A 280697-nucleotide genomic window follows, 5' to 3' on the forward strand; every position below is an offset into this window, starting at 1 on the left:
TTGAGGCTGTTGCCCCCCTCCCCGCCCCGCTGGGGCCGTTGGGCGCCCCTCGGCGGGTGCCTGCGGCTGCGGGGTCCGGCCGGGCCGAGGCGCCGGACGCGGCACCGGGAGGTCCCGCCGCCCCGCAGGAGACGTGTCCTGGCCGGGCGCTCACCTCCGCCGACCCCGCCGTCCCCCCGCCAGCAGCGGACGTGCGGCCCCGGCGGTTCCCCGAGCGGCGGCCCCTTCCGCCCGCGGCGCCGGGCGGCCCCGCACATGGGCCACACCGGGCTCCTTGGGGTCCCGCAGCGCCCCCCGGGTCCCGCTCAGCCCGCAGCATCTCTGACATCCCACAGCCCCCCTGGGGTCCCACAGCCCCCCTGGGGTCCCACAGCCCCCTGGGGTCCTGCTCGTCCCACAGCCCCCCTGGGGTCCCACAGCCCCCCTGGGGTCCCGCTCGTCCCACAGCCCCCCTGGGGTCCCACAGCCCCCCTGGGGTCCTGCTCGTCCCACAGCCCCCCTGGGGTCCCACAGCCCCCCTGGGTCCCACTCATTTTGCAGCAAGTTTGGAATCCCACAGCCTTCCTGGGATACTGCTCATCCCACAGCATGCCTGGGATTCTGCTCATCCCACAGCATCCTTGGGATCCCATAGCATCCCACAGCATTCCTGGGTTCCCACAGCATCCCTGGGATCTCACAGCACCCTGTAGGGGCTCTTACCTCCACGTGTCTTCATACAGTCGCAACCACTGCAGGAAAGCATCCTGTGGGTGGCTAGGGCTCCGTCCACACTGAGCTACCTGTTGAGCAGGTTGTTCAGGCAAAACACACCATCTCTTGATTACCGGTTGGATAGTCAGTGGCGGGACGTGGCTGAGAGAGATGCAGAGCATCAGAAACGCCTGCAAAACAGCAGGAATCCCCAAAGAGGAAACAATCATAAACAAATAGGCACTAAGGTCCCTGCCCTCCGGAGCCAGCAGTGGGTCTCTGTTCAGCTCCGTGGTCACTCGTGGCTGGGAGGATGTGAAAAGGGTCAGGAGCTGCAGGATTTCAGAGTTACCCATCCCAGGCAAAAATTAGGCTTTGAACACGTTTACCTCTTCTGTTATAGCTGTGCCATGTCTGAATGTTCATATTAAATTTTAATCGTTTAAAGACACACTTGCAATTATGTTAGAGCGTAAGTAACTTGAACAATAGCCAGCTTAAACTAAGAGTAAAGACTGACAGAAATGAGACAGCTGGCTATTCCAAACTGATACTAAAATTTTTCTTAAAACTTCAAACACTGGATTTGTAGTAATGATAAATCAATTGAACAGAGCTAGTTAGTATTCATCAGGACTGTTGTAACAGTGATGTAAAAAGCATGTTACCTGAAATAAGAAATTGGAGGTTTGGCATTACAGGACTGCAATGGTGGGACCCCACGGGGACTTGCACCTTCAAAGCCAGTGAATTCCTCGGTGAGTCCTTACTGAGGAGTACCCAAAAAAAGGCCACAGCTTGCGCTTCTCACTGGGCTGCAGTCAGCTGCCCAACATTGCTTCTGAAAAGTGTTGGTGTAATCCAGGATACAGTCCTGAGCTATTAGTCTAATAAAAGCAATATATGAAGGATTCATAAATAACTACTTAAAAAGCAAATGAAATGTTTGCATACAGTTAAAATGCTCACGCTGGGAAGTAAGTAACTTTACACTTGTGGTTTTCTATTCTGCATTTCTAGGGAAACAAGGCTTACACAGTACCTTCTGCAGTGCTTGTATGTCTGTCAGTCAGCTGCACCTCTGTATTGATAAATTGTGAACTTAACTGGTTTTAATCAAACTTGGATAAAGGTCTTGTATATACTGAGTTTCTTTAAGTTTCCTGACAACAGGTAGTCAGGAATAGGAGAGAGGGCTGAGCAGTGCCCCTGCTAAGGGAAGATGTACAGTGTGAGCTCAGTTTGTATGGACAAGGAGAGTCTCCAAACACAAACCTGTAAGAGACCAGGCTTTACTGCTTTCACTCCACACAGAACTATTTGTTTAAAGAAAAGAAAAAAAAATAAATAGAGTGAAACAAATCTTTGCTCACGTAAGCTGCAGTGGTAATTGTGGTTGCTCACACACTTTACCGTCACTATGTATTGTCTTCTACCCATAACATTTTATTCTTGTAGGGTTGCTGTTAGCTCTCTTGTGTACCCTGTAAATTTAAACATACAATGAGAGAGTCTCCATAAATGTACTGGTCTTAAAAATCCTGTAAAATGCTAACACAAAGGCAAAATACCAATACACAAATACAGAGTGGAGATAATCAGATGGCAGAGCTTTTTCGTCACTCTCTGCTGTGACCCACCCTGGCAAGTCTGGCTCTTCTGATCCACGCGGGGTGCAAGGGAGGGAGCAGCTGCTCCCCGGTGAGAGCAAAGCTGGTCCCTGAGAAAATCCTTGTGACAGGTAACCTTATGAAAATTCTTCTGGGCTACACATGGTATGTGTGCATGTAGTACACATGTAGCATGTGTGGCTCAGGTAGTGCAATCCACCCAAAGAAGAAACAAACGTAAGTCTTAAGAAGGGGGAAAGAGAGAGGTTGGATCCTCACTGGAATCTTAGTGCTTGGCTTGCCTGCCCACCCTGAAATGGCAATTTGCTGAACAAACAGAGTGTGCCAGCACTGGTACAGGATTACGGATAGCATGACTTGGCTTCATTTACAAGGCAAGGTAGCAGTAACAGCTTGCTGAACTCCAAGGTCTTATGTGCCCTCCCTCGCCCTTCCCACAGACTCCTTAAAAACAGTATTTGGTTCAGTTATTATTTATTATGGCATTGAAAGGATATTATTTGATTTACAAACACACATAATCTTATTTATTAAATTTTTACAAAGCTTTTGAACGATACAACTATTTTACATAAATATGACTTTCAGTCCTCTCACCACCTGTTATTTATAAATATTTACTTTTCATATTTTCTGTACTATTTCCCGGGTCTTCATAATACCTCATACTAACATACAGTAGCTGTAGCAGCGGCTTCATCGGAGGAATTGTTTAGTCAACCTTTTCTTCATTTGAGCTACTGGACTAGTTACAGCACTGCAGTCCTACAGTGGTGGTTCTTCTTCCAATTTCTTATGCTCCTGAATTATCATTTTTAGAAAATCATTCTCAGCATAAAGCAATCCACTAGTGAAGATACCTTAAAACTATTCCTGCACGCGTTAGTGGTGAACTCCTTTGATTTTGTGACACCGCGTTGTCCTTTGGGAACACTTCCTGATGTGTCCTGTGTTTTCACTTTTGTGGTGGTTTTTGTTTTGTTTTTTTTTAAATGAAATCGGAGAGCTGTCATCATAATAATAAGAATAAAGTCCATAGTGACTGAGGAATGTACTATGACCAGATCATTAATACTCAGAAACAAAATGAGATCTTCTGCAACAGGTGGGTAGTTACTCGATTTTAGAAGAAAGAAAGAATGATCAAACTTAACAAAATGCCAAAAGCAAACACTATTTTAAGGAACGTGTGATCTTCTTGGCAAGTGGGTCTTGTTTTAAGATAATGATCCACAGAATCAGCGAATGAGAATTTCTTGGGTTTGTAACCAAGTTGATTTCGTGCCTTGTCTATTCGGAAAGTGTGAGTTACAGTAACGTTCCACACCTAAAATCCAAAAGGACAGTTACGGCAGTGACTTGAATATCTGATTTTCTAGAACTTGGATGAAAATCTGTCAACAATGATATTACAATGGAATTAAAAACACGAATAAAGATAGACATGCAAAAATGTATACATTTTGGAGTCAGATTCTGTCCAGAGCTCACAGAATGAGTTGCTGTAGCTCACAGGTAAAAAGCCACAGCTCTGTGGACTGGGTGCAGAAGGAGTTTGAGAGACTGATTTCTCACTTGTGAATGTGAGATAAAGAGCTAAGGAAATCCCATGCAACAGATCAGCATGTTTCCCTTAAACTGGCTCTTCTGTACAGAGAAAAGCACAATAGAACTGATGAATCTATGGGAGGAGAGCAGTGTGACTTCTCAACTTTGCAGAAATGCATATCTAAGGAGTGGGAAACACGCACTTTTGGAGAGTTATATCCTCCGTCTCTGAATGTGGAAGGGCTTAAGTTGCATAGTCTCAATGATTTCTGCTTCACCTGTAGAACTAATGTAGAAGTAAGTATAAAAAAAGACAGATAAATTGTGGAGTAACTGAAGAGCTACAGCAGAAGTTAATGAGGTCCATTCAGTCCCTTCAGTGTCCTATCATGTTACATGCTACAATACAGTAAGAGACTAGATGACAGATTAGTTAAAGCATTTTGGCTTATATTATAAATCATAATATTGTACAAAACCGTAAGTTAGATCAAAATGAATTTGTCCAGAAGTTTGGGGTTTTTTGCAGAAAATTGACTTTTCATTCCAATTTAGAATTACTTCTAGTGGACTTTCTAATTAATATCTAGCCCGTTATTATGGTAACTGCTGCCACTTCGACCTGAGACTCTTGCTCTGTACTCTTGGACCACCTTCCTTTAACAAGGACTTCCACAGCATGGGACAGCTCTCTGGAAATGATGATGTAGTGCCTGTTTTCCTCCATGTCAGTTGCTCTGTCTTGCACCTCTAGAATGTTTCTCCAGATCATCTAATCTTCAAGTAAGGATTAATTTATAAGGGGTGGTCAGGATGGCATGGAAAAATCAGGCTACAAAATGACTCTGCAAGCCCTGAATGGACTACGCCTTGAGCAGAAAAACAATCCTGTCTGCATCCAAAGGGTGTATCATGTACTTCACGAGAATTTTGGTCAGAAATATCTAAACAGAAATATGTAAATAAATATATATTTACCTCATTCCTTGTCAAGAAAGGTGTAAAGCTAAAAATTGGCTTTAGTATCAGGTGCAGATATTCCATCACAGTGGCTGTGAAACAGAAAGTTACTTAATGACACAGCTGGATAACAATAAACTGAGGTAATACTGATATTGCACATCCTATAATTCCAACTGATATCAGAAGATGCAATTAAGGTGAGAGAAGGCAGTGTTTAATTTATAAAGTTCATGATGGACTCAGTTTATGAATAGCCTTTAAACTTTATCTGGTATAATTAATGCCAAATGGCATAAGCAATTATTATTAATTAGAATAATGTTAAGTTATATAATTCCTACAGTTTGGGTCCCTGAATTTCATAAAACCATTACATAACTTTATAGGAATAAGAAAACAAATTAAAAAATAAATAGCACAATAATTAAGTATGTATTTTATTATTTTTACCTGCTATATGAACCAGGAGAACAGGAATATGTATCCAGGGTTTCCTGTAGCCTAATTTTTCAAACTAGAAGGGGTATAAAAGGAAAGAATAACAGAGAATTTGTACCAAATTGAGGGTGTCAATGAAGCATGAAAATGCAAAAATGAATATTGATAAAACATGTACCTAAACCTTTTTCCAGTTAATGTTCCTACCAATACCGGTAGTAAGAAATGCATTTGAAACCCCCTACTCATTCTTTGGTGCCCACCTCCCACCCTTCAAATGCAACCAGATGGTAAAGAGGCAACCGAGCTGTTTCCAAGGGGCAAGTGACCGAGGCTGGAATACTTAACTACATGTAGATACAGGCCCATCGTTCTACTGCAGTCATTTTCCTTAAAGTCTTTTCTGTGTTGGCATTGCAAGATCAAAACTTTAGCATGTTCCTAAAATCCCAGCCTGATGTTTATGAAAATAAAATGTTGCTTCTTTTTAGCTTTTAAGATATGGTTCTAAACAGTCTTCCCTTTTTTTCCGCAGTTGATGGCAGAACAAAGAAATAAGCAATGGCCACAAAAGGCCTGCCGGATGCTAATAGTAGAACTTTTTGTGCACTGTGAGCTTGCCTTACAGAAATGCTACTGCTCTGTAGCAGGTTCTATACCTCTCAGCTAAATTCTCTCAAAAACAATAAGGGCCAAACACAGTTATGCATATCCAAAACTTCTCTTAAAGCCAGTGGAACTTTGGGATATGCAGGGAGAACAGGACTGACTTTAATGTTATATAAGTCAGTAATTAATGTGCACTGAACTTCATTTAGTTAGTATGGTCTTTTAGTTAATGATATAAATAGGGCCCGTACGGTGCATTAGAGATAGATGTGTGTGCAATACATACTAAAGGGACTATCCATTCAGAAAATATGACGTTTTCACCATCATGTATGTAATACGCCTGACCACTCTGTTAAAGAAGCAGAGAAATGCAATTAGAAAAACACTATACATAGGATGTCATTTTCTTTCTCTTCCACACCTACCTATCTTTCTTGATTTTGTGAATAACATGCCAGCATGTATATGGTGAATGTACACAAATCAGCTCAATAAACTACCTTCAATGGACTTCACTGTGATTTCAAACACGTCTCATATTTTTGGGTAACCCCACAGTGGTAGTAAAGCTAATCGTGATAATCATGGTATAATGTAGATCAGAGCTTGATTTCACTATGTAGTAACCCAACTGTTAGAGCATTAAGTTCTTGATGATGTGCAGGGGCCAGAATTCTCTTCATGAGTCCAACAGAGGTGGCAACACTGACAACATTTAATAAACACAGCTTCTTGAGGCTAATTTTCTGATTAAAACAAATTCAGTATATATATTCTGTGGGACATGTCACAGTGCCTGAATCCACTTTTGGCTTCCAGTCTGTCTTCTTCCAGCCTTCTAAATGTGCAGGCAATGATTCCTTGACAGCTGTGCTCTGGGTGAGGAGTCTATCCAACTGTGAGCACCAGGCACATCTGAGCACCCAAGCAGACCCTGGGAGTTTGGGCATGATGTCATTCTAAAACAGCTGCATAACTTCCAAGCACTTAACTAGTTGACAGCACACGGAGAGATGTTCAGACATATCTGTATGTGTTGTCTATATGTTCCTACCAATATAAAGGAAGCTGGAGCCTTCGGGAGCTGTGAATGTAGCAGCTGCTGCAACACTGTCAGTTCTGTAATGCTTCACAGTCCTCAGATTGTTGTGGCAATCGTGACCAGTAGAAGAAAAAGAAAAATCTTTTAAAATTGTCCATTAATTTTGTATATCTCTTTTTGGAATTTTCAACCCTGAAAATTAAACCGGAATGCCTCAGAATGGTTGCTTTAAATTTTATGTTATGCATCTAGAATCAGAATCGATTTTCAAAAGAATAACAATATATAGACTTGTATGATGGTGAATATATTAACCTGGTTAAGAATACCATTTCCTCCAATCAAACAGGCAATTAAATATTTTCAAAACAGAAAAAAACAGCATCAAAATATTAGCAGAATTTATTTGCATTTGCACTGTCCATGCTTGTGGAGACACACACTGTTTTTGAGAATTTAGCACATGACCTTTTGGAGAACCTTTGATCTCAAAACATCAAAAATTAAGCCTATTTGAGAGCTAAAGCTCCTGGGGCACAATGTTTATATTATTTACTTACAGCTACATAACGCTTCTCAGATGTGAGAGCCTCAGCAGCCAGTAAGTGAGCTTGTACTAGATTTCCTATGTGAACCCAGTTCATCTGAACTTTGTGATTCCCAAACTTGAAGTTAAATAGTCTCCGCTGGATATTTACCTGTAGAAACAGAAAACATGAAATAACTACGTTATTCCTTTATTATGCAGTATAACATTCTTTTTGGCTCAGCCCGAATACTTTGAATTTGCTGTATTTGTGTACAATTACAGCACAAGAAACATGTCACGCAAAAAACCCCCCAACTAGTTGGTGGTTTTATAAATCAAGGACTGTTGCGCTAATATGCAGTGGTAAAATATGGTGACATTATAGTGTTTGGCTGAAACTGAGGTGCATATTTAAAAGACAGTATTTCCATTAAACGATCAGGGATGCAAACCTAGTTCTTCTACCATGGCATTTCAGCCTTGCAGTTTTTTCTTTTCACTTAAAAGTACAGCTTGATCCTTGCCATTTCTGCAATGCTTATATCACGCTACCTGTTATCTTGCATCATATGACCTGTCACCAAGCTTTCACAACAGTTTTCCTGGAGGAATTGTTAAGAACTCCTATCAAGATACTTCGACTTGTGTTATGCCCTTACAACTACTTGTAGTGTCCTCCAGAGGTGACTACATAACACATACGGCTACTCGCGGCAGGTGTCGCTGCTCTTCTGGTCCATATATGCCTGGTGGACGAAGCACACAAGTATGGAGCTTATCCCCTCCTTGAAGAGAGAACAAAATGTGATTTTCAGATAGCTTTGATATCACCATATGGCTGACATGTATTGTCTGAATTTTACATAGTGGAAGTAAAGGATCAGTCTGACCATTCTGTGTGATGTGGCTGCCTAGTAACTTGTTTTCATTTCTGTATAAAATTGAATTCAGTAGTGAAAGATCTTTGCTTAGCAGCCTGAAAAACTGAATCCCTCTGACCACAGAAGAGTTTGAATAAGGACAGGATGAATCAAACTTTCCTATAGATATACCTCATGCTTGATTGACTTTTGTTATTTGTTATAAGTTTATAACATACATGTCCATCATTGTAGACACATACAATACTGGAAGAAGATAATTCAATTTTCTGTATTTAGACACTTTGCTTGTTTGCAGGTCAATGGCATCACAAAGGAATGGAAGAGCTCTCTTAAACAGAGGCTTTCAAACGAGAATATTTTAAATCAAAATGAATACTTTAAGCTCTACTTGTGAATCAGTAAGTAGACTCCTCTGACTCCTGAGAATAGGCACAAAATTACTCCTTTTATATGGGCAAGTGTAACAGGTGGTAGACATTTGCTCAGTAGTTAATCAAGGATGCTAAAATTGAATTCCCACCTAATTTATTTTTGCCAGCTTTTCAGTTCAGAGAAATCAGTAGGAATAGCAAAATATGCATGTAAAAGTAAAGACAAATACTTCCCTTGCCATGTACAGATTTTTAGCCACAGCTATTCATGTATGTGTGACTTAGAAGTCAACATGACCCCGACATTGCCAATCTGTTTAAGAAACTGCAATTATTCTTGCCAGACACCTCAAGCCTTTGGGGATTATGAGAATGACCTATTGGACAGTGCTTAGAGATTGGTATTATCAGAGAAGCTGGAAGTGATAGACTGAATGGGGAATAAAAGCACAAATCCTGTTTCTATTGTAAAATCGGTAAACTTTTAAGATGATTTGAAGAAGTAAGGTTAAATTTTCTGAATTCTCCCACCTGTTAATTGCATATAATCTCATCTCTGTCCGGGTATACACATAAAAAAATTAATCATCCACCGAAGGGAGCAGTAGAAAGAAATAAGATAAATCCTTATTTCAGTTAAAGTATACTATTTATTGATAAATGAGTAACCAGAGAATGGAATACCCCCATTAGCCCTACTAACAATAGGAAAACCCCAAATGTTTTATATGTACCTTTGAGTAAAGTTCCATTAGCAGCAAGAACCATTTGGTCTGCAATTGCCTTTGTTCTAGAATAATGATTGAATTGCTATAAAGAAAGGCAGAATATGATCAACATTTTAGTCACATTATTGCATCTGTAAAGGCAAACTTACTGTTTATGTCTGATAACATTTAAATCTAGCCAGCTTGTAGACATAAGCTGAGTAAAACCAAACTAGAAATAACAGCAAGATACAGCAAATATATACTTTGTTTATGACAAAGAAGCTTATCAGACTTACATTTTAGTTGCACAAGTTTAGCTTCAGAGCAAATTTAAGTTCACTAGTATTTACTTAACTCACTTTTTGTGCTGGATGTACTGAAAAAAATGAATATCAAGCCAAATGTTCTGGTGGGTCAGATAATTTTATTTTTAAAAAACATCCATTTTGAATTGGAAAAAGTCTTTTAAAACAGTAAGTTAACTACGAAATGAAAAATTCAGACTTTCCTAAAAATGTTTCCATTTCTTATCAAAGCCATTTGGGAAGTTATAAATAATTCTCTCTCAGCTGTACCTTTTACTATTAACTTTAAAAATTGCACCCAAGTGTATTTAAACAATAGGATTCTGGACATGCTGGTTTAGTGATTACTTATCCACACAAGGTTTTTTATGTATCTATCTGTTGGATTTTGTATTGCTATACTTTATACTGAAAAATACACCTAAAAATCCCACCATGGAAAATACGTCTACTCTCAGGTGGCTTAACCCACCCGCTCCACCTCCCTCCATGCCCCACCTCCCTCTGCTGTTTGCTATTACATGATCACCATTCGACAAAACATATGATTAGAGTTCAGGCACATGCAACTAATTGCAAATTCCTGAAATGCTTTCTCAGAAGTCTGAGGTGCTGCGCAGGCTGTGCACAAACTGACAAACCCAACTAAGTGTCTCAGGAGGCACCAACAGAGTAGTCAGTCCTATTTAGGATTCATGGACACAGGATGTACATTCTAAAATTATAGTCCTTAACTGCAGGCAATGTGCTGGGAGCAAGAAAGAACAAATGGGAAGAGTGGCCAGAATGCATTGAGCTTCAGATTTCAGCTAGAAAATACTTCCTAAATGACCACAGCAAAGAAGGAAATGGTATTTCAGAGCAGCCCTGAGGTGACTGTAACTACCGCCTGGCCTGCAGCAAGAAAGCAAGGTTTGGGAACTGAAAAGAAGCAAAAATGTGTGTGATAAAGATTTAGAATTTGATATTTAACAACATTCTTCAATGCAGAGGTTCACAGGGGCCATAATATTCAGTATTTACATAGTGGATGGTCCCCTGAAAGCCCTTCCTCTTAAAATATTCTTGTTAAAAGTCACATTCCACTTTTCTTCGCCATTTTTAGGTATTCTATCATCTCACATCTGTCTAGGTATGGCAGATTAAAGCCACAATGAGTTGAGCATTTCTTCATTGATCATGGGTCAGTTTTTATTAATGAAAAATAATTTCATGGAATTTGACGTGATCTATGGTAAAACAGCTTCTGCTCTCAGAACAGCCTTCACATAATCTATCCTTTAGAGCACAGTAAGTGCCGTGCGATTACATGAACAAAGTACCTTTTCCAGTGGAAAATATGGCACAGTTTCTTCATCTCCTTCTTCAATAGGATTCCCTCCAAATACCACATTCACTGTACTGGTATATATCAGTCTAGGGACATTTCTTTGTTTGCAGACTATAGTGGTATACAAAATAAATGATTTTAAAACAAAGAGTGAGAAACAACACATGAACTGGCAGCTTCTCTTTTTGAAAACAAACGTTACGTTTATAGAAAAAGTAATATTTTAATTTTAACATTGACTTATCATTTAGTATAATATTATCTGTCATTCAGCTGCAATTTTTCATCCCAAATATCTGCTCTGTAAATATTACATATTGTGGTCACCAAAAGTTTTATGATTAGGTACCTGCAACTATCATATCACCACTGGATTGTAGTTATCAGCTGGATAGAGGAATTATCTTGACAGGGGGAAAAATATTCCACCTTTACTTCAGAAACATTTCTTAAAACATGTTCATTTTGCAAATTGAATAAAAAGGAGATGAGTAAGAACATTTCTTGTGATCAAACAGCACTGCAAACTCCCTGCTTCTTTCTGTAGGGGTGGTACCATAGAGAGCAGCTTGCCTGCAGTTCATTATTTTTGCCCTTATTTCAGCAGTGAGCAGTAAGCAGTACTGCTTCTTGCAACGCAGTTTCATGGATGCCTGTGCAGGTAAGTAAAGTCATAAAAGAAAATGTGCTAGCTCTCTCCGGTGCGTGACAAAACTGCATTTGTCTCAATCTGTTCATAAGTGACAAACGACACGTTAGCAGGAAACATATGCTGTTAGTAGTACCTTAATCAGTAGTACCTTAAATACAAATGAAATTAATATTCTTTACAAAACAAAGTCTTAATTACAGATTCCAGTCAGGTGTTAAGATATTAGGTCTAAATTCTGCTGCATGTATGTCATTGCAAACTTGAATAACATAAATTTCCTTTTGATTCAACAATAGTTCTAAAGTTTAAGTGAATTAATATTCAAAGTCAGGAATTTCTAGAAGCTACTGAGCAGTCCAGCTGGCTCATTGGCTCATTTTGAAAATAATGAATGTAATTACTGTGTTGAAAATATTTGGAACAAACTACAATAATAAAATCTGTTATTAAAATGTAGATTAACAGGTTCATGCTCTTCCCAAACTCTTGCTTTGTTGGGAGCCTATGGAAATTTGACATGACACGTTTCTGTGTGTTCAGAGGTTGGGGTAAGAAGGAGGGAATATGTAGCAACCTCTTCTCTCTAACTCAGAGTTCTACTTGCCTACATTTCACTCTCAATTATTATTGCTTTTTTTCAGTAATAACCCACAGGCAGCATGAAAATGGGTCTAAATTAAAACTGCTTTTGGAATTTTGCTTTTTGATTTTTTTGCCATTTGATTTTTGAGGGAAAAGCAAAGAGAAAGTAGCTTTGGTATTTACAATACACTTTGAAATGTTCTGTATGGAATTGACTATAGAGAAAGAAATCTACTAACATCTTCCAGAGAGTAATTAAAAATCAGTATATAATAAAAAGGGATCCCATTAGACAGATGATCAGAAAGGATAAACGTAGCGAAATAGCAGCTAAATATACTTAGCACATCTATGGCTCCTGTTACCAAACATCTACAACACAACAAAGAGTACAATATCTCTCATGTTATTTCTATGAGGAAAGAGGATAACACGTCTCCATTACATAGTAAAGGGAAAAGATAACCATTACATGGAGGAGAGTTTAAGTTGGTCTGCCAAGGGATGAAGTCCAGATTGAAAACCTATCCCCAGTTCAAACCGGTGGCAAATCTAGCAGTTTTAATGGGACCTGCACACCTAGCTTTACATCATATTTTAAAAGGAGGGAGAGAAGAGCCTCATTTTACTGCCAAATCAACACAGGAAGCATCCAATTAGAAGTTTTTTTAATTCATAGTTTGGATCAGACACAAAGAAAGAAAACCTAGGTACATACCATCAATTATTATTTTTGTGCCTCCGACATTTATGGATTCAATCTGGTCTTTCTTTTGAAGCTAGGAATAGAGTTTGCACAATATCTAATTAATTGAATAAGTCACAGTCACAATGCACTTATTACAATAACCAGATCTAGAACAGCCGTGCCTTTTTGTGATGCATGTGTTACAGTTCTCTGTCCTTCTGACATACAGTGATTCCTAGCAGTTTGCATTTTTATTGTCTTGTTCAGTGTATGAATAAATAAAGTTGAAAAATTAAAGATAAAATGCATCTGAAAGGAAAGTATAATGCTTCAATTTTTGGTTGCACCCCAGATAATCCATGATAGAGAAACAGGAATTACAGGCAGGGGTTATGCTCCCTGAAAGCTTTCACAAATTCTTGTTCCGGTGGCAATCTGTCCTGTTCCCAGAAATAAATCAGTAGTTTAATGACTTTTTTTGATAACACCCTCTGTGAATATCACTGTTATTTAGCATAACTATATTGAGTTGCTAGTCTGTTTCCTTATGACTATGAGTTAACAAGAAGAAAACAGATCCACATTAGTTCTAGAGCAATATTGTCATACTTCTTCAGATTACAGAAAAAGGATACGCCTTCTTATCCAAGATCTTAAATCTATGATCTCATTTTTCTAGAGTATTTTATGTAGTACATTAGGTCCATGCTTTGACATTTATTATTTAAGGAATATCTCCCTTGTTGCCTGTGTGGATGACTTGACCTTTGTAACTAACTCTGTCTGATATAAATATAATATAATTACATTCTTTACTACATGCAGACAAATTTTTGCTTTCACAAGAATAAGGAAAGAAAATGCTAGGAAAATTGTACTTACTTGTTCTAATCCTGACATTCCACATGCAGCCACATGAAAAACACAGTCAACCCCTTCACATGCTTTGAACACTGCATCATAATCCCTCACATCACCCTGTAAAATGAGAAAAGAATGGATTTTTGACTGGTAGAGCTCATTACATTTTCTATAGCATTAGTATTAACTATGGCTATGAAAGAAAATCTAAAGTAATTCTGATATATTTTTCACAATACCTAACTAGCATTAAATAAACCATTATAAACATGGAGAAAAATCCATGACTAAGAATTTTGTCAGTATTTTGTTGCAAAACAAATATGACTCTTGTTGGCTTCAATTATAATGCGTATTTTCACACTTAGTCCTGCAGCCTGCAGGCTGGCAGAACTTGTTTGACTTGAATGGGAGCAGCATATGCTTGAGGGCTGGAGAATCAAGCCCCAAGGACAATAAATCATAGCAGGAAGGGTTCAGCTGTTTGCCATGGAATCACCAAATAAGAGAACCCCTTTTCTGTTAGCACCTTGAGATCTGACTGTGCAATCTGGACAAATGTCTCTTTGCCCATCTAAGCTCTATTTTAGGCCAGTGCATGATAAATTTAATTGCAGTTTTGTACAAAATTAAAACAAAAGAGTACAAACTATAAGCATTTAATATTATATTAGTGTATATATTAGTGTATTATAATCACATTACATGAAATGCTATATACTACTGAACACTGTACTGTATTAAATACACACACACTCTATATCTACTATCAAATGCTACGCTGTGCTTAGAATATTATATTGCATTTTTGTATACCAGGTAGTACTATATGAATAATACTCCACGTACATACAGATGTCAATAAAAATATAATACCTTTCTTTTCAGAATTATGATATTTCAAAATATTAGACATTATTTAATTTACTGTAATGAAATTGATAGAATAATCACAAAAAAATGGCTGGAGGCAATATTAAGAGGTAATCTAATCAGTCTTTAACTCTCAACTTTTTTCTTCTGAGGTTGCTAAAGTATTTCATAAATATGGCTGAGTTACACGTCCTACCTCAATCAAATGCTAAAATAGCTAACCAGCATAAACAAGATTATCAATTGCCGAATCACTCATCAAGGATCTCTGAAGTGTCTTATTACTTTATTTACTACGACTCCGTAGTTCCGTTTTCTAGGTAATTCACCTACACTTTGAAATATATATTCCAAAAAACCCCTGTTCTCAGAAGATCGTTTGTCAGATCTCTTGAGTCTCCTTCAAAAGATGTAAATTGGCATCAATCCACCAATTTAAATCAAGTTATGTGGATTTATATCATTAAAAAAACAAGCTTATGGTTTTTGAATGATTCCTCAGTAATACTTTATCGCTCTTCCATATTCTGTAAAAGCTGTTTATGAAGTTGAACATAAGAACAACCATCCTGGGTCAGACTAAAGGTCTGCTTAGCCCGGTATTCTGCCCACTACACAGCCATGCAGAGCAGTATCATGCATCCCCCTTTGCCTCCCTTACCGCCTGTCCCACGTGGTGATGTAGCCAGAAGGAGAAAATCTGGCATCACCTCGATAGGGCTATAAGTCCCAGCCCCTGGGACAAGGATCCTGCGATCGCTTTCAGCTTTGCCATCAACTTCCTAGTTCTAGTGGTGGTGTCAAAGTGTTCTTACATTAAATGCTCAGACAAGATCTGTTGAATGATACCCTATGTCTAGCCAGAACTTGTGCAAGATGAGCGGAGCATGCACAAACTGCTAGTGCCCCCCTGTGCTGTGCACCCAGGCCCCTAAAGCTGAGAGGGTGAAGCAGCTGCGAGGAGTTGGTACTCCCCACATCAGGGAGTACTGGGGGATGCTGTCCTCCACAGATGGCTGGGAGCCGTTAAATATTTGAGGTCTCTTTCATTCCCCCTCTTTTGCAGACATAGTGAGTTTCTTGAATTGTTAAGAATCAAAAGGAATCAGTGCTCATAAATGGGTGCCCTGGGAAGAGCAGGAACAGGGCAAGCATATGTGAGACTTTCCTCCAGAATAATCTTCCAGTCTCCAAGTATTTTCATTCAGAAGACTTCTTGAGTCTAATTTAGCTTACCTATTTAGTAATCTCCAATGGAAGTAGATTTTTGGAGAGGCTTTGTACACGCCTTTTACCCACTGCATGAAAAAACAACCTATTTTTGTTTGTGTTGAACTCACTCCGCCTCATTTCACTTGATGACCCTTCCTTCTTGTACTGGAAAGGACAGTGAACAGTCAATCCCTATCTGTCTCCATGCTACTCACAGTTTGTAGGGCTCTCCCGCTCCCAAGTCATCTCTTTCCCAGACAGGAAAGTCATAGTTTTCTCAATCATTCTCTGCACAGCGGTCATTCTACATTTGTGATCACTTTTATTGCCCTGTCTTGCTCTTACCCTTTTACTCAAAATAATTTCCCTGACCCGTAAACTTTGTCAATTCACTGTTCACTCCTTCACCTAGGTGAGCTACGAATGTGTTGAATGGCACTCCCAACACAGGACTCTTCAGAACTGACCACTTGGACTCCTATTTGCTACCTCTTAATCAGTTACTTATGCATGTGAGGACCTTTTACCATGACCTCCTATTGTCCTTAAAGGCTTTTCAGTAAATGTTTTTATCAAAAACCCTTAAGAGGAAGCCTTGCTAATGTGCATAAAAGTAGTACAACTTTATTTCACTGCTGTTAAACGTGTAATTTCAACATACCTTGAAAAAATCTGCTCCATTTGGAATTTCCCATTTAGGTTTCCGTACGTCAAACAGAACAACAGCAACTCCTGACCTGACAAGAGCACATCCCAGATTGTATCCCAGGTAGCCTCCTCCTCCTGTCACCATTGTCTTTCTGCTTCTGTTAACCAGGAGCCCAGCATGCTCGTTTAGTTTGCTCTCACGTGGTTGGCTGCTGTGGAGCTCTTCTGTAGATCCTTCTTGCATCACGTCTGTAAGATAGAAGATCGCTTGAAAATTCCTGCATAACAGTCTGAGATCTGGGTAATTTCAGTAAATTTCATGTTTCAATGTTCCTTTCATGATTATATTATTTTTATTTATATATTTTTATTATCTTAACATGTTTAAAATGTATACATTCATAATTTTGGTGATGGATTATCTATGTACAATAATGAGCCTGAATACTTTTATATTCCAAAATTTAGTCTTTTCCTCGTACCCATAAGTTTCATGTTATATAGAAATGAAGAGAAATTACAGGATTTTAGAGACATTATAATTACCTAACCTTAACAGGTATAATTACATTTTTGAATGCTTGGTGTATCAAACATTTTATTCTTGAAAACTCACTAACTTCTGATATATTAATGCCAAATAGATGTTAGCCTACTAGTCAGGGAAAAAAAAGTTAGATAAGGAATGTAAGAAAGGATTGATTCTGCTTTTAAAATCCACTTTATTTCACATTTGGGTCACAGTTCTTTGGTAATAATTAAAATCTGTTACCATTTTAAACTTTTCTGGTTACATACTAAATATATTTAGTTTTCTGTCCTGTTCTTACTAACTTTTGTCTATATTCTCATCACAGCATTCATATACAGCTTAACTGACAAAGAACAGAACGGATAAACCATCTGCCCTGTGGGCTCATCTAGTTGGGAAAACTGATTAGAATATCGTTCTGTGATAAGCAATTCCACAGGAGTTACCCATCTGTACGCTTTGTTCTGTATTAAAAACTAGTTTATTCTACAATAATCACTTCTCTTTAGAAATTTACTCATATTCTGCAATAAAAATGACTGGTATTCCAGATCGCAATATACTCCAAGAAATTACTGCAGTTAATTTTCCCACATAGACAGCCCCTGTTGTCCTGATTCCTTGCATGGCCTTCGCACATGAGGATGTAGGCTCTTATGTCCCCAAATAGAAAACAAGAATAAATACATCTGAAGTCAGTCAAATTAAGTCACTGTAAAATGGGAGCCAAACAGGGTGCCTGCCAGTCTAATATAGGAATATAGACCCAATTCCTGCAGATTATTACGGTTTTCTCGTAGTTGGAGTGGGTTCTCATAGCAACATCCCCACGCATGAGAGTACATGATCTTCCACCAGCTGGGCATAGGTAGTTAAGCATAGTTTGCTCTCAGTCATTTACACCAGGGTTCAGCAGAGATTATGGAGAACCTGGGCATGATTCGTAACTGGCAGCTGCATCACTTCCAGGGTGACAAAAAACACTAGAAAAGCAACAGAAAATGCAGCCCATGGTACACAAAGTTACGGACTACTTTTGCCACTGCCTAGTTAAGAAAAAAAATCACAAACAAAATCATAAAAAATTATTTTATGCGTTATTTTTTAAATTTCAGACACAGGGAAGTAAGTATCAGATTCTCCATGCTGTTATACTGTTCTAACACCAATGTCAGCTCACTAAATTCAATGAACTGAGTGGCATAACACAGTGGGAAATACAAGCTCCTTATGTTGAAAAATATCCTGACATTTCAAAAACAAAAAATAATCCACATTTCCAACCAAAACTTAAATTAGAACTAATATAATAAAACTAAAACAAGTATGCTTCTCCTGGTCAATCAAGGAAATTTAAATTTGCACCTCCAGATTATGTTACATGGTAGTTTTAAGCCATAAAAAATTCTTTTGCCTTGTCTTCTGTGGAAAAGCACCTTTTTATACACTGTAAGGAGAACTAAGGTCAAGCTTGTCACAATATGCCATAAAAAGACATATTTGAAAAATGGCATATATTTGAATACTTGTCATTAATATCACCTTATGTTCTAAGTAAGCTGGAGGTTGTTTCAAAAAATTTGAAGATTTTGCTAGAAACGTCTTCCTTAAAAAGCACTAATAGCATTTAGAAAATACTTATTTCCAGAATCAGTAACTTCCTTGTTTCTCTAAATTTATAGGAGTTATTCTGATTTATTAATGTATTCTGCATGATGAGCATAGTTACATCTTATGCAGTGCATATGGTGCGAGTTGCTCTTAGCCCCCCCGACTTTCATTTCAAATATTAGAAATGCAGAAATTACTTCCCATAAAAAGTTAGAGTCAAACATTTCAGGTTTTTAAAAATAGCTAAAGAAGTAGTAAGTACCCTTGGTAGAATCCTGGATGTCAGCGTTCTCCCAGTCCTTCCTGTCCAAGTAAGATGGTGAGACTTCTCGTTGCTGGACAATTAGTAACACAAGGGCATCAGGTACTCTCAGACAAACAGAGATGTTCACGTGTGCTCTGGCCCTTTTGCTGTTCCTGCTCCTTTGTAGCTGGTGGCTGGGCTAGGAGCCAAAAAAGGGCAGGGCTTAATTTGTACATAATTTACGTTCCTTTTCAGGAAAAAAATGAAATATTTTCTCCACATCAGACTCTTCTAAATAGGATGGTGTCTCTTACTGTTACCTGGTAAAAGTATTGATAAGACACTAGACAACACAAATATACTATTGGTACCGTCATTCTGTAGATAAATTGTACTAGATCACTAAACATCTCACACTTTTTCAAAAGTACAGAGAAAAGGCTTCTTTACTAAAGAAAAACAGGAAAGATATTCTTAACACAAATGTTTAAAAGTGAACCTCTCTCACAGTTGTGTGAAACTTTGGTAGGATACATCTCATCTAGCAGCAGAGTGAATGGAAATACTTTCTCCTTCTACCTACAGTTTTCAATCTAAATTTGGACAAAAAGAAGAAACAAAAAACTTGTTTGGCAGTGGTACTTTCATCCTGACTTTTCTATCGTCATCCCCAACCCAATTATGTATTTGCAAAGAGGCTTAACTGTAGGCACAAGGGTTGTTCTCTGGCTTCCAAGATGAATGAAGTCCAGGCAGCAAACTAACTGGTACACAACAGAACAGGAAAAGGTGATTTACTATTAAACAATGCATTTTAAATGAATAATGAATTAAATGATTAATAATTATAGAAGTTATCTGATCCTAAGATTTTAAAGCACTTTTAAAACACACATCCTTTTGCAAATTAAACAATGAGAAACCAAAGCCAACATTTTTAAATGGGTGTGTCTAAAATTAGGTCTCAAAGCAGTAGTTAAGATGCTAAAGAAACACTCCCAAATCTAAATATAAATGACTACAATTTTTAATGTTGGCATGTTAGAAATATCTCAAGTTCATAGGTGACTTTGCAATTTAAATGTAATTTAATGTTCATGTGCTGACAAGAACTCAAACTGACACCCAGGCAAATACATTTTAGCATAACATATATGTATTTGAGTCCCTGTAGCCTGCATTAGAACTAGAATCTTTGAACCTGTTAAGCTAATCTGCACTTCTCAGATTGCCGGATGAGTGACAAACCCAGCTCAAAGTAAAACCCCCAAGAATACCAAATTCTCTCATTTGAGCTGTCCACAGCACTCATAGCTTTTACCATTTAATCCAAGAAAGAAAGTGGCTATTCTATCCCTGGACTACTACCGAACTCCTCCACAAGTCAAAGCAGCTGGTCAGCTTATTCGTAGCATATCAATCCCTCATTGCCCTGTGAAAATCAACAGAGAGTATTTTAACTTGGCTTTGGGTTCCACCTTAGCCAGAAGGAGACACCTCAGAAGAGCTTTCAGAACTGGTATTTTGTACCTCTCCTGTTACGCTTATTCTCCTATCTTTAATGAAGAAGAGGGGTGGCCATATTTTATTCACTGCATCCTGCTAAGTCTTTTTGAAAGAAACAGAAGCTAAAGTTACAATGAGAAAAGCTGCTGCATTAAGATTTAAGCTTGCTTTTGGTCTTCAATCACAACTCTATACTGCCCTTTTCTACTTTTTTCTCCTATAACCACTCACAGTTCATGTAGGCATACAGAAATAAATAAAACATCCAGTACTTCTAGGAGATGACTGCATAAAATACAACAGGGAGGTGTCAGAAAGTTTGCCTGTTTATTTACACAGAGAAGGTCCACATTTCTGAAATGTTATGATGACTTATCAAAACGTTACTCACATCCAGACTGTTAAGCAATGCTGAAATGTAATAATAGCACTGTTTCATAGAGGAATCTAGTAAGCTTACACAAGCTGATTTCAAATCACATGCTGATAGAGCCACTGATAAATCTGAATTGAGTAAGAGTGAGTAGGACTCAGGCTGTAAGAAAGACAAGACACAACATGTCTCCAGTATACAAAGGAACACTCCTGTCCCCATGCTGGTTCTGTGGGCACCAGCACTGGGCACTGGACCACAGAGAGATATTAGATCATGGCCTAGGAAACAGATGTGTGGAGACTGGGGCTTTGCCCTTTCCATTCAGCAGGTCCCAGTAACTTCACAGGTTTGCATTTTCAGGCCACAGAACAGGAGCAATGCTCCAGCTGTGAGGTAATAGGAACCTGAATGAGGGGTTTTAGTTGTGTGGAAGATACTATGCAGAAAGGCGGCTTTAACAGAGACGTAATCAAAGCATGAAGAGCTAGACAGAGGTCTGAGTTAAAATGACAGCCGGATGTTTGGCCTGAGTCATAGGCAGGATGGGATGTTCTGCAATGCCCAAGGGCAGAAGAATAGCAGAAAAGCTTAAGAGACTAAGCTCTCTCTTAAAGCTATCTCAAGGATAGGATTTTGCTGAAATAACTACAGCATAAAAATATCCTCTCTTCATTTGACTTATTAAAAATTCTGTACCTAAGCCCTAAAGTAGTAGAGTTATCCAGGCTCATCATGTGTTTGAACACCTCCTTGTGCACTTGTTCACATCCAGATGCCCAGTCTGACACAATCATATGAACTCTGAGTGGCGAGACTCATTTGGACAGCGTACCAAATTGTTGATCCTCTCTGCAACCCCAAAGAAGTCTGGACGGGTCTGTTGTAGGGTGCAAGTACTTTTGACTAAAGGTACTTAGCTTTTTGTGACTACAAATCATCCTCATAACAAGGATTGAGTCTAAAACAACAGAGAGCTGACAGAAGTGAAGTGACAATAGTGAGGTATTCACATTTTAAGTGAGAGATGACAGAAAAATGTTAAAAAGCATTTAAATCAGAAGGTCCTGCAATGTTAATGGAAAAGAGGAAAAGAATGGAACGCTCCTCTAAACATCATACACCTTGCTGTGCTTAGAATTTTTGCTTCAAAAAGAGAAATCATGGGATCTGAATTTGGGAAAGGAAACTTAACCATATTTATTTTTCATATAATCAAACGCTAAAGATTGGTACATATAAAATATTTCTAAGGAATGAAGTCGTCCTTAAAAAAGTTTCCCAACACAGTATTAATGCAACAACAGATGTAATTTAATACCCAAAGTATGCATCATTCAAATGCAACATTAAATACTTTATGATAATACAATATTCTTCACATTCCTTGCCAAGTTAGGAAAGTAAGATACAGAGGCAAAGCAACTTACCCATGTCACGCTGTAAGTCCATGCCAGAAGGGAAAAGACGATGCAGATCCTTATTCCTGTTATTAGACAAAAGGCATATTTTCAATGCCTAATACAGCAAAAGAACAACTGTATGCTAGGAGTAAGTTAAGATCCTTTGGGCAGTAAACTCACTCTGATTTTTCATTAGGTGAAGATACTAAGCATTCATCACTATACATTTCAATAGCTTGTCTTTTGTAAAGACGTTTTTTCTGTATAGCAATGTAATTATACGTTTCTGTATAATATAATAATAACAACAAAACAAGGAAGTTACAAATATACATTTAGTAGAGGTGATACTATGCTTTTTCTGATGTCCTGTCATTTGTTAATGGCTTTTTCTTTTTAACACCATCAGATACAGTCTTTCTAAACCCAACAATATCTAGTACTTTAAACATGTTTCTCCTCCTAAAAAAAAGTCTGAAAAATCAAGGTTTTTTACAATATTCTTCAGACAGCTAGCTGCAAAGCTAAGAGATCAGATTCTTCTTAAATCCCTCAGTTCTTCACTAACATACATAAACATTCTCACTCCATTCCTTCCTTTTTCCTGTGACATTGTGTATATATTTGTGTTACGATTCTGCATATTTCATAGTTTCCTTACAGAAGGAATAAAGCACACATAATACGTCAAAGCACAGCCTTGGAACGTGTCATATAAAATGCTTTTCAAGTTATGTTGTTCTCATTTACTTTGCATTCATGGTTGCTTTGCATGCTACACAGATTGATTTACAGGCCAAATGACATGGTAACTGTGAGACTGCATTGCCAAGTCAGGGTGGAATTACAGGAAGAAACAACACAACTTCTAACAGCAACAATGAGCATGCCCTTTATCAGCCTTTAGGTCTTGTTAGAAAAGGAGACAGTTTGTGCAATATTTGAAGGCAAGGAATACAAATGCATCATAAATAAAAATATTGCATTAACTTGTTCTGAATAAAGGCATGTTTTTATATAATGAGCAGGAATGACAGCTTGGCTTCTTACATATAGGAATCACAGAGAAAACAAAAAACCACAGAAGATATATATATGCAGGTTTTAAAAAGATTATTGAAGACCAATCCTAATAGGTTTCATTTTAATTCAAAGGTTTTCTAACAGTCATTGCACTGGAAGAGAGAAGTACAGATCATCATTACTACTGCATGGTTTTGTTTTCATACCCAAAAAGGATTGGAGGAGTTATTAGGGTGGGAGGTGGCTTAGGATGGATGGAAGAGGAGGATCTGTTTTGCACTATGACAGTCAGGTATCATTTAAAATCTTGTTGTAACTTCTACCAAGTTTCATTTACAAAGTTCCATTCACCTCTATTGTTGTTACTTACCCAGAAATAGTAGCATAAGCTGCAGAACTTTCCAAGTAGGAAGGCAAAACCCCTCTAAAAAAGATTTATCTGCTAGTTATTGCTCTATTAAGAGCAAGCTTTGGTACCACATTAAATGTGGCCACGATGACAGAGGCAGCCCATAACACTGAAAGCATGTAAACTTGTGGCTTACAATGTCTACCTAATCTTCCTATCAAACTCTGGGTAGAATTGAAGATTCTAACTGATGAAGTCTCACGTGATACGAGTCGGGGATTATCAATGTCCTCATATGGTAGTTCCACCGATGCATTCAATATAGTTACCTAAAACCTAAATTCTCTTTTTTGTAACAGAGACAGGGAAGGAATAGGGTGTTTTTTTGACACTGGCAGGTTTCTGGAATTAGATTTTCCCTTCTTCCTTTTTTTTTTTTTTTTAAACTATTCAGAAAGCAAACATCTAATAAGCATCTGCTTGAGATGGTTTTACAGAGGACTGAAGTTCAATGGAATGACAAGTATCCTATATACATCCAATTGGTTGAGATGCATTAAAATGATTAAATGAAAATTATTGTGACTTAGTTGTATTAACAAGTTTGGGTGCCTAAAATCTTGGAATTTTTTAGTTACAAATCTAAATACATACTAGATACACAGTAGATAACATGCTTATAAAGCACAGAAATTCTTACCGGACAGAATTCTAAAGGACACAGCACAACACACACATATTGCCATTCACTTCCTTAGAAGCAGCATTAACTTCCTGGGGTTGACTCAAATTGAGGCATATTTAGATGAAGTAATTTGTTACTATCCCAAGCTGCCCCACCCTTCTTCTGAAGGTTGTTGTCCCCTGAAGCAGGTATGGCTGAACCACGGACAGAGTTCCTGAACTGCCATTCCATGCTAAGCTTTTATGAACATCTGTACCAGTTAAATGTAGCACAGCAGCTGGAAGTTGACTGTAAATTATGGCAGTACATGAGCTGTTCCACATGGAAGTTACCCGCTCTTGCTGCAAAAACAGCATTCTTCTGATCGGGGTAGAACACACACTTCAAGGTAACAATTGGTTTAGCTGTTTGTCTTTAAGTCATTGCATGCAAATCAACGTATTCAGTGAGTCACAGCAATGACATGACTTCCAAACAAGCTGGCAGAAAAATACACATCTTTGTCAAATTATAAAACCCCTCTTTTAATATGTCTTGAATACAGTGAATTGCATTCCAGGAAATGTAAACCAGGAAAGTAAATGACATATACGTGACAGATTAACATAGAAAAGTCATTAACAGAGCACTCGATTAATCAGGTCATCACAGATGAACCTTTAGACTGGATATTAGGAAAAACTTCTTCACTGAAAGGGTTGTCAGACATTGGAACAGGCTGCCCAGGGAGGTGGTGGAGTCACCATCCCTGGAGGTATTTAAAAGATGTGTGCATGAGGTGCTTAGGGAGATGGTTTAGGGGTGGACTTGGCAGCATTAGGTTTACGGTTGGACTTGATGATCTTAAAGGTCTCTTCCAACCTAAACGATTCTGTGATTCTATGATCTTCAAATGTTTTCCTGACTAAGTAGCCCTCAGATTGATGGGAGCAGGCAGGACGAGAGTTTCCAGGTAGGTAATAGGCAGGAGACAGAAACTGTATTTTAAAGGAAGGAGCCGCTCTGAGTAGATAGTGGGCCTGACCAGCCTGCAAGACAACAAGGCTTCAGAAGCATGGAGAGAGGCTGCACAGCCTGAAAACACACACAAAAGAAGTGAAGATGGACAGGATGCAATGGCTAAATACTGTAACACCCCACTATTTTATAGCTTCTGTGGTTCACAAATTCTAACATCAACATTTGTTCCTTACTTTTCAGTTGCATTTTTCTTAAACAGGAGACTTAGAAACACTTAGCTCACACCACCAGCAAAGAGAAGACTCCTGAATTCCTAACACCTACTTTAAGTCTGGAAGCATGCTCAAGAGAACCAGAGAAACTTGCTATGCTCTGCCCACAGAAACAAATGACTAGTCTACACCAGAACAAACAACTGAGTGATGAGATGAGTATTAGCGTAGGTTGCAGTGAACTTAGGATTACATAGATCCGTTGGCGATAAGTCTATAGAGACACTGTGTGAATGGAATTGTTTTGAATGAGTAAAATCTCTGAACACCAAATACTATACAGGAAAAAAAAGGCTGTAAGTGAGAGGTGTGACAGATTGCAATCTAACACAACACACTAAAATATTCTGAAGCTTATCCACATTTGCAAAATATGACATGTGCATTACTATCTTATTTCACAAGAAGTCTCTGATACCATTTAACATACCTGCACGAGTGTATTTTCTTTTAAGGTTATTTTAAAGGACCTTTATAAAAACATCAGAATCTATGCTACAGTATTGTGACATTTCTTAAATCCTCCAAGGAATAAATAAGGATTCTTTTTGGCAATACAGAAACCTCATCCTTTCTACCTGGATTTACTGTTTTAACATTTCCATTAGTACAAATCCACTCATTTTATCAGTGACCATCATCTAATATTTAGATACCCCAAATAAAAATGTAACTAATCCTAATAATTTACAATTAACATTTTCCTATCAAAGCTTCTCAGCAGTTACACACATACCAACACATATACTAATAAAATCACAGGAAGTGATGCATACCACAAAGCACCATTTTAACTGCAGTATTCCACAGTAGGCTGGTACTAACATGGAATGTGGGAGTCAGCTGATGCAGAGCATACAACACTGAAAAGAGACTTTTATGATAGAAATAATTTTTAATTCTTTATGGAGACAAAACAGATGGAGGGACAGAGAAGATAACATCTCCCATATCAAAGTATATCCAATCATTCCCATCAGCTGGCACTCAGGAGATGCAAATGGCTCCTGAATAAACTCTGATCAAGTATCTGAATTTTGCGGTCTGAATCCATTTTCATTAAATATTAAATATATTAAACACCGGAGATGAATTCCTAACCCTCTGAAAGACAACAGTAAACACCTACAAAATACTCATGAGCTGTCATTGCAGAGTTTCTCATTAAAAAAATGTGTATTTCATAAATCAATGGGAAAAATATATGCCTCATTACTGCAGTTAGCTTAAACTGGATTTTCTTATATGGTACTGGTAAACCTATTTTTAGTCTTTCTAGGACAGGAAACAGGTAAGAACTTAACAGAATTGCTTAGAAGACTGGCAGTGTCTGGTTATACAAACGTAACCAAGCTTTATCAGCAACAAGATACTACTTATTTGCATGTCTGATTATTTCTGAATCATCACCTCTAAATCTTTCTCTACTGCCAACATATAAAAAGCAAAGAGTCGAAATAATTATTAGCAAACTTCTTTTGGCAAAAACATTCATTCCAAGCTTTGTTTTCTGCACTAAGGTTACTTCTTGGACTTGCTACGCAAAACTGGCATAAAGAATTCTCTTTCTAGTATCACAGCCATCTGCCCCATCTGTTAGGGATAATGAGCACCAGCAAAGAAATCTCAAACCACTGCCAAAAAAGATATCTTGGACATACCACCAACTGATTCATGCAATTATGAGAATGATGCAGTAGAATAGAAGAGAAACAAAAGTTGTAATCCTGTATAACTACTAATTATATTAGGAATACATTACACTTTTAAAATTTGTATTAGCTGTATTGAAAAATATCCTCTACTTATGTTTAAACATCTTTGGAGAATTCAGGGCTTGATTTACTTTGAGTCCTGCAAAGTCTGCAAGTAGAATAAGTCAGCAGCACTTATCATCTGTAACTTCTTCTCCTGACAGAAGTTCAGAGACAACGAAGAATACATCTTCCTCTTTCTGCTTGAAGCTGAAAAGAAGTAGGCTAGTGGTACCACTCCAAACCTCTTCAGCATCTCTTCTTCATCTAAAATTTAATCCTACAAATCAAGCACATGAACTGTTTTTTAAATACAATTAAAAATATATAAACTGCATAGGCTCACCATCACCCTTGACAAAATAGTAATGGAAAACCAATATAAATTAACTTAATTAACTTTCAATTTTCCTTACTTATGTGTTTAATCGTGCTACGATACTACGTACTTTCTGAAGTACATTAACAGGAATGTCTTCCTATACACTTTACAAGCAATACAGTTTACCCTGGAAGGTTGTAAGACAGAGATGGTTGTGGAACACTAGCCTCTGCCTATACAAGCCTGTAACAACCTTCTTGCTACTGGAGGATGATTATGTGTCTGTTTCCTCTCCGAGTAACTCTCTTTAGTGATCATCCCTTATATGCTGAATTCCACGCATACTTAACCAGGCTCCAGGTTCCATTCTCCATGAAGCAAGCATTCTTAACCAGCAGGTCTGACTGGAATTTTTTTTTCCTTCTCTTTGAATGACTGGGCAATGTTTGTAAACCAAAATACAAACTACAGCTATAGAAACAAGGATTTAAAAAAGTCTCACTATATATCTGCCTTACCCAATTCCATGATGAGTATCTTGGCAGGCCTAAGTTCTCTAGTGCAACTCTGTAATTGTCTGCATGTCCACTTTTTCCCTCAAACAGCTCTGTGACAAAAGCTTCTGTCTTCTTTAAGCCTGAGACAGTAATTTCTCTTTTCCTGTATTTTTTCCTTTGCCAATTTTAAAGCGGCACATTGGCTCTGTGAGAGGTTTAGTTTGTCCAGCTGCCTCTCCCACAACTTTGTAACAACAGTCCAGTGTTTGCTGAGGCTGTCTTTACTATTAGCGTGGTCTTTTTTCAGCCAGCTTTGTTCATTTAACTGATAAATCATGCAGCCCATGTAGCAACTGTTATTACAGCCATTACATCTGGTCCTAACCCTCTAATGTGCTTAGCTGTTTGCTCTTAGAAAGAGCTAAACCATTAATAACTAAAAATACACATCTGCCTTGTTCCTTTCACGCCAAACATAGTTCTCTTTGAACTGTTCTTTGTGTATATTAGGTTATACTGTGGACTAGCTCAGCTAAGAACAAAAAATCTTTACAAATGTTTTCAACTTTGGGAAAAGTCACTGCTGGAAATTAATACATTTTACATTAGGATTATGAAACATTATCTTTCTACTGAGATATATGAACTTATATCAACTACGATCTATTTGTGGTGACTATTTACCTGAGCATTTTTTTTAAAGCCTGAATTGTCCTTTTGGTTTATATTCCATTTTTGTAGTAATAACCTGTTTGAAAGAAAAACAAAACCCAAAGAATTACAGCAGCTTTTCACAGAGACATATAGTAGCTTTGTATCTGTGTTTAGCCATGATCTTCTGTGACAGAAAATCTTTTCATTGAGAACGTATAATGCATTTTAAAGCTCTTTGCAAGCACTTTTGCCCATTACTACTATTGAAACAGCACTTTCTGGTTCTGGATTGGCAGTTAGGAAGCATAACAATGCAGAAACATAAGAATCAATAAAATTTAACTGTCCTTCAGTCCAGTTCTAGGCAGGTATCAAAGCTAGTTTTGAATGATACCAGAAGCGGCAGGGAATGGTGTGCCACCTGAGCCAATTCAGTTTACTGAGATACAGATGGCATGCAGTGCCAACAGGGCTATGCTGCTTCCAGGAACTGACTTGGCTCATTTGGAATCCGCTGGGTACCTCTCCCTGGCGTCACATTGTACTGTTATCTGTTACATAACTGTTAACAGAAAAGGGAAGAGAAACTTCATGTTGAGGGAGGATGCTGGGGAGAAGATGAGGAAGAGAAAAGAAAGGGAGACAAACCTGAAGAATGTTGGCAGACCATTCTTACTCTATGGAGAGAAAAAGAAGCTGAAGATTACAGTAAAGAAGGAAAGAGGGGAAGACACAGGACAAATTCTGGTTGGTCCAAGACTTAAAAGGGAAAGGAAAAAGATTAAGAGTCAAATTATTTAGGAAAGCAGAAAAAGACTGAGATTGAGAGGAGAATGGTATTGTCAGATCCTTCAGTAAATCAGGAAATGTAAGAAGAGTGAAGAGGAAGGCTTAGGGAATCTTCCCAGAAAAAGTCTAGTCGAAACTTTACAGGTCTTTAGAGGCAAAAAGAAAGGGAGATTGATGGTAATGTAAAAGTAAATGGGTTGAGATGGGATTGTTTGAGAACAGAAGAAAGACCTCACATTTTTCCATGCAGAAAACACAATTCTAGCAGACAGAATGGATGGCGATGCAGTTAGAGAAGTCAGGATGAGGTAGGATAGAAGGAGCCCATACAGATGTTGGAAAATAGAAGCAATCTGCATTTCTGAGTAAGAAGTCATACTAAAAGAAGAGGTACTAAAAAGAACATTGCATCACATTAACAAAAGTCAATTTTTTAATAATACACACAAAGAGAAACACATTGATTTCACAGATGACAGAACTCAGCAAGGAGAGGAACAACTTAATGTAATTTCTCTTTGACATAAGAAATGGAGGGACAACAACTGAGAGAAAACAACAGCCCTGAAGTTAGAACCTGCTCAGATCCTTTACTACGATGGTAGCTAATTGTGTAAGATCTTAAAATTAAATCCCTCTGAAGCAGAAAGCTTTCTTGCATGTCATTTTCCAAGCCTCAAAAAACCACTAAAATTGACAGTACAAGGAAAGAAACAGCAATTCTTTTTTAAATAGCAGACACTAGAATTCAGATATTCTTGTCTTCCTTTAATGAAATAAAAAAGCAATTATTGAAAGATTCTTGATAATTACTCACCTCAAAGATTTTGCCTGCTTTAAGAAACTTCTACCTTTTGCTACTTCTTGAGTAAGTTTCTTTAAATCATCTCCTTCAAAGTAAGGGAAAACTGGATCCTGAAAACAGAATTAAAATGTTCTACTTTAATTTGCACCTATTTATTATTTTCAATTTCTATCCATTTAATTAACTGAGCCTAACCTCTAAATCTCCCTACTCCTATCTACTTGCAAAGAAGGGGAGAGCAGAGCAACTCTGGATTGAATATGGTTCTGTTCACTAACATATTTTTCTGCGGTGGCAATCCCTGAGGTCTCCTGCTGGAATATTAACATGCTAAACACTGTGTAAGGATTTCACAAGTACATAAATGAAATACAAGATGGTAAGGATAAGAAGGCACAGTAAAAGCTAAAGTTAGTTTAAAAACCATAGTGTCCAGATACAAGGGGGTTTTTGCTTCAAAAGTTTCAAAAACTGTATTGTATTGTATATTTCTTTCATGGGTTTGGTCACCTGACCAAGGCAGCTAGCAGAGACGCAAAGCCAGATATTAAGATTTCTCCTTTCAGTTTCAATGTCAAGTATCTTAGGAGCCTTGTATTAATTTTTCTCATGATTTTTCTTTTTTATAGGTAGTTTGACTACTGATGAAGAACTAAGTTGAAATGAAACAAAATCAAACCCAACAAAACCAATCTATTTAACATACATCTTCATCTTCAAGCCCCTCTGTCAACATTCTGTGTGCTGCTAACTGTCCATCCACATCTCCAAAACTGCAATGATAGCGTCCTCCTGTTTGGGAAGCAAGCTTCTTCAGAAATTCATTAGCTCCTCTGTTAACAACAAAGTAGTAAGTTACTTATGAAAATTATTTCTCTGAAAGCAACAACAATAGAAAAAGAATTTCTAAGAATTCTTCAAAAAATATTACATCAAAGAAATAGTTTGGAGAACATGATTATAAACATCTGTATCGTTTCTGATTGTCAATTGCTAATGAAGATACACACTGCTTAGCTGTCATAAACTCCAAACCCAGGCTATTTTTGCAAAAGAGGTTCAGTGTAGCAATAGAACCAAAAAAAGAAACTAAACCAAGAAATCCAGAAGCTGGACTGGCAGGTAAAGGGCAGTAATATTTTACACAGGAAGAAAACCAAAAGCTGTGGGACTTCATAAAGGGGAAGAACATTTTGTGCATGACCCATATTTTATTCTCTTGCCTAAGCCTCTATTACTTGCCATTGTCCAACAAGAACCATTGGGATAACTGGTACAGTTGTTACTGTATTCTTTTTGCAAGTATGCTAAATCGCACACTATTACTGCCATTTATACATAATTTTAGAATCCTGTCTCCCAGGCACTAGAATTGCGAAGTCAAAAATAGTCATACATCCATTAGTTTCAAGTAAGCTGCAAGGATTGATTCCATTCTAGAACTGGACACTAAAATCTCCACAACTAACTAGGAGATTTCTTTGAAAGGAAGCTGCAGATTTTGTTTCAGAGTAACTTGTAGTCAGAAGTGACAGTTATTGGTTACTGACCAGTTAACCAAATGATATGCAAATAAATTAAATCAAAATATTAATAATTAAAAGACTTTTAATAAATACTTAAAGTTGGCTTTTTCAACTTAGGACTAATAATTCAAAGTTCTTACCAGAAAGGAAGACATATAAAAGCTTAGAAAATAACACTTTCTTCCTGTCAAACTCCACTTCCAAAATCCGAAAGAGCAAAGACTGTGTATCTAGAGGTCTACTACTTCTCCCCTTAATGGCTTGAAAAATGACATCCAAACTAACTGCCATCTTTTGAGGGATTTAGCTTTAAGGTCTATTAGCTACAATAGCAGTATAGGATCTGGTCAATTTAATTTGGAGTGGTAATGGAGTTTTGAAGCAAATCCCCCATTTATTTTTGTCTGCCACGTGTTTGTTTGGCTCTCACACTAACTCTGTTGTGTGAAAACTATACTCCTTCAGTAGGAGACTAATCTAGAAACTCCAGTCCACATATGCTCTCAACATTTTATCAGGTATTAGTGTGGTTGTACTACCACAACATTCTCCAGCGTACACCTAGCAGACATGCCCACAGACGACTCCTGAAACATCCAGAACTCTGAAAACACCCTAAAGCTCTCCAGAATGGTCCAGGCCTTGTGTGTGCCCTATTTTCTCATGACTATCATCTCTCAAACTTCCTTGAGATTCTGCTGGTCCTTCCTCATCCATCCTCACTCCTGCTTTGGAATCTTTTGCCTTTCCTATGACAAAATTTTCTGTTGCATGTTCACCTTCCTGAACCTTTTATTTCTTTTACTTTTTAATATCTTTTTATAGCTCTATTGCATTGCTGTGGCAACATCCATTCCACAGTTCAGCAGGATGCAACCTAGGACCTAATAGAAACAACGCTGCTTGTCATTTTGCAGTATGAGAGGGTCAAAAATTTCTCATGGCAGCTGGATAACCCAATGGCATTATCAGGAAGTTGTTAACCTCATGACTGCCACTGGGACAGGAGGGCTGGCAGGCAATGCTGCATTTAATTCAAGAATACAAAGGCTGAGTTCTTGAAGACCTGGGACAACTACTGCATTTTGACGTGGCAGAGTGGACATGCACCTATTCTAGAAAGCTTGACGAACTGGTGGCCTCTTTGGCTATCTGCTCCCTGTGTCACACAGGCACAGCCATGAATGAGAATCTAGAGGAGGGCATACTTTTTGATATTGTCCCATGGTCCCCAAATCTGGACCGTGCAAAGAGCCCTGAAAAGGGACATCTGGAGATGTATCTTTAACCCACACCCCACCGTGGCTGGCATTAGCACTTTCTTAGTGCTCCTGATTTCAGTCCAGGTCAGTGTATTAACTTTTTATGCCTCTACAGGGATGTGTGCATGATAGACTAGTGATAGAACTACAGGAATGACCTCAGTGCTGCAGACTAGTGATGCATATCACTTCTCTGTGCATGTGAAGGCAACTCTCTCAAGGACATAAGCTGTGGGAGACGCAGGACACGTGGCAATTGCCTGTGTCAGAACAGCCTTCCCAGTTCCCACACGCATGAATGTCTAGCTCAATCCTGGTTTTCAGTGAACTGAGCATGTGGCACATTTTGATAATACAGCCTTTTGACAATAAATAGACTAGTAATTTTAAAGATTTTTTGTTGTTCTTGCAAAGCATCATATACCTGTCCATACAGCTAAAAGAAATGGTATGGATTTTAATATCTTGTTTCTTTCTCAATCTTTCAATTTCTTTCAAAATCAGAGTGCAACTGGTGTCTGGTTTTCCATCAGTCAATACATACAGTGCCTCCATACCTTGGAAACTGAGGGCCTTCTGAAAAGCAGAAAATAAGCTGAAATAATTAGTACATTTTTACGAAAAGTTATACTTAAGAATGAAAACATTATTCCAAAGATTTAAGATCGCTTTATATTTACCACATCATTAATCAAGTTAGTATTGTCTTTTCCTTTTCACTAAGTAGAAAAGGATCAAGGATATAAATTTGAAAAATAAACAAGTAGATAATTTGTAGATAAGGCAATACATTAATAAGCAGGGCATCACCAAAAACTGACTCATTGAAAAAACTGGTTTTGGAGAACTGCTGACAGAAGATTTTTACATCACATTTTGTGGGAGTTAAAGATGCTTAATGTCTGAAAATCAGGCTCACTAGGACTTGGCCTTTTTATATTACAAAAACTTGCTACAGTAATTGACTCAGTGGACATTTTTGTAATAGACATGCCTTATAGTTCTACTGGACTCGATTCACCATGAATTCTGTAAAATTTATAAGGAGATTCTGCAAGGGTGTCTAGAACAAGAATCATTCATTTAAGGCAACATTTCTTTTTTGATTCAAATTTTAAATCTCATGAAATAGCAAGTTCTCTCAGTCTCTGTTTGAAATTATTATTACTAGTTAATTTCTACACTGAGAATTTTTATAGGAGAAAAGTTTCTTCACCTGTTACTAAAGTTCAAGAATTGCACTCAATGCCTATGTGATTCCAACAAACACTGCTTCTTTAAAATCCCTGTTTGGCTCAGAGCAAATATATCACAGACACAGTTGTACCTAAGCATTGTTTTGAGCAACTGGCTATTTTCTCTCTCCAGTATTCTTTGAACACAAATATTAATGCAACTATTGGTATATCACATTTTTCTTAAACTCAGTATGAGCAATGAAGTCTACTATCTACGAGCCCTGGGAACAGGAACAGTGGCTTGATTCCAGATCGGTTCAGTGTTTTGCGTGTAAAAACATTGTATGCTTTGACCAAATAATTTCCCTAAAATATTATCAGTCAGATGGAAGTGTTTCATCACCACAAGACCTGATGTCTTCTCCAAAATGTGGTACACAATTTACTAACCTGTAAAGCCATAAGGATGCATGTATTACCACAAGCGTGGAACTTGGACACCCACTGCACAGCATCATGACATGTTTCATCACTTGCCTCTACAAGACACTCCTTCCAACTCTCTGTATTTTCTGCAAATCTCAGCAGGTTAAACCTAAGAAGAAAGATGGCCCACAACATTTAACCCCAACCAATACTATCAGTCACTTCGGATAAGCCAGTTTTGACATAAATAAAAAAACTAAAACAAGCCAAAACAAACACAAAACCAAACCCAATTAAAAACAAACCAAAAAACCAGAAGACCAAAAAAACAAACCCAAGAGCCTAGTATTGGAGTAAGGTCTTCAGCTTCGGAAGAGTAAGAAAACATATCTCACTCTGCACGAACAGAAAATCTATGGGTATTCTGAGCCCAAAAGGATAAGCAGCATCAGGCTATGGCAAAGGAGGCTCAAATCTTAGAGAGCTGAGAATTAAAAGTTGGTTAAAAAGAAGAACAGAAAAAGCAGTTAATGTCACATCCATATTATGCATTAACATATAATAATTACTTGTATTGTGTTTCAGTACTATATTATTTGTAATTATTAAGTAATCTTATTACATAATAATAATTAGTGAAGATTTCAGTCTTTATCAGTAGTTCATCATACCTGATTTCATTTTTCCTCAGCTGTTCCCAGATAAGGGAGGTAAGTTCTTTTGTAATATGTGGCAAATATGGGTCCATGGAACCAGATGTATCAATCAAAACACAGACATTTGCTTCTAAAATGGTACCAAACAATCTTCGGCTTCCTGGGCCAGAACATTAACACTGATTAAGTGTCATTACATAGGCTTATTTTATTGAACATATGATTTTATTGAGTGTACTGCAAAACCTTCAGTCTTTAGGGGTTATTCCGGGCACATTTCTGCATAATAAATTCTAATCTGTGTGGAAACTAGGTAGTTCAAATGTTAATAATAGAAGTCTTCTGCTATTTCAAATCTAGTACTATCAAGCATTAATTACTAGCCAATTGTAGCAACTTGCATTAAACAATTTGTATCTCATACTTTACAATCCAGAAAAAAATTAAACTGTTTCCCAACAAAGATCTTTATGAGCAACAGAGGGACAAAAATACTTTTCACCACCAGTGATACTGAACTTCTAAATAGGGCACATTCTTAGAAAAAGAATCAGAAAATCTAATTTTGCTTGTATAGGTTATTCTATATATTTTGTTGATGGAAAGCTTCTGACACCAGCAACCTTGTAATCACGAACACAACATGTGTTGTTCTGGAAGAACTTAGATCACAGCAAGCTACATGTTTATCAGCTACACAGATGCTGAATTATCTTGTATTCTTATTTTATTGTCATAAAAATACTTTTTAAAATTTAAAATTAAATACAAAAACGGATGAGCTCCAGCTGGAGGTCCAGATTTATGTTCATATTCATTCTATTAGATATAGTAGACAAGAAGATTTTATGTATGTTTAAGTTGTGCTTTATAGAAAAACAGATGCACTCCAATACCTGACAGAAGCCACTGTATTCTTTGTATATAGCGCTGCAACACTTTCTCCAGTTGTTCAGTGTAGATTTCCAGTTCTTTAGATTGAAACTGCAGATGTTTCACAACCCCCTGGAAAAATTCAGTTTGTACAAGAACACCTTACTTCAGGAGATTTGAGCTCAGCTGCTATATATGCAATGTCTGCATTAGAAATCAGGGAGATTAACTTTTTTGTCTTTACCTCTATGAAATAGTCTAAGAAAATTTTTGCGACTCTATTGCTACTAAATAACTGGTTTACCCAAATTACAAAAGCCTAGTTCTCATCTCAGTGTGTGTGCTGGGCAACAAAATTACGTAATTTGACTTGACAGGTGCATCTGTTGTATTGTTTCTGACAGTTTTATAGATACAATAGAGCAATAATATCCTGGGCTTAACTTTCTGTGCTTTACACAAACCGAAACAATCAAGATCCAACATTTTCCCACTTTCAATTCAGACATGATTTTTAAAAGCTTTACTTAAAATTTTGAAATTATTTTTTACACTGCATGAGCAGAGGAGATGCTATACGTTCTAAAGATTCCATGCAGTTTGCTCTTCAAACATACTAAATATTTTTTGTGGTGAATAAAAGACCTTCTCTAGTTTTCTAATAAAAGGGTGATTTAGAAAGAAGAACAGGGAACAGTGGAGGGTACATTGCACTACCAAGCCACAAATATGTATGGGGCAACATGCATGGTCTTAAACAAATAAAAAGCCTTTCAGTGATGTAGGTATATGACATCTGCAAAAGCTTACATTGATTTCTACACTAGGGAAGATAGTACAGTATTTTGCCGATACTTTCTTGTGCAGAGACTCCACAGTTTTCTTTTGGTGAGTACAGCCTGGACCAAACATCAGTCTGGGCAATTCCAGTTTAAGCTTTTTAATACTGTACTTGGTCAGCCACTTGTAAGACAAACAAATGGAGCAATTGGTTGTTAGCAAGTATTAGAACAGTTTAAATAATAATACTTTGTACGGAAACACAATTAACATGTTCACATTAATTCATATGGGTAATTCTAAAATGGCAAATTATTAGTGAGGAGGAAAATACCTCTTTGCTTGAACAGATTTCCTCTTTTTTTGGCAATGTAACAGAGGGAACAAACTTTCTTATGCACATCGTCTTTGGATACTTTTGGTATATTGTACCTAGTTAAGAAAATGAACAAAGTAATATTGGGAGCCCTAGGTTTAAATCATAGCCCCTTTGAATCACAGATGGCTGTTGATTAAAAACAAACAAACAAAACCAACCCCACAGACTAGCATTTCATACACAATTCCACATTTGAAAAAAATGCCAAGTTTCTATATATCAAAGTACTTAAAAATCACTTATTTTTTTTATTGTCACCTTCAAAAAATATTCCAAACCAAATCTTCTGTAATCATCTAAACCATGATGACAGCATTTTTCCTTAGAGCATCTTTGACCAAAAGATCCCAAAGGACTTTACAAAAACAAAAAACCCAACCCCCCTCCAAAACCCCAACACTCCCAAAAAACAAAACAAAAAGCGCCACCACGATTTGATAAGTGAAACTCACTTCCACTCACTATTTAAAACACATTGATTATCACTGACTTAACATCCTAACAGTTTTATAATAAAAACGCTGATAGTAAAAAGGCTTCACCCATCATATCCTGATAACACATACCCACATTTCTTCCTCTATCAGTATAAAATACTGACACAGAAAACTCTGGCTGCTTCCTTGGTTTACGGTTTCTTTTATTCTCAGTTTGAGGCCATTCTTTTATTGTTTGTGCTACAAATAAACAAAAAATATGTTGACTTACTTCAGCTAGATAAAACTTTAACATGCAACCCTGTTCTTCAGTTCATAGTTTCCTGTTGCCACAATGATAAATACTTAATTTTCTTAGATACTGGTTAAGAAAAATCCGTATTATAGAACTACTTATGCTACTTTCATAGAAATGGAACCAAAACCTTTACAAATTTATAAATCACCATCAGGAAAAATATCACAGGGCATAATTTGAAAAGATTAGGGGTTTAGAATAAGCATAGTATTTGTTGGAAAAGCCAATTAACATTGTACAAAGCACCTCACATGCAAATATGAATCCAGATTTGTAAACACTGCTACATAGCAACAATCTAATTTCAATAAATCAGTAGATTTCAAGACTCAAATTTAATGCAAAAATAAAAAAATCAATGTTGCAGATGTTAGCAAAGATGCAAAGAAAAAACACAGGAAAATTACAAAAATGGAGGAGAAAGGAATTGGAGTTTAAGGGACCAACAGTGACTGGAATCAAGTTCCATATACCGGGAGCAGTTGCAAGAGTCAGCACTTCAGATAACCTGACATTTGTGTTGCAATTTTCTGTCATTATTGGATCATAAATAAATAAAGTGGAACAGCATATTAATAACAATGGGATCTAATAGTATTAGCAGAAATATGTATTTTGAACTAATAACATAATAAATCTCTGAATTGTTGAGCCTTTGGAAAAAAAGAAAAGGAGTATGAATTGAAAACCAAGAGAAGTAAGGTTCTAATTACAGCTTCAGGCATGGGATAAAACGGGGCTCTACTTTCCACCACACACATTTGACATTTCCTGATATAGGATGGGTATTCAATCATATGACCTGGAAATAGTTATACAGCTGTGCAGTGTTCCTTCCTCTCACAAGAAAACTAGATACATTACAGGTAAAACTCATAACGAAGCAATTTCAAAACAATCACAATGTTTCCTATCAGTCTGATTAAAGATTAAATTGCAAGTGTTTCTAAAACGTAAATTTAATCTCAAATTTAATATTTTCTTTTAACCCAAAGAAACTGAAGACAAAAAGCCCCTAATCCATACACACCTGGTGGAATTTCTGCTTTGGCACTAGTAGGACGCCACGCCACTACTCCTACAGAAGCATTTCTCTCTGCACCATGGTTGTCTTTAATATACTACAAGCACATATAATAAAAAAAAAGAATTTCAGTTGGATCAGAACTGCATTATTCCAGCTGGAACTATCCTTCATTATTCTCTAATTCCTGTTTTACTCTGGCTCTTCTAACAAGTCAGCAGATTGCCATGATGACTTGTTAATTTGCGATTTGTTGCTAGGTTAAGTAACTCTTATTGCTCTGTTTTAATTATCTTGCCAATTTCATCTGCTGCCATAAAACTAAAGACTAACATCTACAGGCAGACAAGTTTGGACCATTTTTGCTACTTGAAGGAGCGGTCTAGTATGATAATGGCACTGTTTTATAGAATATAGTATATAGTATTTTCCTCAGAGTTTTATTGAATATTGGAAACCTTATTTTTCCTTTAGGTATGGCTCAACCGTCTAGGGGTTGAGCAGTCTGCTAAACAACATGAACACTTGTTTAACCCTACCGTAGGATCAGACTTTTGCTGTGACACAGAACCTTCAAGTAACTGACATCTAATTTAACATACAGCTCTACTATAAATATCACCAAACATCTACAGACAAACCTGTATCAGTTTTCTACAAGTTTAATCCCTATAAAACTATGCTATATAGTCATATCTCTGAGTGATTACTTTTCTCCTACAATTTTAGACACTACAATGTGGTTCTATTATAATTAATTACTTAGCATGAGTTAGTAAGATGTACTTCTTTGTTCATGTAGCATTTTGAATGCAAATTAAAATGTAAAGTCAGAGTACTATCACAGTGCTGTTTTACTTCCTTCAGATTTTCAGCCTGACCACTTCTCTCACGAAGAGCAGTATCTGAGAGCTGGGTAGGATCTCTAATTAAAACACACAGCATCTTAAAAATGGGACCATGTCAAACCATTCTAGCCAGACTCAGAGCTGTGGGTTTAGGAGATGGCAACTTCTGTGGCCTTCTTTTCCCTTTCTTTGTAAGCACGTTTGAGTCTCCTTCTGGTATAAATGGATTAACAGACTGATTTACTGAACGTTGCTTCAAGGATTCCACTAGGAATGCACACTGAAATGGAAGATCATGTTGTTTGGTAATTTATATACATGACATTTAAGTAGATGACATTTCAAATACAGGCATTCTGTATTTATTACTTCAATAATAAATAAAATTCATACCAAATTTCTTACGCTGGTAACGCTTGACACCTCTAACTGAATAGAAACCCCTTTGTGCTGTGCTTGCTCAAACACATAGGAGGGAAATCCTCCTTGCTCTGAGCAAACATTCTAAAAGAAAAGGCAACAGTGCACATACCAAGACCAGAACAAATTGGAAGATGATGGACCAAGTATATGCAACTATTAAACGATAACAAAATATTTTAAGATCCCATTGAATATCCACCAACTCTTCTTTTTAAAAATACTTTTGTGACTCAGACTTGCATGCAACAAGGTTCTCAGACCTCTGGACATATTTCTCACTGCATATATCTTTCTAATCACACTTTTGTAAGAAGCAACAACCGTACTGCCAGGCTGGCTATATTGCCTCAGTCACTTTGTTAGATATCTTTGGAAAAAGTCACGTGCATGTAATATGGAGTGATACAGTTCTATATCCTTAGTACACTTCAAAAAACAATTGTTTTAGAATTGAACAAATGTATTGCGCCAATGACAACCCCTCCCTCCACTGTGACTTACAGGAACATAATATTACATATTTGTTATAATATATATATAAAACTTTTAAATATGTTTATTTTTTTATATATATAATTATAATGAACAATTAATTCTACTTGAGGAGAATTCATCATAGGATCGGCAACAAAAAGGAGAATCACTTCAATTGTCAACTCCTTGCATTTCATAAGGAATCATGGCCACTTCAACACCAACCACTGCAGTGCTACTGTACAACTGCCTTCTAGTCCATATTTACTCTATGGTGACTATTCTCATAGTCTAGAGCCTTCCTGCCCATCCTACAAGGATTTTCATTTTGTCTAATCTTCTGCATTGTCAGCTAAACAAACACTGTTGAATTTTTTTCTGAAAAAAACCATGATTTAAAAAGATAGATATAATTCATACCTTTTGGGAGTAGTTGTTTGCTTTTTCCATTTCAGACACAATAACAGTGATGTCATCACTTTCAAAAATACCTGATAATCAAATATATGCTGATCAGTGTGGGGTTTTTAAGTGTACAAAATACATTTTTTTTAAAGTGTACAACAATTTGTATAGCATGTCAAATGTCAATGAAAAGAATCAAAAAGCCTTTTTCCCCTGTATGCCAGGCAGTCTGGATGTACCGCATTAGTGACTATGTTTTAAATGCACATCTTTAAAATATCTAGCCGAAAATGTGAATTCAAACAGGAAAAAAAAAAAAAAAAAAATCAAATTCCTGCATTAAGTCTGCATTATAATATTTTGCAATACAACTAAATGCCTTAATCAAACTAGGACCTCTGTTTTTATCTCAGTGCTAGTATAGCATTATCACATCCTAAAAAGTAAACTACTTGATTTGGGGAAAACCCCCCACTAATAAATATTATTTAATTAATGAAAAAGAAGTATGTGCTGACTTTCCTTTTCACATACCTGCTTCTCCAAACCAATGAAATCTCCCATTGGCTGCCTGTACTATTTCTTTAAAAGCAATGGCAGTTTCAGTTGGGTTAGCATAGCGGGCTGGAATAATCCCACTGGAGTCAACATCTTCCATTACACTAAACAGACAGACATGAAGCTGCAAATCAAAACCTCTGCAAACCTCAGCCACATAAGCACTGATAGTGTGCTGCAAGACAGAGAAGAAAAAAAAAAAAAAGAAAAAAATCAGTCATGACCCTCTACCTCAGATGACCTTCCATCTACTCCACTGGTTCCTGAACTGATGTACAAACACTCCAAACCTGAGAAATTCATTACAGGAACATACCCTGAGTAGCTGAATGCCTCCTCAACTCATGCATATACACAACAACTGTCACTGTTACTAGTGACAATGGTAACAGCATTGCTGCAGCCACAAAGTAAGACAGGGTAGCTATGGGAATCAAAGACACAAGGTCATAGACTGCAAGGCAGCCATGCACTGAAACAAAGAAGTAGGGATGGAGCTATTCATTTGCCTTTTTGTACGTATCCTTCATTTTCTTGTTATCCACACAGGCTTTTAACGATTTCTTAGGTTTGCGGAGAATTTCCAAAAGTTTGGTAACAGAAGCAAGAGACACCCTACTGTGCACGCACGGTTATTGCAGCTGGATTACCATATGTTCAGAATCTCTAGGCTGTGCACGTAGCTTGACAGCCACAGAGCACATGCACTACAAACATATATCCAAGCAATGGATTACTGTTATTAAAAATAGGAGCTGTCTCTACATAGTGTACTATGGAGTTCCACCATAAAATTATTTGTGGCTTTGTTCCCATGAGTTTTAAGGAAAGGATATCATAAGCAAAATTGGAGTTGGTTTGTTCAAACCCAGAAATTTGCAGTGAAATGATGGCCAGCGCTGAGGAGGGAAAGGAATCCTAAAAACACCTCTTGAATTTTCTATGATTCACACATTATTAATAATTGCTATCTCCAACACACAAATAGTTATTTTAGAAATGAAAGTTTGAGATCCTGACAGTTGTGCTGGCTTAGATATGTAAAGGGAAAGTATTCTGCCAACAAGCTATGGTGACTAGCCAAAAGAAAAGACAAAAATAAAGTTGAGATTAATTCTGATAGGAACTTAGAGAAGAGTTATAAAACCTGTGATGATACTTACTGTTTCCTGATCAGGTATTCCAGTAGTCAGCAGGTAAAGTCCTTGTGATTTGTGTTTATCTTTGTCTTTGAAGTCTACTTCCACAGCTCTCCTGAGAGCACTCATGAAATTTCTACTCCCTTTGCACTGCAAACTCAACACCCACCTAAAAAAGATGTTTACAGTTCAAAGAAGGGAGCAACAAAAGCTTTTGTTTCTGCTTAAAGCAATAAAGAGAACTAAGAATCTTAAATAACACTGCACTGGAGTCTAAAATTTTTGACAATGACGGACAGCAAAACCAGATTTTATAACGACCCAAATTATTTGTTCTAGTTTCTGTACTGCCACCATGGCAAACTAGTTTTTAAGATAAGATTCAGAGCATAGAGATGAAAGAATTCTCTCTTATTTTTATGTGGAAAATTTGTAATACAGTAGAACTTACAGGAATAAGAAACCACACAAGTATAATGAAACCGCTGAGGGTGTGACTCCACAAACAGAAACCTGGCATTTGTTTCCAGTGTATGTTTTATTTATAGTTTAGATTTCACATTCCAGTTGAATTTGAAGCCGTTTTCAATTCTTCATGTAGCCTGTGCATTTCTTACACAGACACTTCTGTATCTGTGTACATATATATTCTGTATACATATGAAATATGAAGTCTCCAAGACTTATTAAACTTTATAATGCTGTTTTCACAACAAACCTTCACGAACAATCAATGTAGAAAAGTTCATAGCAACATATTTTTGTAATATGATAAACTTACCAATTTTCTAAATTGTTCGCAATGCTGTTTAAATCTGTTTCTCTCTTTTATCTGTTTCTCTCTTTTATCTGTTTCATGGTGCCTATGATCACTTAATTCAGATGTATGGGAAAGGTATTTGATCCTACCTCCAAGCATTTTGTAAGTTTTCTGGTTGGGAAGGAACCAGTTCCAGCTGCCAAGGCACAACGTCACTCCCAAATCTTTGACGGACAGATAACAGCAATTAATTTTCAGATTATGTTGTGGAACAAGCAAAAAGATAGAATAAATTCACTGAAAAAGAAAAATCTCATTTGGGGCATTAGAGAACTAAAATCACCTGATGCTAACTATTTTCTATTTCAAACCATTTAATTATTCATAATTATCCATCACTCAGGCGTTGTCAGATTTTCAAGGTAGTGGGCCAGACTACATTTTTCTTTCCTGAACAGGATCCTAAATGAGCTGGTAAAATCTCAGTGGAAGGATTGTGACAAAAAAAACCCAACCCTCAGATGCTGCCTTTATCTCTCTTGTGAAGTAAGGGCTCTGTTCTCCCACCAGGTTTGGAACTCCATGAGCTGCTGTCTCTTGCTTTTACCTGCCATTCAGAAACCTGCCCAGCTGCTGTGCCATACGTTTCTGACTACCAGTGTTGAGTAAAGAATTTTAGTACTGTTACATATTAAAAAAGTATTGGAGTTACTGTAAAATTTAAAAGGCGTTCTCAGGTACAGTACCTGAGACACCAAAATTGTCTTCCAGTAAAAGTTTCTGACATGTGAATTAATACTGTTATGAACAATATAGCAGGATGAGAATTTGTTACAGGTATGATGCAATCAGTTCCAGTGAGCCTCACCCAAAACAGTGATTTTTAATTACTAATCTGGTCTCCATACATCTGATCCATGCACTTATCCAATAATGACAAATCAGTGCTACTCTTGCAATTACTTCATTATAAAACATAAAACACAATTCAAAAATCTAAAATATGTTCATTAGTAACTACAATCTCTCAGCATACTTCTTTCATTGCAATGCGTTACAATTATTTTAAAAGAATCTTAAATAGTTGCTTACGCTATAATATTGAAGTAATCCTTATTTGACATTTGCTCCTCAAGTAAAAGTCGCAAAGAATGTTGGATATGGATGATGTACTTAGAGTTTGTCACTGATATATCAACAAGTATAACCACCCTATATAAGAAATATGTTATTCATCAAAGAAAAAAAATCTTATTTAATTACATATTCTTATCTTCACTGTACTCTAACTTGCCAGGGAACGTATCTTCTAGCTATGTATCAAAATGTATAAACACTGAATCTATATTTAAAAAAAATAATCTGCAAAACACGAGATTTTAAAAAAATAGTAACAATAACAGAAAATTCTGTCTTTCTTAGGCTATGCAATAATCAGCGTACCGGCACATGTAGTGCCACAACGGCTGTTGAACCCTAAACAGGCTCTTTTTCTTCTCTGTACTTAAATATCCAACACACGCCTGAAATGTCTGGATGTTATCAAACAAGAAGAGTTGTTGGATAGTTCATTGTCCTTTCCCCAGCCATCATTCCAGGAACGTATGTAGTATTATTCCAAAGATAAACGGTAAGTTTCCACCCAGCAAGTCAGTGACAGACCGGTTGCTCAGGTATGGACTGACTGATGTTATCTGGCACATTACCTGCTTTGAGAAAAAGTGTTAATGATGACCTTCTTCAGTATGGTTAGTATTAAGTCTTGATTGTAGAGACAATGCAGGATGGTTACAGTTAATGGACAGGGGATATCTTGGGAACAGCGGTTATGAAAAGAATCACAGATGTGATGGAGAGTCAGTGGGACATGAGTTCCCAACACAATACAGTGGCCAGATGGGCTAATTCAATCCTTGATCAATGAACAAGAAAATCTCTAGTAACAGTGGCATCAGCTATCTTCCTTTTGCCTGAAAATTCATATTCAAGGTTCATAAACAGGACAAAAAGAGCAATTGTACAACTGAGGTTGGGTAAGGCCTCAGACACAATGTAAATAAACATCTTCCTCAAACACATAATCAGATGAAGATCTCAAACCTCATGCAGGGGAAAAAAGTCTTTTTGAGTATATCTACACTGACATTTGTCATCTGGCACTAGAATGCACTTCAACAAGTGATGGAGGCAGAAGGTAGTTGGTGGGCCGAATCTCATCTTCTGATAAGAACCCCTCAGAGGCTGTGCAGAAAAACTCTAGGCATAAATACTAATAGCATGGGTTTGGAAAACTGACTGTAAACACTACCTTTGGCCAGAAACATCAGGTTCTGTTTAAGACAGAACATTCCCCAAAGGCTTACTTGCCAGATAACTCAAATTTAAGAGTCTCATCCTGTCTCAAGGAAATTGCTGGTTTGTATTGACTGATGATCACTGGATTCAGTAAATTCACTGGATCATTAAAAAAGCTGAATATCATTATCTGTTTTCAAAAGTGGATTGCTTACACTGGTCATACCTGCAACTGTTGTCTCTACAGCTATTTTCTGCCCTGTATTCCTTGGTGCTGACTGACACACAAAACAAAGGCTGGCAAACTAGAACCATCACCAATACACAAAAAAGGGCTATCAAAGTACAATACCTCATTTCACAAACACTTCCCCATATTCTTCTGCTAGCAACAGATAGCCAGTCAATTCGTTTCTCATAGATTCTTACCATTTTAGCAAGGAGTTTCTATGGATAAAATATGTAAAATTAAAGTTAAAGTACATCTTTTATTGCCAAATGCTTAATACAGAAGTAACGAAAAAAATTAATGACTTGCATTCATTTTGACAGCAGCATTTCACTCTTAGTAAAGATAAGAGAATACAGTCCATGAGGGAAAAAGCATACAATGATAAAAAAGCAACAAAGGGTCTAAAGGTCTAAACTCTCCTCTTCACGTTTCCCCTTGCTAGCATGTCCCAAAATAGTGGTCAGGCATATTAAAAAAAGAAAAAAGATATTTCAAAAATACAGTTTTTGCAAGCTTACCATTTCTTCAATGGCATTTTTAGGCAGTGTTCATAACAAAACACATCATTTAAAATAAACATATTTTCAAACACGTATCATTCTTTAACACAGTACCAGTTTGAAGACATTAAGGCAATTTGTCCAAACTCTAAAGAACATGACCTTTGCAAGCATATGTATGCATTATATGTATGAGGGCAAATCAAGCTAGAAAAGGACATTGAACTCAGAAAAAAAGCTATAAGATATCATGCTTTTGGAGCACAAAACACAAGCATCTACTGGTGATCAAGGAGCCAGGAGATGCTTTCATGTCAGCCAGTTAAACTTTACACTCTCCTTTGTGGTCTGACTATAGAGTTCTACATATTTCTCATCCCTCCTCCATTTTAAAGAAATATTTGTGCTGACTGGAAACATTTCCATAGCCCTTTGTCAGGACTGCTAGTGGAGTGATATAGAAAAGGGAAAAGAATGAATAGACCACTATATAACACACCGTGGCTGCAAATATCCCCAAGCAGCTTCTATTTCATTAAACTTCTCCCACTGTCTGATGATCTGTATTCTGACCAAGGAGGAAATCCTCAAGAATCACTGTTGTCTGTAAGAATTCCAGCGGCCTTCATTATGTTACCTGCATATTATATATGTATTGCTACTTCCTCCACACTTAAAGAGCGAATGAAGTCCTCAAAGATCCTCAATATCCCATACAGTGTAAATGTTCTCCTGGTGTGCCAGCAGCTTTAAGGTTATCTATATAGTAATATCACCATGGCAACTATCCAAAAATCCTAGCATTGCTGACCTAATAGTGTTCTTAATTCATCCGCAAGCTTGAGGAGAAAACTCTAGTAGCAGCCTTGTTATCCTCTTGGAGAAAATCTGGGAACTATAAGGCTGAAGGCAAACGCAAAGCAGCATAATAACTTTGTGCAGCCAGTTCAAAAACTTAAGGTGAATGTAAGGGATGGCAGAGAGCAGTGTGCAATGTAGCTCGAGGGAGATAGAAGGAAAGGTAAGAAGACTCTATATAGAGTGTTGTCTTAGACACAGATCTTATATCTTCTTTAAATTGAATGGCCAGCCTGTTGTGCTTGACACAATTTCAGTTGTGCTTAACACAAATGAACATGTCTCGGAATAAAAAGCTGCTCTAACTTGAGACATCGCAATCAATACTTAACATAAATCTGTTATCTATAAGGTATTTTACTGTTCTTATTGAATTCATCAGTGATACCATCTACAACATTGTTTGTAAGCTCTATTTTAAAGCTTCCCTTTAGACAGACACTAAAGCCAATGCCACCTGCATAGTGCAAAAATAATTTACTTGCCCAAAGAAAAATTCACATGTATTACCAGAGACTCAGCCACTGAGATATTATCTTGTTCTGCCACTTGATTACAATTTAGAGAGCACCACACATGCCACCCAAAAGAAAGAGTTACCTGGCCTACTTTCCATCTGCCATATTTATCACCAACATCTCCCCCTCTGTCTCAAGGGTGGGCCAGAGTACACAGCTGGATGTTTTTCTACTTTTAGTCTTGTTAAATCATTTTCACCGACCCCTTCAATCTTCTAAGGCAAACTCCACATTGCTTGCTATGGAATTTACTGGGAACTCTCAAGGCCTGAAAGACTATTGACAAACAGCCTTTATACATACAATTACAGACTGGAAGGCATGGAGTAGGCATTTTGTACGTATTGCACAGATTTGTCAAACTAAATGGGGCAATCAGTATCATTGGACAAATCTGCTTTTTTTCTGAACTCTAGCCAGCTTTCTGAGCCTACATAACAGGGTGCGCTCAACCTTCTTGAACCCTTTCATAAAAATAGTTTTCCACTGATGCCTAATAACTAATAGCAAACACGGCTTAAAAGCTTCCATTTTGTGACTGGTACTTTTTGGCCCAGGATGAGAACAGTTCTTGTCTTGCCCCTACTGTAGAATGCGGAGCTCTAGATCTGAAAGCCCTGGGTGCCTCTGTTCATCATACCATGCTGCACAATGACACAATCCTCTTGTTTTTCCCAGGACTCAAATCCCTCCATGGTATTTCACCTTGCATACAGAGCTGCAAAACCAAAACTGCAGCATCCACTGTCCGCACATGCCCAGCTAAACCTGAAGAGTGTAGTTTCCTCATACCGCACTCAATTTGGAAGAAGATAGAGAAAAAAACAAAACCACCTGCATGCAAGCTGTAGATGAAGGGGATAAACTAGTATAATTTAGGAGAATGTGGTTTGCAGCCCTATGCTGGCACAATTTTCAGAATTCACATTAAGTATAAAGAACAGTTGAGCATATCCTAAAACATGAAATACAAATACCCAGCTTCTACTGACATTTTAGAGTAAAGCAAAAGTATGACAACCTTCTATAAAGTAAGCAGAAATAATTTCTGCTTTCTGACTCTTAAAAAAGGTTGGTTATGTTGAAAACACGTTGAACTCATTTGTCCTTGACATGCATATTAGCAAAAATATATTTTGTCTAAATGTATGGCAAGAGCGTTGTAGGAACACTGTCAAAGCTCTTGGTAAGAGTAACTTCAGAGTGAATTACTTCTCATGTGACCACCTGCAGAATATTACTATTACCAATCATGTAGAGCTTACTAGATTTGGATCTCATAATTTTACAATGGAGACTACTACCTACTTCCCATGTGGAAAGGATGAAGGATTCACAATGAAAAGGCTAATGTGATGTCTCTGAAAGTACAGATCAGATGAATCCAGAATATAAACTCTATCTCCAAATCCTACTGGACTCTCCATATGGACTGTACTACATTAGTGGTCTTAAGGTATTATAGCAGGATTTCAAACAAGAGAGTGGGTGCTGGATCCACCCCAAACTACACAGGAGAAAGAAACTCATGTGTATGTACACATTATCCAAACAGAGAATACAGACTAATGCAAGATCATGATCAAGGCAACCTAATTTTATTCCTGTGGCTTTCTTCATAATGCAGGCTTTCATATGCTTCTGCCATCTTCCCCATATGCAGAAATCAACATCACTGATCTGGAATACTGTGTCTTTTTACATCATTCCCTTTAATTTACTATTCTCCCCATCTCCATCAATCCATTCATTCATGGAGTTGAGAGAAGCTCACCTACCAAAGAAACTCATGTCACAGTATATTTTTTAATCCAGTCTTCTGGATTATTTGATAGTTTAAGATCAAACTTTTATTTCAAAATAATCCCTTGCCTTGACTCTCTTTCCTACACATGTGTGGGGCTAGGTTGCTATGATAGGAAGAGGCTCTGGTTTGCTGTTATGTGCCTTTGCACATATTTTCATATCACACAACATCTTTCAAGTCATGCAACAATCATCCAAGCTTGCTCCTGCACTACTTCCTAGAATGTTCTTGTTATGCCTTGAGTCTTTCTTGGTCTAGCCAGTAACAATTAGACATTGTTCTTCACAAAACTTGTTTGACTTTCAAAGAGATAAAACAAAATACAAAACTTTTTTTTATTTTAATGGTTAAACCAAGATGAAATGGGACAGTTCTGTTAAAGCAAGCCAGAATACTCTATTGTATTGTATTCTTTCAATGTACAGGCTAAAGGATTTATACATATGTGTGTAAAATAATGTAAATACATTCTTACACATAGATTGCAAAAGGCACGTTGCTGTACTTATAAACAGCGCTGATGGACTCTCTCTCTTACTTAGCCTCCTTCCTCATTACCATAAGAATCTGTGTCCCAGGTCTGACCAGATCACTGCAGACTTACATGGACAGCTGTCTGCACATGAATCCCTGGCAGTACTTATGTAACAGGCAAATTAATGTGGAATAATTAGATGGTAATCTAGCCCTGACAAGGCCACATCACTATAGACAACTCACCTGATAGTTGTATAATACTGGCAGGTCAACGTGGATATTTTTCACAGTTCCATCATACCATTCAAACCTCATCATTGCTTTCTAGAAGGGTAAATAATACAGTTACGTGTTTACAGAAGCCTATATAAGCTACACTAACATGGAATTCCTTCCTGAATCATTCTTAAGAATGGCGTAAATCTCTGATTTGAATCTACGACTCAAATTTCAGTTAAAGCATGTAGAATTTCACTAATTTATAAAGTACTGATTTTCATTAGAAAAATGTAGCAAGAGAAATAAAAAAAAGATACCCTAAGAAAAAGAAAGGGTCGCCCCATCACTTACCTCATGTAGAGTTGATGATACTGTTTTTTTAAGAATAGGTATAAATTCTTCCACAGGAGAGAAAGCACTGGGAGCCAAAACTTGATAAAGGTTTAACTTTTTAGCTACAGCAAGGAACAAAGAAATGAAATAAAACACATGCTCTGTCTTTAATTCACGTATCATACCCGCTAAGCTTTTCTTTCTGTGCTACCTTTCAATCCATTTGTCTTTAACCAGTTTGTTGAGTTTTTGGCCAGGACGCATGGTACTTGAATAACTAATGGTCCTTCGTGCTTTGGAGGCTTTGGTAAGAAGTTGGAAGGTGCTGTATTTGCAAATTCTGTAGAAACCTAAAACAGATTTTAAGAAAAAGTCTTGCAGGTCTTAGCATAATTTTTTTTACCCTCAATCCAAAATATCCAGCATGGAATATTAGTTTTACTTATATTGGCCAAAGTGCTGCGATTTCAACAAGCAAAATACTTTGAAAATAGCTATCATTGGTCCTCCTAAAAATGGGTTTTGGGGGCCAATGTTCCATTAACTTCACTGTGCTTGCCACAATGCAAAAACCCAGAGGGAAATTAAAACATATGGTTATACATACTGGCATGAAAACAGCCAATCATTTATCTAAGAAAAGTAAACAGGAAAAGGAACTTCGTTACACACAGATCCAATCTCGACTGCTCCATTTTCTACCTGCACTGAGCACAGAGTCAAATGAACCACATTCTACCTTCATTCACACCAATGGAAACAAGTCAACAAAAACACCTATGGGGCACTAGAATTCCTTTATTTCAAAAAGGGGTAAGAGATCTTTGTTTTATGAACGGACAGAAGTTTGTGGAGATGTTTTTTCATACAGGTGGTTTGAATAGTAAGTTTCTGAAATGACATGCTTTTATTTGGGAATATAGGACCTTCTGAGTCATTTCAGGGTGCCTTCTGCTCCATATGTAGTCTACATGGTTCTTAGTAATTATGAGGTTGGAAGAGAGATGAAAGAATTCTGTATATAAAGAATAGGGAAGATGAGGGGAAACGGAATTAGAAATATGTTTCACAAATGATCAGTTTGCCTCCTGTCTGGAATGTCTCAGGCCAGATGACCAGATATGCAAGGATACCCAATGGAAGCTTCCAGTCCCTCTTTCAGATCAGACTTCTCCACCTCACACAACTGCTTACAGTAGTTGTGACAGAGAACAGACTATTCTGTTAGCAAAAAAAATCCTCACAGATTTGTAGAACAGTGCTGCCAAATTTTTAGCATTAAAGTTTAGCAACCATAGGGGAATTCAGCCACTTCCTAAACTTCCAGGCCCCTACAAAGTACAGAGATGAGAATAAGGCAAAAGCGAGATGCTTATTTCCACTTAAGACTATCTGCACAAGGTAAAAGAAAGACATGAGACAAGGCATAAAAACAGAAACATTACCAAGACAATTGTTACAGAACAAATGGTGCCAAATCCTCACGATAAGATAGGACCAACACAGAGACAGATGTGTAACAGACAGACTGTAGCTTCCTAATTTCAACACTAGTAATGAATCTAGACAAGCCCTTACAATTTTGCAACTGATTTAAGTGTCCACCTTAACCAGGCAGGGGTAAGTATCTTGTTACCAATTTAAAGGACTGTTGGAACTTCATTTAAATGATCATGCATACAGTTAAGCTAGCGATTCTCTTGTACTTCCATTATGATCATGGTACATGTTCTTTTCATCGCATTTTGGTTGGTTTATGAAACTTCCTACATCTTGCAAAATGTCTAGCAAAATATCTCCTATACTGGTTTTGGCCTTAATTTGCTCGTACAATGGGTGGCCAATACATAATATTCAAAGTTCACTTATCAAAATACCGGATTAATCATATACATTTTTTTCATATTGTGAACACTAAAAACTTCTACCCCTGATACGTCAAAGTAGATCTGAAAATAAAGAGATATGTACATCTGCTATTCTACTAATAAGTGAGCCACCAATTCTTCTTTGAAAAGTCTGTTTGATGCTGTTGAGTAGGTCCTTAGCCTTCTGGGATTCCTGAAGTAGCAGATGAACATCACTGCTATCAAAATTCTGTACATATAAAAACAAAGGGGGAAAAATAAGTTAACTACTATTCAAATACCAACCAAACACAGCTTTCTCACTTTGATGTGCATATATCTATACAAGACTGCCTGGCATAGCAGAACTGAGTGTAAATTTATCTAATGCACTGCATATGAGTCATTAATTATTTTATAAACAAGGTATTATTTTATTATTTTGAATCAGTCTACAATAAACCACAGCTTTCATCCTATTCATTAGCTTTAACTCAGTGAACAAAATCTGCAAGATGTATTGCGCTTTTAGGAAAGCATTTTCAGTTGCAGAAAGAATTAACCACAGGTTTATTCATAGAATAGAATCATAGAATAGTTTGGGTTGGAAGGGACCTTTAAAGGTCATCTAGTCCAACTTCCCAACACATCCTCAGCACTTCAATGACAGAGACTTTCAGCACCAGGTCTTGCTGATAATTAGTTTACCTTCTAAAAGTGAAGAATCATCAAAAAAGAGAAAAAAAATGCTTTGCCTCTCTAGCTGTCACCTACCTCTCCCTTTGAAGAGTAGCAATGATAACGGCCTCTTACAGCTTCTGCAAGGTTCTTTAGAACTGCCTACATATATGAATAGGAAGAAAAATAGTTACTTTGATTTGGTAGTCTCTTTTGATAACATGGGTTGTTGGTATTCAAGTCTCAATTACAGATAGAGAAAGAATCTTTGAGGTACATGTAGTGAGAAAGCCAAAATATGTTTCCATATATGTTTTCTTACCAGCCTTATTTTAATATGGCTGAAAAAACTAACTCAGTAAAGAAATCTACAAACTACGCAATAAGGGTCAAGTTCAGTCACCTTATGTTAAAATGCCAGTCACCTTCCCTTCCTTTGAAGGCAAGCTTGTGCTAGTCGTATCAAAGGCATATCACCAAAGTATAAATATTAGGCTATCCTTCCCCTGCCTACAACTACCTCTTAAATCCTTTGCTGCTTTTTCTCCTCTCCCATCGCATTCTCTCCTGCCATCTACCACTGCAATCCTTTTCTGGATGACTTCAATACCCTTACTGCATCGAATCTTCTCTTCAAACAAAGATTTCAACCGTGTCCTCCCTGCCACTTAAGTCACTACATGCCTTCAGGATAAGCTTAAATAAGCAATCAACACCTAAAACCAAGTTTCTATTCAGAAGCTAACATGGTCTCACTCCCAAGTCCCTGCCTTTCTCCTATGATCCCTCTCCCTACCCACTTGTCCTTACTGCAATATTGCCTACCTGAAGTCCTCTATTCTTCTGCTTTCACCTGCAAAAGAGCTCTTAGCCCAAAGTCTTCTCTAAACACACAGAATGATTATCTGGAAATAATTGCTTCCCTTCAGCTGCCAAGCCTGTCAACACCACTTGGTTGCCACTTCTGGCTTCAGTATGAACCAAGATGAATGCTCCAAACAATTTTTTTTCATGTGTGCTAATCTGCTCTAAAGAAAGTACCACTCTAGATCAAGAATTCTTTTATGAAAGAAGACATTGCAGCTGAATAGGAAACAAATGACAGGACACTTAAAGAAGTTAAGTATTATCACAATTACTTACAAAAGAAGCAGGATTGCTGCAATCATATGTAACAGCATGAGTCTGCAGTTTTCTCCCCAGCATAGACTGCTGAGCATAGTCAGACAATATTTCCAAAGACTGATCAGGGCTGATACAAATAAGAAAAAAAAAAAAAAGATGTTAACAATGGCAGTAATCAAATGGGGAAAAAAAGGCCATACTGAAGAAGACAGGGAAGAAAACTAAGCAGGAAAGAAATAACAAATCATGGGAATGTAATCTAGTCATTTCGCATAACTTGACCTCCTCTCCCTCCTTCAACAGTTACTGAGGTACCACTACTAGGGTTTCATTCTGTCCTGAAAACCTGAATGATAGTAAGAGCACTAAGATTCTATTCCAGTTCATAACAGCTTCTAGATTAAGTGTTCTGAATTATTCCTTGCTAGCCCTGGAAGCTAACAATCAGGAATTGTAGTTTTGCACCCTGTGACAAACTGACAGAAAAATTTTCAACTCAGATCTTTAACTGTATGTAAGGATGTCCATTGTCTTTCAAAGGCACCAAGAGAGTAAAACTTTGCTTCGTGTTTAGAAATTAGCAACCCGCACAGCTTTCATTCCCTGAGTTTTGATGGTTCTTCATGGCTAGTAAAAACCTTTCCTTCCAGCTACACTTCTGCCAGGGACTGAAATTAAGGAAGTTTTCACTTGCACATAGTAATAACTTTTGCTTTCTCTTCAAAGCAGACCTAAGCAAAACTTGGAACCTTTTAACCAAATACTGTGTATTCAGTAAGTTAGCTGAAATGTAATCTCAATCACCCTAAACGTTAAGCTTGCCAAGCTTACACCGTCCCTTTTTTGCACATTTAAAATAAATACAGTGAATAAATAAGGAGTATAGGAACACTCCCAGAATCCTTACTGTAGTCTTGTTCTTGTAATCCTGACTCCAGTACTGCAAGTTTTCAAATGATGACAGCAGAACTGCAGAATTTAAGTCCATAATTTATCTAATCTCAGGCTGGTTTCATTTATTTAATCACACATTTTAAGTTTTCCATCAGCACCAGTATCACAGAGAGAAGACTATCTTTGAATGCTTAATGCTATTTAACAGCAAAATCTAGCTCATCATCTAACATTCCCAGAGGTGTAGACCCTTTCAGCGACATCCTTAATGATGCTGAAGGATTTTTATTGATGTAACATTAGAGCTAGCAGACTCTCAATGGATTACTGCGATAACTGATCTGCAAAGGAAAAACGTAGCTTCGTACCAGAAAAGAGAAGATTTATAAATAGTAAAAAAGGGAAGAAATAAAGGAATTCAGTGGTATGAACTAAAAATACATAAAACCTGGGTCTTAAATTTTCTATTTATTTTTATATCAAGTTCAGATTCTTGTACCAATTCTGTATCCAAATTAAAGCTGGTTGTTAGGACAGATAACGAATTTACCAGCTTCCTACAATAAGAACCAGAGAATTCAGTTCTTTCATCGTAAGGACATGTTTTAAGGCTTTCAGCAAATTGCAGCCTCGACCAGGCTCCAGCTGTTGTATCCACTGTCTTGCTTCATGTAGCCTAGGTAAAAACAACAACAACAAAAAAAAGGAGTATGTACACTTAACATGCAGGTGCTAAATAAGATAGATCATGAAGATAACTGCAAAGTACAGGAGATGCTAAGGTATTTTATGTATGAACAACCAGCTTGAAATCACTGACTGCACTTAAAATTCATTGCTTTTCTCCCCCTCTAACAAATCACTGGAGGCACAAGATGAAAACCACTATTTATTATCTACAAGAGATTGCTCTAACTAAATGGAGACCTTGTTTGAAACACCTTTATTTTTCAGAGAAATTAACTTACTTACACATGAACGTTGATGTTTTTTGGACTCTCCCAGAGAGGTGAAATTTCTGTACTGAATGAGAGGCAGTACAACTGCTTCTTATAACATAGCTGTTCATCTATTAAGCACTAATAAATAAAGAATTGTTAATGCATTACTATCCATGCTGCTTCTAGTAGGGTTCTCATGTAAAAGAATAAAAATAGTAATTTCCTAAAAATAGTTGACAGCAATATTTTCAGCTACCAGAGAAAAGCTTCCAAGAAAAAGTCACAGAGATTCAAATATTTGGTAAGGAGTACAGAGACAAAACCTGCAAACCTGTGGTAATCCAGCCAATTTGTTAATGGGGCAGGAGGCAGGGAATATTTGCTGTACTGGTATCAGTTTTTCTCCTCAGTTGATGAGCACATGAAACAACATACTGATCTAGAATGGGCATATTCACCCATCAAGCAATTACTAAAAAATGTTTTATACATATTCATGGATAGGGCTAAAAAACAGTACAGGTATTAAGACTAAGCCAACCTGACTATGTGGAACTCGAGTTTTCTTGAAGTAGTTTTGTTTAAAATGCACAAATGAAAAATGCTGATAATAGAAATAAAATTTAAATAATTCCTGAATGCAGGAAATGAAATTGTACAAAGTTTCAAAGTTAGACAGTAAAACAGCCACATTGTATCTTCCTTCCTTTTCACAAAAGTTTTCTAAAAATAAAAAGCACAAAAAAGGACAAGTTTCTTTTGGAGCTTCAGTAAGTGAAAAACTGACCAAGGTTCTGACCGAAATTGTGAAGTGTGCCTTGTTGTGACAAAACATAAAGGCATAAGGAAACTGTATTTACTATAAATAGCTCTATGTAGAACTTGGTTCTGTCTCTTACAGCTGTTTCTGTTAGGCAAGTTTATTCCACAGAGAATGCGGGTACAAGAATTGAGAAGCTTCTGAATATTAATATGAAAAGTATTATTGTTATGGTATATACTGGACTTTGTTTGGATCTAGACATTAACAAAGACTACACTTTCGAAGACATTTAAAACATACTTTTCTAAAACAGAAAACTTCTATTGTGTTGTATATTATGAATTTAAGCAGATTTTTTTTCTACTTAGTTTCTGACTTGTAGTTATAAAAAAGCTTGATTACTATGTTATAATTGCCAAAGTCTGCTTTATTATTACTTACCAAAAGGTCCTTCTGAAAATCCAATAGTCTAGGTCCGTAACTCATATCAGACACATCAACCAGAAGTCCAACTTTGTTTCCTTTTATAAGGCCAAACACCTTAAAAGAGAAAAGTCATTGTAAATACTAAGGTTATCTAAAGTTTAAAAATGTTACTGTTTATTCTGTACAATACCATTTTAACATCAAATATTAGGTATTTGTTTTCACTTTAAGCTTTTTAGCATAAAGATGACACAGTGACAAAGCCAAGAAAAAAAAGAGAGGACTAATGGCTCCCAGTTTATCCTTACCAGTGAGTCATATCTGCTCCTTTCCAAGACAACCTATTCATTATTTGAAAGGATAACAAATAACGTTGTCTACAGCATCTCCTTTGAGTTAAATCAAGCAACTTAGTGGAAGCTAGATTTTGGAATGCTGCTTCTTTCTCTATCCCCTTCAAGAGGAAGTTATGTCCCTTTCCCATTCCTGAGCATTAGCACTGCTAGGCACAATAAGCGATTAACCAGCTGTGCAAGAGAGGGCACAACGGACTACTAGACAGCTCCACTCCAGTCAGAGAGGTTAACCTCAGCATTGTCTGCTCCCATTTAAATTGTGCTGAGAGGTCCTGATGATTAAGATTGCCAAGAGAAAGAAAAAGACTAGATCTAGAAAGCAGAAAACCACATACCAATGGAAGATGAAGAAAAACAGTCCATTGTCAAGATATGTATCACTGCACATGATGTGTAACTCACAGTAAATAATGAAAATACATAAGATTTCTGGAAGCCACTTTTTAACAGTATTCAAAAGTTAATTTATTCTTTAAGGCCATATACAGTTCCATTCTAAAAATATACTGCAAAGTTAAAGTTACCTTTCTGCTGTCCTGCAACAGCCACTGAATTCGCTGCTGATAAAGTTCAATCACTCTGACAAAAGGCATAGCACACATTTAGCTAAGGCATTCTCTGCATTGTGTATCAATGTAACATTCAACCATTTGACTTCATCACAACCTTCTTCTCACAGATGCAAAATCACCTTTTAAAAACACTGTTTTCAGTGTTCTCATACAACTGGTGGTTGCAGAGCTAACCATTTAAATACTTCTTCCCCTAAAGCTGTTTGACTGATAAGGTATGTAGCTGTCTGAAAAACTGGATCACTGAAATGTTTTCTAATCAGTTGCTGGCTTATTCTGTTCAGAGATAGGAAAGGGTTATTCACCATGTGTATGTTTGAACAACAGAAGCTCAGGCAAAACTGAGTTTAGTTCATCACACGTAGGTTATTGTCAAGGGATGTATTTAATACAAACTACACTATTGCTTAAGACACTCACGAAATATAACCTTGCAACTGAAAGGCAGCACACTCACCGAAGTGCCGGACTAACCGCAGCACAACTTTCAACAATTTCATTTCAAAATAGGTATAGTCTGAGGTAAAACAAAGTGCTTGCTGTCCTCCAGAATTGTTTTACTTCAACCAACTTATTTTTTAAAACCATGTGCATAGTTTTTACAATTTGGTGAACAGAAAGTTTAAACGAACATTCCAAAGGGGGAAAAACTTTTTGCTTTTTCAAAACACAAAAGCTACTTCTTTTTTAAGTCAGATCGCAGACAGTTTGCTTAGATGGTGCAGGGCCCAAGTACTAAAGGTGGACCTTCTGAAGATTCTGGATCTTCATGACTGACACAGTGAAGCATGCTGAAGTAGTGGCACTCCTAGGGACAGTCTAACAAGTATTGTGAAGACCAGCAAAAACATTATGATTACTTCACAGCTTATTGAGCCTATTCATTAAATGTTTTCCTCAATATAAGTTTCCTTGATTTTATATATTTAAAATTCACTTAGAAAACTTCTAACTTCCACGTTATCATGACTAGAACCATGACTTGAAACTAATCCAAGTTACAGTAAACATAACGCGCAAATACGCAGTATTACCTGTGAAAACCCAACCATTCACTAGCTGCTATTCTAAAATGAGCCAACTGCTTCAGTTCAAAACCTGGTTGATAGGCATCTTCATTAAAAAAATTTTTAAAACTCAGCTGTAGTGACATATAATTATCACCTACTTCAATTTCAGCAGAAAGGATTTAATGCTGAGATACTCTGAAGTTCCCAGAAATAACAAATTAAGTTTTAAGGCAGTGTAATCATGGGGGATGGGGATATAGAATCAGTTATGCATCAAAATCATAAACAAGATGGATATTTACTCAGAAAGTCTGGACTCAAAATCGGTAACAGTCTCTTCTGCAAACTCTATCTCTTCAACACTGTTTCCTGAATTCCTGGAACACAATGCGTAATTAGCACCAGAGATGCACACAAATTAGGACTGACTAAAGGAAAAGGCAGTGTTACACTTACAAAACAGTATTGCCTTCATTTACCAGATGCTCTAATGTTAATTGCAAGGATTCTAAACTGTAGTTTCTTAGCCATTCCTCTGTGGTTTGCACCTTTTTAGACTGTATTTTCTTCATTTGTACTCTCTATAGACCAAATAAGGAAAAATTAAATGCAGTATGAGAAATGAAATGTGCTGTTCAAATGTGACAAAAATATAAGTCCTAAGGATAGTCACTAGTAGGCAGCGCATATCCAAGAACAACATAATTTTAGGTACTGGCATACTCTTTTGGATGTGGGATGCAAAGGAAAAGAAGGTTTCAGAATACCCCCAGATTGTGAGCTAAAGGAAGGGGAAGGAGAGCTTAGTTTGGAGGAGACAGGAAGAAAGACAAGAAGTAGGAGTTTAGTTAAAGAAATAAAAGAAATACCCCAGCGATTTACCAAAGAGGAAGAAAAATTAAGTATCTCCAAAACCCACCTCACAGCGTTTGAAGGGGTATATACTGTCTTCCGCTTTTCTAAGGAAAAATGCAGTATCAACAGTTGATCTACCTTTATAGTTTTGCCTGATTTATTCAGACTGATTCATCCCTGCAGAAAAACTGTATGTAGTTTCATGACTTTAGTGATTATATCTATCAAATTGTCTGTGTGTGTATGCAAATATATGTAAGGAAACATATCAGTTGTCTATCAGCTTCTTTATTCCCCACTCTGTATTTATAGCTGGTACATGTTACTTTTCTAGTTGCTCCATTTAGCAAGAAAACTCGCCTACCGACAGATCTTGTGTCTTGTTGATATGTGTTACCAGCAATCCGTCATCTGCTCCTAGGTGAGACATAGTAAAATCCTGCCATGGTGGACGATCACCCTGTAGACTGGAATTTGTGGACACCCTATAAGACAATGAATTTTATGGGATGACTTCATTATCCACAATATTCCTGTATTGTCATAAAGTCCTTACAAGTTTTTTCTGTAGGAACTGTTTTATACTTTGTCATCTATTTACACATTCCATTTGATATACGATAACTGTTTTGAATGGACATAGTACATAGTGTATGAGCTACAGTTATTTATTCTATATCTACGTATGAAGTCCCAACAAGATTTTGTAACAGTATCCTCACCCAACTTTTTCCAAAAACTGATCGTTGTCCAACAACTGTGCCATTTTCCTGATGTGTGTATCCATCATATGAATACTTAGCCTTGCTAAAAAAAGCAAAAAGACAAAGTATTAGAGTAAAAAGCTTAAAACCTCAGGAATATACACTATTAAAAAAGTATTAATATTGTCAGCAATTATATGAAAATTACATTGCATGTGGGACAACAGCAAATCAAAAAATAACTGCAAAGAGAAGTTACAATTATCCATCTATGGAAAACACATTTAGGAACTATTCTGCAAGTTGTTTGTTAAGGGATTGTATGCAGTTAATTATATGTATGCACAGCTGCTGGGAGACTAGCTACACAGCTCAACCAGAAAAAAAGATAAGCAAAACCCAGAGCGTTACGGGCGAACGGGAGCAAGGGCGCAGGCAGCTGGAGACGGCCGGGCTGTGAGACGCGGGTACGGAGGCGTGCAGGTGAACTCCCCCTCGGGTTTCGGCAATAAAACCCATCACAAAATCCTGCTTTTCACTTCGCTGGGCTCCTCCGCCTCAATCCGTCCCCAGCTCCCCGTGCCCTTCCGCTCACCAGCGGGTGTCAGAGCAGCCCTCTGCCCCCGCTGTCCCGTCCCCCGAGACTCCCCTCACCTCACCGACAAAAAGGCCCCTCAGCCCCCTGCCCCGCGCCGTCCCGTCCCCGGAGGCTCTCCTCACCTCACGGGGGAAAGACCCCTCAGCTCCCTCGACCCCGCGCCGCGCCGTCCCGTCCCCAGAGACTCGACTCACCTCACGGGGGGAAAGGCTCCCCCGTTCCCTGTCCTGCCTCCCCCCGCCCCCAAGCCTGGGCACGTCCCGAAAGCCCGGGCTGCCACGGCGCCCCCAAGCCCCCTCAGCATCCTCAGGCCAAGGCACCTCCCGCCACTCACCCGACCCTTCCCGCGTGCGGGCCGGGTGCCGACGGCGCGGAGGGCCCCGGGAGCGGCCCGCTCCCACTCCCACGCCCCGCTCGGCGCGGCAGCACCGCCGTGTTTCGGCGTTGCCGGTGGAGACGGGCCGGCCCAGCGGCCGCGCGCGGGGAGAGCCGGCGCCGCTTCCCGCCGCCGGAGGGCGGTGGTGGGCGGGAAGCGCGCGCGCCGCGTCCCCGCGGGGGGGATGAGGAGACACCTGCGCGCGAGGCGGGACGGTAGTCAGCGCAGCCGGGGCCAGTCGCTTTAGTAGACAATTTATTTTGATAAACTTGCTCAATAACAAAAATACAAGTGAAGAAAATTATGTTCATTTTATACAGTTTGTATTAACATTTGTTCGGAAATCATTAATTGAAAAATGTTCTAACCAATTAGAAAACAATCCTCAGTAAAGGCCGGGGGGGGGCGCAGAGGGTCAGGCCTCGAGCGGGGAGCGACGCGACGCCCAGGCAGGACAACCCGCTTGCAGACACCATTTCCTTCATCATTTTCATCCTTCACAAAGGTTTTAAAGGACAGCTTTCGGGCTTTTCCTGTGTGTGTTGGGGCAAACAGTAATCTACAGTTGTGTTCTGAAGTGGTTAAACAACGGCTCCGAAGCACAGGTATGGCAGGAGGGCCCTGATCTGGCGGCTTTACTTCGGCCAGAGGACGGGGCTCAGGTCGCGTTGCACACTACCAGCCTCTTCGGGAAACTGGTATCACTCGCCAGCAAGATTCACAACGGAAAATGATGTTAAATGGTTAGACTGGTGCGTTCAGGGAAGCACACCCTCCCCAGGTCTGAGACAAACAGCTTCCAGGTGATTATTTCAGCTGAGCTCAATAATAAGATTTATACAGACAAATTAACTAGTTTTCCTTCTGAAGGTATTTTAAGTTTCCGATCTTACATTTTGTTAGCCAAATAAACGATAAAGTGTGCATAAATTACATCACGATGGGACATCAAACCTTTGGGGAGTTTTGAAGCAAAAGACTAAATAAGAATCTCTAGTGACGTATGAAATGAGCTGTCCTTCAAAAAGTTAAAAATAATGGCTGGCAGAATCAGAAAAGTTTATGTAAACACTCAACACAAATATGGGATTACCTTTGGAGAAGATTCATATGGAAACATTTGCTTTTCATGAACTGAAAAAGTCTACAGATATTTAGGCATGTTCAATACGAACTTCCTGTAGTTTAAAACAAAACGTTGTGCAAATAAAACCTATAAATAATCTTCAGCAGATTTTACAGTGATGCTCTTAGGTATGAAAAGAATGCACACAACTTTAAAACAAAAGTAACAGACATAAGTTTGACAAATGATTGCACCATAAAACAGTGTTTTATATACAGTTTACAAGATATGATTTTCTGCTATAAATTAATACTGTACTATATAGTACTTAGTGACCTTATTAAAAGCAACTGTTGACAGCTGTCTCTTCAATTACTGGGTGGGTTTTTTTTAAATGCAGATGGCTGCATCTATTTCTGGACTTAAAATGCTCAAATATTTAATCAAACAATCTACTCGTTAAAATCTCTGCTATATCATTTAATAATTCATAGCAATAGCACTGGCAGATCAGATGAATTTCCAGCCAGCCAGCCACAGTCTGGGTATGCTCCAAGATCAGCGCTTGTATTTTTTATTAAATGATGATCCATTTAATCTAAGCCTAAATCCACTGTATACATGATGTTACTATAACTGAAATAAGAAAGCTGGAGGGGGGAGAAATCATAGCAGCTGAGAAACTCTCCCCCCCTCCCTGTGTTCCAGTTACAAAAATCTCCTAGATCTATTTACAAGAGTGACATTTCTGAAAAAGAGGGGGGGGGTTCAACATAATTTATGGTCTAAGTTTTAGTGAACACTTCAGCTTAGGATACAGCAGTGGTAACACCAAAAATTTAGACACATCCAGTAGCTGAACCCTGCATTTTATCTCCACCAACATCACTGGGGACCTCAGACTATGCATGCAGATGAAGGCTTAAATTACGAACAAAATCATATTCAAACTATTACTTCCAAGTAGGTGCCTGACTGTATTTACAGATTAGTATACTTCAGAAAAATTTAGTGATCCATAAACACTCCCTTCTACCTGTGAGTGAGCTGACTGGAAAAAAAGTTGCTTATAGACCATTTCAGTGATAAGTTTGTTCAAAAGTGTCAAAAGAAAAAAATACTTAATTCAGCAAATAACCTTTTCGTATTAAAATACGTTGGGAGAGGGAAAAGGTGGAGGAGGAGGACAGGGACCCTCTAGGGTCTGAATGGCACACAGTTTAAAAGAATTGTGCAAATTGTCTTATTTTCAAACACTTATCTGATAAGTGATTCTTTTGGAAACTGCTGATTATATTCTAACAACCACCTCATTCTAAAATACACTTTCACTAACATTTTAGAAAAACGTCTATTCGGTAATGCAGTTCTAATAAGCTCAATGAAACAGTGCTTGAAACATACAATTTTTTTGTTTTCATAATGAATCTCAGGTAAACAATGTATTAAATGGAAAATAAATACTGATAGCGCAGGCAGCTTTCCTGGGACATTAAATTGTACTTTCTGCAAGGTTAGACTGAGTAGTGAATTAAGACGTCTATGGATTCAAAGGTTTATCCTTGTGTTGAAAAATAAAACTACCTTTAGTGAGGAGTATTTACTCCAAATTTGGGTGGCCCTTAAATCCACATTTAAAATAAAAACTTTAGTAAACAAAGCATATATAATTTAAACAATTATATTGCTCCTTTTTTTTTGTAAAGATGAATTAATACTTAAATGAAAATAAGTTCATCCATCTTTGCAGTGGAATAGTGTTTGCACTACTTTAAACACTGCATTTTACACATGCTAGAGAAATGCTTACCTATGGCAAAATGCTGTGCTTGAACATGTATGAATGGTAATGAAACAATGCAGTAGAAAAAGAGACTTTCTGTACAACAGTTGCTAATAATTTAAATAGTGTCAGTTTCCCAAAATTAGGATTTTAACTTTAAGGTATGACATGATCTCACCTTCTACCCTCATATACAAATAAATTACCATAAAAAGAATTTTAGCTTAACTTAAAATTGCACCTAGAAAGGCATGGGATCGTTTGTACCTATTACAAAAACTGTTAAAATCAAGGGCTGCTACAAAGAATGAGGTAAACTGAAGACTCTCAGCTATGTGGCCTTCAGAGAAATGGCTTTTTTCTATTGAGTTCTAGTTTTGCACACCACAGTGTTTTGCTAGCAAAGCGTTCTGAGTTCTTTTCCAGGAATCATTTGTGTGTATATACATATATATGTATATACACACACACACATACACACACACTGTATACTGCATCAGCAAAATATATATATATTTATATATATATTTATATAAATATAAGGAAGAAACCCCCTCTAAAATGTTCCTTAGTGTTTTTCTAGAGCTTATGGGAGAGGAGGGGATGTATGTCTTCTTGCTGTTACATACATTTAGAGAACATGTTTGATCTATTGGCTTCTTGGTGCAGTAATGCAAGATTGATCCACATTGGTGCCAAAGGCTTTGCTCATCAGAAGGAAGATGTAAAATACTAATCTCCTAAACAGCGAGGCCAGCCTCACTTGAATTCCTCTGCAACCCTCTGGTCTACCACAAAGTTCATAAATACTTTGACTTCCAAATCATTAGACGTTAAAAACAGGAACAGTACAGTAACATGGGGCATTATGCTTCTCAGCGTAAAGCATTCTTCACTAGTTCCTATCACAGTGCAGACCTGACTGCATTAAAATATGCTCAGGAGATTAGTCAATGTTGTCTGTATTTGGTTATGGGAAAGGCTCTCCTTTTTTTCATCCAAAGTGCATAGTGAGAACAAGTCAAAGTATTCCTCTTTTCAGTAAGTGTTTGATAGTCTGATCTAGGCATCCTCCTGAGAATGCAATTCTGATGTCTTGTTCTTTTCCAAAATAAAGTCCTGCAGTTCCGACATTCATCAGCCAGGTAAACAAACTTTGCCAGCAAATAGAAGTCCCACTATTGTAAAGAAAATGGATAAGACAAACAGTACATATGAAGACCCAACCACTGTGTTATTGGGTAATTTATATGGTTGACCTCCAACTTCATTGATGTAAAATCCTATTGGGAATATTAGGGCTGCCATACAGAATAGAATCACTGCAAAGAAAAGAGAAAAGAAAAAAAATGATCACTGCTGTGTTAAAGTCAAAATATTTACCCGTTCACAGAGCAGTCCAGAAAAGCAAGCAAAGTATTCTGACCAAACTGAAAAGCTGAGATATTCCAGCAACTAACTTGCTTGAAATGATTGACTAGGCTTTATCTTGCTTTTAAAACATCCCTCACCTACTCCCAAGAAAGACTAAAAGACCCCAGTTTTGACTGCAATTTCAGTCCTGCTCACTAGATCATGAACTGTATTCACAGACTAAAAATTTGGTGGATGTACTTTTATCACCACCCACAAGTTTAGTCACAGAGTTCATTACTTCTCCAGTTATTTTAGAGTCATTTTTCCCCAAAGTCAAAATAAACTAACATTCAACATTGAAGAAACTCCTTTTCTATTATCAGAGTTGTCTTTTTTCAACTGTAGTTGCCCTCTCCCATTCTTCCACACAAAGTCATTTTCTGTAAAAGTTTTGCTAAAAATAGAAAACACACAGATTGTCATTACAGTTTCTTTTAGATTAAAAGATAACAGTTTCCTAAAGTTATATTAATGTTTCCTTAAGTAATGAAATATCCTTAAGATTTCCCATTGGAATACAAATAAAGTTTTCTGATTCAGTTTAATCTAAGCTTCTTAGTGAAAAACTTCAAATTCAGACTCCCCATGAACAAAAAGAACCAAGCAATCAGGCTTTTCATTCCACCTGAACAGCTAGATTTATGTACATGGTTCATCCTTACAACTGACTCCCTGTGGATGTACAGAAAAGAAACCAGAACTCCTATTAAAGCCATTCATTAGAATTAAGTTATGGATTTCACAGGCCTTCAGGCATCAGTAGTGGCCAACATTCCCCACAGCACATTTCAGTACTCTGATCAAATCCAGGAGAGAACATCCAGTGTTGTAATCTGTCCCAGATGACAACTTCAGTGTGGCTGTAACATGCCTTTGGATAAGTAACCCTGTTTAGTTTGAATGTAGCAATATGCAGGGCTCTACTGCCTGGACCAAGGGAATGACTTCCAAATATGGCTCCTCTAAGAGGCAAGACATTCTTCACAATAAAAAGGATTAGCTTTTGAATTGGTTTGATTGCATATGCAAGAATATACAATTAGGTTTGTTATCAATCTTAGAGTAACACAGAGTTATATCTGATTCTACCAGTTCAGTCAATTATTAGTGCTTTACTCTTATTTCACTTCTATGTATTTCAACTTTGTTTCAAACATTATTCACTGTGAGTGGAACATGGCCTCCCAATACCCATTAGTCAACAAATCTAAAATATATCTGGGGGGAGAGAGGGGCTGAGCCTGCTCTGTTCTCCCACCAACGCTACAAACCCACATACCACCATCTCCTAACATGACGCACAGCTAACACTGAAGCCTCTCCTAGTCCTCAAAGTCTACCGATAAACCTAGCCACATGAAAAAGAAAGTGCAAGCCAAATTGCAATGCTCCTGCCTGAATACAGTGCATTACATGCTAATTTTTTCAGTCTTCTCTCAGTAAACACAGACTGCTGCTTTTTGTTTGTTAGTAAAGGACACAGGTGCTGCCTGTGTCTCCCCTTTCTATTCTCCACCACTAAGACACAGAACAAACTCTGGGGATGCTGTTGAGCTTCCCCACAAGTCAAACAAACAAGACTAAAAACCACTGGCAACAGTAACAGCCGTCACCTTAATCACTGGTCCTGTGCAAGCCAGCAGTGCTGCAGCTGCTTTTGTTTCCAAGGGTACGTAAAACAAATTCAGGACCTTGCCCGTCCCCTTTGGCCCTACCAGGACAAAGTCTGTAGTCTTCCCAAATGAGGAAATGATGGGCTGGAGCAGCCTCAATACTTTTTAATGTAACTTCACTACTGCTCTTCCTGACTAAATACACATGCTCCAGTTTATCCAGCTACAGTGTTACATGCCCATACTTAAAACTTTTTTTTAATGGGCTCCATGTTTATCCAAGACAAATAGTTTATCATATAGTATTTTATATCTTAATGCTCAAAGGTTATGATTTGCATAGCACAGGTCTCAGCTTTGAGGAAAACACACTCATGTTCTATAGAAGAGACTAGTTATGGGCGTGATGACTCCGAATTCAAAAAGTGTCCAAGCGGGACGTGGGCACAAACAAAAAAGGACGGTTTCATAAACCGTGCTCCGCATCAGAACATCAGCTGCTCCTTGCTTGCGAGCCACAGGCGGCAGCGCCCGCGACACCTTGCGCCAAGAGCAGCTACCGCCAGGGTCCGCCCTTCCCGCAGCTGACGATACCGAGCAGGGACAACGGAATGTTCCACTGGGGGGCGCCCGTGCCTCGCGGGTACGCTCACCGCGCCGGCGGATCGCTTTTCAGCGGGGACGCGAAAGAGCGCAAGCAGAAAACATCTGGCAACGGCATAGTTATGCTTTCGCGCTCACTGCTACCTCGTTAGGCCGTCTGCTAAAACAAAACCAAAGAACCAGCACCCAGGCGTTAAACATTAAATAATCTAGAAGGTTTTAACCTAGATGATTATTGGTCCATGTAATTCCACACTACACAATCTAATCCTTAAGGAATGTTTCCAGTTTTTTAATTGGATCTTAACCAACAGCTGGTCCATCTGAGGAGAGAAAGCTTGGGTATGTGTTTCTTGAGCAGATCTGTGCAAGCGTGGAAGAGCTCTATACTTGAGTGGTCCAGAAACCAGTGGTTGATGTGTGATTAGTAACACAACATACAATTAGTAACAGTTTGAACAATATTCTGAGGATGAGTCACATTATCATAACTCAGCACACTTCCTATTACAGCCAGTTTGTCCCTGACAAGCATTCCAGTTATTTACAAAACTTCTGTTATATTTTAACAATAACAGACCTATAGGAAATAGCTTTAGGATTCTGAAAACAACCTGCACTTTCAAGATTAAATCTCCTTTATTATATTCAAGAACTACACAGCTGGAAAAGTTCTGATGGCCTCATGGATATGGCTGAAGAAAAGATCTTTATCGCTCTGCTCTCTACTAAACCACTGTTCTTTGAGGTGTGTTGTACATACATGCACGAGGTCTGAGACCTGCTAGCAGCACTGTACCGCCAAGTGGAGTGTGTGCCCAGGGTCTCCTTGTGTTCTTGCCCCGGGACAGAAGGGTGCAGGTACCTCAACTCTCCCTCTGTTCACAGCAGGAGAAAAAATAAATTCCACATGTGCAGGCAGTGTGCAGAATGCTGATGTGCATACACATTTCAAACATTTACTACAGAAGTAACCAGCCATCTTTTCCCTTCCACTGTGCATACTCACAGTGCACATGTTCTGCTGTGAGGGTGTCCAAGCAATTTCCTTAGTGTGGTCTGAATTTTTAGTCTACTGAAATAGCAAATAAAAAGCAAATTCATCAAAGTCTCTGTCAGATTAGGAAGCCTGGCAAAGTTTCGATAAGTCATTAAGAAAAGACTGCATGAGAAATTTATTTTAAAAAAAAGAAACTAAAGAGAAAAATCCAATATATGAAGTGCTCAGTTAACTTAGTGTGTATTCTTTTAGAAGTAGATTTGTAAGCTAGAGGATAGGAATTTCTTATACAAGCTGTAACCCAAATGTAACCTCCATGTCTGGTAGTATCAACTCAGTTGATTTCCAGCAACATTTCCAGCAACCCATAAAGAACTTCTCCCTCAAGAGTACTTGCTTTTGATTTCAAATTCTTCCTTGGGCAGGAAAATTTGCAGAAAAGACACTTACTGACTACAATTTCTATTAACAAAAGTATTTATGTAACAAAAACCAATCATTTCTAGTCTGCTTCTGAATGGTGGCTGTCAAAAAAAGATCTAGATCCTGTAATTCTTTAGCTTGAAATTGTTTTGAACATCCAATGACAACTTCAAAAAATCCAGGATACAGTGTATTAAAAGAGAGAAAAAGCTATGGCCTAGTCTTCAGAGGGCTCATTGTACTACCTGCTTGCCTCTTTAGAGATACATAACATAGAAAGCAGCACCTGGTACAAATCTTTAATAACTCAAGCAGCACTTCATTCACTGGGGAACACCAGGGACAGACGTTTGCAGGATAGCTACTGTTAGTTAAGAATGTGATTATCCTGCCCCATTTTTACTTGCATTCCAAAAAGCAAGTCCATTATACTAATGAACATTTAAATCCTCAGGCAAAAAGAGTAACAGACTCTCTGGTAACTGCTGGAAAAAAGGCAGAAATACCATTTTTCTGTCCAGCATCTCCTCCCTTGATACATCTCAGAAGCACCCAATTCAGTGGTAGCAGACATAGAATTAATTCCCTTTCTAGTTGTAGCAGATGGTTAAGAGACCTCAATCTGTGTAAGATGTAAACAGATCTTGTGGGAGCTCTGTGAATTCCTGCAATAGCCAAGATTGTTAAAATATACATAAGACCACCTACATGGCCTCTGCAGAGAATAAGCTCTGGACATTGTTTCTAATTATGGAATCTAACCCTATCTGTCCCAAGGACCATGGAAATTATGTTTGAGATTTACCATAGGTTCACCACATCATATCTTCTAAACCAGAAGAATGCATAACGAGCACCCTGAAAAGGCAAGAGGTTTACATAAATTTGAAGTAGGGCTAGCAAAAAAACAGCAGTTTCAGAGATACATAGAACAATACCAAAGCCAGGTTACTTTTTTGCTACCAATTTATGCCACTATGCCACTATTATGGCACAGCTATGAGTTTGGAATACCTCGTTCATTGAAGAAGCACACAAAGACCCGGGCAGTACACAAATGTACTCCAAGAAGGAATCCACTCTCCATTACATTGTATGAATTTGGTACTACAGTTAACAGGACTCAAACACCAGTGATAGTTTTGATAGTATCTATGCCCGAAGTGACAATATCTATCACATCAGTAGGAATACTGTGATTCTTGATAGACTCTTCTCTACAGAAAGTGAAGGAAAACTTTCACATTTGCCTTTAGAAGACTTTTGTCACCCATGCAGTATGACCTGGAGAAGGGAAGTATCTCTCCTCTCCACAAAGCTGTTTTGCAGAGAAGCCAGAAAGACAAGTTTCTGTGCAGTAAAACCACCAATGGCTGGGGAAGGGTACAAACGCCATGCTAGTAAATACTGTCTCAGGTGTATCCCTTTAGAAGTGTATACACGAAAGAGAATTGACAGATCAAACTTTTGTCCTTCGTGTGTCCCTTAGCTAAATAAGATACACAAGACCACTGTCAGCAATAATTCATATTTCTAGGTACACGGTTGAAAAAATCTGGAGTCACCCAAGATGACAAGATTACAAGCAAAAATTCCATGAAAAATACAAGCTATATATTTATATATAAATTCCAGCATGAACTGGGCAAGAGTGACCTTTTACCACGCTCTCCTTGCTGCTGTCAGAGTTGCAAGGAAAGGGCTGAGCAAGAGGATTCCTTTGCCCTTACATGATTTACTCTAGACCCCCTTGTATTTGAAGAGAATGGAGCTGCAAGTCCCAGAGCTGCCCTTGGCAGTCCCAGCAGAATTCCCTGCCTGCCTAGGATAGCATGCCCTATCTTGTGTTCAGAAAGTTCTGTGAGAAGAGTATCTCCTAGCAGCCTGTACTAGGCTGTTAAGTCTTGAAATTGCTTGCAGAAGACATGTAATACAACTATGAAGTTTCACCTACCCCCTTCTAATGAGTTACACGTGTTTTCATCTTACAGCACTGGCTCTTCACAGGAAGGACCTGTTCATGGTATTTGAAGTTGATTCCACATGGCTACATGTTTCCTAATACTAATCTACAAATAGGTTACTAATTTGTGTCTTCATCCAACGAACCACAGAAGTCATTCTCATCAACTTTTTGAAAAATACAGAACTCTTCCTCCCATTCACTTCTTTTTTTCAAAAGCGATTTTTCTTACAAGTGAGTTAAACAATAAAATTTCCTACCATCAAAAATTTCCAACCAGCAAAGGTCACAGAGTCGTATGTATTAGAGACGAATACCAAAGACATTGAATTTTAGCATTTCGGCAACGCAGCAGTGATATCCTAATAGAATTATGAATAATTCTAACTTGCAAAAGAACAAATTAGTACAATTCATTATTAAACATCTCATAATACAAAGGCAAGTGCTGAAATAAGAGAATGTTCTTCCATATTTAGATTTCTAATAATGGACCTGTTGCAAGCCTAGAGAAATCTACAGGAAAAAAAACAGCTTTAGGATATCAGATTTTTTGGCTGAACTAACAATCACAGTTGTAGAAAACTAAAGATGCAGGGATGTGACGATTGGAGATATTTAAAAAAACATTAAAATATGTAAAGCCCAAAATACAAGCTTTGAATTAAGAAAAAAACCTCAGTAAATAAATTGTGGTATCAACTATTAATATCTAGTACTCCAAAACCCCTCTTTACACTAGAGATTTGACTTCAGCTTACTGTAAGCATCTTAATTTTATACGGCATTTTGAATTTAAACCCTCCCTGCATATATTAGATATACATGAAATATGTATAAATAAACAAGGGCACTGGAAAAGTTGGGATGGAATAGTCAGTAATACTCATGTCTGCTATTTTAATCATTCACCAGAAAATAAATAAAAAAGTCAATCACAACGGATACAGCATTTCAATAGCTCCATTGTCTGCAAAAGCTGCACTATTAATTTAATATGCTGTGTTGCAAAGTTGTCAGATGGATGGCTTTGATTGTACAAGTACCTCAGTGAAGTACCTTTGTTGAAGCTGAGTTCTTTTTTATATTATTCCCTTCCCCAAAACAAGGTTAAATCTCATTCATATTAGATATCATTAGATGTCACAGAGTTCCATTAAACCTTATTTACGCCTGTGTAAACCACAAACTTGCATTTTCTAGTTAGTGTTCACACTACCTTTAGTGGTATGTCATAATTCAAGTCAATTTAAAAGCCCTCAGGTTTTGAGTTTTTTCATGCTGTCATCCCCACCATTAAGGCACCATTTCACAGTTGGGCTAAGCCTGTAACACACACCAAGAAAAGGAAGTTTGAAAGTTATTCCCCTTACTCGTTATAACTGTTTCTCTTTTGCACCGAAGTAGCCATAGGATATGTTTCCCTGCGCGGAAACACAAGGCTCCTAGAGGAGTCTCAGCTGTGAGGAGTTATGCTGGTGCTCATATGGAGCAGAATCAAGGGAGGCAGAAAAATATTCGTACTCCTCCTTCCAGCTAAAGCACTGCTGCAGGTCACTTATGGAAGCAAAAGTCTCAGTGCTGTGAAGCGCAGCAGATGCTCTGCAGTGGGCAATCCTCCTGCATAGCCAATTAGGATGCAGATATTCTGAAGAAAATACCTGCTGTGAGCATGAAGCAGAACTGAACCAGCATCAACCCTGAATGAGGTATTCATGAGACACCTGAAGTAGGGATGGATTTCAGACTGTAGTATGTCTCAGATATATCAACTGCCTCCTCTTCCTCGGGGAGGGAATTTTCAGTCATTACATTCTGCTAGGAATAAGCTGGGGATATATGGGAGTGGGGAAGTATGAAAGACTATCAGACACACAACTCAGGACTAACCTCTTCTATCCCTACTCGGTTTTTTAGGTCAATTATGGCACTGCCCAAGAAGGTAAAGGGGTCAGGCCTTCCTTTCTCTCACCTTGGGCCCACAGACTATTATTCCCTCTCAATTATAGTCACTTAAGATACCAACCCCTTGATTTTTGAAGAATTTTATTTTTCCCTCAGACGTGGTATTTAAAGAGAAGGTACGTTTTGTGTAGTAAGAGCCCTAAACACTGCTCCTTGACAACACTATAGTGTTATTTTAGACTCCACCAGTTTATCCTGCATACAGGTCAACTGTGTAGTTGAGGTCACTTACTTCCAGTGAAAGCTATCCAGCGGGCATATTTAGTAGCTTCTCTTCGCCAGTGGGAAGCCACCAGCAAACCACATGTGACAGTTAGTGAAATGATTCCCATAATGATGAAAAATAACGTAGTAACCCACTCAGGAGGCAGCCGTGGAGGAATACAGGTCCTGTCACGTCCATGGATGGTTTGACACTGTCGCACAAGGCCAACTGTGAGAGCACCTGAAAATACATAGCAGAGAGGCAAGTAAACTTTCAAAATCCTCTCTGAGGGGCGCTCAATTGCAAACCAAAACTCAGAATTGTCCAAAAATAAGGGATTCTTTATTTGATGAACCTTAATAAGCCTTTCAAACACAGAGGATGGGGGGGCATGCTTTAAACATCTATCTTCTTGTTCTTTCATCATACGCTTGCACAAGTTGAAGTGAGATGGCTGCAAGCTGTATCTGCTTCTTGAGTGGCAATCAACATCTAATCAAAGGGATAAAGCACTGCTATAAAACCTGCCAGTATCAGCTGAAGTGGTAGCTGAGCTGTACAGAGGATCACTCCCTCATCTGTGCAAGATGAAATACTTTCATAATCTAACAAAATGAGCTGCAGCCCCCTAAAATGCCTTTAATTGTCTAATGCTTTTTTCCCTCATCTGTAAATACAGCTTTAATCCTCAAAGTCTTGCAGCAGAAACTGCATTTAATTCATATAAAGATTTTAAGAACATTTAAAAAAAAAAAAAACTTCTTGACAAATAACTCTTGAAGAGTCCCTCTATGCAAGAGACTGGTCAATCCTTTTGACAGCTAACAAGAGTTACTACACACACAAACTGGGATATTTACACAAAAGATCTATCAAAAAGATCCAAGAAAAAGGACAAGACTGGTACAGGAACCGTAAAGTTTTACACAAAATGAGGTATTTTCTGTTAAATCAAAAAAATCTGATTTAAAATCCAATTCAGTGCTTTAGAGACTCAAAGAAACTTTTAGTAAACTTTAATAGTGAAGTTCTCTTTATTTGGAAAATTATAACCCGAAATTAACATGCAAGATTAAAATCCATTTCTTCCAGTGTCTCTTAAACATTAAATCCTATATTTCTCAATTTTGTCCCTTCTTCTGCACTGTTTTCCTAAATAATCACAACTGTCCTTTATGTAAATTAGGAGCAAAACACAACAGCGGATAATATTAGAGTCAACATCTTCCTCCACAAATTATTGTAAGTAAATATTGTTATAGTTGACCTGTTTAAAATAAAAAGGGGGCAACTTAGAAACAATTACAGTAAGACTTAGAAGCTTAGGTTTAGCCTGTCTTTTGGAGGGAGAAACAACTGTCACACTTTTTAGCTTCTTTTTGGAAATAAAGCATGAAACAAAGAAGTAAGCCAACAGTCAAAAGGGTAACCAGTCCTAGCATGCACCTCCTAGCACCCTGGAGCCAATTCCTACAAGTGTTCAGAGCCTGTCTGCTTACACCTCAGCAATAAGTACCAGCGGAATCAGCTTCTAAGCTTAGAATCATTGGGTTAGGAGGCAGAATATCATATTTTATTAGACGTAACACTTCTGATAGACTCCTAGAGACTGAGAAGAACCAAGAGCAAAAACATTACTGAATTAGTTCTGTTGAAGCATTCCTGTAACCTTTGTTTAGACTATAAATTTTTAGCCCTATTCAAATACAACCTTTCAACGACATATATTCATCAACTGAAAGATTCAGAGATGAATTTTCAGCTAAAAGTTGAAGTAAAATCTTTTTAAAAAGTGTCAGTTACAAAACCAACAAAATTGGCATTTTCTATTCCAGATACACAGCAATCACAGCATTGCTGTGCACCGGGATTACACAAAACTGAGCCAGAATTACACAAGCAATCTTACACAGCTCACATACCTATACAGTGCACAGTTTTACATGAACTGCTTCTCAGTTCCTTTTTCATAGCCTGCAATGTTTTCATTTTACATCAGCTGCTGGGGCAGAGTGGAGATGTGCATGTGTCCTTGGAAGTCAAGCTCCCTGAAACACACACACATTGCAGAACCTCATACAAAACACTAAGTAGTTTCCTGTAGTTTGGGGATAAAGAGGCTATTCACTGAAGCATCATAGAACAGGAAATTAATCCCAATCACTCTGCAAGACTAGGATTTAACAACAATTTTACTATACTTAGAGTAGAAGTCAGTTTTTTCTAAACTGCCATTCTGATCTAAAGAATGACTTCATAAAAATGACATCACACACTCAATAGATGTTTTCCGAATTTAGAGACCTCTCCTGAATTCAGTGGCAATAATTTAGTGCATTTTTAACCCTGGCAAAAGCAACAGTGATAAGAACCACTGTGCTGGACTCCGTTCCATTTTGTGCGTTAAATGAAACTGAAGAACAGTTGCAATAGATGAGCATGTATTAGAAAGAAACAACTAACTCATCCTTCAGGTGCAATTTGCAGTTTACATTGGAGACATTTTTCTATTAACAAGAGCACATTTAACATGTCAGGTTCAGAGAGAACCAAAGCTAAGCCCAGCCGTGCCATATGTAGAGGAAACAGAAGAGAACTCCACTTTGAACTACCGTTTTTCAGTGCAATTTTTTTTCTGTCAGCATCATCTTCTCCAAAGGCTGATTTTCTCAAAAAAAACCCCCACAACAAACCCACAACTGAAAACTAAAAAAAAAGAGAACAATCAGTGAAGGGTAGCATCCCTTTTGAAGACATAAGGATAGTTGCAAGAAACTACTCAGAGCAGGGTTTCCTAAACATCACTTCTGGTGCCCAAGTGTGTTGTTCCATTCTTCTTTTTTTTCCCTTTTTTTTTTTTTTAAAAATCAGAGTTTTAAAGTGTCAGCAAATAAATTTCAGGATCTGCCATTCTGGAGGAAAAATACTGAGCATTACTTTATAGTCAAGCTTTTGCTAACACATACTTAGTATTTTCTCTTAACGCTACTTCATGGATTACAAATTTGAAGTAGATATACTCCATATTCAGGTTTTAAACCTTGAGTCTGCAAACTCTAGGGAGGCAAATGGAGGGCAAGAGAAGGTTTGTGAACTATTTCTAAAGGTTCCACAAAGGTAACTGGGAGAAACAACCTCATGATGTGCTCATAAATTTAGTTAAAAGTTCAAGTTCAAGCTCACTATACAGGCATACCTCACTTGTGTACATAAACTGGGCAGAAGGAAATTAAACCTCATAGCTCACTCCCATAGTGACAAATCTGTTGAATGCACAGTTCAAAAGAAGTCTTTGGTGTGGAAAAAGAGTATTTATTTGCCACAAAATTCAAAAGAAGAGTGGGGTTACATGGTATTTTATTGTCTTGGTCCTGTTCTAAAGCAATCAAGCAAACAGTTGCCAGGAAGCTGCTAAGAAACTAACTTGTTACAGAAAATCTTGTTTAACCTTATCTAGTCTATCGCTGAAAGGAGGGACAGAGATACTGAATCGAACTCTCTCCTCCTGCCTCTGGTTAGAGAATAGCCCAACAGTCCGTCTCAAGCCAGTCACCAAGTTCCACTCTGATCCCTAGGTAAAAGAGGGTTTTAGTCATTCCCTCAGAACAATTCCAGCATAACTGCTGAAAATCAGCACCTAACACAGGTCTAAAACAAACAGCACAGCTAATGCAAGTAGATTAGGCAGCTTAAAGGTGGATACAGCCCCAAAACGTGTGCAGCGGAGCAACCATGCCTGCCCATCCTCCACCTCCCAATACCCGCACTGCACAGCCATCGGGAGCTATAATGACAATCTGGGGATGCAGGGGGCTGCTCCCTTTCTCTCGTATACCTCTCCCTCCATAGCTCCCAAGACTGGCGTTACGCAGGTCAGTACAGCTAGTGCGAGAGGTGATTAAGATATATATTTCTAATTACTAAAAATGAGATTCAGCCTTGAGCAAAACAGAGAATGCTGCACTGAGCAAATGTCAGTGCAGTGGTCCTTCGTCTTTTCCAGTAAATCTGTTCCCTAAAGTACCAGTGCATTTCAAACACATTAAACAACCTTCCAGTAGTGACAGCCTGACTATAACCAGGACTCTAATTTATACCAGTGAAAGATTTCATGATCATATTCCTACACTACCTCACCCAACTCCTCCAGACCAACAGTAATGCTCATTTTCTGACACTGCATATTTTTACTAGAATCACTAATAAAAAGACTCTTTAACAAATACACCGACATTTGGGAGCATCACCTGTTTAACAATTAAGTTTCACAAAACCATTGAGGGAAAGAGCAGAAAAGGCATCAAACCAAAGAAAGGCAAGCCCTAGTTTTTTCCCCTTTGCACAGATGTGCGGCTGCCACAGAGCCGACCCACAAGTCCCACTCCGGCCCCTCTCCTGTTTGTGCTGTGCCATCCCTCTCCCGTTTCCGTGGTAACTACAGAGCCACCAAGGAGGAATCACACGCTAGGGAGAGAAACAAAGATTGCTGCAGCCCTTTCACTCCCCCACCTCTCCATCACTTCTGAATTATTAAAAGTGGCACAGCGATACCACGTCTTGAAAGCAGTAGCATAATAACAGCTATTCAGATGTTCTTTCTGTTCACCTATTATTTGCTTGCCAGAACACACGGGATCAAGTGTGCCAGATGGACACAGGAGAGGTGCCACTGCCGTGAAGAGCTTACCATAGCATAAGTAGTAACTAATACGGCAAAAGCACGATGCAGTGAACGAGGTGGGGCTCAAACGTTAGAAGGTCACAGAGCTCAGCAGCTATGTTGTCACATGGACATACAAAGCACAAATCCTCAGAACTGCTCCTGCTCATACAGCTTGGGGTACCTGCCCTTCCTCTGCCCTCCCCTACTGTCCCCACTTGAAAATGTCCTTACTCTTTCCCATCATTTTAGAGAAAATGCTATTCCTTGGTTTTAAATGCATCTGCAACCCTTTATATTCCTTGACAACAGCTTCCTCACTTTTACCTTCCATACATCAACCACATCCTTAGCAAAATGCTTATTACTAACATTAAATAAGTATTACAGGCCAATATGCCTAGTGAGGAGGTTAAAACATCCAACCGGCTCCCAGACAGCCCACCCACCCACCCTCCCTCACTGTCCTGATGAGACAGCATGGTTCTGCTAGAAACCCCAGCTGTGACTGCCAGACAATTTCTGCTCAAACAAGATACTTTTCTTCAGTGTACTGTGGACTTGTTAAACCATCTTTGCTAAGTGAAGAGCACAGTTTACAGGGTTCCTAATGACATGTTGGTGGCGTAAATCTTAGAGCACCAACAATGTGGCAAGGACACTGGTAAGTTTTATGTTTTAGTAATGAGCACAGTACATGGAACTGTGTTATTTGGGCACACTAAAACATTCATTGCTGCTAGTTAGGTAACAGTCACATGCCAGAGAGCGACACATGTAAAAAAAGGGCAGCTACAGTTTCCTGTAACTCTTACTGGGCCACAGACAAAGACAGGAAGAAATGAAATTTTTCTTAGAAAGCTTCTAAGTTCTATCCAGTTAATAAACTTGAATGGAAAAAGGTCTAGGTCCATCTAAGAGGAGGAACAGGCTGCAGCTGTCTAGTGCATAGCTGTAGCTTGCTACCCAATCCAAGTGGAAGCTTTAAAGGTCTAAAGAGAATTCAGTGATTTGGTCATGGCAGACCAATCCCCTGTACCAATGTTAAGGATAACCATCAAGATGACTTCGGCCACCTTGCCTTTAACATGTCTTCTGCTCCTTGCCTGCAACCAAGCCTCTCTGACAGAAGACCGCTTTCAAAGTGCGCGAAGCATAGCCAAGGAATTCCTGAGAGGAACAGACAACAGAGCACGGTAAGAATAGTTCCAACGCAACTGCCCATAACAGCAAACAAGGAGGAGGTATTTCCAAGAGGAAGTTTTTTCAAAATTATCCAAGGAATTTGTCAGTTTAAGTGAGATGTTTCTGTCTTACATATGGAATTTATTTTCCTGCAATGGGCACTTTAAGTGACATTACTGTACAAAGTGGGAAGAGAGAATGACTTATTTAGGTTTATTTATATGTATTTTGTTTTGGGGAAAATTTCCATTAATTCTATATTGCAGGTATTAGTTCCTCGGAAACAGAGTACTCTCCCTTCTGCCCTTCCCAAAACTGACACTCCTGATCCTTCCCTGCCATAGCCTGGGAGGTTGCTCCAGGGTGCATATAGTTACGTCTGCTTATTCCAGCGCAAAACTCCATCAGAAATCAGGCCCTGTACCCTCTCTTATGAGGAGATTAGTCATGCTTAGGGTAAGCAATGCAGAAGGTTAGGGAAAAAGCTATGCTTTTGCAGGATATGCACCACCTCCCTCTGGTGTAAAGAGGAAAAAGACACAGTACCCTGCTGGTTTGCAAAGCACTTCAAAACCAGGGAGCAAAAAAGGATTAACAACACCGGGGAAGATCTCTTGATTCTAAAAGGCATGGTCCACGTTGTAATAGTTAAACGGAATCGCAGTATTTCTGTATGTAAGGTCGCACTGAATGATGCCCACAGGCACAGCTCATAGAATTTTTTTTGTATCTACAACTGCTTAGAATTATAGCCTTGTAAAAGGAAATGTAGTTAGTCCTCATCTAAATTTTCAGCCATTGACCCATTAAAGCAATTAAAAAATGTTTACAGCCTCAAATAATGTCATATCAGAGCATTTTGTAAAATAGCACATATACATAATTAACCGCAGCTAAGTAACTATAAGCCAGTCGAACACCTTTTCCTCCACTTTTTTGCTTAGGTCATTTTTGTAGGATAATACAATAACTGGATTATACCTAAATAACTATAAATGGATCAAAATATAAGATAGGATCAACTGCCAGTTTCCAATCAAGTATGAGAATACCATCTCTGTTACTGTTCTTATATAAATAATTACTTCTTTTGTGAGGGATGGGGGGTAGTTTGAATAGATGCTCTTTAGTACTCATGCCGCTAAAATAACTTTGAGGTTACCATGCAAGTACAGTATTCAGGATGTGGCATGACAGATTGATTCTTTGACTGCGGATGTTCCAGTATGCTGTTCAGTTAGTAAATTAAGAGGCAACCAAGTTCAGACTTACAAAAATAAGATTTATGAATGTTAAAGGATGATCTAGAGAAAGGCTTAAAAGAATAACAGAGGATTAACTGCAAAGGCACAGAACACAGGAGTCTAAAACAAAGGGATTATAAATTATCTTTCCTGTCCTTTGTATGCCAGATCTTATGGTTTTGGCATTCACTCCGATTTGTCTCTCAAATCATCTAATAGGTTTTGTAACCCTGGAAGAAAAGCTTTGGAGTTTCTCACTTTGAAGCAGACCAGATGCAAGATCAGTTCATATGCCCACTGGGTATTCCTCTACCACCACAAACACCTAAAAAGCATTTATACAATGTTAAAAGATCAGTTTTAATAAAGACCTACATTTACTTGCAAAGTCCTTGCTATATCAAGAGTGCATCTTTTAAGAGCAATTCAAATCAATATTGCAAGATACAGCATGTTGTTATATAAGCTGCTATTTCTCTTCTACTCCATTTATCCTTTTCTCTGAAATCAGAATGTTCTCTCCCTTTCAAACCAACTTTGAAATGCACCTTCCTTCTTACTCTAGAGATGTAAAGGGTGTTTCCTTGTTTCAGGAACTAAGTGACTTTCTTAAAAATACTCATGTTGGCAACAATAGGTGAGGTAACATCCCTAGCTTCAAACCCAGTTTATGCTAGCTATGAGGAACCTGCCAACTGAATTCTATTTAACAATCTAATGTCCAGATAATTCAATTTATTAGGTACCATTTTTGGTCACTCTTTAGAGCTCCAAAGCTTACCGGCTTTTAAACAGAAGAAATCTGATTTTTAAAGTCTAAACTCGACGTTAAAAGAGTTGTGCTATATTAGCAGAAAAGCCTGCCTTGCTGCTGAAGACCATCTGGTGCCTGAGTTGCCTCAAAAGTTTTCAATTCAGTGTTTGTATCATGCTTAATTCAAACCAACCCCCCCCTCCACAAAAACCACAGTCTTCTCTGTCCCTCCTCCCACCCTCAAAGAGAAAAAAAAAAAGGGGCCATCTATCGGGAAAGATCCTTATGACTTACACGTATTAGAAGAGTTTATTACTACAGATGACAACCATTATGACACATGAGTTGTAAGTTATGTTTAAATTGCAGACATTTGGACCAACAAAAAGCAAGTTTATTTCTGAATTCCAACATACAAGTTTCAATGCCATGCTACTTGTGTATTGGAGTGGGGGTTTTAATGTTTGGTTTGCCTGCCTTTTTTTTTTTTTCCCCCCCCAGAAGAGATGGACCACCACACACTGAAAGAGCTGTCTTCAGGCAACAATGCAGGAACTCTCCTGAGGACATAACAAAGGCTCTGTGTGTTCTCACGTATCAGAGCTAAGAAATAATCTGCCCATGCTGAAGGTATTTTTTCCTGCTTCAGAAGACAGCATTAATTAAATGTTGGTAAACAGGATCTCTAAGAAGTTGCATGCTTCTGGTTGTTTATTTTCTGACACTATAAGCATTTTCACAATAGCATAGTGTTGCCAGTGACTAGAATCTTTATGATTTCTGAAGCAGCAAGAGCCTGGAAAAAAGAAAACTTAAAAAAAAAAGAAGAAAACTTAATGTTTTATTTAGCTTAAAAAACATACAAAAAATGCATAGTTATTTCCATTTTTCCCCCAACCAATATAGAGCTACTCAAAGTTGACAAAATTCACTGCCTAAAAAAAGAAAGATCAAAGGCAGTGTCAATATTTAAAAGTGATTCTTCTAGTTAGCTACACCACTTTTATGCCATATGTTCAGTTGAAAGCCAGAAGCTATGACACCTACAGCTGTTCTGCCATTTAGCATCTGATGAGCTTGTGTTCTTTAAGAGTTATATTTGGCTTCAGACAGAGCTGTAAAATGATACCTCTCCATCCAATACACCACACAACCCTACCCCAACCTTCTCAGAAATGGTCTGCTAATCACTTCACAATTGTATGGTTGATGTGCAGGCTCTTCGAGGCTGGCCATCATCTACAGGAGCCAGTGATGTGAAGTGGCCAGGCTGGGTCAGTAATGGCAGCACCAGAGTTTGCCACGTGGTACGAGCACAACACAACCAGCAAGAACATAGGAATTCTGGATCTTCACAGTTTGGTGGATCATCTTCCACATAAATGTCTTATGAAGTGGTCTGTTCAAGGGCTGGCAACAACTGGACTTCAGAGCTCTCAGTTTTTAACTCCCGCATATCTAAAAGCACCATTTCACCAAGTCAAGTGAAGTGCAAACGAAATAGATGTCCAAGCAGATCAGGACACATATACCAAAACCCCCAAATCACAAGAAGTAAAGTAGCCTATTATTCTTTCTCTCTTTATTCATGAGCACAAAACATCTGTCAACCTTCCTGTTCACAATATAAAGCAATTTCTCCGGCCTGGTGACAAGGGCATTCAAGGGTAGGGAGAAAATTCAGCCCTCAAGATTGCTTGTGCATTTTATCAAATGAAATTCATTAGGAATAAGGATCATCTTCCTCTGTCAGCCATAAGTGTTGTGCTTTGCGCTTATCTCAGCTTGCATCAGACATGCTCCAAGGGCACCCACTGATCTGGCTCTTCCATGGCCTTATGAATCACCCAGTGGTGTAAAGTGAAAAGAGAAATGTTGAAAACCCTTTTGGCATTTATATGGTTAGAAACATATTTGCAAATTTTACATGTCTGCTCTGCAAACACTCAGCCTAAATACACCTTATGTGCTTGAATGGTTTCTTACAGCTGAGCCTAACTTTATCTCAGTCCACTGCTGAGAGCAAATTTTAGGCCCAGGTTGCCAGAAAGTACAACAGACCTTGCTAAATAAAGAACAAAATACTCAAAAAGCAAATAAAAATGTACTAACAATTTGGTGGCAATTTCTTTAAATCACATACCTGATGGCAGGATTGTATTTATAGCAATGAGGACATGAGAAGGGCAGTTCGCAGGCAGAAGTAATACCTTTTATTAGTACAACTAGAATAATTGGAAAGATAAAGCACATTTCTGGTACAGCAAGCCCTTCCTCGGACACACGAGTTTCCCCTACTCTACTAACCGGGGATATAAAAGATACTATCTCTGTCTACTAGACTAGCTTCATTCTGTAAGGCACCTTTGTCAATTGAAGAATAGCACCTAAATGTCCCCAGACGTATTTCATTGCAACTAGAGTAGTATTTTAAGTAAAATAAAACCTAACCTTAGTTTTTATTCCTAAAGGCACTTTTTAACTGTTGCCAAATCTGTGTATGACATGCTCGTAACAACTGGCAATACAGGTTAAACTGCACTTTAAATAGGCATTAGGTACAGGGCCAACAAAGCATTTATTCTCTACAAGAAATGCTTCATGTGCTGAAAGACAGGCTGACATACAGCTTAACTACATACAATCTGTCTTCAAGGGCAGCAGGCGCATTGTTTCCTGGCTGATTAACATTTTAAGCCCCCCCCCAGTATAAAAGGTAGCTTTAACTTTTCAGGCAAATTGCAGAACACCCAACCTTCCTGTGCAGTAATGATTCTCAAATTTAGGCATTTACTTCTTGTTCCCATCACAAGAAAAACATTAAAAACAAAGAAGAATAGGAAGGCAGGGAGCATATTCAGGATTTATCCTGAAGTTATATTTTCTTATCCCTTTTGCTAGGGCAAGCCCTTGTTTTAGAAGCCTGCATAATTTAAGCCTGCATTATTTAGGCAGTTAACAGGTGCTGTCTGTGTGGTGATAACATTTTCTCCCTTATCACAAATTGGCATCTACAAAAATAAACTGTTAGAGTCTGGAGACTTTTTTTTGGCTAGAATAAGAGAAGACAGACCACTCCTGAACAGTTAAATTTGCACTATACTGAAATAAAATACAACTTCATCTGAACAGCAGGCTCAGTCCTTTCTGAACAAGTGAGACTATTCTTAAAAAGCAATCAGATGTTATATAGTGCTCCAAAGAACGTATCTGTTAACATATGTTTATGCAGTTGTTACACTGACATTCTGAAACAGAATTCTCTCTAATTTTAGATTCAATATAAACAGGCAAGAAATGCTCTGTCTTTACCATCAACTTCATCTTACTGAACATATACTTACAGAGAGCATTTACTTCAGATTACATCGGGCTTAAGTCAACAGACTTCTGTATGTAAAACAGCAACTACTACTTCTAGCCTTTACTCTCTTTATTTCACCATTTTTCATGTATTAAGCTTCAGGGTGCTTCTTGTAATTGCTGAGTGACCCAATAATATTCCACTGAAAGAATTTATGAGACCACATTAGAAATTCTTGGCCGTTCAATCTTTTCAGGTTTCCTGTACAATCTTGTTGCACAGTTTTTAAATGGAATTAAGTGTTGGTTTAAAACACAAAGTGAAACATGCTTCTTTCCCACATGAGTTTCTACAGTGCAGAACTACATCATTAACACATGAGTTTAGGTGCATGATTAGTTTCAGAATGGAATTCAACCTAAGGAAAAAAAAGTTCTTTCTTCACCCTTGTGACTTCTCTTCCACAACAGCAAGCAATGCCTACAACGCTCCTCACATCAACAGGCACAGAAGCTGCAGTGCATTTTCTCCTCTATGAGAAAGGAGATGAGAATCTTCCACTGTGTCAGTTCTGGAGCTGACACTTCCACTGACTGTGGGAATACCACTGGTCACTGTCTATGCTTAAGAAAAGGTACGTCTTAATACTGCAATTTATAATAGCTCTATTTTGTACAGAGAACACTGAACATTAAAGCAAATTTTCAAGTCAAACAAGTCACCTTCTACACAAAAGTCAACCTTCAGGAAACTTGAGGTCCATGACAACCTCATCGGTTTTCTTCACTTCGCATTGGTATAAAGACATTACAATTTAAGGTTGTGTATATTTGATGCATTAAGCTCATACTAATGAAGTTACAGATAAAACCATTCCTCCTTACTTGTACACTTGCCCCGCCTATCATGGAAGTCAGGATCCATCTCATCTCAGATGTTTACGAAGATTTTATTGCAGAAAGCAAGCAGTTTCACAGAGACATCCTAACAACATTAGTATATACGCCATCAATTTGAGAAGTGTAGAAAGAATGTAGATTCAAAGCAGCTCTTTTGAAGTATTCACAGCAAAGCAGTTCTGATGCACACTGAACAATCAGTCGTCCCATTCTCTCTTATTCTGATCCCATACCTATTCCTTAAAATACAACTAAATTACATTGCTCCCAGTAGCTGGAAGCAGTCAGAGCAAGAGAAGTGGAAACAAGGCAAGAACGACCTGGGCAACAATTGGAGAGCAAGAGAAGAGGAAACCCAGGAGTAAGAACTGCAACACTATAAACTGGGAAGTTGGCTCAATGATGAGCACTACAAAAGTAAACTACTTGACTTTACTGCCCATGAACACTGTCATTTGATTATTAAATTCTTGGATGTAACAAGCTCAGAGACAGCTCAGCCTTACTAATGCAGTGTCCAAAGAACCGCTCATGGTCAAGTTGAAGGCCTAATGTGAACTGCCTTCAACTGGACAAATATTTAAACATCTAAGTGGGTTATTAATCATTACACCTAGAGAGACTGTCATCCTTAATAATCCCAAAGTGCTTTGTAATTTATGGCACAGAACTGCAGCTACCAGGAGGCCCTTGGGTAGCAGCCAACTGTTGCTTATCGCACTACATTGTGTGGATAGGAAATGCTGGCTTCCGATACTGCAGCAAATCCCTGGGAGGCTTTTGACGCCTTCACAAGGGAGCATTTTAGTTCATCACAAGCACCCAGACATAATAGACTGAGTATGTTTTGCTCAAAGAGAGGAACTAGACTCTACATACTCTGTGGAATTTTGAACCTCTAACTCTTAGCAGCTAGTGTTTCATACTCGATCAGCTCATCCTGCAGGCAAACCATCACAATCAGACTACGTTTCCTCGGGTATGCAGGAGAGACCAAACTCTTGTAATCAACTCTATTTACAAAATTTAAAAAACATATACAAGATAACGCATCAAATAGGAAATCAAATATGATATAATAGGAAGAAACCAAGAGCTTCACCTGAGAAAGGATATAACCTATGACTGTTAATTCCATATAGATTCCTACAGAATTAGGCCAATATAAGTGCTTTGCCAGCCAAATGCTCTTGCATCTAGTTTCCCCTCTCCTTAAAATAGACACGTACCCTGCACAGATCCTCTTCTTGGCCATATCTCCAGTTTTTCAGATCTGTGTATATCTCCATCAGTCAGAGGCTTGGGGAAGAAAAGTGAGATTGAGCAAAGCAGCTGGAGCACACATACGGGGATTGCTGCAAAATTACCATAGAACTTTTTTCCTGCATATAGCCCTCAATAAAGACTCTGTCCCTTACTAAATTTGTTGGTGCTGTGAATTACAATAACAACTTATAATTATGTAATAAGAAATTGATTTTTAAATTTAAAATTTTATAAACTATAAATTTATAATTTTCCCAAATTACCTCATACAAGAAATAAAACCAGCCTCCATATTGTATTTGTTCCACCATACTACAAATGTCATTTTGTATTTGATTTTAAAATAGATAGCAGCATTTAACTTCTTCAGAGGTCAATATTCCTCCTCATCCATGAGTCACTCTAGTTATCTTATTCTGAAATACACAGTTATCAACCACTGCTTGGAAAGGATTCAAGAACTAGGTGGAGAACTCCTGTGTAAGAGGAAAATCCTTCATACTGCAGCTGTACTGCAGCAAACAAGAAAAGTTAATTCCCTCTACTTTGTTTCCAGACTAGAAAATAAGTGGGAAAAAGTTGAACTGCTGTGAGGTACCTATAAAAAAGTAGGTCAAGCTTAGAAGTTTGACCTACTGATCTTCTTTGCTTTGGCAAAAGTACAAATGGAGTTTACATAATGCTGCTCACATGTAAGCACTGGCTGGAAACTAACCAATACAAATGTTTTTAATAAGCCCTGGTCATTAACAGGATTCCTTTTTTTTTTATTTCAGACAGTTTTAAATCTGTTTTGCAGTACATACTATTGAATCCTTACTTTTAAGATTCACATATTTAAGTCACTCTTGGGTTAATCTCAGTGTCATATTGTGGCAACAGATGTAATACACACACCTAAAATCAGCTCTAAGTTGATTTAAAAAATCATCACTATTGGTGAAACACAGATAGTTCCTGAAGCCACAAAGCTGATGTCTCAACAAGGCACCTTTCCCACAATTTGTACTGACTATAAAGCAGAGTTACAACTACATACTTCTTGAGTAAAGCATTGTATAGACAGAAAACAAATCTGTATCTGCACATATTGAATATAATTTAGTTCTATAGTAACTGTACATACTGCTCTGAAGTAAATACTTTAAAGAAAAAAGTTATTCCAAATACTTGAAACTCAAGTACCTTAGCAAAGACACCTACTATCAGAAAAGACAAATGAAATACCTGTTATTCCTAGATTTTTTCCTCTGTTTAATAAAGTAAAACTGTGATAGGAAACAAAAGAAAAAAAAAATCAAATTAAAGCTTTGCTGCTAGTGCTAACAGAAGTTTCTGTGATGAAGATATCACCTCTGTTTTACAGAAAAAGAAATTGAGGTACTACCACAATAACTTTCCAACATCCAAAGTCAGTTGTGCCATATGCTAGATTTGAAAGGTAAATACAAGTTACTGGCTCCCAGATCTGTACTCTATAATTTCTTACCTAATTCTTTAACGCTAATTAGAGAATGAGGAATTCAACAGGATTTGGTGGGAGGCAAACTAATAGTTTTGTACCTTCACACACTGAAGAGAAAACAAAACTTTCACCTAACAGAAGCAGTATTAATTTGTACTTGTTAAAAAGTAGATGTAAAACATCAGTTCCTCTATGGACAAAAACAATCAGCTCTCTGATCTCTGCTCTGGCAGGCTCAAATAACCAGGCTGACACAGCTCTCTTTCATGAGATTCTTCCTACACATAAAATAGTTCCATATGTTTAAATGTTGAGTGGTTGAGCAAGCACAAAATTAATTCATTACAACAATGCCTTACTATTAATTTTTCTTGTGCCTTAAGGCCTGGTCAGTTACAGAATCTAAGCACAATTCAAACACTCTGCTTTGTCAGATTTTTACATCCACTTGAAAGACATCTACAGTCACGAAGTGGAAGGGAAATGTTAATTTTAAAGATGGCACTGACACTCCCAGTCCAGGCACACCTATTAACAGACTGCTCTTGTTAGAGTATTCAGACTATATGGGGTTTAGATTCTTCACCAGTCCTTACTAGTTCTTATTTGGGTTTTGTATTGTTGTTTTTAAGGCATTGGCAACATCTTTACAACGCAAGTACTGTTAGCATGCCTGCATCTTACAGCAGGTCCTAATCCCCTCATTGTCCAGATCAGCAACATATCACAAAGCACCACCTTCCCCTCCTTGCTCACGCACCTGCGGGCATCTACCAAAATGGAAGTGTTTTCCTAGCAATTATGTTCCAGAACCTAATTTTAACACTCTGACGTTCAGATGGCTTTGGAGATTGCTTTTCAGCAGTCACTTCTCTCTAGGGCACGATGGCACAGAATTCTTCCTGTCTGTATCATCACGCCCTTTTTTTTTCTTTTGTATTCTCAGCATGCAATCCAAGCAGGTTCACAAAAGGGCAAATAACTTCTCCTGTCACAGTCATTACATGATACAGTACAAAAAACATTAGGAAAAAGTAATTTTCTAGAATTGCTTCCTATCATGTCCCATCATTCTCTACTGAGAAGAACTGGGAGAAGCATGCTGTGTTTTGAGTATATTGCAAGGTGCTTAACAAATGATCACCAGAACCCTTTTACAGACAGTTTTTGAAAAGCCAACTATTTATACATCAAAGAAACAAAACAAAGCAGTATCGACTTCAGGGGACAGCACAGTGATTGCTCTATACCATAATTCCTCCACAGAGGAGCACTGTACTTCAACAGTTTCTCAGCACAGGCCCTAAAGGGCAGATGTAAGTGGTAATATGCCATATCGATTTTTACATACCACTACTTTTTCAGCAGACAACTACATTTAGAACAATAGTGCTAGCTGGAACTCAAGTTTATGCCCTCTTAAGTTGTTGATGCTTTATTCTATTCTATGTATTCTATTTAGGAATACTGCTTCATTCGAGTACCGTCATGTGGTCTTGGGTTTATTCCATGTATAGTCAGTGCTCAAAGTAGAGAAAAGTATTTCAGTAGCAATACGGTCTCAAGCTCAGCAGGAGTTGGGAATCACTGCTTGGTCGTATCACCTGTGATAACTCATTAAGCTGATCCCAACAAAGCTACAACTCCTGTTGGAACTGTGGAGCAAAATTCCTCAGGAAGAGCTATCACATGCAGAGGAATAACAGTGAACAGCAGTAATTTGCCACTTAGTACTAGACAACTTATTTCACAGGAGCAGGGAGTTAACTGCCTCACGAGGAACAGCCTGCTGGGTATAGCTTGCTCTTCTATAAGACCATAGATGCCACTGAATCTGGAATCATACTTCACAAATAAAAAAGCAACTGAGTATGCAAACCCAAGAACTACAGATAACACTCTGGAAGATACAGGGAAAGGCAGCATTTGTAAACAAACCAGACAATTCAAAATAAGTAGCATGTTGTAGATTCACAATTTACTATCATACCATTACTGCACAGCATGGTACAGAAGGCAGTTTAAATGAAAAGTATAATTCCTAACATAAGTGACCTTGATGCTTATGTCACAGATGCAAGATGAAACTGGAAGCTCTGCTGAACACTGGTATCACCCAAGTCAGCACCGTTGCGCATACACTGAGTGGCCTGGCCGTAACATTATACCGTGTGTCCCATTGTGATGTATGTATCAACATAAGAGGATGTGATAAATACTTGCTTTAGAAGTTACCCATCAGAGTTTAGCAGCTGTAAATTCTGACATCCATATTAACTTAATGACTGCTATAAAAAAAGGTACATGTTGTTCCGTAAATTGGAATCAAATGAACAATCATGCTACATAGGAAGGGATGACTAAGTCATATAAACAAACTGATAGCTTAGCTTTCTGAAGGGGGATTTTATTTGATTAAATTCTCCTCTTGAATTATTTAACCTATCCTAAAAGCATTTCAAATTGCCACACCCCCCACGTGCAGCTTTTAACATGTCTAATTTCAACTGTGCATATTATTCATACCCTTTTCCCCACAAAAGGATTGAGAGCTGAAGCTAGAGCAACTTTATCTCCCCTCCTTCCCTACTGAAGACAAAATACCAAAATCATTAAAGACCCTCCCACACAAAAAAGGAACATATGGGGACAAAACTACTAGCTTTTAAAGTTCATTGCAAAAGAAGCATAGAGATACAGTAACAAAACTCATTACTACTGAAATCAGTGGGAGCTTAGGCATTGGCTCAAATTAAAGCCAACTCCGTCCTTATTTCTTGCATGGAATATCAGTTTGATAAGAAAAGGATGTCAGTGCAAGAATATTGAGAAGGCACTGGTTTCCAGATTGGAGTTATCAGTGTTCTGTACTTGCACACCACGAATAACTAAACCCCACTGAGAACTCTCTGAAAGAAAAATCCATTTAATTTTAATCTTTCCTTTATAATCTTAAAGATGTATGAAATACCTGAAACCAAGTTAATGAACAACTCTTACAAAACTACATAAAGAAAAAGCACCCAATGGAGACTTGGGCCCACGTCCAAAGGTGTAGTTCCTCTGGCCTAAAGACAGATAAGCATCTGAAACCTTCAACGACCTCAGTTGCAATCCTTTGCTCATAATTACAATGCTGGAGAGAAATTTTTATAGCCAACATTTTTCAAATGACTGTTAACATTACCTTTAAGAGTAAGATTTAGGAGACTAATCAGCCCTTCCCATATATCGATTTCCCAGAATATAAGCTCCTTTAAAAAAAATATTGAAAACAATCTAGATTTATCAGAAAAGCATTAAAGCCACTGATTTATTTTGCTATCCAATTTAGCAGAAAATCATCATTATCTCCAGACTAAGATGTACTTATTGTTTAGCATTCAAATCAGAACAGATTTTTTTTTTTTTTCCCCCTGAAATGCAAGCCCAGGTTCCCAACCTTAATGGCTGTAAACAGCTCTGAATGAGCCAATGCAGTGCTGCCTTCCCAGGTTTGCAAAGACCTCTGCTCTATGCAATTCTCAAACAGCTGCAGTATTAAGACCAGGCTGTTCCACACTGCCTTTCAGAACCCCGGATACTGCAGCCAAGCAGAGAAACAGTATTTCTACCCTTTCTCCTTAGTACTAGGCTGACTTGTAGAAGCAGAATCTAGAATAATTCCCACAGGAGATGAACTTAAGAACACAGAGGTAAAGCAAAGAAATATTTTCTTTCACCAAACAGTTTCTTTCACCAGCTGAGAGCAGGATGGTTCAAAAAACCCTACTTCTTAGTGGCACATACGGATGTTGGATGGCTTGAATGTGGTCCAAGCATGGTAGTCTGCTGAGAGTGCCTGAATCTCGCTAGCAGCTGGGACGGGGTTTACTATCAGGGCTGTGTCCTCTTATGCCATACTTCTCCACAGCAGTCTCTGGGTAATGAATGGCACTCATAAAAGCATTTATCTCATAATTCAATACTACGGTATTTGCTACAGGAAGTCCTTGATTCAATGGGCATCCTCACACTTCTTTTCTTTACAGTTTGGGCAAAAGGCTCATTTTAGAAGGTCTAAGTACTAGAAAAATACATTTATATTGTTTTTAACTGGAAGTCTTATAATAGAGTGCATCGAATCCCATATCAATAAAAATCTACAAAATAGTCATTAAGGAAGGATTGCAGCTAGTTCTCCTTCATGGTTTTATCAAGTCAACAATTTATTTGGCTTCAAAATATAGCAAAAAAAGGCTTAGGTCTATCAAAACACTACTTGACTAGTGAAGTCCTTCAGAAAAGTCCATACAGACTTCACGTTTGCCAGCCTAATTAAAAGTAAAACTGTTATTCGCACCTCTAAAAGAAGTACAGAACAGAAATTGCAGATGATTAAGTAATCATCAACTAAGAATTAATGATTTCTAGGTATAATATTTCAGGAAATAATTTTTGTATTATAAAGAGATATTCAACATTTTTATTTAATGAAGAATGTAGTGGACTGTGCTTAGTTCCCAAAAGACCTTTCTTTCCATCAGCAATTTCTTCAGAGTAGTTTTTGCTATCTCATTTCTATACAGGCAGGGAGAATCCAACATATTACACATTGCATCTGTTACACATATTACACATTGATCTGTTAACATGAGGCAGGACTTAAGAAAGACATACTTAAATATTTAAAATGAAGATTATTTTATTTGACTGTAAGCCCCTGAAGAAGGGCTCATTACTGCAGCACTGCTGCTAGGTAGAATTGCAAGAGGAAAGAACCAACTATTTTATGTAGCCACAGGCAGGAAGATCATCACAATTAGCTATAGGAGGAATGGTGAAGTCATCTAGGGAGTTCCTGAATGCTGCACTTTGGGAAGGGAAGTGACTTGTTCCTCTCTTCTGGACCATGTAAGAAAGCCTGGGTTCTAGACCAGGTAACTGGAAGCAATTCAAACAAACCATAAGGATAGCCTGGTCAGAGGGAATGTCCAGTCACCAAACCCTAATAGCCAACATTTTTAATACTCTGCTTCATCAGAATAAAGGAAATATGACTGCATTTGAACCAGTTCAGTCCTCTTACATGCACTGAATATTAGGCATAGAATCACAGAATCACTAAGGTTGGAAAAGACCTGTAAGATCATCAAGTCCAACCATCAAGACGCAAGACAGATGAAGAAAACATTTAAATCCTCTGCAAAAATTTATGACAGAAGTCTTTACCCCAAGACTCCTTTTCTCTATTCTATACCTGCGGTTTCCTTAGCAATTGTAAGTTTAGGAAAAGGTGGTTAAGTTACTTTCATCTGTTTGCAGTAAGGATGGCTTCCTTTCCTGACACGGAGATTTGGGTTTCTCTGGGACATGAGATCAAAGAGTAGCCCTCCTCCTCCTATCTCTCCCTGCTCCACTGATCAGAACATGCGGGTCCTTGTCAACAGGCTGAAATAAATTGTTCATACAAACAATTACGTCATTAGTAAAAAGACATGCACAAATTCTTGTCTTTTAACAAAAACAATGACACATTCTACAATAAAAAACACATGGGATCTAGGCTTAAAAGCTGATAAAAATCAGCACGCAGGAAATATTCTGGGGAAAAAAAATGATGAAGGAAAGCAAGATCTTCCCTGCAATAAAGGAAACATCAGTATCGTGCGAAAGATTCAAAACCTGCCACAAACTATGCAAATAGACTGATCTAAATTCCCTGTCCAAGGTGACTGAACCTCAGCGGCACAGGCGGGGATGCCGCCCTGGCCCTCCAGCTTCTCAGACTGCAGAGCGGGTTTAGGAGCTTTTGCAGGACCCCTTGGGAGACGGAGCAGAGCGCGTCCCCTCGCGCGCCCGGGGACAGCAGCCGGAACGCACCGCGGGTCACCCGCGGCTTTGCCCGGGGAGAAGGGTCCCGCCAGCTCCGACGGGGCGCCCCGCCGGGGGTGGGGAGCCGACCCTGAGGGCAGCCCCGAGAGCAACCCGCAGCCCCCCGGGGGCCCGGCCCAGCCGCCCCTCCCGGCCGGCGGCCAACCAGCCCCGCGGGGCTTTCCTCCCGCCGGCACCTCATGCCGGCCCCACCGCGACAGCGCCAGGCCCCGCGGCCCCCGCCTGAGGAGCGGCCCCTCAGGGGCAGCCTCCCCGGCCCCCGCTGCCGCCCCGGGCCGCGCACCCCGCCCGCCCCCGGGCCCCCTGAGCGCTGGCGGAGCCCCCGCCCGGCCACCTGCCGCCCCCCCGGTGGGTCCCCGCCGCCGGCGCCCCTCACCCGCGGACTCGCCGGTGTTGATCCAGTCCGGGTTCGCCAGGCTGGCGATGGCGAAGATGTCGGCGGCCAGGAAGAGGCATCCTGAGATGATGGTCAGTTTGTCCATCTCCTCCGGCTCCGGCGGCTCCCGGCTCCGGCCTCCGCCCGGCTCCCGCAGCGGGCCCGGGCCGGGGGCGCCTCACAGCCGCGGCTCCATGGGCCCCGCGCTCCCCTCGGCAGCGGCGCCAGGAACGGGCCCCCCCGGACGAAGCCGGAAGCGAACCCGGCGGGCGGGGGGGCGGCGGTTACTCCGGAAGGGAAACCCACTCTCCCTGGCGCTCTCCCCCGAGTGGGGCGGGGCTTCCCTCGGGGGGCGGGGCTGCCGCCGCAATGGGGCGGGGGAACCCTCGAGGCCGCGGCGGGCTTTCTCCAGGGAGCGGCGCGCGGCGAGGCGGGGCTTGCCGCTAGTGGGCGGGGCGCAAGGCGGGGCTGGCCCTAAAGGGGCGGGCAGGTGGCTGGGCGCGGAGATGGGTTGTCTGCGCGTGAAGCGCAGCGAGGGGCGGGGCGGAGCGCCGCCGGTGGGTGGGGCCCAGGGGAGGGGGCGGGGCATGCCGCCGCCGCGGGACCTGTAGGGGGCGCTGCCGCCGGCCCGTGCGCGCGGGGCTGCAGGCGGCGGGGAGGGGCGGCCGTCGCCTCAGGGCGGGTCTTCTGTGAGGGGCGGCCGGTACCGCGGGGCCTCGGCAACTCCTCGTCCCCTCCCAGTTTCGCCCGGGGTGGGCCCCGACGCCTGCCCCGCAGCCCGGTACTTCGCTGCCCTCACGCACTCACATCACCACAGGCGTTTTTCAGGCGAGGCAGGCGGGACCCCTGCCTTCTCCCTGCCCCAGCCGGAGCTGCCCCCGCCTCACCGCCCTCTGGCAGGGCCCGCCGGAGCTGCCCCCGCCTCACCGCCCTCTGGCAGGGCCCGCCGGAGCTGCCCCCGCCTCACCGCCCTCTGGCAGGGCCCGCCGGAGCTGCCCCCGCCTCACCGCCCTCTGGCAGGGCCCGCCGTCCCCCGGGGGAAACGGGCACAGAGGGCCGAGAACGAGCAGCTCGGTCAGCACCGTGTGAGGAGGGCTGAGGAACGGTCGTAGATCTGCCTTCACCACAGAAAAACACCTCGTGTTTCACTGGTCACTGTCACCCTCTATCCCTTTGAAATGTTGGGCATTAGATTAAATTTCAGAGTCGCTTCTGTAGCAGCGGTAAAAGCAGGGGAAGTGGAAGAACTGGTTCAAGGAGGTTCCTCCAGACCTCACACCGCTGTGGAGCGCCGCAAAAGCCCTACATTGCGTTGCTGTGGGTTTGGAATAAAATCTAATTAATCTTGACTAGAAAACTCACCCAAAGACAGTGATTTTTGATGACCTGCTTTTCCATGCATTAAGCTATATTGAAGCGTGGGGGAATCTCTCTAGCCAATAAATGAACAATGCACCGAATGTGGGAAATCAGCCCAGTTTTGGCCTCAATAAGTCTGTGCTTTCGATACTGTCACTCTGCCATGGGAATGCAGAACTAAATTAGTCTAGCAGCCCCCAAATCTACAGGTACTTGAAAAACATCTAACTGCTTACATATTTTTTTCCTTCTAACAGCAAACACCAACCTGTTTTTTCCTGAGCAGCATAACTGCTCTATACAGAACGTATCGGGAAGCCAAGCGGGCAATTGTCTGTGCTGTTTATTTTTATGTAAGTCTTTTATGTAGATGGGTGACTATACAAACAAAATTAAGATATTAGTAAAGTAATCTTAAAGTGTTCAACAGCAATCAGTAGGACTTATTATTTGGAGGACAAGAGCTGTACTTAGGTTCTATTGAAATCGCCTGTTCTTGATGGATTTTCTTAAGGGTGGAGAAAATAGTAAGACTTTTGATGAAAAACAGCTGAAATTGTTCCCTTTAAACAGGGAACAATTGGTGCGTGGGAGAAATGGGACAATTGATTTTTTATTTAAAAGATTTAAAAATTATATTGCACTAACAATGGGAAGCCAGCAGCCTTGAAAAGAAGTTATTTCCAAGAATCATGTGCAGCTATCCTATAAACTGGCTTTAAGTGGTATTTAAATAGCTTTTAATGCAAGCATTATGTAAAAGTCTGCCTCAAAATGAGTTTGTCTCCAAATAACAGCTTGAAGGCAAAAGGAATAAAGGAAGGAGGGGTGGAGAGGGTACACAAAGGGAAGATACTGTTTTCATTGGCTTTTGATATGCAGGCAAATATGAAGTCAGAAATAGTGACAGAATCCCGACTTCATACCCTGCAGGCTGTGTGGTCAGTTATTTAATCTTTCTCAGGTTTATTAGGAGACAAGTACATGCCTAAGGATGTCATATGGGAGGACACCGCCAGCTATAGGTTCTCCAGAAAGCTTTGGGGCCTCAGAAAGAGCTGTGGTATTGACGGACGGCAGCCTAAATCGAATTACTCCTCTTGGACTGAAACAATGCATTAGATGCAGACACATCCTTTGCCCGAGGCCAGACTTCCCTATGCCCGTGTTACTGGTGTGGCCAGCCGGCAGACCTGTGGTCTCGGGCCAGGAGAGGATGGGCTGGTCCCTTGGCTGGGAAGCTCAGAACCTGCCTGCCACAGCGTTCTGAACAGTTACTGGAGGTTGAGGTCACCTCCTTGCCTGCTGGAAGACTATTCCTCCACACGCCATCACGGAGCAGCAGGGCATTGCCAAGGAGCTCACCTAGGACACACCTGCCCAGGGGTTTTGGCTCCATAGAAAAAGCTCTTACTCTGGACTCAATGGAACGTACACAGTCTTTGCCAGCGATTGGGGATGAAACTAAGAGTGACTTTCCATCTCTGTCAGTCATTTCTTCCTCTGTTCATTTACATCTCCTCACTGCTGCCCCAGCACTACTCTTCCAGTCCTGTATTTCAGTATCTCAAACTTTTTAAGTCCTTGTGCTACCAGATAGTTTATCTTCTTCACAGAGCCCCCAGTGCCCCAAATTTTCTAATTGAGGCATTTCTGCTCTTGAGGTTGAGTATTTGGAATGCAATCGTAGGCAGATGACAAGAGGAAAAGGAGTTTCTTCAGCAGAAGAGGATTGGATGATATCCTATGCTGCTGCCTGCAGAAAATGCAGAATTTAAGGGTGACCTTGGAGAAAATCAGGACAGTGTTAGGGGAGCTATGATGTAAATTCTGCCGAGTGTCTAACCTTTCTGCAGCACAGAACAAAAAGAAAATTCCCCTTCCTTGGAGACTATATAGACTGATATCAGGTATAGTAAAAAACCCGAGTTTCATCTAAAAGTGTGAATCTTGGCATTCCTCTTAAATATTTTGTAGGCTTTGAATTAGTCACAGCTTTCATGGTTTTAAATTTCTCATGTCCAGCAAAATAACTTCATGCAATAAGAAGCAGCTTAACATCAGGATTCTGGCTTCTAATTAAAGTTAGCTGGATTTGTTATTAGCACTTTTTGTTTGTTGTTTCACTGCTGATCATTTTCTGACCTACAACTGCTCATGAATTTTAATGGAATTTGCTGAATAATTTTGGCTAGAAAATAATATAAAGTAGCCTTACTTCATTACATCGTCTGTTTACATTTATTGGCCCGGGAGTTAAGCACTCATTCTGGAAGTAGGAAACTAGGATTCAGTTCCCCCTTCTGGGTGAAGGAGATTGAAACACACAGTTCTTGAAAAGTGACCAAGAACACCATAGGAAAGGTTTCAATCCCTTCTACTGATTATGTTCCACTTTGCATAAATTCCTGAGCCAGAGAAACAGTAGCAGGTCAGACGTCCAAGCTCTCAGAATTATCAACACATGAAAGTGTGTTCCAGAGTGGGTCTTCCTTTGCTTTTCTTCCATGACCATGAAAATTAAGTATTTCATCCAAATGAAATGTAAAACTCTACTCAACAACAAAAGAATCCTGCATTTTTCATTGGGAGGGGAAAAAAAAATTCAAACCATTCCTGCTTCCTTCTCTGTTTTTCAGTTTAGCAGCCAAACTGACAAATCAAATGTTCACATTGCTATACTTTCAATCCTAATTCTTTTATTGACATTCTGTGCTGTCATTTAGAGCCTGATCCAAAGCTTTACTGAAGCCGACCAAGTTTCCGTATTTTAAAGAGGGGTAAAGTGGTGGGAATTTTCATTAAGTGATTCCAGACTGTGGGAGACTGTCTCAAGCAGTTAAGTTATTGCTACCCTACTGTCAGAAGTTACGTTTAGAGATTAGATCTTAAAACAGAGACAAAAAAGTAATTTTTAACAGAATACAGTTTGTTTTAGGAGTCTCAAGCACTCGTGTGACAGTCTTAACTTTTCCTGGCTCTTGTGACCACAGGCTGAGAGATGGAGGATTTAGTTTATTACCCTATTATATTTCTTGGTGGAGACATAGAGATAATGTCATTTATATTGTATTACTTGTATTATGCATTTTAATGGATAGCGGATGCTCAAGAGTATTTTATTTCTGTAGGTGCTAAATATGGCAAGTACAGTCCCTTCCCTCACGTCAGCAGTAGGGTGTGAAACCAATCTGCTGGAAATTTAGAAATTAATCTCCTCTATAAATACTGATTTGAAAAATCAATTTTTTACAGGAATTCAATCTTTTCTTGAAATCCTTAACAGCTGACAACTCCTCTGTTATGTTATTCTGTACCCTGTTCTCTACCTTCCCTGAATATATCACCATTTGTAATGAAAACTTAACAGCAGTATTGCTTTTTCCTTTGGTAAAATGTGTGACTTTTTAAGAAATAAGTTTGTAAGTAAAAACTACTTTCAGTACATTTATTTGCAGAAAGTTAGTTTATGGAGTACACAAACTTTTTGTAAGTATTGCTATTATGGCTTTTTGGCAGCAACTCAGCAGGCAATGCCTGTCTAGAGAAGTAATTAAGGATGAGGGACTTAACTGTATGGACAATCAAAAATGGGTACAGCACCTGCTTAAATGTCTCCTTAAACATTTTGTTGAAGAATGATATCACACTTTTAACTAGTAAAATTTTCATCTCACTTTTCAAAGGGCAGTTGCTAGCACTGGAAAACGTCTCTCAGCACGCACTGATTGCAGCATTAAAGGCAAATATTAGGATGTGTGAACAAGGGCTGGGTCTCATAATCATACAGAATGGGCCGTATCTCCAGATAACAAGCCTTGTTGAGAAAAGCTCTGCAGCTAACGATGGAAAGCTAAAACCAGGTAAAAAGAAACAACAGTGATATTCAAATTTAATAGCATTGAAAATGTTCTGGATTTATGCTTTGAGTCTGTCTCTGATTTATTTACACTTACACAGATCAAAAGAAACTCAATTTAAAATTACAGAGAAAAGAAACTAGCACAAACTGTATAAAGCTCAGTGCCAGCATTCCATTGTAATGAAATACCTGTGATCTTAAAATAGCTCATATGTGTGACTGTTTCATTATCACAGATTTAAGTCTATATATTGTTCTCCAGCAAAAACAGATTTCCTATTCCTCAACAGGTTTGTCCAAAAATAGTTTGACTATTACCTTTACATAGCAACTAAACTTGAATAATACCATTCTTTGTTCAGTGCATTGTTGTTCAAGTAATTTCACTCTACAAGTAACACAAAACTTCCCGAAGGTTTGACATCAATTTGCCTTATTGTTTGCTTTTTATGTCTCTTTTTTATATAGAATCGTTACAAAGTGGCAATGGACTAATCTCTGTGTTCTAACAATCCATGCAGGTGTTCTTCCGCTAAATGCTTTAAACCTGAAATGTGCCATATCAGTACTAACAGACTATTACTAGTTACTAAGGTTTCTTGTGGAACATCAGACTCCTACATTAAGCTTGTAATTTAAAGCTCTGTAAATTTGACTGCTTCTATGGGTCCCTAGACCAATTACATTAGACTCATGAACTACAGTTTGGGTATGATAGTGTGCTATGTTATTACCATTTATTAAATTGCTCTAACGTAGAAATCTATGAAGCTAAGACTTGACTGTAATGAAGTAATTTAGAAATTTAGTGGCTGTATAGTGAAAATGCATATCTTTAAATTAGAACAATTTTCCCAGGATTGCCTTTATAGTTTGGGCAGTCCTTTCTTCTCTCACCTTTCAGAGAGAATTAGAATTCCAAGCACTAGGAGGAAAGATCTGCTTGTTTGATGCAATAAAAGCCATCAAGTGGAGTTCTTAACCTCTTTTTAGACAAGGCTTTGCACTTTTGATCCAATTATAAAAATCAGTGAAAAAATCCTGAGCATAAAATAGAAAGGATTTGAACTAAGTACCTTTTTTATTATTATTATCTTAGGAGCTGATAGCTTTAATCTAGTCCCTAAAAAAACCCTCAATGGTATACAGAAGTGTATATAAGATTTGCTTGTTGGATTTTTTTTTACATCCATAAGGTAAAAAATACAGAAAATTGATCACTGAAACTAAGTAGTTCTATTTGCAACAATTTGAAAAAGGCAAGCTCCAAAAGCATTTTCAATAAAGGCTACAAGAACAAGGAATCAATTTATTTGTGGCACGTGATGTGTTTGATTTACTGCAGCAAGTATTGAACAGTTTAAAGGGGGTTGAGGCCTGGTAACAAACATTGTCCCTTTGTAGCTGATCTTAGTTTTTGGAGCCAAATGAAACCATTTGAGCATGCATTATGGAGCACCTGGACCTAACTTGGCAGATTCCACACACACACAAAAAGCAAACAGCTGAATTTGTTCAATGCATGTTTAGAGTGAACTTACAAAAACTTTGTATTTAAGACCAAAGCTGTTAAATTTTGCAGAAAAGGTAGTATTTTGTAGAAGCTCCATCTCTTAATGATACCAGAGACAGCACGCTTACTTTGGCACTAATACCAATGTACAGAGCATGGGGCTTGAGAAAAATATGATACACAAATGCACTGCTTAGGAGTTTTTCTTGCAGTGAATTAGGTTTTATCTTTATGGACTTACTTTTTCAGTTAAGTAACCTGAGTATTATCTGTATGATTTCAAACTGGAACCTAAAAGAACAATTTTATTACTGCTTATAGCTTGAAAGAGCTGATGCCATTCTGCTGACTTTAACGGGGAGGAGGTAGAAATTAACAGAGGTGGTGGGAGGCACTAATGTCTTAAAATCTGACAGTTAGACTCACCAAACACATTTGTATGTATGCGTGCCCTATTCTCCATTCCAGCAAGAAGAAACAGGGCTGCTTAGTACATGTGTTTCTTCAAAGTACCTCAAGTGCAAGAGGTTATCTATCTCCACATAATTCTTCAGTGGCCACTGAAGTATATTGATCACAAAACTGCTAGGTGAACTGAAAAGCTGGGTAGTGTTTCAGGCTCTAGATGCTGGAGCAGAGGAGCAAAATTATCTATGTCTGCAGTTCAGAGACAGCTTTGACTTGCCACAACAGTGTTATCAGGACAGTATGGGCAGAAAAAACAGAATTCTGAAAGAATCTATTAAAAACCAAGAGTGTTTGGCAGAGATTTTAAAGTGTAAGTACATTTATGTCTATGCATTTTGAAACACATAATCTGGGTGATTTGCCTTTCTGTTTGAGGCTGAGAACTTACATAAAACTGTTGGCAAAATGTTTTCTGTTGCTTTTTTGGTATCTGCTGTCCTGGTACTTGTTCCAGAACTTGTTTGCACCCCAGTAGAACCAGTATCTTGTGATAAGCTAGAGTGGAGAGAGGGTGTGATGATGATAGAGTAGAAGGAATAGTTAGTGGAAAAAGTAAATGAAAAAATGGTAGTCAGTAGTTCAAGTAAACAGTTTTAAAGCCTGTAAATTTTTGCTACAGGTATTTTTAAACCAAAAGTGTTAAGAAGAAAATAGAGAAGATGGAGAGAGGCTCCTTGCTCTGCCTAATACGGCAGCAGACAGCTGTACTGCTTGTTTAAATCCCCTATGCTGTTCTGTTGCAGTTCAGTACATAATGTTTACTGATACTGCTCCTGTGTGCAACTGTTTCTGCCAGGCGGCTGATAGAGCTGTAGTCTGCTGCAGATGGATTCTGCTTGCCTTTTGCAGTCTCCAAAATTACAGGTTTACCCAGTAATTGCAACTCCCCGCAACTGCTTGAAGCCCGTCTTGTTATATATACCCCATGGTATACATAGGTGCTGGGACTTCTGTACTCTGTTGTTCTTGGATGCAGTACTGCTTTTTGCAAAACTGCAGCTCAATGCTTTCCACCGGCAGCAGGCAATAAGAATATTATTTGCAGCCTTATCCCTTCAAACAAACAAAGTATCACCATTGCTTTCTGCTGGAACTCTTCAGTTAGATTCTGCAGCAGCTCTTGCAGGCGTCTCGTGCGTTTCCCCCAGCCTTGCTTGACAGTGTCTTGCAGTGTGCCCACCCGTTGGTTGTTCTCAGAGCAGAGGGAGAGGCAGCAGCCACCGAGGAGTCAAACCCTGGAATCCTCCAGGGGCCCAGACAAACATAAGGTGACATGGCTGTTATACAGATTCTCTGGCATCCACCTAGGTAAACTTGGCCACTGTGGACGAAGGGGTATACTTGGCTCCGTACCAACAGATAAACAGCAAAGGGTAGGCAGCAGATATGTATAGACAGAGTATTCCAGCTGTGAAAAGGTACAGGGAAGCAGTGGAAAGATGCCAGCAGAAGTGTTTGGAGTGCAGCTATATAACCTCAGCTCAACCTTGCTGGAGTCTGTCTGGTCCAAGTAGTGGTCAAGATGAGAGCATGCACCATTGTACCTTTATCTTGCCCCAAAAGACCCACAGAAATGGAAGGTAGCATTGAATAGGCAATCTAAGGTTCAGCATGTTTGCTCAGAAAAATCCCGAAATGAGTGAGTGAACTGCAGCTTTCTTTAGTGTTGTGAAAAGGTTAGTTCTTAACAGAGCTAAAAGAACTTTCACTAAAAAAGAAAGCAAAAAAAAGTTTGCATCCAGTTGGTTTGGAGTTGCTAAACACATGATTTTACATAAAAATGTGAAAGTATAGTGGTTAAGACTATATATTTTGTAATATGAATATTAAAAAAGTGAAAAAGTATCTTAAACTGATTGCTGTCAATTTTCTCACTTGGCAGGTGATGTTCTCATAAAAATTGGACATGCTAACGTTTTAGGATGGACTCTGCGAGAGCTTAGGCAACTCCTGCACAATATTCCTATAGGAACTACTCTACAAATCAGTTTACAGAGATTTTGTTGAAGTACCTCAACACTGGCAAAGTGCAGTTGAATGAATTCCTGAAGAAAAGCTTCCTATGATGACAGCAGAGTAAGAAGTGAGTATTGTATATAACCAGAATTTCACACCTTGCTTATTATTCTAACAAGAAACAAGAAATAGTGTAATAGCTTTTACATTTTAGGATAACATGTTAGTCTAAAGATTTATTTTCATGTATTTTTCTGAAATAGAAAACTATGATTTGAAATGAACAAATACCAAAAGAAAAGTTCACTTTTCTAGTTAGTGTGAAGACAGGGTCAGGACAAACATTAATTTTAGACATGCCCTTTCCTGCCTCCACAGTAAGCATAAAAGGTCTGGCTGGCAATAATGCCACTGAAGTCAAAGAGGCCATGGCGATTTGTAATAACCAAGGATCTAGACAATTACAAGTAGCTGATGATACCAAGATGGAGGTCTTGCTACAACCATGTTAAAAGCTTATCTGTTTCTTAATCAGTCTAACTACTGACAGTGGTTAATGATTATGACTTTTAAAATTAAACTTCAGGAAAAATGAACTCTACTTGTGAGAGCCACTGCATGCAGAAGCTTTTAAAAATATATTGCTCTCAATCCTAAAGGTGGCTCATATAGTAAGCATAATTAATCTAGATGGGATACAAAGCAGTTACAAGTTTTCCTGAGGCACAAAGTTTTAATAGAAAAGAAACCTCAGAGGTAGGGAAAGCAAGAGAAGTATTAAAAGGAGATAATTAGGCTAGAACAGCAGAAAGGAAGCTCACACAGCAAGGGGCTTTCCAAGAGATTAAACCTCTAAGCTTATGTTTAAATAAATCAAATTATTTGCTATTCTGAAGGAGCAGAAAAAGGATAGCTTGCTTTTCTGTTTTTCTTCTGTTAGAACAAGTATTTGCAAAAAACTTCAAGTCTGTGATTAGTTAACTAAATGGCTATGGAAATTATTGCATGTTAAAGTAATACCATGCTGTGTATTTTCAGCACAAGTGAAGATGCTGAGGACGAAGACAGCAGGTCCAGTAGTGATGATGATGTAGACTTGGAAGCTTTTCAATATAGATCTTTCCAGTCATACTGTTGTAAATTCATTCATAAGTTACCATCAACATCCAAAATTTGGCAGATATCTGATACAGGCCAGACACTACAGAGTAGGCACACACCATGGTTGTGATACTGTACTTCACAATGATGTTGATGCACTGTGCAATCCCAAGTTCGATGCTCGCGGTGTTAGACCTCCTTCATACTGGGCTATGGAAAACAATGAGACCAGTTCTTCTTCCTCCTGCCCTTCTGTATTGGATATGTCCTATCTGTAAGAATTTGCCTTTGTTTCAGAATAGCTCAAAAATTGATTTCTTCAAAACCTTCATTTCTGAAGTTGTATTGTTCTGTTTTCTTTTAATACATGCCTGGACTTAAAAAAATCTAAATGTCCTAAGATATTTGAAATAATACATTAGCTATATAAAGCTGTTTTAGCAATGCCCTCCCTCCCCTCAAAGATGTCTATCAATGCTACTTGTGGAGAAGACATTCAGAAACACTACCTCTGCTAGTCTCAGACAAGTAGCAGTTGCAAGCTCTAAGGAGGTCTAATACATTCATCTTTGTTTGAAGGTAAGTTTCTTCATTTACTTGATATAAGGATGGTGCAGACAGTTTATCAAGAACTTTTCCTGAACATACAAGAATACATGGACAACTAGTGGCAATTACAGTATTTGGCTGCATCACAGTGATCATTTCTGATGTATCTATTTTTTCATCGACACCTTATTTTCTCACTGTAGTTTTACCTTCAATATACAGAGTCAGACTTATCAGTATTAGATACCATTTTCAGTGGAAAAAACTCAACACAAAATGTATGAACTCAGCACTTTATTTGATGAGTGCAAGCCCACAATTACTCCAGATTAATTTTCTGAAAGAACTGAATTCATAAATAACAAGTTAGTAGTAATTTATTTAGAACATAGGTGACTTAGAGCTCAGGTCCATCTTGAATCTGCATCCCAGTTTTGTTTTTACAACTCATCAAGAAAAGGAGTATTTCCCAAATCCCCACTAGCTGCCATTGATTTCTTCCCATTGACAAACTTCTTTGCAGCCTGAAAATAAATCAGAGAGATGTATACAAGGAAATACTCACTACAACAGAGTTTATCTCGCTGCTCATAGCCTTAGCTTCAAGTTATTAAACAAATCCCAACACTAATACAGTACATCATCAAGTAAACAATTTCCCTTTTGCTGTCTATTACTTGCTTCTAATCCAGCTCCTCGTTACTATAATCTAAACAGGAATGGCGGAATGACAGTTGGATGTAAGAGGCATAAACTCTTTGAAAATGGTTATTCCTAGAATAATTACACCACAAGATACAGTGGATCTCTCCTTACTACTAAAGCTATTGCTAGTTGCTACTGCAACACAAATTAGTGGTGACTGTGAAAAAACAAGTTTTCTATCTTAGAATTTCAGTTTCTGATGGACTTCTGTATGAAGTTTGCTTTAAGTATAAGCAACAAGGTAATTTGGAATAGCAATGCAGTTATGTCAATTTATCATTGAAAGCCTAGTTGTTTTAAGCACACCAAATATTCTAGACTCAAGAATCCTAAAAGCCTTGACACAGAGGTGCCTGCACTGGAACTAAGACCAAGTTTTCCGTGAATATTAGTTGGCAGTTTTGGTAAATTTAAGTGAAGTAGATGAGAATTTCACATACTCTCAGCTACACTAGTTTTACAGCATATTGGATTAAAGGGTCTTCTGTTAATAAAGTAAGTAAAGACATCAAAAGATAGCCAGCTGGGATTTGTAAATGAGTTGCCTTTTTTTAAAGATAGTATGTGTGTGTTTGCAAACACACACAAATAAGCACCAGTTTTGTACCAAAAAACCTTACATAGTGATTAAGGAATGCCTGTAGATGCCGACACATACTTACATTCACAACATCAGCAGTGGCTACAGAGTCGATTTTTTGAGCAACAACAGATGGTGATGTGTGTGTGCCAGAAACCAATGACTCAGAGCCAATTTCATTCAGTAACCCTTCTGCAGTCTCCACTGACATCAAATAGGTGGCTTTCAGCTGATTTCTGTCTCAAACAAAGCATTAAGGATGAGTGAGCATGTAAGCCCTGTTATTACCTTCCCCACCGCCCCCATAAATACAATGATTTTTTGATGCTTTTTAAGTTTTCAAATTCCTCTCCATTTTGAAGTGTTTTTCTTTTCAAGTATGGAAGGCTTCTGCAGTTAGGGAAGAGGCACCACAAACAGTCCAAGCATGAAAATGACAGGATGCTTGAACACCTACTGCCTTGGCATGACCAGCCACCCCACACAGTCAGCAGATCTCTAGCTCAGAATTTGTTTTGGTTCAAAGTAACTAATGCAGGTACCCCCCAGGAATTAGACAAACTATCAAGTTTAAAAATTAGGTTTAAAATTGATTCCAGTTTCTCATCAAGAACAGATGTAGGCAGAGCAATTTTGTTGTAAGCAACAAAGAAGCAATGAATGTAAATGGTTAGGCTCCTTGTGCAATAGTTTCATCTTCTGTTAAAAGACAGCAAGTTTATACTGTTTTTTCTGTTTCACGCAGTCTCACTGCTACATATGAAAATCTTATTTTTATAAGCTAGTTCTTCTATTCTTTAAAAGTCAAAATGGTAGAAAATGGTTTATTCCAATAGAACATCATTAAGTAGCTTGGTATTTTTGACTGAATTGCAAGACTCTGAAAATATCACTAACCTTGAATTTGTATTTTGGGGTTTTTTTTTGGTCACTAAAGGAAAAAAAGCAATATAGAAAATATGTGAGGCCATTCCAGAAGAGAAACTTAAAAAAAAAAAAAGCCACAGCATTGTGTAACTCCCTAATACTGGGCAGCTTTGTTACAAAAAAACAACAAAACACCCCACGCCACAAAACAAAACACCCCACAACACGCAAAACTAATAATGCCAAATATAAAGGTCCAGAATTCACCATTTAGTTACTAGTGACTAAGGCACAACCAATCATGTCTAGGTTACCATGTTTTGTGTAATCAAGCTTTAGGTGGAGTCTTGTAAGTATTTTATGTATGCAACTGACAATATTTTAATTTTGCTACTTGAGTGAATCTTTACTATATCCTTGTATTGCACAACTACAGTTTTAGAGGCTCAGTGCAGTTTAACACTACTTGGAGATCAAGCACCAACTAATGTGCACAACCCTCTATAAATTAGAAGCTCTAAAACTTTGTTGGTATTACTGCATCTCTAATAGTAATTTTCCCCCATCTCAAATATTCCTAGGGGCACGTATTTCGAGCACTTGGATGTAACATCACTAATTCAGTGCTTTACACTTGCAGACCCTCATTATTACTATTCTTTGAAGATGCAGAAGATTGCTTAATATAATTGTTTTGGGAATTGCTGCAGTGCGACTGTAAAGGGAATTACCTAAATAATGCAATTTATGGTTCTAATTTAAATACATCTTAATACTACAGAGTATGATTAAAATGACAGCATCTGGTGATACTTGCTAATTTCTTACATTGAAACAGTTTTCAGAAAACATTAACACTTTTCTAACAAGATTTTATTACAAAATACCGCTAGCAGAGAATCAGTATAGCTTTGGGAAAAAAAAAGGAGTATTCACAGTGCTTCAGTTTTAATGCAGGAAAGTGAGCAGTTCCCCATGGAAATAATTACAGGACAATGATAAGCTTTGCTGTACAGAATAGTCTAAGTGTTTGGCAAGTAGCTACATGTTAAAGCAACTTCTCTTTACAACACACAAGACAGTTCTTTATGTACTTACTTTGCCTTTGTGACATCATCATCAGTGACACTGCCCTGAGCAACTGCCTTTATCTGGTTCAAAGCAGCTTTAATGACCTGAGGAAAATTAAATCATCTAAGACTTCTTCTCACATTAAATTTCAACATGTTATTTCTGTTATCTGACATCTTAGAAACTTCAGGGGAGAGCAGCTGACAGTGTTAGGATTGTCTGCCTGAACACAATTCTGAACAGCCTCGTAACAGAACTAAAAACACTGTAATAAATGATCAAGTAACACACAAAACCCAGGGTGGATTTAAATTGCAACACCGCATTAATTTGTATGGTCTCACCATATTTCATGAGAGTGTTCAGTTTTGCCAGCTTCAAGAGCCAGCACGTTCCTCATGATATGCTTAGACTTACACATGTAAATCAGCAATTACAGGCAGCAACTCAAGGTATTTTACTAGCTCTAGTTCGTATTAGGCATTTGTACTTCCACAAAAGTAAGTCTCATTCCCAGCTTATAGAGCTGTCATAACTGAACATGCAGCATTCTTAGACAAGAAACCAGATGAATTGACTTTTTTTAGATGAATCAGTCACTATCTCAAATCAAAACACTAGTTTGAAGGTTATGTTGTTAATACTTAAATTCTAATCAGCAACTCACCTCCCCAGCATTTGGAGCCTGGGATATGGTATAAATCCCAAAGAGCCCAGAATCAGAGTAATTAACATTAAATGCGGAAGCCTGCAAAACAAACATTATCATCAACTGTTTCACGTATCAGAACAACTCAGCATCAAACATAGGAAGATAATTACTATTAGGATCTAAAATACTGTAATTCAGGAAGCTAAACTCCATCTGTGCAAAGGAAAGATCAGATTGGAAGGCCTTCTCTGAAATATTGTAACTTGTGCAAGAATGAACTAATTAAGATTCTAGCTGGAGGTAGTAACCTCTCAAAGAATAATATGCATTTTACTTAAAGTATTAAAGTACAGTAACCCTCTGAACTTACGTCAAATGGCTGGGTAGTTGCTTTAGCAATACCCTGGGACAATTTGCTGGTAACATTGCTGCCCCTCTTGATAAGGGGTCCAGCACCTAAAACATGCTGAAGAACACTGAACGCATTTGCTTCTGCACTTCCAACAGCAGCTCCTTCTGTTACAATAGCAGCATGGACAAGGCTATCACCATTCTGTTCTCTGATTTCTCCTAAAAATACAACAACAGAATAAAAGGTAATGCAGTGTTCAGTTAGAAACTACTGTACGTTCAGAGGGATGGAAAGGAGTTAGTTTCATGAGAGAGAATGTGAAGTTATTGCATGTCCACTCAGTAAGACAGCAAGAAGCTGTTAGTAGGCTCTAGGCTATTTTAGAAGTCCTTTACATTCAAAAATTTTCTTGCAAGCACAAAACCAAGTACCTTACTGTGCCTTAATTGAACCTGACCCTAAACCATATCTAGTATGAGAAGATAAAACTCAGTGAATCTCCAGATAACAAATATCCAGAAAAGTAGCGTACCTTCTGTTCATAGTAATATTTATCCTGTTTTATAGAAACTGAAGTTATTCCAGTCAAATATTAAATGTTGGAAAAATCTTTATTTTTTTCCCCATCTCTTTACAGAGTGATCTGATACTCCAACTAAAGAATAGCTATTGGTATTAGTACAAGATACTGCTCTGAAAGAGCTAAGCATTGCTTTGTCTTTTATGAGAAACTTACGACATTCTAACAGATCTTCCCTAAAAAGAAAGCCTACCACCACTTCTAAAAGACTCCTTAATCTATTCTTAAGAGAATCTTCCCAAAAATGCCAAGAGAAACCATATGCCAGATCGTTTTTCATTTTGTGGAATAAATGATCTTGCAGGTAAAGCTTTGTTGGAGATACGTGTTCCATTTTATCCCAGAACTTTCCATGGTGGGGAATAATCCTTTGCTTATTTAGATGGGAGATGCCTCTGAACTGTCACTTCCCACGTACAACTATGTAGTTTTCAGTTGCAACTTTGAATAACACTACATTTATAATAAACAAAAAATCAGTCATTCAGAACAGATACAAGAAACACACTTACCCCCTCGATAGACAGCCTTCGCACTAGAAATACCTGCTCCACTTCGGATATTTAGAAAGTGCTCTGCAACTTGCTTTAAGTCAGAGTGCTTTACACCTGCAATACAATAGTTCATTCCAAGTAATGTAATGGCACTGAAAAGCTACAGCAGTTACATAGAAATATTTTAAGTGTACTGTAGCATTTTACTTCTGCAGAGAACTCAAATTTCTGCAGTAGTTTTCCCTTACAAATTGCAGTGTCCATTAAAGAACATACATACCTATTCCTACAAGAGCCATTCTTGCACTTGTGAAATTGTTCTGTACAAAATGGTGAAGCTGTAACAGTAAATTCACATTTTAGGGTATTTTATAAACAGAATAAAAATGGCAAGTGTGTTTCTGACACTGTTCAGCCTTATACTTCTAATGCAGCAAACTCCAATGCTTCCAAAAGGAACTGTCTATAGAATAGCATTTTACGCATTCTCCAGTGACAACTACAAAACCCTTTCATACAAGAACATTTGCATTTCATTGACAACCTTCCTATCAACAAACAGCCATCGACATTAACCGCCTCTCTAAATGTGAACATGAGTTCCGTACCCGATACTAAAAGCTGCATGGAAATAAGTTATTTTAACACCAGACTAATGTGATAGTAAATACTGGCTGTATATTTACTAAATTCATTTTCTCTCTCTCATCTATCCTTGATAAAGAAACTGAAACAGATTTATAACACCACAAATAATCCTACCTGCTCAGAAGTAATTTTTCCAATTGTATAATCTGGACAATATAAGGGGTTTGCCAGAGCGTTCTTATAAGCTGCAGCATGCAAGTTTTCCAGCACGCCTAAGAGGGACAAAGTTTCAGTGATGATAATTAACACAAGAGCCACTTTCAATGAAGATTATGAATGAAACTAAATGTCACCCCAGTGAAACAGAGCTGTGGTCCACTTTAAGAACCACAAGATCTGCAAAAGCAGGTCTGGAATAATCCAATACACATTGAGGTTTCATCCAAATCCTTGGGCAACAGAATCTGGTCTGAAGGCTTCTATTTTTTTTTTGCTTATTTAAAAAAAAAAAAAAATATAATAACTTGCACATGCTCAACACTTTTTGGCCTCAACAGCAAGCTATAAATGCAATCAGTGTTTGGGGGATGGGGAGCAGTAGAAAACATCAAACCCCAACATCCTTTTAATTTGCTTCAGGATCATCATCATCATCTTCACTGTAAGCATCCCTTATTCTTGAGCTTGAGAAAGAACAGGCTGTTTATAATACTATTTGCAGCTCTGTCTGATGTCTCATCTATCTCCCTATTCAGATGAAGGATGCTACTGTCTTCAATTCACTTCTCATGAGTTTCTTCTTGCATCCAATAGCACTCTACTCATTCCTGTTTGATATGGTCAAAATATTCTCAAGAGAAAGATGACACTCCTTTCTTCATAGTTCTGATTCTGAACATAACTGTAACTAAAAATATTAAGTTACTATGAAACTAACCTGTAGTTGATACAAGTTTAAAAAACAAAGATTGTTCTTGATTCCAATTTAAAAAAAATAGTAGCATTTCAATATAAGGCAGAGATTTTCCAAAGTCCAACATTGTGTTGTCACCTTTAATGGGTTATGAAGGTGAGCATGCTTCACAGAGTAGTTAAAATGATGTTTATTGTGCAGAACGACTTGGGTGAACTTGGATGACTAGTTAAGTAACACAAGATATATCGGAATACACTTGGTTTGGCTGAGGCTTTGTGTTTGCTTTTTTCCCTTTTTTCCTTTAAAACCATGAGCCTAAATTTATAAACCTAAAACTGGAATCTATTTTCAGTGTAATGAAAATACATATTGTTTTTATACCAAAATAACCATACAAATTCAAGAAGTCTTTTGTAGAATACTGTTTCCACATCAATGAGTAATACCTAAATATTATTTTTCAGAACAGAAGCTTTTTCAACTATACTGTCAACAACAGTCATGACTTGCACATTCTTCGGTTGTACTTAAAAAAATTTAAAAGGTAAAATGGAAGCCATCAAGGAGAATGGTGTAACCTGTCTTCAGCATGTTACTTGCTAAACATTGTTATGCACAGGCTGGAAAAACTTGTGGATTTATAAAAAAAAGTTCCGTAACAACAAAAAGACCATACCTATCAATGGGGAAAAGCTAAAAAATGAAATGGTCATGTGACAGAGCAAAAGGGAAACTCTATTTTTTCTAGTTTTTCAATTTGAAGAAACTCCCATGAAGCCAATGTAGTGGATCAGAAAATACACTTACCCACTTGAGGATTCTGAAATGCGATTGCTTTGTCAACTTTTAATTGTGGCTGAAGATCAGTTACTTCCCATGGTCTGAACTCTGGTGCTGTGGTGACATTAAGAAGGTACTCCATTACTGTATCACTAGATAAAAAGATTTACAAAGGCATTAAACACCATAGAATTAACATGTATTTCTTTTGAAGTTGAAAGCAATTCAAACTGATCTGTAAGCAACACATTAACAACAAAATATATCATTCGAGCCAGAGTAGTTATTTGCACTGCTGTACAAAGTATGAGAATTCAACTTCAGTTCTGTAGCTTTTGTATGCTCAGTAAAGAGGCTGCATATTAATACCGTAATTTATTGATTTATTATAACGACATGAAAATAGGTATTACAATAGGTCTCTACTTCACTACAGAGCAGTTTGTAAAGAACGCAATAATTCAGTTTACAGCACATCAAGATACCTACACATAGTCACGCAGGCATTCAACTGAGTAAGTCATTTTCTCTCTTGTTGAGTACACACTAAATGAGAAAAAAATACAAAATCCATTTCAGCAGAGAACATAGAATTGGATCTTTCACACATTCCCTATTTATTGAATTTGTCAGCAAGATACTGACTAGAATATCTAGTTAACCTTAAATCTGCTTGAGATGACTGTTTAAAGGAGTGATAATACACACACATCAGAAATAGACATAACTAAAACTCGTATCTTAAGTATTCAAGTAATAACAAGTGTCTTGTGACCATCAGCATTTAAGATACCATGATAATTCAAAGTAAAACAACAAATAAGGCTGCATAGCAAAACTTGAAGAAAAATGTGTACACATATTAAACAAGGCAATTTAGAAATTATTCTCTTTGGGCAAAAAACATAGTCCGGTCTTTTCCACTTGCTTCAACACATTTGTAATTAACAGGAACAAAAAATGGTAGAGTCTCAAGTTATATAAAACACTGTTTTTAACCAAATTCTATATAAAACAATCTTACTGGATGATTTCAAGATACACTGCAAGAAAGCAGGCACAGCGAGATCCCTCTTTTGTTTCTCTTAGGCTTGTTTTCTAGGCTTTAAACTCCCAAAGCACGAAAGCCAACTACTGTCTGAATTGTTCCCAAAGTTGCAGTGTGATGAGTGGTATCTATTCACAAAAGATGGAGGGGGAAAAAAAAAAAATAAATCTACTGACTTCAGGAAGTTTAATCTCGAAGCCTGAAAAGGCAGAAAGAACACTAAGCTTTCTGGACAAAGTATATTTCTTCCAGGTACACAAGATTTATATTTTGTTAACTGGAAGGTGTTTTTAAAATAGCAATCATGGGTGCCCTCTTGAACCTTAACAGAACAAGAATAGAATGAGAAGTACAAAAGAGAAGTTCCTTGTCAATGTTCACCATTCAAGTACCTTTATCACACTGAGCTTATATGCCTACATATTGTTATGCTTATTGTTTTAAGTTTCCTCTAGTCATACAGCTTGTTTGCATTTTACCAAGACGGATTATCTTTATATGTGGTTACATACCTTAGGCTACCCCCAACAGCTTCAATGCCACGAGTAATCCGGAAAGAAGATGCTCCTTTAGTAGTCTATTAAAAAAAAAAAAAAGGCAACTTAAAAGATTTGCCTGATGTTGTTCAGTGCTCAAGCAAAGTTGAAACAGTGTCTGTTTATTCATTTATCCAGAAGCCATTTTGAAAAGTTGAGCCAGCTTACTGCATCCCCACTCCAAATAATTTCTATCATCCTCTGTGATTTTCCACCGTAATTTCCACCTATTTGCTCCCCAGCCCCATTCTAGAACAATCCAGGTTTGCTTGAACATTTCAGAGGATTCTCTGAATTACATAAGCTTGACAAAACCAGCGCAAGGAATGCCTACACATACTATTATGCTGACAGCTGTCTGGGGAAAGTAACTTCGGACAGCAGTTGGGAAGGAGGTAATGAGCACCTGGGATGTTATTTTTTGTTCTGCCTGAAACTGATGTGGATTGAGCCCGTGCAACAGCAGTCAAACACATGTCAGTGGTACTGTTTGGTCTAATCATCACAGCCTGGTTGGTGTGTGCGAGAGGCTGTGTTTACATCTGCAGCTAGAGCCAGACAGCAACTGAGATAAACAGGAACAAGGGGAAGGGCCACAGTGGGTCAAGCCCATGGGACATCTAGCCCAACGTTCTGTAGCTAACAGTAGCAACAGACGAGGCTATTTAAATACACCATCCCAGAACCCATTCAATGGCATTCCTGCAGTACCTACAGGAGTTACTCCTGTTCGCAACTGTTTAAGGACCTGCTGTCAATGAATTTGTCCGATTCTTTTTTTTTAACCTGCTGATAACGTGTCTGCCCCCACAGCATCTTGTATAACTGAAGCTAGACATAAAACAGGAAGGGAAAACAAGGAGCTTAAAATATCTTGATGGCAGTAGTAAGAAAAACTATTGAGAAATATTACACACACACAAAACTGAGTTTGTATCAGCCACCCAAATTAACTTTTGCTGCACCTTAAATAAAACTAGTTATGTACATAATTTGATATAGATATTTTTTATGTGTTTATATATATATATATATATATATATATATATATATATATATATATAAAGACACCACCAGGGAGCATAACTCTAAATAAATATCACTGCCTGTCTTTTCCAGGAAGTAATGCCATTTCTCCTGCACTTGAACCAGGTAACCAAGAATCAATGTACATTGTTTTCCACTTTATAAGATCTCTTACATTAAATTATACCATATTGTTTCTCTTTGTGATCACAAACCTTCCACCATTTCATCTACTGCCAGCATAATAACAAAGAGAATAAACACCTACCAAATTAGATGCAAGACGAAGCAAGTGAGCAGTTCCCAAGTTACCAGCAGTTTCGTATCTGCTGCCCGCTTTAATAAACACCCCAATTCTTGAAGCTGGAGAAAAGTTTTCCAGAGATGCAATAATTAAGCCATTTGGTAATTTTGTGATCTGTATTAAAAAGAAAAAAATTGGTTTAGTTATTCACTGGAAGTACTGTCACAGTTCTGCTTTGACTGAGTTCTAAAAGATAAATAAAAAGGAGAGAGTAAAAAATACCAGTATTCATACTGACCTCAAGATCCTCAGACTCTGGAGATAGTTTCAGTCGTTCTGCAGTTGCTGAGGTTGCAACTTTAGGAGCCACCTTAAGCGAGTAAAGTCTCTTCTAGAGGAGAAAGCATAAGAGAATGGATTTCCTGAATTAGTTCATCACAAAAATTGATTACATACTGAAAAAGCAACTAATTTTAAAGTAGAAATACAATGAACGACTTCAAGCCCCTGAGTAAAAACAGTGATTCCCTTGTAATTCCTCTGACTGTGTTTTACAGCCCTGCTGGAACCTGTGCAATGACTTATGCGAGGTCTCTGGAAGTTCAAGAAATAGCACTGTAAGAAAGCTTTCTTTTTTTCTCTTCGCTGTTGCACAGGGGGAATCTCTACTGATACTATAGAGTCTGCAGGACCACTGTAAAGCTATTAACTGAACAAACAGCTACAGCAATCCACATACGCAGAACACAGCTTTGGAGATAACTTTCTAATTTATTAGGTGTAGGCAGTTCAACTCCTAAAGAGTCACCTCTCAGAACACCAACCTATCTACACTGACTGCTGCATACAAAGGGGACATGTATGCAGGTCCGCGAACTGCAGAGTAATAACCAGAAGCAGGCCTTCAAACTGAAGAGGTGAAAATCGCAAGAGCCCTCCCTTCAGTAGCTGGCAACAGAAAAGACACGACTATTGGTTTTGAATCTGAAATTTTATTCCCTTTCACCCTTTTTGGAAGTTCCTTATACTTGTAAAATAAGTTTATTTATTACTCTTATTTTCACATAAAAAACCCCTTCATTCCCATACATCTCAAAGTACAAACCCAGTGACAGAAACATGGCTGCACTCAGTTGTAGGGATACCAATGACATAATTCCTCTTGCTTTGCCACACACTCTGTTCAGTACATGAGTCTAACTCCTTTTTTCTCCCACCACAAAATTTGTTAAGACATCTAATTTTAACCTCTAAGTCTACTTATTTATGAATTATGAGTGCATGTCTAAAATTGACTTACAAACATACTGTGACTCAGAAGATGCCATCCTACTCAAAAGAGCATTTCCAGCAGAGACCCAACACAACTTATATTTCATCTGTCCGCCACTTCAACACCATTTTTTGCAGCAGAACAAGCGCTCTGCCCCCTCCACGCCTCCGGGACAAGTCGAGTCCCACTTGCCAAGGGCACCAGCTTGCCACAAGCAGCTGAAGGTCCCCCAGCGAGAAAGGATCCCCTCGGCGACCGCTCCTTCCGGCCACACAGGCGGCCCTGCCCCGTCGGCCGCGCCCCGGAGAGGCCTCGGGTGAAGCCCCCGGGGAGCCCCTCGCCCTGGCCGGAGCTCCCAGCCACGGAGCTGCGCGCAGGTCGCCCCGGGCCCGGCCCGCGGCCTGTCTGACCTTCAGCTGCACCGCCCCGCTCCGCCATCCGGCCGGCCGGCTCGACCCCGGCCCTGGCTCCCACTCCCGCCCCTCACTGACAGCCCCGCAGACACGAACGCAGCCCGCTCGCTCACCCGCCCGCCCGCTGCCCGCCAGCCCGGCTCGCCGCCCCGGCGCTGGGTGGGGTCAGGCCCACCCGCAGCCGCCTGGGCCCAGACAACCACTGTCGCCACCGTCTACGCCTCTCCCCCACCGCGCACAACGCCTCCAGGTCGCCCTCACCGAGAGGGAACGCGCGGCCGCTGGGAACCCCTTCATCCTTCCGCGCCCCTCAGCTCAGCCCTGGCGAGGAGAACAAGATGGCTGCCCCGGAGGAAGACTCTGCCTTCCCGGCACGCCCTGCGCCGCTTCGACTTTCTAGTGAGCGAATGCCCAACTCTACTGCTCGCGCTTAGACTCACGCCTTGAGGCTAGAGGGCGACGCCTCGCGGGCTTCCGGGGCGGTGCGCACGCGTGCAGGGTGCCACCGCCTCCCGCTCACCGGGGCGGGGGGGCTGTTCCACCGTCGGGGCGCGGGGGTCCCGGTGGTGCCTCTGGGCTGTGGCGAACCGTAAATAAATCACGGTGGACCCACTTCGTGGCGTTCGCAACCGCCTTCCCCACGGCGGTGCCTGAGGAGGGGTGGCGGCGGCGGCGACCGGCGATGCCTGAGGAGGCGGGGCCGTTCCCGGGGCGTCGGAGCTCGCCTCGAGCCGCGGCCCGGCCCTTGGCGGGCGGGGGCGGGGGGATGTCCGCCGTGCCTGTGAGGGGAGCGGGGCGCGGGGGCGCAGCTGGGACCCCGGCGTCCCGCAGCGCGGGCGCGGGGTGGGCCGCGGGGCGGGCGGCAGCGGGGCCGGGCCGGGCCGGGGGGCGGGGGCGCCCCGCCGAGTACTTAGCGGCGGTGCGGGGCGGTACACGGCGCCGCAGCTCCGTCTCGCCCTGCCGGTGCTCGCCATGGACTCGACTCCGCCCGTCTTCATCGGTGCCGGGGAGGTGGAGAAGCACCTGCACCGCGCCAGCCTCCTGCTGCCGGCGCTGGAGGCCGCCCTGGCCGACTTCTCCGCCGGCGCGGAGGGAGGTGTCGTGCAGCCCGTGCGCACCGTGGTGCCGGTGCACCGGCACGGCGGGTGAGGCGGGCGGGCAGCGGGGCTGTCTTCCCGGCGCCGGGGCGGGCGGGGCGGGTGCCGGGAGGGGGCGGCCTGGCGGAGCTCCGGGCGGGGGGGGCGAGGGCATGCGGCCGCCGGCGGGAGCAGGTGCGGGCTCTCCGGAGCGAGGAACGGGGGTAGCGGCACCGGGGGGGCGGGCCTGCGGCGGGGACGGGACGGGGTGGGAGGAAGGAATTGGAGCATCAGAAAAAGTCGTTGGTACCGAGTTACTGGTTAACTGGTCAGTAGCCGTTTGATGTTAACCACCCCGGGGGCTGCAGGCTCCCATGCTAAAGGTACGTAAGTAATGTAAGTCATTCTCTTACAAGGTTCCTAGGAGTCATGCCTGCTTACAGTGCTGCAGACGATGCTCTGACAACCAAGTTGGTGACTTTTTATGAGCACAAGAAGGATTCCTCTGTCCCTTCTCACCAAGCGACTGTCCTCTTGTTTGACCCCAGAAATGGTTCTTTAAAAGCTGTGAGTTTCATGTGTGCTTCTGCATTCTTCTCTGTTGATGCTCGGTCAGTTCTCCCTTCTGATTCTTAGAAGCTGAAACTGGTGTAAATTGGCCTGAGTTTACCTACATCATCAATGAAAATGCGTTTGTGCCAAGTGAGGATTTGGCCTAAAGCCTTATATCTTTCATAGGTGTTAAACTGTACTCTCTGCTCTTTACTGCTACTTGTGATTTGAAGAGAATCTAATGGCTCACGGGGTGACTGGGAGAGAGAAATTATCAGGAAAAGTTTACCTTGCATTTGAAAGGAAAAAAAACTTTGCTGAATAAAGAATTGATCTTGAACCATCTTAAGTTAAATCTAAACAGATTTACAATTGATACAACAGGGAATAGTATTCAGAGTCTGATTTTTTTGTTGTTTGTTTAAAGAATTTAAGAATTTTTTTAAGAATATGGACCATTTTCGCTACACTTTAGTAATAATGATTAGTAAAGGCCGAAACTGGTCAAGAAAACTATATTGGGCTTTTATTCCTAAACTGCATCAGAAAACATGTCAGCTTTTTAATTCATTTGTATGCAGTAGCTAATGCACATTGAGGCACGAGTGCCCCACTGTGTACGATACACATTAAAGGAATTCCGTGGTTCCTTGTCATCCCTTTGTACAGACCAAGATAGTGCAGGACTCGTGAACCACTGCCAGTTTGCACCAGTCCCTGGTCTTACTGGAGTGCAGAGTATTGCAGTTTTGTCTATCTGTTCTCTGCGCTGGGGAGTACAGTGCATGAAGAGCTGTGTGGGGTAGGGATGGCTCAGCTCTGACCAGTTTTCACTCCATTTGTGCTGGTGGAATGACATGGAAGAACTGGAATAGACAGAATCTGTCTAGTTTAAACATGATTTTATATGGTTTCTGGTTGCTATTATAGTAATTACCAACTTTTATATTTTTATCTGTGCCCTGTAATATCACATAATTCACAAATTGGATGAAAATGCTTGGTACTCTTTTTTTTTTTCTTTTTTAAGGTCCTAGATGGCAGTGTGATTACAGCAAAACGAACAGCTGCAGTTTCTGCAATTGCTACCAAGGTATGTCTTCTGTTTCTCAAATTGGGACAGATTTAGTGGTGTTATATATAAAATAACTAGAAGGAATGATGTAAATGGCTTTCGTCAAATACATCTTTAAGTTAGATGTATGATAACGTATGTACCTTCAGGGAAGACTTAAAAGCGGGGTGATTTTCTGTTTTGCATGAGTCATGTCTGGCTTTAACATTTTATGTATGATTGGAGAAGGAATCAGAGCTATGATTCTGTGGCTTGTTCTGCACTCTTTTCTGGGCATTTGCTGAGGCGTCCTCCTCTCTGATTTTTCTTTCTTTTGTGCTTGTTTTAACGTGCTCCTTAATGGCTTTGGGTGATACAGCTGTGATGATAAATTCAGTTTTGTTTAGAGGTATGTTTTCTGCTGTCGGGCCAGGACAGGTGGGTTTTACTGGACCTGGAGAAAGAGGAAAAAGGCACATTTCCAGGGGGCAATATGGGTCCTCTTAAGATAGATGATGCCCAGGATAGATAGATGACATGTCCGGAGGTGGCTGGCTGGCTGTCAGTTTCTCTGTTGTCACTGGAAGATGTCCAGCTGACTTTCCCTGACTACAGCCATAAACTTCAGTCTCTGAAGACAGGTGAGGTGTATCTTGCTGTATGTTGCTTTACAGGATTTCAATTTCAGTTGGAAATAGTTGGTTTTGAATTCTTTTTTAAAACTATATTTGGCTGGCCCGCTAATAGCAGGAGGAGAGCCAGTCACCGTCCATAGCACAGCAGGGTTTTAGTCTTCATCTCAAAGGGCGAGGCAATAAGAAGAGGGACTAAGCTCTGTTTTTCACCCATCAGCTTTGCATCAGACTGAAGGCTGATCTCACCACTTCGTTAGTGGCAGTCTTCATGCCAGTGTGACTCTATCCATGGCAATAGAGCTAAACTGATGTAAAATTGGAGTGAAGAACCTGTCCCTAAGAGCTTCCCCTGGTCCAAGGGACAGAACAATTTACAATGGATTCCTTGGACATGAGGTTATAGGACCTCATTCCTCTCAGCCATTCTATACTCAGGCAGTTCTGACAGTTTTTACACAGTCAAGGCTCTGCTGGCCTCAAAGGAGCTTGGCTGCTGGAGAGACTTCAAGATCAGATCCTTCATTGTCGTCTGCTGTTTTGGGAAACTTTCAGGAGTGTTTGAGTTCAGCTCATAGTTGTCATCTTGTCCTCTTTATGGCATTTGCTTTTCAATCACCCATGCTTTTATACAAGGAACCTTTGAAATCAGTGCTTCAGAGTCTTTGAAAGGAACATTGTAAAGAGTTCTTGCTACCGAAAAATGGAATCAATGAGATTTTTTTCAATTTATTTGCAGCAGAATAAGTGTTGAGAGCCTAGACATTTCTAAAGCTTTTTGTACAGAAGCGAGCGGCCACAGCAAATGCATAAACAAGACACAAGGATGGCTTCAGGCTGCACTCCAGCAGCCCTCTCTTCACCTTTGCCAAGTACTGGTGAATCAGAGGCAGGAACTAAACCAGAAAACCAAAAGCAATCGTAGAACTGAATTTTAATATTTGTTCCTCAGAACCATCCCTATTTTTACAATACCTGATGCATATGTATCATGGCTCTTACAATGCCAAGGTCTGCTTGTGGTATGATTTATGGCTTCAGTGAGTTGAAAAAGAAGGTTTAGTTTGAGTATCCCAAGACCAGTTTACCCATGCATCTATCACTTTCAGTACTGATAGCTTTGGGTATTATGAGCCCGGTTTTCAGCCAGTGCAGAATATCAACATTTTACACTTAATTAGTCACCTAGGTGTAACACATTATACTAATATTAGAGTGTGCCGAGGCCCCAGAATTTGCACTGGCTCATGCTGTTGCATGTTAAGTCTGAATTTCAAGAGTCTGATAATTCAAAACCGGAATCAAGCCAAGATATACTTTGGTGCTATTGACACTAGCTTTTGCATTTAAAAGAAATTATATATATATATGGTGGTAATTGAATATTGGTTTATATTAATATGAATCAATACTAGCTTTTGCATAAAAACATTATTTTTTTGTTTAAAAGGATTAAGGATACTGCTTTCTTTTGTAGTATTTTGATATATATTTGTCATATCTGTTAATATATTGTCCTTACATATTCTTTTTTTGTGTTTTATACTGTTCAGTTGTTAATGCCAGCTTTTGCAGAAGTGCTGTGCATTTTGGGAGCTGGTGTTCAAGCATATAGCCATTATGATATCTTCACGGAGCTGTTCACATTTAAAGAGGTAATGGACACACCTTAACAGGATACATCTATTTGACTCTATTATGTTTCAGGAGCACTTAATATAAATAAACCATGCTATAGCCAATGAAGTTAAAGGATTAATCATATTTTGATTACATTTTTACAGAACCCAAGAATATTCTGAACAGCTGTAGAATTTCTTGCTCAAATGTTGGTCTTAAAAAAAAAAAAGGGGGGGGCGGGGTTGGAGACAAAGTCAAGTTTCGAATGGCTTTTTCTCTCTGAGGAAAATCCTACTGTGTATGGCATACTTGGACGAGCTTTCTGTGACTTTCCCTTACAAATATTTTCAATAAATATATTTATCTTATAAATATAGCTCTACAAGGAGCTGTTATTCTGGTGTTACAAAACAGTCATTCAAATGTAGCTGCACACACATGAAATTTAGTCACTTGTATGATGAGAAAATTAAAGGGGAAAAACCTCACATTTAGGATACATGTAATTTTCCATTGAAAACTGAAACAGTGTTGTGTTTCAGCAAGAAGAAATACTCCAAGCTAATATGTTTGTCTTTTTTTCCTTGAAGGTCAGGATATGGAATCGCACCAAAGAGAAAGCGGTGAAGTTTGCTAATTCAGTTAATGGTCCAGTGCAGGTCTGCTCTTCTGCTCAGGAGGCAGTTACTGGGGCTGATGTGATTGTAACAGTCACTATGGCAACAACACCAATTTTATTTGGAGACTGGGTAAAACCAGGGGCCCATATCAATGGTATGCTATGTTCTCATCGTTTGAAGGATATATTTATTATCACATTGTTTAGCATCAAAAACTGTTGAAAAGCAATACTCTCTGCTTCTCAGAATGAATGTTCTTTTCCATGTTGACTTTTTCCCTTTAGTGAGGACTGCTTTTCCCAGCCCTGTCTTCCTGGATGTCTGGAGCCAGAACTCCTGCATATTCCAGCACTGGATGTTTGCTAGAGCATGGGATGTGCTTTTTTCCCTAGTGGTGCATCATCTTTGCTACCATGTTGTCATTTGATGCTCACCTTGCTCTCCATTTATATAACGTGTACAAACATGTTATTTCTAAAGTGATTGCTGCTCAGTCTACTGTTTCCCTGGTAGTTGTCATCTTTGCTTCACCCAGTTCACCTCTATTTGTTACTTTTTGGGCTGATCACATTGATTTTTTTTTTTTTATTTTTTTTCCCCACTTGAGTTAAAAAACTGTGATAACTGAGTTAAGAACTTCAGAATTTGACCTCTAATTATGGTGAGGTTTGAGGGGTGCTTTTTTTTTTTTTCTGTCTTTATAATAATGTTGCCACACTATTGCTTGGAGTATTTGGACATGCCCCCATTTGCTTATTTTATTAATTGTGGGCCTGGTTCAGATGACCTTGTGCACTTTCCAAATGGCATGGTAATAAGACAAAAACAACTTGTCAGAGGGAACAATTTAAAGGAAGGTCCCACATTCCAGCAGCATTCTACCAATTTTTTTAACTCAGTTTAGTCCTTTGTCATTGAATATTGTTGTCTGTGTTATGTCACAGAATGGAAGCCAGAAGTACAACCAAAATCAATTAAGGTCTACAGTCAGTGAGGCAACACATACACAAAGATCCCTCTCGTTTCTTTGCCTTTTTTTTTTCCCTCCACTGAGGCATTTGTGCTGTTTGAAGAGGCATTCAGGCAATGTGGAATTTATTATTCTGTAGCAGTTGGACAATTTGTAAAAATATTTAACTACAGTATAACTTTTATTTTATCTTTTTTTAGCCCATAACAAGTTGAAAGTGGTCTTTCTGTATTTAAAAAGTTAAACTCCTTGATTTGTTCTCACTTTCTCCAGATAAGTGAAAATCCATAACCGGCTCAACTTGTACTGCTTATAAAGTTAGAAGGAAATAATAGAAGACTATAGGTTTAAAAATCCTAATTAGTAACATTAAACTCTCTGTCTGCATGTGCAAGTCTTTGCTGCACAGTACTTGGATTCTCATCTGTTCAGGATAATAGAGGGATTCTTCAAATCTTATTTTTCTCTATAGACACATAACAAACACAGTCTGGATCAAATGAAAGGTCTATAAAATTAAGGGCATTGGGTAACGATTAATAAAAGACAAGGGTACAAGAGATAATGGACAAAGGGAGATGATTTTCTTATGCCTCAGCTACCCAGAGTCTGCTGATAAGGGTATTCTACTGACAGATCAAATATTGAATGTTTTGGAGCAGCTGTATTAGGTGTTAGTTAACTCGGTTTAAAAAATAAAAAGCATCAAAAACCTGTTAATTCGGCAGTCGCAGAAATGGTTTACTGTTTGTCTGCAGAGGAGTTGTAGTCTGTATAACCTTAAGATCATCTTCTGAGTTGCGTCACCAAATGATCAACGTTTATTCTAACAGTGCCTTCTGTTCTCCGTACAGAGTAATTATGTCATGCTTATTTATCGGTGTAGTTTTCAAGGCTCCTAGCAAAGGCTTGTTTTGTAGCTATATATAGTTACACATACCAACAGAAAAATGTAAAGTTATGAGATGATGAAGGGCTAAGCAGAACTACTTCCTCTTCTCCTCTCTGTCAGCATTATTTGGAAGGAGCAGTTTGACTAGCGTACGAAAGAGGTGGAAACAGTGCCAGCAAAACAACTAGCTTCTGCTTCCTGAAGAGCTGCAGTTTAATGCTTTAGCAGGTTGAAATGCAAAGGCTGATTGATTTCAGTTGTTCTGGCTGTGTTATGAGGAATGTAAGATTTTTGTTGGTAGCAGCATCTGCATGACTAGAGGTCAAGGGTGCTGTACATCTTAATGAGCTATAATTTGGAAGGTTGCACCCAATATCATCCTTCATTGACATCAGTGGAAATCTAGGGGGTTAGCACCCTACAGAAACAGGCCATATATATGTCAGCGTTACAGCTGAGGCCTGGTTGAGAGAAATCCAGGTTTTTTCCCAGTTGCTCAGGCACATCATATTTTTTTTGTTGTTTTATCAATCGGCATGTCTCCAGTGCTAATATCAGTTTGTTTGTATATTACGTTTCCACAATAATGTCTGTTGTTACTTCACACATGTCTTTTGGACAACATGTGGTTTGAATTTTTTTAAACGTTCCTCCCAAGTTCATAAGTTTTGTTGTCTTAGCTGTTGGAGCAAGCAGACCAGACTGGAGAGAACTGGACGATGAACTGATGAAGAATTCTGTTCTGTTTGTGGATTCCAGAGAGGCTGCTCTTACGGAATCGGGAGATGTTATATTATCAGGGGTAAGACTTTCTTAAATTATGGACTTTATTTTTGTGGCAATTGTCTTGCGTTTGAAATGAGTTGATACTGATGATGTGCGGCACTGAAACTTTTTAGAGCATCAGACGTAGTTAACGCTTTCCAGGCACAGGCTGAAAGATCTACTGGTTTCACACCGAGGCTTCTATATGCCTATGCCAAAACCATGCAACCTCTGTATCAACCATTACATGGTACCATATTACATTAGCATGTTTTCAGTGTTGGCCTTTGTGTACAATAACAAAGTATTGGTTTTGAAAGACCTACATTTCCTGCACTGTTTGGTAGTTATGTTAAATATTTTTCAAATCTATTTGTTAAAACTTCTAAGTTTATTCCCATAATATTTCAGTGTGATTGACACACATCAGGCCTCTAGAGAATGGATGACAGAAGCCAAGCAGACAGTGATCTGCAGAAATTTGATGGCAGGCGCTCTTTTAGGTTTAATGGAGGTTTCTTCCTCTTTTAAAGTTTTTGCAGTACAAATATGGTTTCCATTTCTGGGGTTTAATATAAGAGGTCCAGATACAGTAAGGTGTGTGGAACCCCATGTATTTTGTAGGATAAGTAGCAAGCTATCCACTGTAATTTACTGACTGAGGAAAGTCTGTCAGCTGCTTGCCTTATTTTTTTTTTTTTCTGAAAACCATTCCATTCCTCTGATTTCTGTCCAGTTTCTGTATTATTTGTCTGAATACTGACCTGCTTCAGCATGGAAAGGAAATCAGTTCTGGGATAGCAGAACTGGAGGACTTCTTTCTTTTGAAGTCATTCAGAAGAAAGGTTTTTCTCTTAACATATGTATAGATACTATGTTTTTGTATAAATATGTATCTGTTTTACAGGCAGAGATTTTTGCTGAGCTGGGTGAGGTAGTGAAGGGTACGAAACCAGCCCTGCCTGAGAAAACAACAGTGTTTAAATCACTGGGTAAGAACAACCCCTCCTGTGTACAAGTCTGACAGAAAACAATGCCTTGTTATTTATTAGGTCCCCCATGCGTGGGAAAGCTGCTGATAGTCTTCAAAACTGCTGTGGTAATGCACTGTCCAGAAGAAACTAGAATGTGATTTGCATTTTCTCTTTTTATTTCCCTTTTTATTTATCTAGCAGGACTGATGTAATGAAAAGTGATAGGAAGGCAAACAAACAATAGGAAGAAGTACATTTCCCACTTCACAATTGTTCAGCACATGACTGCAGCATTTATTAATACAGCTCCAACCTGAACGTCCTGCTGTTATGCCCCTGAAGTCTGTCTGACCTACAGACAATGTGGCAGTCTATTGTGGGGTTGGAGTTGATGTTTGGGGGAAAGAGGTCTGAAAGGGCCAAGTTGTGATACGAACACTGAAAATTAGATTCATACGATTGCATTAACTTCATATAGCACACCTAACAGTTACGTGATGGCTATAAACTTTGAATGTAACACTGTAGGTGTTTGGGAGGAGGAATGATTTCTGTTCCTGTCCACTTAGATAATTTCCTGAGTCCTTCTGTTCCCTTCTGAAGCTAAATTATTTTGTACGACTGTTTGAAGATGACTTTAATTCTTTTTCAGGGATGGCGGTTGAAGATACAGTAGCAGCAAAATTTGTTTATGACTCATGGTCAGCTGGTAACTAAGAGAAGTCTACAATGCCAATGAGGCCAAGAAAATGATTTGTACTTAGTTTCCTTAGATCTTTTGTTAACAAAAAGGCACCAATCCTATCTGAATGTGGCCCTTCTAGAGTATTCAAGAATGAAAAGTAAAATTTCAGCAATAGACTGATTTCTACAGTTTTCTAATGGCAAGTATTAGATACATTTACTAGTAATACTGCAGGTATCTCATGTAATGGCAAGTATTAGATGTTTGCGGTGATACTAACAAGAGTATTTTTATATAGTCTGGTATAATTCTGGAATCAATACCTTTCCTACCTAATTATTTATGTAGCAGAAGTCTGTGGGTATATTTTGTGTCTTTAGAGAGGTAATTCATACTGGAGTAAAATATATCAGTTTGGAGAGTGGACTCTGGCATCATATTTACCTGTGACGGTGCTTCAAATGCATCTGTGAGTTTCAGTGCTACACTGACAATAACCCAGTCTTGAGTCTTTCCTGGGAACACAGCCCACGCCTGACTCCTGGGCACCCCTTCCCTTCCAGCTCAGAATGGGATCTGGAAGTCACCATCATTGCTTTCACACCCAACAGTCCCCCTTCTCTGCCCTCAGATCCTCCTGAGTAGGAGTTTATATAAATAATGATGCCTCCATACAGTTAGATTTCTGTCTGTTTTTGTAAAAGACCTGGCTCAGGAAGACAGAGTGCAAAAAATCGGAGCTAATATTATGTACATTTTAACTGGGAGTAAACTATACTCAGTACCTCCCTTAGTACTTTCCTGAGAGGGATATTGCTATTTTCATTGCAAGGAGTCACCCAAAATGTGAGTACTAAAAATGTGTTTTGATTTAACTTTTATCTATATTCTGTGGGGAGATTTTTTTATTAATTTATGGTGTTTGTAAGTTCTTTTTCTAAGCTTCTTGAAGATTGGAACTGCACAAATTGATTTCAGTAGGATAAACTTCAAGTATACAACCAAGTATTTTTACCTTGGCTGGACTATGCTTCAATTGGTAATTGTTGTCTTATCCCAGTGGATATTTGCTAGGGCAGGAATTTCCACGAGTGTTTCTTGGCAGAGGAACGCGGTGATGTTCTACATAAGGAAACGTTCCAGTTTTGTGCTGTTATGCAACTGTCTGACAAAAGATTGAGCATCTGCTGGAAAATAGCTATTGCCCTGGAAACAAATTCCTGTCTCAGGCTCGAGTTGTGCCTTACGAAATTTTATTTCTACTTACATATTATTTCATGCAGGGTATTAAGTGTTTCTTCACTCTGCGGAAAGATTAGATGACATGGTCATTCTATATTGATGCCAGTAGAATACAGCAGAGCAACAGGAAGGAGGTTCAGAAGCAGTTAGCATTAAAGCCCTTGACGGTGCGTAAGTAAGTATAGAAGAGGTTAATGAGTACAGTGTAGGTGTGACGTAAATAATACTCCAAGTTATAAGCCTGGTGTAAACTAGTTGGCAAAAAGTAGTAAGTGGCACAGTTTGTAATTTGCAGAGTTTTAGCATGGAAGGGTACCAGACCAGTAAGTGAGCAGGGCCAACGGATGTGTTTGTGTGGATAGAAATCTAACTCCATTTGACCTTGTTTATATCAGCAGAAACAAGAACAGAAATTTCTCTATAAGCTTTGCATTTTTTAATTGTAGTGAAATTACCCTTCTATTTTTCCACATCTCTTTTTTTCTATGTAATTTCTGGCGTGTTCAGAAATGTATGTGTTGACTTCGCCTGTTAATTCAGCAGTGGAGAACTCCACTAGTGTGAGACAAACGTGACAACCATCGATGTTCCGTAACTGAAGAACTGTATGGGAACTTGTACTTACTTTTTATGATAATATTATCCCAGTTCTGTGCCTGTGTAAAACAAGGTTTGTAATTTGAAGTGAGACATAGTGTTTGGGAAGAAGATAAATACAGTTTGTTTTCACATGTACTCTTCTACAGACTATGCACTTTAAAAGTTGATGGAACCAGTCCAAAACCTTGGTTCTGAAAACCCACAGTGTTCTCAGCTTTCATTGGCAATAGGAGGTTCTGGGAGCCTGGCTTCAGCATTGTACCTCTGAATTCATGAAGAGGATTCGATTCGGTTACAATGGGAGTTACTTGGATGCCGTCTTTAGATTTTTTTTTTTTTTGAGGGGAAATAATAGCCTTAATTTCCATGTTTCCTTCTCTTACAAATCAGAGTCTGAGGAAATTGTGTAACTTGCGTTTATGTTAAAATTAAATAGATGCTGCTGTTTTTCTTTGACTTTCATTTTGTTGTCCATTACTTTTGGTGGTTTGGTTTTTTTGAAGATGAGGAAGAAAGTATTCAAGTTGTTGCAGTGACTACTCTCTCAGTTAATATGATCGCTGAATGTAAAGGGGAAAATAAATTGAGACTGCCCCGCTCCACTGTGATACTCAGTTTTGCAGTCATTATCCCATGCTGCACATTCCCTCCTCTTGCTGTCTGTCCAGTGCAGAATATTAAATCCTTAAGGAAGGAGAATCTTGTGCTTGGCAGGGCTGTAATCATGTGAGATCCCATGGTGTTATGATTTGGGTTTGGATTGGGCTGTAAGATTGCACATGTGATACATAAAGTGTCTCTAACTGAACCGTGCTGTACGAATGTTACTAAGGAGTCAGATCTGGGATTCACTAATTCAAATATCTCAAATTATAAAAGAAACAAAGGGGTTGGCGAAAAAATTCGGGGAACAGCAAAGCACATAAGTGGAAAAAACTGAAATGTGAGTGTTCCTGTTTATTACTTTTTTCCCGAGTTGTTCCACATGGTTACTTTATACCAGAGGCCAATTTCCAGGACCACCCTGCAAGAAAAGGACTTAGCACTATTGCACTTTTTACAGTTCATTTTAAAAGGAGATAGATATATCGGAGTTGATTCAGTTGCCTAAAAAATGTGTCATGTGGGGTGCTCTGGGGCTTCTTATTCAGTCTCTAGATGCAGTTCTAGAAGGACAGGGAACTCCTTCCCATAGACCTTTCTGCTAGCTCCATGGGACATACTAAACATGCTGGATACTTGTGACACCTGAGGCAATTAATGTGCAGGTAGTCTCTGCCCGTTATCTCTGGTTGTCAGAGGCTGTAGCAGTCAGGCAGATTTACAGATGGGTGTGCAGAGAGGCAGATTTTCAGTGCAATTTAGAGATACTGGGGGCCTATCACAGAGCTGCTGAAGCTGATCTGTGATAATGGCAGTTATTGGACAGGTCCTCCGTGAGTGAGGCCATTCACTGATGTTTTGATGGTGTGTTGGGGGCAGGTCACAAGCATTTGGGCAGGTAAAGAACCAGCAAATACATCAGTTATGTGCCTGAGAATGACAGGATTTGGCCCTTCAAAATCCACTCATCATATGCCTTCAAATATGTAAGATTCATCATTTCCTTCTTGCTTTGTTAAACAGTTGGGGGTTTCTGAGCCAAAATGGAAACAACCCAGCAGATTAATAACACAGAGTCTGGGGCCATGCTGTCTGATTTAACTACTGTGCTAAGCACAGCAGTCACTTAAGGTTGTGCAGAACAGGACTCTGATGTGACTGCTTAATAAAAGAAAATATCAGCCTGCTTAAGTATAGGAATCCAAGGAGGAAAGAGTGCAGTACGAAGTCCAGCCAGGAAAAGGAATTATAATATACAAATCAAAGTAACAAGAAGATGTGGAAAGAAGGAAGCATGACAAAATAGATTATTAACTAGGATTAGTATAGCCTTAAGGAAAAAACGATAGCTAACTCATGGAAAGCTATAAAAAGAGATTTAAAGGTAAAAGTCCTGCTAATAATTGTGCCTCTAAAATCTGAGATCTTAGGCAGAACAAGACTGCTACAAGCACCTTACTAGGTTCACAAAACTCAACTGGAGTGATTAATTTGTATCAGATTGTGCTGTCTTCCCAAGGGAACAGGCCTAAGAGAGATGAAGGGAACTCTGCTGTGAATGCCTCCAGACAGACTGCAAAGAACAGGAGCTTCCACAGAAGCACAGTCTCATTTTCTTTCTCTTTTCATGAGCTGGGGGTGGGTGTGTTACATGCAGTTTTCAGGCTGGGGCCGACAACAATCAACAGAAAATGCTGGGTGATGAGAGTCCTGGTTTCTGGGACTACATGGCAAATGCACGCTATAGGAACCAAGCTGAGGATATACCAAACCAGATCAAAAATGTTGAAAATAAACCCTCAGCTTCTTGTAGTTAAAAGTACTGCAGTCTTGATGCCATTTAGGGCATGATGGATGCTGGCAACTGGGTCCAGTCTAATGAGACAAGAAAAAGGAATATACAACTCACACCAAACATCTCTTGGCAAGGTACTTCATATATTTTTAAATTAATATCAATACAGTAGCAAAACACTTCACTGACAAGAACATGAAACTGGCTCTAAATTAGTCTTATTTACATTCATTCAGAGGCTATTAGAGTCAATAAGCCATAGCTGAAATCAAGATTCAGATGCTATTTCTAACGTATCATCAGTACTGGGGAGGGTGGTTTGTAGCAACCTAACAGAAGCGAATGGAAAAATCTCAAAGCTCTCAAGCTTTGGGAATGCTCTTTGCATTGTGGTTTTGGAGAAGAAGGGAAGGGCTTTATTAAGGAATGTAGTGTGGCTGGCCTTCACTGATATTTTAAGTTATTCCAATGAGAAGAAACCCAATCCCCAGAAACAGTTTAGGGAGAAAAAGGTTTAAATCTGTAACTTTGGGGTTTTTACCTTCACATTCTTTCTTTTTGGCAGAATATGCTTGAATTAATACCCTGCACACCACAGCCATCTATCCAGAGAAAAAAATCTTTGTCCTTGCTGCACTTTCTAAAGCAATTGGTAACCTCTCTGCCTTTGGCTTTAGCAGACATCTGAAAAGAATTGCATGCTCTCTGGAAAGAGGAAAAGAATGAATCAGTGTGCAGGTTACAGCAACAGGGATGTTAATTTATAGGCAAGTATCTACAGTCTTTCCAGGGTTCTTGAGTGCTTCTTTTCTTTTATTGACGGCATTCAGGACTTTCTTTCTTGGCCCAAGCTCCATCTGAATGCTCTGTAGATCTTCATCAGAACATAGCATCAGGGCATCTAAATCAATTTTTTCCCTCATGAAGACTGGAAGAAACTCATCCAGCATCTGTGATGCCAGAAATACCTCAAGGGGCGTGTTCTCTGCTTCCTCGTCATCCCAAATGACTTCTTCCTCATGCCAAGGGGTATCAGCACCATTTTCACCATCATCTTCCCGGCCGTTCTCAGCATTTTCATACTGAAAGAGCTCACTGGACATTTTAAAGCTTATACCTTCTTTCTCAGAAGACACAGTTCCAGGATTTACATCTGCAGCCAAGTTCCTTCCAAATACAATCTTGCCGAGACCTGGCCGCTTAAAAATGGAGAGCTGGCTGTCACTATCAGAAAAGTTTTTCTCTCCGAGGTCATTCAGTAATTCATCCTCCTCTTTCTCATCAAACAAATGCATCACAGTTCTCCTACCCGTACCACCCTCTTGGTCATTGCTTTGTGTTTCCTGGCTTCTTGTGCTGTCAGCTGTCCTTTTTGCCTTCAGTTTGAAGGTATCTTTTAGATTTTTGGAGAAAGGACTTGTTGTATTTGAAGCAAAGAGACTAGGCAACTTTACTCTGGATTGTGTCCCTCGGGAAGAATTTACTGTGCCAACCTTTTCTTTCATGTAATTCCGGTTCATTTCATGCTGGTGTTTCTCTTGGCGCTTCTCGCATTCCTTGATCTGTTTCTCCACATTCCTCTGGGCCTGCGCTTTGAGTTTGGAGACCTTCTTTGGGTTCAGCATGTTCTGCTCGGTTGCAGCTTTGTCCAGGATTCGGACACATTCGTTGCGGTCTCTGCTGGCAGCCACCTCCAGGGGAGTGCGGAAGTCGTTGTCCAGAGCAAATATGTTGGCACCGAAGTTGATCAAAAAAGAAACACAATGGATATGACCATTGCAAGCGGCGTGGTGGAGAGGGGTGTTCCCCCAGATGTCACATTTGTCCGGATCACCTCTGAGAAGGAAAATAGCACACAGTGAGCTGGACGTATCCAAGCATAGCACTGCAGTGGGATTGAACAGATACTAAATGTTTAGCTCAGCTTTGCTATGAGGAGTACAGCCCAATGCAAATGAGTCAGCTTGGCTCCATCCTCTAGAAGGGCACTGCACCTACTTACACAAGCACTGAGTTTGGCTGCGTGTGTGGCATTAGCTCTAATTCCTGCCTGTCTGTGGGCTCAGGCTTCAACTTACACTCATTGGAATTAATGGCAAAATTGTTTCAATAGGATTTGGGTGGAATATTTTAAAGACTCTTTGGTGAGTCTTCTCTTTTGCGTGTCAAATGCAGGGACAATATTAGGAGGGTTCTTCCCTGCCACAGTGATACATATTTAATGAGCCCATGCAATAACGGGTTTGGTGGGTAATCGGTAAATGATTAGGAGTAAAGCCCTGATTACACATTTGTCTCCATTGCTATTAGCTTAAGCTCAGATAGGCCCGTTGTTTTTCTTCAGCTCTTTTGTTCTCTTTAAGCTGCTTTTGCTCGTGGGGTTTGAAAAACAGAAGCTTATTTGAAAATAAAATACCACATCTTTTCAATTTAATTTAAATCCAGTGAAAAGTACCGCTTTCTTTTTAACTCTTGCACTGACTTCACACTGAACTGCTGCCTGCAGATAAGAATCGGCTTGAATCTTTTAATTCGTATTTGGCAGGATCAGCGTTAGTAATGGTTCAGAACAGAGCTTGAGTCATCGACCAATAACCAAGGCAGCCACAGTAGCCCAAAACCTTTAATAACTTAAGAGCCAGGGGCCAAATTTACAAGGAGGATTTCTGCTTTTGGGAGTTTAAGTATTTCAATGTCTTGGAGATTTGTTCCATGGCAGCTGTACTATGAATTAAATGGCACATCCTATCACAAAATCTCCTTCAGGCATTGATCTCTGGCTTTGAGTATCTCTGAAGAAAATATTTGTTGAGGGCCATATCTGAAAACATCCTTTAGCCTGAAATGCCACAGCCAAGGGAGAGGTTGGGGGTCCCCGCAGGGCTGAGACATGGAGCTGCTCGCACTGAGAAACAATGGCAACTCTGAGCATGCCAGGCTGCGAGAGCGCAGGCGTTTCTACACGGAGGTGGCAGCTGAGGATCAAAGTTTCTCCACTTAGACATATGGAAACCATGTGTACATATTTCTGCTTTTGTGGCTCTGCCCTGGGGAACTGCCTGACTGTGGCCGACCGTGCTAGATCCCTTAATTCCCACATTAGCAAACAGGCTGCGTTATCCTGAGCCTTGGGAGTGCTGGGTCATCCATCCTTCCCAGGTCCCTTCATAGCTGTTTGTGGTCTTTTTTCCCTGTGGAGCCTGCCAGCCTTTGAGCCTCAAACAATTGACAAACTAGAGTGTCTGTTCCCAGCTCAGTGGGACTTTGGATAAGGTTTGACATATACTTTGGATTCTCATACTCCTCTTTTCCCTGCTTTCCCAAGAAAGAGGCTCACACAAAAGAGAGCAGATCTGCTACTTGGTCTTGCCTTTATTCATGTACCTGCAAAGCAAGCAGAGAAAACATCTCTTGATGCCTGGGAAGATAAATTATTTCAAGATGAAAGGGGCTTATTGTTAGTATTGCTACATTTTCCAAGAGCTGAATGTGTTGCAAGCTTCAGAGTTGTAAAATCTGCAACCACTCTAAAGAAAACCATCCTGTATCTCAGTGCCTTTGTCAGGAAACCTCTTCAAGGAAAGGTTGAAATTGTTGAAATGTTGAAAATAATTAAAGTACTTTCTCACAGGAAAACATTAACTGACTGCAGAACAGATTGAATGTCTTCCAAAATTCAGCTTCTCCCAAGAAAACCGGTGAGACTACAGCCATATCTCTGACAGCCCCAGCTTGCTGATCATGTCAAAAAATCTTGGATTAACATAGAACTGAATGCATATGTTTGAAGGTTTTGAGGGCAATACTGTCCCAAAGCTGTCCTCTACCAAGAAAAAGAGTTAGAAATATGTTAAATAGCAAATACATAGAAATTCTGATCTTCGTGTCATCCTCTGTGACTTCTATCAGCTTATATGGTGGAAGACATTTTTCACTCAAATTTTGAAAAAAATTATTTTGTTATTTGTTCCTTAGCTAGTTGCTCTGTCTTCTAGGTGTTCAGGGACAAACCATTATTGACTTTAGATACTTCCTTGGAGCTGCCTTAATTATACGAGTTGAAAAACTGCCAATCTATTTTTGCTTCTCTTGGGGGTACAGCAATAACCATGCAGTCCAAAGGTCTTTTTTACTGTGTTATTACAGCCACACCTGAGCTCAATGAGCTATAAAGCAAATCTATGAAAAACCTATTTTTATTCCATGTTTTCAATTCTATTTTTGATAAAAGAAAACTGAGATACATCCGAATAGTTATTCAACTTTTCCCTCCAATCTCCTTTAAACTATTATGATTGAAAATACAGGTCAACTTAATCTTCATCTCAGCCCAGAAAGAATATTTTATTAACTTATCTCTACATAACAGCAGATTTTCTTTTATCAGATCTTATTACAGAATCACAGTTTAAAAGGTAGGCTCCAAGCAAGACAGTATGGTGGGTGGGGAGGTAATTACCATTTCAATAATACATTTTAAGCATGTAGTACATTTAAATGATAACAAATAGAAATATTACTATTAGAAAATAAACCTGTAGAAAACCTTCCTTTACTTTTTTCTTTTTTTTTCCAGGTTTGCAAGTATTATACTGCAGCTTCTGAAACAGTATTATCATTTTTATCGTGATGGTAGTTGCTAACACTATAAAAAGCAGAGAAATAACAATTTTAGATGTTACTGTCTCAAAACTATCCGTTGTGACTTGCCTCTGGAAAGCATTAAACCTTCACAGGTGTCTACTAACTGCACTTTGGAAGCAAATGGGAGAGATTTTTTGCTAAAAATGTTTCAAACTGCATTTATCTAGAGCCAGTTTCAAAGACATGTTATAATCACAGGTTGTTGGCCAACTTCTCCTCCATTACAGCGAGGCGAGGTCCCAGAGCCCTGCTCCTACTAACCGCTCCCTGCAGACTCCATGTATGAGGCGGTCCCGCCGATGTCGATGCGGCTTCACTGACCGCACATACAGACCTGCTTGCAGGTTCTGGGCCATTGTGAATGAATTTTGGCAATGCATTGAAAGAAATGACTGTGATTTTCAGCCTTTTGGGTCTGAGGTCATCGGGGCATTAGAAAAATGACGCACTCATTACAGATTTAAGGCAGAGGCTTTAAGCAGTGGAGGCTGATTGACTTACCCCCTCCGACATATGACTTCCAGAGCTTCTAGATACCCATGGTATGCTGCCAGCAGGGTGGGCGTCATCCCATCTTCATCTGAAGTATTGAGGTCTTTCCTCGTGGCTTCTTTCAAGAGGTCCAAATTGCCGTCGGCTGCTGCTTTGTGATACCTGCTGGACATTTTCCCTAACTTCTGGTTTCCCAAAGCAGCTCTGAACGATATCCAGACTGTACAGTCACCCTTCCGTAACAGGCATAGTTCATTAATGATTACAAGTTGAGACATCCCCATGAGGATGGAAATGAGGAGGCAAAGTTCATCCTAGCAGACAACTTTCTAGAGCTCTGCATAGGTAATAAGGTGATGGTGTGGTGAATGCTTTCATTTTCTGGAAGGTGGCTCTGCCGTTTACCATTTGTTGCATATTTCACTCTTTAAACGTAGAGGGGATTCATTCATCTTCTCTGTGTCTGTGCCCAGCTGTTCTGCGAAAACTTCAAAAGGGCCTTGAACTTCAAAAAAACCTTCAAAACCTGAAAAAAATCTTCAAAAGGCCGTGAATGTCAGTACGACCAGATTTCACCCTAAGTACTAAGGTATCCCTGAGTTTTGATAGGATGAAATGCATGAGCAGTTAGTTTTACTGGTGAAGTCCTTTGTAACCTATCAGTTACTGGGCTGCTGCCTTTAAAAACAAGCCTCTCCCCCGCCAAACCAGGCACATCCATGAAGCCGTTTCATGCACAGGGATTGATGTGCGGATGGAAACAGGCCTGTCAGGACCAGGGTGGTGGTCGGATAAATCCGCCAGCAGGTCCACAAGTCACAGCAGGCAAAACCACGAACTAGTGTGAGCCTTTTAACTGCAGATTGTACTTCATCAGAGGATCGTAAGGCACTTGGCAAATACGAAGTCATCTAACGGGTATTGTAATCTCTGGTTTAGATGCAAAAAATGTGCAGCATTTCCTCAGGATAGCACAGGGAACTCAAGAGATGGAAACGTGATGGGCCTGAACCCACCGCCCCAGCCTGGGCACTGTGGTCCTGACCTGGGAGCCGATGGGTCCGGTCCCCATCTCACATAACCACTTCTCGCTTTAGAAATCATTTCCCCTGATTTCAGTGGTGTTAAGGGCTACCTCTGTGAGTAGAAGCTTATAGAATTGGTCTGTAATTCTAATTTTTAGGTTCAAGAGATTTACTAAGAGAAACCCATGCAAAAGGTCAGTTTTAAAACGGCAGCTGAGAAGAAATCAGTAAGAGACTGCCTGCTGCTTAATAAAATGCTGCAGGCTGGCTGTTATTCTGGTCACATTCACAACAGCTGCCAGATAAATGTTACTTTTTTGTCAAGCTGTTTTCTATGACTAACTGAATTAACCCGTACCTTAGAGAATCTACCCTCAGCAATTAGCAGTGAGGTTTTGTTGCTTATTATGCCCCATTACAGAAGCAGTAGCAATTCCAAACCAACTCATTGTCCAGAGTTGGTGCAATTACTGAATGGAGTGCCACCTCATTTACTTCCCACAATGCCACCCATGTAATACACCGGGGACCTCTCCAAATGGGCTTTCTCTCTCAATTATTTTCTCAGACAGGGATTGAAGACCTCTTCAGGAGTAAACTTGTACCAACGTTTTCCTCCATGAGCACAAGGAGGGTCAGTCAGATCCCGTGACAGGTTTGAATCTTTGAATAAACAAGTCTAGGTAGGAGCAAACGAAAGCCCTGGTTTTCCTTCATGGCACCCACAGGCACAGTCATCCCCGGCACTCTCCTGCCGTCTCAGGGCAGAGAGGAAGGGCTGTGCTTCACCCAGGCCACCTCCATCCCCGCATTAGAAGACAGTTTTACCCGCAGCCCTTTTTCAAGTTCCCTGCATTGCCATTAATAATTTTCTAATTAAAAATGCAGTCATTTATTCCATTTTCTATTTAACCAGGCTCAAAACTGAGTTAAAATTGCAGCTACTAGAAAAAACTAGCTATTGCAGAACAAAGACAGGTAATACATATACTTTTTTATGTATATATTAGATTAGCTGTTTCTTGATGCCATTCAATTTTATTTCCTTTACTGAGTAGTGTGAGCTCTTTTACTCTCCAGAGTGTAAAATGATCACCAAGGCACATACTGCCTATGCCACTGGTGCCAAGTAGAAGAGAGGAGACAGCAATTTTCTTGTATGTTGACATTTCGCATTGCTAGCTACACCAATGGAAGTGAGTTGGTGGCAAAAGAGACCTTTTCGTTTTTCAAGATTATTGATTTCTACTACAGAAGTACATTAATTTGCTTTTCTGTTAATTAATTCAGCACACAAAGTGTTGATCTCAGGGTGATTTTTATCAGCTAACATCTGAAAATACTGATTTTAAAAGAAATTTACTCTCTATCATGCTAAGTGGGAAACCATTGTTCCAAGTTTTAATTAGAAGTAAAGCAAAACCCCCATCAATTGGAGAGAAGCTTTGGGACTTTGCAAGCTTTATTATTATTTATGTCACAAAAGTGGGCATCACAAAAAAGAAAGAAAAAGAAAAGACCAAACAAAATCTCCATCTGTTTCTAAACTCCTGGTATTTGTTCATCTTTGTCCCATCCAAAAACCTCAACTTAAAATGCGATAAATGATTCAACATCAAATGAGCTAAATTTCTCAGCCCGAATGGAGATTTTTCTTTTGAGACTAAAGCTCAAAATTGTGAACTTTTTCAGCTCCCTGAGTAGTTAGAATGAAGCTTTTCTTTTGGAGCTTGAAAAGAACTTCAAAACCGTTCCACTTCCAATTGAAATGTCTTACCAGGCTCAGGAGAAACTCTGTTGTGATGGTACGTGGTGTTGTAAGCTAATGAATTATTTAACTAGCAGTTTTGATTTGTTACTGGATTTTGCTGTCTCTGATTATTGCTCTAGTTTTTTAAGAACTATCTTAAATAAAATATTACCAGTTAAACAAACTATTTAGATTGAAAGACTACAGCATCATTAGTTACGTTGTTCTAGATAACTCAAAGCCCGGTCTGAACAGCAATTTTGTTGTGCCATCTGTTTTGCATGAGGTATTATCCAGCACATTTCCTCATTGCAACTTTTATAAGCACCAAACATGGTATGATAAAGGCCATACAAGGGGAGGCAAGTAAGGCTCTGCTTGTCTAATGAGATCCTTGGAACTAATGAGCTTAGAGAAGAATGAAATTAGTCACACGGGGTAATTGTGGCTACGCAATTCAGAGATGACAACAACATTTAAACAGCAATAAAAGCTTATTTCTTCACTCCTTAGAGAGGCAAAACTGCGGTGCCTGAGAACACTGCTGCTGGATGTCCTCTTGAGCAGCCCCGTTCCCACAGCGAGGTTGAGTGTGACCCATGCCGGTGCTGCCCGAGACCCATCCTGACATGGTCTTTGTTCAGGTGTAGCCGTGCTCGAGGGGTCCAAGGGCAGCCCTCGCAGTTTGCCTGCAAACGTCATTTCAGGAGCGAGCCCCTAATCAATAGGGAAAGATACGTAAAATTGAAAGGCAATAAAGCCAACTCTACCAAAGCCCTGTCTCTCCTCACCTGCACACCTCAACGCCCGGTCATGCTGGGTATATAAAAGCAGACTGGGGGACTTCCGTAGGGCTAGAAGCAGTGACGCTATCTGTTGTATCACAGTGACATTTGCAATAAGTGTTTTTGCTGCAAATGCCCAAAAGTAGGAGTTCTGACCTGCCATTTGGGCTGTTTGCATTGCTAAAGCCTTTTTCTTGGTTTTGTTTTTTTTCCCCATGATATCATCATCAGTGCTACAAACAGTCCCAGGAAAAACCACGTTGAGCTCATCGGTGTCTCAAATGCCGTCCTGCTGCCAGTGTGTGAGGGACAGGGACAACCAAAGCCCATAGGAAAGTGCGTCTATGCTGAGGTGATCTGTGCTCTCCAGAGACGGTATGAAACGCCCCAATGCTCGGGGGTGTTCAGCACTGCTCTTGGGCAATGCTTTTTTTCCCAACAGTTAGAAAATCAAACAAGTAAAAGAGAAAAGCAGAGGATTGGGAGAGGTTTTTCAGGTTTTTGCAGCAGAAAAAAAAAGAGAAAGCCATGGGGATAGTTTTGTGTTTCGGGGCATGAATTAGCTGTTTACCTGTAACTCAGGCCGTAGTTACTGTTACAGGCTCAACAACTCGGAGAGGTGGAAATGAATTTTTTGAAAGGAGGAATGGCCGTCTTACCTCTGTAGCTTAAGCTGCAAATTCAGACATGTTAAGTGAAGCAACAACTAATTATTTTAGCACATGCTGATGAATTACATCCTACAAACCTCCCTTCTTGAAGATCGGTAACTTGCACCGCAGGGCAAACCCAGTTGTGGTGACTGTGGCAATAGTGTTGCTCTAACTGTTGAACGTTGTCTGGCCCAACATTACCTTTCAGCTACACAAGCCACAACCTGTTACGAGGCATTTGGGAGCTGGCAAACCCCTGAGTTAACTCCAGCAGGCGAGGACAGGCTGTCCTTCTGCGAAGGAACCGTGCGTTGCTGCTGGCCGGGGCTCTGCAGGTTTCCCCCACGCTAGCAGCATCACTCCGTCGTGATGCGAGATGAAGCTTTTACCAGCCCAGGGTCAGCCAAATGCTGGGAACATGATCCAAAGCTCCCTGGGGCTTACAGCTTTTCCACCAACTTAATGAAGCTGGGAATCAGGGGCGGGGAAATGACGAGCAAGTTTGACTTTACATCAGATTTGACTGCCTAAAAGTACCTCATTTGTGTAATTCTTTAAAGGATGTGTACTTGAAACACTTTTTTCCCCCACTGTGTTAGTTAAACCCAAGCTAAATAATAATAGATACATAGTACAATAAACTTGTTTGTGGCTTCAGAGTTTGTTTCCTTAGTTTTCTGTATAATCAGTGCTTTTGAAAACAATGAATCTCATTATAAAAAAAAAGAGAGGAAAAAAAAGGTACGTGATGTATGTTTGTGAATTCAGGAGTCTCTGGGAAGTTAATTTCTTGCCAAAGGTTATCTGCATGCTAATCCTATTGATGGCAAAAGCAGAAGCGCAATTTCTTTTTGTGCTATTAACATCAGGTGCTATTTACTCTGGTGTGGTTACGGATCCAAGCTAGTGCCTGCTTATTGCTGTGACTGGTGTTGTGCACACTTGGTGTCCCCACTTGCCTAATAGCTTTAACTCTGCATTTGCCGTGTTCTCACAAGGATGAGAGTTAAAGAGATGCTTCTAAAGAATGCACGTTTTTAAATTACTCACACTAGTCATCTACTCTGCCTGTATGATAATATTGCTTTGCTACACAGCGCACTGATGGCAATCCCATGCTCTGCAGCTACCTGCCTCCACCCGTGCTGTTGTCCCATCAAGTTCCCAGCAGTTTGGTAGCAGTTGATAGAGAAGCTGTTTCTCACAACTCTAAATCTTTAAGAGAAATGAGGCCACTGTCACTTGGGCTGGGAAACTCTAAAATCTGCTCTAGCCACAGGTCTATAACTGTAAAAAGAAATATAAATTAATACATTTTACATGATTATATAGCACATTAATACAAAATTTATTATTCCCTGAAGCCCAATGTAACATCCCACTCCTAAATTACTATTCCATAATATTAATTTTCCTCTGTTCCTATGATCTATCTTTTTGCTTTCTCACATTTCAAGAATTCAATTACTTTTAAAAATACAAGGTTTGGGGGTTTTTTTACAAGTCTGTCTGAGTTCAAAAGCATTGGGGAAGCTGAAAGATAACATAAATATGAGATTTTTTCTTCCCAGGCCTCTTCCCTACAGCTTTGACCAATGACAGTCCGACCAAAGCCTGCAGAGATCTTCCAGTCTAAAGATCTGATCTAGGACTTCTCTTCCTTAACCTGCCACTCATGTTTTCCTCCTAATTAGATCTATATCAGCATTACATATTTGCTCAAAAGGGAACAAAATATTCTCAGTTACATACAAATCTACTGGTGGAATTGTTTTAAACTATGAGAAAATCAAAGTGGCACAGAAATCTCCTTTTTAAAAAATCATTGCTAAAAGATGTGCATTTTTCTGTGCAACACCTGACAAGGAAATAAAGGGAGTAAACTATCAGAGCAAGAAAAAAATGCCTTAAAAATAGAGGGAAACAACAACCCATGCCAAAGACTCAGTATCACCCTAAGGTCTCCTGCAAGCCCTCCTCTTCACAGCAAGGAGGCTGCAGCTCAGCGGGAGGCAGGTGTGAGCTCCCAGTCCCCCAGGCAGCAGAAAGGCTGCACCTGTGTGGAGTCTGCACCAGGGCCTATATAATCCTCCCCGGGCAGGCGAAGAGCAAGCTTGTGGTGGCAGAGAGAAGATGGGGCTGTTTGTAGAGCAGCTGTGCTTGAGCAGCTCAAGGCTATGGTGAGTGGGGTTTGGGGGAGGGATGGGGAGCTGAGTCCTTGTCTCTCTGCTCTCTCATTTGGTCCTGTTCTTCTTGCAGGTTACTGCTCCTGTTTGGCTTTTTGCTGCCCTTAGTCCCTTGCGCTGATGGCCTGGGGGATCAGGATCTTTTGGGTAATGATGCCTCTCTGGGCTGGTAGTGGTGTGGATGTGGGCTTTAGGTTTGCTTGGAGCTGCTTCCCCTCTGCCTTGGTGCGGAAAGGGTCTCTGGTGCAGGGATGGGTAGCTGGAGGGCTTGCAGGGTGGGTGCCTCCAGGAGGGTGATGGTGGAGCTGACTGTGGTCTTCCCTTGGCAGAGAATGTGACCTGTCACAGGGATGGAATGGAAGTTGAGTTTTCCAGAGAACTTGGTAACTACTCCTGGCACGTGTGTGTTGTGGGTAGGTATTGCTACTGGCCTGGCTTGGTCCTTCCTGCTGTAGCTTGAAAGCAGATGCCTGTCTACAGGGCTAATCTTCCACCTTCTCTCGAGATGTGAGTGGTGAGGTGATGATGTCCTGTGACCACACTGTGGATTATGAGAGGCTGCTGCTCAGTGTCCTGTTTGTCAACTGCACTAGCCTGGAGGTAAGGGGTCTCTGTTCTGGGAAGGTGCTGTGATGGAGTGTGTGGTTTTTTCCTAGTCAGGACCATGTTTAATAGGGTTTCTAGCTTTAACTTTCTTCAAGAGTGGAAATGCTTAAACCATTCTATAAGAGCAGTTCATGCCAAACATAGTTTAAAAAGAAAAAACCCAAACTATTACCTGAAGGATTAAACCCCCCCAGATACTGACATAAAATGTTGTGCTCTCTTGCAAAGGAGTTGAGAGCTATGTTAACATCTTGTGGGGAAGTGAATTGGGTCCAAGAGTTTCATAGCACCACTCAGTCTACATGTATGTATATTGATAGAGCAATTAACAGTGCAGGCTATTCATAGTTATTGAGGTAGAGTAGCCTCTAATAGCCTCAATACCAGAGTATTTGCTGGTATCAGTTGCTTTTAGGCGTTGGAAATACCACAAGAATCTTGATGTTTATAACTTGTTTTTTGAACAGCTGACGCTCTAGCACTAGAGCCTGCTAGTCCTTGAAGGCTTTCTTCTTGACTCCTGCAATTTTCTCATACCTTCTGCTCTTCAACCTAGTCTTATTACCCTATGCTTTCCTAACAAACCTGTCCTTTTCCGTAAGCTTCTAAAATGACAGTTCATAGTGTCCTTGCACTGATACCAACACCTGAAACAACTCTGAAGTTACAGTTTGGTCTCAAGGCTTTTAGTTGTCCTCATCCTGCAGTGAGTAGTCCTGCCTCTTTCTAATTAATGTCTTCTCCATAGCATGGGCAGCACCAGCTGAGGTTGAGGCTGATGGTGAATGACTCAATGGGAGAGGAGAAGAATGTAACCTACAGTGCTGACTGCAATACTGTTCATGCAGATGAAATAGCTACTCCCTTGTTTGCTGCTACAACAAACTGTACAAAAGACTTCATGGCAGTAAGTAGAGGAATGGGAGTGCTATAGATCCTGTTTAGAGGCTTGCGAGGTGGGATGGCTGCCTCCTGGAACTGCATGGCTGGGATCTGCAGGAAGATGGGGAAAGCTCCAGTCAACTTCAGGGAGGTTTGTTGGCTGCATGTCCATCTTGGCATGACCACTAGCTCTTTGAAGAGCTAATTTGCAAATGGTCATTAATGATGCATGTGATCTGGCTCCAGCCCTGTTGCAGGGGAAACTGGGATGCTGGTGCCAGCTGTCTGCTTTGGAAAACTCTAATGGAGATTTTTCTTAGCAAGTTGTAGAGTTGTGACCACTGTCTGTTCCTGTGGTCTAACACTTGTGCTGTGTTCCAGGTTACTTTCCCAAGACTCATTTCAAGCTTCAGCGATAAGCATATGGTATGTGCCTTTTGCCTTGCAAAGGGAGGGTGTGGGAATGCATGGGTTTTGGATCTAAACTGAGTCTGATGTCTCCAGGCTGGAGTAGTTCCCTCTTCTGGGGTAATTGCATCTTGTTGGGAAGCTTAATTCTATACTATCAATATAGGGACCTTGAATATAAAACCTGCAAGGTGGCAGCCCTGGAGGGTGAAGGCTATAATGCCTTGCTGCTTCTGTGTGGCTATGCCTTCCCTTCCTAAGGAAGGCTCTCCTGCTTTGCAGGTTCCAGCAACTCTGATGACCTGGACTCTGTCAGTTGATGATGGAACAAGAATATATCAGCTGAGCCTTGGGCAAGCCATGCAGCAAGGCTATAACTTTCTAGCTGATGGCCACAACCTGATCTTTCAGGTGGCCTTTACTGCCACTGGAGTTGTTTCCTACAAGGTAGGTGAACAAAGAATTGGCACTGAGGAGACAGTGCTGCTTAACAGAGGCTAAGTATATCCCTCCTGTAGAAACCTGTGAACTGGCCTAGCCCTATAAAATGGGGAGGTGCAGTATGTACCTCAGCAGCACAGCTGACAGGCATCTATGTAAGTGGGATTCCAGCTATAGCCTGTCCTGTGAACATCTGACTGGTAGTCCTATGAGCAGATCCTTTTTGAAAGGGTGAGATGGGAAGAAACTGCTGTTGCAAACATGAATAGCAGCAGTCCTGAACCAGACATAGTATGTGGCCCTGCAGGGTTGCTCTTATGATCATGAGCTGAGTACTCTCTAACAGACTTCTGTCTTCTTTGTCAGCACAATGATAAGGTGGTCTACACTGTGGCGCTCAAGCTTGCGTATGGCCCTCCTGAACGTAGACTGACTGTGGAGTCAAGAATGCTTTGTGCACCGGGTAATGCAGGGAGAAAGTCAAACCTGCTCTGCTTCTGCTCTGAGGAACCTGGTGTTATGTTTAACAAGATGTTGTTGCAGGTCCAGCAATCTGTAATGCAACACACATGACTGTTGCCATCCCAGCCTTCCCAGGGATCCTTATGGCTGTGGGTGTAGAGGATAAGACCATCCCTATGGACCAGCTTCAGCAAAATGGGATTGCTCTGGACACGAAGAGTGGGGTCAAGCTACATATTAGCAGGGGAGTCCTGAAGTCCAGGGTGAGTTCTGATCCTCAAGTCACAGGAGTTGGTGTGATGACAACTCCTTGGTGCTTACTGAGAACCGGAGCACAATAGCTTTGGCCTTGACTAAGCACCTGTCAAGTCAGCCATGTGCCCTGTGGCTGGGTGAGGGCAGTTGTGCTTAAGATGAATGCAAACTGACTCTATAATAGATAGGTATAACTCAAAGGTAACTTGGGTTTCATGAAGTCTCTTGGCAAAAAAAACAGCTGGAAGTGGAAATATCCTTCTTGGAGTGGGCTGGTATTTGGCATACCTGGAGCAATGCAAATTAGCAAACTATCTGAGTGTGAAGAGCGTCATGGCCCCAGGGCATGTGAAACACTAACACATGCATGTGTTTAAAATGACTTTTGTAGTTACACTCCAGGAGAGTAATTCTTGTATTTCAGCTATATGGGGAGAGTTGCTCAGGGCTTCAGTCCTACATGTCCTCTCTGAAACTGACTTTTCACCTCCATGGGGAGACTGTGGCAATGGTGATGCATCCAGAGTGCCCCTGTGACTGGCATGCACCAATAGGTAAGTGACTGACTACTGCAATGGACTTGACCCATGTGCTGCTCAGATGGTAATCCTTCAGCATGGCTTGTTCCTGAACTAGTCCTTCACCAGGAAAGCATATCTCTAGCCAGAACACAACAGCTCTTCAACTGAGCTGTCAATGACTGGCGTAACAATTTATGTGAACCTCTCTTACAGCTGCTGTATGCACCCAGGATGGGTACATGGATTTTGAAATCCTTGCTGACCGTACTATACCACCGCTAGACTTGGGTACACTTAAGCTCAGAGATCCTGCATGCCGGCCAGCCTTTAAGTCATCTTTGAATGACAGGGTTTGGTTTCATGTCCCACTGAATGGATGTGGGACCAGGTATTGGGTAAGTGTAGCCAGGATTGATGGGGAGGGCTTCATGCATTGGGAATGCCCTTGCTAATGCTGTTATCTATCCATAGTTTGATGGGGAGAAGATTGTTTATGAGAATGAAGTGAGGGCATTATGGGCAGACCTTCCACTGCGCAGGATCTCAAGGGACAGTGAACTCAGGTGTGTCTGGAAACATCTTTGGGTAATACTTAGTCCTGGATATCCTATATATGAACATAGGACTTACCTGCTCCTTCTTTGTTACAGGCTAACAGTACTGTGCTCCTTCAGCAATGGTGATGCCTCCCTCACTATAAGGGTGGACAACCTTCCTCCTCTGGCTTCTTCAATAAACCAAGGTCCCCTCTCCTTAGTTCTTCTAAGCTACCCAGGTAAAGCTGACTCTGGGCGCAGGTGGCTGGGAAGCAACTGAGCTTGTGGGGGGGGAGGATGTACAAGTGAACTGTTCTGGTGTATGGGCTTCTAATGACCTGATGTGCTTCCTTCCCAACCATACTATTTGAGGCAGATTCCTTAAATCTGTGACTAGGACAACTGCTTCTCATGGACTGGCTGCTGTTGAAGAGCCCTAGACTAGAGTTTCTTCAGGACTCTCCTTGTACACTGACTTATCTAACAAGGCTTTGTTTTTTGCAGAGGACTCATACAGGCAGCCGTACCGTGATGATCAGTACCCAATAGTAAGGTACCTACGGCAGCCCATCTTCCTGGAAGTTCAGGTCCTGAACCGCAATGATCCCAATCTCCAGTTAGTATTGGATGACTGTTGGGCAACAACTTCACAAGATCCAAGCTCATTTCCCCAGTGGAATATTGTTGTCGATGGGTGAGTGTCCTGCCAGAGAAATCAAAGTGCTTCTGGGAGGATTCCTGAATTCCCCCTCCCCCTCCCTTGGGAACAAAGCCCCAGGTACAAGGGTTTCACTTCAGGTGGCCTTCAAGGTACCTTGGTGGTGTTGCCCTGGTATGCTGGAACTTGTAGGAGGATGGCAACACCTCTACCTCAAACTCTAGCTTTTTGGTATGGTGTGTTTTTTAAAAAAAACTACCAAAAATCCCCAGACAAACCACTGACCTCCACCCTGCTGTTCTGACTTGCTGCATCTTACCCATTGGCAGGTGCGAGTATGACCTGGACAGCTACAGGACTGTGTTTCATCCTGTGGGACATGGTGTCAGCTATGCTAACTATCGCCAAAGGCTGGAAGTGAAGACTTTTGCCTTTGTCTCTGGTGGCAAAGCCCTCCCTGGCCTAGTAGGTGACACTTGCCTTCTTGGAGCAGTGAGTTAGAAGCATTATTGTCTCAAAATGAATGGATCTCATTCTCTATCCTAGGTATACTTCCACTGCAGTGTCCTGATCTGTGACCGTTTTCAACCAGACTCCCCTCTGTGTATGACAAGATGCCCTAGGCCATCTAGAAGCAAGCGAGGTAATGTCTAAACAGGTATTAGGTTGTACTGATCCAAGATAACTTGCTGTACTATAGGGTTCACCTCTACTATATTAACTGTTGTAGAGAGTGGGATGCCAGGTGTGAACTCTGCAGTGGTGAGCTTGCAGGGTCCTGTCCTCCTTGTACCAGAAGGATGGTCTGCAACCCAAGGTACTAAGCAAGTGTGGTGCTAATGTATGTTGCTTAGGTGTAGTGAAGAGCTGTCTCCACCAACTATGTCTTTCTGCTTTCCTTGTAGGGAGCACTCTCTTGAGCAAGGAAGCATGGGCTGGCATTACAATGACTGCTGTTGGCATTCTCTCTCTGGTGGCCATAATGCTATTATTTTTGGCTTTTCTTAAATGCCTAAAGAGAAGAGCATTCCTGGTAAATGCAGTGTGTTAATGTATTTTTTACAAATAAACTTGAATTGCAAAAGTCTTCTGGATGAGTTGTGTAGCTTTGGAGTTGTTGCTGTATAGCTTTTGCAGAACTAGACTAGACAAAGATGGATGTCTGCCTTGCTGAGCAGTGGTGCTGCTCTCAATGTCTCTGGGCAGGGTGCTCTAACTGAAACTAAACTGAAGCTTTTAAAAGCGGAACCTTTTTGGGTAAGACCTAAGGGACAACAGCTTCCCCTATACTAGATAGTTTCCTTGCTTCCTTAGTTTGCATTATGGGGTGACTGACAGGTACTGTTTGTTTCTTCTAATACTGTGAGAACTGGCTTCTTATAAGATTCCATAGACTTCTCCTGCCCTTTCCTAGGGTTGTTTAAAAAAGATAATTTAACTGAAGAAAAATATTACTTAAGACAAAGCAGTACCCCTTAACTGTGCAGTTAACCTGCAGTGTTAGGCCTAATGTTGGTAATTCAGCATCATCTACACCCTTTACAGCAGTAACCAAACACTCAGTATAAATTTACTACTAGTTTAGCTGGTGCTGTATGAAAACAAGCAGTGTTTCATGACACTACTCTGCAGAATCAAAGCCCAGCTGTGAATTGCACTTCATGCTAGTCATCTAGATTACAAAAAATCGAGATTCAATTTTGGGTGAACATAAGGCTATATTTGCTAATAGGGGCAAATGGTAGCTGCTCAGTGAATGTTTTGTGGCACTTAAGTAAAAATACACTAAGGGACATGTTCCAGTTATTGCTCTTCAAGGTAAAAGTAAAGTCAGTCATAACTTTGCGTGGTTCTTGCTTGTTATAACCAAGTCTCTGCATGGGTAGGCAGTGCAATGTGTAAGCTATAGCCTGTAACCAGCCTTGATCCTACTGCTGGTGAAGGCAGAAATTAATCAACTAGCTATGAAAGACAAACAAATCTCTTGCTGAGCCTTTTTTCCAAAGACCAAGACAGCTGCCACATTAATGAGGGATGTCAGTTTGTCAAGGTCTCTAGATTTAAACTTTGCATATGCATGGCTCTGCTGTTGCTTTCCTGCTTAAAACATGTTCAGGGAGTGCCTTCTGGCACCGGTGGATGTGCTTGGTCCTACAGAGGCTTGGATACCTTTAGTTGCCTGAAACTCAAGCTCAGTTTCCATGTATAAAATGAACTTACATGTAAAAGACTTGAGGGCAACATTGAAGTGGTTACATAGGACTTGGCAGATAGAGAATCTGCTACATTATCTGTATAGCTTTAGGTGTGCTCTTTCCAAAAATAGCCAAATGTTTTGAAGTAGCGCTATTTTTTATTTGGTTTTATGCCTTACTGCTACAGGCAGGGAGGACTGAATGTGATTGAATAAGCTGTCCCAGAATAATTTAACTTTATGTACTAGTATCTCTAGGACTAAAAGCAACCATGTAAGAGTACCTTCTTAATTTGCTTGTTTTGTGCCTTAAAATTGGTTTCAATGCTCTTTCTCTGTTACTGAGAAGCTAAAGACTGTAATATAGCTTTTAAGTTCATTGGCTGATTTTTAACTACACTTGAGTCAAAGATCGCAAGCTTTTGAGGCTGAGTGAAGCTCAGCAGTGGTATGTTAAACCCCTGTCTGCTCAGCTGTGGTCTGAGGCTGCCCTTCTGCACCTTCAGATTAAAAGCCCTGTTCCCCCTTGCTCTGGCATCAGCGTGCTGCTGTTGAGCACAGCTGCCCTTCCTGCTGGCCATGCCTGCCTTGCCTTAGGCTGCTGTGGCTACAGCAGTTCCCCCTCGGGCAGCCGACAGCTCACCTGTGGCACGGGGGCACGGGCACTCAGAGCAGATGGACTTGTAGCTAGCGATAGCCTGGTCCGGTCCTCTTGTACTGAACATCAGCTTCAGGATTTCTAGTCATAGCGTAACTAGTAGATGTTTAGTATCTGCCTCTCTAATTGGTACTAAGCGCTTGAAAGAAATTATCTTATGCTGCAAGTGTGCCACTGATTGCCACCTCCTCTTTTGTTGCAGTTAGTGGTTTCTGTTTGGCCATCCCTACCTTTGTAGGTCTAGCCCTCATTTTCAGATATACTCTATGCTGTTATTAACGTATTTTAGAAGGTTTTTGATGCCCTATCTGCTTGTTCTGTTCCCTGTAGACCAATTAGTCAATTATTTTGGAGATTCCAGTGGTTGCAAACAAAACTAAGAACACTTTTCTGAAGTAGAAAAATGTCATCCTTTCCAGAACAGATCTTGAGTTCTGTTACTGAAACAGCTTATAAATGAGGTATCTGTATTGTAACTGTCTGGGTAACAAAGTTTTCCCCAATGGCCTGTTAAAGGGAGCGAGAACAGTCCCCAGTATCGCCTTGCTCTCTATCTGTAAGTCTTAAAGCTTCCCTATGAGAAAGGCAATACAATCGCTAGTGTTTTGGGGGAAACAGAGAGGGCTTGTTCATGATAATTGATAAGCAAATAAATGCATTTTAATGCTTAGTGTTTGGGGGTTAAAACTCGGGCTTCTTGAGTCCTTAGCTAATGCTTTTTGTTTTGCTAGATTACACTGTATTGCAGTAGTGGTCAGCCAGGGACAATGGGGTGCTTTGAAAAAACATGGTGTAAAACCAAGTCCCTGTCTAAGAGGATCATGAATAGGTTTGTTACATATTACTAACAAGTTATTTCTGGTTCTACTACTCTTAGCTTCTCTATCTTGCATGATAAATACTTCAGGCCAATTATGGACAGTAGGAAAAAATGGTTTTGTTTACTGGATTTATTTCAGGTTTGTTGCCTTTACTTTTCTTGTGGCTTTCCACTACCTGTCAGGGTAGAGAGCATTCAGTGCAGCACTCTTACTCTGTTAATGATTTGTGTCTATTGTGTATTTTTCTCCTATATCAACTTATGAAACTGAATATTGTTAGTCATCTTAATATCTTCTCACTGAAGATTTGGCTTTAATGATGACTATAATACTGAATTTCCTGAGACTTTTTGTTCTGAAATCTCCTATTGTTGTATTACATTCCTGTTGGGCTTTACAGCCAATTTCATTTTTGAAATGCTTATCAAATGCTTTTGTTCATAATTGCGATTCCATTCAATTAGTTTTTTTTCCAAAAAATCATGTTGTGCCAACATCCACAGTAAGTGAATCTCTTCCAGCTGTTCTTGTAAATGTGAGCTCTGTGCTGCAGCTGGGGATTAAAACCTGGCTTTATTTAAATCTGTTAGCAACACCCAGCATTTGTTTTAAAACATTACTGCAAAAAAAATCCCTCTTCCTCCTTACTATGTGATTCAGATAATTACAAAAGGTTCTTGGAGGAGCATTTATAGTGAAGCTGGAGCCTGCCTTTTCCAAACACAGCAGGCTAAAATGATATTAAGGGAACTCCCACAAAGTGGAATAGACTCTTCCTGCTGCTAGAGCTGATGTGCTGGTGGCCAGAAGTTCTATGGCCATTCAATAAGGGCACCAGGAATATGTAATTTCGGGGTCTCTGAAAAATGAGGAGGGAGTAAGCAGGGTGTTTCTTGAAAGGCAAAAAGGGTTGTGAGTAACAGATAAAGCTATCTTGTCTGTAATGCTTACACACTGAAGCAAAATAGAGTTCTGTTGACACTTGGCAGACAAGCTACTTGCATACCTGTTATTTTTCCTCTCCCCTTGCCTGAGGCACCTAGATTATAAAGAAAGAGGAAGTGTGAACTTCTAATAAGTTTTCTTTATGTGTAAGTCTTCCTAACCTGTATAAAAAATTGGAAAACTTTAATTTATTAGTGTGCCAGAAAAGGCTATAAAGATTTCCCATGTCACATTTTGGTGTTATTTGTACTATTAATAGTCTTTCCTACTAAAAGTCAAACTCTGGGTTTGGTATGTTGCCCTTCCTCTCTCTAAGGAATATTTTTCCAAATTCAATTAAGTTTGAAGGAAATTGTCATGCAACCATATAAACTAAATACCATAAGGTTGCAGGCAGCCACCCAGGATTTAACAGTATGTTTAGCCTGCAGGCAGAGAGAATGGAGAGCATTAATGCTCCCTCTTCATTCATGCCACCTTCTTTGAAGACTGGTTGTAATGCACTAACTTCACCAGACTTCATTTGACCTGTGGGTTCCTTATGTTCTGCTAGGTTACAACAACTGATCTCCGCTCCTCTAGGGCTTGATAATTGGGACAGCTCTGAACTGAATGTTAACTTGCTACACCATTTCCTACTCCTGCTGTCATCACCAGAGTTTCTGTGCTTAGTGCTTTCACTCTATAGTATTGTTTCCTTTGCTTTTGTTTTGTACCAAAATACTAATTTTCAGGGGAGACTCCCCTTCTGTGTTCTTATGTGAAAAATGGGGTTTGTATTAGCAGTCGCTCTTCTGCACTAAACCAGATAGCGATGAAGTCCTAAAGTGCTGGGATTAGCGAGGTTCAGCTTATATTTCCCTTGTAAACCCATAAATGGAATTGCATTTAAAGCAAATACATTAGAAACCCACCATCCTAGAGCTGGTAGTAGAGCAAAAGCACTGAGTCACTGAAGATTTGCTGCGCACTTGAGGCACACAAACACCTTGGATCTTTATTTTTTCTGTCCCATAAATCAAGATTTTTTTTTCTTTATGTAACCTGGCACAAAAGGTGGTAGCACTCAGAACTTCAGCATGGCAAGAAATGTACTAAATGAGTTCTGTTAAAAGGTCACTACGTTTTTAAAATGTCACTGCAGTTGTTCATTGCAGCTTTCAGTATAGACCAGGGCAGCAATATTTGTAATGTAACAGAGTCCATTTGAAGTAAGGCAGTTCCAGTCATGCAATTGTCTTTTATTTTGCATTCTGTACACATTGCTTTACACAGTCAAGGAAATGAGGCATAAAAATACAATTGCATGTGACAGAATGAAAAGGGATGAAAGTGCTATGTTGCACTATGAGTGTAACAGCCTTAGGTTAAATGTTGTCTGGCAACTTGGTGTGAACAAGGAGAGTGATTGTCACAAGTCCAGTTCTCTGCGCATGCAGGGCTTCAGATCAAGTTGGGGACAAACTCTGCTAATGCTAATTGTCAAGCATGCTGTGCATAAATAGCACAGGGCTGGGGGCTCATCTGCCACAGCCCTTCACTTAATGAGCTATTTCTAATACAACAGATTTCAGGGTACATATTCTAAATGTTAATGTAAATTCCATGTAAGGAGAGTATAGAGTACTGAGAACATGATCATTAGGAAGGTTTTATGCTGTTGTTAATCATAGTTGTAGTGTCAATAGAAGTACAATAAAACTATGAATTTCACATTGGAGCCATTTATTTGCAAGTCACTTTTACTATCTGTTATCAGCTTGACAGGGGTTAGGGTTGAAATGATTACTTAGGCTATTGTCCAGCAAACCACCTACTACACTTAAGTCCTGTTGACTTAGCACTTGGATGGAATATGAAGTATTTCTGCAAAAGCTAGAAAAGTGGTGCTTGATGAAGAGGGTTTAGGTACTTGACAGCACATTGTATTTAACTGTATGGGCTTTTAGCTCTTCTGAGCCAAATAAGGCTGATATTCTTCTTATTCCCCCTTCTCAGTCTGTCTCCTTGTTATCAAGTGTGGGAAAAGATAGATGCATGTTCAGGCAGAGAAGCATTTCCTTGTTTCTTATTGCTGGATGGAGTTTGAACCTCCATTTCAGGATGGTTGGAGTTTACTAAATAACACTATATAGGCTGTCATGCGAACGCTCTGTAGAAGAGAAATGCTAGCCAATGTCCTGTTAAATTAAAATATTTCTCACATGGCTTGCATATGAATCTAGAGATTTGCACTAGTGAGGGTGTTTAAAATACCTCACTTACCTTTAAGGGCATAGATAAGAGCTTTACTTCTGCTTTTTGACTTTTATCATTTGTACTAATTCTCACTAGCTAGGGAGGTGAGACAAAGAGGCTGCACACAGTGACAGCCATCCAGGTCGAAGGGCAGGTTGTTCTTGATGGGTTCCCATCCGTGGCTGATACTGTCTGCTTAGGGGAAGACTGTCCTTAGTCTCTGGGAGGATTAACTCTATAGTTCTTCCAGGGTGGTTCAGTTGTGCTCTATTTGTGGACATTGTAGGGGAAGTTTGAACGAAGGCTCATGTTACTTAATTTAAGAAAAACATGGGTTTGGGGGTTTTTCCCACTATTTTGCAAATAAATTACCTTGGAGCTCAGCCACATGCATTCCTTCCCTCTTCCTGTATGAGTGCTAGTGTTTCTCGTCCTGTTGCAGTGTGTTAACCATAGAATTTTTAAGTTCACTTTACAAATATAAGATTCCTTTACTGTATTCAGGCCGGATTTCCCTCTCTTCTGATATGCATTGGAGGGTGAAGTGTGAATGATGGTGCAGCAAGAGGAGGCATGAGAAAAGGCAGTCAATGAACCTGTTGCATGTGGAGGCAGCACTGGGGTCTCTGCAGCTTGAGCTCGAGCAAGGTTGGTTGTTCTAAATCTCCTTAGAAAGACTCAGGATGTTTGGCGTCCCCCAGGATGTAGGGATTAGGGCAGCAGGAGTGGCTGCCCACTGAGGCATACTTATGTCTGAAGCAAGGGCTAGTGAACTAGGTCCTTAAGGTTGGGCAGGTGGAGGACCTGGTTGGGAATGGTGCCACCAGGGTGGGAAAGGCTCCTGCCACTTCCCTGCTAGGCTGGTGCTGTTCTGTAGGAAGCCAAGAGAGTGGCTGAGAAAATGGGACCTCAGTACCATCTCTCCAGCCTCCCTTGCTAAGGACTACTTAGCTCTATTACAGTGTTTAATAATTTTAAAAAAAACAAACCAAAATGCTGAAAACAAACCCCAAACAACTTACACCCTCATTTGAGGGATGGCCTTACTGCCTCCAGTAAAAACACCTGGTCTATGCTGACCTAGTTTTGTTTTTTCAGTATATTCCTATCAAAACCCACACTGATGTGGTGATAGCACAGCACTGAACACAACTCTTATTAGAAGGACATGGTGAGAAGCTTTAAAATGACAGTGACTGATAAACATGCAAAGGTTAGGGCAGCAGGAGTGAAACTGCTCCATGTTTACCTGCTGGTAATTAAGAATTTGCAGCTTTAGCTCCTGATAAGTGCTGGTGATAGAATGAATTACATAATGAAAAATCAATTTAAAATGCAGGAGCAAATGGTTCATGTGAGGCCAGACTCTGAGCTGGAATAAATTCACTTGCTTCAGTGTCTGGGTAGTTTATTAAGCAATGCCTGCTCCCTTTAGCAAAAGATGAGGGTATAAAACAATCCAGGGAAAAAGATTAGATCCCTTCAGCTGTGTATCTGTATATGAGCTGTGGTCTTAAAGCTTTGAGTGTTGCCACTTGAGACAGGTGTAAGGGTTTTATTGCTTTATCTTTGGAAGTGCCTTCTGAAGCTATTGGAGACAGCCTTGCCTCAGGGATTGCTGGCCATGTGGTTTTCTAATAGTTGTTTGCTGAATTCATGTGCCACTAAAATAAAAAAAATAGCTCCTGAAAATCTAAAGAGTTGAAGATAAGGATTCTCCAGGTTACAGAATGCCTATAAGTAACCCTGGGTACATTTCTTTATTTGCAGTGTTGATATTTGGTTACTTTATAGGAGCAGGAATAAATCAAAGTAGTGATGATAACTTCTAATTTATTAAAATTAAAGTAGATTGTGCATTCTAGCAACTGGGCGTTTGTGATAGAATTTTGTCTGGTCTTTATGATCCTTTGAAATACAATAGCACTTCTTAAGCAGCTTTAACTGATCTACCATAAAGAGGGAAATGTTCCTTTAAAACTGAAGTGTGTAGAACCTTGGGTTTTGCCCATTTTTCTGAATGTAGATGTCTGCTATTAGTAGAATAACATTTTAAAACTGAAGCCCAGTGATTTTTTTTTTTGGTTGCCACATGCAGCTAAGTGGTCTGACTGTCAGAGAATGGATGCTCTGTGGTTTTTACTGTCAAGTCCTTTCAAAATTGCTCAAGATGGGCATGTGAAAAGTGAGCCACCTACAATCATGTTGAAAACCTGAGCAATCTGCTTCAAGATGTGTATTTACTAAAGGCTTGTTGCCAGCTGAGGAAATACAATGATACATGTGTGCACATGATACACTGCCAACAGTCAGAAACTATTCTGTTTTCTTTTTTTAACATAAGTAAATCTAATCATTACTTTCTGCTGCAAAGCAACTTGGTGACTTAGCAATAGCTGCTGTTTAACTTGAGTTGCTATTGTCCCTTAACGAGATAGTACAGAACTGTCAGAATGATTGATTTATTCAATCTGGTGACTTTTACATATATTTGAGACTATTTATTAGACTTCTTGATAATTGCTGATTCTGGAAAATGGGTAGTTTTGCTGGCTTTAAAGAGACAGAAAATGATTGATGTCCCACCTGCTGTTAAAGGTGTCAGGGAGCTGGTGTGTTAGGAAGGAGATGAAAATATGATTGTCCTATTGTTTAAAATTTTCATGATGTGTGTTATGCTCTTGAACCGTGTTTTGGGGGGGTAGGGAAATGATCCAGAACAGTCCAAATTCCTTCTCTCCTCAAAGCTTAAAACAAGAAATAAACTTGAAACTCCTCAAGTTTCAAATGGTGGCAGTGTCTCAGCCCTCGGCCGTGGGTGGCTGCTTGTCTGGGGTTTTGCACCAAAATGTTTTTAGTATGTGGGTTAATCTAATAAAATACCTGAAAGCTTTTAATCTTCTGGGGAGAACAAAAGTCATAGCTGTTAGGGAAGATGTAATAAGAACACAAAGCTAGACAAAGCTTCTGCCCAAATGCTGCCACTACTTTGTTTCTAGGCTGGGTACAGATCCATCTCAGAGGAGATGTGGTGCATGGTGCTCTCCTGCCTGCCACTGCCTGTGTTTGGTTGGGAAAGGAGAGTGGCTGGCTTGTGGGGCATACCCTAATTGCTGTAGGTCTTGCTACCTGCCCGAGATGGACACCAAATGTAGCAGTGGCTGCCCTGACTCAGTTGCATCCCCCTGAATGCTTTTGCTCCCATGTGGGGAAGCCTGCCCTGCAGCTGCTGGCCTTACAGGGACCCCAAACCGCCTCTGGAAATTTTGGCCCAGCAAGATGTAGATGAAGGGGTTCAGACAACTGTTGGCATAACCCAGGCTGATAGCCACGTTGTAGGCGTAGTAGAAAGGCAGGGTGGGGCGAGTCATGGCAAGCTGGGCCAGTTGCAGGATGTGGAAAGGTGCCCAGCAAATGAAGAAGGCCACGCAAATAGCAATTGCTGTACGGGTCAGTTTTTTTGTTCGTGCCCTGGTACATCTTTGGCTCATCAGTGCTTCTGAGGACCTGGCCATCTTGAGCAGGATCCTCCTGTAGGCCACTGTGATGAGGGCAAAAGGGATGGCAAAGACCAGGAAGAATTGGTAGAGAGTGTACCAATAAATGTCCCTCTGGGGGTCTGGCAGACAAATTCCGCAGCCTAGTAGACCTCCAGGCAAAGGGATGAGCTGAGCATACATCCACACAGGCGTAATGCTGAGGAAGGAAAGGGCCCAGAGCACACAGATGACGAGGATTGCCACAGGGCGCTTCCTGAAGCGAGTGGAGGTGAAGGGGTAGACGGTGGCCAGGTAGCGGTCGATGGACATAGCAGTGAGGATGTAGGTGCTGGTGAACTGGCTGTTGGCATCCAGGGCGGTGATGATTGTGCACATCGTCTCCCCAAAGTGCCAGGCTCCGTTCCCCAGCAGCTGGTGGATGAGGAAGGGCATGCCCAGGAGGAAGAGCAGGTCCACCATGGAGAGGCTGATGATGAAGATATCTGGGACACTACTGGTAGGGCCAGATTTCTTTAAGACTGTGCAGATAACCAGACTGTTACCAATAATGCCCAACAGGCAGATAATACCAAACAGGGTGGGCATGATGAAGCTGCCATAGCTCATCCTGCTGGGGTCACCTGCAGAGACAAGTGTAGGCAGGAAAAAGTCAGCTGTGCCAGGACCACCAGTGAGGACATGCCTTGTGGATGTTCTGGCTTCTAACAGTGCTAAATGAGTGCTCTGAATGCAAACAATAGTGGATTTCTTAGGCACATGTAAGATGAGGAAGGGCTTTTTGTGTGTGGTTGTGTCTAATCACACACAGGCACTTTCTCAGCAGCTTTCACAAATGTATACATTAAAACATGTGTCTAATCAAATGTACATACACCCACTCTTCCCTGCATATGTACAGACACATATTAACAATAGAATGAAAAAGCACCAGTGTGTATATCATTCCACGTATGTGCATAGAGACCTTTTCAAATGTAAACATATATAATGAATATATGTTTCAATAGATGTATTAATATCTCTGATACATATGTTGCTCAACTGTATAGATATTAATATTCATATTCAGGCTTTCTTCAAAACCATCTCACATAAGTGATTTTTTTCTTCCCCTCTGCCTACACCTATTATAGTTTATATGCTAACATATATTTTCCCTTACCTGTTTATTGCACTTACCAGACAGAGAAAAGTTTTGAATAGCCTTGGAGCTGTTGGGGATGCAGCTGTTCAAGCTCTCGGTGTGATTTGTTTTAAAATCCATCCTTCAGGAAAAATTGGTCCCCATCAGCAGCTTGAAGATGTTAGTTTCATGTTGAAAGAATAAAGATTGCCGATTCCTTGAAGATCTGTAGCGCTGCTCAGAAAACCACCTTCAGCAGAGGCTGTTAATGCAGGTTAAAAAGCAGCTCCTCTGCTCCCTGTACCACCACCAGGCAAAAGTGATACCAAGATGTAATGAGGCAGCGCCTGTCACCAGGCTGGCACCAGAGTGCTGGAAATACACTTGCAAGGAGAGCAGAATTTCATTTTGGTGCTGAAGGCAGTGAATTGGGATCCACTGATCAACTAAGCAATGAACTTGTGCTCTGGAGATGCAAATGGAGCCTGGAAGTAAATAACATCCACTAAAAAAATGATGGTTAAGAGCACTGAGAGCACATTTTGCTTTTAGGGTCTAATTGAGTATAAATATTTCAACACAATTCTGCGAAGACTCACCTTAACCTAAAGTCAAGTTTGCAGCAAGATTTGCAAGCATAGACTGGGTTTAATATCTTTAGATTCTGAAGTGAGATCATCCTGAAGTGCAAAGGCACAAGCTGCATGAGTAAGTATGTGGAAATCTGCTATTTTCTGGCTATGCCTGATAGGTTGCAGCACAGATGATAAACAGCATCGTTACTTTCCTCCTGTGAAGTGCTTCCTCCATTTCAATTCATTTTGAGGTCTCAAGCACAGTAATGAAGAGTTATGTATGTTTCATTTTAGGCAGACTGATAGGAGGTAAACAAGGGATTTATTTTCAGGGTGTGTTTGAAATTACAGCAGTTCAGTATGTAAAGCAGGCAAAATACTGGAAACATTAAATAAATGAGGTGGTGACTGTGTTATGATCAAGTCACACAAATCTCTGCCTTATTTCCCTCAAAACCATTAGTCTGCTCTCAGCAGCCAGTAAACTCCTAGGTTGAAGGCATTACTGTCTAAAAAAAGTAAGATTTGGAAAGTAAGATTAGACTCAAACTGTATCCTGATGATGGGGGGCTAGTAGTCTGGTGAAAGGCAGGAAGGATTCTGTAATGACTAGAATGCTAGCCATAAGGATTTCTAGCACTTAGAAAGTTTTTTCAGTACTGTCACAGATCTTAAAAGCAGTCACCAGTCCATTTGCACAAGGAATAATATATTCCATTTACCAGCCGGTGCAAAACGCCTCTTTCACATCAATACCCTCAGCACACTACCTAGTTGGAGTCTCTTCACTTGCGAACACCACTATCTTTCAGTTTTTTGCAGTCCAGTGAATGCACTGGGGAATTTGCTTTTAGGTCACATTACCTACAGCTGTGGTGTGCATCACCACACAGTTGTTAAGAACAGCATTCTAGTTTTTTCCCCTCCACTGATCATTGCCTGCTGTGAACTGCAGAGCTCTACTGTAATTGGCAGCAGCTGCAGATTTGATCCTGAAGTAGGGAAAACCACCCATGTAAAAAACCCATGTTCATATTAAATCTTTGTCCTATCTTTTAGATGGATTTCTCCAGGTTGTATGTCATGTAAACAGTACCAGAGCACTAGCTTTTCTTACAAGGAATATAGCAAAAGTACTTCTCCTGGCTTGGGTTTTTTTTCCCTTGTACCACTTGTATACTTGTATCAACTGAAGTTATAAAAAAAAAATATATTCTGGTTGGGATAAAGCTTTGAAGCACCTGAAAAAAGCCCACATTTTATCTACTTAGTAAATTATGAATGAAATCTCCTGTAATGGTCTCCATTCTGTAAGTCCTTCACATTTAACTGGAATTTAGTAAATACTAAAGCCCTTTATGAACTGGCATCAGGTCCTGTCTGTCTGCTGCAGACAGTAGCACAGAGTAGGGCTAAGGATGGTTTCACTCTACTACTGAATTGTGGGGCCAGCTTATCACTACAGCTGAAAATGTTACCACTGATACTATGTGGAACACATTAAGGCTCAGACAAACTTTGACTCCATGCTGGCATCAAACAGCATGCTAGTTCATGCAAAACTGGAGTATTACACTAATTTAGTCCTTAGGATTCTGCATTTCCTTTACAGGCATGAGAAAGGGGGTACTCTCACATAATACAAGTTGTCTGCAGTTTGTGGCTCAGCAATATTGGCCAGACAAAATACTTTAACCGAGGAGAAAAATTCAGCTCCAAATGTAGCCTTCCTAGAAGTTGATCTGGAAAACCTCTTTTTAGTGTAGAATAAACAAAATAACAAGACAACCCAGTTAAACAAACAGCACTTTATTAAACTAATATAGTTAGATATTTTCTTAATGCTTAGAAATATTATAGCACTTGCAAAAATGAAAAAAGTTTAAATAACATACAAGAAGTTACAACTGAGAAGCAGAACAGGCCATTTAAATACCTGAACAAGTATGACAAAATGCAAGACCTAACTGCATACCATTGATGTGATGAGGCAATGACAAGGAAAATATCCCTTCAGAATAATGCAACATCTGAAGGTATATAAAAGCGTATACCATAACTTAACATACGATAAACCCCAATGTTCCTCTTATAATAAATACAAAGCATTAGCATGGTGTGCTCATACTAGTTTAACAAAGGCTGTTAAGGCTTAAAAATATTTTTTAACATTCAAAACACATTTCTGGTGTTCTGAACTTTGACACTTATGTATCAAAATGACCAACTGCTGCACACAAATTTCAAAAGCTAGTACATCCAGAACTCCAGTAACAAATGGGAAGTCAAATACCTACCTACTCTTTCTTTCACCTAATTGTCACTGACTTAACAGTAGCTGTTATTATTACATCCTTTTACCAAATTCTGTGGAACATTCCATCATGCACATAGACTTAATATCACAATGCACTGCTGCTTAGTGATTATTCTTAATATTAGCTTTACAGTGACAATTTAAGATGCATCTTGATTTTTTCAGTTCCCATAAGGAGTGCACAAAGGTTGAATGCTCAACGAGTAAACAATTACATTGCAAAGGTCAGAGTAGTACAGTTAAGTGCCTATGAAGGAAGTGGGGAGAAACCCACTTATTCATTCTTTCCATTATCGGTGGAAAGATCCAAGACAGGACTCTTCTGGGGCAAGCTTCCATTAACTTCTTGCTTCCTTATCTGACCCCTGTATACAGGAGAAAAGAATGGTTTTACAGTCTGTTCTTCCATAGGATTACTGCCTTTTAACTTTTTGCTCAAAAAAGCTGAGCAATGCAAAACGTAAACCTGTCTGGGACTCCTGGAACATCCACGGCCGGTCTACCAGAGCTTCTCTCAAAAGACACAGGAACATGTTATCTGTTTTAACATCAAAGCTGTAAGTCAATATGACTGGGTTGTAGGTTGGGTTGCATGTTCGGATATGCTGTGGAAAAAAAAGAAGTCTTTTCTGGAATTGGTGGGCAATGTTATGGACCTGGCAGCATGCCCTGGAGGAGTGGTACAGAGCCCTTGAACAAATGCAGGCATGCTGGGCCTTGCACCATGGTCTTGTCACCTGACAGTATCACGGGCTCCACAGGCAATTTTGTGTGTCCTTGAGAGCTGTGCAAGAAGCACAGCTGTGATGAAGGAGCAAACTGAGAAAGTCTAGGAGGGAACAGCTGTAATTTTTCTTCATGCTCTCCCCTGTGCTTAAGAAGTGATTATCATTATTCATTCCCTGGTAGATGTTCAAGCGGGCAATAGGTGGCACTCCAGCACAACCCGCTACCGCCTCTTACTCCTAGCCAGACGCTTGGTAAAAGCATGGCTAAGGCAATGCTGACTGAAACAGGCCTCCAAGGCTGAAGTACTGGGAGACATGACTGGCAAGCAGCACATGTGCAGCATCCAGCAACACCTCTACTTTCTATTTTGGCCACACTTTCCCCTTTAAGCACCCCTCTGCCTATCCCAAATCTACAACTAATTTTGGTCCATTACTCTACAAATGCAAGTAAGCAGAGATAGCTGGGTCATCATGCAGAAAGAACTGCAAAAGGTTCATCCTCTAGGCAAAGTCCAATTTGGAAGTGTGTTTTAATGACATTTAAAGCAACAAATATTCTGAGTGAGACAAACTTGTATTTTATCACTTGACATCATGTTGTATTAGCACATGCACATTTAAAGACTATTTACATTTCATCTTTCCTAAATAGGAAGGAGGCCATGTATTAACTCTCATTAAAATATATATTGATGACCAGACATTTATATGCTGCACATTAAGCCACCAGAGTAGCCAATGATGATCTAGCATTCAAGAAGCATTTGTTAAACTAAGCAACAGTGGCTCACTTAGAATAAATGAAGTAATGAATGCCATAGTACAGTTGCAGAGTTTGAAATCCAAGCATGGTTCAAGACATCAATACTCACCTTGAAGCATACCAGTAGTTGACCAGAGCTGAAAGAATGACGTAACAAACACTCAGTACTCCAGAAACTCCCAGTGAAAGTGCACCCAGGCCACACAGCACACAAAGGAGGGCTATGCCACCTATGGCTATTACAACACCTATTAAAGAAGATCAGTTTGTTATTTAAACAAGTTTATATACAATAAAACTCACAGAGCTGACATTCTACCACAACCCCAAATTCAAACCATTTGGGAAAACAGTCTGCAATCAACTAGCTAGCTGCTATAAAAGCTACATATGGTCAAGATAACTGGTTTAGCCATATCCTGGTGGCTGAGATTAAAAAGGGAAATAGGACTTCCCCTGTATAAACTACAGTTAATCAGATTACTATTCTTGTATTAACAGTTTCACTACTGCTGAGACCTGAGGACTACATACAGAAATCCTCAATTGCTTGAACTGGAAACTCCAGAAGGAAAAAGAAAAAAAGGAAAAGAAAAGATGTCATGCCTTAAAAGGGAATGAGTAAGTACATGCATGCATGCATACAATACCTTCCATAACTATCACACTGATACAGGCCATTATAGCTGTTGTAACAACAAAAATCAGGAAAAATGCAACAGGAATAGCGGACACTGCAATAAACATCAGGAGTGATAAGGCAACAAAAGGATGGTCATCTAAATATTGGCCAACACGAGAATTCATAAATGCAACAACCTGTGGATGAAAGAAAAACATTTCAGATTTTGGTTTTATTTCTTGTCACAGATAACTTTTAGAGGTCAAGTCTGCAGCTTGAACAGAGGGCAGCTGTTGCCTCTATATTTCAAAAGCATGAGGACTTATTGCAAATTTAGATAACTGCATAGCAAATATAATTCTACCAACAACAAACATGTTTCTCTTGGACTTCCAAGGTCCATTCTTGCACAAATTAAAAAACAAAACCAAAAAACCTAACCCTGAAAACAAGTAAAAAAACAAATCACAGTTTACCTGCACAGATTTCAGTGGGGTCTCAACAGCTATGATTTTGATCGAGAGGACTGTATTTGTTAAGAAACAAAATACTGTAACATTTAAAAATGATGAAGATTTTTCTTTTTTCCATGCCTCAGTAACATCTGCAACCTGCTCATTTATTGAGCATAAGTACAGTGCAGGCATGTCTGTATCACAGAATTGTTAGAAATTTAATAATGTTACTGGTAGAAAAAAAAATTCTTTTAATAGAGGCAGTCATACCTATACAATGGAATTTTACTGTAGTAGAGACATTTCCCTTCCCTTAAGGAAACATGTATTGTAGTTTTAGTTCTTTTTATAGCAGCACAACCATTTTACTAAAATGCCACTCTACTATCTCAAATGGTTATACCAGTAAAACACAGAAGTGCAGAACAGGCTTCCCTTTTTCTTGATTGCTGAAGATGTGGGAGGACAGCCCTTCCCACAGGCTCCTCAGTGTTCACTTAAAAAAGGGAGTGCCAATTTTCTCAAAAAAGTTTTTAAATTGCATTTAAATAAATTGGGGTGTGAATAGTCCAAGAGTTACAAAAGCAGTATCTTTATAATTATACAGAATTATAATCCAGACCCACATTTGAGTTGCTGTGGATGGACTGCACCATGGAGTGCCATTGCTTCTGCAGCTCTTGCATTTCTTTAGACATGTTGTAATCCTCAGCCACGATCGTGAATCTTCTGAACAACCAGTTCTCACTGAGCCATCCAATTTTCCTTAAAATTAAGGTACAATTAGTAACAGATTCATGCAGATGTTTTGTGAAAAGGAAATATTTCTTTTGCAAAAGCAGGCAATGTAGATGTCAGATGTTAATGTGATCCACAGAATGTAAAACATTACTTTTACAAAAGTACATCTAATGTAGGGGGCTCATCCCTGAAAGCTCTTCCGAAACTCCCAAAGCCAAGTATCAAGATACAAGGTGACTCTCACCTCCTTACTTTATAGCATTAACCCCGTATTAAACCCTGAGGGTGTTGATTTACCAGTAAAAAGGTCAATTCCATCCACATGGACAATTTATCGCTATAAGTGCTGGAAACTTGTAACACATTAATGAGACTTGGTTTTCTGAGTAGGCTCATGTTTGGACTTGAAACCATACCCTGTACAGCTTCAAAACTCTGCATATAAAGGCAAAACGCTTTCCAACGCTCTGAACATACTTCGTTGTGACAGTCTAAAGGCAACATCAGCTCAGAAATCTCCCTTCCCCCAACAAAAATGTAATCTGCTGTTGCTAGGGAGACCTTTACCGGGGGAAGATTAGAAGATGCCGTTTCCTGCTTGCAAACCTAAATAGTCACCGTGTCAGTATTACTATTTTATACTCTGCCTACACACACGGCCCCTCCCTTTGTTTACACAGTATTTTTACACAAAAGCGTCCGACTTCTTGCTCCTGGCAGCACCGGCCAGGAGACCGACCGGGGGGTGCTCCCGCCGGAGGACCCACCCCACCGAGCACGCTCGCTCTGAGGCGGGCAGCGCCCCAGCCCCGGGCGTTACCTTCACCGCCACGCCACCACCCGCGGCCTCCACCGGACACTTAAAGTCGAGGTCAGGCGCCGATTAATCACACCCCACCGTGCCGCTGCTGCCATACCGCCAGCGCCGAGACGCGCTGCCGCTGCCCGCCGCCGTTGCCCTGAAAGCGGGTCCGCGGGCAGCAGTAGCTCAAAGGCAGTGACCGGGCCGCAGGCCGCCACCGCGGCCTCCCCCCACCTGCAGCGCTGGGGCATAGCGCGGGTCTCCCCGCTGGGCTCCGCACCAAGCCGCGGTGCGGAGACAAGGGGGGGCGGGCGGAGGCCGCGCAGGGCTGAGGGGGCCTGTGCCGCCCCGCCGCGGGGCTCAGCGCTGGCGGCTGGGAGGCCACGTCGCGGCGGGCTGCGGGGCGCTGCCCGCCCGAGCCAAGGGAGGTAAGGGCGGCACGGCTCCCGCGCCCGCAGGGCTGCGCCGCGCAGCCGTCGCTGAGCCAGGGCGGTCCCTCTCACCTGCGGCTGCTGCCCGCCGGGCCGCAGCCCCTCTCGGCGGCTCCCTCTCCCGCCCTCCGGACGCAGCGCCCGGCGCGGCCCGGGCTGGGCCTGCCGGGGCTGAGGGAAGCGCCGCCGCCCTCCCGCCGCTGTCTCCTCCCCGCGGGGGCCGGCGGCGCGGCGGGCAGGGCCGGGCGCCTGGGGAGGCTGAAGAAGAGCGAGGGCCGGGGCAGGGCCAACCGCGGCGTGGCACAGGCACCGCAGTGGTGTTTTCAGCAGGGAAGTTTCCACAGTCCAGCGGGGTGTTAGAGGCTCTTACTTATTTCCCTTTTGTGCCCTTTAGTGTCTGCCCTCCTGCCCTGCCCTTCAGCCCCCGGGCCCTGCCTCAGCCGCCCGGGTCAGGGCACCCTCAGGGAGCATCCCAGGGTTTTGCGTGGCTTTAGGACACGCAGCCTTGAGCTTTTTCGAATTAAGGGTAGACAATGAGGATATGTGTGGCAGCCGTGCAGTTCCTCCCTGCGGGAAGCGCAGGCGTGCAGAGGCACGCTCAGCCCCGGCAGACGGGCCGCCGCAGGCCGGGGCGGGAGGAGCGGCTCAGGGCGGGTATTCGGTACCACAGAGCTGTGGCGCTGACCGCTGGCTTCTGAGCTGCACCGCACGACTCCGTCTGCCAGGAATTGCTCAGATATTTGTCTATAATCCCACCAGCCCCAGCTAGAAGGGTTGCAGCCATTGGAGTGGGAGGCTACGAAGGCAGTTTTCCATGAATTGTGACTGTTGAGGCGGTCACGCCCTGTGGTGTAGTGGAATGGCAGCTGTGAAACACTTCAGCTGGCATAAACACCTTCCCCCTGTCTCTAATTACTTGTTCCCGCACGTTTCCACCCTGTCCTGCTGCCTCCATGGGTGTTTGGGTGGCCATGTGGCAAACCTGTTTGGGGAGGTGCTCCACGTGAGCAATAACTACTTTAAAAATTCAGCTGGATTTTCAGCAAGATCAGTGTATCCAACGGTGTCCCAGTACTTGTGCTGAGATTAGCAGGGCCTGTGCTGAGCAAGTGGCAGTGGAGTGGCAGGCAGATCACAGAATCACTAAGGTTGGAAAAGACCTGTAAGATCATCAAGACCAACCATCAACCAACCCCACCATGCCCATTAAACCATGTCCCACAATGCCACGTCTACACGTTCCTTGAACACCTCCAGTGATGGTGACTCCACCACTTCCCTGGGCAGCTTATTCCAGTGTTTCACCACTCTCTCAGTAAAGAAATTTTTCCTAATATCCAGCCTGAACCTCTGCTGGCGCAACTTGAGGCCATTTCCTCTTGTCCTGTCGCTAGTTACATGGGAGAAGAGACCAACACCCACCTCTCTGCAATCCCCTTTCAGGTAATTGTAGAGAGCGATAAGGTCTCCCCTCAGCCTCCTCTTCTGCAGACTAAACAACCCCAGCTCCCTCAGCCGCTCCTCATAAGACTTGTTCATCTCCGAAATGATGCTCGGTGAGGTGTGTTTCATGATGGTTTGGCCTAGCTGCTGTCCAGGGCCATCATGATGGTGTTACATGCAAGCATGAAGCTTCAGTGAATTCCCAGCTTTTGCTACATAGAATTTTTCATGTTGTAAATTAAAGTCAGAAATTAGTAAAATATTCGTGTTTCTCAGGACTGCTTTAATCACTCTTTTTGATTGGTGCCACCCATGGGAGTATTGCAAAACTTAACATTAATGGTTTCATGATTATTTTTTTAAAGGCAACAAAATAAATAGCATGATTAATTTGGAGTGTACCGGTCTTACAATGCAAAGAGGGGTTTTATAAAATGTGGGGGTTTTAACGTATCAGACTGTGAGAGCTCTGTGTCTTTGAGGTGCTGATTTCAATGAGCTCTGCAGATACAAGGATCTGTGCAGATGGAGGATGTAAGAGAGATTTGCCTATTAATGCAAATTGGGACCATGGACTCTAAAAGTCCAACACAAGATACCTGCAGGAAGAGGATTGTGAGGGCAAGTTTGTTTTGCTTGAACTGTTGAAGTGTTTATATCTCATATTATTGAAGTGCATAGTGTATTGGTATTCCTAGTAGACTACTGCATGTAAAATTAAATTTCAGTTTGTTGCTTTATATAATTTTTTTTTAAAGTGAGCATAGGGAAAAACTAACTCGTAGAATTATAGTGTGACATAATCCAGTGATAATGACACTATAAAGTTTAATGCGTCCACCGACTTTAGAAGTATATCGGAGATTTTAAATTTCTGGCTGTTTTCGAAATACGCTGTAGCTGTGGTTTTGGAGATAGTCTTGTACATTTTAGTAGATTATTTTCCTGCTATGCATAATTATTTCTTCTGCTAAAAATTCACATATAATCTCTTTCTATGTAAAATAACTTTTTAATGTTTCCCAAGCAGCGCAAGTAATTCATTTAACTTCAAAGGACATGCATATATATGCATCCGAGTTGTTGCGCACAGAGCAACAGTAGTTACTATAACTGTTGCTTAATTGAGCTTGTATTCGTGCCAGCATCAGCTCGAGTTAGCAGGAAAATACTCATGTTGCAAATGAGCACTGAAGCATTTGGAGAGTTACCACACACGCTAGCCGAGGAATTGCCAGCTCCAGCATTAGCAGAGTTCTTCACCAGGGTTCTTTACCCCACACGTTTGGCTTGTGTTTAAAGAGCAGCTTAGTTTGTGGTAGGAACTTTCACGTCTGGCCAGGCAGGAACAATGTTCCTTTTGTATCTGGTATTAGGTCAAGATATAAGGAAAACAGTGCTGTTAAATCAGGGATATCAGCCATTCTCACAGTTTAGAGAAAATAGGATGAAAAACAGCATCCAGAGATGGTGGGAAAATTAAAATGGAAGGCTTGCTGTGTTGGCAGAACGTGTACAAGGCCTCTCTTGAGGGTCAGTGTAAGGAGACTGTGCTAGATTTAATGTCAGATGGTAATAATTCCCGTTTGTGAAGAAATTTGATGGAGGACTCTTTCAGGACATAGTGACGACTGTGGGTGGGCGGCAAATGCATACAAGCAGACTTAGAGGAATTGGGAGTACAAGTATCCCACCTGCTGTCTTTGGATCTTCAGGGAGTTTGATTCTGAATGGTGGAAAAGTGGTGGAGATGTTTGGGTTCAAGATTTTGAATCTTTAATATCTTTTTTTTTCTAGTTCTTCCTAAAAAATTGGGGTTTATATAGCCTTTATTGTTCTGGAAGCTCCCCTGCTGTGCGCAGTGTTTTCATACAAATGTCAGAGTATCTCAGATGTCTTAGGACTATGTTTTTAGTAGCTTTCGGAGGTAAAGTGAACCTGTACAGTTGCTTATTGGTTCCAGAACTGAATCTCCCTGACTACAGCTTGGCTCAACACTGTGCTGAAAGGGGCTGTTTTTTCTCCGCTTGGGGAAGAGAGGGAGGAGGGAATTCCTGTCTCCAAGCACCAGCTATGCTGTAACTGGGGCAACGAAGCTGAGGGCTGAAAGGCAGAGTGTCAGAGAAGTTTACCAAACTGGAACAGGCAGAGGGACTGGTAACAAGGGCGTCTGCAGGTAGTACCTGCTTTTAACCTTGCTCGCTCAGGCACTCTGTGTGTAAGGCATGCTGGACATCTCTCTCTTTCTCTTTTCCCATTCCTTTTGACATGTGCTTATTTCTCATGGCAATTAATGTGTGGCTCCGTCTGCTCTAAACCACAATTAAGGGCCCAGAGTCCCTGGGACCTTAGAAGAAAACAGGCAGTGTGAAGGAAACTGGTTTTGGAGGAAGTGGAAAGAGCAGGGTGGAAAAAGTCTTGCTTGAAAGGTGTCTGGAGAGAGTTAAAAAAGATTAAGGTGAAAAGTGAGCTTGAAGAGGAATGGAGAAAAAGAGTGTGTGGTTTGGAGGGGAAGAAAGCTTAGTGTTGTAAACAAGGAAGAAGGGAGCTGGGGGAGAGATTTTTCTTCTTCCTGGCAGTTGAGATAGGAAGCTGATTGTTTGGACACCTTGTGTAGTACCTGAAATGAGTCTCTCATTCTTTTCCAGTGCATGTAATGACAAGGATGCTTATGTTGAGGGGGAGGACCAAAAACTTCTAAGCAAACAAAAAACAAAGCAAAATGAAGCCAACACAGAGCCCGAGGCTCCTGAGGGTAAGTTCTTTCTGCATTACTGTGAAAGATTTGTAACTTTTTCAAAACTTCAGATTAAATTGGCCATTACTGGTGGCTAGTGGTTTGACATTGGAAGAACTCTTACTTGGAAACACTCATTCTTGTTGAATGTTCTTTGGACCTAAGCATTTATAATATACTTATTAAGAATTCCTTTGCTCAGGTATTTTACTTTTTGAAAGGTTAGGTGGCATATAAATCAAGAGTTTCTTTAGAATGAACAATGGCTTCCTTAATAACTCTTGTACCTTTAAGAATGAACAAATCTCCTAAAAAACTGCATGGTTTATTCATTTTTAAAGTACCCTAAGGCCCAATCCTTTAGTCATTAATCAAGAACAATTCATTCTGTCTTTAGTGAAATATGCCTGGCAGGGATAATGTCTTGATTTCTGTGTGTCTGTGTGCAGGCACGCTGGGGAATACCAAGGAGGTAAATCAGATCAGTCCTTTCTCAAATTTTATTTCTACATGGACTCTACTTTCATACTGAGGAGGGCACAATTTTGTCTGCTAGAAAACTAGGTTTGGGCAGCCTAGTTCTCCAGTTATATATCAGAAAGCAATAACCACTTGCTAAAAATATATTAAAATTTTGTAAAAAATGATTATATTACAACATAATTGTATTGGGTAATAACTTCCTCTTTCATGGTGATTTAATTCACTGGTGTTCAGATACTACATACTTCTACCTCCTTTTTCTGATAGTCACACTATGTATTTGGGAATTTGTTCCTCATGAATCTCCTAAACAAATTTGATTTAGGAAACTCAGAGCAGAGTAGGGGCGAGGTTTTGGACTATACTAAGAAAGTTGCCATTCAAAAACATCTTGTGAGGCTAAATAATTCTGAGAAAATATCCTTAGAGAACTTTGTATGGAGTCCTGGAAGGCCACCTCAAAGTATTGTTGTGTTGAGGAGATGGAACGTAGTCCTAAGTTGTATTAGGTATTCTGACATTTGTCTTAAAACACTTTGCAGAGTCCTTGTGAGCAATCTGTTCTTCCAGTGACATCCTGGCAATATAGCTTCTTCTGGAACTGTGTCATTATAGACATGAAAAAATCTAGTGGTTTTTTTTTCTCGCCAGTGATGCCCTGCATTTCTGTTCTGCAGTTCACACAACTTGGACTGTTTCACTGTCAATTTGGCAGTCTGCTAGCCTTTAATATTTTAATATCCAGTGTTTATACCATTACAAACTCCACACAATGTGTGGAGTTTTTAGTATAACTAAAAATACTTTAAAAAATTTGTATTGTTTTCAGTGATATAAAAATGTTGTTTGGGGTTTTTTTATCTGATATTTATTGGTGATTAGAAGCTTTATCAAATGACTACAAAGAACAGTGCTGAATGTCTGTTTCCTTAGAATTAGAAAAATTGCAATATGTCATTTTCAGTGAAAACTGAAAGTTTCTGTTCTTTCTGAATGAATATTTTTCAAAACAGTGTATTTCAAAAATGTCTTTGAAGTTGTTTGTCATTTTTCTCTAGTCACAAAACGATTCTGTGTATAACACGAGTCATACAAAACAGTTACCGGAGTTACCGCCCCTACCTGCTTCTGCTTCAGCTGCACCTTCAGAATTGTATCAGGTACGTGCTCTCTTCCCTTGTGTCAGGGTATACATTAAATTACATGTGCTAGCATGATTGCAGGCATCATATATTACCATGCATTAGGCAGATGAAGTAAAGTTAGGAAAAACTATTTAAATTACTAAGTTAAAGTACTAAGCAAATTGTCAGGTACCTGATTAGAGCTGCTTTTATTTAGAAAAGTGTTGTTACAACTTCTGTTATGATTTGGCTATTAAACCTTGGCAGTTTAAGTCTGTTCTTTAAATTTATAGTTAATTATTCGCTGTTAAATTTTGGATTAAATATTTTGAGTTTAAGTTTCTGGGGAAGGAAGCAAATAGTAAAAATATTTTTCTTCCAAACAAGTTGAGATTTCCCCCTCTACCCCAATACTTTATGGCAGAGCACCAAAAAAAAAAAAAAAAAAAGTTATACTGCTGTTCCAAAACCAGCTGAGAGCTTGACAGGTGCAGCATTGATCAGAATGGATAGCTTGTACAGCTGCACAACTACAACCTATGCTGTGTGACACAAATAAAAATTACGTGTGACAGCACTTAAGAGGAGGAAGAAGAGAGGGGTGGCTTTCTCTACCATAAGTGCTTCACGGTTGCTCATTTGGCTCATTTGTGTCAGCACTTCAGTTCATCTAAGATGTTTTTCTTTAGAAAGATATTGTTTGTGAAGAAATTGAAGGTAGTTTCTAATTGAAAATGGGTTATTTTGGCCTTTGTTTGAAAACAGAAATTTAAAGTGAAACATATACTCTAAAATAATGGTAAAAAAGTGAATGTGTTAAGGGTTTATATAAGGCATGGGAGCTGATTTAGCCAGTCCTGAAATTTTTGTGTCGCATAAGCAGTAGATTTTTGCCAGGTGACTTTCTTTCTTCTTCTCCAGAAACAGCTGTTCCTCTCTGACCAATGTTTTGCCCAAGGGGTTCCCATGGGCATGGGAAGAAAGAATATAGTTTGCAAACTGGGCTTAATTAAGAGAGGAGATAAGAATTCAGAGTTTATGCTGACTTCAGCTGTTCCTAAAGATACAGAGTGATTTTCTGGGGAAAATCTCCAAATACCTGAATTGTTTTTAATTCTTGCATCAGTTTCTTCCCCAAAACTGTAATGCAGGGACCTACTCACCTGTCTAGTGTGTGCAGTGGAAGAAATTGAACTGAAAAGATCCTATGAACTTTCAGAAGCTAATTTAAGGAGTGTGATTGCAGCAGTAGTGTGAATGCCTTTTTCTTTGCTGATAAGATTAGCCCTGTCAGTCAGAAGAAAAATGCAAGGCAGATGTAATAATCTTGCCTTAACTTGCATTTCAGATTGACAAACTGTATTGTTGTTCTCACTGAAGCTCATGATAGACTAAAAAAATAATAATTCATAGCTGCATCTATAGGTTAAATGAAAAGAAGCTGGTTTATGCTTTAGTATGCTGTCCTCTCAGAGGTTGTAAAATGCTGAGAAGACAAGCTTAACTGCAGCTCCTAAGGGAAAGGCAAGTGAAATGAGGTAACCAAAGATGGGATGTCATGAATGTATTTAGAAGCTTTTTTTAAGAATGATTTAAAACTGACAATGGTAATGCTGCATTGTAAAGAGGAAGAAATGGGTAATAGGGATATGGTTGTGTTTCTCCAATGAAGTAAAAAATAATTAACCAATACAGAATACAGAAACAAGCTAAATATTAATTCAGACTAAGAGCTTTAGGAACCATGGTATGAAGTACATTCATGATTCTATTTTATGTACGCTTTTTCTCTGAGGGTATCTTGATAAAAAACATACATCTCGATCCCACATTCCTTATGCCTGTGAGCTGTCTCATTAAAGCTTAGACATCAGGACTGATGACAAGCCAATCAATAGATACCAAGTCACCTGAGAAAACACGGAATGAACAGACAGAAGAAATCTATTACAAATCCTGTCTTGATGTGGGAGAGAGAGAAAGATGAGAGCTGAATTTGTTAACTTGTATTATTGTTCAACTATTACAAGGATTGAGTGTTAAAAGTAGACAGACAGGTCATTAACAAAGTCTTGAGGAATAAGAATTTTCTAAATTTAAGCAAATGTAAGGAGGAGAAGAAAAAGAAGCAAGATGGAGGTGTGGGGGAGTAGAGAGTACTAGATAATGTACAAATGCCTTGTTTTATTTATAAAAAAGACCTTGATTATGCAAAAGAATGCATGAGTACTCCTACTGAAGCTTTGTGTAAAATTATTCTTATACATGTGTGGAGCATCAGGATCTAAAAATAGATTGGTGGTCAAATGACTGTAAGTCAAACTTATGTATTTAGTCTTTATACTAACTGGTCTTTAACCCTGTTCTAGCTCTAAGAAGACTCTTTAAATTACTGTGCTGTGTAAAACTATTGCTTTTTTTCCCAATTTCAGCTTGTCCTTAAGAGCAGCTGTTATCCTTCTTTGATGCAACGAGCATCATGGACTTTGGCAGCACCATTCAAAGAACAAAGTTACTACCGAAGCCCAAGTGACTCCATAGCTAATAACTATTCTCTTACTGCACGGGATTTAAAATTGAAAAATCTGCACAAATTAAAGTCCTCTTCAATAACAGGGACATCACTGGGTTCAGCAGAGCAGAGAACAGCCTCACTGCGTATCCATATTTGAATGTGTTTATAAGTTTAGCCTTGCTTGTTCTATACATTTTTATCTCTAATCGCTTATCTGTTAAAGCATCATCCCTGGAAAAATCACTTATCCCTAATAAACGCTTACAAGCTTATCACCTCAGGGTCAGTATAGACAAATTTCCAAAAGCATGCATAACTTCTTCAATAGAGGTAAGGTCAGTTTCTGATTAATTAGTTAGGTTCATCCCTCCAAATAATCACATGCAATTTGGAGGGGATTGTTTGCAAAGCAGAAAAGGAACAAAATAGAAGTTAGCTCTTATTACTGCTGAAAGGAAAAGTTAGTACCAACAGGAAACCAGAAACAAATTCAATGTGTGCACCCCTGTTATGCTCATATTAATGAGTCTTGCATAGCAAAACAAGATGGGGGACAGGCATTAAAATGTTTACTTGACAATCAAATCCAAGAAATGTTGCTTAATACTCTGTTTACATCTAAACCATGTAATTGATATATTTGTTAGTAAACTGCATACAGATGTAAATCCTACAATATGAGATATTATATGCCGTTGATTCAACATGACATTGTGATATAAAGCAAATAAGGTTAAGAGTTGTAATACTCTTGCTATTTAAGTTTACCAATATGTATACAACAAACATTTTACAAAAACAAGTTACTCAGGCTTTAAGTATCTTGCCAGTTGCAGGGGTCAAATTAACTCCATTACTTAGTCTGAAAATTCCGAAGTAAGTTATTAATGAGCTTTTTTCCTAATTATCTAGTTAAATGTCCTCTGTATCAAGGTTAAGACATTCACAAACCATAGTTTTTTACAGACTGTCAGTCTGCCCGTGAATGTACTCATCCTGCATTGTTGCTTTTCTTCTCTGAAGTGTTAGAAATGGTTTCATTTCCCTGGGATAGATGAGACATAATAGCTTCAATATCTGCTTAGTCCCCTTGTACGTTATTTAAGGAGGGTTTGGTTTTGTTCGTTGGGTCTCTTTAACAGTTTCTTTATCATACACCTGATTCTTCTACTCCGTGTACTTCTCCAGTACACAGGTGAGATGTGGGAAGAAGGTCATGGTGCTTTTCTTGGTGAAAAGGCATGATGTATTAATTTTGTTAAAAGACCTATTTATTTGTACTCTGAAAATCACATGGTAATAGTTTGTACTTCTCAGATTTTTCATGTGCAGTATATTTGGTGGAAATATGCATCTTCTAGAAGTGCTTTTATATCAAAAGAGAAAGTCCCAGTGCAGAAAATTGGGTTTGTGCGGGGAGGTAAGAAAGCACTGCAGTCTTAAGCATGAGCTGAATGCTTTCCTGAAGCTAGTTTATAGTCCTGGAATCAGCAAGATTATTTAACACATGATTTTAATGTCTTGCTAAATGCTAAGTCAAAACTAAAGGCTTCTTTGTGACATTGTAGTTTTCTCTTATTTCATTATCTGATTAATTGTCTTAGCTCTGTTTTTCACCAGTCTGAAATAATATCTTATTTGAAAAATATTCCTGTATGTGATTTTCTTAACTGATGCTTAAAGCTTCAAAAGAACTTGGTCCTTCTAGGAAAAAGCTCAAACGTACACAAAGAAGTCAATGGAATTCTGATAGGTAATGTACTGTAATGTTATAAAGATACAGATTATTACATAGATATCTGAGTTGTGAGTATTTCTTTTTACTTGGATGCTATGTTAAGCATCCAAGCATGAAATGTTAAGTCTCTACAAAAAAAATGTATATGCATCAAGACTGAAATTCCATGGTATGCTACGCTAGCACCTTTAACTGCTTCTTTGTGTCAGCACAGATTTCAGTCTTAGGTATGCTAAACAAAAGGTCTTCCTTTCGTGATTACTGACTTGAGAACCCAGAGTTTAGTTAATAGCAATGCAGATTGTAGAAATGAAGTCTCTCAGTTTTGCTGTGAGTGTTTAAATGCTCTGTAATGCTCTGAGAGTTGTGTCAAATTGGGTGCTCTGCTGTAGTGAATATTTCTTTTTATTTTCCTTGTGCTTGTGTTCTTCATCTGTAAAACAAGGAAATAGTCCTCTCTGGAAGTGCTATGACAATAACTTTCTTACTCCTTGTAAGATGACATGGTGATAAATACCAACAAAAAGACAAAAGGGATATTTAAATTCTCTTAAACTACGGACTTGATAATGTGAAGTAAATCAAATATGGAGTGACAGCTTATTGGCTGAGTATTGTTCATCCTGAGCAGTGTAGACAAAGGCCCGATAGAAAACAGCATATAATCAGAAAATGAAGTCTGTAGTGTAACATTTACGCAAATGAGCCAATTTGAACTTTCGACTCAGACCATTAAGATTTTGGTAAGAGTCACCTGAAAAGAGGTGGAGATCTTAGGCAACCTAAATAATAGTGCTAGTAGGTCTGGCTCTGATAGAATTGCTTATAAGATACTGCCTGTCTGAGTGATACCGTGTGGTTGTAAGGTTTACATGATTGTATTCTTTCTGTTAAAGTAGTATGCTATGTTATACAATTTTGCTGAGGTTTTTTTATGAGTAATTGAAATACTTCATAGGTCATACTTGTCCTCAGTGCAGTGTAAGTGGTTTATATAATGCTTGTCATTTGTCCATATTGATTTAAGTATTCATTACTGCTTCTTTATTCACTAAACTTGTATACTTTTTATTCAGAAGTACACCAACTTTGTTAAACAGTTTGGATCCCATTTCACTGTGTGCACCTGCTCATATGACAGAATTACATGTTGTACATTATACAGACAACCAACCACTGACCCCAGAAGAACAGTTTGTTGTCATGCACTTACATGAGAAACAGATAAGTAAGCGAGAAAAGCCACCTTCAAGAAATGATATAGAGGTATTTATATAATTTTTTTTTCAGGTAAAAGTAGCAGCAGTAATCATCTGCCATATATGTCTGTAAACTGTTTACTTAAAAGTAGTTGAGAAAAGAAGGCAGTACATGAGGTTTAGAAGATGTAAATATCCCATATAGCAAACTGCTGTTAAATATTGTGGACTCCTTTCCCATTTGTTTCTCTTTCTAGCTACTTAGTCCGATTTTTGTTCTAATGGGTTTGCAAGTAGAAGTATCTTCCCCAAAAAAATCTTCACTAGCCTCTCACATTGTTGGCTAGTACTTCAGAGATCAGTAATTTAATACGCTGCACTTGGTTCTATTGGTATATATGCTTACATCAAAACAGATGGAAGTATTGTAAAAATATCAGGCATTGGCAGTGCTTTAAAAAGAACCAAGAGACAGATAGCCAAAATCCATTATATTCAAACACCTTTCAATTGTGGAAAAGGTTCAAGTGATAGAAAAGCGAAAAGTATTTTGTAGTAATTAATTATCTGTCAGAAAATTCATACAATAAGCATAATATTTTTAACATTATTTTTTAGCGGTACTGTTACTACATATATAATGGAGTGCAGGAAGACATGCTGGCACCTCAGAATAAGGAAATGATGAATGTAATTTTAAAGCATATTCCAACTCACATTCTTACTAATCCAGACCTGGAGAATTTACTTGCAAGTTTAAAAGAAGAGATTAAGGCAGACTATCGTATCAGCCTCATGAAAGCCATTGGTAAGACTCAAAATCTCTTAGCAATACAGAGTGTGTAAACATTTATTGCACTTTGAAAGCAAGTCTGCATTCTATTCTTAGCACCCATGAAGAATTCCTTTGGGGTCAGTAGAACTGCAATAGATATCTGAGAGAATATAATCTGTGATCATGCTACAAGACATTCCAGTTTCAACAAATACCTGTTTACTAAACCATACATCCCATCACTTAAAAATAGTCATTTCCAAGTTCAGTAGCTCTGGGCACATAGAATCGTTTTGTCCATACTTATACAATTTCCCATTCCTAATTCAAATCCAAATTACATTCAAAATGCATAATTCTGCATCATCTCATCAGATGTATAAAGAGGGGGTTGATCAAATGATGATGGACGAGGAGTAATCATCTTAATTTGTAGCAAAAGAAATTAGATAAGAAATTAGAAAGACATTGTGACTATAAAGATTGTGAAGCACTGCAGCAGATAATTCATTGATGAATGTGCTTTGATTCATTGAAGAATGATGATTTGAAGTGCATGATAGACAAGTATCTGTCAACAGCAGTCTAAGTATATTTGATCTTGATGTGGAGAGAGGGTAAACTAGGCTATTTTAACAGATACTTCCCAGACTAACTTTTTTGTTGTTCTGCAGTAAGTCAGTGATACCCATTAATGGCCAAATTCATCTGTCTCATGACTCCAGTAAAGTCAGATGTTACACTGGGTTAATATCACAAGTTCAAAGAATTTAATTTAGACAATACAGGATTAAGGAAAATTAGATGATACATTAATGTGCATGATTACACTGCTCATGTTCAACAAATAGAAGATCATCATATATAAATAAATGCAAAAGAATGTTATAATCCTTTAAATTCAGTAATGCCCATCTGCAAGTGAATGTGAAAGAGACAGTTCTGTAGAACATGAGATTTTTTTATTCGCATTCCAGTAGTCTTTGGTTTTTTGGGTTTTCCACATGTGAAATAATTCCTTTCGATTTTCTTAAATATGTTGACCAGTAAGTAGGTGTGGCCTCTCATTCATGAGATTGATAAAAAGCAGAGATTGAACAGTTTTCACTCTGCCTTCTATAGTCTCTGATATCTTTCAAAGTATCCTTTAATTTGCCTTTTATCGATGTCACAATTTTAGTGTTTGCAGTCCCTTTTTGTGGTAATGCTATTGTCAACAAGGGCTAGTGAGTCTGCTTCCCAGCTTTTGTTAATCTCATATGTAATGGGCCATTGGTTGGAACGAACTGGTAGCACATGAGTTTTGGCATTTAGCAGATCATAGATCAGCCCTTTGAATGTCATATCCTTCCTAGGTGCAAAGATGATTCATAACATTCCTGTATTTCACAAACATTTAAGAAGCCTTCTAAAAATCATCCTTGAAAGGGAGATATTTCCACCCCTGGTGTACGGACGAGGAACTGAAGCATGAAATAAATGTGCTTCAACTGGAAAGATAGGACGAAAAACTGTTTCTCCTGCCTCCCATTTTTAGAACCAGGACCAATTCTTGTTTTCTTTTTCTGAAATAATTTTATAGTCAAATTGGTAATTTGATTATTGTGCTGTATTTCATCCTAAAAACATGCAAGTAACTGTATGACAGTGTATAAGTTTTAAACGTGCAGAATACTATGACTTCCTGAACTATGGAGATACTTTGTTTTCATATGTAGGTTTTGACCATACATGCAGACTCACCATGATATATATAATTTGTTCTAGTTGATTACATCTTGATGGATCCAGCTGAGAGAGAGAGACTGTTTATTGGAAGTACCCCACGCCCTTTTCCCCAGAGAGTTGTCCGTGCACCAGTCCCATGGCACAGCTCTTACAAAGAAGTGAAAAGCTGGAATGAAAGGAATCTATTCATAGTGAATCCATTGATGCCCACTTTGCAGCAGCTCTGGCTTTCTGAGTAAGATATCTTGTTCATAGGTTCTTAATTAAATTGAGAATGTTTTTATTTTATGACTTGGTTAGAGAGTGCATCTGCTGACTTCTCTACATATACTACGGAGATCTTGGGGGAGCCAGTAGAAAGAAAATGGCAAAATCTGTTCTGTTTTCTAATTAATTTTTTTTTTTCTGAGCCTGTAAGAATCTCAACATAAAATGTTGCTTCCTGCAGACTCTGAATGCAAGCATGAACATGTTTTACATGTCCACAGTGAAGAATGGATAACTTCGTGATAGGAAAAGATCATCCCCTTTGTTAAAAGATGTTATCCCTAATATCCGTGATGTGATTTGGAATTCTCATCTTGATTCCTGAAAATAACAAAATTGAGTGTCTTTCAAATGTCTGTAGTTGGAAGTTGTTCTGGGGACTTTTGAAAATGGAGATATGCTTTCTTATGAAGATAAATATGGTGGTTAGTAATCCTAAGAACTGTTTTTGCATTTAAGTAACATTTGCAGGAATTTAAGCTCTTGTATGTTACAGACTGTGATACACGCCATGCTGATGAATATTTTGGCCCCCCCCAGGGTAGACAGCATAGGTGCTTATTATTATTAATATGGAATAGAAGCAGTAGGTGTCATTCTGTATGTTCTTTAATGCCTGGATACACTAATGAAAAAGGAAAAGGGCAAGAAATTATTCCAGCAAATTATTTTAGAAAAAAAATAACACAACTTTAAAAATAATGAATACAAAATGAAATTTGTGAAGCCTTTTATGTTTGCCAATAGCAAAAAAAAAATTGGAAGTGCACTTGTTGGACAGCTTAGCGATGAAGTGATCTGCATCAATGAAATTATATTATTGGTGTTTATAAATACACGAGACCTTCCTGACTATATTTAATGGGTTTTTTTTTAAACAGAATTCTGTAAAATATCTACTATTTGTTTTACTTCCATAGGTATAGTCATCTAAGGTTTGTTCGCACTGAAGAAATGCTTTGTAGAGACCTGCCACTGTTGCCTGTTGAATTTGAGGACGTCATTCAAAGACACTGTGTGGAAGCTCACAATATTCTTCAGAACAAGTCAGTGCCAACTGTAGTAACAGTAGATAAATGCAGTATCTTAGGGTCTGATTTACATGAAGCTCCCTTTTTAAAACAGATCTTAGACTGAGATAACACTAGTCCCAACCACAAGGCTGCCAAAACAAAGGGGAAAATAGCGGAGAGGGATAAACATCTGGATGCTGAAAGAGCTATTGAAACTGCAAGAAACTCTTGCTTGCACCAGAGCAACTGGGAATAAACTGACTATGAATAAATGTAGACTGGAAGTTAAAAGCTTTCTAACCATGAGAGGAGTGGAGTCTAAATCTATAAAAATGGTGACAGAAAACCTAACTTTTTTAATTATGGAAATAGATCAATTTAAGAAAGAGATTAAATGAGGTAATAGCCCATGATATTAGGTGATTGCATTCTGCCACCTGAGATCTCTTCCAAACTCAAGTTTCCCATTTAATGCTTGTCGTGGTTTAACCCCAGCCGGCAACTAAGTACCACACAGCTGCTCGCTCACTCCCCCTGCAATGGGATGGAGGAGAGAATTGGAAGGGTAAAAGTGAGAAAACTCATGGGTTGAGATAAAGGCAGTTTAATAGGTAAAGCAAAAGCTGCACACACAAGCAAAGCAAAACAAGGAATTCATTCACTGCTTCCCATCGTCAGGCAGATGTTCAGCCATCTCCAGGAAAGCAGGGCTCCATCACGTGTAACAGTTACTTGGGAAGACAAACGCCATTACTCCGAATGTCCCCCCCTTCCTTCTTCTTCCCCCGGGTTTATATGCTGAGCATGATGTCATATGGTATGGAATATCCCTTTGGTCAGTTGGGGTCAGCTGTCCCGGCTGTGTCCTGTCCCAGCTTCTTGTGCACCCCCAGCCTACTCACTGGTGGGGTGGTGTGAGAAGCAGAAAAGGCCTTGACTCTGTGTAAGCACTGCTCAGCAATAATGAAAACATCCCTGTATTATCAACACTGTTTCCAGCACAAATTCAAAACATAGCCTCATACTAGCTACTATGAAGAAAATTAACTCAATCCCAGCTGAAACCAGGACAATGCTAAAAATTCAATATTGTCACTAGTATTTTGCCTATTAATATTAATTTAAACTAATAGCAGGAGCCCATTATAACAAGAATCCTTAGCTTAAAAACTCAGGTTTCCTCTGAGTCCTGGTAGGTACAGTTTTGTTTGACATCTAGTTCACAATTCTCTGCTAGCCCTTTGAATTTTGCTCATTCTTTGGGTAATTTCTGAGCTTGGATTTCACTGCAAGGAGCAAAGTAAGACTAATAAGCTTTTAAAAACTTTGTCTCCATATTATTTTGTTGTAGGTGGATCCCAACTTGTGCATCCATTTTCCTTGATCAAAAAAGGAAATGGCTTCATTTTGCTCCTGAAAATGACTGTGATTCCTCTCAGCGAGTTGAAAGCTATTTTCATTCAGTGGCAACTCTAATGTCGTTACAATTACGTGAGATGGTTGTTAACTCCTTAGAAGATCTTCTTGCATTTTTTATGATCCACAAGGTATATGCTGTGAAGTGTATCTGTAGTCTTCAGTGTTACTTAGAGATAGTAATTCATATAGCCATAAAATGTAATGCTCTTTGAAGGCTAAAATATCCCAGATAGCTCTTGACTCCATAAAAAATGGCTGAATCCTTCAAACAGTTGTGCATACTCTGGACTCTTTTTTTAGCATGGTCAAGAGCTGCTCACTTGAATAATCATTTTGCAGGCCTAGGGTTACAACTAGCAGTTTATAGGAGTTTTCAGGTCTGTCTTGAGTGACTGTGCATTTTTTTTTTTCTTCAGTTCTAGTTTTATTTTTCTTGGCCTTAACCAGGCAAAATACTTAAATGTGTTTTTCTGAAAGCACGTGAGTATTCCCATTTAAAGTCAAAAGTGTGTATAGTCATGCATGTAATACTTTGCAGAAGTAATTTATGTATGTGGTGTCCCTATCTATATCAAATGAGTGTCCTGTATTATTTCAAGTAATGCACATAATTATATTAAACATTACACTGTGAGAGTTTTTAACACTATTTTGTCTATGACAAAGTTGCCTCTGAGTGGAAATGAGTTCTTTAAATATCAGATCACCCAGGATCTAGCATGGTAAGACAAAATGAAACGTATTTAAACAGATAAATGTAGCAGATTAAATACTGCATTGCAGCCAGAGGATCACGCTTAACACAATACGCTGTCAAACTTAGGCTAAGCCTTGCATCTGGGTGATGATGGTGTTGCTGATGATTGGGGGTTTTTTTAGGTTTGTTTTGTCTTGTCAGTTGGTTTTGTGTGGTGTGTTTTGGTTTTTGGTGTTTTTTTAAATCATTTTAGCACCTACATTAGGAGTCTGTCATGGGTTAGGACTCCATTACTGTAAAGGCAATTTGGGGGAAGGGAGTTCTTACTAATCATACCGGGCAATTAAAAAATCAGGATCTTGTATTTGATTCTAGATTTTATTTCTGATAGACATTATGGGTATTTTTTTAGAGCTTTTGTTTTGTACAGTAATTAGTGCTTTACTTCTGTTATTTAAGGGAAAATCAAGGCAATTAGGCTTAAATCCAGTTTCCTAATTCCAGCTTCTATAGATTCAGTTAGGAGTTGGCACCTTAAAATCTTGTGTATTGGGGCATCAGTGTTTTGAATAAAAATCAAGGATGAAGATCCCATTGGTGCTGTGTAGTTAAGAGATTTGGGGGAGTTTGAATCTTTTAAAAATCATTATAGTGATAGCTGATTTCCTTGGCATGTACAATTTTTATTCTTTTCCCTAAGGATGGAAGTGATTTTACAGAACCGTATCAAGAAATGCAGTTCTTTGCACCTCAGATATTAACAGTCAAACTCAGTGTGGAAGAACCCAAGATTGTCTTTGAGCCACCTTTGAAAGAATGTTGGGATTTAATCAGTCATTGTTTCAGGGAGATCCTGCACAGTGCTGAGGAACTTCCAAAGGTACTGGTTAAGTTACAGCTGCATACAAAATACAATATGAATAAAAACTGTCTGTGATAGTAAAGGTTATGAATGAGACGGAAAACTGACAAATAGAAGATAAAGATGAGGGGCGTGTATCACGAACTGTGTGAACTTCTGTGATTATAGAAGATAGCACAGAAATTGTTCTTTTTCAGATTCAAGTTATATTAAAGCCCTGGTCTGATTTTCATACAGTTTTCGCAAGCAAACTATGTGTGTAACCAAGTGTTAGTTATGAATCAGAGCCTTTTCACGTTGCAGTGTTTGTACCAAACAATACATTTTTTGAAGTGGTGGGTGCATGGGTAATAGACTACCTTATTTCCTCTATTGTATGTGTTATTACAGTATTTGCAATGGTTCCCTTTAGGTAGAAAGATTTCTATTTCCAGAATTAAAAAGAGATGATCTCACTCTCAGTACAGTCAGACCAGATGAATCATTGTTTTCAGAGTATGTGAACAAACTTGAGAAGATCTTTGAGAGCAACGTACTTGGTCCGCAGAAGTAAGTTTTAGCTCTTCACTCCATTGCCCATCCAAACCCTCAGATTCATAAGACTATCCATTTGACTCAAACAAACAGTTTGAGTTGATTTGTTTCTTGTTATAGCGAATCTTCAGGTTGGAATCTTATGTTTTGTGATTTTCTGTGTTTAAGGTATTTAAACATGTACAGGAAATACAGCAATCTTTTAAACAACAATGCACAGCAAGATGTCACAGAGTTCTTGAAAGAAGGTCATTCTTTAGAAGCTTTAACAGAGGTAATATGTAACTGAGAACTGCTACATGTTCATACAGCAGCTAACATATCAAGTAACTTCCCAACATATTGCCTAAAGAACTCCCATTCAAATCACTTGTTTTTATCCTTGGGAATACTAGGGAAGCCATCTCAATTTACATAGCCCCTTACTATAGGGCTGCTGTACAAATGTAGGAGGTTTCTTTATGGCCGCCTTCTATGGGTTTTGTTGGGTCCTAGTAGAAGTCCAGTGGAAGGCTGCCCTGAGTATTTGGTGAATCTGCATTTTGCTAGTCTTTTGACTGTTTTGTCAAAAGAGTCAGCTCTCTCTACATTTTTCTCTGCATTCCTGAGTTAGCCTCTGGCTGAATACTTTTTTTAGGCAACTGATGGTGTTCCTTAATATGGCATATTACTGTGCAAAGCTTTCAGCCCTGGAATCTGGATAGGAGCTGAGCTCTGGAAAGATAAAAAATTGTTGTTCCTTCTTCTATTTGGAGTCTATTATCCATTGGCTGGATGGGAACTAATTAGTTGTTGTTTAGCATTTTTCATCTATAGGCTTTAAGGAAAAATAACATTTATTATTTTCCATTTGTAGAAGATTGACAGCTTAACAAAACTGAAAAGAGAGATTGCTTCCATGCATGCCACTGTCCCTCTGGCCATGTTCTGTCTGGATGCTGTACAACTGAATGAGGAACTCTGCAATCGAACCCAAAATCTTAAAGATAGATTGATTGAATTTGAAGTGATGGAAAACAGAGAGTTAAATAAAAGGTACATGTTATTAGCATCCATGGTTCTTGCTGTCTGCCTGGACTGATGGTGTATATCTGTGAATGAGATAACTGTATGTGGATGAGATAAACTTGGATATTGATCTGCTGGGTTTTCTAGTGCTGACCAGACATGTGCAAGGATACCAAAGTGGGTATTTAAAATTAACAGGAACAGAAATATTTGTAAATAAATATCTGACTTAGTTTGTATAGGGTGTACATAGAGATTAGACTGGAAATACGCCATCATTCTTTCCTCCTTTACTGACATTCTAGGATTTGGGTTGAGGTCCTTTCTTCCCTTGCTGAAGTCCAGCTAAAGCAACATGAAGAATGTACTATGCAGCTCTGCATTTTTCTTGTCCCTGACTTTTTTTCCCTTTTTTTTCCCCTTCTCTTTTTTTCCCTCTCTTTTTTTTCCTAGGGAAGTAATGGTCCTGATTTCATATCTTGGCAAGTTTAAAGGAAAAAAAAAAAGAAAAAAAAAAGAAAAAAAACCCCTTGAAAATATAATTTGACTCCAATGTAATGGGATAATCCTAGTTCTGCGAATTAAAAACACCCCCACCCCCCTGCAAACACCAAAAATCACCAACAAAAAAACCCCCACCCTGGCAATTAAAGAATACTTCCACAGAGAATGGGGAGAGACAATCATCGTAAAGAAATGATTCAACCCACTTATCTAAAAAGTATCTCCAGGTGGAGATGAACCACAGCCTAGAGGGGCCTCTCTGCCTCCACTTACTGTGGGGGGGGATCTAGACAATGAGCTTATGCTGAACACCTAACATTTGGAAGGCTTGAGTTGGTTTAAATGAACCTATCCTTTGTGTATGGTTGCTGTTTGCATGCCTGCTGCCTGTATAGATATTTGCAGTACTGAACTGGAATCTGGAACAAGAAAATGTATCACTGGGAAGAAGGAAAATAACAGGATTTTTTCCTTTCTGTATTTTCTGTTCCCACATACAATATAAAATAAACTTGATTGTTTAATATTTTTTCTCTTTATAACTTTGTTTCATACCATGCACTTGATTTATTGTTGTGGGGTGATTAAGTGAGCTCTTGCTTACTGCATTCAAACATCTCTTTCTGCAGCAGATTGGGTCTTGAAAGGGAAATTCTAAACCTACAGAAATGAAACTGTTAATATGCTGTTAATTGTCATTTGGAACCAACTTAGCAATCATTCTATTATATATCAATTCTTGTAAACATAGTAGGACAATAGAACTGATTGTACAGAGTAAAATGGCATCCTTTATAAATGCCTATCTGCTATGTGTATTCAATCTGAAGAGTTAATTTATGAAGAAATTTAATATTCTTGTTTAAAAGACAAAACTTCATTAACAAGATCTTGCATCTGACTGCACTTATGATCCCAGTGATATGTCTGTTTTCTTTTTGTTGTAGAATTTGCAATGAATATAACTTAATTGCAAAGAGAATGAGTGAGGTGCCTCTGAACACTGAAGAGCTAGTGGAATTTGATGCATACTTAAAGAAATCCAGTGAAGTTACTGTTTTTAAACTGAGACAGGAGGTCGCTGAAGCAGCACACAGACTGGAATTCCTCATGGACTATGCTAATCTTTCTTGTATGTTTCAATTACAGAATATAAAAGTCTCCATATGAAAATATTTATATATAGATATTGGGCTCTGCATGCATAAATGTTGCATCTTCTAGAATGCTAACGGAAAGCTCCAAAAGAGACAGAAAGGAAATAAAAAGAATTTGGTAGAGGCCAAAATGTACCAATACAGGAAGGAATGGTTAGAGAAATGGCGTATAGCACAGACAGTGCTTTTTTCTGTGTTTTAGAGAATGACTTAGGCATTATCAGATTAATGTAATGTAATCTGGCCAAATGGTGTTACACCCCTATGTTATTCAATAAAAAGTCTTAAGAGAAAAACTATCTAAAAAGCAATGTCTCGAAGGCTCTATGACCACTTTTGGAAAGTGTAAGAACTTGCATCTCTGCAGTTGAGTATTAGATCAGTGGAGGCTTTTTGTCATTTTGCTGTTCTTCATTAATATAAAGGCTGTCTCCAAGATGCAAGAAACTTCTATAGAAGTTGCTTTTAGTTTGCACTTCTTTTCAAAGCGAAAATGTGTCATTCACAGATGCTGTATGTTATTTTCCATACATAAAAGCAAAGAGCAGTTATAGGAACGCATACCCATTTTAGTGGCAGGATGATCCATTCTCCTTAAGCAAAATACACTCTCAATCAGACAGTGATAGAAATAACTAGGATATGCCATGTTTATTAGAATTTATTTCTGATAAAAATTAGGATGCCTATGGAAGCCAGGACATTTTTCTGTTACATTTTGGACTGGAGTGTTTGCATGCACAGTATTTCATAATTACATATTCTTTGTAGGTGGGTTTATAAGCATGTGTCCTGCAGTTACTTATAATGAGCTAAGTGCACTGAACAAATAGACAAATATGAAGGTGGAGATGTCTGCTCATTGTAGTTATTATGCTCTAGCTTTTGTGAATAATTCAGCATTTACACAATGTGGACTAAAAATGATTTAAACTTTAGTTTTATCCACCTTATGTAGGTATATTATATATATGTAGTTAGGAGCGGTCTGTCTCTGTGTGTAGTTGAATGGAATTGATATTCTGGAATAGCTGTCCTTACTAATTTTCTCTGCCTAGCTAAGGTCTTATTCAAAGAATTTCACATTCTTCACTTGATTTTAGAGTTTTGCTATCAGTCTAACTTGGTTTAGGGAACAGTTCTTTTTGCAGTGAAGATAATTCGGCCAGCAGCTTGAAATATGTAGCTTTTTAGACAGCTTATTCCTAAATGTAGTTTTAGCTATTTTGCTTACTCTTCACAATAGCCATTCTATTAGGTCATTGGTTAAAAGGTTTTTTTCTTATATATGTCTATATATTTTTTATTTTAGGTGATGACATATACCTGAATAGCACAGTTTTCCATTGGCCTGATCAGATTGAGATAATCTTTGAAAACAGTAGAGATCAGTTGTGTAACAGGAGGAATCATGCAGAGATGGTTTTGCTTGAAAGGTATGGTGTTAAGACATTTTCTTTCACTGGGTATTTATAAGGAAGAGAAAAATCTGATTATCAGTAAAGGGAGATAATGTCAAAGAAGTAAAACTTGGAAGGGAGCTGAGAAAGTAAGGAAGAATCCTGGTTTACAGTATTATGGAGATTTCAGAAAGATACTGTTGATGAGGGTGAATCAGAATATTCCTATCTTAAATAGGTCTGAAAGAAGGCATGAAGGATTTTGCTAGAATATTCATAATTTTATCTTGTTATATTGCTTAGTACAGCATTACACATAATTTCATTACATTGTTTTCACTCTTCCTTTATTTCGTCTAGGTAGTAAAGGTAGCAAATGTAAGTGAACTAAATCAATTGGGAGGTTTGAAAATGAACCTTGAATTCTAATCTTGTGAACTGCATAGTATTGATATAACTGATTAATGGGTTTTCACTGGCATCTGTATTTACTTTACACTAGTATTGAGATCAGATTTCCTTTGACAGTGCCTATTCTAATTAATAAAATAATTGAAACCTGAAAAGGAATTAAATAGAACATCATATTACCTTAGCTGTCTCTACCTCAGGTGTTCTCAGTTTGAGGAAACTCTTGAAGGTTATAAAAGAGAATTAGAAAGCTACAAAAAGCGGGATGTCATGACCATAGAAGAAATGAAGAACAACGCTGAGAAATTTAAAGAGTTAAATAAGAATCTAAATAATGCACTAACAGAATTTGAGGTTAGTATTTATTAGTCAAGTATGGAGTGGGCTGCAATCTGCTGGATGAGCAAAAGTTTGGTTCCTGTCCCTGTTTTTTTTCAGTGTTCTGGCCATACATTGTCAAGATGGCTTTAAAATTTCCAAATTCACAAACATGTGGCAAATACCTTCTTGTCCCTGTATGGTGAGTTGTCCCTGCTGAGTTGAAGAGCGTATTTTTTGCGGGAAAAAAGTTTAGGGAGTTTTTTTAATTGAAATTCTGAATTTCAGTGTTACCAAGCAGTCAGTAGTAGTAGGATGCTATCCACGCAAAACAGAATTCTTCTGGCAGAGTTGGCAGGAGCAGAATGTTAGGGAGGTGGCATTTTCCCTGAACTGTGGTTTGTGCTGCTGGAGCTGTGTTTTCAGTCCCTCTGCTTGTTCTCTAATTAAAACCAAATGCTTTTCAACTGTTTGTATAATTTCTGGAAGTTGCCTCTAGGCATTAAATATGTGTTATATCACAGAAAGGGAAGTTTCGGATGCTAGAAGGAAACTGAAGACCAAGGTTCCTAGATTGTATTCAGGGCTGTCCATACAGTGTACTGTGTAGTTCTAGGTTGAATAGTTTGTCTTGGCTGTGCCTCTGCTGGGAAGTGAGAATGGTTACCTTTGAGAGGTCTCACAGGCATTGTGAGGCTTAATTAATCTTCTAAATCACAGTGAGACAATGAGATTTCTGCACATAAGGAGCCTTAAGGATCAAGATTTTAATTAAGTCCCACTCAAAAAGTCAATGAGTTTAGGATTTAGATAAATTGCTAGTCCTACATGTCAACACTCTTAATCTGATTTGAAGGCATCTCGTATATTTAATTAGTGTGAGTTAACAGCACTGATATGTTGTTATAGGTAGATCAGAATAAGTAATTAAGTTCAAGTTTCTTAATATATGATCACAATGATGAGTGTATCCACACAATTTAAATGACATGACAGTCAGCTTAGTGAATACATGAAGTTAAAAATTATCTTGGAATGCGGATCTTTAAGTTTCTCTGCCTGCATCTCACACTGAATGATTAAAAGTTTTATGAAAGGTCTGTCGGCATTGTAAAAGCACAGACTTGGAACTCAATCTGAATTCAATGTCTGCATTTCAGACAGCATTTCTCTGTGCTTCACCTCCCTACCTGTAAAATGAAGAAGGCAATACTTTTTTTTTTTAATCTAAATCTTTACACATTGATTTATACTTCAAGGTGTTTTGGACAAAGACAGTATCTTACCATGAATAAGCACAGTAATTAACATCTGTTTTGGTTGGAGCTCCCAAGGTGTTTCTGTAATAGAAAAAAAATAATCACAAGTAAAAAAAATTCCTATAAGCCTATGTGACTGAGGAGCTTACATCCAGGTTTCAAAGTGGGCTGGTGACTTGTGAGCCTTGGTTTCACTGAATGTCATGGTGCGTTATTGATTTCTAAAATACATACAGATCTAAAAAATTATTTGAGTAGTAAAATATACCAACAAATATCTAGGGGAATTTTCAAGAATACGGTTACCTTATTTACCTAAAATCCACAGGCCTAAATCTACAAAGCTGGCTGGCTTTATGACATGTAAAAACATTGTATTCAGTATTACCTATTTAAAAGTTTAAGCAACAGTAGGAATTTTTGATGGAAACAAGATTATTTTTTTCCCCTTAAAGGCTATTAATAAAGAAGAGGAGTTACTTGAGCGGGAGAAGAGTCAATTTCCTCTACTGCAAACTATAATTGCAAACAAACAACCCTTTGAACAACTTTGGATAACAGCATATAATTTCCATACCAAATCTGAGGAATGGATGAATGGTGAGGCTTTGGTGTTCATTTGATGAAACGTGTCATTTTCAGTTAGTTAAATAGAAGCTGAAAGGGTTGATTAGTTGTGAGAAAATAATTTTGAAGAAATAAATGCTGTTAAGCAGTGTGAAATACAGTTGCTGACTTGGATTTTGCATTAAGATAATTTTTTGTAACACAATTGATTTCCAGTTAAAGGAGAGTGATTATAAATATTGGTAAATAAACCACCCTGGCAATCTCCTTGTGCTGATGTGCCTGCTGTGCTTTTTTTATACTGTTGTATTCAGGATCTCTCCAGAATTTGAATGCTGATGAAATTACTGAAGAAATTGGAAATATGTGGAGGACTATGTACAAGCTCAGTAAGAATTTTCCAGATTTGGCTGGGCCTAGACGCTTAGCAGAAACTATGAAATATAAGCTTGATAAATTTAAACAGCATCTTCCTGTCCTGTCAATTGCCTGCAATCGTGGAATGAAGGAGAGACATTGGGAGCAGGTACTTTAAACTCTGCTTTAACTGTGGGAGTATTCTACCACAGAAACTGACAGTTCGATATACTACTCCATATATTCCATACTGTGAAATACAGTAATAGTTCTGTATTTCACAATAAGAAGATCCTTTATCGTGTCACGTGATAGATCCAGTTTTGAAATTTGTAATGGTATGGGCAGGAACTTCTTTGAATTAATAATTTATGGCAGAAAAGCAAATTAGGGGATTGCATTAATACTTCTTTAGCATTTATTTATTGCTGTTTGAGAAGTCTGTTACAAACATGCATCTTAGTAATAGATTTTACTTCTTAATTTATTTTCAGATTAGTGAAATTATAGGATGTAAGATCAGACCTGATGAAACTACTACTCTTAAAAACATGCTGGAATTTGGACTCTCAAAATATACTGATCAGTAAGAAGCTTACTCTATTATCTTTTGTTTTGTTTTGTTTTTTAGACCATCCCTGTATTTCATATGTCAGATACCAAATATTAATTTGTCTGGGGTTTTTTGTGTGCTGTTAGACCCTGCTGTAAAATCGGCTGTATTTTATCAAGCTACAGATGGAACTGTCAGTTGTCCTTGTAGCACAAAGGCACCAAAACCCAGTCATATTCCTAAACCGCTTAATTTGCACATTCAGAATTTTCTATCTGTATTTATCTCCAAATTAATATTAATATCTCCAACTTGGTGAGCCTGAAATTGCAAAAATATTCCCTGAAATTAGAGTCTATGATAATGTTAACAAATTCATATGAAAGGTAGTCTGATATGCAACTCTACCTACAACTGCTTTTTTTACTCTTCAACTGTGTTGCAAAAACATTTCAAATATATGTTTCATTTCAATTTAGGCTGGAACCTATTGGAGCAGCTGCAAGTAAGGAGTATTCCTTAGAGAAATCAATAGAGAAAATGAAATTAGAGTGGGTCAACACGCAGTTCAGTCTGGTGAAATACAGGGATACTGTGAGTAAACACCAAATCAATATATATATTGTTGAAAAGAATTACTCTGGTTCCGAATACCAGTTGAGAATTACTAGAGGGAAGTTACTGCTGATTCATTGTGGCATGATGGAAAGTGCTATCATACCCCAGAGCCTGGGCAAATGTCTCTATTACTATATATCCTTATATTTGGACCTTAGTATCTGCGTAACTTGTGATCTCAACATATTCATCCTAACAAATCTGTAAGCCTGAGAGCTTCTGCAGTGTTGTATGGAAAGCTGGACAGTAGTGCAGTTTTAATTTGCCCAGAAGAAACAAGAAATCACATGCAATCCAAAAGATTGAGTCAGAAGTCACTAGCATCCCTGGCTAGCTTCCCATTCACAAACCAGTCTATCTCTTGACCTTTGAAACAGACATGTACAGCGGGGATGCCATTTCATGTCTTCAAACATGTTGCAGGCTTTCTCAATGCCTTGCTACTTTCGTACCTTCAATCATCATAGACAAGGGGAAAACAGGAAGCTGAATGAGGGTGAGGTTGAAAAGCAGTGAAATAAAGCAATTGCCATTTGCCTTATCAATATATGATGTATTTACAGAACACCAGCATTCTGTCAGGAATTGATGACATCCAGCTTTTGCTGGATGATCACATTGTTAAGACTCAGACAATGTGTGGCTCTCCCTTCATCAAACCAATAGAAGCTGAATGCCGGGTAAGGAAAAGCTGGTTTGACTGAGCTTGCGTTTCTCATAATATGATTTTCCTAAATGCTATAAGGTATTTTGACATGATAAGAAGCTATATAGTTTTTAACTATTTCTAAGAACACATATTCGTATTTTTCTTGAAGAGCTTTGAATTAATGGTTTCCAGACAAAGGTATGCAAAGCTTGCTTTACAGCTAAAGAAATTGTAACTGCATTGCTAATCTAGTCATTACAAGCATGGGTTTTTAGTTGAATGTCTTGGGAATGGGTCAGTTGATTTAAACAAATCCTGCTGCATTGTGTAAGAAGACATAGGTCTGTCAGTTGCGAGAGATAATTTATTTGCAATCCTCCGTATTGGCATGATCCATAAGGGTTTCAAAGTCCTTTTTGCTAGCTGTCCTATTTTGTAAAGATGTGATCTTTGTTAAATATGATGAATTTCTAATAGGAAGATTATGCAGAAAGCAGAGAAATTCTTTCCTATCAGTATTTAATATCACTTTTTCTGGCCTCATAGTGATGATTTGTAAGCAATGCTAAAACCTAAATTCCGTCTTCTCCTGTGGACTTTAGGAAATCGTAGGTAAAGCTGAGTTCTGCTTTCCAGTAGAGCTGGTGAAATGAAAGGGAATGATTAATATAGAGCTATCTTAACAATCTCCATATACCTCTTGCAGAGTAATGAACAATACAGGTTGGCTGTGTTTTCTCCCTGCAATACCTTCCCTTGCATATCCCTTACACTGTAGACTGTCAAAGTCACAAAAGCAATGCCACCTCAAATTCTTTACTCAAAAAGAATCTCTCTCTGGTTTTAAAACCTATTTGTACTGCTAGAGTTGCATGAAACAGCTTTTTTGGGGGGGGCAAAGGTTGAACCCACTGTATATAGGGCCTGTGAATTGACATTTACTCAGTCTGCTGAATACCTCGTTAAGCTTTTATCCTTTCATTGATAATAAGATAGAGAGTACACAAATAGAATTAAAAGAAGAGATTCTGGATTGGGCTGCTAGTCACCTCTCCACTTCTTAAGCAGTTCTCCCAGAACTTGCTCTAAAAAGTGCTAGTGAAAGAATACATCTGTTGTTTATAAGAAATACTCAGATGTTTATTAGTGTTTGGTTTTTTTTAAATAAAGTTTCTCCCTCTTTTAAAATTGTTCAATTGTTTGTGGGTTTGTTCGTGGGTTTTTTTGTGTTTTTTTTTTTTTTCTTTGAAGCCAAGCAACTAGTGTTCCTCAGTTCCTCAGCATAGATTAATTCTTGATGTAATTTTGCTTAAATATTAACTGTTTTCATTACAGGCTTGGGAAGATAAGCTGTGTTTAATGCAAGATATTCTAGATAGTTGGTTAAAATGTCAGGCAACATGGTTGTATTTGGAACCAATTTTTAGTTCAGAAGACATTGTAGCTCAAATGCCTGAAGAGGGCAGAAAGTTTGGGGTTGTGGATACATACTGGAAGGACATTATGGCACAAGTGGTAAGTGCTTGCATTTAATAAATTGTGTATTTTTATGCACATCTGGTAACATGATTATTGCTATCATGAAGATATACTAGCTTTTCTGGAGTTAAGTATTTTGTATTTAAGTCACAAGAAGGTATAATATGGAGTGGAAAATCCTTTACTAAAGCCCACCAAAATCCAGTCTTGCAGTAAAAGTGGTAGATTATGTCATTATTGCTTTGAGATTTCTGTAAAGGCTGGATATTGCAGGATGAATTAGAGCTCAAGTAATATTTTAATTCCAAATTTTCTAGCTTTTTTATGGTTAAATGATCAGAATTAGGTAGAAAGATGAATGATTTGTGCTTTCAGGATCTGCTGCAGAGTTCACTAGCAATCTGTAGAAAGCCTCTGGATACAATTAGATTTTGGATTAGGCTTTTAAGGCTTACACGTTATTAGAGCAACTAAATGGCTTTTTTGGCATATGATTGTTCTCTAATATGTGGTGGCATGGTTATTTAAAACTTTGGTGAATACATACTGAGATGGTAGTGTGTCAGGATAAGATAATGGGGATAGTAAGTGCAATTGGGTATCCTGTTCCGTTCCCTATAACTAAGAAATAGTGTAAGAGGCCAGATACTTAGTGGTAGTGTGAGCTGAGATGTTTGTCAGAAACCTTGGGAGTGTGTGATTGTGTGATAAAGATGTTGAAATAATCAGTGTAACAAAATAGAAGTTGAGACCTGTCTAACATCTTAGACTCTGAATGCTGAAGCCTGTTCTGAAATAGGTGTATCTTTTAAGAGGAATGTTATCAGAAAGAAAAAAATGCAACCTAGATAGCAAGAGCAGAGAATAATTGTCATGTACTGTGGCTCTGTTTGACAGAACTTACTTGTGAATGGAAAAAAAGTAGGAAGCCCAGACACAGGAGCAAGTGCCAAGAATTTTAATTCGTGTGGATATTTCCTTGTTGCATTATTGTCTGTAAAGTTCAAATTGGTAAAACTGACAGGCTGAAAGTGCAGAACTATCAAATAATACATATATATTTAATAACATGAAGGCACAATACAGGGAAGAATATCTAGCTTTTTAGCTTCCTGCAACATATGTGATGGATAATAACAATTTTAAAATACAAACATATTGCAACTTTTAGCAGTTTCTGCTGTGTATTTGTTTTTATAAAGGTGAAGGACACAAAGGTACTTGTAGCAACTGAACAGCCCATGATGTTAGACAGACTTCAGGAAGCGAATACTCTCTTAGAAGACATTCAAAAAGGGTTGAATACTTACTTGGAGAAGAAAAGATTATTTTTCCCAAGGTAAATCAATTAAACAGGCATAAGTTAGAGACAAAAAGCCATAAGCTCTTTCAAACCCTTTTTACTGAACTGAAAAGTCTCATTTTATAAATACATGTGGAACAGTCCCATGCAACAAAAAATGAAAACCTGTTCTTTCTTCCAGACATCACTAATTTTCCTCAGCTCCAGTTAAATTTGCAATGCCAGGGGCAGGCAGAGATGGAGAGGCAAAATCTGTCTAGCACAGTGAACTTACAGTTAGAAACACATTATCACTTACAGGGCATTTTTGACGGAACTTGCTACCTTCCCATGGCTGATATGCAATTATGTCTCTGCCCTACCCTCTTTAATTGTGCAGAGGTGTGTGATACATGGGAGTTATAGAACCATGTTCCTCATAATCATATATGTCTTTACAAGGTCTTTATTGTCCACAAAGATATATCTGGTCTTTCCTGCGTGAGTTTGAGAACCCTTCTTTCTTCCTCTGCATAAAAGGGTGGTCATATTGAAATTCTGAAAAAAACAGGTGTGATGAGTTTTATAATGTTAAAAAATGCTTAAGAAAAGGGATTTGAGATGATAATTTCCTCTCTTACACTAGTGACCTAAGCAACAATAAAATCAATTCAATTTATCTTGCATATAGTAGATTATTAATGACGGTTTTCATGTTTGGGAAGTGCATGTTCATTAATTGTATTTTTCTAACAGATTCTTTTTCCTGTCTAATGATGAGCTGCTTGAAATACTGTCCGAAACAAAGGATCCCCTTCGAGTACAACCGCATTTAAAGAAGTGTTTTGAAGGAATTGCTAAACTGGAGTTCACAGAAGATCTGGAGATCGTAGGCATGATCAGTTCAGAGAAAGAAATTGTTCCCTTTATACATAAAATCTATCCGGCGAATGCAAAAGTAATTTTTTTTTTTTTACTATATGATATTAAATTAATACTTTGCCTAAAGTGTACGTTTTTTGGGGAATGAGTTTTAAAACATTTAGGATCAGATCATGAAAGGTGTTCAGAAACTGAGAGTGCAGACTAGTACTCTAGAACAAAAAGGAATTCCTCCAAAAAGGAGTTCCTCCAAAAAGGAGTAAAACATTCGACTTTTTGGGTAAATTCCTCTAGGCACTTTTGTGCAGCTTTATGCACCTACTACTTTTAGGATGTAGATATATATAGGTATGTATTATCTATCTATACACACACTCACACATATACTATATATATTTATAAAAAAAACCCAAGCTGTCTATATACATATGTATGTAACATTGCACAGCATGGCTGAAACAGAGAGGAATGAGGGAAAAGATGAATGACTGGCAGTGAAGAGTCAGAGCATTAGTTCAAAAGGGGGCTGAGTAGAAATAGTAGCATCTAGGCAAGCAAAGAAATAGTCTGCCTTCTTTGCACACAAGGTCCTACAAGGGCAAGAGTACTGTTTGAATACTGTTTTATTAGGCTTATTAGACCTGCATTGTTCAGTGGCTGTAGAAAGCAAGAGAGGAGCAGGACCAGTGTAGAGAATGGCAGGAAGACAAAGGGAAGGCATGATCGATCTTAAACTACAGGATCTCTGTTACTCTACTCCTATACTACTAATGCCTCCCACTGGTATATGCAACGAGTAACTCACACTGTTTTAGCTGTTGCTAAAACTAGTAGAGATTCACAATGAAAATTGAACTTTAAGGTATAATGGTACACTGTGAATATAAGATAATTACAGTATTGTTTAAATTAAAGTTAGGTCAGCACAATTCCACTGTTATGGTCTTCAAGTTTAAAAGTTTTGAAAAGTATCTCAGTTCCAGCTTTTTCTGCTATTCTGAATGTGAAGGTATGGAGCTGAATTGCTGTATGGTAACCAAAAAGCGATGAAAGGTGGGACATGTTGTGAGTTACAGATACCCTTTTTCCCTTAATCCTCCAGGAAAAAAACATTCCCTGACCATGCAAGCTTTGATATGCATTTTTCGCTTATGCTTGTATGAAACATATCCATCTGTTTCTTCAGCTGGGTTGTCTTTAGTGTTAGCTTGATTTATCTGCCTTCAGACAGTGTTAAACTGCAGTAGTGGCTGTCAGAATTTGGGACATTTCGACCTTTTTTTCCTCCTATATACCACATCTAGATCAGAAGAAAGCATATTTAAGCCTAACACAAAGAATTTGCCTTTTAAGAGGAAGATAATCAGGAAATGTGTATTGACTCCTAACTGTTTTTCTTGTTTGAAGGGCATGGTAGAAAAATGGCTTTTGCAAGTAGAGGAAATGATGCTGGCCAGTGTAAGACAAGTTCTTCAAGATGGCGTAAGAGGATATGTCAAGGTAATTGTTCCTGAATTATAGTATAAAGTAGATTTCACAAGCAACTGTACATGAACAGGTTGCTCAAATTCTTAACCAGGGAAACATGTTTGAAGCTAAGTGGAATCCAGCTCTCCTTGTTCAGTAGTACCACTTTGAAGTTTTAACTCTGAATTTCTTGAAGAAAAAGTATCAAAGCTTTCTGTGCTGATTCTCATTTATTTATAGCATGAGACAATACATTTTGGGAAAGTAATTGTTATCAGTGCCATAATCTAACGTGTTTATGTGACTCCCTGTGTCTGGAATGGATCTTTTTGTTTAAGGTTCCTCGAAAAACGTGGGTACTTCAGTGGCCTGGACAGGTGGTTATTTGCGTTTCATCCATTTACTGGACGGAAGAAGTGTCTGAGGCTATAAGGAAAGGAACTTTACTAGTAAGATTTTCTTCTTCTTTAGTAATGAAAAGCTGCTTCTAGCAAAGATCTTCAGTCAACAACATATTGCAGTTTATTCATGCAGTACGCTTTATTTTCTGTCTATTTCCTTTGTTCTTGTGTCTTAGCAGGGGCTTGTTCTCATTTACTTTGATGTGTATCAGGAGAAGTCCCACTGAAGGGAATTGTATTACTTTTTTTTACAAGTGATACTGGTGTAAATAGAAGTATCAAACAAAAAGTGATAGACTGTTGTTAAACACTATGTATTTTTATTTCTAACTCCTGTCTTTACATGTGAAGCCCCGGGGAAATGTGCAGGCAGAAATCTCTCCTTACAGAATGGCACAGTTATTTTTCTGGTTATTGCTAGATTCTCCTGGTGATGAAGATGGATCAGCCAAGTTTGTTATTTCATACAAGAGACTTTCCTTATGTGTTTGTAGTGCCTCTGTCATCACAACAGTTTTAAGTATCACTTCATTGAGGCTAATCAAATGCATGCTAAAGTAATGGAAATAATATCTGATTAATTCAGTGGGCTTTTGTCTCATCCTAATGGAGCTAGGTGGATGAGGATTTATTTGGGGATAAATTCTGTCAACAGAGTGTTTGGGCTGCTTTTTAAATGTGGACATAGTAAAGTTTATTAAAACTTTACACAAAATACTAGATTTTAATGTTAGCTTTTTGTTTCTGTATCCTTACTGAATATCTTAGATTTAACTTGCCTGTGTTTAATACCAGTTGAAGATCTTGCTCCACAGATCCAGTCAGAACTGAAAATATTTATTGCTTTCAAGGAAAATATCCTGAACAATCTATAGGTTAAGAAAAATGAGAAGGAACAACAGAACAGTGAATCACAAAATATAAGGGACCTCTGGACATCATGTAGTCCAACCCCTGTTTAAAACAGGGCCAACTAAACTAGGTTGTTAATGGACTTGCTGCAGTATGCCCATGCCTGTCTTCTGTGGGGGAGCCAAAAACTGACACAGCACTCCAGGTGTGGTGTCAGCAGTGCTGACTAGAGGGGAAGGATCACCTCCCTTGACCTGCTGGTAATGTCCTTCCTAATGCACCCAAGGATGCTGCTGCTCTTCTTTGCCTCGAGCGCACATTGATGGCTTATGTTCGGCTTGGTGTCCACCAGCATCCAGGTCCTGTTCTGCAGAGCTGCTTTCCAGCTGGTTGGCCATCCGTGTGTACTGGCACATGGGGTTATTCCTTCCCAGATACAGGACTTTCCCCTTTGATGAACTTCACAAGGTTCCTGTCTCCCTGTTTGCTCTGAATGGCAGCACACCCATCTGGTCTAACAACTACTCTTCCCAGTTTTGTGTCATCTGCAGACTTGCTGAGGGTGCACTCTGTCCTGTTGTCTAGGTCATTAATGAAAACTTCATTGATCTTTCGTTTCATTAAACTTTCTCATTTAATAATGAGAAAATAATTTAAAATGTTTATAGCAAAGTTAGGAGAATCTTAGCTTTCTATTTGTCTTATTAATTTACAATTTACTACTAATTTACAGAAGAAATCTAATCCAAATTTACCCAACAGAGAGAATCTACTCATCTCCTATCGTAGAATGTTGTAATTTCTATTAGGAAGAAAGATAAGACTTCTGCTTACACTATTTTCAGGCCATAAAGCTTTTTGAAGTGTTCATAGTAAAATAAAATGCCAGTATATGAAAGTTTGTGTAGTGCCAGGACTTTCATTATTATGTTTTGTTGGAAGGGCTGTCTCCAGTGACTGCACCCTAGGGAGCTTAGGAACTGCTAGCTACAGCATTATGTTAATGCCTGTGTTCTGCTTCTGTGACAGGATTTTTTGGAGAAGAGCAATCTACAAATTGGGGACATCGTTGAGTTAGTGAGAGGAAAGCTGTCCAGTGGAGTCCGGCTGACACTTGGAGCTCTTACTGTCATTGATGTGCATGGTAAATGTGCAGCTGTTGATACTCTTGTTACATCTGGGGCAGTGCTGCTATTGTTTGCTGGGTGAACTGATTGAAAGAGGCAGCTAAAATGCTTTCTCTAACTTTAAACAACCCTTACAGAGTTACTGCACAAGTTAAATTAGGTGGATTCCCTATGCAAAACGGATGCAGATTCCTTTCTAACATGAAAGCCAGCCTACTACTCTAAATGTTTATTTACTCTTACATAGCTATAAGTAAATGTTAGTTTACTTATACATCGTTTTAAGTAAACTAACATAGTAGAAGTGTTTAGGTTTTTCAGATAATTTGTCTTTTACTCTGCAGCTCGTGATGTGGTTGCAAAATTGGTTGAAGACAAAATCACAGATCTGAATGACTTCCAGTGGATTTCTCAGCTGAGATACTACTGGGAAGAGAAGGATGTAATAGTACGAATGATTACAACAGAAGCCAAATATGGTTATGAGTATCTGGGCAATTCTCTACGTCTGGTTATAACCCCACTAACAGATCGATGTTATAGGTAAAGCCATGTTGTCTGTGAATAATGTTTTCATTTTTTTGATTGATCTGTATTTACTTTCATTTACATTTCATAATAATAGCAGGAACCTGAGCAGCTAAGATTTTTCTGTAGGTTTTGGGGGCAAATTTTATGTATCTTCTTTGCCCAAATATGGTAAAATATTTACAATATATAGGTTTCTACACCAGTAGAGTAATAGTCTCTGTCGTATCCACGAATGTGCTTCTGAAAAAAGCTGGTAGCTCATGGTACTGGAACTGTAAAGAACTCTGCGTCAATTAATTTCTTTGAAATAAGACATGCACGTAGGGTATGCCTGCCTGTAAAATAAATGAGGTAATTTTAGAGCCCTTCACAGATATTTGAATGCAGTTAGCTTTCTGTTCACCGCTTGCTTGCAAGAGGTTGAAATGGAAATACTTCATGCCCCAAGGCTGAGGTATTCAAGGGCATTTGGTAATTCACTTCTTGTGAGCCCTGGAGACAGGTCATCTCAGCGGGTAATTTTAGGTCTAAGGTTTAAAGAGCTTTCTTTATAGTATCTCCAGGCAAATATATGGTGAGGATGTAAAGATTTTAATTCAGCACTGAGCTGTCAACTCATCATTGTGTTGAAGGCAGTTGTAGTAAAGTGTCTGTGTTAATGCCTATGTTGGCAAATGCTTAATCTTCTGGCATTCACAGTGGTGGTGAAAGAGCCATGTGGCTGGTGCATTAGCTGTAAACTGGGATTGTTGTCATTAGCATTAGCTCAGTCTAAACTAAGGCTATGCAGTCAACTGGGCCAGATGTAGTTCCAGTGCAAGCAGTGAGCAAGCAGACTCTATTCAGCACAACTTAACAACTGCTTTTGGTGGCAAAGCCTTTGAATGAGGCTTTTGTAAAATAATCATATCACTCCAATATTAACAGGGATCTCATTTTTAGTATGAAAATCACTTGGAGAGCAATGTGATTCCTAGGTTTATGAAACAACCTTTATACTTTCTCAGCCATTTCTAAAGATTGACTTCATTTATAAAGCCAGCTTCAAGTTCTTGTCGTGAGGAGTGCCACTTGATGAAAATGGGTGGTTTTGCAAACTCTGCCATTTTGCTTATGGCACTGTGCATTTGCTTGTGTAATTGAGGATATACAGGGTGGATTAATGGAATAAAAAGCCTTGACATTCCTTGTAGGCCAAGTGGGTGAACGTGAGCTTCCACAGTTGGGAATCAGTTATGAGATAATACTGGTGTTTTAGGGCAAGCCGCAAAGTCAGTAGGGAACAAGTGAATAATTTCCAGGGGAACCTGTATAGGAAAATACTTATCCATTCCTTCAGAAGCAATCTGCCATTAAAGATTACTATTTCTGATGCCTGTGTTCTCATTTATGTAGGACATTAATGGGTGCCTTGAAATTAAATCTTGGTGGTGCTCCAGAAGGACCTGCTGGGACTGGCAAAACAGAAACAACAAAAGATTTAGCAAAAGCACTAGCTAAGCAGGTACCAAAATACAGATTTTTTTTCTTTCCATTGTTTATGTTTGGATATGCAGATATTTCACCCTCCCTGGAGGTATTCAAGGAGCGTGTGGATGTGGCATTGTGGGATGTGGCTTGATGGACATGGTGCTGTGTGGTGTGGGTGGGTTGTTTTGGTGTGGGTTGTGGTGTTTTGTCGTTGTTGGTGGTTTATTTTTGGTGTTTGTTGTTGTTGTTGTTGTTTGTTTTGTTTTGTTTTGGGTTTTTTTTTGTAATGGTTGGACTTGATGATCTTACAGGTCTTTTCCAACCTTAGTGATTCTGTGATTCTGTGATTCTTGAAATGCCATTCTTAAGCAAGTACTGCTTGTTCTGTACCTATTCTTTATTCACAGAAAAAGTTGGTAAGAAGCACATGTTTAGGACTGTGTTTATATGGCATTTTAGTGTTGTAATCCAAAATTAGCAATAATAATTCCTTCCCATTTTAGATGCTAAGAATTTAGTGGACTTTGTGTTAATACTGAGAGATGTTCTCTGTTTTTGTTGTAGTGTGTGGTCTTTAATTGCTCTGATGGTCTCGATTACAAGGCAATGGGCAAGTTCTTTAAGGGGCTGGCACAATCTGGTGCATGGTCCTGCTTTGACGAGTTCAATAGAATTGAGGTAACGTTTTTAAGTCAGACAAATAAAATGATAAAACTTTAATTTAAGACACAAGAAGTTTTATATTTAGACATGACAGCATTATTGCCAATTTTCTACTTTTATTTGTGGTATAGCCTCCTTGTTTTGATAATCACTGACACAGAAATAGGTACTTAGCTGCATGCTGTAGGACCACATGCCTACCTGTGCTGTGTTGCAGAAGTCTTGTGTTCTGGGTTATTTTAGCTGGAAAAATTGTTCCTGTGCAATTTCCTCTTTTGTATGTGACACTTATTTGTTGGGAAAGAACTGTTCTCCTGTTCTCCTTGAGAAATCAAACTACAGCTGTGGGATTGTGTTTATCTATGTTCAGCACAAGGCAGACAAATCCCAGTGGAGAGATTCCTGTGACGACTAGCTGAGTGTCACTAACTGAGTGACCTGGTTAACTAGCTGTGTAACCAGACACATCTAATCCCCTCCTTGGTCTTACTCTGATTATTTTTTTTCTGTTGTTTTTTTTAATTTCATCACTGACTTTGGATAAGTTTTATTGTTATTTTCCTGGAGTTAGATTTAAGTAAATACTAGTAAACGTGGAAATTCCTTGAAGATCTATTTTGTATGTCTTAGTATCCTTAACACCTTAATTTCTCCATTTGTGTGCTGTAACTTGTTTTTACTGAATTCAGGTGTTAGCATTCTCATTTTCCAATATTCTGTTACCTTGATACTTTAAAGCACTGAGGACTGGCCCTAGGCTGCCTTACCCATTCTCTACATTTAACCCTCAATTTGGGGCATTGAGTGAAATCAGTCTTTCTGAAGAGCCTAATTCTTTATCTGAGGTGAAAGGAAAGTGCTTTTGGATGCCTCCAGAGGGAGTTCCTGTCCACCTAACTTGGATGCCTACATTTAGGCAGATGATATTTCCCTTTGGAGGCTCTGTTGATCTGTCTGCGTTGGTTGATTTGGGAATGGTGGCACTAACTTTCAGAGGATCGCTTCAACAGACAGCTAATGTTTAGGCTCAGTTATCAGACACAGGGTGATTTTCACCTGGAGGAATGCAAATATAGCCATTGAAATATATAAACAAAAACATTTTATATCGTCTCCAAGTGTCTTATATTTTCCTATCTGTTCTGTCTGTATTAGGTTGAAGTATTATCTGTAGTTGCCCAACAAATACTTACCATCCAGCAAGCTATTATTTGCAAACTCAAAACATTCATCTTTGAAGGGACAGAGATCTCTCTTAATCCTGCATGTGCTGTGTTTATCACAATGAACCCTGGCTATGCTGGACGGGCAGAGCTGCCTGATAATCTGAAGGTAAATCTGGAATCCTGATTTCTTGTAGAAATTAAACTGAATTTGCAACTTCTGGTCTATTGTAATAAGAAAAGGATGGCAGCAATCAAATAATACACTGATAACCCATTCAAGTGTATTCTGTTGTGCTTTTTGCCAAGCTTTAATAAGTGTTTAGGTTTGTACAAAATGCACAGACGAAAGGTCTCAGTATAATCATACTGACACCAGTTCGCAGCTTTAACTGTGCTCTCTCTAAGTGGAAATTCTCCTCGTTTACAATGGCTTGGTGATCCAAATCCCAGATTAAATTTATTATAACTTTGCAAGTTGCTGAGATACTGCAGAGAGACTGATATGATCCTAGTTCTTTTCCTAGCTTTGCCACAATTTTTTGTGTGATCTTTTACAAGACATTGACCATAACATGTGCTAGTTTGTCTGTTATGAAAATGAGGTGAATGATACCTCCCTTTTCCTCTATTAATAGTTCTTTAGGATTGTGACTCTTTCTAAACATTTGTTCCTACAGTGCTTAGCACAGACCTCTTGAAACTCTTGATAAGATCAGAATAGAATAGAATAGAATAGAATAGAATAGAATAGAATAGAATAGAATGGAATGGAATGGAATGGAATGGAATGGAATTCTAATGCAATCTCATAGATTTCAGATGATTCCTAAAGTCATGAAAATGGAATACAGAGTATTCCATTAGTTGGAATGGAATGGAATGAAATGGAATACAGAGTATTCCATTAGTTATTGGATTATGGAGAGTTAATGAATTTATGGAGAGATACTATTCTTACAAAACAGGCACAGGTTATTACCATATTCCACAGTCCAAGCTTTTATCTTTTTTTTCTTACAGGCACTGTTCCGAACAGTTGCCATGATGGTTCCAGATTATGCTTTGATTGGAGAAATCTCACTTTATTCAATGGGATTTCTGGAGTCTCGGAGGTAAGACATGATGAATTTTCCACCTCAATTGAGTCTGATATACCTCATTCCTCTATAAGGCACATACGTGTGTTTGAGGCATATAATTCTGGAAGGCTGTCTATGTTCTATTTCTCCAGAAAGTACGCTTTAATCTCCTGCTTTATCATCAATTCTCATTTACCGCCTCATTTTGACAGATATGCACCTCTACACAGGATTGTTTGGAAAATGTATCATAATATCAAACAGAATTCCTAAATGGCACACACATTCTCTGGCATGGCATAATCTACAGTTTTGCTTCCTAGGTGTTTTGGGCCATCTTGTCAGGTGATATGTCTGCTAATCACTGCAGTTACTTTGTGTATATAGATACTTAAATTATTTTCCTTGCATGGTGAGATATTTTCATTCTACATGTGATATTTTAATATCCCCAGTCTTGCCCAGAAAATTGTTGCCACTTACCGTTTGTGCTCTGAGCAGCTGTCATCTCAGCATCACTATGATTATGGAATGCGTGCTGTTAAATCTGTCCTGACAGCAGCAGGAAACTTAAAACTGAAGTACCCAACTGAAAATGAAAGCGTATTGTTACTTCGGGCTTTGCTGGATGTTAACTTGGCCAAATTCTTGGCACAGGATGTGCCATTGTTTCAGGTAAGCTATCAGGCTGGTGTGTTTAAGTTTTGTGATAATGAGGTCCACTATAAGAACCTACAGAAGCAGGTCATTACCTTAATTTAGAACAGTTTGATCTAGATGCTGCCATATTAGTGTAGAGTTATTTCAGTCCACTGATCTGGATGCACTCTTGGTTCTGTTAGTATTATTTTGAACAACAAACTTTCAGTGGTGCCTTTTAAGTTATTCTAGAAAATGTTTTATAAGATATCTTGCTAAAAGTCAATTTGTGCTGGTTCATTCGTGGAAACCATTCTTTGAAGTTTGCATCTGGCTTTGTGCCGCAAAAGAAATGTGGACAACTAAATTACGGTCAATTAGAAATTTGAAGTCAGAATGAAAACAATGAAGTTTCTGTTTGCATGCTGCTTTAATAGAAAATGAAGACTATGTTAAGCTACAAAGCAATCAATATTAAAGACCTAAAAGCTAGGGTACAAGCGCACACAGTCACTGCTCTGAAATTTTGGAACATGTACCCTTCTATTTAATCACTGAATTTCTTTCAACCACTTTCACATCCCTTCCTGTAATACTTTTTGGGGCAAATTAGCAGAAGGTTAAGCTTCCTTTTACAGTACCAATGTGTGTATGAAAAGTGCAGGCACTCGTTTCTGTCTCATGCATACAAAATACTTTCATGGCTACTTTTTGCCTAGAAGTTAGTTTTGCCTAGCTGAGGACATTTCCTCTTGAGCTCCTGTTATCTGTGTGAAAATTATTTTACTTGTAGGTTTTTATGCTTTGGGAATTTTCCCTTTTTGTAATCTGTGTTTAAATAGGGTTCTATTGTCTTTCCTTAACAGGGCATCATATCTGACCTGTTTCCTGGAGTGGTTCTTCCTACACCTGACTATGACCTGTTTGTCCAGGCACTAACTGAAAATATAAAAAAAATGGATCTTCAACCAGTTCCGTGGTTCATTGGAAAAATTATTCAGGTTTATTTTCACATACTTTCTTCTGGGGAAGAAAAGTGAGAGCAGAAACATTCTTCATTCACTGTCTCTCTGTCCTGAATGAATAGCTAATAGTTTCCATGATCAATTAATAGAATATTACAAATAGCGTAATTTTACTGAGTGAAAATCATGGATTAAAAGCCTGCTTTGCTCATAGTGATTTTTTAATTCAGCCAGCCTGTGAAGGAGCTAACGTGTGCAGCCACATCTTAGGTCTTATGTTTCAGGATAGAAAATTAAACTGAATCTCTTGCTAGCTGAGGCAGTGTAGCCTAGTGAACAGAACTCTGGACTGGGAGTCAGGCTCTGTTCCCAGTTCTGCTCACAGTGTCCTTGAGAAGTCTTGAAAGGGGTGGCATTTCTCACCCTTGCTTATGCTTGACCTCCAGCTCTGTGTTCCCATTGTCTCCCATTTACTAGTATTAGTGACTTTTTAAAGAATGGTTAAGTTTTTTGGTTGTTTGGGTTTTTTTAAACTTATGGGTAGTGTAGCCTAGTGACAGTGTAATGGCAAGGGCAAAAATGTATGGCCTGAGGCAGGATCATGAGGGGCCCCTCCAACAGCAGTTCAGAACTTATGGCTTATGTTCAGACTTGGCTTATGCTGCTTTGCAAACCGTGCTTTATCTTTCATTTAAATAGGGGTAGTATTAACTGATAAGGAATTTAAGCTAAACCAGAATATATCGGCCTTAACGTGAGATTAAGAAAAACCTTCTTAGGGGCTCTTCTTACAGGTCTATTTGAAGGTGTTCTGTTTGAAGGCTTTGATTTGAGTTCTGACAAGATCTTGTGGGATGACTGAAGAAGTTACCACCTTTGCAGTCCAAAATCAGCCTCTGTGGGACCAGTCATATGACACATCCTCAGAAATGTAGTTTCAATCCCTTTGTGTTAGCTTCATTGGTAACCATTGATTTCAGTTTAGGCTTTTACACTAGGCTGTGTTTTGCAGTGTCTAGTTAGTGCACTCACCCTGTACAATGATGCTGTTACAGCTGAGAGATGACATTTACCAAGGAGAAAGGGAGGATGTCTAGGGGCAAGGAATTCTTAAATTATATCAGTGAGAATTGCCATAATAATATGACTGCCTTCGGATTTGGGTTAATGCTTCGGTCAGCTGAGTGCAGATGTTTGGCTGATATTTTGCACTGTTGCGTATGAGTGCAGGAGAGATACCCCTAGTTTCATACACATAATGCTTGCTTTTGTGCTGTGTTAAAGAGTCAATCTCGTCACTGATACAGATATACGAAATGATGCTGGTGCGCCATGGTTTTATGATTGTTGGAGATCCTTTGAGTGGGAAGACCTGTGCGTACAAAGTGCTAGCTGAAGCCCTTGGCGATTTGTGTGCAGGTAATATTGTTCAGCCACAAACTTCTCATTAAATTAAGTTAATTCTGTGACTAATGTTTTTCCTTTGCAGAGATATGCCCAGGTTAATTGACCTATATTCTGCTTTCTCATCTGGAAAGTTTCTATTCATTGAACTATTTTTGTCTGGTACATTTGTCTGGAAGTATTTTTTGTCTGCATTTACTGGAATAGTGAAACATACTAATGTGTTTATGCTTTTATGAATTTTGTTAAGCATTGTGTTTGTGCATAATACACTTGAAAAAAACTAGCTCTGATAGGGAGATTGTAAGTAGCTCTCATAAACATATAAAATCTACTCTGCTCTGCTTTTTCGTTTTTTTCATGTGCTTTTGCACATAGGACTTTGTACTTTCCTTGCACAAGTAACAGAAGTTTTTATTTACTGCTACCTAACTGCCAAATGTCTGGGGTTTTTTTGCCTTGGGCAGCTAAAGTAGGATCCTCAGGAATCGTCTTGTTCTGTACTTCAGTTCTTGAATGAAACTAACCTATCAAATTCTCAAGCTCGTCTATTTGTCTTTTTACACAGCAAAATCCATGGATGAATTTGCTGTTGAATACAAAGTTATTAATCCCAAAGCAATTACTATGGGACAGTTGTATGGCAGTTTTGATCCTGTAAGCCATGAGTGGACAGATGGAGTCCTTGCAAATGCCTTCAGGGAACAAGCATATTCTACCACAGATGATCGGAAGTGGATTATTTTTGATGGTCCAGTGGATGCAGTTTGGATAGAGAACATGAACACTGTGCTGGATGATAATAAAAAGGTAGCCTAATTTTTGCCAGTAACCGTGTCCTTGAATATACATACTTTATTCTAGTAGTAGCAATATTCTTACCATGGTAGGTAGTCAAAGGAGGTGTGAGACTCAGGAAAACTGATATGCTTAAAAGCATTGCTTTTTTCCCCAATTATATGAGTTGGTTTAGTAGATGATATTAAGCTGTTAGTTCTCCCTAGAAGCCTTGTCTTGCTCCTGCTTTATTAAAATGAGGCTGCTCACTGAGGCTTTTTTATTGACCCTTTTAGGAAACTGAAACACATAAACTCAGGTCTGTAACTGAAAACTGAACTCGCTTAAATTACTTAGTGAATAAATTAACTAAAAAAAAGCTGCAGGTCATAACTGCTTTTCCTTGCAGAGTTATTTAAAGATAGAGCAGCGTTCTCTGTGTCTTTGCAAGCCATTATAGTAACACGTGGAAGAGTTGAGATGAGGTCAGAAAATGTCGTGTGTTATAAGTACACGACTGAGTGAATGAGAAGTGACACTAAGTAGAATGTTCAGTGATTTTTATGACAGGCATTGCTTTGACTGGATAATCAGCACTGACATGACTAGATCATATATACGTGATGCTTTTCTTCTAGCTATGCTTAATGAGTGGTGAAATAATTCAGATGAATTCAAAAATGAGTTTAATATTTGAGCCAGCAGACTTAGAGGAGGCATCTCCAGCAACTGTCAGCAGGTAACATGAAAGCATTCAAACTTGAACTATCCCACCTTGCACATCTATTCCTGTACCATAGTTGTTTGTTCTTCCCAGGTGTGGTATGGTCTATATGGACCCACAGCAGTTAGGTTGGAAGCCACTGAAGGATTCCTACATGAATACACTGCCTCCAAACCTGCAGGAAGAACACCGAGAGCTGGTGCGAGACTTCATTTTTTTACATAGTTCTAATTTAGAAGATTAACTTTAAGGTGATGTTCACAGTTTGCCAACTTGAAGGCAGGCATGCAGAATCAAACTTTTTTAAGTGCTTTCATGATCTAGAGGGTCCTAGATCTCCTAGAGGCTGTTGCAAATTATTTTGTAGTGATGAACGTCAAATCTTGTTGCAAGGAAAGTGCGTGAGAGCTGGACATGCCATGAATACTAGAAATGCAATGTGGGAAATACTGGAAGACTCAAAATGTTTTGATCTCATCCTTCTTCTGTCTAAAACATCTAGAGTTTAGTTTGAGAAATGCTCCATGTCAGAAGCAACTTGTGTTTACTATCAGATAATGATGGTGTGACTTTGTGATTGCTTAAGTACTGCCTCACCCAGGTCCTTTCCTGATATTCCGTCTGCCGACTTGGAGAATTTCTGGTGCCTTATGTTTTATTGAGAGAGAATAGAGGGACAGTGGGAAATGTGGCAACTCCTGCATTGTTTTAAAGCCATTTCCTTTTCTCCTGGCAGGTCAATGACATGTTTAAGTGGCTCGTCCAGCCCTGTTTAGAGTTTATTCACCTTCATTGCAAAGCCATTGTACAAACATCCTCTATTCATCTGAGTTACAGCTTGATGAAACTCTTTACTTGTCTGCTTGGTAAGTGCCCTAAGCCTTATTCTTTTCATTTCAATTTTTCTTTTTTTTCCTGCTGTGTCCCATAACAAGATGCATGTTATCAGATGCAAGGAAATACCAAGGGAATTCCTTTACTGTTGAGATCATAAGACACAAGTCCTTTCTCACTGACCAGTGTTAATAACAGTGCTTTGAGTAGCATACAGAGCTTTCACATTTGGACACTGGTGTCATTACAAAACTGAACATGATCTTGTGAGTGTATTACATATGTTTTGCTTGCTGTTTGCTAGCATCCAAAGAAAAGAATTGTGACCTTTTGTAAATATTTTTTTCTTCTCATTTATTTTTATTTGTAAACAGTGTTTTACACAGACAAGATCCCCACTTTGTAGATTGACTTTCTTCCACTGAAGACAATGCTCTAAGTTTGTCTCAGAATACTTTTGCAAAAATGCATTTTGAATTGGGATTTATGGTTATTACTGCCATTTAACTAAAATTCAAAATATGTGTTTTAGATGAAATAAAGCAATCCAAGGAAGAGGAGAACGAAAGCATGTCTAGTCAGCAGATCATCTTGTGGCTGCAGGGGCTTTTCCTTTTTGCTTTGGTTTGGACAGTTGGTGGGATCATCGATGCAGACAGCAGAAGGAAATTTGATTTGTTTTACCGCAACTTGCTGCTAGGAATGGATGATGAAAACCCACGCCCGAAAAGTGTGAAGCTTACCAGAAACAATATCTTCCCAGAAAAAGGTGCTTCTTCATAACTGTACTTGCCTGGCCTTTTATAAAGCAATAAGAAAACTCAGCACTATAAGGGAGAGTAGAGTGCCTGGCAGATGTTAAGTCTGCAGCAGAGCCACCATCTGCCAAGCCTTGGGCTGCACAGTTGGGTGCTCTTTCCTGGCTCTTTTAACCAAGAGTAGCATATGCCTCATGTTGTACTCAAACCATGTAGCTGAATCTGAACTAAAATAATTTCATTATGATAATGGCAGTGAGGGGAGGATATTTCATGTACTAGAAAGCCTTCATTATCTCACAGTGTTGAATGTCTCACACTGAAATTATTGAAGTTTATTTTTATTCTTTAATCAGTGGGTTTTCCTATGTTGTGTTTTTCAACTAACAGGGAGTGTTTATGACTTCTACTTTTACAAGCATGGCAGTGGGCAGTGGAACATGTGGACGGAGTACATCACAAAAGAAGAGCAAGTTATCTCTCCGGGGGCTAAGGTTCACATTGATATCTTTCATTATAGAAAATAATTATTTGACTAAATGATTTAGAGGTATAAATCAACTACCTTAGCTAGCTCTGATTCTACTATATTAGGCTGTTTAATGTTTGAGCTGCAACATTTCATTAATCTCTGTAGGCTCCTTTTCATGCTTATGTCTTAATTCTGGTACCATCAATATTGAAAGTTCAGCATTGCAGGTGAACATGGAGCTCTGAGGTTGGCTGGTATTTAAAATTTTTGGTTCTTCTTTTGTCTCTGTAATAGCATCTGATGTTGGGGAAATCATGGTAGGAAAAAGCCAAAGCCTGAGTTTCTTTTCCTTCATTTTTGTTTTCTGTGGTTGATACCATTATATTATAGTACGTGTTAATCAGAGAAAGCAAGCAAAGAGACTCACTACTTCGGGATATGGAGGGCAGTACTGAGAGTCCTGGATCCCCTCCATTTCTGAACAGGGGCACTCACCTTTTGATGGCAGCTGTGAACTCAAGGGAAGCGTAGCACAGCAGAGATCTGCAAAAAGTACCTATTCTGCAGATGAAACATCAAGATAACATAAGTGATGTTTGTTCAGCTTTTCATTCCATTGTAGTTGCAATGTCTTGTCTAGTAAGTACACGAGAGATGTAAGATCACATTTCATTCTGCTGTCTAAAATCTTTTCTTGATATCTAGTGCACAGCTGCTAATGGTAAGTGGAAGATGAGGAAGAGAAAAAAATTTCCATAGCACTGTTCCTTTCCCTTTACACAGCAGGGGAGCAGAATTAAGCCATGCTTAACCCTGCAGTTCTCCTTCCAGGCTTTATATAGTGTCTATGAACCATAATATAGATAATGCTAGTTGTGCTATTTACTGTATAAACACTGAACAAGAAGTGGGGCTGTACTATCCACCAGAACCTTGTTATTGCCAAGTTTTTCAGAGAAAAGAATTTTTAAAAAGGCATTTATGCTACAGGCTTCCTGTAGTTGCTTGCAAATATTAATGTTGTTTAAGGTATTATATGTTTGATTTTAATGTGCTGTTTTATTTTCCTGTCTAACAGGCATCTGAGCTGATCATTCCAACAATGGAAACTGCCAGACAAATGTTTTTTCTTAAAATATATGTGGAGCATAATGTCCCTTTGCTTTTTGTGGGTCCCACTGGCACTGGAAAATCAGCTATAACAAACAATTTTCTACTACAACTTCCAAAGCAAAAATACATCCCAAGCTTCATCAACTTCTCTGCAAGAACCTCTGCTAACCAAACCCAGGATATTATTATGTCCAAGCTGGACAGAAGAAGAAAAGGATTATTTGGACCGCCTTCGGGGAAAAAAGCTATAATATTTGTCGGTAAGACAGTTTTGTCAGGGGTTTTATATCATTTTAATTCTGGCTTTAGGCAAAGGAAGTGATTCGCTGAGACTAGTAATTTTGGATTGCCTCAGTGCTCTTTGGCTTTTTTCAGGTGTCGAAAGAAGGATTAGCACTGCCCCCTGCTGAAAGGTTTCTAACTGTTTAAGTGGTGGTTGTCTTCAGAATAGTTCATAGTGTTGCAGTGTGACATGAAATAAAATAAAACAAAATCACCAACCACACTAAGTTAAACCATCACCTCTAAGTATGACTGGGAAGTATAATGTAATTTGATTCTGGTTACTTTAATGGGAAGCAAGAATAACAAGACACAATCTTTTTCTACCTCGAGTTCAGTTATTTTTTCTTAGCTTTGAAAGAAAACTATAATTCCTAAACACTGAGGTTTTTTTATTCAATGTCTGTGTTCTCCACAGATGACCTAAACATGCCTGCAAAGGAAGTGTATGGAGCCCAGCCACCTATTGAGCTTCTCAGACAATGGATTGATCATGGTCACTGGTATGACAAGAAAGATACATCCAGGATTAATATCATAGACGTGCTGCTTGTTTCAGCTATGGGTCCACCTGGGGGAGGCAGGAATGATATCACAGGTAGGAAATACATTACTATGGCAAGTAGTTATCTAATTGAGTGAAGTTAAGAGGCAGGTTCAGTTTTGCTGATGACAAGTTTTACATTAATCTATTACTTGTAAACCCATAGGTCATTCCAAATAGAAGTCTGCATGCTCAAAGTCAAAGCTGTACCTTTTCCAGGGGGAATTTAATCAACATTAGAAACAATGATTTTAATGTTGATTAAACTATGAATGATGAAAATAATTCTAAAATTAGAGAATTGGACACTTTTTCCATTTTCTATTATTTAGTAAAGGGAGGGAATACATCTTCTTGCCAAGTCTTTCTGGCAATTCTCTTCTGAAATTGTGTCTCCTGCTGCTACGATAGGCTGCCTACATTTGCTTACAAGCCTGTTGCCTGCAAGTCCATGATTCCTGTCATATCACCATAAGGGAGGTTATATTTTCTAATGAAAAAGTTATGTCAGTAAAAGCCCTAATGTAGCTACAGCTACACCGTTATAAGGCACTTTATGCTACTTTGCTTCATATAAACACTCTAATACAGGTATAACTGTATGTGCTCTGAGGAGGGTTTATTAAAATAGCTATTCTGGTACAGGTAAATTTGTAAAACTTACTAGTGTATAGACTGAATTTTTTTAGATGCAAGCTGATAACAAGATACTTGATTTTGAAAAGTTTTACTGTATCATATCACAATTTAAATTTGGGCAATAGTGGCCTTGTAATGGAGATTGATGTTTTTCATATTAAAAACAGTTATTCTAAGTGAAATACTGATATAAAATATAAACCAGTTTATATTTCTTTTGTATCACTGCTGGGGCAGAAATTTGCCAGAAACAAAATCATGGAGCTGGAGCCAGATTCAAATGTTGTTTGAGTGACAGTCAATCCTAGAATATGCTAGCTGAAAGGTGGGAAGATGTTTGGACGTTCCTAAATCTCTCTGCATCTTTTTATGTGTATTACAGGACGCTTCACACGGCACTTGAATATTGTATCTATCCATTCTTTTGATGATGACATATTAACCAAGATTTTTACTGCAGTTGCTGATTGGCACTTCAGCAAAGGGTTTGAGCCTATGTTTCTAAGGTGATGTGATATATTTCCTGTAACACCTTTGCCATCTTTTCTCCTGCGATTTATCTGCAGAGGTTAAAACTGTATCTCTTTTCCTTCTTAAGGCTGGGTAAGATGATGGTCCAAGCGACAATGGTGATTTATAAAATGGCGGTTGATAATTTTCTCCCAACTCCTTCAAAATCCCACTATGTCTTTAATCTACGGGATTTTTCTAGGGTTATTAAAGGAGTGCTGCTCTGTCCACACACTCATTTGCAAGTAAGTTGTAGTTTAATTACGTTGCTGTAAGAAAGAGCAATGGAAAAAGTAAATTATTTTTATAATATCAATAAGTAAATATCTCAAAATACAGGAACTGTGATTTCATTAGATTTATGAGGTTTAAAATCAGGATAGTCCCTGAATACCTTGCTATATATTTTCAGTCTCTCTCTGAAGGAGACAGCTGTCATTTTTGTTAACGTTCTTTACATGTATTACAGTTGGGCCCAAAGGTCCAAGGCCCATCTGTTAAGGCCTATACATCAAGTCAGACAGTTCCTTCTCTTGAACTTGCAAACTAAATATACAAAAGAAACAAGACTCAGTATCTCTCTTTTACAAATGGCAAGCTCACCAGTGAACAAGACCGAATAATTTAGCCCTGAGTTTGCCTGTTGTCACAAACTATAAATGAATACTGATAGATGTATATGCTTTTCATCCGTCTACTTTTTCATCCATTTTCAGTAAAATGTCAGGTTAAAGGAGTATTAAAAGTTTTATTTCTGTTGGGGGAATGTTACTGGTGCAGAGACAGAACAAAACAGCTACAAGCTATTCAGGGGAAATCTTAGCCAGCAACAGTTTTGTGCAGGGCTTGGGTTAGAGCCCACGGGCCATATCTTTGAAAGATTTATTCTTTACTTTATGTCATAAGGGTGGGGAGATTTGATACAGTAAAGAAAAATGCTTTGACATAAGAGTCCCAGTTTGTATTGGCAGGAAGGACAAGATGGTAACTAGGTGAGGAAGCCAGTTAAGTTAGCAGATGCTGAGCCATGTGCTGAATGGCTTGGAATGGAAAGATTCCCACTGAGTTTAGTACAAGATATAGCAGGATCCAGATGGACATTTCTATCCTTTTGTTTTTAAACAAATCCTGCCTGAGCTATATTTACTTGCTTTCTTGTATTTAAATTTTCAGGATGAAGCTAAACTGATCAGACTTTGGATTCATGAGGTTTACCGAGTTTTCTATGATCGCTTAGTTGATGAGGAGGACAGGAAGGTATTCTTTCAGATGGTACAAGAGACTACATCAAATAGCTTCAAGCAGAGCTTTAATAAGGTATTTTCGGGTAATGTGTTGGCACCAAGAATGAGACTGATGCATTTTCAGAAACACTTAGACATTGATATTACATTAGTATTGGACATATCTTGAATTATTTCAATCAGTACATTTAAAAAGTATGGATGGTCTTCTATTTAGTATTGAATATTATACATGTTCTTAGTCAAGTTAATACAAATCACTTCATATGAAAATGATTCATAACTTCAAAAGGATTCTGTGTTGGTTCAGAGGACTATCTGGAATAAATGTCTTACACAGTATTTATCTGGGCTTTTGCTTAAGTTAATATTTGGATGAACCAATGGGAGTCGTGGGTACTTTTCTGAGAAGCCTTTTGGGAACTTATTCTGTACCTGACAGCAAAATCTCTCTGTGAAGTATGCATATGTGGAAACTTGCATGTCAGCCTACAGCGTATTCCCCATTTAGGTGGGTTTTTTGTGGTTTTTTTTCCAGACTAAGGTAATAACTAGAATAGCTGGAAAAAAAGTGCTTCCCACAGTATTATTACTATATAGATAAGAATGATTATGACTTTAAGGAAAATAATTCTCTAATAGTTTGAATTATCTGTTGATTCTTGTCTTTTCTCTAGGTACTGAGTCATCTCTCACCTACTGGAAAAATCTCTGATGATAATATTCGCAGCCTGTTCTTTGGAGACTATTTGAAGCCAGACAGTAACGTAAAAGTGTATGATGAAATCACAGACTTAAAGCAACTGACAACCGTGATGGAATACTATCTTGAGGAATACAATAATATCAGCAAAGCACCAATGTCCTTAGTCATGTTCAAGTTTGCTATTGAGCATATCTCAAGGATATGCAGAGTATTGAAACAGGATAATGGACATCTGTTGTTGGTGGGGGTTGGCGGGAGTGGTCGACAAAGTGCTACCAAGCTAGCCACCTATATGAATGCCTTTGAACTCTTTCAAATTGAAATTACAAAGTCTTACGGAATCAGTGAATGGAAAGAAGATGTTAAACAAGTCATGCTGAAAGCAGGTGTTGGTAACAAGAATGTGTCCTTTTTGTTCTGTGATAATCAAATAAAGGATGAAGCATTTGTAGATGACATCAACATGCTTTTAAATACCGGTGATGTGCCTAATATCTTTGCAACAGAGGAGAAAGCTGAAATTGTTGAGAAAATGCAAGGTGCAGCAAGGGTGGAGAACAGGAAAATTGAAGCCACTCCCCTTGCTATGTACAATTTCTTTACTGAAAGGGTGAAGAAAAATTTGCATATCGTCTTAGGTCTGTATACAATGTGTTATTTCTTAGAATGTTTTTTCTTAGGCTTAGTTTTCTGCTTGCTAACTGCAATCAAATTTAGGTAACAATTGTGTTTTTTTAAAAAATTTATTTATTTATTTATTTATTAGCCATGAGTCCTATTGGAGATGCATTTCGGAATCGATTACGGATGTTCCCTTCACTGATAAACTGCTGCACCATTGATTGGTTCCAAACCTGGCCTACAGATGCTTTGGAAATGGTTGCTAACAAGTTTTTGGAGGATGTTGAACTTGAAGATGACATTAGAAAAGAGTATGAGTTTATCTGTCAAGAAACATATGAAGCAAATGTTTGTTCCCCTCCCCCTCGCACCCCCAACATACTTGATCAGGAAACTGTCTTTATAAATGGACAAAGCTAAGCCAACTCTGGGATTTCAGTGCAAGTCAAAGATACCTAGATATACGTATCTGATGTTTCTGAAAATCAGGCCATTCTTTGAAAGGAGTCTAAAGTATTTCTTATAATGGGGAAAAACTGCCTTCACTAACACTAATATAATTTCATAAGCTTACAGTAATTTCCTCATAATTAACATAAAGACAGATTGTGTTTTCTTAGTAATTTGGAAACATTTTCTCTAGGGTTGTGTCAATGTGTAAATATTTCCAAGAAAGTGTGAGAGAGCTCTCCATCAGCTATTACACTACACTGCGAAGACACAACTACGTGACACCAGCTTCATACCTAGAATTGATTCTTACATTTAAGACTCTGCTGAATAGCAAGAGGCAAGAAGTTGACATGATGAAAGCTCGTTATCTTATGGGACTTCAAAAAATTGACTTTGCATCTTCACAAGTAAGTTTCAGATGAAAACACTGAATATGTGCTATATGCATACTTTAGTATGGGGTCTGTATAAGTTGATTAAAACTTATAGAAATAAAACTTACTAAATTCCCTCTTCACTCTATTCATGATGCTATTGATAATTTTCTATAGAAAGACAGCAAGAAAAGTTAGATTACTGCTTAGTTGTTTTAAGAAATTGTGGTATGTAAGTTTGGATTATAGCACTTAATAGCTAAATGAAATCGATGGTACTCATTAAATGTTGAAGGAATAAACCTTACGAATTTCATTATTTCTCAAAACCTTGTATGGAGAATCCATGCCTCAGCATCCTAGTACCTATCACCCTTTTCAAAATAGGGGAGAGGTTGAAGAATGTTGTAAGACAATAATAAACATTAATTCCTGAGTAGATTCCCAGTAGGAAATTGATCAGGTTCCAGGTAAATAACCCCCTTTTTCAGCCCATGTGATCCAGGGATTGATCTTTCCAAGATGTAAAATAAAGGGCCTTCCAGCTACTTGCTGAATGAAGGGGAACATCCAGTTTGCAGCTATTGCTGTCATTAATTCTCTGTTTCCTTCCAAGTTTCGTTTGGATTTTGCTTTCCACCTGTGCAATAAAGGATTATTTGGGGTTCCATAAACTGAAACTGACTGTGAGGAAAAAAAATACAATTAATGAATTTATTTCTCATTATTGAAATTAAGTGGATCATAAAAAAGCAAACGTATTGAGTGGATGATTAAAAAAATCCTTTTTAAAAATCTATTCAATTAAAGAAAACAGCTTTTAGTAAAAATGGGCTAGAGAACTATTTTAATAATTATTTAGATCGAATGTCCCTTTTTAGACTGTATTAATAAAGTGTCTTCTGATCTTTCTTCCTAAGACATCAAGATGTGAAATGCATCCAATGTTTACACAAATGTCTTCTTGATTTCCTGTTATGTTCATCAGGTTGCAGAGATGCAGAAAGAACTGACTGCCCTTCAGCCTGAACTGATTCGAACTTCTGCAGAAACAGACATAATGATGATCCAAATTGAAAAGGAAACAACTGAAGTAGATGCAAAGAAGGAACTAGTGTCAGCAGATGAAAAAGAGGCTAATGAAGCAGCAGCTGTTGCTAAAGCTATTAAGGTAGTGTAAAAGGGCTTGAGCCTGGAGTGTGATGAGTTCTAAGTCTTTCCAAGTAAATGTGAGTTGTGATGATGTGTTAATGGGGTGATCCAAGCTCTTAAAGTAACAAAGTTGCAAGAGATGATGAATGAGATGTTCCTAATATAAACAAGGTAAATTTTGGCCATTTGGAGTATGACTGTATCTCACAGTACTGCATAGCTTCCTTTTCTAGTTCACATCCCAAAAGCTGTATAGCTCTTATTTCTGTGCTAATATATTCTTCTTTTCAACAGATTGAGCGATGAAGGTATACTGTTTCTAGGCCCAAAGACAGTTCGTTTAGAGTTAGCTGAGGTAATTTGGCATAGCACTGCATGGAGCCCTGTTAGGCATAACCTAAGAGATAATTGTCATAGCCAGATGTCTGTAGCAGAGAATTTCCCATGAGAAGCTGCAGAATTCCTCAGTATTTTTTTTTTTTTTGTAACTAGTTGGAAATGTCAGTGATAGATAAGATAGGTATTTAGTGAGATCTGAGTACATGATAAAGAATTTAAGCTACACACTATGTATTTTTACCTGATCAGCACTGTAAGATTTAACTAAGAACAACTGTATCTAATCTGTATTTTAATTCTCCTTGTCAGACCAGAAAGACTTTGATCTTGAAAGCTTGTCTGGCTTTTTCAGCTATCATTTCAGCTTATGGAAGTTACTAATTTCTCTACAAACCTTCCCTCTTTAAACTGCGCAGACAAATTGTGAAAGTAGTTTTCTCTCCAAGAAACACAATGTTGTGAAGAGTCTTTTTGTTAGGTGCTAATAAGCAGAGAAGGTTCTCTGAGGCTGTGCTGGAGTGGGGTAATCAGTTTGCAGACCTAGTGTCGTATGAAGGTTTACAGTCCTCTGCCCAATGTCTTAACAGGACGAATGCGAAGGAGACCTTGCTGAGGCCGTACCAGCTTTGGAGGCAGCACTTGCAGCTCTTGATACCCTGAATCCTTCAGACATCTCTCTTGTGAAATCCATGCAGAATCCACCTGGTCCTGTTAAGCTCGTCATGGAGAGTATTTGTGTCATGAAGGGAATTAAACCAGAGAGAAAGCCTGATCCAAGTGGCAGTGGTAATGATGCGGAATTTGTTATCCCTGCCCTAGGAATGCTTGGGGTACTGCTGTGTTTTACTAGTGAAGTGCTTCTGGTGTGAATGCAGCCATGTGCACTAAAAGTGTATTTTGCTAGCAATGACTTATAACTACACTGAATAACTAAGAGTTGCTTTTGCCATTGTAACATATTGCACTTGCTTAACACTGTTGTACAAGCTTTGTAAATATGATCCCAGTCATTAGCACAAAGTCATCTCTTCAACTTGCTTTGACCCAATCTTGAGATTTGTATTGCTTTGAAGAACTCTGGGAGCTGAAGATGTGCTGTGCACCATCCACCTGTATTTTCCCCTCTAATCCCTGCTACCAAACTCTATCAGTTATACTGGGAGACAGAAATCTAGCTATACCTCTGCCATAGGTGATTACTCTAACAAGCTCTTTCTGTGTGGGTTATGTTGTTATTATGGGATTGCACAGGATTTGTGAGCTAGGAAAGGAAAGAGACCTTTTTCTTTCACTTTTCTTTTACCTTATGCCCTCACAGTTCAACCCTTTATAGTTGAAAATAAGACTTCTATAAATGTCTTCATCTGAAACTGTCTTACCTAGATTAGGAAGGAATACTTTCACATAGTTACTAATTTATCTAATAAACTATGCTAAGAAAGACTGTATAGTGATTTGTTTCCCTTATTTTGCTTGGTTGATTTAGAATTAATATGTAATTAATAAATATGACATAGGTTAGTGATGCTGAAGATCCTGTCTGAATTGCTTTAGGTAATGACTTTCCCAAACTAGTTAACAGTTGTTGCATAGTAAAATCCTGTTGCAAAATCATTGATGTTAATTCCTCATATTACATTGCAAGTATTTTTTTCAGTTTGAACATGCATGTTTTAAGCCTGATTTTAGTATTATTTGCAATATAGGTAAAATGCTGGAAGACTACTGGGGGCCATCTAGAAAAATTCTTGGAGATCTGAAATTCCTTGAGAGCTTAAAGATGTATGACAAGGATAATATTCCTCCTGCTGTAATGAAGAGAGTTAGAGAGAGGTTTGTTGATCATCCAGATTTTCAGCCAGCTGTCATAAAAAATGTCTCATCTGCCTGTGAAGGACTATGCAAGTGGGTGCGAGCTATGGAGGTATATGACCGTGTTGCAAAAGTGGTTGCCCCAAAGCGCGAACGTTTGAGAGCTGCAGAAGGATTACTGGACGTTCAAATGCAGAAGCTAAAAACAAAACAAGCAGAACTTAAGGAGGTAGTTGATCGCCTCCAAGCTTTGAATGATGAGTTTGACAACATGAATGACCGGAAGAGAGAATTAGAAAATAATATTGAACTCTGTTCACAAAAGCTTGTGAGAGCTGAACAGCTAATTAGTGGTCTTGGTGGAGAGAAAGATAGGTGGACAGAAGCTGCACGATTATTAGGAATCCGGTACGTAGACCTTATAGGAGATGTGTTGTTATCATCAGGAACTGTGGCTTATTTGGGAGCCTTTACTGTAGATTACCGCCTAAAATGTCAAAAGCAATGGCAGGCCCTGTGCAATGAAAAGAACATACCGTGCTCCAGTGATTTTAGCTTAAGTAATATTTTAGGGGATCCAGTAAAAATCCGTGCATGGCAGATTGCTGGATTGCCAGTTGATTCTTTTTCCATTGACAATGGCATAATTGTTTCTAACTCAAGAAGATGGGCTTTAATGATAGATCCTCAAAGGCAAGCTAACACGTGGGTAAAAAATATGGAGAAAACTAACAGGCTGTCAGTTATCAAATTATCTGACACACATTATGTGAGGACATTAGAAAATGCTATTCAGCTTGGAACACCAGTCTTGCTAGAAAATATTGGGGAAGAACTAGATGCTTTCATAGAACCCATTTTATTAAAGCTAACGTTCAAACAACAAGGAGTAGAATACATGAAATTAGGGGAAAATATAATTGAATATTCAAGAGATTTCAGGTTTTACATAACAACCCGCTTAAGAAATCCTCATTATCTTCCTGAAGTGGCTGTGAAAGTTTGCCTACTCAACTTCATGATTACACCTTTGGGTCTTCAGGACCAACTTCTTGGAATTGTAGCTGCAGAAGAAAAGCCTGAGCTAGAAGAAAAGAAAAATAAACTGATTCTAGAAAGCGCAGCCAACAAGAAACAACTAAAGGAAGTAGAAGATAAAATCCTGGAGATCCTTTCCAATTCAGAAGGAAACGTCTTAGAAGATGAAACAGCCATTAATATTTTGTCTTCATCCAAAGAGTTATCTGAAGAAATCTCTGAAAAGCAAAAAATTGCCTCTGTAACTGAGATGCAAATAGATTCTACTCGAATAGGGTATAAGCCAGTTGCTATTCATTCAGCTGTTGTCTTCTTCTGCATCTCTGATCTGGCAAACATTGAACCTATGTACCAGTATTCATTGATTTGGTTCATTAACTTGTATGTTCAATCTATTGCTAAAAGCAAGAAGAGTGAAGATCTAGAAGAGAGAATTAAAAATATAACTGAGCATTTCACAATAAGCATCTATAATAATGTCTGTCGTTCACTGTTTGAAAAGGATAAGCTCTTATTCTCCTTCCTTCTGACAGTAGGCATTATGAAGGGAAAAGACCAAATAGATGATGAAGTTTGGCATTTCCTACTGACTGGAGGTGTTGCTTTTGATAATCCTCACCCCAATCCAGCTCCAGATTGGCTATCCGACAAATCATGGGCTGAGCTCATACGTGCATCTAGCCTGACAAACCTCCACGGACTAATGGAACATGTAAGAGAGAATTTTTCAAAGTGGAAACTAATATATGACTCTGTAAGACCCCATGAAGAAGCCTTCCCAGATGTGTGGAGCACACTGACGGGGTTAGATCGCATAGTTATTCTCAGATGTTTGAGACCTGACAAAATTATTCCAGCAGTGCAGGAGTTCATTGTGGAAAATATGGGAAGAATATTTATTGAACCACCTACTTTTGATCTTGGAAGAATTTACAGTGATTCAGATTGTTGTGCCCCTTTGATTTTTGTATTATCACCAGGTGCTGATCCTATGGCAGGTGAGACTGGTATTAAAAAATCTTTCTTTATCCGGTTAAATGTCACTAAGTGTGACTAAACTGATAATAGTGTAGGCCCCTTCATTTGATCTTTAAAGTGTCTTTACAGTACAATACAGCAATGATGGAATATCAAACATTTGCATCTGCCCAAATATATACAGTGATAGTAAAATTGCTGGAGGGTGGAATGAATGTAGTGGTGATGAAATGTCTAGGTCTCTGAGCAGCAATTTAGGGATCTAACAGCTTGTAACATCCAGAGCAGTTTATAATTTATGCTTGTGTTACAATTCTTTCAGTGGGTGTTTGGGACTTGCCCAGTCTTTGTTACAACCTCTCCTCCACAAAGTTTCCTCCCTCTCAGTTACTAATTAAATGGTGTATATGACCACACTTAAAAACACATCTGTTAAATGTCCTTTAAAAAATAACCATCCAGATTATTTTTAAACCTGGTTTTCTGCCAAAAGAATTATAATATGGAGCCATACCGTAAGGATGTATTTCCAGGAGGTGCTGGTTTTCATAGCAAAGCTGGAGGGTTATTTTTAACCAGATCTAAAGATCCAATTTACAGCTCAACCCCCATAAACAATTGTACCCAGACAACAGAGAGAGCAGAGAGCTGTAGTGCGGGCTGGAATTGAGCACTCAGGACTAAAGGAAAGGACAGGCATTTAACCTGGCTAGTATTTTTTTTTTTTTTTTTAGTGTTACTTTATACACCCAAATTTTAGCATATGCCTCAAAAACACAGTGACTGATACAGCATTTTATACTACTTCTGGGTTGTTGGGGTTTTGGTTTTTTTCAATTGAGTAAAGTATGTGTTGACTTTTGCCCCTTTAATTACTTTTTACATTATAAAAATTATGAATATAACATAGATCTACTTTCTAATAGACTTTGTTTGCGTGTGTGAAACTTGCCATCATAGGTTTGCTAAAATTCGCTGATGATGCTGGCATGGGAGGCGCAAGCATTCAAACTATTTCGCTTGGACAGGGACAGGGCCCAATAGCAGCAAAAATGATTTATCAGGCTGTTACTGATGGAACCTGGGTAGTGTTACAAAACTGCCATCTTGCAACTAGCTGGATGCCTGCTTTGGAAAAAATCTGCGAGGAAGTTATAGTGCCCGAGAATACCAATGATAAGTTCAGGTAGGAGTTTTAATACTTTGCTCTTTTTAATGAGAGTACTTCTTGTTTGCTGAAGACACTAGTAAAAAGAAATTAAACTTCTTTTGTGTGAATGGTTGGACTTGATCTTATAGGTCTTTTCCAACCTTAGTGATTCTGGTTCTGTGAACAACTAAGTGTAACATTCCTATTGTTTATGTGCAGTGATAAAATAAACATACCTAATTAGGATGTAATCTTTTCTACCTGTCCAATATAATCTACTTTATGCCTACATTTTAAAACAAATTTAGATGTTATCATTATAGTTAAGCAAGTAATAAAACTCAGTCTTCTGCAGACGAATATTGAGGATTTGTCAATATTGATGATTTTTTGATAATGTGTTTTTTAAAATTCTTTTCAGGTTGTGGTTAACTAGTTATCCATCAGAAAAGTTTCCTGTTAGTATCCTCCAGAATGGCATCAAAATGACGAATGAGCCTCCAAAAGGAGTTAGAGCGAACCTTCTTCGGTCATACCTTAATGACCCCATCTCTGACCCTGTGTTCTTTAGCAGTTGCCAAAAGCCAGAAATATGGCAAAAACTGCTGTTTGGCCTTTGCTTTTTTCATGCTATTGTGCAGGAAAGGAGGAACTTTGGCCCACTGGGTAAGGTTTAGATTGTTTTGCAAGTTGTTTCAAAAAGATTAGTAGTTTTGAAATGCATTATTGGAGCCTTTCTGTAAAAAGGCAGTATTGTTGTTAGCAGTATTACAAGAGTGCAATCCGTATTGCACAGAACATAATAAAATTTAAAAGCTGTTATTTGCAGGGATTCTTATTCAGGCAAAGCTACTTCTGAAGCTACTAAAAGTATTACCCTGGGGGAGGACTAGAAAGTACCAGTTTTCCAAGTAAATATATTATATAGTAGTTACGTTAAATTATAGCTTACTAAATTATTAATTTATTACTGTAGTTCTTACTAACTAACTAAAATCCAGTTCCATTTTAAATTTTCATAATTAAAGATGTGTCTTCTTCAATTCTGCTGTTGTTATTTATGTGTATACTTCATTTTAGCAAAGCTAGTGCATATGTTTACTTGGTGTGAAACATTTATGTAGCTGCAGTGTGTTGTTGATAACACAGCAATGAAAAGATAGGTATTAGTAAGATCTGTGCTTCAGCTTTTTCTGTAATTTTGAAATATTTCAAAAACCATATAGAATTTCTAGATAAAATGTAGAAATATATGGAATTATAGATTCTATTTTTATAACCATATAAAGCTTGCACTCTCCACTAGTGTACATGAAGTTCTCAGCCTTGCATTCCAACTGAGCCTGTCTTTGTCAAAACAGGTTACTGTTACGAAATGTTGTATTTTGACTGAAAGCCACTGCCCTTATTTTAATAGGCAGCTATTTAAATAAACACTAGACTGCCAGTATGAAGATACTAATTTATTGCTCATATATTGCAAAAATATAATTTTTGTAAGTGACAAAGAGGTCATTTTCAAAAGCAACATCTACTGCTTAATGTGACCAGCTGTCTGGGGGAAGAAGAGTAGTTGCAGCGATAGCCCTATTTTTTGGTTTGCACTAGGGGTATAGGTTTTCTGAAGGATTCTCTTATCTGGAGTACGCTCCTGTGTGTTTTTTTTTTTTATTGTACTGTTACTTTGAGTGTCATATACAAACAGCATTAACAGATGGGCAGATTGATTAAAAATTAAAATCAATCAATGAATTAAAACTCCTGTTCTCATCGTCTCCAGATAGCAACAGATTAGCTGAAAGTACCGAGCAGGTCTGTGTTCTACTTCAGGTAAAATACAATTTTTCAGGAGTGTGTGATGCCAAAATGCCTGTGCTTATGTTTTAATTATACAGAATGATGGTAATAGTGCCTTAGGATACAATGTTGTTATGAAGTCCTACTCTCCCTTGTGCAATAAACAGCCTGGTAAATTCCAAGGCTTCATCAAGGTACTCTCTGGCAGCAGTTATCTTCAGCTCTGTAGTAGCAGCATAGTGCCAATACCATCATTTCCTGAGCATGGCTGTCAGTACAGTGCACCATTCCCCTGTATATCTTTTCTGAATCAAACAGGTTGGAATATTCCATATGAGTTCAATGAATCTGACCTCCGAATCAGTATGCGACAGATCCAGATGTTTCTAAATGAGTATGAAGAAATCCCATTTGAAGCTCTGACATACCTAACAGGTATAGGCATTGCACCCTCTAACATGTGTTGACTTTGCTAGGCCCTTTCAGCTGGTACAGTGATAAACTGATGACTTCTTGACAAATTGAGTGGATCCCATTCAGGTTACTTTCTTGGCTTTCCCCATACAGACAAGTTGGATCCCAAACTCTCAGATGTCATTGCTGTCTTGGCTCATATATAGGTAGAAGAATTACTAATGGTCCAGCAAAGTTCCTGGTCTTTGTTTCATATATGTCAAATAAAAATGCCAATGGCCTCTGTTTCACCTTAGCTGATCGATATGATCCTGACACAGTAAGCATTGGCAGTTTACCAGAGGATGTGATAATACTCATCAGTTTAAAGCAGGAGGTGTTGACCTGTGTAAATCACCTGGTTGCTGTGGCTATTCAGTTCTCTTTCTGCTCCAAGAAGCACAGATAGCTGCTTCTTGGCACCTCCTTTGTCAACCTTATAAAAATAATTCCTGATTTTTGCTAATATTATGATTAGCTTCATGAAAAATAATTTCAGGAGTCAGGATTAAATGAATAACTGTGAGCTTTTAGCTGTTTTCTGTACTTTATATCAGTGTAAACCTCTCCTCATTGGTTGCTTATTACTTAAATCTCTCCAACCCCTTCTGCACAGGAGTATTGCATATTTGTGATCCCTTGTTTTCTACTGTATACATAATCAGGTTAAGTTTGCATGAAAGGAACAAGACAAGGATCAGCTATATAGCACTGTTCAGATTTTGACAGTTCTAAAAACTGTTGCTAATGACAATTTCAAGCAAAAGCGCTGACATTTAAAACATGAGATTATTTACTGTGGCATGAGTAGCAGGTTCTCAGACCAGCTCATAGTGTTCCTTAAACCTTTCATCATCAAGACACACAAATTTGGCCCATAGTTCCAAAGGTGTTAAAGTGCCTAATTTCCATTGTTTCCATGGAAATTATAGGGCCTAAAAACTTTGAAGATCTGGAGCTTCAGAACTTCTACTTACTGGAGCTATAAATTATTGCAAAACAATTTTTATTTGTTCATTAACTTTCACTTTTTCATCCTCGTTTTCTTTGTCCTTTCCCAGGGGAATGTAACTATGGAGGTAGAGTAACAGACGATAAAGATAGGCGTCTTCTCCTGTCCCTTCTTTCCATAGTCTATAGCAAGGATATAGAGCAGGACAATTATATGCTTGCACCTGGAGATGACTACTACATACCACCACATGGTCCATATGAGGTGAGAAGATAACAGATGTAAATTCTCTCTGAGTTATTGGGAAAAACCTTATCTAGATTGTACTTTGAAATGCTGAATACAACAAACAGAAAATAAAACACTTAAGATCACAAAGCTATGCCAGAATATATCTTACGTATGAAAAATTAATCTGGTACTTAATATCTAACACACCCCAATGGAGATATAGTGATCATCCAATATTCTGATGTTTGTTGATGCAAAGAGCCACCCCTGTGCAGGTTTCCTTTACAGTTCTAGAAAGCCAATAGGAGTCAGGCTTCAGGAATTTACAGGGTACTTCTGCACCCTGTTGCAACCACTTTTGCCTTGACAACAATGATCAGGATGAGGACGTGGAATGGCAGTTATATACTCAATTTTCATCCCCTTTTTCCTTTCTACCAGCTACATAGAGATAATGAATGTGCTCAAATCCCACTTATTTGTGTAGCTTGCAGTTGTAGGGGTGATACATACAGCATTCTAGCATCTTCTGTGACTCCTACCAGCGTTCCTTGTATATTTCTAATGTACATTCCTTTCTCTTGCTTTCTCTTGCTAATTACATGAGGGTGGTAAGAACAACTCCTCAGTGAGTCTTTGAGCCATTCAAAACTTTTATATTTATCTCTGTGGACGGAGTAAGTCAATTCCTGGGTGCATTTAACTGGCAACTTATGTGTTTGATTGAAAATGGGAACGTTCTGTCCAAGTTGGGTTTACTGATCATTTATGAATATATCATTGCATGATTTCTGGTATATAAATATTTCTTTTACAGTCTTACATTGAATATCTACGAAGTTTACCAATTACGACACACCCTGAAGTGTTTGGACTTCATGAAAATGCAGACATCACCAAGGATAACCAGGAGACTAACCTGCTTTTCAGTGGAGTGCTCCTGACTTTGCCTAGAGAAGCAGGGGGAGGTGGGAAGTCCCCTCAGGTAACTGGGGAAGAAAGATGAACTTGCACGCTGGAAAGGTGGCCTTTCCTGTCATGTCCTAGGTGTCAGAGTAATCCAACACCTCTCATCACATGACTTGTGGCATTGGGACTAGACGTGAATGTCCCTGTAGAGAAGCAGACAGATTTGGCATAGAAGAACCTTTAAAGATGAAAGACACCCTAATGACTTTGAATTCAAATAGGTTAATACCACACAACGCCACCTGGTTGAGTAGAACATGCAGTTTGAATAGGAATGTTTCCTTCATATTTTGTGTTTTAAAATAACAGTGAAGTGCTTCACTTCAGTCATGAATTGTAGTTAGAGCACAGTTAACGATCACAGTTGGTAAAGCACCTCAAATCACATCCATCTCTAAGCAGTTTTAAAGTATGACATTTAATTCCAGTCTACAGATTCCAGTGATGGAGGTTCATGCACTGGCCTGACTTCATCCAGCAGTGGTATGACCATCCCTGCCGTTCTCACTAGGGGACAGACTCCAGAGTGCCAGGAAATTATATCAAGTCATTCAGCCATCAGGCAAGCAATATAAGCCCATTAGATGCAAAAGTTGTCTTCCTGGTGAAGTCTGTGCTATAATGGCACTTCCAGTCTGTTATTACTCATTGAATGCTTGGTTTTGAGATACCGTTTTTTGCTTCCCCTTGGCTGATTCACTTTCTACAGTCCCAAACGTGTAACTGTGTTTGTGACTTGTGTGGCACAAAGAAAGCGGGCAGTCTGGTAGAATGGAATCACTTGGACACAGACCTCACTGTCATCTAGCCCTCCATGGGACCTGGTTGTGAAAATGCTGGGAATTTCTTTCCTTCATCCTGTCCTGGCAGCTTGGGTTATTCAGGCCAAATCCATGCCCCTTTGAGACATAGGTAAATGACCTTTCAAGCCCCTGAGGTTTGACATCCTATATTTTATACACAAGAGGATTCTTGAAAAGTGGAATTGATGGAACCTCATTTCCTGTGAGGTTGTCTAGTGATCGTATTCTCTGATGTCTAATATGCTGTAGGTAAAGCTTCTCTTGTGGCTGCGATATTCATATGGTCTTCCCATCATTTTCCCCATGCTGCATACTATGTCTTTTCCTTGATTGTGGCAGTAGTAGGATTATGCTTGTCTGCCCTGCTGCCTTTTTCCTTAGAAGTTGCCGAAAACCTTAAACAGAAATTACTACCAAATTTTAAATTATTGAGAAGGGAAAAGGAGCAAACAGGCACATGCAGACACAGGATGATGCACAAAGAGAGTAACAGCATGTAAACATTATTTCTTTAGGAAAATGGACTAAAATACCTATGTGGTTTTACAGAAAAAATATAAAATCTATACTGTTTTGTGGAATTTATTGAATAAAAATAGGTGAAAAAAAGGGAAATTCCTTATTCACTGCAAACTTGTAATTTCAGGAAACTGTTGAAGATTTGGCACAGGACATCCTATCCAAATTACCAAGTGGCTTTGATCTTGAAGAGGTTATGAAGGTATACCCAGTACTCTATGAAGAGTCCATGAATACAGTTCTTAGGCAAGAACTAATTCGATTTAACAGGTATGGCTCAGTATTTTCTGTAGCACTACTAATATGGAAGTATGTTTGTGTTCATCAGTGCTAGCCCCTCACAAGCCTTAAACAGTTATAAGCCTCTTACAATACATTGTTCTTAACATGATAGATTCTGCTTTGGATGAACTTTTTAAAAAGACTTGAAAGCTGCAGCTGACTACCTAAATATAGAAATAGTATCTGTATTCTTGGAGTATGAACTTAAATCAGATTTGAGTTTGTTGTGTTGAGGTAGGGCAGCCTACTTTATTCTTTTTAAGTCATACCCAGGCCCCAATATTCACAGCACCCTATGTTAATTAGTGTCACAATCTTCAGAGTTCTTGTCACTTGATTTCCCTTGTCTAGAATGGAAATTTTCACTATCTTTAATTTCTCTGTGTGTGTTTTTTCTTTGTTTGCTTTTCTGAAGTTAAGTAAGAGTTTTGGTAGCTACAAGTGAGATAAGGAATTTCTGATAGGACATTTACCAGCTTTGATCAGCCCTTCATTCAAGTTGGACTCAGAGGTCTTTAGCCAGATAGTAAGAAGTAAATTATGAGATGACAAATTCTTTGTTTTATCTGAAGGCTTACTGAAGTTGTTCGGAGCAGCCTCATTAATTTAGGCAAAGCTATTAAAGGCCAAGTGTTGATGTCATCTGAACTTGAAGATGTTTTCAACAGCATGCTAATGGGAAAAGTACCATCAATGTGGGCTGCCAAATCCTATCCATCACTGAAGCCACTGGGAAGTTATGTGTCCGATCTCCTCTGTCGTTTGGTCTTCTTCCAGGTATGCTAAACTGAGACTGACAGGTCTAAGGACTCGGTAGTTGAAAGCTGAACAGGTAAAATGTGTTTCAGTACTGTCCTCACTCAGCTGTACCCTTATAGCTCCAGACTGTGAACTACATGCACATACTCATGACCAAATATATACTGCATTAACAGCATTGGAATTAGCTGGGCAATTGCTCAGCAGGGTGAGTTGGGAGTATAATCCTTTGGTGCTAATCTAGTGCTGCATTTGGTAGTTTCCATTTTTCTATTTCTAGAAGATGCATTTTACTTTGCATTGATGCTTTAATGAATTCCCTGCTCAAAGGACACTGAACCAGGTGTGAGAATGCTTTAGAAACAGTGCGTAACAGGCACTATTAAATTTTTTATATGTGACTGTAAATTTCTTTCAAGTTTAATAAAAAGTGACACCACTTCCACATACTTTTTGAACAAGCTATTTTATTCTTTACTCACCCTTCCATTATTTCCCTTCTTAGTGCTCTCTTTAAATTACTTAAAATTTCATATGTACCTTAAATGGCTGAGGTACTGAAATGTGGTGGAACCCCGTACAAGTCAGAGGAGGAGAAAGCTAGAAATAAGTGTCGGAAAGATTTGTATAAGCAGCAGAGTTTCTTGTTTGCTAGATCAGAGTACCATATGGGCTTCTTTTGACTCCAAATGGCTTAGAGTAGTGTGGGGACATTCTGCCCTTGCCTTGTTTTTCCTACTGCCTTTGTGATATCCAACAAAGATATTGGCCCAAGATCTCCTTGTCTGGCATCTTTGTACTGGAATGATTTCCTCTACTAGGATCTGATGTGTTGTCTGTAGTGAGTGCCCTCACAGTGATCCGTGAAGATACTATGTAAGAAAATTTGACCTTTTTTCATGTTAGGAGATTGGTGTTTACAAGACTGTAAAAGAGAGTATATTGATAAAAGTGTCCAAATATTTTTTTCTTTTTTTTTTGCTGGCTAGTATCTAGACTTACCAAAATATGCTTATGCTACTTTCTGAAATTTCTTTCTCAGTAGCACTGAGTTCTGGTTGTTTCAGAATGAGTGATTACTTTTGTTGTCATCATAAATAACTGACTTCTGTGATTTGTTGTCTCTGAAAAATATAGAACTAATGGTAATATCCAGAGGGTCCCATCAAGGTTTAGATCTCATTGTGCTGTTTGAGTGTATCTGAAAAGACATCCCTTTTCTGGTGAATTGGTACAGTGAAACTACATAATGTATTTTTTCTTACATTTGTTTTTTCTTTCCATATTCAGGATTGGGTCATCAATGGGCCGCCCACAGTCTTTTGGCTCTCAGGATTCTTCTTCACTCAGTCTTTTTTGACTGGTGTTTTACAAAACTATGCCAGAAAATACACCATCCCAATTGACCATATTGGATTTGAATTTGAGGTAAGAAAATGCAGAGGAATTTTTTTTTCTTGAACAGCTTGAAACATGTTCTGGGGCAGCAAGGAATAGTTTCAAATGAAAAGAAATTTTATTTAAAGGAGTCATTTCAGACTATCACTTATAGGATTTAATATACTCCAGATAAAAATAAAATCAAGCAATGGTTTAATCATTCTAGGTGATGAAACAGGAGCACACGATGGAGAAAATGCCAGAAGATGGGGCTTACGTGAGAGGCCTTTTTTTGGAAGGTGCACGATGGGATAGAGAATCCTTGGTAATTGGAGAATCACTTCCAAAAATCCTTTATGATTCTTTGCCTGTAATTTGGCTGAAACCTGGAGAAAGTTCCAGATTTCTTCACATGAACATCTATTCATGCCCTGTATACAAGACAAGTGCAAGAAGAGGTGTCTTATCCACAACTGGCCACTCAACCAACTATATTCTCTCAATGGAACTCCCTTCAGATAAGCCCCAGAAACACTGGATAAACCGAGGTGTGGCAGCACTATGCCAGTTAGACGACTGAGAGTATGTAAGTCAAAACACTAGCATTTTGTTATTAAAAGACATACTTTACTCCCCAATGGCTGCAATTTTTTTTTTATATCGGGATTTCCTGTTGACTTCAAAGCAGCTCCCAATTTCCTTTGTTTTTTAGCCATTATCAGCCACTGAGCAAGAGTGAATGAAAATAGAACACTGCAAACAGAAACTTATTTCAAAGGCCTGGGCTTTTTTCTTGCAATAGATAAGAAAGAACAGAACTCCCATCAAACTCTGTGCCACCCATGTCATTACAAATGTTGTGAAATCCTAATATTACCACCTAGCTGCTATCATAGGGTTTGGGGTTTTTTTTAAATGAAATTGGGTCCAAAGAGTTTTGCTGCTGATTTTAATGGAAATCTAATCCACAACTCTTACAAATAAGACTCTGTGGATTTGCCTACCACATCTATGTCCAAGGATTATGTAGGTCAAGGAGGGAGGAGGTGAGGATAGTCTGTTGTCAACATGTAAACCCAATCCTTAGCTAGAATGAACTGCCTGAGCTGTATTATAAAACTATAGTAACTGACACTACTTGAAGATGTGCCTCAGAATTTCTATGGAAAACTTCTACACAGCACATGCATTGGGAGCCTGCCATTTCTCAGAGCAGTATGCTTGTCTCATAATTTAACTTTTTTATTTCAGTATTATTTACCTACATATCCCAGGTACCTGATAAATGGACCTGTTTCCCTTCTCCCAAAGTCTCATTTTACTTCCTCGTCCTACCTTCTTGCGTGTTGGACTAATAACCACCTGAAATTTTGTACTTGTTTAAGCCCTTTCATCAGAGAAGCTCAAAGTAGCTTGCAAGCATTAATTAAAAATAAAATAGCCTGAACATCTTCAAAGAGCTGTGCAGTCATTAACTAATCCCCACAGCATGCCAAGAAGGTACTAAAGATGGATCATTAGACTTGTTGTGTACACAGTGCAAGAGAAGCACAAAAATCAAGGCAAACATTTTAAAAAAAACCCCACTGCATAAACATCTACTAATTTGGGGTCTTATATTTTTTTCATTGCCCAAATTGCAGCATTTTAATGTCTTGCTTGAGGCCTCACAAAGTCAGAGATGCAGCTATAATCCAGCAATTCCCAGTATCCTGCTACAATCATTAAGTGATACTGCTACCCTCATTAAAACATGGTTCTTGTCATAGGGATTTAACTGTTGTGTTGTGCTTAGCTCTTATAGGTGAAAACAGTGTTCATTATTGTTTTATTAACTGCTGGTTTGTTTTATATACATATTCATAAAACAGTAACTTTGAAGAATAGTAACATACAGGGAAGAAAGAAGTGTTACAGGTATGTTGTACAGTGCTGCTCAGCACAAAGATATGCATAGATAATTAGTACAGTATCTTCATGTACCATATTTGATGCCTCATAAACAGTACAATAGGCAGGCATTTGGTGCGTCATTATTGTTACATGGTGACTAGGGCAAAGATGTCAGACCCGGACACTTAATGGATATTTGTTTTAATAAAGGGGACAGAGGTGTGCAGGTGTTTCAATTTACTGATAGGAAGAAACTACTCTTAACAATTTAGACTAAATGATATTTGGCACCTATAGCAAAAATAAAACTTGTTTGTGAATGTTACAGGACAGTCACCCAAACTGACAACAATTTTTGAGGAGAGAATCATGTTTCAGAAGATCTATAAATAATTTAATTAAAATTGGTCCTTGCAAAACATAGTCTTTTCTTAGGGTTCATAAGAGTAACACAGATACTTTCTACTTTTCATATCATTAAAATTACCTGAAATTTAGTACATACTTAAAAAGCCATTGTGGAATTACCATATTTTTGAATGTCTGCATCTAATTGTTGTGGTTATCACATCAACAATTCAGATCACTAATTAGGTCACTGTGGCATCAGAGATAACAAACCAGTCATGAGCCTCCTCTTTAGGTGCTTTGTACGCAGGCGAAAGAGGCTGGACCTGGCTGTTGGATCCTTCCCTATGGACTGATCAGTTCAGTCGCTGCTCTCAAAAGGATCTTTCTATTTAGATTTGAGCTTTTGCATGTAGATGACTGGTGACAGCTTACCTGTCAATGCTGAGGCACTGCTGAAAGGGAAGCTGGGACAGTAGAGTAATCATTCTGAAAACACTAAATGTTAATGCCTTTTTGTGAACAAACACTAATGGATAGTTTATTAAATGACACAGTTGTGGTTCTGGTGAATATATAGTGGCTTTGCTACTACATTGTATGCAATGTCCTTGTTACTGTGTTGATTTTCTAAATGCTTCTTCTGTGTTAATGTTTAGATTAGAGATGAAGGCATCTCTTAGAATGTAATTAAAGATGTATTTCAAGTCTATAAAAGAGGGGTCATGCACCTGCCGGTTGCTATGTCCCCCTTTGCCAGGGATCAGGCATGGCTGAGTTGCTTTAGTTGATGATTACTGAAGTATGGGATTTTCTGGGCTGCCCTTACCATTAGAGAAAAAGTAATGGAATTTACTGTTGAGGGATATCTGTCTTAGAGATATTTTTCTGTGGTTCTTTGAAATGAGCTTTCCAACCTTATTTCCTAAGCATTGTCTAGACCTTCCTGAAGAATGATAAGCTGGCTAAACATCAGAATTCACAACCTTTCTTGGCTGAGATGTATTAAAAAAAGAAAAAAGGCAACTCAGCTGTTAGTTGGACATGATAAAAATGTGAAAAATTTTTGGACAAATTAAGTAATATTACTATTAGAATTCTTGGCTTTACATTTCTTAATTAGAAGCTCTCATTAAACAAACCACAAAACCCAGAATCACAGAATCACTAAGGCTGGAAAAGACCTGTAAGATCATCAAGTCCAACCTAAAAAAAAAAAAAAACCAAAAAACCAAAAAAACCCCAAAAAAACCCCAAACAAACAAACAAAAAAAAACCCACAAAAAAACCCCACCACACACCACACACCAACAACAAACCACAACACACCAAAAACCAACCCACCCAACACCACACAGCACCATGCCCATCAAGCTACATCCCACAATGCCACATCCACACGCTCCTTGAATACCTCCAGGGAGGGTGACTCTACCACCTCCCTGGGCAGCCTATTCCAATGTTTCACTAACCCACCTCTAATTACTGCCAATGATAGATTCACAGCCTTGCTAATAACTCAGAGCAGATGTAAAAAAATGCAGTATACAGACATTACGGAGCAAGAGATACTTTTTCGTTGGAAATAGCACAGACAGATTTTCAGCTAGGGATGCTGTAAGACAGATACGGTTAGTATGTTTTCTTAGGAGATGGAAATCTTTCTCTTATCTGTACAAAAATCCATTTCAGAAACAGAAAGTACTAACTCTGTTGATTTTAACACTGTTGGGCTGTTAAAGGGAAAATTATACAATGAAAAAGCAAAAGACAATACAAAGGCCCTGCATTCTTCTACTTATGAGTTCCTATAAGCTAGAATGTTTTGCCTAATAGGCTTAGAAAAATTACTGAAAGGTGCAGATCTCTCTTGTAATTAGCATTCTTGAAAATGAATTTATAGGTATGATCAAGTAAGTGCCCTTTCTGTCTGTGGATAAAAGACAGATATTACTGATATAATTTCTGATGGATACATAGTAGGGCCCCAAGAAAGGGCCTTATTTTCTGCAGATCTAAAAGGTATTAGAGTAACAAACTTGTATTAGTAGGAAGAGAGATCAGATAACCTAATCTGTCTTAACCTGTTTCAGTTCTGTGATACTTCCCTTGGAATATATTGGGTCACTGCTGCAACTTAATGAGCATTTCCTCACTCCTAGGCAACATTGAGGCAGTACATTCAGTAAGCAGGTGCGCAGTCCATCTTCTTAAATGATTGTGTGCTTGCTAATGTTAGTGTTAAATTTGGTTTCATAAGCGCATGGCTTCATAAATTACAACCTTACTAATGATGGAGTTAGGGATAGAATTTCCAGAGAGGAGGTGTTATTTAGATATTCGAGGCCAAGTATAGTGTCAACAAATTACTACTGCATTGCCTACCGGTTAGGTTGCAGGAGAGTTCATGCAATTGACTCAGGATTTTTATTTCTAAAGAATATAAAATTAATGTCATCTTTTTATTCTAAATTATTCTAAAGCATCTCCTGACTAGTGTGATAAATTGGAAAGAGACAGTATTTACTGGAGGGGGAGTAAGAAAAGTTAACGAAGTACACGACAGAGTGTATGCTGACTGATTGAATCCAGTGCATTACAAACTCTCGAGAACTCAGGCATTTTAGGACAACATCTTTTTGCAAGTAAAATTAATGTGTAGGAATGACATACTGCACCATCGTTGGGATACTTCTTGACAGAAGTTATACGGTCCTTGGAATTTAATACACCAAGTACCAGTTGAGACATCTGCCTACCCACTGGACTGAGTTGCAGATGAAATTTTTTTAGGAAACTCCCTCAAAATTGTAGTTTGCCAGTTTGACCTCCAAAAAACAAAGGACTCTATTTAAGGCAGATTTTCTTTTCCATACAGAGTTTAACTTAAACTGTGAAAGAAGGGTTTTGCTCTCCAGCCTTGACAAAAGAGCTGATCTAATCCTTCCTTTAGCTCAACAGCCTGAGGTTTTAACAAATTTCAGTCTTTGCCTTCTGATGCTGGAAAATAATGAGGATCAGGCACTCGTTAATCATTTCTTAAACACTTATTTTGAAAAAATAATGGGTATTTAAAGCATCTCAAACAATGTGATGCTGTTACTGCAGTTGAACTTACTGGCTTTTCAGTTAAGCAAGTGGATACTCATTTGAGTTACTTAAGGCTACTTGAGCCTTTTTTAAATTGCATATTTATATTTCCCTTCAGAAATAAACTCAAACTCATATTGTTATTTCAATTTGGTGTAAATCTTCTGTAATTTTAGGGATGTTCTTTTGAAGTAATCTACATCTTACCGTGTGTGCTCAGGAAAGTGTTGTGACTCTAACACAGTAAATTCAGACTGCTCATTTACATAGCTGTTTATTCACCTGATGAGTCACAGCATCAGTACTTTCATTAGCCACATGAATTTTAACAATTAAAAAGATTCAAATAATAGTTTACTGACAAAGAATGAGCATAAGCTTCCATTCAAAACCCTTGTCTCTACACATTTTGGTTTGGCTCAGTTGACACATCTCTACAGTGGTGTATCAGAATGATAGGAAAAGACTCTATTTGGACTTCTTTCAATGAAGGATTAAGCATTATATATAATCATGTTATTTTTTACTGTCTTTATTCCATCCCCCTTTTCCTAGGCTAAAGGAGTTTTGTTTTGTGTCTTCCTGGCAGCAGTAAATTTGCAAAGCTCCCACTGACAGGCAGAACAATGGCATTTTACATGTTACTTCCCACATGAGGCATTCCCAGGAAATAATTATATGGGAATAGATACCTTTGTGGACTGGAGCCATAAAGGGTAGTGAGAAATTGGGCTAGCCAGTACCTGTCATGCTGACTCGCTCTTCTCATTGTTTCCTTGTACTTTCTCATCTGCTTGTATTTTTTTCACTCTTACAAGCACATTCTTGGGGGAGGAACTGTCATTCTGTTCTGCACAAGACCAGTTTTAACTTATTTTTAAGGTAGACAAGAACATTTCTTTGCCATTGTCTATTAGGGCTTGGAGAGTTTAGGAGGAGTTGAAGAGCTCCAGAAAATGAGATTTCATTGGTTTTGCCCGCTTTAATAGGAAATAATATACACTGCCTTTTTCAAATTTGCTTTTTTGCCATCATTAACTTCCGGCTGGAATAGGTTGCTGCTTGTACCCTCTGTCCTTAAAGCAGCTGTGGGCTGTACTTATTTAGTTTCCCAGTACAGTGTCGCTCTTGTCCACAGCTTGGTTTCATTGGTACTTCTAGCCTGAAGGATAGAAGGCTCCACTAACTTTGCTGAAGAGAATTTGTAAACAGCGTGGTAAAGCCAGAGGACTCAAAAGGAGCCAAAACAATTGGTGGCCAGTGAGGGGGAAATTAATTTCTTTTCACTTCCATTCACAAGGCACCTGTGAAGCAGAAACTGCCCTCAAACTTAAGAGACTGAAGAGATAGTTGTAGATACTTTCTTTTAATAAAGTTGGCCTTCTGTCCATAATGTAAGAGTTAAAACCTAACACTAAAATAATTGACAAAGCCAGTGTGCTGATTATGTTGAAAAGCTAACCATGTAAAAACACACAGTGAAGACACCCAAAGCATCTTAAGCTTGCTCCCGTAGTGATACCCTGAAGGGAGAATTTTCAGTCAGTCCATACATGGGAACCTGAGGAACCCAACACTGGAATGTTTTACTCCGAGTTGTGTAATGGCATTCCAAACTTTGCATTTCACATCCACACCCTCCCCAAAGGAAGGGGAATAAAAAGCTGACATAGAGGCTCTAGGCCACTCCTCTGCAGTTTGCAAAAAGGAAAAAGAAGGAGTGGTGGTTTTTCTGCTGTCTCTTTGCTACTGTCTATTTAGAAACAATAGTTCACCATAAGGATACCATGAAACGGGAACGTTTCTCCAGGGACAACAGGCAGAGCAGGGACAGGAGAGGAAGGAGTGCAACTGCAGGGTGCAGTCACCATATTCCCACTTGCATTTGGAAGCTCTGGAGGCACTGTGTCTGTTAGATTCTCCTGGACTTTGATTTTCGCTGATCCTTACACAAGGCACTGCCTTGAATCACAATTAAGCATGAATAATCCTCAAGCCACAGAGAACCCTGCTATCGATTAACAGAGTTTGAAAACCTGCTGTAATTTGTCCTGATGTCAAAGTAATCTTTGTATCACACCTCACTCCTTAAAAAGTGTTACTTTTATTGATGAGTCAGTGGTTGAAATGCAATAAATACCAGACCAACCTTATCCATCATATGCAATGTATCAATTAGCTTTTTGGCCTCAGAAATGTGTGAGGAAGTGACCAAAACAGCTTCATTCACAGTTGTGCACGCAAATCGCCTGGATTACAATCCACATCTTAAATGATGTGATTACACATCACAGCTTAAATGATGGGTTATGAAACTTCATCATGGGATTTCAAGTATATTGGCTTAGAAATCTTCCTTAACTTTTCCTGGTGTCGCAACGTACGGCCTTGTTTATGGGCAAGACCCATAGGAGGCAGGTGGATCTGGAAAAGAAAATCCTACCAGTTAGGTGCAAAATGAGAAGCTACAAGAAAAAGAAGGCATATATACAAAGTAGGTTTCACTGAGTTTTAAATAATTTCTTCACACTTTTGAGAGGGCAACTGTACTGTCTCAAACCAGGTTATTAGATTTCTAGGAGGAGCGCTTTCTGATAAGTGATTAGTGGTGTAACCTTTAGGCCCTAAATGTTGTGTTTATTAAAATCCTATATATTTTAGGCTTTAGTAACCTTGTTCTGTAGCTTGATATCAGAGTGTAATGATAAAATACTTGTTGAAATAGGACTGCTGACAGTGTGCCAGAACAGTAAGACCTAGAAAACCCTAAAAATTCCTGAGTAGGTGTCTTAAAGCAATGTGTGCTTTATTCATACCTAGCTAACAAGTCACAAAATAACCCCAAACGGTATGTATTGAAAGACTGCCTTCTTATTGTCATGATTATATATATACCATATTAAAATGCACAATCAATGTAATTGACTCCTCAAGCAGAAGGAGCAATAGGTGACAGGCTCTTCCTTTGATTGACAAAGTCTTTATATTTCATAAGACTGTTAGTGGGAGTCATGCAGCTATATCCCCCCCTAAGTAATTGAAAAATGTAGGTGTTAGCAGTCAGGTGTTATTGTTGCTGAGGCTGTCATCCTGTAAGATAGCTGTTTAGGTGCAAATAGTAGTAAAAGCACTGACTAAAGCAGCAATAGAGATTTCTAGAATATGAAAAATAGCGATCATCCAGTTTGTGTGAGAGCATTGATCTAGGACTGATCCTTTGGGATTTTGAAGCCACTGCAGAGCATACATTTTAAGCCCATTTCTAGGAGCATTGCTTGCCAGATGCACATTGTTATTCTGTATACTGGAGAAAAAGAAAAAGCTGTATGTGAAACAGATGCTAACAGTGACCATATTCTAGGCAAGCATCCGATGAAGATATAATTTAATTTTGACCATGATCGACTTGATAAGGAAACTATAGATGTGAAAATGTAAACGGATCAACAGGAGTAGAGAGGACATCGCTGTGGGAGGCAGCATAAACCACTACAGACAGAAGTGACTGGGCAGTGAGGAAACTATATTGAATGGTGCAATAGAAGACATTGCTGCAAATTCCAGCATTTCGGTGATCTTGGATAGTTTTTTCTCTAGGAACAGGGGAAAAGAAGCAGCAGCATAGGCAGGCATTTTAGAAGACCTGATTTATGACCAGGAGAACAGTTACCAGTAATGTAGGATACGAAAATTACTGTATCTATGGCAGATGTAATTAAGTATTTTTATTCTCTCATTCTCTTTTATTATGTGGAAAGATTAACAGATTTGATTCCATTATCATCTTTTTCTACATAATATGATTCATTGGTCAGTCAAGACTGCCTAAATATTCACAGGCCTTGGGAGTTTAGCTCATGCAACTCCACTTAGGCTTTGACTCCTTATTTTGAGAAGAAATTAGCCAATTTACAGTGAAATAAGATGGAAAACATTTCAATATACATTTGGCTTATTTGGCTCTGATTTAGCATAGCGTTTAAATACCATATACCAATATACCATATACCAATACCTTATCTAAAAATGCAGTGCGGTGACAGTGATGTGAACTTATGGTTTTATTGTCCAGTGAGAGCTAAGTGGGTATAGCTGAAGACTTTGTGACTAGATTTATACTCACAGGTCTCGGGTAGGGGATGTTATAGTGAAGTCCAATTTCTATTCTTGCTTCACATTCTTCTATACACTGCTTAATCAACTTCGGATCCGTTACCTAAGATCATACAAATGTTTTGTACAAGTACAGCAATTAGCAATTGGAAGCTCAAGCATAAATGATGCACAGCCACATGACTTTAGCTTTTTTTGGCAATCCCAAGGATACAATGACTGTATTTTTCACATCCATAAAAGGTAACATTAGTATTTCCCTTGACTCAACAGTTCTGGGCTTGACGGCACTGGATATTAAGACCTAGAGGCTGTCACGATTGAGGCTATGGAAGGAGGTTTTTACCCAAACATGGTATTTTCTCTGTAAGAAGACAATACACATGTAAACTACTAATACATCTATGGAAAAACCACACTCACCTATTCATCACTCTGCAGGGTAGCTAGAGGAGAAAGGGAAGAGACTCCTTGGTCTACATTCTGTTATCATCCTATCCAGAAACTCCCTTTGAAGTCAGAAATGCGGTGTAAATTGTGACTTAGATTGATTTTTTTATTTTGCATTACCTCAATTTAGTTGCAGACCAAAATGGGATATAAATAAGTATTGTGATCTTGAATTACAAGAAGAATCTTTGATTACCATGGAGTCTATATTGCCCCTTTCAAAAGGGGTTTGAAATTTCTTTCTTAAGAAGAAAATTGAAGTGCTTCTTTTAAAAGAAGTGTCAATAATTGTTGCTTTGAAAAGAAAAAAAGTACAACAAGCTACTGAGCTCTTTGCCATTACATGGGTAATGATACACTTAGCTAGCTTTCTAAAAGATAAAAAGCTGCTTCAATTACATAGGCAGTATCTTTGGAATGTAATTTTTTCTTGGCATTTTTTTAGTGAAAACTCTAGACCTCTTAGACTTCTACAGTAATTAGTGAAGAGCTGAAATGGTGAGTTTTCTTGTTACTATTTCAGGGGTGAAATTTAAATTATAACCTGAATGTACCAGCATTTAAGGTGAATGAAATTTTGGGAAATCAACTCTTATATTCATATCTTATCATCCAATCACTGAGATAGAGCAAAGAGCAAGAGGAGAATCATTCAGAAATTCAAAACTGTAAGGATACCCACTTACATTTTTGTTTTTTCGGAATAATGTTTTGGCTTCATTTTTAATGTACTCTTTCTCTTTAATAGTTTCTTCTATCTGTCCTGATGCCGATTGCCATTTTTTGGCTATTCGGAATATCTGGCGGTAAAGGCCAAGAACTTCTTGTCGAGTAACTGGTATCATCTAAAAAAACAACACAAAACCCCAAACATACGCATGAATGTTTGAGTTGCTAAAAGGCCAGCAAGCAGTACAGTTTTTCACACAATTGAATTAGTTTAAAAATATTTCCATCATCTAAAGATGTGCTGAGCTATATGAAAAGAACTGAAATAGCTGTAAGCAATAATTAGCTGTTGAAAGCTGAAGACCCAGTCCAGCAAAGTATTTAAACTGATACTTAAACCTATCTCCATTCAAACTTGCTCAAAGTTAAGCACTTTTTTTAGTCCTTTGCTGAATCACAAGCCTGGTACAAGAATGCCCAGGTTGTGTTTCACTGCTATTTTGCAACAGACATTGGGCAAGTCACCGAAACTCTGAGCGTCCCCCTGTGAAATTGTCATACCAATGCTGACCCTATCTTTGCAAAGCATCTTGAAATCTGTGAATAAAATACATGATAAAACCACCACGATATTGCTGAAAACCAGTATATGTCTCAGAGGCTGAGCAGCTTATTTGTGATACCATGACAGTATGTAGTAATGATTCAGCTGGAGTTTGATGTGATGAAAAGGTGATGAAAGCTATTTTATCTAAGCACTGTAGGAGAGGCAGACTAACTTTGGATTTAGGGAAGTCCTGAATGTCTTGATTTTCAGAGTGCTGTGTACTTGCTGAGCCCACTGAATCAGCCCCCAGGTGATTTTTTTGTCAGAAATCAAGGATGAAATCCTATTCTTAATCTATGTAACCGAGTATTTTATGTAAGGGGTGCCACTGTTTTATCCCAGACCACAACTATCCTTGAGACAAATCCACTGCTGGAATAACAGCACTTCTGACATGGATTAGATTCACAGAAACAATGACTTCTGCTTTAGGCACACTGCAACTATCGAAGGTACCTTACTGTCCAAAAGGAAGATGCAGCAGCAGTCCAAAGTAAGTATATGGATGCAATTAGGAGCAAGTGCCAGGGACAGGACATTATCTGACTGTCTCAGGATCCATTTGCCAACTTGGAGCTCCAGTTACTGTGGCTGAATCTACCCTGAAATCAGACCTGTGCATTGAGAATAGCTCTGGGAATAGCTCCTCCGGAGGACAATTTGGAGCAGGGTAATTCAGACAGCCTGAACTGCCTTCTGGAGGGAGCACTCTCTCCCTCTGTCATAGAGGAGAAGCTGCTTCCGCATGCAGGCATCCAAACTACTGTGGAAAGTTTGGCAATGTGGCTATATCACTCCTCTCCTTGCAGTCTGTGGCAATTCCTGTTATTGTGGGTAGTAGAAGAAGGTTTTGAACCAAAACCTTCTCAGGCCATACAGTTCTCAGATGGCTCCCTCCACCGCAGCAGCTGACCTCCACTAATACTTCAGTACGGTCCTCCTGTGGCTTCAGACAGTCACACTGTCTTTTCCTCACCAAAGTCGGAATTACAGATGCTAGCCTGAAGACAGGATTTGGCCCATAGTTCTTTTTGCTAAAAAATCCCCAACTATTAAATCCTAGCCTTTTTTGTCTTAACTGTTGCTATGATCTAAAGACTTTTCGTTGTTTCATGAACTCTGTTAGGGATCTTAAGTAGCACAGACATAACACTGTTTTTCTCTGATTCTTAAGAGAGAACATTTTTGTTATTTGTATTTTAAAATGTTTAACCAATGATGTATTTTTCCCCCAGATATAACAATTATTCTTCCTATCCAGCAGAAAGTATTTCTAGTAAATGTTTATGGTATTTCTAGGAAACAAATATCCACAATAAAATAGCTAGGTAGACTCAGCTCGTCAAACACTTTGGAGTAAATGCTTCACTTTATCCACTCTACAGCTCCATTTCAGGCAATAAAATTAGTCATACACAAAGCTACGCATGTACATGTATCTGAAAAATCATTGCTTCCCTCTGTCAAGTGCATATTTTGTACAGAAAATAAACAGGTCAATTACAAGGGCTGACCTAGCACAAGCCGAGTCCCAAATCATGTCCTCACCTAGAGCTCCTCCTGGCCTCACCCCTCTGCTTTTATTTGAAGGTGTCACGTCTGGTGGAGCTGGTAATACTCTTTGTTCCCTGCTGACAGCTAATAAAAGGTAGTACTGCACTAGAAACTTTCAGTTTAGGTTTTCATGTAATCCATAAAGGAAATAAGAGGAATAATGTCAGGGGGAAAAAATGTTTAAAATACAGGTTTAAATTCTAATCTACGCGTTGGACAATTTCCAAGACCACAACTTGGGACATTGCATGCCCTTTGCTCAGAGCTATAATCACACCTGTCGCTTATGGATTTTAAACATACCAAGAATCTGTTTATAAAGATTTTGTTTAAAAGTTTAGAGCCAATATTTTTTTTTTTCCCCACTAGTTGCTTCCGCTCCCCCACCTAGATCCTGTTTTTTCTTTATTTAATTTCTCGGTGTTGGAATTGATACAGAACTGCGTAGCCCCTCATCTAGGCATGGGCTGCACTTTTGCATTATTGCTCTCCTTCCTACATATGCTAGATGATGTAAAAGACATTACGCAGCTTTTCATGTATACTCAGCAACCAGCTGCTGATTTCTAACGTTACAGACCTGCACATAAACCATTTCTGCAAAGATACATAAATGAAGGTGTGAGGAACCCTTCACAGATAGAGGACCCTGTCTACCACGGGAAAGGAGGAGAGCAAATAGGACAAAATTCAAAGCCTGGGTCAGATTCTGATCTGAGTGGGTGTGTAAATAGGGAATAATTCCACCGAGAGCAGAATTACTTCCAACTTAAAATGTTGTAAATGAGATTGGATTTTTTTCTTTGTATTAAACAGAGCCCACACTGACAGAAATGTAAGTGACTGTACAAGTCATGTATCAGGTGTAATTTCGTCAAGTGACACTACTTGTATTAGTTTTGTGGGTGTGCGAAATGATTCTGAGTGGGACGGAAAGGAAGATAAGGGAGGCTTTCATGTTCTTGTAGTTACTCATCTTGCAGCTTACATATTTGCCATTTAAATGACAATTATATTTCACATCTCTGGAATGCTAAGTGGATGTTACACCACTTTCCCACTAACACTCATCTTGTGGTAGTCACACCCATTGTTTAACTTCTACCGCCCTTCATTTCATTGCAGAATGCAGCCCACAGAGGTTAACCACAGGCGTTTTTGTCAAAAAGTACAGGGCTATTGTATTAGCTGAGCAAATTTCAGGTGTTTACTGCAACAAAACAAACAGGGAGAGGTCAAAGGTAGGTCTGTATGCACAAACGTATCAATGGGAAAAGTGGTAGGTTGCAGACTGGTTTTGAGCTGATTGTTAGAATTAAGCCTTTGGAGGGAAGCCAAGCGTTGCCTTCCAAATAAGCGTTTGCTGGATGCTGTGGCAGAGTTCTGACAATACAGGGTTGTATCGTTCTTTTGATCTACATGCAAACCCCTGTTATCAACATGCAGATCAAGCACATGAAATATCCCATTGTATCTAAACTTGCAAAGGAGGCTTGAGCAGTTAATGAGTTACTGCATGAGGAAGACGCAAACTTTTTTCATTGTTAATTAAAACAAATAATCCTTTAGACTATAAAATGTAGTAACAAGTTTTTCCTTCTGGAAGCAAATACACATTCCTTTGGATTTTTAGATGGTTGACCCAAAAGTTCAATAATCTGAATAATAAGTGAAACACCAGTCATCTTTTGCTATTTGCAGGTTTGTTTAGAATTTAAATTAAAAGTTTATATAAAAATAGGGAAAGGAATCTGTCAACTGCATTGTAAAGTGGCCCCAATAGTGGAATGTCAAAGCAAAGTTAGGACAGAAGGCAAGCTGCATGGAGACCGACTACTTATATACAAGCAGCTAAATTACAGCTGCTTCCCAGCGAGGGATGCTTGGCTAAGGATGTGTGTCCAGCACTCTCCTCCTATCTGCACAGCTCCTTTGCTGAAGCTGTAAGTCTATTTTATTTCATCCTTTCTTTTCAAGTCAAGCATTAGCTACTCACTTTAAACATAAAATCTGCCAGCAGCGAGCACATAGAGGATTTTAGGAAACAAAGTGTGAAAGTAATAGCCCATGGGGAAAAAAAGGATATTTTAAAACAATAGATCTCTTCTTTTACAACCCAGCTAACTAGGGCAGACATTAGTACCACACACTTAGTGCTGATGCTGAAACCATATTTGCTCAGGGGAGGAGATGGTGGGGAACAGAACTTGGTGTAAAATAATTTGAAAAAGCGTCTTTGAACTTCTGAGATGTAAAATGTTTTATTTAGGAGTGACACAACTTCTCTTTGACAGCTGGTTTGCTACTGGCAAGGACTCCTAAAGACACAATGACAAACTGCTGGGCTGACTGCCTTCTGAATCAAGCTATGATCACATTTCTGTTATGGAAATAAATGACATAATTCAAAAGGATAGTGTATCGACATTATAGTATGGAAGATCATCAGCCTGTATGACAATCTATATGTTATATTTTCCAAATGGACTCTTTGGCTAATGTTTATTTAAAGAGATGCAAAAAACTGTGCATATCTGGCTTTTTTTTTTTAAGAGCTAAATTGTACCACTTAGCTAAAGAGTGATCGTCAGTCTCTCTCCTGCTGCTAACGCAACAGATAATCAATCATTCCTTTCACAGCTATCCACAGCAACTACAGGTCAGTAATCCATATTCATCTTTCATGCAAGTCTGCCAAAATGAGTCTGCAGTTCTTAAGGCAGCAATGAATTTGGTCTATCATTTCCTTGAGGGACAACAACTGAAACAATGAGTTCCTGTGGCACAGGGAGAAGAGAAGGGGTCACACATTCCTGTGATAGCTGGGCAGGTCACATGCCTTCCAGTGATAATGAATTTCAAAATCCAGTTTCCACAAAAGTAATTTTATCTTCTTTTACTCAAATCAGTGACTTAGTGGCCTGTGACAGCTAGTACCCTGCAAACATCAACCGCATGTGGCTGCAGTATATACCTAGCAAAGTGAAAACTTCATTTGATTTTCATTCTTGATTGAACATTCATACATTTTTTTTAAGATGTAGCCAAAACCAAATCATAGCAAAACTTCAATCACAGCTAAAATATTCCATCTCCACATGGTGAAAAACAAACGAAAATGAAAGATCATATTCTTCCATCATGGTGTTACATCCTCATTTCTACCAGTAATGCAAGCCTGTAAATTTCAAGACATTTCCATCAAGGATTAATTTGACTCCAAGTATTTCTCACCGTTTCCATCTACAAGCTGCAATCATAAATTGATGCAGGTTTGGTGAAAAAGAACCCGTTACTGAATCAAGTTATTCAGTAACAGTACCTGAAAGCAAGGTGACTTTCACATGCTTTTAGATTTTGTCATGCCAGTATCTTTCTGCTGGCAAACTGAAGTGATTTGAAACCCTGATCTGAAACACTGATCGGCACCTCTGAACCAGCCTCTCTAAGTCTTTGTACTTATACTGCTCATCAGCTGGGATGAGAACTCTGCCATTCTATTCGTGCCTCGGATTTCCAACTGAACTTGGATCTCTTTTAAGCTTTCTCTTACATATGGAGCAGTCTTCTGATCAGAAAAAGGAAACTGCATGCAAAGAGAATATAATTAAATCGTAAAAGCAATTTTAGTGGATTGTTATCACTGGTTTTCCTATGTAATTTCAAATAAGTGAAACTGCAGAAAATGAGGATTCTGCAACACTCTCTTCATTTGAATAAATGGAAGTGGAAACCCTTAACTAGTCCCTTTTGATCAGAGAGTTTTCATTTTCTTAGTCTGAGGTAGTCGAGGCTCTTGCTCTGGGAGTGCCTCCTGTGCCATAGTAGCCGCAGGAAGAACAGAAATGCTGACATAGACTGTGGAGAGGGGGAAGGGAAACAAAAAAAATTGCTTTACATATTTCTTCGCTTTCTCCCAAAAAGCATGTGTCCAGGTAAACTCTAAAGCAATATGAACTTGTCGCTAGTCTTGTGCAACCCTGTCATTCGTGCTTTCATACATTTAGAACCATTTTCTCCTCCTTTGTGTTTAGTTCTCTGTTAGTTACAAGCAGAGAAAGAGGTTTTAATGCAGTGCAACAAATTTAGCAGAAAAAATGAAGTCTCAGCTATCCTTGGATGGCCTTACTTATATAATATAGAAGCATACAGAAATACAACATGGACACAAAACCCAGTATGGATTTATGCACCTTATTCATACCTTAGCTTCAAGCCAAACGCAACTGAATGCATGAATAGAAATATTTCCTAGCATTGGTACTGCTCCCAAACTCAAGAACAGGTATGAATATTAATGCTAGCAGAGAAACAATCCTCCCTACCCCCTTTTTTACTTCATTCTGTGGATCATTTAATAAAACTGTTTTCATGAACCCTCTGCTTCGGTTTCCAAACGCTTCGGTCCCAGGACATTGATAGATACGATTTTTAGTCACTATTTGAGAACTACAGCAGGGCATATATCGAAAAAAGATTTGGTTTTTGGAAATCAAGTGTGTGAATCCCATTCAAATTTGGTAGTTTTGCCAACAAAGCCTCACTCAGTATTTGCACTAGACTCTCGGGAATGGTTATGGATCAGCCTTTGGGGCCTCACAGACAGCACAAGGGCAGAGGAACACAGGGTCAGGGGAAGTGCCACTCTCTCTGTCCCGGAGTCTTCGGGTTTCAGTGGGGAGAGGCCCCTCAGGCCTGGTGGTGACAGGGTGGCAGGGTACCTCCCTGACATGAGCTCCCGGTCAGCAGCAACTGCAGGCCCAGGTGGGAGCTTCAGGACTTACTATGCACAGGACCTTCTCCACACCACCTGGGAGCTGGGCCATCCCACAGCCATTCCTGCAGCCACTGGTGTAATCTGGCAGGCACAGGGACTGCCTGGGCAGCAAGGCCGCCACGTTCCTCGCTCTGGGGGTCAGGCGTACCCTGGCAAAGGCCACAGCCATGCAGCACAGGGCAGGCAGTGAAACTGTGGGTGAGAGCAGGGTGGCTGTGGGGCTTGGCAGTCCTACACATCCTGTCCACCACACAGGGCTGCTGCCAGCTCTAAGATGGCGCTGACGGCCCCCCGCCATTACCCAGCCGCCGGGGGGCGCTGCAGGCGCGGACGCCCTTCTGCCCCCTGGCGGCCGGGGTGGGACTGCCCCCGCAGCCGGGCGGAACCAACCCGTGAAGGGGAGGGGGGTGGCCAACCCCCTAAACCTCCAGCCTCTCTCCTCCCCTCCGTCTTCCCAGCAGGTCGGCTTGCCCGCCCTCCAACCCCTCGCTTTACCTTCGGGAAGAAGCGTGCCGAGGCCCCACTCCCCGCCTTCGCGCGGCGGCTCCGCCCCGCTAGGCCCTGTCCCCCCGCTTCGGTGGGCGAGGGAGGCGGCGACCCGTTGCCCTCCCTGCCCTCACCGTGCGTGCGGCGTCGGGCACGCCGCGTTGCGTCGCGGCGCGCGGCGCCGCCGCCAGCTGACTGCTCACCCCCGGAAGTGATGCAGGGAGGGGGAGGCAGTCTCGCAGGGAGCCGCGGAGGTGAGTGAATTGGACCATGTCTCTTCCCGTCCGCACCGGGCTGCGGGCGCCGCGGGCGGGGGGGACGGCGGCGGTGGGAGCGGCGCGACCGGCGCGCGGCTGAGCTGGGGCGGGCTCGGCTCGGCTCGGCTCGGCTCGGCCCGGCCCGGCCCGGCCGGCGGCGCGGGCTGCGGGGCTCGGCCGGCAGCCTCGGCGGTGGCGGGGGCCGCCGCTCTGCCCCTCAGCCCCTTCAGGGCCGGCTGGGCGCTGGGGGCCCCGCGCCGCCGCCGCGGCCCCCTCACGGCGGGGCCCCCCGGAGCCGCAGCCCAGCCGGCCCCCGGGGCTGGCAGCCGCCGGGACGGCCCGCCGGTACCGGCGTGCCCGGCCGGGAGCCTCCCCCGGTGCCGCGGCGCGGGGCCGTCCCGTCCGGGCGCTTCTCCGGCTGCTGTTGGTTCGGTCTCTCTCCCCGCAGGCCGGTGCCGCGGCTCAGCAGACGCGTAGCGCTGGGAGCCGCCGAGCCGAGCCTGCCCGTCTGCAGCTCCTGTGCCCCGAGTAATGGTGCTGGCTCACTTCGGGGTGGGTTTTTTCCCGTATTTTTTTGTTTTGGTGTGTGCCATCTGCAGGATCCTAAAACGTTTCTTGACAAACCGCCTCTCTGCGTGGAGCACCGCATCCTCTCCAGGGCTGAGGAGATGAGCGGCTTTGTTCAAATACTCTTCGTGCCCAGCCTTTGCCCGTGTAACGCTAGAAGCTGTGTATTCATGGTGTTTTCAGGAAAAAGAGAGATAAAATGTAGAGCAATTTATTTCCAAGATGGTTCTGAACATACCACATTTGCTCAGCCACTTTTCTTCTTGCTTTAGCTTTCACTCCCTCTCCTGAGTATGTTTACCCTCCTGTGAAAGCTGCAATCTGCATAATCACTCTTACTCTTTGGGTCTATGGTGGTAGCTAATAAGCCTCTCATAACAACTTAAATTGTAACTTGCATAATCAGTGTTTCAAGCAAATATTGGTTGAAAGAATATGCCTTTCCTATTAGTGCTGGGGTTGCTGCAAAGAGTCATTGAATATATTTTAAATAGTTACGACTGCTGATATGCTGTCCTTCAAAATGTTACATTGATAACTGAACAGTCTGATGCCAAGTATTGGAATATAACATTGATTCACAGCTGGTAACTTTTTTTTACATGGTGATGTCTGCTGGATAATTTAACGGGGTAATAGGTTAAGTGCTCTGAAAAAGGGGTATAGCTGTACAAACAAAAAGCACTGAACTGCCTTACCTTTCTGAAAATTACAGACAGGCCTCACTGGCAGTTGCAGTTGTGCTGTATGGTCTGTCTGGTTTTGGGAGAACAGTTGATCCAAAGACATCTCTTCTAAACACATTCTTATTATCTATTTAAGAGCCTCTTTGTTAAACAGTTAATGTGTAACTGTGGTATTAGTGTTTTATTTGGGCTAGCAATGGGAAGAGAGAACATCTGACTACTGGTGTTTCTCGAGTGCATCTGAACACCGCTGCATGTTTCCCTGGTAAAAGATAATCCTCACAAAAGGTAACATAGTCCTTTGGTTAAGACTGCATGTGGAAGTGAAGAGATCTGACTTCATGTTTTTGTCAGTTCTGTAGTTTGTCTTTAAAATCTTCCCCACACAGGTGTGTGTTAGTGGTCTGTGGAAAACCTTCATAGCCCTTTACATGAAAGGCAGCACGCAGTCCAAAGCAAAGATTTTCTGCACATCAGCAGAAAAAGGAGAGCTTGTGATCTGTGTTGAATTAGTTCAGATTTGCGAAGTACAACTGGCTTTACAAACTTACTGCAAATATCAGCTCTTCTAATGATTTCTAAAACTCTGATTATTTTCTAATAGCAAGTTATATGTAGGCATGAATAGTTACAGTCCTTAAAAAAAATCATAGAACTATTAATGGGGGAAATTACAGCTTGGATGCTCAATGTGATGCTTTTGAAATTGCTTTCATCTTGAGACTGATAGCTTGCAATATGATCTGTAATCAGCTCCTGGATCTTTAAGGCTGGGTTAGGTGCCTTCTCTGCAGAGTTTCTTGCTTTGTTTTGGAGTTGAACATTGTCATGTTCATAGTAAATTCTAACTGATTTGCATCAGTAGTTCTTATAACTTGTTAGTCTTGGAAACTCTCTCATAATTACATCTTGCTTCCATTTAGTGTGAATTGTATTTAAAAAAAAGGTGATAAGATGAACTGAAGGAGTGGCTTTGAGAGAAAACTAGGAACAGCTCTTTTGGAAGACCGTCACTGAAATTAGTTAAGAAGTATATATTGAACAAGAGGGGCTGCCAGACAGTTTGACAAACTTCTAAGATAAAGGGCCTTGTTCTGACAACTTTGTGTGTGGATGAGGAAGAGGCTTGGTTCTGCTGCTTTCATTTGTTCAGCTTAAGGAACAGGAAGAATCCTGTATGTGGTGTGTATGTGTATTGGGGTAGGGGAATATAAAGTAAATGGAAAAGGGGTGAAAGAATGGGGGGATAGACTTGACTCTTCTGAACTTGCATGACTCTTCTAAACTTGCATTTCTTCATGGCAGAAAAGGATGTAAATGTGGTTTGGATATAAAGAGAGGCACAGCTGCAAGTTGGCAGGAGTATGAGTCCCCCAGTACTGCTCAGAACTGTCCCACACTGTAGCACTCTGTTTGCTTTATTAGTGTTGGGGAAGTGTTGATAAATTTAATTTAGAGCCTTGGAGAACTATAAAATCCATCGGGGTGGGGTTTCAGCAGTTTGTAAGAACTTGCAAAATGCAGAAACAATGTTATTGTTCCGTTGGGCACAGGGGTCTGTAGTAGTGAATGTAACAGGAAAACTGCTCTGAGTAAGAAAAGGCTGTAAAATTAAAGGCATGGGATGTTAGAAAAAACAGTCCTTTCTTTCATCCTCATTCTTAAAAATAAAGAAGGAGCTGAAGATTGGTAGCCAGAATTCTTGAAGACTGAAAGAACAATCTGTAAACACTTGAGGGACTTGGTAGTCACAAGAAGATAAGAGGGAACCCCCTGAACAGCCTTCATCAGAATTCTCCAGCTGGGCTCCTTCTCTCTGGCTGCTTCTCCCTAGGGGTCTGCATCTTATCTCACTGGCTTCCTTTCCTCTATTTGTCTCTGACTAATAGGCTTTGTCTTCTGGTTACTGGAAGTCTAATAATTTCTTTTGTCTCTTCCCCCTTCCTTCTTTTAAATGGCTGTAATGTTTTGCAGATTATCTGCATTGGTGACATGGATTAATTGTATACTTGACTCGAAGTTATTCAGCAGTAATGACATAGTAACTTGACTTGAAACAATGGTAATTTCATGGCAAATGTTCAAGGCAAATGTTGCCTTCTGGTAAAGAGCCACCTGCAATTTACCCCCTGTAAACATTTGACATGAGTAAACTGTGCTAGTTTTCTTGGTGTCTTCTATACAGTAAGTTGTCTCAAGTGTGTCTTTTGAAACAGTCAGCTATCTCTCTCTTCTCTACCCGCTGCCCCCCGTGCCACTCCCCCTCACCCCCCTTTGACTCTAGTTTGAGTCAGGGAATTACAGATCTGGGCTGAAGCCTTCCCAGGGAGTGATCAGAAAAGTCAAGACTTGCAGACGTGCTCCCATCATTCACTTGTACCTTGACTTCACCCTTTCATGAGAAGGTTTTGTGGAACTGCTCAGCTATCGGTAACTGGCTGTTGGTGAGCAAGTCTGAGAGCCCCAGGGGCGATGGTGGCTGGCAAACCAAAGGGGAGCTCTGCTTTCCCTTGCACAAATGCCTGTGTACTTTATGGGGACATAAGGAGGTTCTCCTTGTCACATGTGGCTTTGGTGTGACCGTTTGGTGATGTTTTTACATTCTGATCACAGTATTAACCAGAACAAAACAAATAGGGGAAGAGAAAGTGAATCAAAGCTTCTTGCCTAAAAGATAATCTGAGAACTAACCCTTTAGACTTGTTTTGTGTCCATTTTATCCATGTGTCTTGGGGGTCAGCTCTCCAGTCCGATGATCTGCATGTTGAAGGAAGCAGAAAATCGGGGTTTTTAGGTAAGGGTTGTTTAATTGCAATGTTTTGCTACTAGAAGAGTGATGGTTAGGGGACTACTTAGCTTCTAAGTATTAAAGAACTCCTTCACAGAAGTAGGAATACTGTAAAGAAACCAACAAAACCATAGGTGGTAAGATAGGAATCCAGTAAAGAGATTGAGCTAGTATAATCTTCTGGTGTCTCAGAAAGAATAGTTATAAATGCTGTTCTGTCTGTGACATCTGTTTTGTGAAAGACAAAACTTACTTAGCAAAATGTGAGAATGCTGTTACTGACCTCCTGTCACAGTTTGTTATTCCCAGAAAGTCAGACTGCCAAAGAGAGTGTGACAGTCATAGTTATTTGTTGTCTCACTTTTCCTATTTAGTGAACATAAGTGGTTTTTTTAACCAAAAGGATTATGTGCTCCTGAAAAATACCAGTCTTATTTTTGCATCCATGTAGTAGCAGAAAGTGACAATTTTTAGTTCTTACTCTGAAATTTTTTAGTGTAATACAACTTTTTCTTCTGCAACTTTGAAACATCTAATGCAGTCAGTCTTATCCTTTTGTTTTAAAATTGAAAGGGAGGGAGAAAAATCATCTTAATGCCTGTGATTATGGGAGGTGTGTGTAGCGTATTGATAGACTCACAAACACAAATGTCCTAGAACTTGGTTTTGGTCATATGCTGACTGTTCAATATTTTAATTGCAAATGAGCCTGTACAGAAAGCCTCGAGTACTCTGGATCAGCACATAAATGGGTGGTCTGGAAGTGCCAAAGATCTGATGTATACCAGCTTCAGGCAGGGTTACCTGTGCTTGCAGTTAGTGATTATGTCTCATGAAGCACAGGGTGGATACCTACACACCTTACGTCTCTTGTGAGACACAGGACATCAAGTAAAATCAAGAATGTGTGAAAACTTGTTAATAAAATGTGTGTGTTGGTTGAAGCTGCCACCAGATTTCTCAAGGAGAGCTGAAAGTCTTTGTTGTAACTGGTGACTTAAGTTCAAGTACTCAAAGGAGCTCCTTTGAAGCTGTTGGTACAGTTAACATCTAAATACTGCAGCATCCTTTGTACAGTGTGAAGTGTTAGTATCATTCACGGTAATAGGGAAGTCAGGACTCAAATCAGTAGAGAGAACTGGGGTCTCTGCAGGTGGCTTTGTGTATTTTTGGCTTTAAAAACTGCAGTCAGTTTAAAAATCCAAGCATATGCTCTTAAAGCACTTTCAGATGTCAGTCTTTTCACTTAGAACAATTCTTTGTACATAACTTAAATATGATTCTAGTATTTACGTGGTCAGCTGGTAATGAAGCTCCTACACAACTGCATTAAATGAGTGATTCTTCTGGCTGGTGGCCTGTAAACTATGTTGCACTTACCGAGATGGCTAGCAGGCCTTCTGTAAACTCCGTATGAGCATCTGCTGCCAGAAGTGGTCTTACGAGGTGGTCTGGCTGTTGTCTTCAGACTTGTCCCTTTGCTGCCCTATTAGGAGGCTGTATGGGTCACACAGCTGCTTTGTGCTGGAGATGGGACACTGTTAAACAGAGTTGCTGAAAGGACTTCCCTTTTTTTGTGTGATTGGTGTGTTTTCTTCATTGTTGAGAGCAGTAAGAAATATAAAGTAATTCACTTATTACTATTAGTTTAAAGTATAACTTACTATTACAGGAATCACTTGATATATACCTGAATTATATTCAGCTGAACGTAATGGATGAAGGTGCTTTGGCCACTTCAAGGTGAAGTCTGCTAGCTGAACTCGGTGCAAAAGAAAATCTGTGCACGCTCAGCTCAGTTTAAAAGTAAATGTTTTTTTTCCATTGCAGAGGGGATTGTAGACTAAGGTGGTTTTTCAAAGTTATTCTGATTTGGCTACAGGATAGTTGCAGTTTTCTGTAGATTAATTTATGGAATTGACTGAGACAGAGTAAGGTAAGTATTTGTAGCACAGCTACTTTCAGATGCTTACAGCGGGATGCATGTGTGTCAAGTATCTGAGGGTCATGGTTTCTGTTGGTCCCATAATCTGCACTTTTGCTGTAGAGATGTGAACTGGTTGTGTCTGAGCACAGAGTAGCTCTTCCCCGGCATGTGCTGCTTTAATTATTCATAATACATACCGAGGTGCTAAAGGTCTATCATGCTGTGCAAAAGTTACAGCGTACCCTGGAAAAATACTGAAGGATTATTCTTTTACAACCCTTTGCATGTTAAAGGGTAAAAAACCACAAACCCTCATTAGGTGACGATTTGCTTTTTTTGTAAGTGCTGGACCTTGAGAGTTGTATGGCCTTTGACAAGGATCTCAGGGGAGGGGGGAAGCTTGATAGTTTTTGAAAATGGATGGAAGTGATTTGCTCAGTGACTGAAACTTTGTTTTTTGAAGGTGGTAGATTAAACTCATGCAGGGTTTGAGTTATGTGCAGTGAAATAAACGAGTTTGTTCATGTCCAAGTATGTAGGAGATAGGGAATAGGGTGGAATCTGGTTGGAGTTCTGGTTTTAGCTTTACTGAAAACCGATGGGAGTATCTTGAACAGTTATGTCATTTGGCTGTCTTGATTTCCCCTCTGCCCATTGTCTTGCGCATAGCCTAAATAGACTTCTCAAAACAAGTACTGCTGCTGTGTGAATTAGTTCATCGATTTATTTACATTACAGAAGCACCTGAAGGCACCCTTCTAAGATTATATGCTGTTTAGCTAACTGGACTTGGGTTTCCTCTGTGAAAATACAATAATCCTAACAAATCATTCCACCCACCTAATAAAGCAGCATGAAGCACATAATAGGAAAGGATTTAAAACTTTTCGATGGGGCCAAGTGGAAAGACAATGAGAAGCAGTCGATAAGTAAGGTATTGTGTCGTTAGAGAGTGAAAAAAAAAAGGGAGGTATTTGAGGATGATGCATGTGCGTCTGCTGAAAATGCTTCTTAAGGAATGTTTCTTCATGAGAAAAAGTAATAAGGTGCTTTTACGCTTTTTTCCCTATCATTTTTCACATTATTATTCACTTTTTCTTAAGCTAGCCTTGTATAATTAGCTGCACACAGTGAACTACAGATCCAAAACATCTATTCCATTTTTCCTTAAGACTACCTGTTGCAGTTTGAACATGAAATGTGGTGTCATGCCCTGTGTCTTAGTAGGGTGCTCTTCAAGAGTGCAGAAAGCAGGTTTTTTCTGCCCGGAGTCTTGAATGGAAAATCTCCCTTGACTTCTCAGCCCTGGACTTGAAGTGACAGCGCTCCACGTTGAGGTGTAGTTGTTTGTTAAGAGATTTTTGCCTGCTTCCTGGTGACCATGGGGCTTCTTCTAGGAAGAGGTTTGGTGATAGCTTTTGTTCTTGGCACTGAGAGCTGGCCCAGCATTATGGACTGTAGACATTGTGAAGCAGTTTCTGAATCTATTGTTACTTGAAATTTTTTTTAGATATTTTTTGTACCTGTCCCTCTCTTCCCTTCCAAACTAGTTAAGCCTTTCCAGGTCTTTTTCAAAGAAGTACGTGTTTCATTTGAGAAAGTATTCAGGCTTCCAACATACGCATTGTCTGGCTCGGTTTTCCCATTGACTGCCGTTTAGTCTTCTGCCAAGTGGCAGCCGAAACTGTGCATGGTCCCTTTTCATATGTCTTCATAACTAGCTTCTACTCTGATACCAGTGTGTTCTATAGAGACAAACTTTACGTAGTTTGAGTTGTTTCCAAAGCTCAAAGTGAGGTTAATCAGAAATAGTTTGTTATCCCGATTTGGAACAGATTGACAAAGTTTCCATCTGTATGCCCCCAGAATCATAACCTGGCTGTAGTTCATTGAAAGGAGCTTGAACTGCAGGAAGCCTGACAAACTAATAATTCATGTTAACTAATTGCAGCAGGACTTTCCTGCTTTTAGACTTCCTCTTAAGTAACTTTGCATAGATGTATTTCTGCAGCAGAGGTGCAGAGCAGATCTGTGTGACAGACTGGTGCTAGCACAGCGCTTGATTAGGGATATGTGGTAAGGTGTCTTCTGGGCTAATGAAAGCCCATAACGTGCCCATTGTGCTGGAGTCAGAGTGCTTTTGCTGAGAAGGTTTCATTGCAGGTTATGACTTGAAATAAGAAGTTTCCATAACGTGATGGCTTTGCTGACTGAAGCTTTGTTTATGCTTTAATGCTTACGCACCAAGCGCTTTGGTGCTGTGGTATAAAACTTAACTGCACAGTAAAATCTTCCCCATGCAGAGTTGATCCTCTCGATTTCTGCCTGCTGAAGAGGTAAATGGTATCGCTAATTCTTCACTGATTCCGCACAGAAAAGCAAAGAAAGTTGCCTTTTGTGAGAACACGATCAGCTCTTACCCCTGGAAAAGCTGCTGAGGACAAGTGTTGAGAGCGATAGCAGCTTTGGTGCTGCAGTGTTCTGCAGCGTGGTCCTCCGTGCACCAGTGCCCAGGAGAGCCGGTCGCAGGGGCAGTCAGACACAGGTGCACAGAGAGGCAGGTGAGCAAAACAAAGGTCTCTAATCCTGAGGGTGCATGCCATTTACTTACTTATTGTCCCAGTGGACTGCTGAGTGGGATCGCTAACAAGGGATGCAGGCTGTTTTCTGAGTTACTGTAGCGTGACACTCCTCCCATGCCAAGCAAGGGGGGATGCTTGGGGATTGTAGCATACAGCTGTACCTTGCAACCCTGACCCAAGGACTGAATTAAAACTTGTGCCATGAAAGTATTAAGTATTGATGCTTCTTTCCACCCCCGCCGCAGTCGCCTTGTGTGATTTAGGATGGAGTCAGCCACAACGCGTTGCTGTGCTATGATAGCCTTTAAATACAGACTTGAAGAGCTTGTTTTTTTAACTGCTAACTCATACCAACTTTTTATTCCACGTCCATAATTGTGTTGTCACAGAAGTTTACACTTGCTTACTACATTAAAAATTAAAAAAAGGTGAAATGGGCAACTTGGTAGAATAAAAGTAATAAGAATGGGGGAAGAATTGTGGCTGGCGGTTCTAACAGATGTTAAAATTTCTGGCTCCAGTCAGTGTGTGTGTACAGGTCAGCCAATGTGGAGACTGCTTCAAACAACCTGAAAAAGTTTGGCTTTTGCTGGGTAAGGCTGAACTCCATCAGATTCAGTTTCTTTTGAACTTGAAATAAGTATTTGCTTCCAGTATGTGCTGTAGTCAACTGGGAATGTAGATTTGGTGGATCATAGATTTCTTCCAAAGAAATACAACTCTGTTTGAAAAGTAACTAGTTTGTTCTGTAAAGTTGCCATGACAATGGCTTTTAAAAGGTGAAGTGTAAGATGTTGCCTCTCCTCTATTTAAGCAGGCTCCTGGGGGAATGAGGCTGCACAGCACCCTGTGTCCCTTCCCGTCTCTTCTTTCCTCCCCCCATGATTTATAAAAGGAATTACTTAGTTGCAGGGGGCCAAAAGAAATTAACATAGAAGTGCCAGATATTACATTTTCTTAAATTCTTGAAATTCATGGGATGCTATGGTCAAATAGAAAGAAATCCAAGCTGGTACTTCCACCGCGAGAAAGGCAGGAGCTCCTCTGTCCCTGTACACATTTAAGCTGGCTGGTGGCCGTGCACCTGCACGGGGCGGCCCTTTCAGAAGGAGTGTGTGCTGGAAGAGCTGTGAGGCCGTTGTGGGGGGCAAAAGGGTGGTTGTGTGGAAGATGAGTTTCGGAAGCAGAGGGTATAAATCCAGAGTGAAGTAGGCTTTTTGGACTGTTCATCTCAAAAGTGAACACCTAAAAATGGTTTAGCGGAGATATGTTTTTGCTCTGTGTGTGTGTATTACGGGCAAAAGTACCACTCCGCAGTTTCTAGGGGTTTTGAAGTGTTTTGGATGCCTCTTTCCCTGGGCTTTTAAAAGCTTATTTAAAAGCTTTGATCTGAACTAGGTTTTATTTGTTGGTCAAATTTGTCCTAATCCACATATAGGACTCAAGTTTGGGGAAAACTCAACTTACGTGGAGACTATGTGGGATAAGAACTTGTTTCATAATTGTCTTTCTACATCCATTCCCTACTTTCTACTGAAGAAAGCACTGAACAAGCTAATGTTCCCACTTGTTTCCTAAGAAGTAGGTCTTATGTAAAAAGTAAGTATGCAGAAAGGCAGCTTTTGATCACCTGTCTGCTCCCTAGATGTACTAAGAGCTGTAAAAACAAGATGTTTTAGTGTTTCTGTTAGTATGGTAGAGCAGAGGAGCTTTGCAGAGCTTTCTTGTGTTTTTTTTCTAGATCAGATACAGACAGAGGTGTTGACTAGGTGCTGTGGTTGTAGCTCTTGCTACACAAACCAGACATACCTTTGTCTGTCATCTTCTCTTCAGAGCTTCATAGTTATATAGCAGAGCTGGGAATTTAAGAGAAGCGAAGTTGAGCCAGCTCAACTGAACATGGGAAAACAAACATGGAAAAGAATGTGCTAGAGAATGAAAAAAGAGAATTACTCTCTAGGCCCAAATTATGCTTTGCTAGGTAGCAGCTGTCTGGCATTCACAGATTAAACAGCCGCTTAGCTAACATGCATCGACAATGATAGCATGCCTTCTGTTTTGCTTTGAGTGCATGAAATGAGGAATTAACTCTCCCATGCTGAAAGCCATGAAAGTATCCGGAAGTGTGTGTTTACTCCTAACAAACATTGGAACTTGTCTGTTTTATTCAGTACCTGATCTATGCTTTATATGACAATGCAGAGTTAATGGTGTTAATGCTACTTTGTAAGTCAAAAAGTGAAGTAGTTTTTTAAAATTACTCTTTCAACGAAGGGATTTTGGCTATGAAGGGTTTTATTAAATGCATAGTTGCTTCTGAGTGATTTGGTGCATTTTATGGTTTCCATAGCCTCTTCTAAACGTAAAGATTTGTGTGGTCTTTTGTCTTACAGCGTTCCATGTGGAACCCAGGGAGCCTGAAGGAGGCTGTGAAGCTAGTGGAATGATTCCCTGTGTAGCTGAAACTATGTAAGTATTAGATGTTTGCTTACAAGGTCACTTGCCCAGCATCAACTGTTAGAGCAGCGATTGCTTCTGGTTCAGCAGTGGCAACGACCCTCTCGTGCCTCTGTGTGTATCTGTTCAGAGCTGGAAAAGGTGGGGCACCCATGATGCTGTTCCCTACTCAGCTATTTTAGAAGTCATGTATCCCTTTCCACTGAAAGGTAGATACTGCATAGTGAAATTCTGTAAAATTCTTACAGACTATGCTCAAGTGTTTGCAAAAAGTTGAGGCTGGGTTGAGGCTTAGTTAAGCTCTAGCAATGTTTTCTTTGCTTTAGCTAGTGAACTGCTACTTAGGAAGGAATTTAATGGTTGGCTGAGCTCTGTCCCCTTTTGTTATGAGATTTCCTAAATGTCTTGGAGGTGTTCTTGAATGTATGGAGGGTTCTTTCCTCTTTACTCTTGGTACTTTCTGCTTTTTGAAACTCATTGTAAATACCTTCTGACGCAACACTTCATTAAACAGCATAATGCTTGGCTGTGTTTTGTTATTCTCTGGATGTATCCAATAATTTCTATTACTACAATAATGTCAGTCATTAAGGGAAAATACAGGGTTACTTAAATATCTCCTTTGCATCTTCTCTCCTCCTGCCAGCTCTCCCCCACTTCAGTGCTGCCATTTTCAATTGTGCTATGGTGTGCTTGTATGACAGAGAATTACTACTGAGTCACTTTGTTGTTTTACTCCCTTCAAATCTTGGGTTACTTGTGGTCTGGTCACTTGAAAATGGAGAAAAACTAATTTCCGTACAGCACTTAAAAAAGCTAAAACAACACACCAAAAAACCCTACAAAAAAGCCCCAAACAAAAAGCTCCACCAAGCATTAGCAAGGTCTTTCCAATCTTCTCTAGGTTTTCCGTTTGATGTATTGGGCAATATGGTCCTACACATCCTTTGTTCTTAGAGGGTGGCTTTCCTTTAACTGGCTGTATTCACCAGCACTAGTCTTCCTGTGTTTCCAGTTGCTTACTCCCTTCTAGAAAGGAGCAGAGAACATCGTTGTTGATCTCTGCTTTGTAGTTCCTGTTATGTGGAAGATGGCCTCATGGGCATCTTGGTGATTCATATTTACTGTAGGTTATTGCTCAATACTTGTCTGAGTAATCAAACTTCTTTGAGAGTACTGCATCCTGTAGCGCTGAGTACATTCCAACCTTAGCCCTGAATTTTGATCTTTTTTAGAATGGCAAAACTAGTGGTCAGCGCTGCCTTTTGGGTCTCACTGTTACATTGTACAAGCCTGTTACAGTAATTTTGCTCTTGGGAACGGATCCTTTTGGGAATTGGTGTTTTGCCACCAATCCAGTATAACCTTTGGGTACGTGAGAACTTTATACTTGTAGTGCCCGATCCAGCTGGGAGGAATATCCCTGCACGTCCTCGTGCTCACTTAACTGTAATCGGCAAGACCTAGGCTTTGCTCTACCGTTAAATGAGTAGCTCTGTTCGCTTTCCTGAGAGTGCTTTTTCATACTCCTTGAACACTGAGTTCAGTGCAATTCCTGATGCTGCAATTGGATCCTCTCTCCAGCCTTCCTTAACAGAAGGGCTGAGTTCTCCCACTTGTTTCTATCTCCTTCCGAGGCTCTTGTTCCTTTCATGCCTTGAAACCTGAGTCATGTAGGAAGCGGAGGTGACTAGTAAGTGAAGTGGATCCAGCTCAGTGAAGGCATTTTATAGAAGGGTAACTGATGGAGCACCAAAAGACTTTTCTCTTACAAAACCAGATCCATGCGCAAACTGCCAGCAGATGCAGTCTGACTTTTTTTTTTAATCTGGCTTTGCTATTTTTGGGGTAGAATGCTTTAAAGTATCTGGCATGTGGCATCAAGTTTCATGTAGTAGAAAAGTGAGGAATTGCAGTAACTGTACTTCAGTATCTTCTAGCATTTGTTCATAACAAGTAGGATTGTGCTCTGAAAACCTCCTTGGCAGGGAGGAGGAAGGAAGAACTCCGTTACCGCAGGGAAGAGCGGTGCTAGCAGAGCCCAGGCAGTGGCTGTTCAGGAGCAGCAGTCAGCTCCTTGTAAGGCAAGTAGGTTGGAGCACAGAAAACGTGTTTGTTAGAGGGGTACACTGCGGGGGATGTGGTTAACTTGCACTCTGTGGGTTAATGCTACTGTGCTCTCCAGTGGTTTTTGGAAACAGCTGTTGGGACACTTCCTCATATACAGGTGTTTAATAATGCTGGCTGGCTGGCCTTCCCTCTATGTATTGCAATGCTGTCTTTTCATGACAGCAGATGACAATAAACCCCATCTGTTTCATCATACTGGTGATGTCACTTTGTAGACTTGAATATTAGGTTATCATCATTAATACAAACCGTTGCTTAGGAAGCATGACAGCATGAATCACTTCCATTAGGAAGATTTATGGACAGAGTATGTAAGTTAGTCTTGCAAACTGTCTGGGTTTTTTTTAAACTTTAACTTGGGATTCCTAAAGTGAATTGGATTCATCTCTGTCTGTTATGCTGCATGTGGTTCGACTACTACCAGCTACTTTAGAGGAAAGTACCGTTCAGTAATAGGCAGCTATTCTTTAACCTGCCCATAGGGAAAAGCTATTCTGAATCCCCGACAGCTAATAATTGCTGTTACGTGTTTGAGCAGAAAGTTTTATAAACTAACTAAACTCTATTTTAAACTCTAATACTATAGTTTTTACACAGGATTTTTTTATTCTGTTCCTTTACTTGCATGCTTCTCTCTGAAGAAAAACTTAGCCAAAGTAGTGCTAGCTGCCTTTGAGAAACTGATGGAAGAACAAGAATTAGTGTAGAGTGAGCATTTGAATTCTGTTGAATTTAAAGGAGAAGAAAAAAAAAGTAAGGTTGATATCTGGGAGTTAATCACTAAGCAGTAATTTACACTGCCTGATAATATCCTCTTTGTTCTGGTGTGATGAAAAAATGACTGGTGTAGACTGGAGAAGACAATGATGCTCAGACGCATGGCAGCACAGGAACCAGTGCCAGGCTGTACTCTGCAGTTCAAAGAGCTGTGAAGTACTAAGGACCAGTGAAATTGTCTTTTGGGTTGTTTATGCGGAAATGCATGCTTTAATGAATCCTTTAAAACACAAATGAATAAGAAATTATTCTTGAATACATTAAATTGAACTTTACTTGCCTATAAAAATGATGCTATAAAGTTAATCTTTAAAACAGTTTGATGAAAGGATGTACCAGATGTTTGTTCCTTCTGCTGCTTAAAAATAGGTTTGTTAGTTTTGTTTGTGGGTTATGGGCTTAAGAAAAGGGATTGGGGAGAGGAAAGGAAACCAGGTACTTGTAATCAGCATCTTGGCTGTTGTAGTTGTACTGGCAAAAAGATTTTTTTTTTTTTTTTTTCTTACAAAACTGCATATGTGCTGTTTTGCCAAAACAGGTATAATGGCTGAGGGAAGATTTATGTTTGTAATCCTAATTTCTGGAGAATTCATCTGTACTTGATGCTGCTGTTCCAAGCTGGTTTACAGCTTAAACAGGGGTTCGGTCTCAGAAAAGCTTTACTCAAGAAAGAATACAGAAACACTGACATGACATCTATTTTATTTCTTAATTTTTAATTTTTATGTCTTTTCTTTCTTGTTCTAATTCTGTAACCTGGAAGCAGTAAACAAAGACAAGGCAAACCCAATTTTTATGTTTGAGGCTTTTGCCTAACTGACAGTGGAGAAGAAATGCAAATAAGTGGGTAAAGGAGGAATATGATAAGCAATTGCTTTCTTGGAGGTGATGTTTCTGAGAAATGGCCTGTCCACGGCGTGGCTGCATGCTGATAGGATAGCGTCAGAGTGTTAGTTTGGTTTTAATAGGGAAAATTTAGGAAATTTCTGTGGGTAAAATATCTTTTCCAAATATGCAAGGCTTTAACATTGTGATTTATGAAAACAGAGTATGATTAAATCATTGTGGCATTTTAATTTTGATTTTTTAAAAAAAACTGAACTGGAATTACTACTTCTTATCTGCATGTGTGTCTGTCTGAAAAAGTTTCATTAAAAAGGCCCCCTCCCCCTGTCTGTCTCGTTACCTGAAGGGAAGAGCCCAATTGAAACAATGAGTAATTCCCAAACACCATCTTGCATGAAAAGTGAGTGTTGTTTCCTTTCTGCAAACACAATTTTAAGAATAAAAATCTAGATTCCAAACTGTTCAAAAAAAACCAAACCCACAACTCCTCCCCCACCCCCCCAAAAAAACCCCAAAAACCACACACACACACACACACACACACACCCCGCCCCAACCCCCTTTTGCCCATTTGCTGAAGGTACTCTAAATCTACTGCTTAAGTCTCTGCCAGGTTGTCCCATCAGTGTCCCCTTCCCCCCCACTGCTTTGTTTCAGTGTTTTATATTCCATATATAAAATGTGGGTATACTTTTAAAAACCATTTCCTTTAAAATATTTCTGGGTTAGAGTAGACTGTCTTGATGAAGCCTGTACATGAATCAACCTCTTTGTAACCTATGTTACAGTAAGAATTTTAGGAATTTCCTTTATTAGGACCCGTTAGTATACTGCAGCCTCTGAGTGAGCTGCATTGATTTCTAGGTAAAACAGCCTGAAATTGCCTGAAATTTATGGCATGTGCCAACCTTCGGTACACTACTCCTTTTCAGTATGCAAAACTTAAATATCCTGAAATCGGTCTCTTACTGGCAAATGTTATCCCACATTTAATACTTACAATATTCTTTGTGGAGAAACAGCAATTTGACTCTGAAACTGTTTTTCAGGTTAGTTGACTGCCGCTAATGGCATGGTGAGATGTGTTGAAGAGCAGCTGCGAGGGTGTCCGACGGCAAGGGGACCGCTCTAGAATCTGGGCTTGCAACATCATGGGCCAGTGTGTCACGAAGTGCAAGAATCCTTCTTCTACCCTTGGCAGCAAAAATGGGGAAAGGGAATCCGGCAGCAAGTCGCATAGTAAGAGAAGTGCAGTCCACAAAGACGACCATGGTTCAGCTTGCGGGAAGTCTTCAGGAGATATACTTGTGAATGGGACAAAGAAAACGGACACTGCTGTAGAGTCTAATCAGCCTCCAACATTTTCTGGAGATACAAAGAAAGACTCTGTTTCCAGCGCAGAAGAATCTTCGCTCCAAAGGATAGGGGAGTTATTTAGGAGGTATAAGGATGAACGGGAAGATGCCATACTGGAAGAAGGAATGGAACGATTTTGCAATGACCTCTGTGTTGATCCCACTGAATTTAAAGTGCTAGTTTTGGCTTGGAAATTCCAGGCTGCTACCATGTGCAAATTTACAAGGTTAGTTCTTGTAGAACTTGTAATTATTTTCATATGTTAAAGTATATCCTGTCATCTGTATGTTGGAGAGACAGCCTCATTAGCTTCACTTACTTATTTCTTCTAACACTTGCATTTTGATCAAATTAATTTCTACCACTGCAGAAGGTAAGCTTTGTATTGTTGTCTTTTCCCCTTCCCCTCACAGTGGGTTTCAGAACCGAAAATGTGGTTTTGGACATTATGCTGCTAATGATGAACAGTGTAGTAAGATTCTCTAGACATTCTTATATTCTTGATTTACCAAAAGCATTTTTACTGTATCCAACATTATCCTGGTGATGAGATTGGACACTGAAATTAATTTTTGCTTTAAAGTAATGTGAGATTCCTTAGTAATTGCTACTAACTCTGTTATCATTCTGTGAAAGAATGACAGACTGCTTCCTAAGAATTGTTCCTGTCCAACCAGTGTTACACTTAATGTCTTTTTCCAAGAGTAATCCTGTTAAAGCATAGAGAGGGAAGGAAATGCAAGGTTTTTGACACTGGTAGCTGTTTCATACTGGCTGACAAGTGATTAGTATTTAAAGTGCTGCCTGTCCTTCTGGACAAGGGGGTCAGTCAGCAGGCTTATAGCATGTGTGATGCTACAGGAAACGACAGAATGGCTAAAACTTATCAGGAAAAAAAATACCAAAATTCAAAACTGCAATAGCCCCCCCAACTTGATTATGAACGTCCAGGTAAGAGCAAGTAAAGACTTACTAGAGGGACTTGCTGAGAGAGAATGAATTTTTTATTTTTTGGTCTGTCTAGATTGGTTTGTGTAATGCTACCTATTTTTTCTCAGCTAAAACTTTCACAATTACTTTGGTGTTCTGAGCCTTGAACCAAGCCTCTGCTGTGCACTGAACACAGATATCTTTTTCCAGCATCGTCAGAGTCTTTGTGGATGTGGGTGTGTGTCAAATGGATGAGTTACTCTGGAATGCAAATGTGGGTTTACGGGAGGCTGATGGCGCAGATATTTGCTAAGGTGGTAAAGGAATTGCAAGTCGTGTCTATGATTCTGCACAACCACCACAAGTTTTATTAACATCGGTTTGATTTTCTTGGAGAGAGCGAATCTAGTGGTGAGAGGTTACCTTGGTTTAAGGGCACGCTCCATGATACGGGTGCTGATCGACTTCTTCCATCAAGGAAAGCAATGCGGTCTTCCGTTCTCCTGAGTGCTGCCCCATCTCCTCTCTTCCCTCCAGCCCGTCCTGCATCAAAGTCTGCTGGCTTTGGTTAACGTTGTCTGGTTGTAACACTTGCTCATGAGCATTAGAGAAATCAGAGCTAACCATCTACCCAATTGGCCAGATTATTAGTAGGCTAATTAGTATAGGACTGGTGCTTCGAGCAGTGTTTATACGTTGCGTTGTAGCCTGTGTTGTGTGATGCCGTGCTCTCTACCACTCTCTTGGCAGGTGCCTTGCTGACTGCCACCGTTGGCACCCTTTTTATTTTGCAGGCTGGAAGAGCAACCAAAAACCACAGGAAAGCCACCAGTAAACTGCTCTGTCCATCAAGAACAGCTTACCCAGAGCATGGGCGTTTAGACATGGGCAATATTGAATCAAGCTGGTTTATATATGGTGCTTCAGTGTGTAAATGTGTTGTTTTCAAACATTTGGCATTTCTTCTGTGGTAAATTTTACTCACTTTTTAAGGTGAAAGGCACTGGATGTGGTAGTATTGAGTAGTCAGAAAGCCAGACAGCAAAATCTTTTGAATGCTAACAGTGCCCCAGCAGATCTGAGCGGTGTGTGTGGTTCCCCAGGCCATGAGGAACTTCTTGGAAATGTCTCTCTTTCCAGTAACTCCTGCTGCCAAAATCTTTGTGCCACCTGGGCTTAAAGCACACCTTGTCTTGTCCAGATAACCCTCTTCTGATTTGATGTAGCTGAACGGAGATGGGAAGCGTTCAGCACGTGAGGTCGGTGGGAAGTGCTCACACTAATTCCTCTTCTCTCGCTTAATAGGAAGGAGTTTTTTGAAGGCTGCAAAGCAATAAACGCGGACAGCATTGACGGCATTTGTGCAAGGTTCCCCAGCCTCTTAAACGAAGCCAAGCAGGAAGATAAATTCAAGGATCTCTATCGTTTCACCTTCCAGTTTGGCCTGGACTCTGAAGAAGGACAGAGGTCGCTACATCGGGAAATAGCCATTGCCCTTTGGAAATTAGTCTTCACCCAAAACAAGCCCCCCATTTTGGACCAGTGGTTACACTTCCTAATCGAGAACCCCTCAGGAATCAAGGGAATCTCCCGGGACACGTGGAACATGTTTCTAAATTTTACTCAGGTGATTGGACCGGACCTTAGCAACTACAGTGAGGACGAGGCCTGGCCGAGTCTCTTCGATACCTTTGTGGAGTGGGAAATGGAGCGAAGGAAAAAGGAAGAGGAAACCAAATGTATTACGTCTTCAGACACAGAGGGCCTGTGTGTGGAGGAACAGACTTAGCGGTGTCGAAGCAGCAGTGACAAAAGCAACCTGTTGTCCTTCATGAAATGTAAACTCTGGATGTTTCTGGAAATTACCGAGGCTCCAGATTTTTCTACTTTACACCTTTTTCTGCCTTGTCTTTGAAAGGGCTCTAAAATGCTGTATCATGTTTTAGGCACTTTCTTAATTTTGGTTATTCCTTTTATTCTTGCCCTGAAATATTTGACCCTGGCTACAGGTTAAGCGTTTTTTGGGTTTTTTTTAAGACTTCAGATTAGTATAAGTAAGTCTGATATTTCTTGCACAATGTAGATCTTTTTAGTTAGGTTAAATTAACATTGCTAAATTATACAGTGCCAGATTAAGTTTTTCATACTGCATCTGTCAGGGCAGGTCTGTACTGTGTGTAGTGCTGTTTACATTGTTGAAATTTTAGGCTGTAATAATTTTAAGGTTTTATACCAAGATGAACAGCAGTGTTAACTGTTAACTATAAATGCATTAATCCCCCAGTAATAAGGCTCTAAAAAACAACATAAGCAACAGCTCTTTGTAATATGGCTAATTCCCCTTTTAAGCTAACTCTTAATGAATGAGTCCAGATCATTCCTTTTTTTGAAGTTTCAAACTAAATGTTGGCATTGTTTTATAAAATTACTGTACCTGTCAGTCAACTGAGTGGTAGATGACGATTTGTATCTAAATCTCTTACACATCACCTAATAAAAGAGCAGTGCTACCTCAGTTTTATTGAAAGTGGACTTCTTGATGGACTTCCATTTTCTCTGGAAGTTGTATTTTTGTGGTTACATGAGAATATTTTTACTTGACTAAAAGAACCAAAGGTTCTGCTTCTTAACTTTGCTAAACATTGACAGAAGCAACACACAAAACCCTAAGTCTTCAAGGAAAACTGTGGTATAATTCTGCTTTAATTTGTTTGATTTATACCTAAAGTATTATCTTACTTGTCTGGCAAGCACAGTACTTCTATGTAAGGAACTATCTCTTGCATTAATATTGACAAACCAATTTTTTAAAACCTATGTTTAATTGCTAAATCGCAGTTAATACTCCACACTTTCTGGAGCAACAATATCGGCATCTGATGACAAAGTCAATTCTTAATGTGTCCTTAATGACAACAGTGTAGATGAGTCATTTTTAGACTGATTTGATAATACTTGGATAGGAGTACATTTATTATTTTACAATGCCTGTATTGGGACTATTTGCTTGTTGAAACCGTTGTGACTTAAAGGGAGTTTTATTAACACTGGTTGAAACTTTTTTGGTTGTTGATGCTACCTTTTTTTAATTTTAGTATGTCAACTTTTTTTACACCTTTTGGTAAAAGAGATGATTGCCAAGGCTTTCTATAGACCTAAGTACTGGCTTAATGAATTTGATACACTTCCATTATACACCTTTTATTTGCAGAGCTGCATTTCAGGATCATAAACCAGGTTCAATTAAAAAACCAAACCAAAACAAAAAAAACCCTGGACAGTCATCCATAGCATCTAATGGCTTTTGTGATATAAGGATTGTAAAGCTAAAGGAAAACAGATTTTAAGTGGCGAGCTTGTCACTGGATCCAGGATGGCGTGCTTTGCACATCTGCTGTGCCCCAGAGGGATTAGCAGAGAGAGGAGGAGGATCTGCCTAAATTCTGTCACTGGCTTTGCTGGTGTGCAGCCTTTGCCATAGCTTGGGCCTGAGATCATAAATCACTAACAAAATGTGGTATTGAAAACTGTTTAAAAACAAACCCACAAGCCACAGATAGCATCTCTTTCATCTAATAAAAGGAGAGTTTGGTCCATGCTGCTTCTGCAAGGTCTTGCTGGGAGATGGGTTAAGCTGTGGAAAACAACCATAGTTGTTCCAGATGCAGCCGAGTCTGCTCCTTTGCAGGAGGGGAGCCCTGAGCTTGCAGTGTTACAGGGAAGTGTACCCAAAGCCTTGTCCTTGCTACTGTAACCTTCCAAGCTACTATGGCACAAGCACTGTTTGGCAGCAAAACCTTATTCTGATTTGGTGAGTACAGCAGGCCAAAGCACTTGTGCTGGTATAACTGAATTTATGGTGAGACTTTTGCTGGTGCTGTTATTTTAAAAAAGGAAAAAAAAATTCCCCAACAGAGGCTACTTTGTTGGCAAAAAGTTCCAAATGGAAGCCTGATTTGATAGTAAATGAAGACTGTATTTATAAGTTTGAGACTACTCATTCATTCAGCTATTAAAGTATTTGTTTCTCACTTCATTTTTTTTCTAAAAGAAATTTACAATGTCCAGAGTGTGAAAACATAACTATTCAAATGGATAGCCAGTGCACGCACATGCACACAAAGTTGTGGCAGTGGCTGCTAAGGATTTATACAGCAAACTGCAGCAGCTCCAAATGTTGAGGGTTAGAGCTCTTTAAGGAAGGTGTTTATCTTGTGGTCTGAATGTGGATTGCAGTAAGGAAATCAATTAGTAGCACATCAAGGCTTAGCCCATTTTAGTGCATCAAATTTAATACAGCTTCTTTTTTAAAGATGGTGGTGGTGAATATACAGGAAGAGAAAAATCTTATTTCCTGTTGGGGAAAGGATGTACAATTCTCAGTGGCCTGAGTCCCATGCTTTCAGTATGAGAGGACAGCCTTGCTCTTGTTCTGCTGCTTTCAGCCTAGCAGGAGCAACCCCGCCTCTTGGGTCGAATACTTGCAAAAATAGCCAAATGATCTATCTAGCAAAGTATCATTTATTTTCAGCCTGACTTCAGTTTTTTTAATTACCATTTACAGAATGCAAGCCAGACCGGATCAGTTTTAAACTCCTGAACCAGGAGCTGAAGGTGTAACTCTGCGGAAAGTGAGAGAGGGCATCAAACCTTCCCTTGGATTGCCTGGTGACTTTATGATCCTAAACAAGAATAGACCGTACTCTGTAATGCTGGTGTACCTGTGTGGGAGTGGGGTTTTGTACATGTTTCTGAGAAGTCTGTAACAATATCGGAGCTTCTGAAAATATGTTTGTTTAATGCTTAAACTGTGAATATCTGTGGAACAGGCCAAATATATTCACTCTTCATTTTTATATAATTTAAATCCTTATTGTGGAGGGCACAGGACTGTGGTGAGCAGTGATGCTGCTGGAATCCTTGAAACTATTGCAACTTTTTAATTTTTTTTTTAATTAGAGTGTGCATTAGAAAATTTGATGCATGTAGTGAATCTGCTGCAACTTGGGATAAATAACCATAGATAACTATCTATATAGTTTTAGTAATATACTGGGAAAGTGGTCTGACATCCACACTCTGTGGCATTTTATTGCCTTCCCTTATACGCAAAGAAATACAACTCCTGTAAACTTTACTCCTGAGTAATAAAACCCTCATCACCTGCACCATATTATAGTTTGCAACACCTTTAAAATTTGGCTCCCAGATCAACTGGAGGCTCAGTTGTGCTAATTTTCACTTGTGTGGGTGTGTTTCTGAGGTCAAAGAGTATTTATTGATTCAAGTAAGGATTTGAAAGATTCTGCCCATAGTTGACCATAAAACATGACCAAGGAAATGAATTGAAATTGAACGCTGAATTGTGAGTTTACTTGCTGCTGGTGCTATTCCCTATGGAGAATTACAGCTTTTTAATACTGTGCAATCGTAATGAAAGAACCACAGGAATAACAAGTGAAGGTGTGGCAGGTGGCATAAAATCAGAGAGCTGAAGCCTGTGGCAGCTCGGTCCGCCCCAGGGCGAGCGCTGGCTTCCCCAGGCTGGCGTGGCAGATCCGCTCATGAATCAGCCTCTGAACCACTGTAGCTTTTCAGCCGAGCATGTTTAGGAGCGTGAAACGAGTTCACCCGGCTCTGCTGACGAGTGAGTGACTCGGGCTTGGTTGCAAATAGATGCAGCCCCTCTTCCTGAGGGCTGGGTGGCTGTCAGGTGGGGGGTTCAGAGTGCTGGGGCAGCAGCAGCTTTCCCTGTGTGGCTTTTATTTCACTTCTTGCATGTCCGTCAGAGCCTGAAGAACCCATGGATCCCAGGACAGGTACTAGCCTGTCACCTGTGGTTCCCAGACATGGCTATGCGCTGACTAGTGACCTTAGCTTTCTCCTGACACTGTCAGCATAAGTATCTTCCTTACAGTTCTAAGCCTTGTTTCCAAAAAAACCCAGCAAAGTTAAAGAAACCACCTAGTTAACAGCCACCTCAGTTGTGATGTAATTTGTTGGCTGAGGTTGCATCATTCCCATTCATTGGAAAATGATAGTCACTGTGAGTTTCTGGGTCTTGCAGCCTTGTGTTCTGCAGTGCGATCCTTTTTTAGAAGATCCTTGGTAAATTGGGCACCCAGGTCTTCCCTTAAGCTCACTCTGCTCGAAATGTCTGCATGCAAATTTAGCCTTTCATATTAAAAAGGAAGGTGCTTAACCTGAAACTTAAAATTCTTCAGGATAGTGTTTCAATATACAGCAAAACATAAATATTTTTTCAAATAAGTATTGAAAGCTGAGTGTCTGCTTAGATTTTGTTGTGTGCAAACAAAACCACCAGTGTTAAAATTTTCTCTCTGGACTATCGAAGATTGAATCTTTGGTTTTATATTGCCAGCTGAAGTGAAATACATGAGATTGTAGACAGAAGGCTGTAACTCCTTCACCATGAAGTACATAGGTATCTCTACCTCTTGTTCTTAGACTTGAATAGTTTAAGGTTACCATCCTTTGCTCCCAGGATTTTATGCCTGGATGAATAATCTATTTTTTTTAAGTGACCCAAGTTAAGTATTATCTATTTGCCATACTTTTTGGTATACTGCTTTTAATCTGCATGCAGTCGACCCTTTGAAAGGGAGCCAAGTCAAGCTGCAAACAGAAGTGTCAGTCCTCCTGGGTGCTAGTTTTGGAGTGCAATAGAGTGACCGACTGGAGCTACATCGCGTGTGGCTCAGGGGCTTTTTATCACCACACATCCTCTTGCCTGGTCGGGATACCTGTACTGACAATAAATTGAAGATGAAGCAACTGCTCCCCAAGAGGCAGCCATCAGCCTTTTCATTTGCTCCCGAAAAACTTTAGGAACCCATCTGATGCAGTGCCATGAATATATTTTTCTTTTGATGAAAAATCCTGCGTTTTGCTCCGTTGGGCTGGACCTGTAACACCTAGCAAAGATGGGAGCTGCAAAAGTGTACGGGCTACACGCATTCGTTTCCTCCCTGAGGTCAGCATCTTGCTCAGGATGAAATCCTTACACTTGAGCAAAGCCGGAGAGTTCTCCAGTGTATTGGAGATGCCAGAGTGGCTTCAGTGCTCAGTTGTATTCATTAATGCATTTTAGGTGGTGTCTCTTTTTCATGCAACACATCTGTGTCCCTTGCTTTCCTCCCCCAAAGAAAACTACAACACAATTACTGTCATTGCAAATCCTGAATAGATGCTATGCTGTAGCAACTGTTGCTACAAGATTCTTCCTCCAGTTCGAGGGCTGCTTTTGGGGTGTGATCTCTTGCACTATCTGTACAGGCACATATTTCAAGAGAGCGGGGGGACGTGTGAGATGATAGGTAAAGGGAGTGTGAACGTACTAGTCCTGCTAACAGCTTGCCTTAAATCACTGAAATTACAGCAGTTCCTTGTTACTATTGCAATCCTCAGTCTTTCTGTAGTTAGGTTTTAAAATCCAACAGGTTCCGGAGGTTATACAACTTTATTTTATTTTTAAAAAGCTTCTACCTTTGCGTAATTGCACTCTTCCGATAAGCCCTTTCTGGATAACGTGTCATTTCACACACGGACAGAAAAAACCATCCATCTCTAGTGTTCTTGCTGTGATGTTTTGGGTTTTTTTCCAGTGTAAATTATATTTGGACTAAAGGTTGCCTACTGTTGAATCAGTGTGTTCACTTGAATGTTGCCATTTTACGCAGTCACAACTGCTGACTCTTGCTCTTCTCTGGGCTCATGAGAGGGGAGATCGTGTGACCAGAGGTGGCAAACGCGCACAGAGGATCAGTGGAGCTGAAGGCTGGCTGCTGTTTTTATACTCCCGTATGTATTAAATGTTAGGTGACTTCACAGAATAATGCTTACTATTTTGAAGTTGTGACTTTTTAAGTCACGCTAAATGTAGTTATCTTAAAAATATGCTTGCTTTCTTATCTATAAGTTTAAAACAGTCTTTAAAAAAGGAGATGGGCTGGCAGGAGTGGTTGGAAGGCCTTGTGCTGTTAGTTGTTGAGTAACTCGAGTTCCAAGAGGCATGGATGCAACTGGCAGGATTAGGTCCTGACCCAACGCTACTGGGGTTTGTACTGGCTGGTCTTGAGGGCATGAAGCAACCGCAAGTCCTTCACAGGCTGCATGGAGGAGAAGGGTCAGCCTGGGAGAGCTAGTTGACGTAGCTGGATTTCTTGGAGCTCTTGCTTGTGGATCTCGGCCCCAATTTAGCCTCAAGTCACCCTTTATGGAAGGAATGCATTTTGACAGTGTATTTGCTCCCAGAGAAGTAACTAATTCTAACTAAGGAAATAATGAGAGCACACCTTCTTGTGGCTTTGATTGAATGACATGTGAATACAACTAGCGGGTCAATCTCTCAATTCCTCAGTAAACCAGCAAGGGTGCATAGGATCAAATCTGCCGTTCTTCGTGTCAAGAGTGTTTTTTGCCTTTTCAGACTTATTCAAGAGATAACCACGTATGATCCAATTTTCTCACTCTGGGAAATGATGAATGTATTGTGTGTCGTGGAGCAGACCCGTGCTTCCTCTTTCAGACAGCGGTATCGGAAGTGCTGTGTAAATGTAATGCTTGAAAATGGCTGGAGTAAATTCTGTTTCATGTAGGATCTTTTTTTTAAAGGGATGTGGCCAAATTTGAAACTATGGTCTAGAGGAAAAGTGGGAGAAGTTCAAGATGATGCATCTACTGAGTCCCATTTGGTTTGTAATTTTACAATTACTTATTATCAAATTTTGCTCACCATTGTTGTCTGGAACAGAATGGAAACAGCATCTTCTAGAATGTGCAATCTGAGGCACAATGCAAATAGGTTGTAGTAAGAAGGTTGTCTTTAACTTGATAGCAATCCTGAGTGCAATGTTTTTGTCGTGTCCCTTTAAGAAGAGCATTAAGTGCAGTCTGAGGTTTTCCTTTTCTTATAAGCAAAGCATTGGTTTGTCCATTACTGACTTCTTGTGGAATTTGTGCCAGATGTATATTAAATATTTTGGTGCTTTTTCTAATCCCAGCTGCCATTCATTTACCTGTGAGATTATTGTACTTATGTATATTTAAATGACCCGTCCCTTAAAGAAAAAAAAAATCCTTTAGTCACAATGTATCCTGACTGCTGTAGCTTTGTAAATATTCCAAAGCTTCTGGGTTTCCTGTGTTCCAGTAAGGTCTGAGGGGAGGGAGGGAGGGGAACAGCTACAGAAATCTAACCCACTGGAAAGGGAACTTGAACGCTGTTCTGTGCATTACTGAACAAATGAGTAACATTTGTGGTGTTTACATAATGACACGGTGTTCACTTTTTTGTGCTCAAGCTTTGTACAAAATGTCTTATTTAAAGCTGAAGTCCTTTTTACATTTTCAATTAAAAAGGGACAAATTAATTATTTTTTCATGCCTATAAACAGGACTCCTGCTAGTTTTGTTTGCCATCTCCAGAGTTTCTCAAGCAGGAATCCTGGATGCTTACTAAATCCTGCCTGGTCCTTGCAGGGAGGTGACCACATAAATTTTATGTGCATGGAATGAAAACTAGCTGTATTTTTTCAACTTTGCAGTGCAGGTGTCTACAACAAGGAGATGCTGGATGTGAACAGTCTTAACAGGAGCGTATTCTTCCAGAGGGACGAGTGCTGAGGTCAGTCTGCCATTCACCCTCTTCCACTGAGCTGCCTGACTCCATGGTCTCTGCTGGGCTGGGGGCCGCAGTGGGGACTGGCAGTGGTGGGCAAAGGGACAGACACCCTTTCACATTTTGTAGTAGCACTGGCGTTGATGCTTATCCCAGTTTGCGATAGCTAACAGTCAAAGGATGCCGGTCTCACTTGGAGTGGATGAAGTACCTTTTCAAAAGAAAAAAATTGGCTGCATTCATCTTGCTTCATTACAGATTTCATTTCAGGAATTTTGGAGGCTTTAAATTTAGTTATGAAAGACACTGACGTCAGCATTTACTACCCACTCACTAGTGCTGCCTCTGGGCCAGTGCTGCATTTGCCTTTGTCTCCCTTGCCTTTATTTTTGCCTGCTCCTCCACGCAGCAACTCCCAGCTTCTACTCCATAAGCTGCTCTTTGCTCAAGAGCCCAGCACAGTGAACTTGAGGTTGGAAAGTAGGAGGTGTAAATATTCTATTAGCTGTATTTAATAGTTTCTGGAATAATAACTATTTCAACTTTATCTCACCCTATTCTAATTCATATCAAGAAGTCCTTTGTCTTGTATTCAAACCTTACAACAAACATTTAATTTTTTCTGAGTGCTGAAAGCTCTCCTAGGCATCCTTGTGCTTGGAAATTCCCTATGTTAACGGGAGATAGTCAAGCAGCCTTTATTTTAGGTGGCAGTGGCTGCAAAGCACAGGTGTGAAGCTGTCAGGTTGCAAATCCTACTGCTGGTAGTGCACCCAGTCTTACTACAACTCTGCGCTTCCAGCTCTCTGCTGAAAGCAATGATGTGTGAACTTCGCACAGATGTGTGCTTTCCTTAAAATGGCCCTTGCCCCTCCCACAGCC

At 39.4% G+C, this 280697-nt stretch overlaps 13 protein-coding genes across 14 annotated transcripts; 5 read left to right on the plus strand and 8 right to left on the minus strand.

Annotated features, from left to right (window-relative positions):
* Positions 1-3447: 3447 nt before the first annotated feature.
* Positions 3448-18987, minus strand: LOC104258356 (putative short-chain dehydrogenase/reductase family 42E member 2). The gene is made up of 12 exons (XM_009813432.2): positions 18978-18987; positions 16586-16821; positions 13861-13956; positions 13009-13069; positions 11049-11167; positions 9446-9521; positions 8159-8241; positions 7488-7625; positions 6169-6234; positions 5286-5349; positions 4851-4924; positions 3448-3651 (listed from the first exon to the last, which is right to left on the minus strand). Exons 2-12 carry the CDS (start codon positions 16814-16816, stop codon positions 3448-3450), a joined length of 1212 nt encoding a protein of 403 aa, XP_009811734.1. The 5' UTR covers positions 16817-16821; positions 18978-18987.
* An 8064-nt stretch (positions 18988-27051) lies between these two features.
* On the minus strand, positions 27052-61290 carry VWA3A (von Willebrand factor A domain containing 3A). Its single transcript, XM_059826594.1, has 33 exons — positions 61226-61290; positions 60868-60988; positions 60131-60229; positions 59951-60036; positions 58591-58645; positions 57726-57824; positions 56553-56659; positions 56131-56256; positions 54705-54813; positions 53658-53723; positions 53008-53133; positions 51248-51386; positions 51055-51158; positions 50728-50808; positions 46445-46539; positions 44890-45009; positions 43947-44021; positions 43062-43206; positions 41875-42073; positions 41356-41426; positions 40169-40318; positions 39197-39287; positions 37998-38108; positions 37387-37484; positions 37083-37235; positions 36296-36404; positions 35415-35559; positions 34768-34912; positions 33564-33715; positions 31058-31184; positions 30364-30461; positions 28788-28851; positions 27052-27123 (listed from the first exon to the last, which is right to left on the minus strand). Exons 1-33 carry the CDS (start codon positions 61288-61290, stop codon positions 27052-27054), a joined length of 3603 nt encoding a protein of 1200 aa, XP_059682577.1.
* A 4634-nt stretch (positions 61291-65924) lies between these two features.
* MOSMO (modulator of smoothened) lies at positions 65925-95351 on the minus strand. Its single transcript, XM_059826619.1, has 3 exons — positions 95246-95351; positions 74246-74458; positions 65925-66352 (listed from the first exon to the last, which is right to left on the minus strand). Exons 1-3 carry the CDS (start codon positions 95349-95351, stop codon positions 66168-66170), a joined length of 504 nt encoding a protein of 167 aa, XP_059682602.1. The 3' UTR covers positions 65925-66167.
* A 5007-nt stretch (positions 95352-100358) lies between these two features.
* PDZD9 (PDZ domain containing 9) lies at positions 100359-105782 on the plus strand. The gene is given in 4 exon segments (XM_059826595.1): positions 100359-100467; positions 104330-104432; positions 104434-104469; positions 105557-105782. Coding segments are annotated over 4 exon segments (474 nt in total).
* A 550-nt stretch (positions 105783-106332) lies between these two features.
* On the minus strand, positions 106333-118521 carry LOC104260154 (cytochrome b-c1 complex subunit 2, mitochondrial). Its single transcript, XM_059826688.1, has 14 exons — positions 118440-118521; positions 116791-116883; positions 116517-116666; positions 115199-115263; positions 114128-114184; positions 113666-113790; positions 112117-112214; positions 111635-111692; positions 111373-111468; positions 110299-110498; positions 109944-110024; positions 109304-109380; positions 107421-107574; positions 106333-106577 (listed from the first exon to the last, which is right to left on the minus strand). Exons 1-14 carry the CDS (start codon positions 118473-118475, stop codon positions 106494-106496), a joined length of 1374 nt encoding a protein of 457 aa, XP_059682671.1. The 5' UTR covers positions 118476-118521; the 3' UTR covers positions 106333-106493.
* Positions 118522-118540: 19 nt separating this feature from the next.
* On the plus strand, positions 118541-130295 carry CRYM (crystallin mu). 2 transcript variants are annotated; one of them, XM_059826691.1, is made up of 8 exons: positions 118541-118577; positions 119671-119821; positions 120837-120899; positions 123046-123147; positions 123703-123886; positions 126275-126396; positions 127267-127351; positions 127986-130295. In XM_059826691.1, exons 2-8 carry the CDS (start codon positions 119684-119686, stop codon positions 128048-128050), a joined length of 759 nt encoding a protein of 252 aa, XP_059682674.1. In that variant the 5' UTR covers positions 118541-118577; positions 119671-119683; the 3' UTR covers positions 128051-130295. The 2 variants fall into 2 exon arrangements, with proteins under 2 accessions (XP_059682674.1, XP_059682672.1); XM_059826689.1 differs by lacking the exon at positions 118541-118577 and adding an exon at positions 119151-119323.
* A 2724-nt stretch (positions 130296-133019) lies between these two features.
* On the minus strand, positions 133020-137567 carry ANKS4B (ankyrin repeat and sterile alpha motif domain containing 4B). The gene is made up of 2 exons (XM_009812261.2): positions 137404-137567; positions 133020-134094 (listed from the first exon to the last, which is right to left on the minus strand). The coding sequence occupies exons 1-2, from the start codon at positions 137565-137567 to the stop codon at positions 133020-133022; spliced, it is 1239 nt and encodes a 412-aa protein (XP_009810563.2).
* A 6173-nt stretch (positions 137568-143740) lies between these two features.
* On the plus strand, positions 143741-149613 carry ZP2 (zona pellucida glycoprotein 2). Its single transcript, XM_059826687.1, has 18 exons — positions 143741-143787; positions 143867-143940; positions 144123-144206; positions 144299-144393; positions 145148-145306; positions 145663-145707; positions 145972-146136; positions 146497-146593; positions 146674-146855; positions 147272-147401; positions 147582-147763; positions 147840-147931; positions 148019-148143; positions 148409-148598; positions 148892-149027; positions 149109-149205; positions 149293-149379; positions 149468-149613. Exons 1-18 carry the CDS (start codon positions 143741-143743, stop codon positions 149611-149613), a joined length of 2133 nt encoding a protein of 710 aa, XP_059682670.1.
* Positions 149614-158543: 8930 nt separating this feature from the next.
* Positions 158544-160182, minus strand: LOC104257487 (melanin-concentrating hormone receptor 1-like). Its single transcript, XM_009812263.2, has 2 exons — positions 160098-160182; positions 158544-159538 (listed from the first exon to the last, which is right to left on the minus strand). The coding sequence occupies exons 1-2, from the start codon at positions 160180-160182 to the stop codon at positions 158544-158546; spliced, it is 1080 nt and encodes a 359-aa protein (XP_009810565.2).
* A 2227-nt stretch (positions 160183-162409) lies between these two features.
* On the minus strand, positions 162410-167615 carry LDAF1 (lipid droplet assembly factor 1). The gene is made up of 5 exons (XM_059826252.1): positions 167551-167615; positions 166131-166269; positions 165078-165246; positions 164537-164675; positions 162410-163298 (listed from the first exon to the last, which is right to left on the minus strand). Exons 2-5 carry the CDS (start codon positions 166200-166202, stop codon positions 163208-163210), a joined length of 471 nt encoding a protein of 156 aa, XP_059682235.1. The 5' UTR covers positions 166203-166269; positions 167551-167615; the 3' UTR covers positions 162410-163207.
* A 4028-nt stretch (positions 167616-171643) lies between these two features.
* DNAH3 (dynein axonemal heavy chain 3) lies at positions 171644-235465 on the plus strand. Its single transcript, XM_059826596.1, has 62 exons — positions 171644-171676; positions 173200-173301; positions 175698-175923; positions 177464-177533; positions 178595-178784; positions 179336-179525; positions 181260-181455; positions 182408-182533; positions 183852-184047; positions 185317-185496; positions 185891-186027; positions 186181-186286; positions 186869-187047; positions 188472-188656; positions 189994-190117; positions 190693-190846; positions 192525-192669; positions 192951-193162; positions 193488-193579; positions 194026-194140; positions 194728-194844; positions 196149-196328; positions 197495-197631; positions 198331-198532; positions 199864-199956; positions 200262-200372; positions 202206-202320; positions 202648-202846; positions 204230-204338; positions 204869-204982; positions 206123-206299; positions 207154-207245; positions 207668-207887; positions 208718-208852; positions 210052-210060; positions 210103-210235; positions 210789-211030; positions 211636-211736; positions 211815-211920; positions 212458-212587; positions 213088-213324; positions 213704-213807; positions 214864-215158; positions 215599-215778; positions 216746-216869; positions 216962-217118; positions 218047-218190; positions 218795-219461; positions 219590-219755; positions 220088-220304; positions 221260-221442; positions 222350-222548; positions 223469-225610; positions 226551-226776; positions 227162-227406; positions 228856-228972; positions 230052-230206; positions 230991-231158; positions 232592-232734; positions 233319-233523; positions 234796-234933; positions 235112-235465. The coding sequence occupies exons 1-62, from the start codon at positions 171644-171646 to the stop codon at positions 235463-235465; spliced, it is 12246 nt and encodes a 4081-aa protein (XP_059682579.1).
* Positions 235466-242301: 6836 nt separating this feature from the next.
* Positions 242302-252923, minus strand: LYRM1 (LYR motif containing 1). Its single transcript, XM_059826670.1, has 4 exons — positions 252882-252923; positions 245466-245624; positions 244340-244432; positions 242302-242640 (listed from the first exon to the last, which is right to left on the minus strand). The coding sequence occupies exons 2-4, from the start codon at positions 245622-245624 to the stop codon at positions 242524-242526; spliced, it is 369 nt and encodes a 122-aa protein (XP_059682653.1). The 5' UTR covers positions 252882-252923; the 3' UTR covers positions 242302-242523.
* Positions 252924-268965: 16042 nt separating this feature from the next.
* DCUN1D3 (defective in cullin neddylation 1 domain containing 3) lies at positions 268966-272014 on the plus strand. The gene is made up of 2 exons (XM_009810324.2): positions 268966-269471; positions 271481-272014. The coding sequence occupies exons 1-2, from the start codon at positions 269041-269043 to the stop codon at positions 271962-271964; spliced, it is 915 nt and encodes a 304-aa protein (XP_009808626.1). The 5' UTR covers positions 268966-269040; the 3' UTR covers positions 271965-272014.
* The last annotated feature ends 8683 nt before the right edge of the window (positions 272015-280697 follow it).

Source organism: Gavia stellata, chromosome 18, assembly GCF_030936135.1.
Source record: "Gavia stellata isolate bGavSte3 chromosome 18, bGavSte3.hap2, whole genome shotgun sequence".
NCBI classification, from domain to species: Eukaryota; Metazoa; Chordata; class Aves; order Gaviiformes; family Gaviidae; genus Gavia; species Gavia stellata.

Excerpts from the sequence above, each read along its gene's own strand:
- LOC104258356 (XM_009813432.2), bottom strand. The coding sequence starts at position 16,816 with ATGCAAGAAGGATCTACAGAAGAGCTCCACAGCAGCCAACCACGTGAG. Across the intron at positions 6,235-7,487 it reads CTGAGAAGCGTTATGTAGCT|AGTGGTCAGGCGTATTACAT; the intron begins GTAAGTAAATAA and ends CTTCTTTAACAG. Across the intron at positions 3,652-4,850 it reads CTTTCTTGACAAGGAATGAG|GTGTGGAACGTTACTGTAAC; the intron begins GTAAATATATAT and ends TTTGGATTTTAG.
- VWA3A (XM_059826594.1), bottom strand. The coding sequence starts at position 61,290 with ATGGATACACACATCAGGAAAATGGCACAGTTGTTGGACAACGATCAG. Across the intron at positions 53,724-54,704 it reads GCAGCAATCCTGCTTCTTTT|GCAGTTCTAAAGAACCTTGC; the intron begins GTAAGTAATTGT and ends TCATATATGTAG. Across the intron at positions 43,207-43,946 it reads AACTTACAAAATGCTTGGAG|GTGGGTGTTGAGTTTGCAGT; the intron begins GTAGGATCAAAT and ends CATCTTTTTTAG.
- MOSMO (XM_059826619.1), bottom strand. The coding sequence starts at position 95,351 with ATGGACAAACTGACCATCATCTCAGGATGCCTCTTCCTGGCCGCCGAC. Across the intron at positions 74,459-95,245 it reads CAACACCGGCGAGTCCGCGG|GTGCTCTCACAGTTGGCCTT; the intron begins GTGAGGGGCGCC and ends ATGTATTTTCAG. Across the intron at positions 66,353-74,245 it reads CTGGATAGCTTTCACTGGAA|TGATTCTATTCTGTATGGCA; the intron begins GTAAGTGACCTC and ends TTTTCTTTGCAG.
- LOC104260154 (XM_059826688.1), bottom strand. The coding sequence starts at position 118,475 with ATGAAGGGGTTCCCAGCGGCCGCGCGTTCCCTCTCG. Across the intron at positions 113,791-114,127 it reads GAATGCCTGCGTGACTATGT|TGATACAGTAATGGAGTACC; the intron begins GTAGGTATCTTG and ends CTTTTTATCTAG. Across the intron at positions 111,693-112,116 it reads GAAAAATTACTTCTGAGCAG|CTTCACCATTTTGTACAGAA; the intron begins GTAGGATTATTT and ends TTACTGTTACAG.
- CRYM (XM_059826689.1), top strand. The coding sequence starts at position 119,151 with ATGGACTCGACTCCGCCCGTCTTCATCGGTGCCGGGGAGGTGGAGAAG. Across the intron at positions 120,900-123,045 it reads TTTCTGCAATTGCTACCAAG|TTGTTAATGCCAGCTTTTGC; the intron begins GTATGTCTTCTG and ends TATACTGTTCAG. Across the intron at positions 123,887-126,274 it reads ACCAGGGGCCCATATCAATG|CTGTTGGAGCAAGCAGACCA; the intron begins GTATGCTATGTT and ends TTGTTGTCTTAG.
- ANKS4B (XM_009812261.2), bottom strand. The coding sequence starts at position 137,567 with ATGTCCAGCAGGTATCACAAAGCAGCAGCCGACGGCAATTTGGACCTC. Across the intron at positions 134,095-137,403 it reads GAAGTCATATGTCGGAGGGG|AGGTGATCCGGACAAATGTG; the intron begins GTAAGTCAATCA and ends TTTCCTTCTCAG.
- ZP2 (XM_059826687.1), top strand. The coding sequence starts at position 143,741 with ATGGGGCTGTTTGTAGAGCAGCTGTGCTTGAGCAGCTCAAGGCTATG. Across the intron at positions 145,708-145,971 it reads GCTTCAGCGATAAGCATATG|GTTCCAGCAACTCTGATGAC; the intron begins GTATGTGCCTTT and ends CCTGCTTTGCAG. Across the intron at positions 149,380-149,467 it reads AGGATGGTCTGCAACCCAAG|GGAGCACTCTCTTGAGCAAG; the intron begins GTACTAAGCAAG and ends CTTTCCTTGTAG.
- LOC104257487 (XM_009812263.2), bottom strand. The coding sequence starts at position 160,182 with ATGGATTTTAAAACAAATCACACCGAGAGCTTGAACAGCTGCATCCCC. Across the intron at positions 159,539-160,097 it reads TCAAAACTTTTCTCTGTCTG|GTGACCCCAGCAGGATGAGC; the intron begins GTAAGTGCAATA and ends TTGTCTCTGCAG.
- LDAF1 (XM_059826252.1), bottom strand. The coding sequence starts at position 166,202 with ATGTCTAAAGAAATGCAAGAGCTGCAGAAGCAATGGCACTCCATGGTG. Across the intron at positions 164,676-165,077 it reads CAGTGTGATAGTTATGGAAG|GTGTTGTAATAGCCATAGGT; the intron begins GTATTGTATGCA and ends CTTCTTTAATAG. Across the intron at positions 163,299-164,536 it reads AACTACTGGTATGCTTCAAG|GGGTCAGATAAGGAAGCAAG; the intron begins GTGAGTATTGAT and ends TCCTGTATACAG.
- DNAH3 (XM_059826596.1), top strand. The coding sequence starts at position 171,644 with ATGAAGCCAACACAGAGCCCGAGGCTCCTGAGG. Across the intron at positions 217,119-218,046 it reads GTCCACACACTCATTTGCAA|GATGAAGCTAAACTGATCAG; the intron begins GTAAGTTGTAGT and ends TTAAATTTTCAG. Across the intron at positions 221,443-222,349 it reads CTGTTGCTAAAGCTATTAAG|GACGAATGCGAAGGAGACCT; the intron begins GTAGTGTAAAAG and ends ATGTCTTAACAG.
- LYRM1 (XM_059826670.1), bottom strand. The coding sequence starts at position 245,624 with ATGATACCAGTTACTCGACAAGAAGTTCTTGGCCTTTACCGCCAGATA. Across the intron at positions 244,433-245,465 it reads TATTCCGAAAAAACAAAAAT|GTAACGGATCCGAAGTTGAT; the intron begins GTAAGTGGGTAT and ends GTATGATCTTAG. Across the intron at positions 242,641-244,339 it reads ACATCCCCTACCCGAGACCT|ATCCACCTGCCTCCTATGGG; the intron begins GTGAGTATAAAT and ends TTTCTTTTCCAG.
- DCUN1D3 (XM_009810324.2), top strand. The coding sequence starts at position 269,041 with ATGGGCCAGTGTGTCACGAAGTGCAAGAATCCTTCTTCTACCCTTGGC. Across the intron at positions 269,472-271,480 it reads ACCATGTGCAAATTTACAAG|GAAGGAGTTTTTTGAAGGCT; the intron begins GTTAGTTCTTGT and ends CTCGCTTAATAG.